At 40.1% G+C, this 288,358-nt stretch overlaps 10 protein-coding genes and 1 pseudogene across 19 annotated transcripts in view; 6 read left to right on the top strand and 5 right to left on the bottom strand.

Annotated features, from left to right (window-relative positions):
* Positions 1-25,748, top strand: part of HSPBAP1 (HSPB1 associated protein 1) — an 88,231-nt gene extending 62,483 nt beyond the window's left edge. Inside the window, exons 9-10 of the transcript XR_003432801.1 lie at positions 5,028-5,153; positions 25,654-25,748. The gene's annotated coding sequence lies outside the window, so the exon portion shown is untranslated. The remainder of the gene's footprint in view (positions 1-5,027; positions 5,154-25,653) is intronic.
* The window catches only part of PARP14 (poly(ADP-ribose) polymerase family member 14), a 46,152-nt gene extending 3,065 nt beyond the window's left edge, over positions 1-43,087 (bottom strand). The window contains exons 1-16 of one of the 3 annotated variants that reach the window (XR_003432800.1): positions 42,874-43,079; positions 37,649-37,773; positions 36,866-36,899; positions 33,516-33,758; positions 30,541-30,777; positions 23,129-25,350; positions 20,827-21,063; positions 20,068-20,289; positions 17,190-17,268; positions 14,605-14,754; positions 14,228-14,290; positions 12,749-12,916; positions 8,676-8,882; positions 5,127-5,726; positions 4,316-4,433; positions 3,508-3,619 (exon numbers count right to left, since the gene is read on the bottom strand). Coding sequence is in view for 2 of the 3 variants with exons in the window: in XM_027106421.1 (XP_026962222.1) it covers positions 3,486-3,619; positions 5,127-5,726; positions 8,676-8,882; positions 12,749-12,916; positions 14,228-14,290; positions 14,605-14,754; positions 17,190-17,268; positions 20,068-20,289; positions 20,827-21,063; positions 23,129-25,350; positions 30,541-30,777; positions 33,516-33,758; positions 36,866-36,899; positions 37,649-37,773; positions 42,874-43,060 (4,908 nt within the window). In the remaining variant the exon portion in view is untranslated. Of the gene's footprint in view, positions 1-3,485; positions 3,620-4,315; positions 4,434-5,126; positions 5,727-8,675; positions 8,883-12,748; positions 12,917-14,227; positions 14,291-14,604; positions 14,755-17,189; positions 17,269-20,067; positions 20,290-20,826; positions 21,064-23,128; positions 25,351-30,540; positions 30,778-33,515; positions 33,759-36,865; positions 36,900-37,648; positions 37,774-42,873 lie in introns of those variants that run through there. The other 2 variants (XM_027106421.1, XM_027106432.1) reach the window with 2 other exon arrangements.
* A 12,154-nt stretch (positions 43,088-55,241) lies between these two features.
* LOC113620373 (60S ribosomal protein L30 pseudogene) lies at positions 55,242-58,568 on the top strand (annotated as a pseudogene).
* A 10,015-nt stretch (positions 58,569-68,583) lies between these two features.
* Positions 68,584-75,949, bottom strand: DTX3L (deltex E3 ubiquitin ligase 3L). 2 transcript variants are annotated; one of them, XR_003432792.1, is made up of 5 exons: positions 75,688-75,949; positions 74,636-74,838; positions 71,224-72,759; positions 70,310-70,797; positions 68,584-69,737 (listed from the first exon to the last, which is right to left on the bottom strand). XR_003432792.1 is itself a non-coding variant. In XM_027106403.1 (5 exons), exons 1-5 carry the CDS (start codon positions 75,887-75,889, stop codon positions 69,668-69,670), a joined length of 2,229 nt encoding a protein of 742 aa, XP_026962204.1. In that variant the 5' UTR covers positions 75,890-75,947; the 3' UTR covers positions 68,584-69,667. The 2 variants fall into 2 exon arrangements, 1 of the variants encoding a protein (XP_026962204.1); XM_027106403.1 differs by having other exon boundaries at positions 70,580-70,797; positions 75,688-75,947.
* A 53-nt stretch (positions 75,950-76,002) lies between these two features.
* On the top strand, positions 76,003-108,297 carry PARP9 (poly(ADP-ribose) polymerase family member 9). Of its 3 annotated transcripts, none has more exons than XM_027106389.1 (11): positions 76,003-76,061; positions 81,333-81,414; positions 82,221-82,254; positions 84,885-85,729; positions 87,725-87,952; positions 89,205-89,405; positions 92,414-92,477; positions 95,234-95,599; positions 99,314-99,450; positions 100,065-100,239; positions 107,808-108,297. In XM_027106389.1, exons 2-11 carry the CDS (start codon positions 81,400-81,402, stop codon positions 108,176-108,178), a joined length of 2,436 nt encoding a protein of 811 aa, XP_026962190.1. In that variant the 5' UTR covers positions 76,003-76,061; positions 81,333-81,399; the 3' UTR covers positions 108,179-108,297. The 3 variants fall into 3 exon arrangements, with proteins under 3 accessions (XP_026962190.1, XP_026962176.1, XP_026962183.1); XM_027106375.1 differs by having other exon boundaries at positions 82,221-82,362; XM_027106382.1 differs by lacking the exon at positions 76,003-76,061 and having other exon boundaries at positions 81,248-81,414.
* A 10,770-nt stretch (positions 108,298-119,067) lies between these two features.
* On the bottom strand, positions 119,068-122,040 carry LOC113627505 (formin-like protein 5). The gene is made up of 3 exons (XM_027120180.1): positions 121,617-122,040; positions 121,093-121,481; positions 119,068-119,426 (listed from the first exon to the last, which is right to left on the bottom strand). Exons 1-3 carry the CDS (start codon positions 122,038-122,040, stop codon positions 119,289-119,291), a joined length of 951 nt encoding a protein of 316 aa, XP_026975981.1. The 3' UTR covers positions 119,068-119,288.
* On the top strand, positions 121,267-194,643 carry KPNA1 (karyopherin subunit alpha 1). Its single transcript, XM_027106292.1, has 14 exons — positions 121,267-121,450; positions 147,409-147,542; positions 160,664-160,771; positions 163,757-163,856; positions 165,928-166,022; positions 172,711-172,842; positions 174,071-174,159; positions 174,521-174,620; positions 175,349-175,512; positions 177,556-177,634; positions 181,324-181,449; positions 183,560-183,687; positions 189,446-189,624; positions 191,084-194,643. The coding sequence occupies exons 2-14, from the start codon at positions 147,414-147,416 to the stop codon at positions 191,269-191,271; spliced, it is 1,617 nt and encodes a 538-aa protein (XP_026962093.1). The 5' UTR covers positions 121,267-121,450; positions 147,409-147,413; the 3' UTR covers positions 191,272-194,643.
* A 5,904-nt stretch (positions 194,644-200,547) lies between these two features.
* Positions 200,548-203,375, top strand: WDR5B (WD repeat domain 5B). Of its 2 annotated transcripts, none has more exons than XM_027106306.1 (2): positions 200,548-200,708; positions 201,110-203,375. In XM_027106306.1, exon 2 carries the CDS (start codon positions 201,183-201,185, stop codon positions 202,170-202,172), a length of 990 nt encoding a protein of 329 aa, XP_026962107.1. In that variant the 5' UTR covers positions 200,548-200,708; positions 201,110-201,182; the 3' UTR covers positions 202,173-203,375. The 2 variants fall into 2 exon arrangements, with proteins under 2 accessions (XP_026962107.1, XP_026962114.1); XM_027106313.1 differs by having other exon boundaries at positions 200,559-200,645.
* A 1,690-nt stretch (positions 203,376-205,065) lies between these two features.
* On the bottom strand, positions 205,066-241,264 carry FAM162A (family with sequence similarity 162 member A). Its single transcript, XM_027106322.1, has 5 exons — positions 241,072-241,264; positions 214,056-214,178; positions 211,191-211,299; positions 208,014-208,122; positions 205,066-205,288 (listed from the first exon to the last, which is right to left on the bottom strand). The coding sequence occupies exons 1-5, from the start codon at positions 241,103-241,105 to the stop codon at positions 205,196-205,198; spliced, it is 468 nt and encodes a 155-aa protein (XP_026962123.1). The 5' UTR covers positions 241,106-241,264; the 3' UTR covers positions 205,066-205,195.
* A 1,116-nt stretch (positions 241,265-242,380) lies between these two features.
* Positions 242,381-264,654, top strand: MIX23 (mitochondrial matrix import factor 23). 4 transcript variants are annotated; one of them, XM_027106357.1, is made up of 6 exons: positions 242,395-242,501; positions 243,292-243,449; positions 252,149-252,274; positions 256,960-257,106; positions 262,137-262,196; positions 264,327-264,654. In XM_027106357.1, exons 3-6 carry the CDS (start codon positions 252,164-252,166, stop codon positions 264,375-264,377), a joined length of 369 nt encoding a protein of 122 aa, XP_026962158.1. In that variant the 5' UTR covers positions 242,395-242,501; positions 243,292-243,449; positions 252,149-252,163; the 3' UTR covers positions 264,378-264,654. The 4 variants fall into 4 exon arrangements, with proteins under 4 accessions (XP_026962137.1, XP_026962158.1, XP_026962147.1 ...); XM_027106346.1 differs by having other exon boundaries at positions 242,396-242,501; positions 243,292-243,499; XM_027106336.1 differs by lacking the exon at positions 243,292-243,449 and having other exon boundaries at positions 242,381-242,501.
* A 15,147-nt stretch (positions 264,655-279,801) lies between these two features.
* The window catches only part of CSTA (cystatin A), a 10,823-nt gene continuing 2,266 nt past the window's right edge, over positions 279,802-288,358 (bottom strand). Inside the window, exons 2-3 of the mRNA XM_027106278.1 lie at positions 283,474-283,575; positions 279,802-280,049 (exon numbers count right to left, since the gene is read on the bottom strand). Coding sequence (XP_026962079.1) covers positions 279,921-280,049; positions 283,474-283,575 — 231 coding nt within the window. The 3' untranslated portion in view covers positions 279,802-279,920. The remainder of the gene's footprint in view (positions 280,050-283,473; positions 283,576-288,358) is intronic.

Here is a 288,358-nt window from a genome sequence, read left to right as displayed (position 1 = left end):
ACTTCTTCAAAGTGCTTAAAGAAAATGACTACCAATTCAGAATTTTGTACCCAGCAAAAATATCCTTCAAAGAATGAGGGTGAAATAAATTTTCAGACAAACTGAGAGAATTCATCACTACCAGACCTGCACTAGAAGAAATACTAAAGCCAGAGGAAAATGACCCCAGATGAGGCACAGAAATACAAGAAGGACTGAAAAGTAGTGGGATGAAAGGTTAAATATGTATATAAAATTATATACATATTATATATACACACACACACATATCTGAGTCACTTTGCTGTATACCAGAAACTAACACAGTATTGTATATCAACAATAGTTCAATAAAAGTAAATAAATAAAGCTTCTTTGATGCCTCACCTGCAAAATATATTCTTGCAAAAAAATATTCACCTGAATTTACCCAAGCCTTTCAACCTAACTCCAAGCTCACCATAAATAAAGCGGATAGAGGAATAAATTAGATGACACCATGGGCAATCAGACAAATCTAGAATCTGTAAAACTGCTTGGATTCTTAAAAAATCTAGGTGAGACAGAGCCAGAATGTGGAACATTCTACAATACAACTAGCTTAAACTCTTCTAAAATTTCAATGTCATGAAATATAATGTTTAAAAATGCAGGAGTACTGTTCTATATCAGAAGAGATGAAGGAGATACAATGACAAAATGCAATGTGTGAGTCCAGATTGGGGGCAGGGATTGGGAGGAAGTTATAAGAAAGCTGTTTAGAGCAACAGGGGTGATTTGAATATTGACCTTCTATTGGATATTATTATAAAGGATAATGATATTTGTGTTATTTAAGAGAATGTTTCTATTCTTAGGATACATATGCTATAATATTTAGGAGTGTCATGATATCTGCAACTTACTTTCAATTGTTTCAGGAAAAACAGAGTGAGGGGAAAAAAAGCAAATGTTACAAAATTGTTGAATCTAGGTGGAAGTTCATGGGTGTTAAAAAATCGTCGTCACAAGACATGACAGTCATGAAGGATGACAGACCACCCATTTCTCATGTTAGCGCTTTTGCACTACTAGACACCTCCACAGAGGTGCCTTAAGTACAGCCTAGCTCTGCTTTTACTGGTGTCATAGACTGGGATTTCACATAAGATTTTATTTGAAAAAAGGGTTCCTCTACAAAAGGGTAGTGAAGTCATTTCTCTGGTGAAGGTCTGCCAACACATGGTAAGACTCCAGGGCCCAGTGCAGACATTTCTGGTCAACTGGGTGGTCCTGCTCAATTTGGACTTGACATCTCATCACAGTGTGCCAGTCAGCCACTCCCAGAGGACTGTAATTGGTATCTTTAATGAAACTTATTGTCTCAGAACCAGACCATGAAAGAGCTGCGTACTTGAATTACATTTTCTTGGTACCACATATAATTGTTTTGCTCAACATACAGGGATCTATCTACTTGGCAAGGTTATTTATTCTTCCAGTTTTATTAAGATATAGTTTACGTTCATATAGCACTGTATAAGTTTAAGATGTACAGCATAGTGGTTTGACTTACATATATCATGAAAAGATCATCGTAAGTCCAGTGAACATCCGTCATCTCATATAGATAGAAAATTAAAGAAATTTTTTCCTTGTGATGAGAACTCCCAGGATCCACTCTCCCAACAACTTTCACACATAATATAGTGTATGAAAGCACTGTTGATTATATTTATCATGTTGTACATTACATCCCCAGTACTCATTTATCTTATAACTGCAAGTTTGTACCTTTTGCCTACCTTTCACCCAGTTCCCTCTCCCTATACCCCCTGTCTCTGGTAACCACAAATCTGATCTCTTTTTCTATGAGTTTGTTTATTTTTGAAGTATAACTGACCTACAACACTGCTAGTTCCTGTTACACAGCATAGTGATTCAATACCTCCATATATTTCAAAATGATCACCAAGATAAGCCCAGCCATGATCAGTCACCATACAAAGATATGATACAATTATTGACTATATTACCCACACTGCACATTTCATACCTGTGACTCAGCAATCTCTCTAACCTATTCCTCTCCTTCCTACATTGAGGGATTAAAAACAAATGGTATAAAATTTGATACTGAATTTACTGTGAGGATGATTCTGAAGATGTTCTCTAGTACTTATTCACAGGAGAACTCTTTCAGGAGTCAGTCTCAGTATTGTGAAAAACTGTTGAGTCTCCTGATCAAATGCTTTGCTCTTTGATTTATGGACATTATGAATCTTATAGCTGAGTGTTTACTTCTTTACTTTGTCTACTAGGCAGATCAAGGACAAATTTGAGGGCCTCCTCTAGTAACTATCTAGGACGTCAAGTTACGTATTTTTGTGAACTAACAATACCTCTGTAATTATCTTAATTTCCCTGCCCTACTTTTCTTTTTGTCCATATTTGTTATCTGAAGGTATATCTTTGTAGTACGCTTCAAATCTTTTTTGAATTATTATGTAATAATAATAATATATGTATTATTAAGTACATGAATAAACAGAGTGGTGGCAGTACAAATAGGGAATAAGAGAAAATTTGCAAAGAAAGACAATGCAGGCCTTACTGGCAGACTTGTTATTACAGATGAAGGGAAGGTACTCAAAGATCTCTAGCTTTACTCAGAAAGTGGTGGAACCAAAGACAGAAAGCAGGAAGGAAGGGGAAATGATGAGATGAGTTAGATTTTAGGGAAATTGATTTAGCAGACAGATATTCAAGTGGAGACTTTTTTAGGCCACTTGGGAACTCAAGTTCTAGAACTTGAGTCAAAGATCCAGGTCGGTGATGTTGATTTGAGAGCTATCAACACTGAAATAATAGCTGCAGCCAAGAAGAGTAAAAACGTTCCCTGGTGAACTGCAGAGACAGAATACCAAAATATAAATCCTGTGGGTTACCTAGGATTAGGGGTTTAGAGGAAGAACAGATGCCAGTGAAAATGAAAGGAACATTAGTTAAAAGAAGGAGAAGCAAGCATCAAAATAATACTGTCCTAGAAGTCAAGGGAGAAAAATAATTTCAAAAAGGAAACTTTCTAAATTAATGTTTAAAAGCAGAAGATGCCAAAATAAGGGAAATGAACAGGGAAAGGACTGCTGGATTATCAAGGAAGCAAGGAGCAGAAGCACATAGTCCTGATCTGATGTGCTAGTTATCAACTCCAACTTTGCTGGTTATCAACTCCAACTGAGGAGCCATATCTAGGAGTTATTATTAGCTTGCTTCACAAAGTAAACATATATCTTTATTATTCTAATATATTACAATCTAATATATTGTAATAACTGACACAAGAATTTCAATGTCTCAGTAATCATAGTGACATGAGTAGAATCTAGAATTTAAAAAGTAATTGCCGTAAAATATTTCTAATTCTGGGTAAAAATGTGATAGGAAGTGAATGAAAGTGTATTTATCCAGGACGATGATACCTCTATCTCCACCGTGTAGAAACTCCATGTCAGCGGAAGGCTTACCTTCTCTATGATGAGGTGTGCACAGGTCTCATTAAACTTGCTTGCCACAGTTTTGTATTCTGAATTATCAGGCTGTAGCTCAATCACACGGACTTTCTGCTGCTTCATATCACTCCAGTATAAGGGGATCTCAACTGCAAAGTAGACATTTGAAAACTCCCTCGCACCTAGAAAGGCTCATCCGCATAGTCCACATTCCTGGTATGCTTTGAAAAACTGAGTATCATTTGTGCTCTTGTTTTACAATCTCCTAATTTAAGGTGTTCAAGAAGCCCCTTATCTTTCTAGAAGAATGTTTTCAAAATGTGGACCACAGATAACCCGCCTCAGAACCAACTATAACACTTGCTTAAAAAAAAACTCACAGGGCTTCCCTGGTGGCGCAGTGGTTGAGAGTCCGCCTGCCGACGCAGGGGACGCGGGTTCGTGCCCCGGTCCAGGAAGATCCCACATGCCGCGGAGCGGATGGGCCCGTGCGCCATGGCCGCTGAGCCTGCGCGTCCGGAGCCTGTGCTCCGCAACGGGGGAGGTCACAGCAGTGAGAGGCCCGTGTACCGCAAAAAAAAAAAAAAAAAAAAAAAACAACTTCACAGATCTACCGAATCAATATCTCTGAGGGTGGAACCTGGGTACCTGCATCTTAACAAGTTTGATCATGCTCAGATTTGAGAACTATCGTGTAATGTAACTCAGCTGCATATTCTGTTCAGTCTCTAATCTGTCATAATTTAATAATTTTACATATAATATAAATGATTTCCCTACAATGTTTTCAATAAATAGTCATTAATGTTTTGCTTACAGATGCATGGCTTTTTGCCAGAACTCACCACAACCACCAGGCCTTCCACATCTATTCTTTCATTATTCTTCACAGCATCCTTAACAGTTGGGTGGGTGGGAGGTTTTGCTACATGGCAGGTTGTGGTGGCAGCTCTGTCTCCCCGTCTGCTAAACAGAATACTGTATTTGACTTGTCATTTCCCCAGGGTTGCTCAGAGTCTGAGGAATTCGTTCACATTGATCTCTCAATGTACTGAAAGCCAATTCAGTAGTTTTCAGTGGGGGATTTATGTGGTTCAAAGGCAGGAATAGCTGACTACACAAGACAAGTATTCCCTTCTCAGGAATCTTGAAGACTGCTTCCTCATGTGTGTGTCAAAGAATCTTATCCTCGGGGCAGAGGAGCCAGTGACTTCTGGGAGAAGATCCTTCAGGCTCCCCATCCACTCTGGGTCATCAGTCACAGACACAGAGTGCCCACTCTCTGACTAGGCTGTCTTCAGTCTTTTGTTCTAGAAAGGCTTGGGCTTCTTTACAGCCCATGGCTTTCCCTTTCCTGACAGAAGCAGCCATTACCTCCCCAGCAAAACTGGCTCCGGGAAGCTTGTAAACTGTAGAGATGAGAACAAATGCAACATTTGACTATTGTTACCATTAAGATAATAATGATCAGCTGTTGGGTACACCCTGTGCTATATTTTCGTGGCCAAAGTGTAAGCTCCTTCAGCTGAGACCAAGTTTTCTATTTTCTTCCATAAGGGTACTTGGATTTTATCTACTTGAACAACATTTTGATGTATGTACAACACACATCACAGGCATAAAGTAATGGACAGCAAGCATGAAAGTTTGATTCACCTTCAGATTTTGTATGGCGCCGAACAGGTAAACTCTTTCCCTTTGCATCTGTAGCAGTGTATGTTTTCAAGTCCACTGTGTAGCTCTGATGATTAATTTTAACATCAATTGTCTTTCTCTTTTGTTTCTTTGCATCCTCCAGTTGCATATTGGTAATTTTGTCAAAACTATGAAAATTTTTATCGTCCTTATATTGCCATTCCACAAAATCACTGGTACGATCTGCCAGGTATTCCTGTTCTTTGGACAATCTAACTCTCTTGATCATGTCCTCAATTGCATTTCTAACCTGTACCACATCTTTGGTAATTCCAGAAACCTCAATCAAAGGCCTTTCACGGTCCAAGGAAATGGAAATATTTAACTTCTTCTGAAGCTCATTCAATTCCTGGTATTCCTTTACATCAAAGTTTTTGATACATTCATCTTCACTGGTGTAGGGACACTGTTCCTTTTGAATGAGATCCTGTATCCAGAAGAGGACGTTTTCTACACTTTTTACATTTTCACCACATACCTGAAATATTGCTGATTCTGTTTTCTTTTCTAAAACCAAAGGAGTCTGTTTTGGGGGAGATTTACTTGAGAAGCCCAAGAATGCTAAAAAAGAAAAGAAAGGAAGATTAGCTCTTTCTTTCTTTCCTTCTTCCTTCCTCCCTCCCTCTTCCCTCCCTCCCTCCTCCCTCCCTCCCTCCTTCCTCTCTTCCTCTCTCTCTTTCTTTGTCACCATGCTGTACATTACAACCCTAGGACTTGTTTATCTTATAACTGGATGCTTTTACCCTTTTGACCAACTTCACCCATTTCACCCAACTCCCACACCCCCTGCACCCACCGGCAATCACCAATCTGTCCTTTGTATAAGTGCTATCATACAGTATTTGTCTTTCTCTGTCTTATTTCATTGAGCATAATGCCCTCAAGGTCCACACATGTTGTTGCATGTAGCAGGATATCCTTCTTTTTTATGCCTGAGTAATATTCCATATACACCACATCTTCTTTATAATTCATCTTTCAATGTTTCCATGTTGTGGCTACTGAAAATAATGCTGCAGTGAACATGGATTCCAGAGAGTGATTTCATTTCCTTCAGATAAATACCCAGAAGTGGAATTACTGGATCCTATGGTAGTTCTATTTCTAGACTTTTGAGGAACCTCCATGCTGTTTTCCACAGTAGCTGCACCAATTTACATTCCCACCAACAGTGCATGAGGGTTCCCTTTTCTCCACATCCTCACCAACACTTGTTATTTCTTGTCTTTTTTTTTTTTTAAATCATTTATTTTCCCCTATGTTTTCTTCTAGGAGTTTTATGGTCAGGTCTTAACATTTGAGTTTTTAATACTTTTTTTTTTTTTGGCTGTGACATGTGGTATGTGGGATTTTAGTTCCCTGACCAGGGATCAAACCCATGTCCCCTGCAGTGGAAGCATGGAGTCTTAACCACTGGACCACAAGGGAAGTCCCTTGTCTTTTTTTTAAATATTTTATTTATTTATTTATTTATTTATTTATTTATTTGGTTGCACTGGGTCTTAGTTGCAGCAGGCGGGCTCCTTAGTTGCAGCTCACCTGCTCCTTAGTTGTGGCATGTGAGCTCTTAGTTGTGGCGTGCATGTGGGATCTAGTTCCCTGACCAGGGACCGAACCTGGGCCCCCTGCATTGGGAGCACGGAGTCTTAACCACTGTGCCACCAGGGAAGTCCCTCCCTTGTCTTTTTGATAATAGCTGTTCTATCATGTGAGGTGATCACTCATTATGATTTTGATTTCCATTTCCCTGATGATTAATGATGTTGAGCACCTTTTCATGTACCTATTGGCCAGTTGTATATCTTTTTGGAAAAACGTCTATTCAGATACTCTATTTTAAAATCAAATTGTTTGGGGTTTTTTCTATTGTTGTATGAGTTCTTTATATATTTTGGATTTAACCCCTTATCAGATATACGATTTGCAAATATTTTCTCCCATTCAGTGGGTTCTCTTTTCATTTTGTTTATGATGTCCTTTGCTGTGTAGATTTTCAGTTTGATGTAGTCCCACTTATTCATTTTGCTTTTGTAATTTTAGTGTAAAATCTAAAAAATCATTGCTAAGACCAGTGTTGAGGAGCTTACCCATATGTTTTCTTGTAGGAGTTTTATGGTTTCAAGTCTGTTTGTTCTACCTCAGAAGTGCCACTGGAATTTTGATAGGGATAGCATTGAATCTGTAGATTGCTTTAAGTAGTATGGATATTTTAACAATATTAATCCTTCCAATCCATGAGCATGAACTATCTTTCCATTTATTTGTATCTTCTTCAGTTTCTTTCATCAATGTTGTATATTTTCATGATACAGGTCTTTCACCTCCTTGGTTAAATGTATTCCTGGGTATTTTATTCTTTTTGATGCAATTATAAATGGGATTGTTTTCTTAATATCTCTGTGACAGTTCACTAAAGATTAGCTATTTCAAGTCAGACAGAGAAAGACAAATACTGTATGACCTCACTGATATGCAGAATCTGAAAAAAAAAAACTCATAGAAAAAGAGATCAGATTTATGGTTACTAGGAGTAACCATAAATTACTCCTAGTAAAGCGGGGTGAGGCTGGGAGGAGATTGGAGAAAGGCGGTCAAAAGATACAAACTTCCAATTACAAGATAAATAAGTACTAGGGATGTAATGTACAGAATGATGATTGTAATATTGTGATTTATAAGAAAAAATAGGGCTTCCTTGGTGGCGCAGTGGTTGAGAGTCCGCCTGCTGATGCAGGGGACACGGGTTCGTGCCCCGGTCTGGGAAGATCCCACATGCTGCGGAGCGGCTGGACCAGTGAGGCATGGCTGCTGAGCCTGCGCGTCCGGAGCCTGTGCTCCGCAACGGGAGAGGCCACAACACTGAGAGGCCCGCATACTGCAAAAAAAAAAAAAAAACCATATATATATATATATATATATATATATATATATATATATATATATATGAAAAAATATATTTGGTCAGAATGACCAAATATTTTTCCCATATATACAGTATTTGGCTTGTGCTTGGTATCTGAAGCGGAAGGCAGTCTTGGGCACTGAGCCCTTTACCTGTGGAATCTGATTCCATCTCTGGGTAGATGATGTCAGAATTGAGTTGAATCCTCAGACACCCTGCTGGTGTCTGAGAATTGCTTGTAGGCACAGGGAAGCCTCCATACACATTGGAACTGGGTCCAGAAACCTTCTTTAATGACTGTAGTTAACACTACTATATGATAGATATGAAAGTTGTTAAGAGAGTTCTTGTCACAAGGAAAAAATTATTTTCTTTTTATTGTATCTGTGTGACATGATGGATGCTAACTAAACTTATTGTAGTATTCGTTTCACAATATATGTAAGTCAAACCATTATGCTGTATACCTCAAACTTATACAGTGATGTATGTCAACTCTATCTCCATAAAGCTGGAAAAAAGCTAATAAACTACCAGAAAAAAAAATAGCTATTTCTCATGTGACATCAATATTAGGAACATGTATTTCATAAAAATGAACAACTCACATGTCATTTTAGACATCATAGACTGCTGGGGAGAAGCCTGAGATCCTTCTCTTTTTTTCATGATGGCATAAAACACATCCAGTAATTGAGGCAGAAAGATAACAACTTTAACTTTTTTCATAGACTGGACCAATCCTTTCTGAATAAAGTCTTCAATGGCATCAATTATGGCTGCTGCAACCTTATCTGGGTCTTGGTTGGCACTTCCTAGAAAGGCAAATAATAAAAATGATTGGGAAAAAAAAAGATCCAACTGGATTTGAAAAAGAAGACCCAACTGGAGAAGGCTGAGGAATAAATTAGGGATTCTGATTCTCAGAATAAATTCCCACTCCTCAACTCTTTCATCACCATGGACTTTTCTAAAATGCATCAGCAGACACCCTTGAAGTCCTAGATGTAACGGGGAGTTTTTGTTCCAGGATGTCGGGAACAGCCCAACAATGAACAAAGGGCCCAGAAACATAACTTGGTGTCTGATATCTTATTTGCTCTATTCAGCTGATCCCAGCTCACTATGTTCCTCTGTGTTACAGAGCACAGTTAACCTTTCTTGGCTCACTGGTGTCCTCAAAAGATCCACAAAAAGCAAAAGATGCTAATGTATGTTGAAATGTCATGCTCTTTAAAGAGAACAGGTCTTCCCTGGTGGTACAGTTGGTTAAGAATCCGCCTGCCAATGCAGGGGACACAGGTTCGAGCCCCGGTACAGGAAGATCCCACATGCTGTGGAGCAACTAAGCCCATGTGCCACAACTACTGAGCCCGTGCTCTAGAGCTCGCGTGCCACAACTACTGAAGCCCGTGCCCTAGAGCCCGTGCTCCGTAACAAGAGAAGCCACCGCAATGAGAAGCCTATGCACCGCAACAAAGAGTAGCCCCCACTTGCCGCAACTAGAGAAAGCCCATACACGGCAACGACGACCCAACACAGGCAAAAAGTAAATAAATAAAAGAGAGCTAATTATAAATAAATTAATTAACTTAAAAAATAAAGAGAACAGCATTATTTTTTGTTCAGTCATTTCTTGACTATTACGTATATATCCTTATTCTCTCAGATGTCTTTGGGGACCTGATTTAAACTGAGCTCATTTCGTAAGACACCTAGAGCCATAAGCTATTTGTTATAATCTATAATTCTTTGCATACAAGTTATCCATGAGCCTCCAAAAGTTTTTCGTCCCACGGTCACTGTGATTTTAGCTGAACTGCAGGGTTCAAGGTTGCCACCTGAGCAAGGTCTTTTCCTATTTTAAGCATGCTCCACATCTTGTTTCTCAAGCCTACTGGCTAGGTAAGATCATGAAAAGTTCCTTGAAAAGGCTCACGAAAAGCCATGGAAGCAGTTCCAGGTGAATAGCAGCTGTCACATTGCGGGGTGGGGAGTGGGCAATGTGAAAGTCCTCTGGCCAACTTGGTGTGATAGACGAAGGGCCTACTTGGGTTATCCCTGTTGACCGTGCCCACTATTACTGCAGAAAGGAGAGCAGACCTCTGTGGCTTGGCTATGGGGACAACTGTAGGAATGTAGACAATCCCCATATAAAACTAACCTAGAAGGTTTGTGCAGGTTGTTTTTTTTTAATTAGATGATCGGGGAAAGAGGGAGATTCTCCATTGCAATGTTGTAGTTATTCCATGCTATCTGGAAGAATTTAAATGGGAATGTTCAGATATATCCATTCACTCTCAATAACCTAAGCACTTGGGACACAGAGGATGTGATATGTGGGGATGAACAGGTGTTCAACAGGTGAAGTACGGACACCTGAGGGAAAGGCTACACCAGACAGAACTGTGTAAGAAGTGTGATATGTTGAACCTGGCGTGTTCAGGGGAACAGGTTTGTTTTTGAGAAAGATAAACGGGGGAGGTAGGGGGGTAGGTGGAGGAGGCACTGGAGCAGGGAGCCAGGTCTAAACAGGAGAATTTAAATAAAGGTTTAGGCAAAAGACAAGAGCTGAACAAAGAGACGAGGCCAGAATGAAGAGCTGGCTGTAGGGATTGAGGAGTTATTTAGAAAGTAAAGTCAGCAGGACCAAGTGGCCAACTGGCTTTATACTTGCCCCTTTGTTCCCCGTCTTTTGCCACCCACAGCCTTCACGTGTATTTCATAAGTCCTGTTGCACTGCAGTTGTTTGTTGACATGTCTGTGTCTCACAGAAGGCCAGGTGCCCCTTGTGGACACCAGGTGCCCCTTTTCTTAGTCATTTTTCTATCCCCGCTGCCTCAGCTCAGTGCCCGGCACATGCAGACACTCAGTAAATATTTAATCAAACTAATTAATCAACTAATGCACATAGGCGTGATGAAGAAGGTAGAGTCAAGGATTCTAGATAGAAAGTGATGTTTTTAACATGCTCAGGGATATAAGAGGAAGGGCAGGTGTGGGGGAGAAGACAATGAACTGGAGTTTGGAGTTTGCTTTGAGCTTGAGGTACTTGCAGGTACCAGTGAGCACCCATTCTCTCCCCTCAAGCCTGTGAGGAACAGTGAGAGGGCTTCCTTTACTGCCAGCAACTGTCTCAATCACAGTCTCAATTCAACTCATAATCACCACTGAGGGAGAAAGCTCCCCATCTGTTAGTCTAAGGGCCTGCTCAGGTGGTGATAGAGACAGGTAAAGAAGATGAGGAAGGAGAATTTGCTAACCTTGATTTACTTGTGCAGACCAGCAATGCAACCAGGTCAATGGAAAAAAACAACAGGTTTGCAGTAAGCCAGAAGTAATTATACAAAACTAAAACTGCCTCATTTCCTTATTTCTTCTTTGACTCCAGCCAGGGACTCCCTTGGGAAGGTCTGTGCCACCCTTAGGCTGCCTGCTTTCTTGGCACAAATAAAGTTAAGATGGAAACACAAGACAAGAGCTCAGAGGAAAAAGCAGATGGAGATAGAGACTGGGGAATCATTAGTGGGTGTCCATAGAAAATGATAGATGATCGATAGATAGAGGATACATAGATGATAGACAGACAGATAATACATTGGCTAATCTGCTAGGATTGAATGATACTACAAGGGGAATGAAAGCATAAAGGGAATATAAATTATACTTTCAGAAACAGAGAGCTAAGGAGACATAACATTCTATGTGGGAACATTAAGAGGAATGAAAAATAAGAGAAATCAAAGTATGGGAAAGAGAATTAGAAGAAGGCCCAGAAAGTGACAAAGATGGTTAGGTTTATTAAGGCTAAACTTTTGGAGGGCCTAGAATGCCAGTGTGAGACACTCAAACTTAGATTCCTGAGCAGTGGAATGGTTAATCCAGTGCTGAGCCTTCTCTTTCTGGGACCAGTCAGCTCCATTCCACTTCAAGCCTGAGAGTATTTGCCTCCCCTGAGCAGCTCTCTTAAAGGAGACCAAGCAGGAATCCCTGATTAATGCACATGACTCAGATTGCTGGGGAAAGAGCTCAAAGAGCATCACCTTACAAATGATAAGCCCAAAGCACCATCCTTGTAAATGAAGACTCATACAATCATTATGTAGTTTAAGGAAAATAAGAAACTTCCAAGAGGCAGGCAAGCTGAAAGGAGGAAGGTGGAGAGTTTCTGACCCATTAGAACCCACTGGATTCTGGCAACTGAGAGGTCGCAATGCCCCACGGCCAGCCCACTGTCAAGGAGGTAAGAGAAGATGGACAGCCATGCTGTCTGAGAGTCGGCCATGGGGAGGCGGAAGTCCATGCACTGATGTTTCCATGGAGAGGGGATGGAGGGGAAGTCAAAGACTAAATAATGGGGGATATGTAGAGGATGGAAAAGAGAAAGGAGCTCATGAAAGCAATGAGAGATGGACTTTCTTTCCTTTCCCCTCCCTTCCTCTCCCTTCCCTTCCGTATTAGAAAGCAAATGTCTACTATCCCAATACTCTCTTCAGTTTTCTTCAGTTTTCTCTTTTTTACTTAAACTATCCACAGACTTTGCTCCTTCCCTCGGGGGCTGCCCTGGCTTGAGGAAGCTGCCCTGATGTAGACTCAGCAATAAGTACATTAGCCATCAGCACCAATTCCAAGGGAAACTGGTCACCTTCGGATTTAGCCTTGACAGCCAGAGGCTACAAACCTGTCCCGATGGCTGGGAGGCAAACGGATGAGTAATTCCGCTTTTCACACTCTTGCAAAACACAGGAAACCGATCTCTTGACATTATTTCCACCAATGACATGAATAATATTCTTGCACTTCAATAATCCACCTTTGGTAATTATATAATCTCTGTGGCCCCCTTGAGCTGGGAAACACAAGACAAAAAGATGCAAAATTAGATGCTGAACCCACTCTTTTTAATACATCTTTATTGGACTATAATTGCTTCACAATGCTGTGTTAGTTTCTGTTGTACAACAAAGTGAATCAGCCATATACATACATATATCGCCATATCCCCTCCCTCTTGAACCTCCCTCACACACTCCCTATCCCACCCTTATAGGTGGTCACAAAGTACCAAGCTGATCTCCCTGTGCTATGCTGCTGCTTCCCACTAGCTATCTATTTTACATTTGGTAGTGTATATATGTCCATGCCACTCTCTCACTTGGTCCCAGCTTCCCTCTCCCCCTCCCCGTGTCCTCAAGTCCATTCTCTATGTCTGCGTCTTTATTCCTGCTCTGCCACTAGGTTCATCAGTACCTCTTTTTTTCTTTTTAGATTCCATATATATGCATTAGCATATGGTATTTGTTTTTCTCTTTCTGCCTTACTTCACTCTGTATGACAGACTCTAGGTCCATCCACCTCACTACAAATAACTCAATTACGTTTCTTTTTATGGCTGAGTAATATTCCATTGTATGTATGTGCCACATCTTCTTTATCCATTCATCTATCAATGGACATTTAGATTGCTTCCACGTCCTGGCTATTGTAAATAGTGCTGCAATGAACATTGTGGTACATGTCTCTTTTTTAATTATGTTTTCCTCAGGGTCTATGCCCAGTAGTGGGATTGCTGGGTCGTATGTAGTTCTATTTTTAGTTTTTTAAGGAACCTCCATACTGTTCTCCATAGTGGCTATATCAATTTACATTCCCACCAACAGTGCAAGAGGGTTCCCTTTTCTCCACACCCTCTCCAGCATTTATTGTTTGTAGATTTGAGGTTGATGGCCATTCTGACCGGTGTGAGGTGATACCTCACTGTAGTTTTGATTTGCATTTCTCTAATAATTAGTGATGTTGAGCATCTTTTCATGTGCCTCTTGGCCATCTGCATGTCTTCTTTGGTGAAATGTCGATTTAGACTTTGAACCCACTCTTTAATTGTTTAAAAAACAAAATGTCTGAATTGGCAGATAAAGCATTTTATGTGAATAAGAAACTCCTGAAATACTAACTTTGATGAATCTTTCTCGCTTCTCTTTTTAACTGTGAGATGACTTTTCACTTCTAATTCTCTACAACTGGAATTCTTTAGTAAAAGGTATGATTTTAAGATCAATATGTTGTCTCCCCAATCCCAGGACTTTCCTCATCCTCCGTAGCTTCCCCTATTCAGTCTTCACTTAAAACTTAGAACCAAAAAGATAGCATTGTGCCTTACCTTGATCAGAACATTCCATTGCCACACTTTTCCCGGCATGTTCTAAAATTGCTTTGGAGACCCCTGCATGAGAAAAGCAAGATGTTTACACACATGAATAAAAAAAATTACAGGACATCTGGATCAGAATGATTGCCTAATTATCTAAATGCTTTCCCCATCATCAAAGGAACCCTATAACTTGGGTATTTCTGATAACAAAGGAGAAAAACTCATAAAAGAGCTGTTCCCGATTATGAGAAACAATGTCAAAATAATTTTTAAATGATGAATTAATAGCAATAAGCCAAAGTTGTAGAAACCAGTTTGGCTACAGCAACTCCTTCACAGGCTCTACTGTGACTATTACACTAGTCAAAATTCCGTAAGTCAAGTACCTGCTTTGAGATTAAATGTCTTTGATGTTGAATTTACAATCACATCTGCCTCTTCTTTGGTGATATCTCCAGAGGCTACCTGGAAAATGATGGGCCCAATCTTCATTTCATGCACTCCTGAATCAGGGTTAGAAATAGTCCCATATAAACCTGACAAGAAAAAAAAAAATAGACTCAGTAACAAGTCGACAACAGCAAGAATGACTTAGGTCTCATGGTTCTCACCTGTGCCCCTCTCATCTCTCCCTCTCTCTCTCCCTCTCTCTCTCCCTCTCTCTCTCTCTCTCTCTTTCTCTCTCTCTCTCTCTCTCTCTCTCTGTCTCTCTCTCTGTGGTCTCTGGCATTTAACCTGGCCCTGGCCTTGAGCCCCTGATGGTCTGTTTCTGGAAAAGGATTATAAAATATAATACATATCAAACATGGCCTTCTGCTGCTGGCTGAGGTGAATTAGCCCACTTGAGCCTTTCTTTCCCACTGACTACAAGTAAAAACATGGGACAAATACAAAAAGCCACTCTGAGAACTGAGACATGCACAACAGCAGGCAGACTGGGGAAAGGAGTCAAAACTTGAAGGAGGGCTTCCCTGGTGGCGCAGTGGTTGAGAGTCCGCCTGCCGATGCAGGGGACATGGGTTTGTGCCCCGGTCTGGGAAGATCCCACATGCCGCGGAGTGGCTGCACCCGTGAGCCATGGCCGCTGAGCCTGCGCGTCCAGAGCCTGTGCTCCGCAACGGGAGAGGCCACAACAGTGAGAGGCCCGCGTACCGCAAAAAAAAAAAGGAAGGAGCAGCCTGTGCTGCTTCCCATTTTGTTTTGTTTTGAAATTTTTCCTCTTTTCTCTCCCAGCTTTGACCCAAGCATGGCCCTAGTTACAGAACTACACAATGAGAACAGGCAGCAAAACTCTCAGAGAATCTCTGTCTTTGCGGCCAGAGGACTGGGAATATGGGTCCCTGTGAGCTGAAGAGTATGGCAGAGAAGCCTCATTATTTTCCATATTTTTCCTTTTTAAATCCAGGCCCTGTACCAAGGTGCCCCGGTTGCAGAACTCCACAGTGGCACCGCAGGGAGCTAAAACTCTGAAAGACATTCTGTATTTCTGTCCAGAAGAATCAGGAAAAAGGGCCTTGTGGTCTGAAAGGTGTATATGTGGTGTATGGGAAATCCCTGTGTTTTTGTTTATTTGGTCCCCTCCCCTCAACCCTCACCCCCTCTGCTTTGCCCAAGGGCACCCCTGATCACGCAGAATAATGAGGCAACAGAACAGGCAGCTTCAACTCTGAGAGAACCTTGTGCTTCTGGCCAGAAGACCTGGAAAATGGGCTTTTGCAAGTCAGAGAATGTAAGGGGAACGCTGGAGTGGTGACCCCCTGTTCTGTGTAAGACTGGAGTCAACCCTGAGCTCACCCCAGAGCTGTGCACGTGGGGCAGACCCAAGCTGCACAGCAAAGGCCTTGAGAATGGAATTGACCTTGGAACCACTGCCCACACAGGAAGTGAGGCAGAACTTGTAGAATGACATTAACTGATTGGCTACCTGCTCAAACAAACAAACAAAACAAGCACCATTTTCCAGAGGATTTTAACAGGACCCAAGTCTTACAACACGATGTTTAAAATGCCCATTCTATAATCCAAAATTGCTTGTCATACAAAGAACCAGGAAAATGTGACCAATTCTCAAGGATAAAGACACTCAATATAGAAGCTAATCCCAAGATGATTCAGATGTTGGAATGATCAGACAAAGACTTCAAAGCATCTACTATAACTACGCTCCCTGAGGTCGAAGTAAACACACTTGAATGTATGGAAATGATTTGGAATGAATGGAAAAATAGGGGTCTCTGCAGAGAAATATAAACTATAAAATAAGAATCAAATGGACATTTCAGAACTTAAAAATACAATATTTGAAATCGAAAATTCACTGGATTAGCTCAATAGTATAGTAGACAGAGAAAAGAATCAGTGAATTTGGAGGTAGATTAATAAATATTATCCAATCTGAAGAACAAAGAGAAAAAAGACTGGGGAAAAAAAAAAAAAAAAAAAGAACAGACCCTCAGAGACATTATCAGAAGGCTTACCATTCATGTTATTGGAGCACCAGAAGGAGAGGCGAGAGAGACCAGTACAGAAAAACATATCTGAAGAGATGACTGAAAAATCCCCAGATCTGAAGACATACATACTCAGATTTAACAAGCTTCAGCAAACTCCAAATAGGATAAACTCAAATATAAATAGCTTTGACAGAGGAGAAGCATTTGGTTAGTATCATCTCTTTAAATGTGTCTATTTCTGAAAACACTTATCACATCATCCTTAGAAAATAGTAGCCTCATCATCACCACTTAAAGACCCATTGTACAGATTATATAATCTGGCCTGCCTACTCTTTCACCCCAGATCACATAAACATGGCCAGTGTCTTGCATGCTCAGGTGTGTAGAGTATAATTTATTATCTTCTTTATCACAAATTGTTTTTTTCATAAAAATTATCCTATCATTTTTCACTTAACACTGAATACTTATTTAGCAACTAAAAATAATTTCTCTATTTAAAAGCTTTATTGAACCTTGTGTATCTTCAGCCTTGGGAACTTGGTCACTGATGAAATTTCCATTAGCCCTTCTGGCAAATTCATCTGAGAATGCCTAGAAATACAAAGACAGTTTTAATCACTACAATTCTCTGTAGATGAATGAATTGGATTCATCAGACCTTCTGATCCTACATGCACAAATATTTAGGAGAGAACAATTCTCAGAGTATCATGTATTTTCATTATAGATTTTTACGTTATGAAAAATTCATAAATTCTATTTCTGTAAATACAAACTATGAAAACTATCAAAGATGTGAACAAAAATATAACTACAATACTATTTGTAATTGAGAAAAAAATAAACAGTTTAAAAATCCAACAGGGAAATGGTTAAATACATTTTAGTATGTCCATATGTTGGAGTATTTATCAGCCATTAAAAATTATGTTTTCAAAGAATAGTTAATGGAATAGGGAAATGCTTATTTCATACTATTAAATGAAAAAAGAATGATACTAAATTACATTATATAATACCACGTTTAAAAGTCCACATATATAAAAGAAGACTAAGATGAAATACAACTAAAAGAATTTATGCATTTTTTATTGTTTAAAGTTTCTACAATGAACATGTATTACTTTCATAATCAGTAAAAGTAAATACTTTGTTGTTGTTAAAACTACAGTGTTAAGAGAAAGACAATCACAAGGACCCAAACACTTCAGTTTTTAACTTCTTATTTGTACCAGGAGAGAAACAGCTAGGGGAGTAGTGTTTTTGGAGCAAGAGGCTGGAATTCCATTTCTTTGCCTGGTTAGTGACACCCCAAAATCATCACTTTCTTCCTCCTTGTAAACAAGCAAGGAAATTTTGTTGGAAAAAAAAACAAGTAACCTCTTGGCTAAAAGGCTGATACAATAATGGGAGAAGGACCAGGAGAGACTACAGAGCCAGGGTTCTCCAGGCACCAGGCACGTGATCTACAGGTGTAAAGGTGGACAGGTGTAAAGCTGGACTGGTTTGACTCTGGAGAACTAGAGAGGAGCTGCCATTTGGCCACAGCGAACTGTTCAGGCAGAAATCCATGTCCAAGGTGCCAGAACTTTTGAATTTTTAGGTCCCAGTGGACATCTGGAGTTGTATGTGACAAGTTTGGTTCTTAAATGCCAGCAACTGATTCAAATTTTTTAAAAATAGCCCAAATAAAGCACATATAAAGGCTATGTTCCGACCATAGGCTGCTGTGTGCAACCTCTGTTACAGTCTCCACCTATAAATATTTCAATAAGTTTTGCTGATTTTTGTGAAAATATGACCAAAGCTTAACTGTCTTTAAAAGTCTTAAGAGAAAAATTGTCACAGCCACGTATGGAGAATCAGTACTATTTCCGATGGCAATAAAGATGTCTGTATAGACTAATCCCTTCACAAAATACTTGCAGAATTTGAATCTTTAGGAAAGATAACAAAGGCTGACGATGCACAGAAAGAGTGAGATTCGAGGGTTCAGATCCATGTCACAGGACTCACTTCCCTACAATGAACTCAGCCATTCATTCAAAAACTCTCAGCACTTCATGTCTCTAGTTCATTTTATGTGTATAAATCTTAGCTCCCAAAGTACTTATGATTTATAGGAGGGAGAGTACATGCAACATACCCATTCTGTAATCCACATCACTTTGTACAATGCAAGTCATAGGGAGGTTGTTCACAAAGCATTTATTGACTAGAAATGACTGTAGTTATGCAGGCCAACTAAATGGACCACATATTTTGCCCAGGTGGTTTAGCTGTCTGATTAGAATTTAGATTTGTTTGCTTCCAAAGAATTTAAAGGTAGTGTCTAGATCCAGAAAAAAAATTAAGTATGACCTAAAAATTCAGTTAGTCCAATGATCTATGGACATCTCTTGGGTTGCTAGCCTTAATCTGTTTAATTCTTGCATTATCATGGAACTTTTCAAACAATTAATATCATCTACTCTCCTGGACTCTAAGGACTTGCAGGGCAGGAATAATGGCCTCATATTAAATGCCTCTTGTTCCCCCATAATGCTGAGTCCAGAGGCTTACTCACAGCTGGTGTTCAGCAAACGTGAGCTGGTTGATGGACTCTCTGTGATCAAAGATGGTTCTGGTATTTCTGGTCTCAACCGTCTTACTCCTATGGGGATGTGCTGAGCCTTCAGTTGTATCTTATTCTGACATTCTCCTATTTGTAGGACCACAACTGAGCTTTTATATTATGTATTAAAATTTCTATGTTCATATGGAAGGAAATTCTATAGATTAGAAGAGGCTTAAGGGATATGTCAACTCCATTGCACTATTTGGGCCTTATTTGGATTCTGATTGAAACCAACAAGCTATAAAAACAAAATAAAATACTTACGAAACAGTCGGAAATGTGAACACTGACATGATAATCGATGAAATAAAGGAATGACTGCCAATTTCTTTTAGGTGTGAAATAGTATTGTACTTAGATTACTTTTGAAAAAGAATCCTAATGTCTAAAACAAATACTGAATTGTTTATGGGTAAAAGGTATATATGGGATCTGCTTCAAAAACAGTATGGGCGGAAGGGAAATAAATGGAGATAGAGATGAAACATACTGGGCATAGGTTGATAACTATGAAGCTGAACGATGGGTACAAGGGATTTCATTATACTATTTGGTTTACTTTTGCATATGTTTCAAATTTTTCTTAATAAGAAGTCAAATTTTTTTCTATATCCAAAAATGTGCTTGAAATTTGCCGTGCTGCAACTAGTCCACACTACTCTTTTACTTTCCTGTATGAAAATACATGAAAGAAACAACCTATCAGACCAAGAAGATACTTGAACACGTTAGGGCTCAGTTGCCAAAATAACGAGTAATGAGAAAGACTGTACCTGAATATTTCCATGATCACTTGGGTGCAACAGAAAGCAAACCTCTTGTAAAGTTGTGGGTTGATTCCTGCTACTGAATTTGAACACTTCTGAGGTGATTAATTCAGCAAAAATGTTTTTAGGAAACCCCAGATTTCCTGTTCCTATTGCTGGAAATGCAATTGAGTTTAAGGACAAACTCTCAGTGATTTCCAAACATTCTCTGATTATGTTTTCCATGATCTGAAAAGCACAAAGCACATTCTTATACATTTTGCCTGGAAATCAGAGTTCGAACAAAAAGAACAAGAATTTAGCAACTCTGTGATCTCTCTCTACTCCTTTTTCCTTTCAACAAAAGGCAGGTTAAGGGCAGTCAGAAGGGGAAAGGAAAACAGAGGAGTAAAAAAGGAAAAGTAAAGAAGAACGTGTGAGACCCTCCAAAAAGATTCAAACTCACTCAGCAATGAAGGAAAGACGCAAAGCAGCTACTGTTCTGTTCCTTCAGTCTCTTCCACTCTTCATGCCCTCACTTTTCCTTCCTCACTAAAGAGTGCTATCTTCAGTAATTCTTCCCCGAGTCCCAGCAATGGTTGAGAACTGTAATCAATTTCTATTATTAACTGGTCCTTGGGAGAAGTCAGCTACAGCTGAAAGAAATGGCTATGAGAATGTGCTGTTATTACAGAACAGACACAGCCAGGGTTCAAGCTACATTCTACTGAAAGGAGAGTCCAAAGGGCTACTTAATTTCCTGGAGAATTTAAAACCAGGTCCCACCTTGCGTGAAGATGTGCTGTCATTTGTCCAGTCCGGAGCCACCACGTGAAGCACACGGTGGCAGTGCAGATTGCAACCACTGGTTTGGATAACTGTGCCGACCTCAACAGCCACCCCTTGTCCAGCTGTCTTCAGCTCCTCCTGGAGCTTTTGTCCCGCTTTTTCCAAGAGGGCCTTGGAAAGGGGCCCTCTATTGAGCTCAAGATCCGACGAAATGGAGTTGACAACCACATCGGTCTTAAAGACAAAACCAACAATTTGTTTCAAATTGTAAGAAAAAGCATTCATCAAGGATTACTGTATTTGAGCCCCCGGGCTTGGCACAATGGGGGACAACTAAGATGATTAAGTTTTCAGAGATTGAAATACCACCCCAAAAGAGAGTGTTATTAGATACTTATTTAAATAACACTCTAGGACAAAAGAGAGCTGTCAAAGAGCAATACATAAATGGTATGGGATCACCAAAGGAGTCCAGAGGAAGTGCCTTCAGAGGCTAGTAAAGACACTATGAGCGATGTGGTGTCTGAGAAGTGGGAATAGTTGCAGCAGGCAGAGATGGGGAAGTCATTCGGGAGGGGCAGCAGCATGGACAGAAGCATGGCAGGTTGTGAGCGGCAAGGAGATCAGTTTGACCTGATAGAGAGCTTCTGCAGCAAAATGGTGCCAGCCAGTTTAGAAATGTTACTCTGAGCACAGACTACAGAAGGCCTCGAGTGCCAAGCCAACTGGACTTCCCAGCAGCAGTGAAGAGCCATGGGAGCTTTTTCAGCAGGACAGTTAATGTGAGCAGATTGATCAGGCTTGACTAAGACATCAAGAGGAGACAGGAGAGGGACTGTGACCAAGTGATTGTCAAAGCTGCCCCACGTGGGTCACTGAGGAGTAATGCAGAGCAGGTCTTGGCTTCAGAGGGCACACACCTATGGGAGTGAAAGGCACGGAAGGAATGTCTTACTACTCAGTGTTCAAGGTGAATGAGGATTGGAACTCACTCCAATTACTGACCCTTGGCCAAAAGAGATTTTTGTTTATTTGCTTGTTCTTTTCAATGAGAAACAAAATTATTTTTAATATTTTGAAATAGAGCAACGCACATTCCAACCCTAGCTCCATCAGTTGTTAAATGTGGGATTTGGGGCAAATTATTTAACCCCTCTAAATCTCATTCCTTCATCTGTGAAATGAGAATAATAATAATCCTGGAATCTGCCTCATGGCACTGAATAAGAAGATGCATGTCAAGCACTTAGTAGAGTGCCTGGCTCATAGTAAACAGTGTTAGCTATTATTCTTGTAATTATGATTTAAGCTTACTGTAAGTAGAGATCTAATTTTTTACAATCTCTTTCCATATTTTAAACCAAATGAAAAATATTTTAAACCAAGTAACAACTTGAACAAAACAGGAGGATGACCCACAGGATGGGAGAAAATATTTGCAAATCATATATCTGTTAAAGGACCTGTATCCAGAATATATAAAGAACTCTTAAAATTCAATAATAAAAAGGTAACTCAATTTTAAAGTAAGCAAAGGATGTGAATAGACTTTTCTCCAAATAAATATGCAAATGGCCTTCCCTAAGCATCCCTGCCCCAGGACTGCGCATATTCGTCCAGCTCAGAAAGTTAACACCTGGCACAGCAGGGGGCTTCCAGGACTGTTTGGATTAGTTAGAGCCTGTGTTGAAAAGGTTGCTAAGTACCTTTTTAAAGTATTTTTAAATACTTTAAATGCTAAGTATTTTTAAAAAACATGTCACCCCCTGGCAGAGCTATAAGAATTGTCCCCACATAATACCCAGACCTTCCCCAGGTCACTTTCTACCTTCCTCCCTACATTTTCTTAATGGTGTTGGGAGCTGATGGTCCCTCAAACTCAGAACCCTCTGGTTCAGTTCCGCTGATAAGATTACCGTCTTCCGTCCCCGTGTTATGCTCTAATTTTTCTGCATCTGCTATCAGTGAATGTGACAGGAAATTAACCTTAGATTTGCCAAAATATGACAGGTGTAAGAGCACTGAAAAAGCATAGAGGGCCTCGTAAATGTTAGGTATTATTGTGGATTTTCACACTTACTGGAAACTAGTGATCGGAACATGCTATCAGCTCCCCCGGGTAATTGGCCAATCTCAATTAGTGAATGCCTTGGTGAAGTAGCCCAATTTTCTAAGGAAACCTGTTTCAAGGCAGGGATGGAGGGCATGGGATTCTCCCCTTGATCTTAATCTCCCTTGAGCAACAGGCTAACTGGAGTCCCAGCACGCTGGTGGGTGTTCTGAAAACAGGGGCACTCACTGTAGCACTCTGCACATCTCCTTCCACCAACAGGATCCTCAGGCCTTCTGGGGACACCAGACTTGCTCCTTTTCCATGATCTTTTCTCAAGTTGGGCTGGACTGCTGCTGGTAAACTGGGCAGGGAAGTAACATCAGGCAGGGTGTCTTTAAATATAATTTTTGCACTTTCAGCAAAGGCCTCAACAGTCTTCTCAGCTATATCCACAAGGTAAACCTCTTTCAAGCTGCATCCATCCTGTTTACACTGGAACCATTCCTTGATCGCCAAAATAATGGTCTGCACACACTGGGGTAGGGGAAAGCCGAAGGCTCTGGAACTAATAGCAGGGATGGCTATGGATCGGTACTTGTGTTTTACAGCCAAATGGAGACTTTCTTTTACAACAGTCTTTAACTGCCACACACATTTCTGGGCATCATCACTCTTCCACTGGGGCCCTACTGCGTGGATCACGTGGTGGTACGGGAGCTTTCCTGCTTTCGAGATGACGGCACAGGCAGGTAAGATCCTGGCCTGTCTTGTCTTCATTATCCGGTCACAGTCTTCTTGGAGCTCAGGGCCAGCTGCTTTTAAAAGAGCAGCCGCCAAGCCCCCCTTGAGCTTGAGTTCCTCATTGGCCGCATTCACCACCACCTCGACGGGGAACTGGGTCAAGTCTCCTTGCTGCACAATCAGCGAGACTCCAGGGGCTAAATCTGTCTGAAACAAGCACCTCTGCCCACCATCCTTCTGTAGTTCAATAAAACAACCAAATAACCTTCTGACCTCACTTTTATAATACCGTGCTTTATCCTGGAAGAACTGACTGGCTCCTGGCTTATCAATATGGAAGCTTTTAACGCAGACCAAATCCCAGGCTTGCGTGACAATGTTCTTTCCCTCCAGGACTTTGGTCTTTGGGCCAGTTAGTAAAATGCCTTTTCGCTTGTTCTCAGGATTAAAAATTACCTGAACATTCATCTTCTTTATCTTTTGCCACAGTAGCTTTTCTGCCCTTAAGTAATCAATAACTAAGGAAGGCTTTACTTCAATCAATTTCTCTATTTTTGTGTGTTTTTCCAGGAAGTCAAAAAGCAAGTCATAGATTTCATTTACTTCTCTCACACAGCCTGTGATGATGACCTGGGCTGTGGTTGCTGAAGTGACCTCATGGATTATTACAGTCTTTGAGGAGGAATTGTGTTTCTTACGCAAATTGCAAATGAGCCATTTCCATTTCTTACTGTTAAGAACTTCCCTGTCTTCAATGTCAATGCACTTATATTTTAAGGCTCTGACCATTTGCTTTGCAGCTTCTAACAGGACTTCAGAAAAAGCACCAGTTAAGAGAACAGTTGTGCCCTCTAGCTCATAAACTGCAAGAATGTTCTGTGCTATAAAGAGAGACTTAGAGAATTCTGCACAGTCAACCTGTTGCAGAAACTGAAAAACCTCTGGGCGAACCTGAATGTTTCTCTGAGCCATGGTGTATACCTTTTCCTGGATTTCACACTTTACTTTATACACATCTGCAGGGAGTCCTTTGAAGTACATGTGTTGAGAGGCTTCATCATAAAAAATCTCCACCTCTGGGCACTCCGTGTGGAGATACTCCAGTACACCGCTGTGCAACAGAAGTGAATACCTTCCTGGAGAAATGGCCAGTTTTTGCTTCAGACTTTGCTCTTCTCTTCTCATTTCTAGAATGGTGCTTTCTATTAAGTCCTTGATCTGTGGCTCAATGTTCTGTACATCCTCTGATTTCCCCACTAAGGTTGCAATTCCTGTTAGTGCATCAAACTCAATCAAAATCCTATCATCTTCTAAATTGTCTTTTATGATGTCCCATACTTTTGAATCCACTTTAAATGAGGTCACTGTATACTTAGACCGGATACCAGAGAATACTGTAGAAGCATCTTGTTGCCAGGTCTTGATTCTTGGTCTTCCTTGACTGACTAAGGTAGCTGCAGGTCTGATGATCACTTCACTGCCAAGCTGGCACAATGTTAGCTCACAGTGACAATGTCTCATTTCATCATTTATCTTGTCAATCAGGTGATTCTTCTTCTGCAAGAACTTCCATAAGGAAAGATCCAGTGATTCTCTGAATGGCGCTGGAAGCTTGATCAGAGGCTTCTCCTGTCCATACAGGGCTGTGCCCAAAGAAGTATAGTACGGGAACACAGAGAGCGGCATATTATTGAGGTCAAGTTTCTTGGTCATGATGGTATCTAACACTTAAAGGAAAGAAATTAAGTAATCTCAGTGTAATATGTTTCAGATGAAAAAACAAGCAAACAAGCTTTCCTATTCTAGAGAAAAAAAAATCCTAATGTTTGTAGAACTTTGATGTTACATGCTATTAAAAAGCAGCACTACTCCCAGAGTGCTCAAATATAAACTGATACGTATTAACACTGCACAGGGATTCCTTATTTCATGGAATAATTACTTTCCAGCCAAGAACACGCTATGTTGAAATTCTGTTAAATAAATTCTAATTTTCTGTTTTTCTGATAACACTGATATATCACCACCAGGTTAAGAAAGACAGAAGAGGGACTTCTCTGGTGGCGCAGTGGTTGAGAATCCGCCTGCCAATGCAGGGGACACGGGTTTGAGCCCCGGTCCGGGAAGATCCCACAGGCAGCAGAGCAACTAAGCCCGTGCGCTACAACTACTGAGCCTGCGCTCTAGAGCCCGCAAGCCACACTACTGATCCCTTGTGCAACAACTACTGAAGCCCACGCACCTAGAGCCCACGCTCCACGACAAGAGAAGCCACCGCAATGAGAAGACTGCGCACGGCAACGAAGAGTAGCCCCTGCTCGCTGCAACTAGAGAAAGCCCATGTGCAGCAACAAAGACCTGATGCAGCCAAAAATAAATAAATAAATAAATTTATTTAGACATTTCTCCAAAGAAGATATACAAATTGCCAACAAACGCATGAAAGAATGCTCAACATCATTAATCATTAGAGAAATGCAAATCAAAACTACAATGAGGTATCATCTCACACCGGTCAGAATGGCCATCATCAAAAAATCTACAAACAGTAAATGCTGGAGAGGGTGTGGAGAAAAGGGAACACTCTTGCACTGCTGGTGGGAATGTGAACTGGTACAGCCACTATGGAGAACAGTATGGAGGTTCCTTAAGAAACTACAAATAGAACTACCATATGACCCACCAATCCCACTACTGGGCATATACCCTGAGAAAACGATGATTCAAAAAGAGTCATGTACCAAAATGTTCATTGCAGCTCTATTTACAATAGCCCGGAGATGGAAACAACCTAAGTGCCCATCATCGGATGAATGGATAAAGAAGATGTGGCACATATATACAATGGAATATTACTCAGCCATAAAAAGAAACGAAACTGAGTTATTTGTAGTGAGGTGGATGGACCCAGAGTCTGTCATACAGAGTGAAGTAAGTCAGAAAGAGAAAGACAAATACCGTATGTTAACACATATATATGGAATCTAAGAAAAAAAAATGTCATGAAGAACCTAGGGGTAAGACGAGAATAAAGACACAGGCCTACTAGAGAACGGACTTGAGGATATGGGGAGGGGGAAGGGTAAACTGTGACAAAGTGAGAGAGTGGCATGGACATATATACACTACCAAACGTAAAACAGATAGCTAGTGGGAAGCAGCCGCATAGCACAGGGAGATCAGCTCGGTGCTTTGTGACCACCTAGAGGGGTGGGATAGGGAGGGTCGGGGGGAGGGAGACGCAAGAGGGAAGAGATATGGGGACATATGTATATGTATAGCTGATTCACTTTGTTATAAAGCAGAAACTAACACATCACTGTAAAGCAATTATACTCCAATAAAGATGTTAAAAATAAATAAATAAATAAGTAAAATAAAAAATAAAAAAATAGTGGTGAAATGCAAAAAACAAAAAAAAAAAAAAAGAGAGAGAGAGAAGAGTTTGGTCACCAGCAAGGGGATAATGTTTGCTCCAGTGTGAAGAATACTTTCCAGCTCAAAGCAAAGCTAATCTAAGAATCATGTTATTTATTTCTTCTTGTACAGTTGCACAGTTTTAGATTTCATAGATGACTTAGATTCTGTTAATACTTCTGAGAGGAGGAGCATAATAATAATTATAACAGCTTACTACGTGTCAGACAATATTCTAAGTGGTTTACATATATTTAATGCTCACAACAAACCTCTGAGGTAGAGACACGATTATTATCATCCCTTTTTACAATTGATAGAACTGAAGCTAGGAAATGTTAGGTAACTCGAATAGGGTCACACAGACTGTAAAGATCTGAGCTAAGATTCAAGCCAGTGTCTGTCTAACCCCAAAGCCCATGCTCTTGCCCCTGTTCCAAGGGTTCCAAACAAAGAGCATCCTCACAGTCATCAGAGAGCCCAGCCCCAGAGACTCTGATTCAATAAGTCCTGTACATCCCTTGTCCCTGCTCTAATCCCCTTTCTGCCACATTTACTATGACAGTCCCTGTGTGTGTGTAGGGGTACTCTTCTCCCCCAAACCCCTCCTCACTTTGTGTTAGTTATTAGACAGCTACAAGGGGTCTAAGCAGGAAGGGAATTAGAATGAACTCCAGTAACAACTTGGATTAAAACAGCATCTTGTGAAAAGATGTTAAAAATAACTTCACCTTGTGCACGATTGGCTCCTAGGCCTGGAGCCAGACCTAATGAAAAAAAAGTGGCCTTCAGAGGCCCAGACTCATGGCTTCAACTTCCCACCATGGCCTGGAACAGATTCTGAGTACCAGTGAGTACCACCATGTGCCAAGCACTCTGCAGGTACAATTTAATTTGATCCTCACAACATTCCTCTGAGGTAAGTAGTAATGTGAGCCCTCTATTACAGACGGAAAACAGAGGCTTTGGTGGGTTAAAGTAACTTCCCCAAGATCACAAAGCTAGTAAGCACCAAAGCCAGGCATTTGGACTCAGGTCTGTCTGACCCAAGAACCATCACAGATATCACCTTAAAGTGGCTAAAGCTCTCCATCCTGTTTTCCTCCTCTGTTAAAAAAAAAAAAAAAAAAAAACTATATAACTGTGCAGGTTCTTAGGAGGATTCAGTGATGAGATACCATGGCAGAAAACACAGCAAAAGATCTCATGTAGGGACTTCCCTGGTGGTCTAGTGGATAGGACACTGCACTCCCAATGCTCCCTGGTCAGGGAACTAGATCCCACATGCGTGCCGCAACTAAGAGTTCGCATGCCGCTACTCAAGATCCCGAATGACGCAACTAAGACCCAGCACAGCCAAATAAATAAATAAATAAAATATTTTTTTTAAAAAAAGTTCTCATGTACAACAAGCATTCGCTAAGAGTTCCCTTCCTTAAGATTTTGTGAATTGGATTCTGTGAAGTTGAACAAAATAATTTCAGAGTAAACTGCCTAACTTATTCCTCTCAAATGATCTATATAAAGTACAATATTGCTAAATAAATTCTGTTTTTAATTCAGCTTTATCTACAGTTTGCCTCATTATTAACTCATTGTAAGTGGTGAAATATCCTACAAGAAAAATTAATGTTATAGATGTACAGGAGATTGGGGGAAAGTGGAGAAGTTAAGAGCACAGATTATGGGGCCAGACTACCCAGGTTCAAATCCTGGCTCTGTCACTTACTAGCTGTGTAACCTTGGTCAAGTTATTGGCCCTTCCGGTGCCTCAGTTTCTTCATTTGTAAAACAGGGATTACAATAATAGCAACGCCCATAAAGCAGTGTCTGAGAATGCACTTGGTAGCACCCTGCAGAGCTGTGCAAGTGTAAGTCATATTCATAAGAAGACACAGCCAGAGAGAGAAAGGGAAAATCAGACACAGTGTATCTCAGACACAGAGAACAGGGAATGAGTGAGTTTTGAGGAGAAGGTGTGGTCAACATAGTCAGATGGTGCAAAGAGGTCAGGGCAAAGAGCAACTTTTTGAGAGTGCCCTACGAGTGTGGCTCTAGCATAAAATAAACCTGAATAAAATAGCTCCTATCATTATTCATACACATGTAACACAGACATTCTGAGGACACACCCAACTGCCCCATGCCCTCAAGATGATCGAAAGCCCCATAGTTGTCAACTCCCATCATAAGCTGGGAGGTTAACTTCTAGAGTAACAGTTCTATGTAGCTCTCCCCCTGGGCCCAAGGTAAATTTCCCTGAGAGAGATTTAAAGAACACGCAACAGAAGCTCATCTTTCATCCCTCTGCCCAAGGAACGCTAGGTCTCTCATTCCATTTTAATCCAAACCATACCTTCACCACAATTTCCCCAACTCATAACAGCTGAAAGGAGGTTCCTCCAAGTACCCCTATGAAACAGTTTACTTTAAGTGAGTGGCATTCCACATGATCCTATCTCATCCTCCCTCAGTTGATCCCAAGCACAACGTTCCTTCTTTCCCTAAGAAGTCCGGCTCCCTAATTCCTACTCCTCAGCCCTGACCTCTGAACATCAGTGGAATCTCCAAGCTGACCTTGCACATGCCTCAGAGAACTGGCAATCTATGTCTACGAATCCCTCAGAAACATTTCCCTAAGGTTCAGCTGGGCAAGGTTTTCACAGGGTCATTGCAAAGAACAATCCAGCAGGCATCCACTGATCATGTGAAACCACCCCTATTAATTTCTGAATGATGACACTGACAAGTGAAGCAGGAAGTGAAGATACTTTATAGGAACTGTGTGTTTCTGAGTATTTCTTTACCTAATCTTGTTGAAGTTAACTTGAGAACTTCTACCAAATGTATAGCTAAAACAGAGATCACCTCTTTAAATACGGTATCTCAAAGACTCTAAGAATTATATATTTTTCAGTCTGTCACAAGTACAGACCCATGAGAGAATCTCCTCATATCTTTCAAAAACTTGACATTACTTCTCTAAAGTTTTGAATCACTGGATTCACTTAGCATGATATACCAGACGTACGGGATTGCTACTTGGATTTCCAAAAATATATATGGAGGGACTTCCCTGGTGATCCAGTGGTTAAGAATCTGCCTTCCAGTGCAGGGGACATGGGTTCGATCCCTGGTCGGGGAACTAAGATCCCACATGCCACAGGGCAACTAAGCCCACGTGCTGCAACTACTGAGCACACGAGCCACAACTAGAGAGCCCACACACTCTGAAGCCCACTCGCCACAACTAGAGAGAAGCCCACACGCCTCAACTACTGAGCCAGCGCACCACAACAAAGGTCCCGTGTGCCGCAACTAAGACCCGACACAGCCCAAAATAAAATAAATGAATAAATAAATTTTAAAAACAAAAAAAACAAAAATATATACAGATAAAAATAAAATACATCAGAATTCAACTGTTAACTGTTAAGATCTATTAAAATGGTTTTAATTATGCTAGGTAAGGTTTACAAAATTAGGCTAATAGGTATTACCTTTTCTGTCGAAAAATTCAATCAGTGCTGAACTCTCGTCAGGAAAACATTCAATGCTGGCCACTCTTCCCCCTCCGTTACGAGGATTTTCAAATAAACATTTCAAATCATGGTCATCAACACCAGGTGGCAGGTTTTCAACTCGGACTGTTTTTGTCACTTCCAGAAGTCTTGCAGAAAGCTGAAGTTCTTTCACTGAATGGTGCTTGACACATTCATCAACAAATTTCAGGGCATCTACAAACCATAATCAATTAATCAATCAATCAAAAATTATGATTATATCTTTATATTATATAGAAGAAACTGAATATTAATTGAGATAAAGGAGGGAGGCTAAGCACTCAATTTTTAAATGCAAGATTTTAATTCCCACATGAGAATCTACATGCCTAAAGCTTCCAGTCTCTGAACAGCAATGCACATAGGAACGTATTACCTGGACTGCTGACACTGAGTCGTGTGCCTGCCTCTAGTCACAGCCCCTTCCACCCCTCCTTGACATCACCACCTGAATGCACTCTCTACAATACAAATCTCCTCATTTCACTCCTTCCTCGGCTCCCCATTACCTGCAGGCATGAGTTCAAGCTCCTTGGCTAGGCTTACAATGCCCTTGGCTATCTGACTTCAAACTAATTTCTAAATGTCACCTCTTGTTATTACCGACCATTCATTTTATTTTCCACACTGCCACAAAACCCAGTGATTATTTTGAAAACTACATTCTCTTTTGCCTTTGTATATACAATTTCCTCTGTCTAAAGCGCCCTTCTCCAATTTTTTTACCCTGGTCCTGTTCCTCCTTCCAGACTCAGCCCAATTATCTCTTTCAAATTAATAAATATTGACGGTGAGCCCATGATGTAACAGGCTCTGGGCTAGGATCCGGGGATAGAGGGGATGGATATAACAGCTCCTTGAAAGTTCACCATCCAGGAGGGAGGAAGTCTTGAAAGCAAACAAATGGCCTATTTGGGGATCAAATGAGGTGGGAAGATTAATACTGGGAAACAGACAAGGATTCCCAGAGTAAGTAGTCACTGATCTGAGTTTTGAAGGATGAAGAAGAGTTTACCGGGTATTTAAGGGGAGGAAACATTTCAGGCAGAGGGACCAGCAGGGGTGTGTAGCAACACAGCACATCTGAGACCTGATAGCCTGGTACTGCTGGAGTATAAACTTCAAAGAAAAACCAAGCCACCATTCTTGTGTCCTCTTTCCTCCCATTCCCCACAGCCTGCTGTTCACAGATGAGGGAAGCAGCTTCTCCTCTTGCATCTTCATTGTTCACTTATGAATGGATTTCCTCCCTGCTCCACACAAGTTCCTCAAGAGCAGGAACCAAAAAATTCATCTATGTACCTACAGCAAGACAAGTACCTGGCACGTAGTAGGTATCAAGATTTTTGATCAATGAACAAAAGCAAGTCAACTTAGTTTTACCTTTATAAGAAATAATCATAAATTTGAAGTAATAATAGCTCCCTTTATTGAGTCCTTATCATGTCTCAGGTACTATGTTAAGAGCTTTTCAAACACCATCTTATTTGATCCTCACAGAAACTGTATTAGGTAAGTATTATTGTCCCCATTTTATAGATGAGGAAAGTAAAGCACACAGAGGGTAGTAACGTGGTCAACCTCAGATAATTAGTTAAATGGTGGAACTAGAATTTTGACCTCATGACCTGTGCTGGTTGATTAAGATCAACCATTCCACTGCCATGGCCGTGGAATAGTGAGGGCTTGGAATTGGAAAATTTCCTTGACTTCCAGAGATGGCTCTTCCAATCTCAGAAACTGTCCACAGACTCCTCACACAGACCTTAAAAAGCACTCACTTTCTGCATCACATGCACTTACTCATCCCTGCATATGTGACAACCATGAAAGTATTTCCGTAAAATGTTACAAAAAACCCAAACGAACTTTTTAGCCAACCTCACTAAGGAAATATATGGTAAAGGGGTAAGAGAACAAGCTCTATAGAGGTGGGCTGCTTCAGTTCAAATCCAGTTCTTCCAGTTATTAGCATCTCTGTCTCTGATTATCATCTCTGTGTCTCTGTCTCCTCAACTGTAAGATGAGAAATAATAATAATCTCAAAAGGTTGTTGAAAGGAACAAATAAATTAATACATGGAACAAACTTAGCATAGTACCTGACTTATAGTAACACTATATGAGTATTTGCTGTTATTATTACTCTCCAATAAGTCCAGTTTAGTAACACAGATCAATATTTACTCCTCCCAATGAGATAACACATGGGAAAACATTGAGTCCTTTGCTTGGAATCTCTTTAATAACCTGACTTTAGATTTCTGTTTCGGTGTGTTATTTCTGTCTTTCTGTCTGTCTGTCTCTCTCTCTCACACACACACAAACTCATGCAATAAAGTTTGACTTATTAAACATATCAGAGGGACTTCCCTGGTGGTGCAGTGGTTAAGAGTCTGCCTGCCAATGCAGGGGACACGGGTTCGAGCCCTGGTCCGGGAAGATCCCACATGCGGCGGAGCAACTAAGCCCGTACACCACAACTACTGAACCTGCACTCTAGAGACTGCAAGCCACAACTACCGAGCCCTGTGCCACAACTACTGAAGCCTGCGCGCCTAGAGCCCATGCTCTGCAACAAGAGAAGCCACCACAATGAGAAGACCGCGCACAGCAACAAAGAGTAGCCCCCGCTCGCCGCAGCTAGAGAAATCCTGCGCACAGCAACAAAGACCCAACGCAGCCGAATATAAATAAATAAAATGAATAAACTTATTTAAAAAAATCAGAATTTGGTTTCAGAACGAATTTGCTTCTCTTTCAAAATAAGAAAGCATCTGTATTAACTTGGAGTCCTCTCTTACTAGCTATTAGAAAGAGTGAAGCTTTCAGAAACGTTCCATAATCTAGGTGTCCCAAATCCCAAAGTGTAGTGCAAGGTAGGCTGACAAATGGAGCATCCTGTGATCTTACCAGTATATTTTTGAAAGGTAACTACAGCAACATTAAAATCTTGTATTAATTCCACTTCAAAGTCATCATTGGTCAGGCCACTTATGTTCTCCACTAAGAAGATTAGCATCATATCAGTCACATTTGCCTTCAGATTTTCAAATGCAACCAAAGAGGAAATATTTTCACATTCTTTGGGGGCGTCTTCCTTTTTTTCTGATCTTCTGTTGAGAGAGATATTTGCATCTAGTTCTTCTGATGCATCTGATTTTAGGGAGACAAAAAGGGTACAAGATGTTATATTTATCTACTGTGTTCTTAGCAAAGTAAATTATCATAAGCTAATTACACTGCCCTGTTCCCTTCCTGGTCTCTTGGCTAACTCAAATAAAACATATCTTAGGGGACTTCCCTGGTGATCCAGTGATTAAGAATCCCCCTTCCAATGCAGGGGACATGGGTTCGATCCCTGGGCAGGGAAATAAGATCCCACATGCCGCAGGGGCCGCACCTAGAGTGAAGACCCAACGCAGCCAAATAAAAAAATATATTTTTTAAAAAAAACAGATCTTAGAGGACTTTTAGCTTAATATAATTAAAATAAAAAATAGTACTTAATTGTCTATTAATATGATGATGATTATGTTCAATTTTATTACACTCTTTTCTGCCTTGTTTCTCTAAGGAACCTGCCTTGTTTTTCATAGCACTTGACATATATTTCTATCACAGCACCAAATTACAGTTATTGAACCAAGCTACTCCAAAGCAAGGGACATATTTATTCATCTTTGTATGGATGGCATATGGTATATAGTTGAGGCTCAATAAATGTTTGAATTGGAGAATTACTGCTTAGGTCACTGGAGAAGAGCAAGACTATCCCATGCCCATATTTGGGCATCACCTAACACATTATGCTCTGAAAAGCAATAATTTCCTATCACTGGAGAGAAAAAGGATACTTACGGTGAATGACTAAGGAATGCACATGGAAGATAAAATGGCCCAGAGAATTATGGGTATACCTCAAACTTACAGAATAGCAACCACCCAAGCCAGCTTGTTCTGCTTCATCGTTGGCCATAAGTGAGTTACATATACAGTTGACCCTTGAACAACACGGGGAATAGGAGCATCAACCCCCTGCACGGCCAAGTAACTGCGTGTAACTTTGACTTCTCAAAACCTTAACTACTAATAACCCACTGTTGACCAGAAGCCTTACTGATAACATGAACAGTACAGTCGATTAACACATATTTTTGTATGTTATATGTACATCTACATATATTTTATGCATTCATGACATAGCTAATTTTTTCTTAATTCGTTCAATATTTCTACGCTATGCAGTTCATCTGTGAGTTTTTTCAAATTTCCAGAAATTTTTCAAATATATTTATTGAAAAAAATCCACGTATAAGTGGAGCCACGCAGTTCAAAGCCGTGTTGTTCAAGGGTTAACTATATACAGGAGGTCAGTCTCACTCTGATTGTGCAATGAAGCATAATGAGTATGTTTATGATCTTTAGACATTCTGTGAGCAACTATTCAATTAGCACCCTTATGTTCAAGGCACTGGTTGTGTGGAGATGGGTGCATACAAAAAATGCTAGAAAAGGAAATTACCACTTTTCTAATGGATGTATACAAAAATAAATAAATAAATAAATAAGAAATGGAACTGACATTTGTAAATGTTTTATCATGGCAGAGTAAAATGCTATGTGCTCACCAAATCCATTTTGTTTTCTTCCTAGGCAACATTTCCCAGACTTCCTACAGTTGAGTTCCTACAGTAGAGTTCATGTGGCTAATGGAATATGGGTGGATCTGGTGAATTCCATTTTCCAGACCTGGCCAATCAAATCTCCTTTATGTGAATCTCCTTCTCCCTTGCAGTGACCTTGAAGGCCACATATCACAGATAATGGTGTCAAAAAGATGGAAGGAGCCTGGATTCCTGAATAATTGTGTGAAGCAGTCTAGACTCCCCCCACCACCCTAGCTGCTGACTACACTGAACTGTGATCTGGGGGGCTTGTTTGTTACAGCAGTTAGATGACCCTGACAAAAACTCCTGTTACGTGCTGGATGTGACACCACACAAACACACACTCATGCCAAATAAAAAATAGCTTAAGGATTCGATAACAACATAAATTAGCATTCAGTGAGACAGGCATGACAAACCGGAATGACTACCGGAGTCGGGGTGAGCTATATGAGCTCGACCCTTGACTCTGCCACTCTTTAGCCACGTGACCTTGGGCACATCTCTTAATTACAAAATGAGATGATTGGACTTAAGTGAATGGAAAGAGCCTTTCCACCAATATAGTTTATAACCCCATGTCTATTAGAAGCTTCATCACGAGAGTGGCTTGGTTGACTGCCAGATATAGTCAACTTGATTGTGTCAACGATCAAGCCAAGAATCCAAACCAGGGAGATGAAGGAACTGGGCTGGCCTGGAGTGGCTTCAGAGAAGAGGAAGAACCTGAGTAGATCCTGAAGACTATCCTAGAATTTAGGTAGAGAAAAGTGGAGTAGAATGTATTGTGAGCAACAGAAGTATAGGCAGAGTGCCGAGACCACACCAAAACCATTTAGGAAATGGTGGCAATTTGACAAATGAAGCTTAAGGAGCACTTGTGCAGAGGTGTAAGAAATGAGGCCACGTATGTGATATCATATGGTATTTGTCTTTCTATGTGGAATCTAAAATACGACACAAATGAACATATCTACAAAACAGAAACAGACTCACAGACATAGAGAACAGATTGGTGGTTGGCAAGGGGGAGGAGGGGTAAGGGAAGGAAGGATTGGGAGTTTGGGATTAGCAGATGCAAACTATTATATATAGGGTGGATAAACAACAAGGTCCTACTGTATAGCTACTAGGTTGCTGGCTGTTTCCTACAGCAGATGGGACGAGAAGAGCTGCTGCTGGTCTGGAGAGCTACACCACATCCTGCACCCAGCGCTCAGAAAGCAACACTAACTGACTTAGCCACACACAGCACCCACTGTCACATCATGTCCTTGCTTCACAATGGCTGGATGGGCACAGGTAGACTCTGAAGGTCAGTTCATCCACCTCCCGGGTACCTCTTTATCCTCCCATCAATTGCAAGGTGTCTCCCAGCCCCCACAGAGAGAGCTGTTCCCATCCTTCTGACCTGAACCCTTAGGGTTCAAGAGGCAACCCTTGCACAACTGGCTAGGAGGATGGAGATGATGCAGCCCAAAGCATCTCTCAGCTAACAAACCCTGCCTTGTGAAGTCAAGAAGAGAAGGATGACCTCCGCAACACATAGTGTTTAATATTGAAAGCAAAACTGCCTGGTGGATGAAAAGTTACCTGATTCTTTGACACGTTCTTTGGTCTTGGATTCCTGAAACCCAAACAATAAAGTAGCATTAATAAATTACTAATAATCTCTTTACATTAAGAAAGTGTCCCTAGGACCAGACTGGAGATGTAGGGTCTACAGAAAGTATAACTAAAAGCACAGGCAATGATGCTGTTTAATATATAGCACACAAATCACCTGTAAAAACAAGTCACAAATGAAAGAAACCCCAAAGGAGCACCAAGTGTCTGAGGTAAGACCTAAGTCAGAGAAATAATTTAGTTCATGTTCGTTTTCCCATTTAACATCTATTGAGTGTGTACTATTAACAAGCACTAGGCCATGTGCTTTCCTAAGGCTGTCTCATTTAATCCTCACAACAACCCAATAATCCAAAGAGGTCAGTACTACTACTATCCCATTTTACACTTGAGGAAATACTTAGTACATTACAGTATAGATCGCTGGCCCCTCTAAACCATGTGAAAATGAAACAAATATAGCAAGTACCTGGGACAAACAGACCCAAGATTTTACATCTCAAACCACCATTATGGTAACCCCCCAATCTTGAATTTTCAAAAGCGTCAAAAATCAAACAAAAAGTGCTTCTTCTTCCATTATTTCATACCTACCCTATCACCACTCTCACTCCCTCCACATCTGTAAGTTGCTTTCCTCACCCCAATTTGAGTTGTACTTCTCATTCCACTGTATTTCCTCATCGTGGTTCCCATCCCACACACCTTGGGAGAACACCCTACTTCCCTTGTAATCACCCCTTTCCTTACCATTGTTGGAATTTTCCCCTCCTGGACTTCATCCGTGGCTCTGGGCAACTGGACAGTTAACTTGAATGTTCCTTTTCCTGGCCATACTAACTCGTGGTTCTCTCTCGCCAGAACTTGCTGCCGAACTGAAATTTTTAAAAAAAAAAAGGCAACTGTTAAAGCAATCTTTGTTCACAAAATTATTCTGTGATTTCTGTAGGCTTCATCATCATCAGTCAACGGCTTGGTCAGTTTCTCAAGAGAGGCTATGTGTGGTGAAAAGGGGGAAGTTTAGCAAGCAGACACAGATTTGAATTCTATCTTTAAACTTACTTTTTTAACCCTGAGCATGTTCCTTAATAAGCCTTATTTACAAAATCTCAGTCTTCTTGTCTATTAATTAATGAAGACTGTCTTGTGTGGGTGTTAACATGGATTAGATTCAAGAAACATTATAAAGAGCTTAGTACAGTATGTGATGCCCAGTAGGCACTCAGAAAGGTAGCATTATTTATTCTACAGTGAAAGGAAATAATTAAAGCATCCCTCACTGTGAGCCAGGGATGCTAGGACATGACATTATGAAAGCCATGTTTTAGGAAAGTGACTCAGGTGAACATAAGCAGAATAGCGAGGAGCCTCATTAAAAAGGTATTTCAATCAATTCTTTAACCTGTGATGATAAGATGGGAGAGATTCTTACCAAAAAAAAAAAAAATTAACATATTTGGCAGCTGGGCTGTAGTGGAAGAAAAAAATGAACAGTGGACATGAGTCCAAAGACCTGGATTCAAATTCCAACTCTGCCACCAACTAGCTGTGTCATTGAGAAAATATCTTAACTTCTTGCGTCTCAGTTTCCATACTTGAAGCAGTGTCTGTGAATGAATTTTGTGACACCCATAAGAGCTGTGTAACTGTAAGTTATTGTACAATTATAAGAAGGAGCAGTCAGAGAGAGAAAAGGAAAATTGGTGTATCTGAGACAGTGGAGAACAGGGAATGAGTGAGTTTAGAGGAGGAGGCCTGGCCAACGTAGTCAGGCGGTACAAAGAGGTCAGGGCGAAGGAAAACCCTGGAGAGTGCCCTGCATTCACAGGTGCGGCTCTGCTATGGATGTTGGGCTACTATGTTGTATTCTGATATGGTTGCCTGCTGAGGCTGAAGATACGGGTAGAATCTTTCATCAAAAGGGACTTGAGGCCTTCCCTGGTGGCGCAGTGGTTGGGAGTCCACCTGCTGATGCAGGGGACACGGGTTCGTGCCCCGGTCCGGGAAGATCCCACATGCTGTGGAGCCGCTGGGCCCGTGAGCCATGGCTGAGCCTGCGCATCCGGAGCCTGTGCTCCGCAGTGGGAGAGGCCACAACAGTGAGAGGCCCGCATACCAAAAAAAAAAAAAAAAAGAAGAAGGGCTTGAATAGCTTTCCCACCTCAACCATCCATGCAGAGGATGAGGGAGGTAATGACTTAATTGGATGCCACCTCAAAAACAGGCCTCAAAAACAATATGAGAAGGAATGCCAGACTCTAATTTCATTCTTTGTGAGCAGGGTGGGTGTTTTTGCATGGACTCCTGATAAACTGTCCTAAGCTGGAGTGAGGACTAAGGACTGGATAGGACCCCTGAGCCCAGAGAGCAGGCTAAGTTTTATAAGCCAAGCTATCTAGAGTCATGGACCTCTGTGTTACATTCCTTTTAATACTCCCTATACTTTGGTAGAGTCCTGTCCAGGTATCTACATGTGCCAGCGTGTTCTGAGATTGTGTGTAATAGGTATGGGCACAACTATTTTAAGAGAGTAAGTGGTAGCAGTAACAGTAAGTGATCCGCAACAAGGAGAAAGTGAATCTGGGAGGAAGAAGAGCTGAAATGCTGCCATCTAAACACCCTCACCCATGTGGACAGGCTCTCTTCTGCACCAATCTCAGACCATCCATATTTAATTTAAGGAGAAGCTGACAATAATCAGGAGCAAAATTATGACCAGAAAAGATGATAAATGTACACGTCTGAAACAGGATTTAAAATCGGTTTTTTATATAAATTTTTTTTTATTTTATTTATTTTTGGCTGAGTTGGGTCTTCGTTGCTGCACGCGGGCTTTCTCTAGTTGCAGCAAGCGGGAGCTACTCTTCGTTGCGGTGCGCACGTTTCTCATTGCAGTGGCTTCTCTTGTTGCGGAGCATGGGCTCTAGGCGCGCGGGCTTCAGTAGTTGTGGATCGCAGGCTCCAGAGCTCAGGCTCCGTAGTTGTGGCGCACGGGCTTAGTTGCTCCGCGGCATGTGGGATCTTCCCGGACCAGGGCTTGAACCCGTGTCCCCTGCATTGGCAGGCAGATTCTTAACCACTGCGCCACCAGGGAAGCCCGGGATTTAAAATCTGACAAGGCAATTTACACTCGACTTTTCGGAAATTCAGCCAATTATACAGAAGTACACAGCTTCCAAGTAGTTTCTGTTTGCTATCCACTCATTTCTACAGAGGAGTGCTTTGGGGCTCATTCTTATTATGTGAATGATAAGAATCAAGTTGTGTTACACTATAGGCCTGCACCTGTTGTGGCCACTTCCTTCCCTGGAGGGCAGAGGGTGTTCCTGTGGAAGAAGACCTTTGTCCGAGGGACAGTGCTGGGGTAGGTAATATGATGTTAGCAAACTCCTGACCACTTGCTTCTGAGAAAGCCATTCCTCTGGGAGGAAACCAAAACTGAACAGGGACTTTCCACGCCTAAGAACTTTGACCATACAAAGAGCTGCACTAAGCTGTGAGTGTGGCTGGGTGGGTACTACTGCAAGAAGGGCATTAGAGCAGTCTAGAGGTGGGTGAAGGGAGAAAGCAGGCTGGGAGATGGGAAGGAAGAAACCTCGCAGGGAGACTGAAATCACTTCTGCTTTGAGGACTAGAACAGAATGATGTTATCACCACACAATTATATTTTTGCTTTTTGTATTTTTACGAGGTTTGTATTTTCTACAATTATTTCCCTTTTTGTTCATTCAGGGTCATCAACAAACAACAGGGATTCTCAGACTTTAGCGAATCAGTGTCACCTGGGGTGCGGTTAAACATGCAGATTCCCACCCACCCCACACTCAGGGTACCTGAGTCTCTAGGACAGAGCTGGGAATGTGCCTGTTTAACCCGTTGTGATTTGGATGCAGGGGGTCTGATGCAGGGGGTCTGTTGCCGCAATGTGAGGACTACTCTGGAGGATAATGGGATTTTAAAGAAGAAAGAAGTGTCCCTAAGGGCCAGGTCCATGGTGATGTTGATAATCGGAATCAAAATGGTAAAATCCTTTGAGGAAAAGTGAAGCCCCGGGGAAATGGCTTACATTGCACAGATGCCCTTTTGAGCATTGCTTGGTGAAATTAACCCTTGGAAAACTTTTTGACATTGTTCTAAGGGCTCTGAGTCAGGCAGGTCTCCTGACCCCTGCCCACCTCGCTTCCTTCACACAGGTCTGTGCACCCCTCTCTTCTCTGGGTTTCATTCTTTCCTTTCTGCATCCCTGCCCTAGAGCATTCCAATTGCTCTGATGGCCTCGTAAGCCTCCTTGCTTCTCCTCTGACCCAAATGCTTCTCCAAATCCAGCAACAGGAAGGCAGGGTCAGTGGTTGCCCACATCCTTGCCTTTGAGATCCTGATGGAAAAAACTGTGCACTGGGAGAACAGCAGGTCATGTGCTTCCCAGTGCAGACCTGGTAGGTGTCTCGAGCAAGCAGATAACTGGTGGGTACTTGTCCTCCCGCTTCCCTAATAGCAACAGCATGAGGAGAGGTTAACTCAGCTGCTCAATTGCCTATGGGGAGGGAACTTCCCCCTCAAAGTTCAAAACTCCTAACCCTCCATCAACTCAGAATGCCACCCCTGCTCCCAGCCTGAGGACCACCCTGAAACCAACTGGAGAGGTTCCAGCAGACCCTCGACAAAGATACGGTGCACTGATCGACAGTACCTGCCTTTCCCCTCCAATAAGTCTCTATATTTACATGCAGACAATGAGATTCTAGGCAGTGCTTCTGCCCCTCTCCCAAGTGATCCCAGAATCACTGGGAATCTCCACCATGGGGAAATCCCTGTGACTCCTCACATTGCTTAGCTACCTCCATCCTTCCCCATCTAAAAAATAAGAGAAAGCACAGGGGCTCTCCCTCTCTCTCTCTCCCAAGCGGAGCATCCTGTAGAATCAGTTACCAAATCCAGACGGTACGCAAACATGCATCTTCCATTCCCATGCTGACTTTCCTTGTTCAAGGGCTCACTGGTCCTCACTTGGACATTGCATGACACTCTTCAAAGGTCTGATGTCCATGCTCTCTCCCAACAGAAATCACTGTACTTATCTGCAACCAAACTTATCTCCCAAAAGTATATTTGGACATGGCTCTCCCCTGCCTCCCTGTGGGGGAAAGTTCATACTCCTTAGCACGTCATGCAAGGTCCTCTTTTATCTCAACCCAATATTCTATTAGCCTTAATTTCCACCCCACTTCTTTTTAAAAAGGAAGTTTAATAAAAGAAGGCCTAAGATTTTTTAAAATACAAGCACCCCCTTTGTAATCTTATAAAATTTCCCAGATCCCACCTGTTCTTTTTAGAGCCAGTCTCCAGACCTCGCTTGTGCACAGAGATAAGGAAAGGGCTCATTCCTCAAACCAAAGCTGCCCAAGGGCGCCCAGCACTTCCCTGGAGATGCCTTTGCTCTCCCGTCCCCAGCACTGCAGCCAGCTCCCATCTGAAGAGCCCTCCCCAGTATCTCACCTATCAAGAACTGAATTCACCCTCAGGAGTCAGTTTAGATGTGACTTTCCTGGAAACCTTCTCTTCCCTTCAAATTGTGTTCCCATAAAACCTCTGGAGTTCCAGAACTGCGGCTTTCATAGGAAGAAGACAAAAATTGCAATGGCATTGCAGCTCTGCCCCTAACACACGATGCCACTACACGATGTAGCCTCGTAAAATGAGGTGGGTGCACCAGCTCTCAGGCAGCTCCCTTCAGTCACACGGTGCTAATGTTTATTTAAACCACCTGGGAGGTCTGCCACCAGCTCCGGGAGCGCCTGGAAGCGCCGCGCACGCAGCGTCCCCGACGCGCCTTGTCTATTCTGCGCGCCCCACGCTCTTTCCTACACCTGCTGCCGGAGCCGGACGAAATCTCCCGCCCCGCGCCCCAGCCCCAAGTTTCCCTGGAAGGAGAGCCCCTGCTGTCCCCTCTCCCCCGCACCCCTTGCCCCCCTCACCGTCGTCGAGGTAGAAGAGCACAAGGAAACGAGGCGGGCTCCCCGGCGCCTGGCGGACCTCACACTCCCCGCCTCCTGATCTCTTCCGGCTCTGGAAGTACATCTGCAACTTGGTGCTCAAGTTCTTCGGGGCGTGGGGACCCCAGGACCCTTCGACCAGCAGCGGGAAGGAGCCAGGCGCAGCCATCCTCCTCTCCGCTGGTCTGGCTCCGACTGCAGGCCCCTCCCAGATCCCGGTGGTTAAACATCTTTCGCTTTCGTTTCCCAGAACACTCCTCCCACCCTTAGTTCCTGCTTTTGGAACTTCCCCAGCTGCCCCCAGCTGCCCCCAGCTGGGACTAGAAACCACCGTCCTCCCGACGCCTCCTCCCCAATTCTTCACCTTCATCTCTGGACCACGGCAGAAGGTCGTATCGCCTTCGTGGCCTCCCTGCATCTGTATACGCGGGACCCTAAGCTCAGGGCACTCTCTGCCACTCACCCAAGCCACAGGTGAAATCAGCAGCTCTGGTCACTGGACCTTGCGGAAACATGAAGAAAGCTTAATTTTTGCCGCAGGCCGCCATTTTACAAACTCTGATTCTTTAGAATGTCTGGGGCCCATTTTCAGTCTTCTTTCGACAGTCACCTAATTATCAGAATTTTACCTTGCTTCCCTCCTGACCTGTTAATATTCTGTGTCTAGAGATGTGGGGGAGACAGTACATTCACAGCTTCTTTTTATGGAATACTGGCTAGGTGCCACGCACGCTGAATGGATTCAACCAACAGACACCGTCTGTGCCCTCCCTGCGCTCATGAAGCCGTGGGGATGCAGAGCAGTTAGGACACAGTGGAATAAGTGCTTTTGGAAGGAATATGCAGGTGTTCCTGGAACAAATTAGGAGGGGCTCCTAGCCCAGGTGTGGGAGCTCAGGGAGGGTTTATGGGGAGGCAACATGGAACCTGAAGCCAAGGGTGATTGGAGATAACCTTGGCGGGTGGGGAAGAGGGGAGTTCCGTGTGATTTACTTGTATGGGATCCCTTGAGCTGCTGGGCGGTAGCCAGAATAGAGGCAGGAGGCCAGCCAAGTGGCTACTGTAGTGTCGCAGGGGAGAGATGAGGGTGACTGAGACCAGGGTACTGATCTAGGAGAACAGAGAAGGGGTGGGGTTCCGAATTGATATTGGACTTGCGGAAGGATGTGGAAAGCGAGAGCAGACACTCAAGCGTGATTCCATGGTCATCCATGCATGGCCTGAGCAGCTGGCTAGATAAAGTGGCATCTACCCGATGGGAGCACTAAAGTGGGAGAGACGCTAGGAATGTGTGTATCCTTGACCATAGTAAGGGAATGTTTCAAGTGAGAAGGAGGGATCATCATTCAAATCAAATACAACCAATACATCAGGTGAGAGAAATGTCTCTTGGACTCAGAGGACCTGGCAAGCGCTGTCTTCTGGTGAGGAGGGAGTAGAGGGCGGTGTACAGAGATCTGAAAGGAAGGGAAGGGAGGCAGCAAGCGCTGTCAGCTCTTTCCAGAAGTGTGACTGTGAAAGGGAAGAAGTTAGGTAGCAGCTTCTGGGGTTATAGAATCGGGGAGGTGTTGTTATTTTTGGTTTTTGGCTTTTAAAATATGTTTAAGCTGGAAGAAGCTTAGAAATGTTTAAATAGTGTTAGAAAAGTAAAAGGAAGGTTGAGGACACAGGTTGTGGGAGAATGTGGGAGGGGATCCTGGGGGCATTGGCCCAAGGAAGGGACACTTTTCCCACTGCACCAGGAAGGAGGAGCTGGAGTACAGAAGTAGGTGATTTTGAATGACTGCCGATGGGAAGGTCTGTAAGTTCTCTCCTGATAGATTCTGTTTTCTCTGTGAAGAAGGTGATGAGGCCTCTTAGGCACTGCCAAAATTAGAGCTGCTTCTCCCTGCAGGGCTGGACCTTATGTATTATCTCTTAATCACAATGAAACAAAATTTCAGGAAGAAGAGAACCAGAGATGGGCCAAAGAGAGGTTACAGGACTTTAATTTCTGATGCATAATAATGCTAAACAATATTCAGCTATTTTCTCCTACCTGCAGCTTTCTTCCTGCAGGTGGCGCTCATCATCCAGTCCAAACCACCCTGGGCCCCTGCAGGGGGAAGTGGGGAAGATACAGAACGGCCAGCCAGGGCTCTCAGCCACAGTGGTGACTGTTTCTCTTCAGGGCATTGTCACCCTTTCCCTTCAAACCACAACTAAAATCAGCACTCTCCTTTAACCAGTTTGGGAGTCCAGAACTGGGCAAACAGTTATCTTTTTCCTCACACCATCGTTTTACAAAAATAAAATCAGAAATAAACTATAGTAGAAGTTGTGGCAGGCCATTTCTGGATTGCTTTCAAGGATTTATTTAATTATTAGCAGTGTATTTTGTCACACATGGGCTGCTCATTATTCCTGGGTTGACTGGGAAGAATCTATCAGAGGATCAGGATGTCAGGTCTTGAAAGCCAAGGGAAAAAAAAAATATTCTAGAAGGAGCAAATTGCTAACCATCATTAGCCCCTGAAGTACTTTGTCTTCTCTCCTCAGTCGTTTTGACCCTTTTCATTTGTTGAACCCATACCCTCCCCCCTCCCCCAGTGTGCTTATCCTCTCTCAATTCTCTGTCTCCATAGGGTGTTTGCCTCCTGAAACTCACTTCCTTCCAAGGAAGCAAGCATCCTCTCAGGGCCTGGGGGAGAGCAGATTCCAGCAGAGAGGCGGCCATGTTTACGTGGCTGTTCCCTGTTTGTCTTTCCACCAAAAAGTCCCGGCTGATCTTAATAGAACAACCCACATCCGCATTTGGGGACTGAACTTCCCTTTCTCTGCTTCATCTAAATTTCCCCTTTCAGCCTCTCTACAGACTTCTATAACCTAGCATCAGACTCCTTTCAAGTTCTCCACAAGCCAGCATCAGGCCCCCCATTTCTCCCGCTGAAGTATATATTGGGGAAGGGGTTGGCTTTCCCATCTGTCCTGAATCAGTGAGTTGTGAGCACCTCATGCCGAACTCTCTGCCTCACTTTGCTCCTGCAACTGCTGGCCTGGTCCCCCAAAACAGAATGTGACCTCAGAAGTGAGGCAAGCTCCCCTGCCCGTTACCACTCCAAGTTCAGCCCTCAGATGGAATCACCTGATGGACACGCACCAGTTTGTGGACTTATTCCCTGTGCTCCAATCCCTTTTAGGAGTTTCATCTTCTTCACTCTTCCACAAGGAATGTCTCTGATGCCCCCACTCTCTAGTATGGTAATCCCTAATGGTATATTTTCCCAAATAAGAGTCATTTAGGGGCTTCCCTGGTGGCGTAGTGGTTAAGAATCTGCCTGCCAACTTAGGGGACACGGGTTTGACCCCTGGCCCAGGAAGATCCCACATGCTGCAGAGCAACTAAGCCCGTGAGCCACAACTACTGAGCCCACATGCCACAACTACTGAAGCCCGTGTGCCTAAAGCCCATGCTGTGCAACAAGAGAAGCCACGACAATGAGAAGCCCGCGCACCACAACGAAGAGTAGCCTCCATTTGCCTCAACTAGAGAAAGCTCATGCGCAGCAACGAAGACCCAACGGAGCCAAAAATAAAAACAAATAAATAAATGAATTTATTTTTTAAAAAATAAGGGGTGTTTCCAAGTGAAAAAAGGTCATTGAGGTTCATTAATACTATAGTTGCTGGGAAGTGGAGGGAGACTTCTGCAGAAGAGTCCAGAGCCGACTTGATCTTTCCAAGTTCATGTGATGGGAAGAGTAAAGCAGAGTAAAGATCCTTCTTGGCCATTCAGTAGGTACTGAATCAGACAGACATGCACGTGTCTCAAGACAGGCATTAACTATCAGAGAGAGTACAACCTAGATCATACTAAAAAAGAAAAGCATACAATATTTTATTCCTACACCATATCATGCATGATCCCCAGTGATGTGCTGTTAAATATTGAACAACTTGCTCTCTGGGAAAAAAAGAAAAGTTTACATTTATGTGTATGTTATTATAAATTTTACTGACATAAAGGTTGTATAGCACATAGTTTACAAATAATAATAAAATGTATAATATTCTTTATTGTAAATTTCAGATAGTTGATTCTCACTGAATGTTTCAAAGATGTTTGCCCAACTCTCATATTTGTACCCAATCTATGGTTGCAATTGATGAATGAGGGTAGTTCTGATATAAACGTTGGTCGTTGGTCGATACTTTTGTCTACATTAAAAAGGGAGATGAAGATGAAACAATGAAGACATGTGTCAGAATTTGTTATTTGTCAGTGCCATGGGCTCCTTCTTTGCTGAATGGGATAATAGTTTTCAACTACCAGAAGAATAATTCCTTTACAAGGTTATGGCTACAGACATGACATACTTTTAAATTTAGTCTGCCTTATTAACATATTCTCCATTACTTTCTTAAGTCTTAATCAACAAAACAATAAATTAAGCCCTGATTTGTAGCGTTTTTCAATTCCATGGTGTAAATATTTTCACCATGGCTGATTTTAAGCTCCCATTGTGATAGTACTGAATGCAGAGTTGGGAAGAGATGAACAGTAGCATACCATTGTATAATACTTCTACCATACAGTAGACGTAAATAACTCAAGAGTACAGATAATAGTAAAGTGTAGTGAAATAATTAGAAAGTGATGAATCTTTTAAAAATATAATCCATTTTATTATAAGTTTATACAATGTAATTCTAAATAATGGTTTTTAATAACTGGCTCACAAAATTTTTGAAAATTGAAGAATCAGTTCTGGTGAGCCAGTATGACTTGTACCTCCAGCACAAAACCGTACTACTCTTTTCACATCAGAGGTAGTATTATCAGATAGAGCAGCTGGTATGCTCTCGCCCCTCCCAGCTCCTCCCACACACACCTTAGTACAAGTGTTATACTAATATTCTCCTAGTCAAATAGGCTTTAAAGCTGATTGCTTCCTTTCATTCCTATGGACAATTAGTCACCAAGACATTCATTAATCTGTTCATTACTTTTGAGAATTCTACCCTGGAAGAAATAAAAGGGTAATGAAAATCATGAAACAAGGACAAATGTAGTTTAAAATGTTAAAGTGTAATAATTAATACAACAAACTTATGAGAAAATTAATATTACCTCCATTTTACTAAGAGGAAACTGGGGCACAAAAAAGGTTAAATATCTTGCCCCAATGTCACACAACTAGTTATAAGCTGGGATACAAACCCAGGCAACCTTACCCTAGAGCTCAACATTACGATACCCTTGCACAGTGACGTTCTGCTCAGATCCCTTCTACAGGGTAATAAACCCACTCCCCAGCTGCTGGTCATATCAGCTGTTGACAGTTCACAGCAGGATCTCTCACTCGCCTTACCTTTGCTTCATCTTTCCCATCAACAGTTTCCTCATGGCAGAGAATATTTATATCTCCTACATTTGAGTCCAGTTCTACCCACAGGCTAGGTTAACCATATCATACTTATGTGGCCCAAACAGCAAAGCTGTGGTAGTGAGGGTGTAGGGAAATGGGGTCTCTCATGTGGTGGGTGATTTGTTAATTTCCCCTTGTAATTTTGCCACTTTTTTCTTATCTGCTTTTGCTTAATTTAAGGCTATATTGGTTCAAGAGTTTTATATCATCCAAGTGAATTGTTTCTTTTTGTCATTAGTGAGTGCTGTTCTTTCTCCTTTATTGATTCTCATTGTCTTAAAGTCCATTTTGTCTTATATTAAAACCACTTTAATTTGGTTAGTCCTTGCTAAGTGTTACAGATATCTTGAGTAGGTTGGCCGCTTACTCAAAGGCAGTCCCTCCTTCCTTGTTAGGAGCAAAGTGCTGAGGTAAAGGAAGTGCCCCTTCAGACACACACTTGACTCTCAGTTCCCTTCTCATGGAATTGGTTTAGGTACGACCTGTGATCCAGTTCTAGGCAAAGAGATACAAAGGGAGTCTGCCATCCATTCCTTATGTAGAGACACTTAACAAGAAATCTCTGTTCCCTCCTTTTTTGGGGATGTTATCCGGTGGGATATGCTGATGAGAGATACTGCAGCCAGAAACACTGAGAATGGCAAATTGAAGAGAGAGAAAGAGCCCAGGTCCTTGAGGGCATAATCGAGGTACAGAATCAGCTCTAAAACCACCTACCTCCAGATTTCTTATTGAGTCAGTAAACGTCCTTGTTGTTGAAGCCCCCTTTAGTTTTATATTCAGTTGCCTACAGCTGAAAACATCAGCCAGTCTTGGGGGAGGCAGTTCTCTGCAGCCTCAGATGAACTTCCAGTGAGGGATGAAGCTGTGACCTGTCAGCAGCAGATGTTTCGAGCAACTGAGAGAAACGCTAGTCATTCCTGAAATGAGGATACAAGAGGAGACACCCTTGTATCCTCTTCAAGGTATTAAGAGTTAGGGTAATATGATGGTTAAGGTCTGGGTCAGACAGACTTGGGTTCAAGAGTTATTCTGGATTTTACCAGCTATGTGACCTTGGGCAAATTAATCAAAATCTATAAATCTTGGTTTTCTCAACTTTAAAAAATAAGTTTAATAGTACTCGCCAGGAAAAGTTTTTTTCAGGATTATATAAGACAAAAAGATAAGTATATAAAGAGTATCATATACTGTCTGACTTCACGTGTTTCAATTATGCTGTTTTTTTCCTCTACTCTTTCTCTATTTTTGATTGCATTGTTTTCTGCTTTTATCTCTACGATTGTCTTTCTTTGGTTTGTTTTGGGTTTAACTTGCTCTTCTTTTTCTAGTTTCTTAAGATAGAAATTTGTACCATTGACTTGGGACCTTTCTCTCTTTTTTGTAAGCATTAATGTTATAATTTTTCCACTAAGTACTGCTTGAGCGGCATCCCATCCTTTGTTTGAGGGGGAAGGTAGGGAGAGGGTGATGAGGAGTGATGAGGTGAAGGCTTCCTTCTGGGGCTCCTTAGAAAATGCAGAGGAGGGAATCCCCCGGTGGTCCAGTGGTTGGGAGTCGGCGCTTTCGCCGCAGGGGCCCATGTTCGATCCCTGGTCAGGGAATTAAGATCGCGCAAGCTGCAAGACATGGCCAAAAGAAAGAAAGAAAAGAAGAAGAAGAAGATGCTGCACTGGAAATCTTGGTTACCAGCTCTTGCTCCCAGATCATATCAGTTCTGTGGAAATGGCTAATAGTGGATTTTAGCCCTTAAAATCTATCCTTTGTCTTCTATATAAACCACAAAGTTTTCATTCACTTAACTTTATGAGTAAATATGACTACTTCTGGCTTTAATTAAGGAAAAATTGTAATTGAGAACTACAATTTACAGGTGTAGACCATCAGAGAGAAAAATATGATTTAATTACATGTACGACAATGACATTGTGTTGGGGGTCCCTATACCACCCCTTGGCTTCAGTAATTCTCTAGGAGGACTCAAAAGATTCAGAGTACAGAAACACTCAACAGTTGCGATTCATTATAGTGAAAGGATACAAAGCAAAGTTAGCAGTGGGGAACAGAGCACGAGGAGACTCTGGAGGAGAGATGGTCTTCTCCCAGTGGGGTCACATAAGACGCACTGAATTCCTCAAGCACTGAACTGTGACCATGCATGTGAAATGTCTACTAGGGGGCCTATTACAGACTCAGTGCCCAAGGTTTTTATTTGGGGCTGATCATGCAGGCAGCCTCTACCTAGCACATACCAAAATTCCCGACTCCTTAAAGGAAAGCAGGTATTCAGCACAAATCCCGCTGTTTGTACAGACAGGCACTCTGTGAGCCACTCTTTTTATCATTAGGGAATTGGGAGACCCCTCCGCAAATCAAAGATCAGACGCCAGCCAGGATCAACCTTACAAGCAGGCCTTTCTAAGGATAACTGTGTTAATTAACTCTTTCTGCATAAGCATGTTCCTGTCAAATCAATTGGATTAAACCACATTCTTCAAAGCAGTAACTTGAAATATAATGTGGTCACCTGGAATTACAAGCTTTTCATAACTAAATAAGCCATAGGGTACAGGAAAAGTGACTTTTAACAATGCACTATCCAAATCTGTTTTTATTAAATCCTGTGCCTTTACTAATTTTACTTTAAAAATTTTCCTCAAGTCCAGTGAGCAGTGGTCAAATCCAAACTCAGCCAAAAAGAGAGTCATAAAAATGCAGTTCACAGCCAGAAACTAAAATATTCAATTCACAGACTTGAGTTGACACAACTTTGCCCACAATTTGGCCACACAGCCAGAAATTTCAGAATAATTCAGAGGTTCATAAAAATCATTCCCCAGGGAGACTATGTCACGTTCTTGAGTCTCCTCTCTTATAGCTCAGTCAGTTCCACTTGAAACTCATTGCTCTGGTGGGAACCCTGAGGTTTGAAGTCCAAAGTCACTCAGAAACAGAATGGATGATCCATACTCAGCCACAGTTCTAATCTTTTTTTTTTTTTTTTTTGGCTGTACGCGGGCCTCTCACTGCTGTGGCCTCTCCCGTTGCGGAGCACAGGCTCCAGACGCGCAAGCTCAGCGGCCATGGCCCACGGGCCCAGCCGCATCACGGCATGTGGCGTCTTCCCGGACCGGGGCACGAACCCGTGTCCCCTGCATCGGCAGGCGGACTCTCAACCACTGCGCCACCAGGGAAGCCCAGTTTTAATCTCTTTTGAGGTGCTCACAGTGATGCACCACCCAGGGTCCACTTTAAGGAGGGACTTGTTGACTCAGCTGCAGGAAGTGCTATCAGCCAACAGCCTTCAGCTTTCAGCCCACTAGGGATTACAGCAGCCGCAGAGCTACCTTGCCCAGGGTCACGCCCTTCCTGGGGCAGCCCCCATCCAATGACTGATTCAAGTGGGAATATAAAGACCCAGCCTTCCCAGCCAAACGTGGGACAACTCTGATGGACCTTTTTTTTTTTTTTTTTTTTTGCGGTACGCGGGCCTCTCACTGCTGTGGCCTTTCCCGCTGCGGAGCACAGGCTCCGGACGCGCAGCCTCAGCGGCCATGGCTCACGGGCCCAGCCGCTCCGCGGCACGTGGGATCTTCCCGGACCGGAGCACGAACCCATGTCCCCCGCATTGGCAGGAGGACCCTCAACCACTGCGCCACCAGGGAAGCCTTGATGGGCCATTTTAATGCTCAAGCACCCCTTGGGGTCAACTGAGCCTGTCTTCAGGCCCGCATTGCAGCTTGACCTCTTTGCCCAATCCAGCTTTCTCTGTCTCTCTTCTACAGGTGCTGACCCCGAGGGCATTCCTTAGTAAACATCCTGTATGTTACATTTTATGTCAGCAGCTGACCCCTGGAGAAGCCAGCCCATAACGTAATTGGGTAGGACATTTTAAAGCATCTTTTCATTCCATTGAATGAAGGCAGATCAGCAACTGGGAACAAGGGCCATCCGCTCAATCCATGTGTCTTTCCCAGCCCAACCAGAGCACCTTCTGAAGAAATCAGCAGTGTCCTTCCTCCTCGCAGTCTCAAATTCAAGGTATTTGGATGTTATATTATCTTCGGTCTGAAAGTACAATCTTGTGAGTTAGTCTACATACAAGAAGGTGCATATCTTACAACCCTTACATTCTAGAGGTCTTTGTTCTATGGAAGAGGTTTGGTAATTTTTTCTGTTTCCATAGGCCAGTCTTATGCCTGAATTAAAAGAAATAAAATATCTATCCTACATATCAACTTCTTCCCTAATTGCCGTAATCTGTCAGTGAAATCAAGACATGAACGTAAAGAAATTTCAGTATAAATTACTCTCTTTCTATATCCAGCAGTGAACCTAACTTTTAAAAATTCTTGGCACACAGCAGGAGCTGAGTACATTATTCCAGTTATCTTTTGCTGTTTAACAACCCTCCCCCAAATATAGTGATATAAAACAATGACAATCACTTGTTACTATGATCTCTCCAGATTCTGGGCTCACATAGGCAATCTCCCTCAAGTTCTCTCGTGTGCCTGTGGTCAATCTGTGCGTGAGGCTTGACTCGTCTCAAAGGCTGTTTTAGCCTCACACGTGTCTGGTGCCAAGACTGGGACAACTCAGACAGCTGGGGGCTGGAGCAGCTGGGGCTCCTCTGGCACCACCATCAATATGTGGGCTCATCACGTGGCCTCTCCAGCATGGCAGCTTCAGGGTAGCTGGACTTCTAACACGGCAGCTCAGCTCCTAAGGCGTGTTGAGAGGGACAGGGAGGGAAAGAGAAAGAGAGAAGAGAGAGACCAATGCTGTATCACTTTTTATGACTTAGCCCTCAAAAGTTACGCAGTGTCACTTCTCAGCATTCTGTTCATTAGAAGTGAGTCACTAAGGCCAGCTCAAATTCAAGGAGAGAGAAATAGACTCCACTTCCTCACAGGAGGAGTATTTATAAGAATTTGATGACTTTTTTTTTTTTTTTTTTGCTGTACGCGGGCCTCTCACTGTTGTGGCCTCTCCCGTTGTGGAGCACAGGCTCCGGACGCGCAGGCTCAGCGGCCATGGCCCACAGGCCCAGCCGCTCCACGGCATGTGGGATCCTCCCGGACCGGGGCACGAACCCGTGTCCCCTGCATCAGCAGGTGGACTCTCAACCACTGCGCCACCAGGGAAGCCCTGCTGACATGTTTTAAAGCTACTGCATATGCCAAACCTTCTCCTTTTGAGCAGAAAAGCAGTTGAGCCTCCTTTGTTTCTTTCTTAACTGGTGTTGCATTCTGACCACGTGATCCTGTTTCTGTGTACATTCCAGAAAACTTACAAGAAAAATGACAAGAGCCAACATTTATTTAGAGCTTATTTTGTGCTGGTAATCTAAGTTCCCAAGTTCTCGATCCTGTTTTGAATTATCCTTCACTTAGTATCCAAATAAAATATCTCAAGTCCCCATCCACTGCACTGCGGGACAGTCCCTCCCCAGTATAGCTCTTTTCAGTGGACTACATTTTCCAGAGAAAGTCCACATTGAAATCTACTTCTTGGCTCCTGTTTCCACACTGCTCCTGTGCTAGAGACACCATCCCCTCTTTTTCCCCCAAATCATCACTAGCACGTTCACTGAAGGTTTGGACTAATTACATCTTAGTGCAGGAATCAACTTCCAGGTCAACGTCACTCATAAATATTTCCAGGAATTCATCAGCCATTTCCTACCTAACCATCTCCTAGCTCAGTGTTAACATGGAGAGGTCCTCTCCCACTCTCTAGATCAGCAGTTAAATGTTGGTAGCCACCCAACTGAAGCCTGCCCCAAGACCTGCTTTCGAAATTTGCATTAGATGATAACATTGTAACAGTGTGAGTTTCCATTAAACCTCAGATTTCCAGCTTCTCTCGGGAAAAGGCAGGACAGGTTACCAACGTTCGGTTTACCTCCTCGCATGTCAGCAATCAAGTAAGTGTAGCCAGTATCATCCGATCCCTGGCTTCTGTTCATTGAAAGTTCCTTTGGCCCACTTCATTCATTACAGTAACCTCCAGCTCCTCTAGACATCTGGGTTTGCAACCCCTTGCCCTAAGATTCACTTCCTCCTCCACCCCTTCCCCATGTTCCCAGGCCCCTATCGCTCCTCTTTAGAACCCACACAAACCCAAAATTCCACTCACTTTATGATACTAAATAACTCAGCTTTTTCATTATCTTGCTCATACACCTGGTCAATTAGACCAGGGGTCAACAAGCTTTTTCTATTAAGAGCCAGATAGTAAATATTTCAGGCTTTGCAGGCCATATGGACTCTGCTACAACCATACAGTTCTTCTGTCATGGACCAAAAGCAACTGTTGGGGAAATATTAAAAAACGTATCTTCTGCCAACCCAGAAGACCTCTCCACAAAGTAGAAGAGAAAGAAAATAGTTTTATTATTGATTAAGTATTAAACCAGAGTGTGGTACTCATCACAGGCAATCCACTAAAGGAATTTAGAAGACAGACAGAAATCTCACCTTTATATATAGCCAGGCAGATACAGCCCGTTAACACGCATGGCCTCAAGAAAAATAACTAGTCCTCAAGTGAGAGGCCCTGACAACACCATTTGTTACACACAATTCATCCTAAATTCACCTGGTAATTGGGATGTCCATCTGTGTTAGCTAATTGCCTTTATCCAAAAGAATAATACAACTTCTCACATCTCTATGACCGGTAGGTAGTTACAACTTGGAGCCAGTTGCTGGTGAAGTTAGGCTCCTACCCTCCCAGGGAAATTGGGAGATGGAGTTCCACATTCCTTGATGACTGCATTTCAAAGAGATGGTTCCCATATCTTTGAGAAAACACTCTTAGGTTGTAAAACTGACCAGAGGCTTTTTTAGCTTTCAAAAGTTTTATGTACATCTCAAAGGGACAGAGAAAGCATTAACAATTGCAAGTTTTCTAAAGCTGAAATGGAAAGTGGAGGGGAGATTTCTTCCCTTTTCAACACCTGAGCAAGTTAATTTTTAAATTCATCTTTGATCTTACGCAGCCATACAATGTATGTAAACAAAGGAGTATGGCTGTGTTTCAATGAAACTACTGTGGACACAGAAACTTGAATTTCATTTAATTTTCACATGCCATGAAATATTATTCCTCTTTTGATTTTTTTTTTCTGAAACCATTTAACAATGTAAACACCACTCTTGGCTTGCAAGCCGTGGGGTGGATTTGTTCTGCGGACCATAGTTTACCAACCCCTGACCTAGACTCTGACAGTGATGGGGATTCCACATAAGGTGCTTTCCTAAAAACAGTGAACCACGGATTTTGCCACTGCCTTGGAAGCCAGTAGTCAGCTGCTGTCAGTTTTTTGTTTTAATTAGTATTTCTACTAGACTGTACACATTTAGTCCCTGTATTAATTTCCTAGGGCCGCTGTAACAAAGTATCACAAACTGGGTAGCTTAAAAGGAAAGAAATTTATTCTCTCACAGTTCTAGAGCCAGAAGTCTGAAATCAGGGTGTCAGCACGGTTGGTTCCTACTGTAGGCTCTGAGGAAGAAGGCTTTTCATGACTCTCCCCTAGCTTCTCATGGTTGCCCTCAGTCCTTGGCATTCTCTGGCTGGCAGCCTCACCACTCCATTCTCTGGCTCCATTGTCACGTAGTGCCTTCCTGGCATCTGCCTGTGTCCAAACGCCCATCTTCTTGTAAGGACACTAGTCATCAGATTAGGCTTCACCCTGATGCAGTATGAGCTCCTTTCAGCTTGATTACCTCTGAAAAGACCCTGTTTCCAAATGTTACAATTATGGGGTTGGGGTTAGGACTTCAACATACCTTTTGGGGACAAAATTCTACCCACTGCCATCCCACTTCTCAGATTACTTTGTGGCATGTGGCTAAGACCTAAGAGTTCCTTTCTGCTCATTTACTAGGAAACATTCCTTTTTTGCTAACAGCCTTAGTTGAACTAAAGGGCTGCAGAATATGCCACCCCAAAATATGACTGTAGGAGTTCAAGATGTGCCACCCCTAAAACATCCTGCTTTGGTATCTTGATTATTTTGAGCTGTAGGCACATATAAAACAGCGAATGCAGAGAGAGGCTTTCTCTGATTCCCCTTATCTGCCTAAAGACAGATCCTCCAAAAGGAACTCGGTTGTCATAAATCCACCCACACCCAACCCCACACCCCCCAGAAGTTTCATCAGCCAGGGGTGATCAACTCTTTTTGCAGGAGAGGGTACTGGAAGTTAACACCTCACCTAGACACACTTTGTCACAAACTATGATACCATTCATCTATCCTTCTAAGGGCCCTTCATTTTTCCTAAAATTCATTTACTCTCACCTAAGAGATCTACATCCCCCTCCTCTTTCCCTATTAAGATGGTATTTAAGTCTGGATTCTAAACCACCTCGGGTAGTTATTCATTCTCTCTGGGTATCTCCCACATATACATGAGGTATACATTCAATAAACTTCTGTTTGTCTGTCTGTTGTTAATCTGTCTTTTATTACATGGGTCTCAGCCAAGAACTCAGAAGGGTAGAAGGAAAGTTATTTCTCTTCCCCTGGACTAGGGTGAGCCACTCGATCATCATTTACCTATGACCTTTAGCTGCAGTAAAGTTCACATAACCAAACGGAAACAACACCATCTTTCCATCTATCCGATCAAGAAGGCAGCAAATAACTGTATTTCTGTAAGTCAGTTCAATGTCCTGCAAAGAAAATCTTGCTCTCATTAGAGCAATATTAAATTCTTCTGAAATGTAATTTTAGCAACTTTACAGAATAATTCACTCCAAGTCTGTTGATCTTAACCCGACTAGAAACATCCCCTCTATCTGTCCTTTTGCCTCCTTTACCTCTACATATTCATTGTTCTTTTACCATTATAATGGGTGTGTATACACAATTTGGTATTCTTCCTCTTATGTAATGTGATTTAACCAAATGTTTTCTATTTCCTGCATCATATTTATATTTTTAGTATATCACTAGAGTATATCATTTTGATATATCACAGTTAGCTTCTATATTTTGGCGTTGTTAGGATCTTAGCTTTCTTTCAGTGTTTCAATATCATAAAATAAACATTGTTTATGTAGACTTTTGGTTTTTATTAAACATTATTTCCTCAGGATAAATTCTATTACTTAGTGGGGGGTTAGGCATATTTATGATTCCTTCAATAAAGTACCATTTTGCCCTTCAGAAAGACTGGCTCCATTTGTATTGCTATCATTAATGCATGATATCTACTTTCCTCAAGATTTGCAGGCTTTGGGTTTTATCACTTTTCAAAAGTTTTTCTAATTGTATTTTTAGGTACAAAATGAAACTTCCCAGTAGGTGAAGTATTACCAACAAGGTTGACTGAATATTTTAAAAATCATGATTTAAGATCATGTTTCTCTTGTGGGACTATCTTTTAATCATTTGTTTAAGGGACAGTTGGTATTTTTGCCCATTTATATGAGCTCTTTATACTTTTCAGTTATTGAACTTTTGTGTTTATGTGCAATTTCTCCATTCTTCTGAATTTTTAAAATCTTAGCTTTACTGATGTACTTTCCATCAAAGCTAAAACTATCTAAGTAATGAACCTGTCCAACTTTTTTCATTTCTATTCCATCAAAAGTCAAAAAGTGATTTCCTCTAGTGCTAGTCTGTTCACATACATGAGAGTGTATTTGTTTTGATTTTTAAGCATTTAACTTTCAATCCATCTGGAATTTTTTGGAGAGTATGGTGGAGGGTGTGGGTCTTTTTAATATTCTCCTTATTGATATTCTTATATACAAAGGGTCTCAAATTGGTTACCAACAGATTTCAACGTCTCCTTTCTCGACCCCTGGCCATCTTGGCGGCTGCTCTTGGTTGGGGGTGTCCCGCACCCGAGGCAGGGAGATGGTGGCTGCAAAGAAGAAGAAAAAGTCACTGGAGTCAATCAACTCTGGGCTCCAACTCGTTATGAAAAGTGGAAAGTATGTGCTGGGGTACAAGCTGACTTTGAAAATGATCAGACAAGGCAAAGCGAAACTGGTCATCCTCGCCAACTGCCCAGCCTTGAAGAAATCTGAAATAGAGTATTATGCCATGTTGGCCAAAACTGGGGTTCATCACTACAGTGGTAATAATATTGAATTGGGCAGAGTGTGTGGAAAATACTACAGAGGATACACAATGGCTATCATTGATCCAGGTGATTCTGATATTATTAAATCATGCCCGCACAGACTAGTGAAAGGTAAATCATGCACAATTTTTCTTTAATAAAAATGGCCAGAGCTTGTTTTTAAACAAACAAACAAACAAAAGATTTTAATGTCTGCTAGGAAAAATTCTTCTCATGACTCCTTTTGAACCTAGAATACTCTGATGTTCTTGCCCATTTATTTTTCCACATAAAATAAAAATTACGTGAATTCTATGAAGCATTTTATTTCTAATCAGTGGCTGGTCACCTGAATCCAATAATGTCATGTCCTGTTCTGAGTTGAGGCTGAGTTGCAGCCCTGGTAAGGCTCGGTCTACCTCAGTTTTACTCCTGTCTCTTCAGGATTTTTGGCAGAAATCCCCCTGATGAGTCCAGAATTCTAATCCTTGTCTCACAAGATTTTGGAAGGCTCTGTTCTGCTTGCAGAAGTTTTCTGCTTCTGTTTTCAGAACTCTAGACTCATGCATCCCCAGAATTTAACAGATGTTCTGAAGGGACCGCCCAAATCTCCTGCCATAGCTCTGCTGATCTGTCTCCCAGCTCTGCTGATCTGGTCTTCCCTGGGTGCGAGCCCTGGCATCATCAGCCTCGGGCCCACGCCCAGAATCAGCAACTAACACCTGGGTGAAGTGGCTGCAGAAGTCAGCCCTCCCTCTCCAAGATTCTCCCTTTCTGGAGTCTCAGCCCTTCCGGTTCTCTCTCGTTGACTCAGCAGCTCTCCTCTGCCTGAAAATAGATGATTTCTCTATTTTGTTTCAATTTTCTGGCTGTTTTAGGTATGAGGGCTGGTCTGTCACAGTCTAATCCAACTCAGTTAGAAATAAGTTCATTTCATCTTAAACATTTTCATTGTATCTTCTTATATTTTAAAACCAAAAAAGTTTCTAATTGAGATATATATTTAAAAAAAAACCCACCATGCCACTTCACACCTACCAGGATAACTAAATCAAAAAAGGCAGACAATAATAAGTGTTATCTAGGATGTGGAGAAAGTGCAACACTCATACGTTGCTGATGAGATATTAAATGATACAACCACTTAGTAAAACAGTTTTGCAGTCCCTCAGAAAGTTAGAGTTTACTACATGATCCACAAATTTCACTCCCAAGTAGGTACATATTCAAGAGTGAAACATATGTCCACACAAAAGCTTGTACACATATGCCATAGACAAAATCTTTGTGTCCCTCCAAAATTCATAAAGCCCTAATCTTCAATGTGATGGTATTTGAAGTTGGGGTCAGATGGGAGGTAATTAGGTTTAGATGGCATAATGAGGATAGAGCCCCCGATGGGATTAGTGCCCTTATGTGAAGATGAAGAGAACAGATCTCTCTGTCTCTCTCTTTCTCTCTCTCCACTATGTGAGGAAATAGCAAGAAGGGGTCATCTACAAATCAGGGAAAGGGCTCTCATGAAGAACCCAATCATGCTGGCATCCTGACCTCAGATTTCCAGCCTCCAGAACTGTAAGAAATTAATGTTTGTTTTTTCAACCACTCAGTCCATGGTATTTGTCATAGCAGCCCAAGCTGACTGAGACAACAAATATTCATAGAAGCTTTATTCACAACAGTCAAAAATTAAACAATCCATCATCTCCAAAATATACAAATAGCTCATGCAGCTTAATATCAAAAAAACAAACAACCCAATCAAAAAATGGGTGGAAGACCTAAATAGATATTTCTCCAAAGAAGATAGATGGCCAAGAGGCACATGAAAAGATGCTCAACATCACTAATTATTAGAGAAATGCAAATCAAAACTACAATGAGGTATCACCTCACACCGGTGAGAATGGCCATCATCAAAAAAACCTACAAACAATAAATGCTGGAGAGGGTGTGGAGAAAAGGGAACCCTCTCGCACTGTTGGTGGGAATGTAAATTGATACGGCCACTATGGAGAACAGTATGGAGGTTCCTTAAAAAACTAAAAATAGAATTACCATATGACCCAGCAATCCCACTACTGGGCATATACCCAGAGAAAACCATAATTTAAAAAGACACATGTACCCCAGTGTTCACTGCAGCACTATTTACAATAGCCAGGTCATAGAAGCAACCTAAATGCCCATCGACAGACGAATGGGTAAAGATGTGGTACATATATACAAAGGAATATTACTCCACATAAAAAGGAACGAAACTGGGTCATTTGTAGAGACATGGATGGGCCTAGAGAGTGTCATACAGAGTGAAGAAAGTCAGAAAGAGAAAAACAAATATTGTATATTAACTCATATATGTGGAATCTAGAAATATGGTACAGATGAACCAGTTTACAAGGCAGAAATAGAGACACAGACATAGCGAACAAACATATGGACACCAAGGGGGGAAAGGGGAGGTGGGATGAACTGGGAGATTGGGATTGACATATATATGTATATATGTATAAAATAGATACATATATGTATAAAATAGATAACTAATGAGAACCTGCTGTATAGCACAGGGAACTCCACTGTACAGTAGAAACTAACACGATATTGTAAAACAACTATACCCCAACAATTAAAAAAATTAAACAATCCAAATGTCCATCATAAATGAATGGATAAATAAAATGTGGTATATCCATACAATAGAGTATTATTTGGCAATAAAAAGTAACAAAGTTCTGATACATTCTACAACATGAATGAACCTTATTTGATCACTGTGGTTCTACTTATATGACACTCTGAAACTACAGGGACCAAAATCTGACCAGTGTTTGCCAGGGGCTCACCTGGAGTGAAGAGGTTGATTACAAAGGGACTGGTGGGAATCTGGGGGAGTGTTGAAGTTCTTTTATATCTTTGTGTCTTGTGGTTGTTACACAATTGTATACACTTCTCAAAAGCCACAGAACTATATACTAAACAGTATGAATCTGCTGTATGTAAATTATACCTTAATTTTTAGAAATATAGGAAAAGTCAATTAGTTAAATAATTAGTTAAAAGATATAGTGAATGAGAAAAGCTCATTTACAACAGCAAGAAAAAAGATAAAATATATAGAAACAAACTTAAGAAATTTCTATGTAAAAAAGCATGAACACTCTTTAAAGCACAAAAGTAGATCTGAACAAACGAAATGGTGAGAACACCTCAGCACCATCTCAAGATGTCAACTCTCTGCAATCTAATTTACAAGTTTAATGCAATTCAAATAAAAATCCCAGCGAGCTTTTTTTTTGACATTGGTCATAAATCAGAAGCCTATCCTAAAGTTCATAAGGAAAGAAAAGTACACAAGAATATGGAGGAGAACATTGAGATGGAAGAGCTCTGTAGGGGGACTAGTCCTGACTTTAATGTATATACAAAGCATCTCTAAAACGGATGAATAAACAGGTCAATGGAGCAGTCAGTGGAACAGAAGTTCCAGAACGGCCAAACTACACCTAAAACTCTAGTATATGATAAATAAAGGTGGTATCTCAAGTTACCGAGGCAGTGATAATCTTTTTAATAAATGCTGTTTGGATTTAAGTATTACCAGAGATAAAAATATGGATACCCATTCGGAAAAAAAGATAAAATTAGATCCATTTCTCAAAACATACACAGGAATATACAGGAAACATACACAGGAAGTTTATTAAGGAATAAACTTCAAATGGATCAGAGATCTAAATGTAAGAAATAAAGCATTACGAATAGAAAAAAAAAGCATGGGGAGACTATAACCTACATGTGATGTAGGGGAAAGCTTTTAAAATGTGACTAAAAGTCCAGATGCAATAAAATGAAAGATTGGTAAATTTTACTATATAAAAATAAAAAACGTTTGCCTGGCAAAAAAAAAAGCCACAATAAGCAAACTCAAAAGACAAATGACAAAATGAGAGGAAATATTCATAGGATACATCACAAAAAATGACTAATATCCCTAACTTATAAGGAAAGTTTAAAATTTGGGGGGAAAGAGACCAAAAATGCTATGGAAGAGACTACGCACAACTCTCCTCTCCCAGGAAAAGGCAGGGTGGTGAGCACCTACCCCAAGACAGGTGTAGAAGGACCGAGGCCTCTGCACTGCTTTGCCCACTGCGAGGCAGAGCGTCGCGCGTGCGCAGGACGCCTGGTGGGACAGCAGGATCTCCCCTTCCTCCCCGCCCCCCTGGAGCCCCTCACTATCCAACCTGAGGAAAAGCGCCAGGAAGAGGACGGAATCCCCGGCTCCTGGCGGAACTCTAGCTCATGGCCTTCAGTCTTTTTGGGCTGAGGAGGTACAACTTGGAGGTCAGTTCTTCAAAGGGTCGGGGGCCCCAGCACCCCAGGACGCTTAGACCAGCAGCGGCGGGGGCGCAGGTTCAGCCCTCCTCAGCTCTGCTCATCTGCCCGCACTGTCGGGCCCTGCCCCACCCAGCAGGCTGTGCCTTGATCTTCTTTTGCTTTCTTTTCTTTTTTTTTTTTTTCCCCCCCGGTACGCAGGCCTCTCACTGCTGTGGCCTCCCCCGTTGCGGAGCACAGGCTCCGAACGCGCAGGCGCAACGGACATGGCTCACGGGCCCAGCCGCTCCGCGGCATGTGGGATCTTCCCAGACCAGGGCACAAACCCGTGTCCCCTGCATCGGCAGGTGGACTCTCAACCACTGCGCCACCAGGGAAGCCCTCACTTTCTTTTCTATGAAAATCGCTTATAGCTGTTTTACGATTATGTCACCTTTTTGGGACAGATGTTGCTGTTAGACAAATTCTGGGGTCAAAATCCTGGACTCTATAATTCATTAGTTGTGTAGACTCAGTCAACTGCATCTGTACAATGGGCAGAGCTGTAACTACTTCATGATGTTGTCATGAGGTTTAAATGAGATAATGTCTGTAGAGTGCCTCGCATATTTTATTTTAAAAAATCAATATTAGTTCCCATTTCTGCTGGGCAACCCATTTCTACCCCACCCCACTTTCCCTACACACTCATCCTCAGAAAAATACACTGGATCCTTTACATGCCCCCTAAGACAGGGATAGAATCAGGTGTCCCTCCGGCCTGACATTATTTAATGTCATTCAGCCAACATGTAGTGAAGGCCCTGGCATCGTGTTAAGATTATAAAGATGATTTGGACACGGATTCCTTCTCTCTGGGGTAAGTGTATTAGTAAGGGGAGAGAAAAGCAAAAAGAAAGAATACACATTTACTTGCTGTATCTTGAAAGGTCCTGGCGGGATGTAGATGGTATACTCAAAATGGATAAGTGGATTTTGATATCACATCTGCATTAATAGAGATATGTGTAATATATTAGGAAACCAGAGAAAAGGTGGTTCATAATTTGGAGACAAATTAGAAAGAAAGTTTCTATACTAGTGGCATTTGAGTAAGAACTTGAGAGATGAAGAGGAGATTTGTAAGAGGAGAATGAGGTGCTAGGCCATGAGAGGGAGAGAGAGCAAGAGAGAGTGAGAGCACACCCTTGTGCGCAGAGCAAAGGCCAGAAGAATAAAAGTATAGACTGTGGTTTGGAAGAGTTGGTAGTCTGGTGTGAGTGGACCATTAGTGGCTTGGCGGGGAGGAAGGGACATGAGGTAAGCAAAGTAGAATGAAAAATACTTGACGGCCATGCTGTGGAGTTTGAACTTTATTTTCTAGGTCAGTGTCCTCAAAATGTGGTTCCCAGACCAGCAGTATCAGCATCATCTGGGACCTTGTTAGGAATGAAGATTTGGGGGCACAACCTCACATCTACTGGGTCAGAAACTCTGGGGGTGGGTCTTAGCAATCTGTGTTTTACTGAGCCCTCCAGGTGATCTGACACAAGATCAGGTTTGAGAAGCACTGCTCTAGACATCAGGGAGTCACTAAAGGCACTTCATCAGAGGACTGATGCAATTGGAGCTGTTTTTTCAAAAGATAGTTTGAGGTGGGAGGAAGAAGGGGGAAGGGGACAGAGTCTTTAGGGGGCATTCCAGTGATTCTGGTGGGGGAACAAGGAAGATGCCAACTGGACAGTGAGCTTTGAAATGTGGGAGAGGCAGGACTGGTGACAATAGATTTGTGGGGTATGGGTGTGGACAAAGAATGTCACCTGCCATTTCAGTGAAGAAAGGATGTTTTGGCTCTGAAGCCATCAAACACTGCAGCTGTCTTCCCCCACACCTGACCCCCACAGTGCACCCCAAGGGGAATTCAGGGTGGAGAAAAAGAGGATACTGGCTCTAGGTAGTGAAGATGCATAGTTTCGTGCTTTTCTATGTATATGGCTTATTGAAATTTTCCTTTGATTTGCATCTTAACTTGAAAAGCAGTGGCACAGGGTGGGGTAAGGGGTGAGAACCCAAGGTATTGCATAGCATTTTATCTTAGTTTGTTCTCACCTTCACTGACCTGATGTGCACCTCCCCAACAAATTGTTACCATCTTACTCTTTGCCTAGGGCTCTGTGTTTTAGAGGCTGCAAGTCTCAATTAATAGAAAAGGAAATAGTGCCCAACTCCCATATGGAAATCAAGGCAAAAACAGTACCAAACCAAAAGATAAGTGTAAGGAAGTCCAACAAAAGTTTGGTTTTTCTCCTAATGGCTGCTTTGATGCTATCTGTGATGTTGTGATTTATAATAAGAACATATGTTTGGTCTTCATCCCCATTTCTGGCACTGAGCTCCTAAAACCCTTGAAATTTCCGCAGTGCTGAGAGTGAAAAGTGTTCTTTTGTTATGTTAATGAGGTGACTTTTGGGAAGCACCTAAGGTTGGGGGCTGGTTGCCAGAGAAACCAACCGTGATTAGAGGGTTGGAACTTTCAGTCCAGGGAGAGGAGAGGGACTGGAGATTGAGTCCAATCACCAATGACCAACGACTTAATCAGTCATGTCTATGTTTTTAAGCCTACATAAAAATCCAAAAGGACGGGGTTTGAAGAGCTTCTGGGTTTCAATTCACTTGGAGATTTGGGGAGAGTGGCTGTTGTCCAACTGAAGTTCGTGTGCCAGATGCACAGTGAGGCCAAACAAACTGAAATGTTGGAGTTTGGAATGGAGAAAGGTTTATTGCAGGGCCAAGAAAGGAGAATGGACGGCTCACGCTCAAAAGACCCAAATTCCCTGATGGTTTTTGGGGAAGAGTTTTTATAGGCAAAATTGGGTTGGGGAGAGAGCTGCAGGGTGTGTGACCTCCCTCTGATGGTTTGGTGGGGAGGTAACTGGGTGGTGTTCCTGGAATCTCAATCATCAGCTGTCTGGTTCCACCCAGTCTGAAGTCCACATGCTTGTTTTCAGCCTGAAGTTACCATCCTCCACCTGGGTGGGGACCTTAGTTCCTGTAGAAGAACTCAGAGATGATAAAAGAAATTTTCACATGTTGAGGTAAAGGGAAGTCCTTCTGGCTTATGCATGAGTTAACTTGAATTATATGCTAACTAGAATAGCCAGTTTGTGGCCTATCAAACATACACTGTACATCTGCTTTAATTATTAAAGAAAAGGGTGCATTGACCAGAAGTAAAGAATGTCCATGTTAAAAATAAAGATTAAATGCCTCCCTTCCTGGGATGCCAATGCTGGTACTCCTTTGATGATGAGAATACCTTCCCAGGTGCGAAGGCCATACTACTTGCTGTGTACGTCCTGATGTTTTTGGGGGGTTTTTTTGTTTTTGAAACCTTGAAGGAATGTATCCCTGACTTGTTGGATGTTCTTTGTTCTGACAAGACATAAAACTGTGCTGAAAACCATGCTTCTCCAGAGCAGGTCTCAAGAGTTATCTGAGAGGCTGTCTTCTGGGCTATAGCCCTCAGTTTGGCTCAGATAAAACCCTTTTCTATTCCTATTATAAATTGTTTACTGATTATTTTTGTGGACAGAGATATGTATCCGATTGTTATGTATGCCCCTTGAGGAGGAACCAGGAGCCTGCCCGTTGCTGCATTATTGCTTCTTGACTGCCTTTCCTTTGTTTCTGCATTCCCTCACTCCTCTAATTAGTAACTGTTTGAATCTGCCCTTTGGAACTCAGGGAAGGTCTAGGAGGCTGAAACCTTTTTCCTACAAACAAGAAATGGGGGACACGGAAATGCTTTCATACCCAGAAGAGCCCCACAGGGTTCTGCTCGGTTTCGTGGCGCACCTGGAAAAGGCATGGAAGCTCCATGCCCTTTCCCCATATGCATCTCTTCCATCTGACTGTTCCTGAGTTATATCATTTTATAGTAAACCAGTAATCTAGTGAGTAACCTGGTTTCCTGAGTTCTGTGAGCTGCTCTAGCAAATTACTTGAACCCAAGGAGGGGGTCATGGGAACCTCTGATTTTATAGCCATTGGGTCAGAAGCACAAGAACAATCTGGACTTGCAATTGGCACCTGAACTGGAGGGCAGTCTTGTGGGGCTGAGCCCTTACCTCTGGAATCTGATGCTATCCCCAGGTGGAAAGTGTCAGAATTGAGTTGAATTGTAGGACACTCAGCTGGTGTTGGATTGCTTCGATGTATGGGGGAAAATCCCACACATTGAAATTGGATGCAGAAACTTACTATCTTTAGGGAGACATCAAATATCTCAATATTATTTGTAATTCTCTTTTTTTTTTTTGGAGAAAAAGGTGCCCTAATTTGCTGGGGCCTAGTGAGCCACTTCAGTAATCCAGCACTAATGCTAGAAAGGTGAAACAAAAACTCTTGCAGCAAGGAGAGGCAAGTGTAGTTTGATGGGTTATTATGTAGAAGGAGAGAAGTGATGAAACCTGCAGCCTACCTTTACCTTTGTAGTAACCTATGTGTTAAGGAGGAAAAATACTAAGAAATGTGATTTTTACAGCTGAACGTGGCAGCAGTGAAGTCAACAGTAAAGTTCTATTGTGATACTATTTAGCAAAAGCTACACACAAAATCAAGCAAAGACCTCTGCCCACGTGGTATGTTGTACACTGTATGTATTGTAGGAAACACCCAGAATCTAAACCTAAGGAAAAAGAAGTGGGAAGGAACGCAATCTGTTCCTAAAATGGATATAACTTTATTTTAGCAGATATCAATGATAATACCTTCCACAGAGCAAGAGCAGTAATCCGAAGGCTCACCAACCACACTAGGAAACTTGCGTACACGTTGCAATCAAGGATCCAGACCTTAGCAGGGACCAAACTTTTGCTTTTTTGAAGCAAATTTAGCTAAAATATCCATAGATACAAAACAATCGTAACTCTAAGACTTTAATGAATCACCAAAAACTAAATGTCTAATGTGATTTTTTTAAAAAAGACATATCATTTACCTTAAACTTCCTCAACTCTCTGGACAAAGAAAAAGATTCTGGGTTTTTAAGTTCTTCAAACAGGAATTCCTCAGAGGAAATCTGCTTTGAGCACTGTGCAGGAATCCATTTCTGAGAGAAGCTCAGAATAATGGGGAGTCCTCAGCCTCCTCCATGGAGGAAAAGACCCCTGTAGGAGACAGTACAGCTCTAGGGCACAGAAGCCTTGGAGCCAGACTAACTCCTTCGAATCCCAGAACTTCTGCTTATTAATTATGTGATCTTTGTCAAGGTACTTATCCTCTCTGTGCATGTTTTCTCAGTTATGAAACAGGGATGCCAATAGTATCAATCACACAGATATAAAGCTCTCATAAAGGGGACAAAATAAGTATACAATATTAACTATTACTGTCTGACCAAAAAAACTGTGTGTACACGTATCTTTAGGAAAAGAAAATGACATCTCTTTCATCATTTTTGGAGAGAGGCTGGGACATGGATAACGAGATAGTATGCTATTAAAACTTTCTTCTGACTTGAGGAACCATTTAAAAGTAAATTTTGACATGTCCGTATTCCTTATGGTAGGCACGACTCTAGCCTTTTCTCTGTCCAGACAATTTTAGGGAGACATATTTTAAGGGAGAAAGCACTGACGTGGTAGGACTTAGCAAAAGGGAGGAAAAGGGTTTTTTCTCATTTTTCTCATGAGAGTCTATGGAGATTCCTGTGATTTATCTGTTAAAACTGCAAGCGGGGTATACATAAAAGTACAATAGGGCTTCCCTGGTGGCGCAGTGGTTGAGAGTCCGCCTGCCGATGCAGGGGACATGGGTTTGTGCCCCGGTCCGGGAAGATCCCACATGCCGCGGAGCGGCTGGGCCCGTGAGCCATGGCCGCTGAGCCTGCGCGTCCGGAGCCTGTGCTCCGCAACGGGAGAGGCCACAACAGTGAGAGGCCCGCGTACCGCAAAAAAAAAAAAGAAAAAGTACAGTTATATCCAGAGGGAAAAATGTTCAGAGATGGGTAGCATTACTAGGGCAGGGGAAGTGCACACCATATGGCAGGTTATAGGAATCAGCAGGGAGCAAGGACAAAGTTAGAGGCCGGTCAGAGTTCAGAGGTCATGAGTTCTGGAGTAAGAAACTCCGTTTCCCAAATAAGTGGTGAGGACTCCAGAGCTGTCTTCCTTACTCCTGCCTCTGCCAAAGATTTAGGGAACATGTTTCTCTGCGGGGTTACTAGCAACTTGAGTCAGGCAGCAAACATTTATTAAGCACCAACTGTTCACCAGGCTCTGTGTTGTCAAAAATAATAGCCTTATTCCCTTTATTACCAAGGTTGCTCAGTCTCTGTCCTGGCCACTCCTCTGGCCATGGTGCAGGGAGGTTAACGGAGGTCTCTAATTTTCCATAACCAAAGCCTTCCTCCCACCCGACCACCCTTCACATTAAGGTTTTACTTTTAGGGTAGGGATCAAAGAGCAAACAGACAAAACTGAGGGACTACCCGAGAGATGGCAATAAAAGGAGGATCCACTGACAGCTGGTACTTCAGCTGAACAACACAGAAGATGATTTCAGATCCACAGAACTCCACCCCTCTAGCCTCCACAAAGATGACACGAGAATGAGGCACACTACCTCTGCAGCAAGATTACACAGATCTTCCAGAAAATGTAACACTCCAGAAATGACAGACCAGCAGATTCTTACTCTTACACAAAGCACTTCTTTTTTTTTTTTTTCTGGCTGTTCAGCCAGGATTTTAGTTCCCCAACCGCAGGATCAAACCTGTGCCCCCTGCAGTGGAAGCGCTCGGAGTCCTAACCCCTGTACCGCCAGGGAATTCCCCACAAACCACTTCTTGAGATGAAACAGTTTTAAAGGTGTTTTTACATAAGGATTTAGATTAGAATTTACTCTGCTTCTTCAACTGTGCCTTTTGCAAGCTTGGCTCAACTTATCCTTCCAATACTCTTCTTACTCAATTCCTTTATCCTTCAGCTCCTGTTTGACGCGTTTCAGATAGCCAGGATCAGGGTAGCCATACCTGCAGAAGAAAAAGGCCCTTAGCTTCATCACAGATGGTTTTAAAGAATCTGTACAGTAGGTCCCTGGCATTAGCCTTCAGTGTTGCAAGTATTCACAAGCAATCCTGAAGGCTGATTTGTAAGTGCGCTGCTGTGAGTCATTTCGCTAGTGAGCAGGCCTAGCTGTCTGCCCAGGATCTGCATTCCAACAAGACTTTAATTTTCAGCTCATGGTAAGCAATGACTCTTATAAAGTTATAATATACTATATTTTTAGGGACGGTAATCATTTTGCTACAGGAAGATTTTCAAATTTGGGAAATTAAGTCTTAAGATGTATTCCCTTTTGAATATTAAGGGTCTGAGGTATTCTATCTGAATTTCATAAACAGCAATTGGATTGCCCATAATACAACTTCCATCCCCATTAAGTAAGACTTTTTCTAGAGTTCTGTTAGCCAAGTGAATTTAGGATCTCTATGGACTCATGGGAGGGGAGGGTAGAAGAAAGGGTGATCTTAAAAGAAGACGAAGTAAATAACATTCCTAGGATCTACCCTTCAAATAGACATGAAACCCCAAATTAAATCACCTTAGATACCATTCATCTTGGATTCTGAAGATCTGCTGCCCACTGATGCAAAATTTATTAACTGTATGACGCTTTGTGGTTGGGAGGGTAGAAGGTCATAGGAAGCAATCTTTCTGTCTTTGAGATTATCACCCCAGATGAGCATCTGTCAAAACACTGCATCCAATCCCACTGCTAGAAACTGTCTCCTTGCAGTCACATCCTCAAATTGCCATGTTTTACGACCTCTAAATTCTGTTTAGCAGCCATTCTGTTTCAAAAGCTTCTCACCTTTCTGGTCCCCCACACCTGGACGTTTTGTGGTGGATATCATTCCACGTAATGACATCTGAGACTCCTAATACTCGAGAGTCTCCCACTGTGAAAATCAGTTTTTGGTCAAAGGCCCTACGAAGCAGCCGCAAAACCTCTCTTCCTTCCTCGTTATCAGGCAAGTATGCAGTTCGATATATTCCAGAAAATCTCTTTCCTGGGTTTGGGTGCTCTTTCTATATGAAGGCAAGAAAATGTCACATGAAAACATTGTGTCAGAATTTTACTAGATGTGTAGATGTGTTCATATGCATATAGAACAAACAAAAATCAACAAAAGTATTCAAGGTTTGCTCACGTTCCCCATATAATTCATATTTCTCCTCTTTCCCCAAGTTCATGCTGGGAACACTATCCACCTTCCCGACTTCCCCCACTCCAGCGCACAATCACCACCCACCCTTTCTCTGCCTTAACAGACACAAAAGATACCTAAATTATAAGTAAACACTGTTACCGTTATCAGCATTTAAAATCCTTGCATATGACCATGGAGGTAACTACCTGGGAAATCCACTGTCTAATTGGTAACAGAACAGTCCCCGTGGCTCTGGTGATCCCAGCACACTGGAAAGAAACCCATGGACCTCAGAAACACTTACTGTTTGTACGCCTCCTTCGATTCTGTAAATAATCACAATGGTGCCATGGGATTCATAACCTGGAAGTGAGTCTCTTTTGAAAATGACGTTCATGTTTCCGTCTGGCTGATTCCCTTTCTGGACACCATAGGAAGTCTGGCACAAAGGACAGACTGGCTTATATGACAAGGCTTTCTTGATACAAGGGCTGCAGAAATCATGCTTGCACTTTGGGAGCACTTGTCTGTTACTAATGGTGTTCAAACAGATGGTACATATGTCCTTTTCCTTGTCCACTTCTGACGCCTCAGAACTGGTAGAGCGCTGCGATGTTGGTGAAGCTGTTTTTGAATCATTACTATCCGTGTCCGTGGGTGTTTCATTCCATTTCTCTCTAGCTAATGGAGACGTTCCGCCTCTGTTTAAGACATACTGTTTTGCCTTTGTAAGGTGATTTGGCAACCCAGTCAAAGTCACTGACTCCTGATTTAGCACAAAGTCTACACCTGGATGCCTTTTTCGAAAGTCATCAGAGAACTTGGTCCCATGTAAGTGCTTTCTCTCCTTGCCCAAAAGTTTCAGCCAAAGAACTTCTCTCATAATCTGACCTGAGACATGTTGATAGGCATCAATGAAACTTGAATACGCATGCACAGATAGATCTAACTCCTTGGTTTTAGGTTCAAATAGAATGTAGGTTTTCTGACTTGTTTCCAAAACCTTACTTTGAGTGTCGTACTTCTTCTCGATCTGTGATATCTCCTGGAGTAACTCTGCTTCTAAAAGCTTATAGTGAGCAGTGTCAACCTCAATTCCATTCATCATGTGCTTGGGAGTCGATATTTTCACAGGTGCCTCGACAAGACTTTCAGAGATTTCTGAGGCAAGAAAACGTTTGGCAGCTGCAATGTCATATGTGGTCCCAAGGAGAGTTAATTCTCCTCCTTTCTCCTTTATAAGGAGCCTTGTAAACTGGTGACTTAATTCCTGTCTGATTTTGTGTGCCTGCTTACTGTCTGCCAGGGTAACACATTCCTGCTTCAGAGTCTTCACACGCTTCTGAAATTCTCTGACAAAAGACTCGCAAGCTGCTTCGAGGTTACCTGATTGACTTGAGGTGATGTCTAAACAGACCATATTCGGAGAACTCTTCTGAGTTTTAATTTTTATACCAAACATTTTCTCTATTGAGTATATTTTATCAGGGCAGGTGTATGTGAAGTATTCAAAGAAAGCCAAGGGAACTTCAAAACGGTTGCTTTTTTCTTCCGACATGGTTTTTGGTTCAGAGGGAGAAACACAGCTGTTCCCGTCCTGCTGATGGAGTGGCTCCCTCTCTGTTGTCAAAGGGGAAGATTCTCGTTTCTGCTCCTTTTCCAGGAGTTGTTCACTCAAGAAGCCATGTATTTTTTCAATGTCTCTGAAGTCACCACGCACTTTCTCAATTCCTTCATGGCCCTTCACTCGCTCGACACTGGGGCAGAGAATGGCGATGTGTTCCCTCTGCTCTTTAGAGAACAGGTGACAGTTCAGTTCAGCTGTGACAGTAAGAAAGATCTGAAATTTTAAAAGGGAACAAATAAAATCTATTAGACATCCAGGTCTACGCTCCTCTCAGGAGAATGTCTAGAGACTAGAGAAATAACCGCTGTGACTTCTTTCCAATCCTTTTTGCAAAGCATGCAATGTATTACAACCCAGAGGCACCCAGCCCTGTCTGTATATTAGAATGGCCTGGGGAGGAAAAAAAAAAAAAAAAAAAAACACCCAAGGCCCAAGCACATCTCCAGAGATTCTGATGTAAATGTAGAGCCCGGGCACTAACATTTTAAAAAGTTCCATGGACAGGAAGTCCGGATTCTAGAGCTACCACTCTTGCTTTGACCTTGGGGAGTAGGGCAGAGGGAAGGCACTTTGTTCGACTTTCTGGGTAAATTGCTGTGTCTCTCACTGAAGAGTGTGAGCCTGGGAGGGAGCCATAAATCTGAGGATGATGTTTTTTCCTATTATTGTTTTTTCTCTTCTGCCCTCGTCCTTCTTTCTTTTTTTCTCTTTTTAAAAAACAAAACAAAACTAACCCCCTAACTGTATGCAGTGTTGCTGGGCCCTCTAAACCCTGGCCTTTAGAAGCTCAAGTATAAGACAAACACCAGATTAGGTGAAAAAGGACAGAGGCAAATTGAATGTAATATAAAAGCAAGATTTCTAATGTTTTGTTCTCCCTCGAGGTCTTTGCACAAGCTATTTCCTCTGCATATAACATCCTTCCTCTAGATCTTCAAAATGTTTCCTGAATCCAGCCACTTCTCACACCTCCATCAGGACCACCGGAGTCCAAACCATTGTCACCTTGCGCCTGGCTCACTGCAACCCCTCCTAACTGGACTCTGACCTTCCACTTCAGCCTCTTCCTAGATTCTGTTCTCCACACAGCAGCCAGAGTGATCCTGCAGAAATGTGAATCAGATCACTCTATTCCCCTGCTTAAAACCATCTAAGGAATCTCCTAACATTTAAGTTAAAATCCAAAGTCCTAACCTTCATCCCTCAAAGACCTGACTTCTAGGTACCTCTCCAAGTTCCTCTCTCACTCTCTCTCTCGCTCTCTGCCCTCCAGCCACGCTTATCTCTCTCTTTAAAGCTCTTGGGCTCAGGATGTGAGCTCCTGTCTGGATGTGTGTGGGGAGGGGGGGAGGGGGGGTGTCAACTTTACACTTGTTTTTTTCCCCTCTGCCTAGAACCTTCTTCCCCTAGAAATCCACTTAGCTAGCTCCCTTACTTCATTTGTGTCTCTACTCAGAGGTCACCTCATTTGAGAGGTTTTTCCTGATATCCTATTTAAAATAGTAGTCCTGTTACTATCACTTATCCTGCTTTATTCTTCTTCCTAGCAGATATTTATCACTGGCAGATATTTTATTCCGTATCTATATGTTTACTATTATTGTCTGGTTCCCTCACTAGAATGTTAAGGTCCCTGAGGGCAGGGTCTGCTGTGCTCCTGGCTGATCTCCAGCTCCTGTGACAGTGCCTGGCACACAGTAGGCAGTTGATTTGTCCAATGACTCTGCATGGCTGGCCCCTGCTCATCATTCAAGTCTCAGGCCAAATGTCACCTCCTCAGAGACTCTGACTTCTGGTCGGAAATAACACAGATTCCTTCTCCTTCCTTGCCCTGGCCCTGTCAAGCTCTAAGGCGAAACCCCATTATATTTTCTCCTTAGCACGTATCACTCTCTGAAATGGTTTTATTTATTTTGTTTTCTTGCTTATTGTCTTTCTATGTACCTCTCCCCAGCAGGGACCTGTCTGTTGTGTTCACCTCTGTGTCCCAATGTCTACAACAGTGCCAGGCTCATAATGAATCCTCAGCAAATGGTCCTTGGACTGGAGAGTTAGCTGCAGGAACATACCTAGCTCCTTCAATACTCACCTTCTGGACACAGGAATCCACAGTGCTAGAAATGTCCTTTTCATTTGAATGCTTCTCACCAGGGCTGGCCCCTTTTTGTGACTGTGTCAAAGAAGACATCCTGGTGTTCTCTGCTGCATTGTCATTGGGTTCCAGGAATATAGTCACAGGTTTGTTGTCAACCACAATTTGGTGCTTTCCTTTCTTCAACACTCCCTCCTTACCTTCAGTGGAGACATTAAATACATACATACACATAGAAATGGGAGCAATTTCAAATAATCCTCTTACTCATGCATCTGTACCTTGCCCCAACAACCCTCCCAGTAAGGGCTGCTCCTTGCATATCCTGGAATGGTGGGTTGGTGATAAGGTGAGGGAGCTATTCAAAACTCTAAAGTAGGCAGCTTAAGTTCTACTGTAGAAAGGAAAGCTTAAGGATAATGGAATAGCGTCCACTCATTAAAAGTCATGTTCCTGAAACTGTTGCCAGTTCCCCATTTCCCTGACACTCATTATGAGTTAAGTGAAAACAGCAGGAATCAGAAGTGTAGACTCAGTTTTAGAACTACTATGTGTTTATTGACATTCAGAGGAAAAGGCTGGGAGGAAATATATCAAAATGTTCACATTGTTTCTCTCCAGGTGGTTTTCTTTATTCTTTTCTCCCTTTTCCCTAGCGAGCATATATAACTTTTAGAATTCTCAAAAACAAATCAGTGGAATAATTATGTAAAACATAGAAGTGAAATTCCTAAGTGACAAGGGCTGACAGGCGTCTGGGGGTGGCAAGCGTGTTCTGAGAGCTGAGACATAGGAGTCACGGCGAGGAGACTGCGAAGTATCAACTTTAAGGCACAGTCGGTCCAGGTCAGAGACTGGGCACTTGTGAGCTCTGTCCTACTCTCTGGGTTTGCGCCTCTTGCCAGCAGGACCCCCAGGTTCCTGTCCCCCACCAGACTTTCTCCCGCCCTCTCTCCTAGGTCAGCTTGAACTGGGTCTGCATGGAGCCCCCCACCCCTCCCCTCTTCCCAAGGACGGTGGTTGCCCCCCAGCCCGGGCCCGCAGCTCACTCGCCCTATGCACGAACTGCACCCGGAAGGTGTCCGAGTTGGGGTCGTTGCGGTCCCAGGCCTGCACGATGCACTCCCCGCCGCCCGACTCCCGGCTCTGGAAGTACTTTTCCAGCTTCCATGGTAGGCGGGTGCCGGGATGCGACACCCGCACGAGCAGCGGGGACGGCGGGCAGAGGTTCGAAGCCATGGCTCTCCGCATGGGGATGACGCCGCGACTGGCGACGCCGCTGTGCCGGGCACTGGCAGGGGTGCGTCGGGCCCCGCCGCCCTGGAGCGCAAAGTTTCAGTTTCGCTTTCCCGGAGATCTCTCTCGGTTCCCGGCAGAGCCGCACCCGCCTCTCTTCTCTGCCCTCCCTGCCGCGGACTGCTGGGTGAGTAGGTCGCGTCCCCTGTTCCCGGGGCGATGGGGCGCCGAGGCGCCCGGGTCTCCTCTCCTGTGGACTCGGGCGGGGAACGGGCCGGGGTGAAGCGGTCGAGAGACGCGCCCAGGGCCAAGCCTCCCCTGGTGAGGATGGAGGCTGGGCAGATGCTCAAGTCAAAGAAAGTTTCTCCTGAGTTTTTGATTCCTTTTAACTCCTACTGTTGTTACTATTATTTGCAGCTGAAATGTAATTCATATTCTGAATTCAGGTTAAACTTACCTACATTTTAAAAAAATTTGGATTTGTTCACCTGCGTTGTGACACATCACATGTTACCTTCTCTAACGCTATGCTTTAGACTGGCTCTTGGGGCTTTTCTGCTCTCATTTCTCGATTTGGCCAATACTGAAATGCATGCTGTGCCCTGTGTACTAGGGAATAAAGGTGAAAGGGGAGGCACCTGACCTCACCGGCTGGTAAGGTGAGGTAGACTTGTGACTAAAAAAGCAAAATCTCTTGAAGGCCTTGATAGGAAGTTTGAAGAAGAATCTTAAAAGAGAGAAGGAGAGGGAGGGATGGGGAGCATCAAAAGCACAGAGACCACTGCATCTGAAGCACAGAGGGGACACTGAGGCCTTGGGAAGCCGTGATGAGTAAGGGAGATGACAGAGGAAGGGTCTAGACCAGTGCTGTCCGATAGAAATATAATGTGAGCTACATATTAATTTTAAAATTTTTGGTAGCTATAATTTTTAAATTACAAACAGGTGAAATTAATTTTATGTTATTTAGCTCACTATATCCTAAATTAACCATTTAGGCATGTAATCAATGTTAAAAACTTATTAATGACATATTTTACATCCTTTTTTGTCATCCTGAGTCGTTGCAATCCAGTGTTTATCTCACATTTACATCACCTTTCCGTTGTGATTAGCCACATTTCAAGTGCTCAAGAGCTACGTGTGGCTAATGACCCACACTGGACAGCACAGTTCTAGACAGTGAGAAGTCTTCAAGATCGGTTAACGAGATATGGAAGGCTCGTAGGCAGGGCAAGCAGCAGAGTGACGTGTCAGATGTGCATTTTAGAAAGCTGGTGTTGACAATCATGTGAAGGACACATTTCCATGCAGGGATGAATGGAGGTGGAGAGGCCAGAGGTAAGGTTTTTTTGCACGTGGCTGGTAAGACTGGAAATGGGTGAGTCTTTATGAAGAGCAATTTGGCAGTGCTATCAGAATTACGATTGCATATACATCCCTATTCTGCAGTTCCACTTCTAGGAATTTGTCCCTTTTATTGATTAGCACCTCTGTGAAGTGACCTATGTACTAAGTTGTTCTTTACAGCCTTTTTTATAATAGTAAAAGATTAGAGGGCTTCCCTGGTGGCGCAGTGGTTCAGGGTCCGCCTGCCGATGCCGGGGAAGCGGGTTCGTGCCCCGGTCCGGGAGGATCCCACGTGCCGCGGAGCGGCTGGGCCCCCCCGTGAGCCATGGCCGCTGAGCCTGCGTGTCCGGAGCCTGTGCTCCGCGACGGGAGGGGCCGCGGCAGTGAGAGGCCCGCGTACCGCAAAAAAAAAAAGATTAAAAACTCCTTGTGTCCATAAAAGAGGGTACTGGCAGTTGAATAACTTATAGTGCATCTATGCAATGGAATGCAATGAGCAGTAGAAAGAAGGAAGACCCTCTCTATGTGCCAACATGGAAAGATCTCTAGAATACATTAAATGGAAAACGGAAGATGCAGAGCAGTGTGTATAACATGCTACCTTTTGAGGATGGGCACAGGCTCTGAAGAGCACTCTGACCAAGGTGAAGTCCCAGAGCTTCCTCCCCATGAAGGCAAAGACCCAGAGGTGAAGGAGAGTTTGGAGAACATCGAGTAGTTTCGCAGCACTGTAGTTCCGCCGGAGCATTGGGTATGTAATGGGGAGGCTGGGAAACGGATATGGCAAAGAGACCCTTGAATGCCAGGCTGAAGAGCTTGAGCTTTACCACAGGTGATGGAGTCTGCTGAAGGTTTTGAGCAGAGAGTGCTTTTCAAATAAATGCCTTCTTTGTGAGGAAAAAAAGATGCTTTTGTGTAAAAATGCTTCTGGAAGGACACAGGAGAAGCTAATAACAGTGATTGCCTCTGGGAAGGGAATTTAGTGAGGGGAGTAGGAGGGAGCCTTTTATAGTTTCAAAATTTGAACAATTCAAACAATAAAACATAAAATTAAGTACATTTAAATGTTTAAAAAGAATGTATTGCCATAGCTCAGGCAAGGGCCCCTGAGGCCCTGAAGTGAAGTGGTAACAATGGGCAAGGAGGGTTGGGCCGTATCTGAAAGTGATTTAGGTGGACAAGACCCAGTGATGAGTTGAATATGGGACAGAAGAGAAGATTCTAGATTTCTGACTTGAGTGGATGAATGGTGTATCATTTACCAAGCTGTGGAATCTAGGAGATAAAGCATGGATTTTGGAGGGGGTTGGGTGAGGGTAGGTAGCGGTGCGGAGAGTGGAAATGAGGAGACTATGGGTCCAGTTTTGCAAAGGCTGTGTTTGAGGGGACTATGGGACGTTCAGGTAGTCTTGAAAAGTGAGGCTTAGGAGAGCCTAGAGATACAGATGTGGGAGTCATATTTGCATCTGGTGAGTTGAAGTCGTGAGAGTGGATGAGATCACCCTTTGAGGGTGTACAGAATGAGCTGAGATGTGCCTCTTGACAAAATCCTGGGACAGTTGACTGAGGCTGAATCCAGGGGAAAGGTCTGTAAAGGCAAAGTGAGAGGTAACAAAAGAACCAAGGGAAGATGGTATAGGAGAAGCCAAAAAGCAGAGGTTCAGGAATCAGAGAATGAAATGAAGAATGAAACTATAGAGAGAGGTCAAATAAAGATTAGGACAGAAGAGAGTCCACTGGGGTTAGCCACGTGGAAGACACTGCGAGCAGTTTCAGAGGAGGCTGGGGATGAGCTGGGAGTCAGACTGCAGTGGGCTGAGCAGACAGGTGGATGGAGAGTCAGCTCCTTCATGCTGCCCATGAAGAGAAAGGAACATAGTAGGAACCAGTGATGGAAAGCTGGGAAGGCTTTTGTTACTATTGTTGTTAAAATAAAATAGAAGAGATTGAATGTTTTGGACAATACGCTCCTTGTTTTTAATTTCTTTGGGGTTAAAAGAGTGTCATCTGCCACTGTCAAGTCTATCCCAGAGCCCTTGAAGCCTGGTCTGAACAAGAGTATACCGAGAGAAAACCATAATTCAAAAACAACACATGCACCCTATGTTCATATCAGCACTATTTACAATAGCCAGGACATGGAAGCAACCTAAATGTCCATCAACAGAGGAACGGAAAAGAAGATGTGGTACCTATATACAATGGAATATTACTCAGCCATAAAAAGGAACAAAATTGGGTCATTTGTAGAGACGTGGATGGATCCAGAGAGTGTCATACAGAATGAATTAAGTCAGAAAGAGAAAAGCAAATATCGTATCATAAAGCATATATGTGGAATCTAGAAAAATGGTATAGATGATCTTATTTGCAAAGCAGAAATAGAGACATAGACATAGAGAACAAATGTATGGACACCAAGGGGGGAAGGGGTGGGGAGGGAGGGCTTGGGAGACTGGGATTGACACATATACATTATTGATACCATGTATAAAATAGACGGTTTCTGGGAACATACTGTATAGCACAGGGAACCCTACCTAATATACTGTGGTAACCTAAATGGGAGGGAAATACAAAAGGGAGGGGATATCTGTATGTGTATGGCTGATTCATTCCGTTGTGCAGTGGAGGCTAACAGAACATTGTAAAGCAACCATACTCCAATAAAAATTAATAATGAGAAAAAAAGAAAACAAGTGCAACATCATCTAAAGAAAAACCCACTGGAAGCCCACAGTGGGAGCAGATGCGGCAGTTTTCCTTCTTTTTTGAAAACAGCAGTGCCCTCTGGAGGCAAGAATGTGTCTTCTCCCTGCATTTTTGGATTATACTTGGACTTGCAGCTTTTCCTGACACGTAAGAATAATCCTCCTGCCAATGCAGGTCACACGGGTTCGAGCCCTGGTCCAGAAAAATCCCACATGCTGCGGAGCAACTAAGCCCGTGAGCCACAACTACTGAACCTGCACTCTAGAGCCCATGAGCCACAACTACTGACCCCAGATGCCTAGAGCCCGTGCTCCGCAACAAGAGAAGCCACTGCATTGAGAAGCCCGCACACCACAACGAAGAGTAGCCACTGCTGGCCGCAACTAGAGAGCCTGTGCGCAGCAATGAAGAACCAACAAAGCCAAAAATAAAATAAATAAATATTACCAAAAAAAAAAAGAAAGAATGATGGTGCTCTGATGCTGTAGAGAGTCGCACAAAATTTTCCTATTGTAGAGGCATCAGAAATCATTTCAGAGGCCTAGAGGCAACTATGTGGAAACAAGTGTGGGCAACGGTGTCTTTAAGCATTTTTATTATTATTCTCCTCAAAATTCACAGTCTTTCATTCCTACCTGTTAGAAGGAAAAATTATTAAAATATGTTTTCCCACGGTCTCTGATTTTTATCCAGACAATCCCCTTTCTAATTCGATCAGAGATATTTATCACAAACTCAGGAACGTATGTCCTCCACAGGCATAAGCACAGTTCCCTCTCTTTGGACACCCTTCAGGGGTCTTCACTTACCCATAGGCTGGTTTTTTCCTCATTGCTCTTTGAATGCTGTGCTTAGTTTTACCATTTGGTATCATCATCCTCTTCTAAATATGTAAAAGCCTGCTTCGTCCTTTAAGGCCTGGCTCTAGCCTCACCTTCCTCATAAAGCTTTCCCTGCTGTAGCCCATACAGTTATTTCCCTTCTTTGAATCTCTCCGTAAAGGATAGAGGGTAAACAGTAACAAGAGCAGCAAAAGCAATGTGTGCATCTTCACCAAGTGAAATTAAAAATCACTCAAGGGCTTCCCTGGTGGCGCAGTGGTTGAGAGTCCGCCTGCTGATGCAGGGGACGCGGGTTCGTGCCCTTGTCTGGGAAGATCCCACATACCGCGGAGCGGCTGGGCTCCTGAGCCATGGCCACTGAGCCTGCGCGTCCAGAGCCTGTGCTCCGCAACGGGAGAGGCCACAACAGTGAGAGGCCCGCATACCGCAAAAAAAAAAAAAAAAAAAAAAAAAAAATCACTCAAGATCAGAAATCTTGTTTAGTCTTCCTGTTGTGTATTCTCACCAAATTCCCTAAGATGCTCATCATATTACATCCTTCTGTTCATTCCTAGAAGGAGGCCGCCACATTTGGGAAAGAGAAAACAGAGTAAACATTGAAAGACCCCAGAGACCTGGAGGATGGACTTTTCCAAGGTAAAAAGCATAAATGTATATAAGTAATAAACTTCGATCAGCACGTGAATAGTTCTTCCTGTAACAGCAAAAAATCTGGGGTCTTCATTTATAACTGGTATACTTATTTGGTTTTACTCTCCCAGTAAAAGTTTTCTCTTTGCCCCATGCGAGAGATGGGGACTCAGAATATGCTAGTATAATCAACAGAGTCAACGTGAGGATGGGTGATTTTTAAAAAAATGTCGCCTCAGTATCATTTTTATTCTCTCTACTCATTCAACAATTCTACTTTTGCAGCACGCGGGGAGGAGGAGGGTGGAGGAGGAATAAAAATAAGGGACTAGGGAAAAGGCACCTCATTTGTTTATCCTGAAAATTCCACATTCAGGCTTGTATCATGAAATAAGCAATTGAAAGTGGTAGATGGGGAGGTATAGCTGATGAGGCTCATGTCCCCATGTTGTTCTGTCTAGAGAAACCCCACAAACCTTTGGAGATTGGATCCTGTCCGAGAGTTTTGGGTCATTTTGGTCTGTGACCTTTGAGCCTTTTCAGGTGGTAATCTCCAGCCCTTCATCCCATCCAGAATTAAAAGTGCATTGGCCTCTAGGGAAGCGGGGTAGAGTCAGTGTTGGCTGGAACATTTAGTATTTCAGGTATTTCAGGCACACTGATTAAACAAACAAACGTCTTCCCCTTCCCCCTCAAACCCAGTGTTCTTAGGAAGGTTTCTGTTGCTTTGTGTTTATGAAGCGGTATTTGTTATCAGTAATCTGTAAATCATTCGGTCTCAATTTTTTTGAAACCACTCTCACTTTTCACAGGGTGTCGGAGCAGCAGCTTACAATGAGAAATCAGGTAGGATCACCTCACTCCCACTCTTGTCTCAGAAAATCTTTGCTCATATCTTTCCTCAGTGGAGAAAGGGGAATACAGAGGAGACTATCTCCCCCCACAGATGCTCAGGTGCGTGACTGCAGGACCTTGTGGGGACCGGGCATATGCCTCAGAAGGGGGACTGCTTCGGAAGCAACGTGGCACCAGCAGATGTGTTCCCTTAGGGCTCCCGTTGATCTTATCCTTTGCCCACAAGATGTGAGACCCTTCTGACCACAGCCCTAGAACTGAAACTGTTGATAAGAGGTGACCCACTGATTGTCTCCTTGCTCAACAAGGCTTGTAAGAGCCAAAACGGGGGCTTCCCTGGTGGCGCAGTGGTTGAGAGTCCGCCTGCCAATGCAGGGGACGTGGGTTCATGCCCTGGTCCGGGAAGATCCCATGTGCCGCGGAGCAGCTGGGCCCGTGAGCCATGGTCGCTGAGCCTGCGCGTCCGGAGCCTGTGCTCCGCAACGGGAGAGGCCACGGCAGTGAGAGGCCCACATACCGCAAAAAAAAAAAAAAAAAAGAAAGGAGCCAAAACGGAACCTGCCTAAACTTGGGTGGCCCACTTGAGATTTTCAACCAAAGCACAAGCCTGTTGGCTCGGACTATTCATGTGCTGCTGTTTTTAGGTGATTGTAATTGAGGTCACCAGAGGTCTTTCTAGGTGGCTCAGATTAGAAATGGGAATTGAAGTAAAAAATAATTACTACACTATAATCTGTTTTAGGGAACACATTTTTTTCACATCTCTGAAGTAAGGCTACTCTCTACCCACTGATAGGTTTAGTTGGCATCGTTTTTCCTTTCTCAGTGGCATATAATAATGATGCCTTAGACCCCATGAAATACACTGGCACAGGTTGGGTTCTCCAGGACGCGGAAACTGAGATGGAGTTAGGAATGCAGAAGGTAAAAGGAAAAGAGAAGAAACTGGATTGGGCAGGTGGAACCATCAGACTGTAATGTAAACCTGGCGAAGCTCTGCCAGTCCGGGCTTCCCTGGTGGTGCGGTGGTTGAGAATCCGCCTGCCAATCCAGGGGACACGGGTTCGAACCCTGGTCTGCAAAGATCCCACATGCCGCGGAGCAGCTAAGCCTGTGCGCCACAACTACTGAGCCTGCGCTCTAGAGCCCGCGAGCCACAACTACTGAAGCCTGTGCGCCTAGAGCCCATGCTCTGCAACAAAAGGAGCCACTGCAGTGAGAAGCCTGCGTACCACAACGAAGAGTAACCCCTGCTCACCGCAACTAGAGAAAAGCCCACATGCAGCAACTAAGACCCAATGCAGCCAAAAATGAATTAATTAATTTAAAAAAAAAAGCTCTGCCAGTCTGAGGTTGCTCATTGGCGGAGTCCCACAATCGACATCAATGGCCTTGTTCAGCCATTGATGGGAGCCACCCTGAGAATAGCGTGACCTGGGTTGGAAGGCTGAGATGGGCCCTGAGGGGCTAACAACTGGAGGCTGTCAGCTAACCATACTGCCCCCTTCACTGAAGGGGGATCTGAGCAGCACATCATCTTGCTGCCACATGCAGTAAATAATTTTCAGCCAATCAGTTTTTATTTTTTTTTGGCAGTATGCGGGCCTCTCACTGTTGTGGCTTCTCCCGTTGTGGAGCACAGGCTCCAGACGCGCAGGCTCAGCGGCCATGGCTCACGGGCCCAGCCGCATCACAGCAGGTGGGATCTTCCCGGACCGGGGCAGGAACCTGCGTCCCCTGCATCGGCAGGCAGACTCTCAACCACTGCGCCACCAGGGAAGCCCAGCCAATCAGTTTTAATTCCACCAAAATCGCGCTACAAAACTAGAGTATGGTGGAGAATTGTTTACTGTCATATCGTCAGTGCTCCGCCCATGTGCTGGACTATGTCCCCAGGAGCATCCTCGACCAATGACTGATAAAAACTGGACAAATATCCCAGCTCCTTTACCCCTCTGGTGATATGATTCTGAGACACATGGTCTAAACTGTCCCCCTGTGGAGTTAAAGCTTCATTTGCTTTGTAACACCCCCTTTATTCATTTCTTTCCTTTCCCTGTCTCACTTTCCCACTCTCCTCTTCCCATCCCACACCCCTGGTGTTTTCTGGGATAACCTCCCAAATAAACTTACACTCAAACCTCCGCCTCAGAATCAGCTCCTAGGAGAACCCAAGCCAAGATACTGACAAAGGCTAATGAGTTATGAATAAAGCCTCCACATATTTTTGACTCATAAGTAAGTCCTTTCTAATACTTGTGCCTTAAGCATGGGTCTTCCCACACTTGCCATTTTTATGTAGATTTTTAAAATCTATGAGCCCTGATATGCACAATTTTAAACCACCATCATTGTATCATAGTAGCTACCACTTATTGAATATTTACTGTATGCCGGGCACACGACTAAGCACTTTATGGTGACTTACCATTGAAAACTCTTGGATATCTTTGGTCTAATTACAGGTCTAGGTGAGAGGGAGAATCAGGAAGGGGCCTAGAGGAAGCTTGTCTTTCTTCTTGCACAGAAGAAGCTCAGTCTCCTGGTGTGAAGTAGAATTACATCCTTTTCAAAGGGACGCTTGCTCATTTCTTTATTTTTTATCTTCTCTCCCTTTCCAGAGATTGATAATCTCAGAGAAAACTACAGTCGGCAAATTTCCATTAATCACAATGACTTCAAAATTTTAAAAAATAATGAGAGTCAGCTGTGGGAAGTCCTCCAGAAAAAATTTAGCTGTATCTTTACCCTAGTTTCTCCAGCCCAGGAAGGTAACAGTGAGTCTCTACAAGTCTTCAGAAAAATGCTGGTGCCCAGGCTAGAGTTATCTGTCTGGAAGGATGACCTCACCAGACATGTTGTTGACGTTGTGGTGAATGCAGCCAATGAAGACCTCATTCATGGGGGAGGCCTGGCCCAGGCCCTTGTGAAAGCTGGCGGCCTTGAAATCCAAGAGGAGAGCAGAAGATATGTTTCCTTATGTGGCAAAATTCCAACTGGTGACATAGCTATCACAGGAGCAGGGAAGCTTCCCTGCAAACTCATTATCCATGCTGTTGGGCCTCGGTGGGGGTTAATGGATACACAGGAATGTATCGATAAACTGCGTAGAGCCATTATAAATATTTTGGATTTTGTCAATCGTAATGGGTGCCCTGAGACAGTAGCTATTCCAGCCCTGAGCTCTGGGATTTTCCAGTTCCCTCTGGATTTGTGTACACAAGTCATTGTGGAAACTATCAAGCATTATTTCCAAAACATGCAACTAACCAGTAATTTGAAAGAAATTCACCTGGTAAGCAATGAGGACCCTACTGTTGCTGCCTTTAAAACCGTTTCAGAAGCCATCCTAGGGAGGAACGAGCTGGGGTCCCGGGTGAGTCAAGAAGCCACCGACCTTTTCAATACTATGGTTGTGAACAACCTGACTCTCCAGATTGTCCAGGGCCACATTGAAATGCAGGAAGTAAGTCTTTGTTTTATTCTCTTGCACTCCCAAAGAGTATCCCTGAACTGTTTGTTACCTATCAAGTATGTTTTGAGCATATACTATTTCAAACACGGTTTAGAAAGCATCTTCTTAAGTAAGGTTAAGAGTATGGATTTCATAGCCAGACCATTTGGATTTCAATACTAGCTTTGCCACTTACTAACTGGGTGACCTGAACCAAATTACTTTACGGTTTGATCCTCAGTTTCCTCATCCGTAAAATAAGGATAATAATAGCACTTATATCTTAGAGTTGGAATCAATACACATAAACTGCTTAGAATAAAACTTGGCATGTGGTATTTATAATTATTATTGCCATTATTCTTAGGCACCATGAGGAAATAGAACAATCTTTGATTCTGAGGAACTTAAAATCTATTTTATTCTTTTTATGTAAAAAGATTCTCTATTTGAAAAATCTCGTTAGGGAGACAAACCATCTGAACATTTCTAAAGCAACCTAGCAATAATAAACAAAAAAGTCTTAATACAAAGTGAATTCATATTTAAGAGTATATACATTTGTGACAAGAGTGGAGTGTAGTAGATCAAGAAGGATTACTTCAGAAGATGTGAGTTTTAAATTGGCAGGAGAAGAGGTCTGGGTGGTTAGAAAGACGGATCAGAGAGATACAGAGGAATTGACAGATCAAAAGTAGTAGGCTGGACCAGTCAGGAGACCTAAGCGGAGCTGTAAATCGTATTCTGAGTATATGGCTCTGTGCCAGGAGCTGTGGAGGATACAAAGTGTAACGTAGCATTTAGCCAGGGATCATAGGGCACAAAGGTGAGGACCCTGACAGGGAGGGGAGAGAGTCAGGGTAACAGTGAACCTAGGTATTTCTGAATTAGTGCAGCTTCTCTGCCAGGCAGGGAGTACCTCGAAGGTGGAAATCGTGGCTTGTTCATCTCTGTAGCCTTGGGGCTGGTCTCTGGGCATGCAGCTGGGTGTTCAACAAATTACCGATGAGTAACTGAAGGGGGCAGCAGGGAGCAAGGGTTGCAACAGAGGAAGAGAGAGAAAGAATATAAGGCTATATTCTCTATTCTTCCCCTGGATCTGACTCTCCTATGGACACAATCAAATAGACTTAATCACAAGTGAAAATATGCCATTTATTGCCTGCAAGACAATTAGAAAGAAGACTGCGGGGACCCCATGAGATGAAATATTCATTTGATATATCATTAATATGCCAATTTAAAATTAAAGTGGAAACATCCTGGTTGAGTAACTTATCCCTTTAACTAAAATTTTATTGTATTTAATTATTGCCAACACAAGGAACTTTAAAATTTGTAAAGGATGCCAATGCCCCCGACTTGCAAATTCTGATTTCACTTTCAAAGTGACACATTCATTAACGTCCATGAGAAGTACCGAAGTTACCCCCAAAGGGAGCCAAAGCCATCAGGATGAATTGGGGGATCTGGGGACCCCACCAAGAAGGAGGCCTATTTCCCACCAAAGACTTTTATGTCCCATTTGTGCTTTCTTTCACCATGTACTACTTACCTTAAAAAACACAAACTTTAGGGGATAGAAACTGCCTGAGAAATTTTATTTCCACTCTGTAAGACAAAATGAAAATTCACATAGAAACAGCAAAAAGTGATGACAGTGGGGCAGAGAGTGAAACCAGTTATGGATAAAGCTTAAAACAAATCATAGAGAATGCTGTGAATCTGGGATATTGGGGGTATAAGCCAGCAAGGGGCTGACAGATGTTTGCAATAAAACTTGTATCATCTACATACTTTACCTAATTTCTGACTAGGACAGACAGATTCATGGCAGTCAAATGATCACGCTTTGGAAATTTTATATCCATTATTAAGTGATATTTCTGTGGATTTAGGATTTTCAAATGTATTTTTCAAAGCTCTTCAGGGAAATAAAGATTTAAATTAGTCATTTAAAAGAAAGTAATTTAACACTGAATCTTGTTCATTTTTTTCCCTTTTCAGACGAATGTAATTGTTAATTCTGTATATACACATGGTGGTCTTAGAGCTACATCTGTGTCAAAATCAATTCTACAAGCAGCAGGAGATGAAATAGAAAGGGAATTTAGCCAAAATATGACTAAGACACCACTAGATTCCCAGTTGGTACTGGTCACAAAAGGATTTAAATTGCCCTGCAAATACGTATACCATGTGTTGTGGCCTTCAGGATATTCTGAACAAAAACTGGTAAGGTCAAAATAAATTTATCTTTCTGTATCTCCAGAGTCTATGTCGTCTGTTGAATTTCCATCCTGTCATTCCATTCATGAAATGTTATTGTCAAGTGGAATAATCCCCATTCTCTAGTACTCCTGTGAATACCTGAAATACTAAACAGGTATTGCTGTCACAAGTTATCTTAAGAAGTTTAATTTAAAATATCACCTAACCCATGTCTAAATTTTAAGTGGACCTACCGCAAATTGACACAGAAACATCAGGGCTCCCTCAGTCTGCACACTTGTTCACGTCAGCGCACCCAGTGACCCTGTAGGCCTTTTACTAGTGGGCCTGGGATTCAGCCTCTCCATATCTCCTGCCATCTGTTAAATTCCAGGAGTACCTGGATCTCCCTTCCAATACCATTCCAGTCAAATCTATCGCCTGTGGCGTCTGTGCCTGTGGTGGAGCTTAGCTTTCTGCCTGACTCTACAACTGAGGGACGTAAATTACATGCATTAAAGAATAGGGGGAACCTACTGACAAGTGGAGAGCGGGAAACTTAATCCCCTTTTCTAACTTTGTCTATCTTTATTTTGTCTCCATTTCTGGTCTTCTCTTGTTTAGAGAGCCCTCAAATCCCAAATTGGTCCTCCAGTCACTCTCTACCCCTCAGTTTACTACATTAGTAAAACCTTCCTACATTAGTATAACTAATATATATTAGTGTAATTAGTATATGTAATTAGTATAATATATATTAGTATAATGTAGGAAGGTTATTAGAAGGTTATAACCTTCCTACATTAGTATTCAGTTTGAATGTTGAAACATTGATGGAAGTGTAAATCTGCCAAAAATAAATTATGTAACAGATCTTAATGACATTAAATAAATGATGCTTACTTACTTTAACCTTTACCTCCTTTTATTAAAGCTCTTTATGTTGACCCAGAAGTGGCAGGTAAGTGGGGATAAACTGAAGGTTGGCTCTCTAACCTGGGGAGAAGGCTACATAAGCTGAGGGAAATCACGATGCTCAGACGTCCTGAATGGCACAAAATGGACCACTTTCTCAGCCCTTTCATTTCTCATCATCTAACCTTATAGCTATAATGGGTCCCCTATGGAGTGGTACCTTTCCTGTTCTCTGAGGAGGGATGGACATGGCCCTGAGGAATAGTGGAGGCTGGCATTGTAAAATACAGGCAGGATTAAGGGGTAAGTGAAGTCTTATTTTTGACTCAAGGCTGATGTTGAATTTGTGTTTTTCCTGCAGACATTGGAAACTGCAATGAAGAAATGCTTGGGAAAATGCCTTGAGCTAAATATAACTTCCATTTCCTTTCCTGCCCTTGGGACTGGAATCTCTGAAGCAGCAGAGATTATGTTTAATGAAGTTTTAATGTTTGCCAGACACCATTTGCAACAATTAACTGTAAAGTTTGTGATCTTCCCAAAAGAACAGCAGTTATATAAGGTAAGTTAATGTCTTAGAAATGTACTTCAGTTCGTTTGTTCATTCATTCACTCAACAACATCTGTTTAGTATCTCCAGAGTAAGACACGGGGCCTGTTAAGTGCTGTACAGCATGGTGATGGTCTAACTTGGTGAAATTTAATTTTTATACATTGCTCACTTCTGACCTAGTAAAGAATGTCATTGTACAAGCCATGTTAACCTCACTACCTAGCTTCTCTCTTGTCCTTTGTTGGCATTTATTCTTCCCTCTGCTCCTTAAAGGTAAGCAACCTCCTAGTTTTATGGGGTCCCCTACTCCTACCCCTTCTCTTTCCCACCTCCCAGGCTGTCTCCGTGTGGGTGGTTGCCATTTTCTCTCTCCCTACAAGGAAACAGACTTGTTCTATCTTGTTCTTTTCTGGAACAAGTGTAAAGGTTCTTATTCCTCTTGCTGCCTCACTAGACACAGGGAGGTTTGTAGTGTTTACTGATTTCCATTGCTGATGTCAAGCTATCCATGTTACATCACTGAAGAAGGAATTGGAAAGAGGTGTTCACAGTGGGGTCTCATGAGCCAGTGTAAGCCAGCTCCAGTACACCACTGTCTCATCCACAGCTGACCTGAAAGATTGGTGAATTACCCAATGAAGTAGCTTACCTTCTTGACAAAATTAAACATCCTGTCATTCGAATGAAGTTCACCAGTCCTCCCCCCACCCCCAGCAGAGGACTGTTACTGGGCCCAGATAGGTGCCCTGAGTACATCTCTGGACTGTCCGTAAAGCACCACATCCCTGTAAGAGGAATTAACCACAACTAGAAAAGAAGGCTCTCATTCTCTTCAACATACAAACAGAAATGTAAATGGCAGTTCAACAATACAGAAAAGATCAACCACAGTCTGAGGGCTCCCCCAGGGGCTAATAATAACAGTAGTTGCCATGAGTTGCATCAGCCAGATACTGTGCCAAGAAGAAGCTGTCTCTCTTCATTCTCCCCTCAGTCCCATGATGAAGCCACTATTGTCATCTCCATTTTACAAATGGGACCAGAGGTTAATATGTACACACCAATCCAGTGGCTGAGCCAAGATACCAACCTGTGTTTGTTGGTCTGACCCCAAAGCCTGTGTTCTGAACCACTAAGCAAAACCACAGAAAAAATAACTTGAAAGATGATACAGCTTTCAGTTTTGTAACTCAAAGGAGAAGATTATCTTACAAAGTAATTTATGTTATACCCTGAACATGGACCATTCCTTCAGGCTTTTTTCAATGTTAACACTACATTATATCCATGTGGAGGTATGACGTGCACGTACACATATGTGTACACCTCTGGTCTTCTGCTAAGCACATCTTTTCTTCCTAAATAAGTCTTTCAATGAGGGGTGTATGTTCAGAAAGATCAGAGGGCAACTTACACAGTTCTTCACAGGGGGCATTACCTTGGCAAGGTCCCTACATTCCAGAAAATGGATTTGTCAGGCATCTAGAGTGGACCTGACTCAGGAAGACCAACCCATACTGAGCTCACAATAAAGTGATATTTATGTTCACACACTCATGAATTTCCAGTTCATGGATGACAACGAGTAAATAACTCCCCAGCTGACTGAAATACTGTGTTCACTCGTATTTCATGATGATAAGCGTCCTGGGTGCCACTGAGTATCTGTAAAAGGCCATGAACAGTCATTCATTTGGTTATTTAACAAATATGTATTGCATATCTACCTTGTGCCAGACATCACGTCTCAGGAAAAGGAACTCCTTACTAGGAACACTCCTCACATTCCTCACACGAGGTGTTAGTCATTTGTGGACAGAGCTGGAAAAACTGCCAAATTCTTGTCCTTTGGATCTACTTTTCCAAACTACTTGCAGCCTGTCTGCTTGTTATCCACACCCTCTATGTTATTGATACTGATTAAGTTACAGTTTTCTTTCACATTCAGTTCGAAAGACTTGCCTAAATGATTTCTAACCCTGCGACACACACTGACTTTGAAGTGACTTTGTAAGAGAACTGATTTTTATCCATGTTGTGTTTGGCAGCTGTCATTAGTCTGTTTATCAGCAGATAATGTTATGTCATTTGTTTTGGAGGGCAGGGAAGTCCCTCCCTGTTATGACCTCTCCAGGTACTAAATAAGCATGGTAAGATTGAGGGCTTTTTTGCTCTGTAAATAGCAGCTGCAAATATAATTTATGAAGGAAAAGTACTACAGATTAAGAAACTTCATTATTAAAGTTCAGATGCAATGAAAAATGTAGTCTTTACTACGTTATTTACCATCTTTTTCAATGAAGAATTACTGCCAATTGCATCAACTTTAAACAAGGAAGACCCTGGGCATGGTGGTTCCAAACCCTAGGAGAGATGAGTTTTTTCAAATAGATACTATGTTAAAGGATCTACCTGGCAATATACATAAATCTTTGTGTGTAGACTGTCACATACTAATAATTATAACAATAGCTAACATATTGAATATTTATAATATGCTGGGTACAATTATAAGCACTTTACAGGAATTGATCATTTATTTAATCTACAAACAAAGCATGGTGTGCATATCACTTTTTAAAATGAATTTGTTTTATTGATTACAAGAGCATCTTCCTCTGTCTTCTTCAGTGACATATCCACAGCTTTAGTTCAGTGCCTAATGTGCAATTAGCAGGGCATTAATATCTATGAATGAATGAATAAATGAAGAAATGATATTTTGCCTTGGGATGTACATTCTCCTTTTTTGTATGCCAGATTTTAAGGTGTTTTTGTTTGTTTTTTCTTTTCCATTTTTCCTATACTTGTTTCCCCTACATGTTCTAATAGAGTTCAGTGCCGCACTTGCTGTTCCCGAGGACTTTCCTAAAGGCTGCTTTAGATTTGTGGCAGTGGAAATGGGGGATGAAAGAGTGGATGAGGTCAAGTATGTGAGTGTAGGTAGAGAGAGGGATTTTGATGACAGTGGCTAAAAGCCCCACTTAGGACTCACGTCTCTGTTTTGCTTCTCGTAGGTTTTCAGCACTGAAATGGAAAAGAATAAGTTGAAGCTGCAGGGTCTCAACAATTACCCTGGTGGTGAGTAAGAAACTCACGGATCTAGAAATACAGTCTACCATCATAGGCTCATTTTATTCTTGATCATCCGAACTAATGGAGGGGAGAAGATGAATAAATAAGCCAAACATGTTTCATTGTGCTCCTGCCTGGATACCAATGTGCTCTATACCTGACCATGATTCTGTTTTTGCTCAGTCTAGTTTCATGATATGAACAGAGAGAAGCTAAGTTGAAGTAGGTAATCCACAGTGTGGGTAGTTCGTTCACAAATAGATGTCTATTTTTTTTTTCATAAGCTTACTAAGCCAGTTACGCTTTCTGATTTGAATGGAGTGCCATCTAAATGGGGTTACTTATTAGTAATCATAGAAAATACATCTCAGTAATACCAGATAATAATAAGTGGATTAAACCAATGCTACCCAAACCTGAGTAATCATTGGGATTGTGATGGAAACTTTAAAACAAACAAACAAACAAAAATATGTATGGCCCAACTCTACAGATTCTGATTCAGGAACTTTGGGTCTGGGCCAAACATGTATATTTTTCAATGCTTCCTGGTCAGTTTTGCTGCAGAACCAGGTCTGGGGATCACTGGATTAAACCAATCCTGGTAGTTGTTGGAGAAGGATTAACTTTGTCTTATAACTCCATTCCTGTAGAGGAGTTTGAGTGGACTGAGATGGAACTCTGTCATGACAACTAGGATGTGTACTTCTGAAATAGTCTTTTAATCCACAGTGTTCTATAGATGTTAAGAACATCAGACATTCAACCAGCAATAGAAACTATTAGGATATTTTCTGTTAGGGTCGAAATGATTTGCTTATACCCTTTATTAGAAGAGTTCACTTTTGGACATTCAGTATCCAGCAGTGTTGGAAATGAAGAAGAGGGAACTTGAAGAGCTCTGGCCTGTGACTGCACCTCTTATGAACCTATTTATCTATCTGTAAAATGGTGATAATGAGAGATTGTTGTGAGGATAACTGGAGATTATGTAAAAATGTTCTGTAAATTACGAAGCATTAAACAAATGCCAGGGGATAAATAATGAATGAGAGGATGGACAGACTCCCAAGGTGGCCTAGAAGAGGGAGAGATGCCCTTTGACTGGAAGGGAGCAAGAATGGCTTCATGGACAAGATGGTTCTAAGTTGGGCTTTGAGGATGGCAAGATTTTCAATGGCCAGAGTTGGTGGGGGTAGGGCACCCAAAGTGAAGAAAACTCACAGAAGCAAACAAATGCACTGCATGTTTGGGAAACCACAGTGACTCTAGGGAAGTTAGATAAGAGGAGTTTTAGGAGAGGATAATATGCAAGAGGAACATACAAATGTCCCTATATCATTAATCTGAAAAATGGGGACAGGCGTTGCCATTTACTTCAGTAATTTTTGAGGACATTGATAAAGGAATTATAGTACAGGACAGTAACAGACATTAATAATGATTAATGATGATGATCTCAGATTATTAAGGAAAAGTTAAACTATTTAGGAAGGCAGGGAAGTATGTTTCTATTATAAGTATTTAACTAATAAATAGTTAAAGTGAATTATGTTTTGGTGCTAGCAGAGACTCCTTGAGTGATTTCAATAATTTAGTTACCTAGAAGAACAACTCTTCTTTCCTAATAATGATGGATAAATGAAATATCACCATGCATTGTTTTTATTTTCTCCTAAAAATAATATAAGCTCCCAGGCAGAACAAGCGTTTTTTTAAAAAGTATGTCATCAATATAAGAATCTCTGTCACTTTTTACTGTTGTCTAAAACTTTGGCTTTTATTGTTACCAGAGGGAGGCCATTCTCCCCCTCCTACTTTTAGGTATGTCCTGGTACTTTTTCATAGCTCCTGGTACCACCCAACTGCTATATCAGGGGAAAAGATGCTAATGACCACCACTGTCCTGAGATCACTCACTGGGAAGCAGAATTGTATGAGCACTGGAGTCAGGTTGCCCACACACCTACCAGCTCCCTGGCCACCACTTACAAGTCCTATTACTATGGGCATGTTACTTAGTAACTTTCTGAATCAGTTTCCTCATTTGTAATATGGGTCCTACTAATAGTATGTATTTCATAGGATTGTGAGAATTGAATAAAATAATACATGTAAAGCACTTAGAATAATGCCTAGAAATATTAAGTGTTCAACTTACTTTTTCCCCTCAAAGTATGTTTCTGAGATTTATCCGTATAGTTAAAGTTCACTCCTTTTCATTGCTATAATATTCCATTGTTTAGCAGCACTGAACTCCAAATGTTGGTTGTGGAGGTGCAAAATGTCCTGTCATATACAGATAAGACATAAAAAGGAATCCCAGGTAGTGAAATTATGGGTATTTCTTTGTTTCATTATACTATGATAATTTCCAATTTTTCAAAAATTGGCTTTATCTATGGCTTTCAGAGATATTTGATTTTAAACCTGGTGGTAACAAGAGTGTACGGAAAATCCCATTCAGCAAGAAATAATAGTTGGTTAGCATCCAGGATGAGATTACAAGGTGAACTCATCTGTAAATTGACAAATGCAACACAGCAGGGGCAAGACATGATAAGCTAAACTCTGTGTCCCCAAGGAGACTGTAAACTATACATTTAGATTTTCTTTGTACCCAGCAAAGCTCTCAGAGATAGGTACTTAATTGAGGCTGCTACTGCTAAGGATGCTCAGGGCAAACAGTGGCTATGGTGTTTTGTTCTGTACTGGTTTAAAACCCACCTGCCTTCTGTGGTTGCTTATGATAGTGTTTTCAGTCCCCCAGGGGACCAGAGAGAAGAGAGAAAATAGATTTCCTGTCCTCAATCTGATGGGATCCGATCAGGAAAAGATAGATGAGGCCCAAGCGTGGATCCAGAGGATACTGACCCTCCAGGACTACCACATCATTGAGGATATGCATATCCTCTACCTCGGGAAAAAGAAACATGACTATTTGTCTGAGCTTCAGAAAACCTCATGTGTCTCTATCTCAGAGATGATCAGCCCGGGAAAAGCACAGTTAGAGATTAAAGGAGCCCAGGCTGACCTCTTTAAGGCAGTTATGAACATTGAACTAATGCTGTGTGAAGTTCAAGAGGAAATGGCAAGAAAAAAGGAGCGCATCCTTTGGAGCTTGTCAGGTGAGTAACTTTCAATTAAGTTGGAAAGTCAGCCCTTCCAACTTTTGGGCGTGAGCGTGCACGTGTGTAAGTGAGTGAGAGATAGAATGGAAGAGGAGAGAGAGCAAACCATGCTGGGTCTGTTAGGCCATAACTTTTATAACCGTTTTTTGGCTCTTTCTACCAGCAGGGTTAATTATTAGTAAATGAACACACACACACACACACACACACACACATGATTGGGTTTACTGATGATGACATGGATTGCCTAAGAGGCAATTATGAGGAAAGCCCAGGATAACCAAAGACCAGGCTCTAGGGAAAAAAAGTACATCCTTAATTCTGCAGATGGAGCATTCAAATGCAGACACATTCCACTTACTTAATTCATTTCTTTAATAGAGTTTTATTGCAATTATTTATTGCTGACAGCGTTAGGAGCCCTAAAATTACTTTGAGCCTTCCCACCAGAGTAAATTTCATTGGTACTGTGAGGTCCACTCAAGTATCACTCATTCAATGGGGCAAAACCCATCGGGATGACTGTGGGAATTTGGGTCTGGAGAGATCCTTTTAACTTAGCCCTAGAGCTAATTGAGAGATCATACCATTGAAAATACTGTCTTGGGAAATTGAGCCTTATTTCTTTCATTTATTCAACTAATGTGTATTGCATCCGTGTTATGTGAAGCATTGTGCCAGGTGCTTGGGATACAGTGATAAGATGAACATTGTTCCCACTCAAAATCTAACTGGGGGGCTTCCCTGGTGGCGCAGTGGTTGATAGTCCGCCTGCCGATGCAGGGGACGTGGGTTCGTGCCCCGGTCCGGGAAGATCCCACATGCCGCGGAGCGGCTGGGCCCTTGAGCCATGGCCACTGAGCCTGCGCGTCTGGAGCCTGTGTTCCGCAACGGGAGAGACCACAACAGTGAGAAGCCCGCGTACCGCAAAAAAAAAAAAAAAAAAAAAAATCTAACTGGGGAAACTGAGAGGTAAGCAGGTTAGTTATGAACAGGAAGGTGAAAGTGCTCTGGAAACAACTAGGTGAGGCACCTAACCCAGACTTGGGAGGTAAGGGGAAAGCTTCTCAGGGGATGTGTCACAAATGGAGAAGTGAAGAATAGGTAGGAGTTAGTAAGGCAAAGAAAGAAACTTTCAAGAAATCAGACCATAGCTGGGCCTAGGTTATGCAAGACTTTATAAATCACATGAAAGTATTCAGAGTTTTTCTTGAAACAAATGGAGAGCCTTGAATGATTTTAAGCAAAGACAAGGTCAGACTTGTATTTTAGAAAGATCACTGGTTGTAACATGGAGAGTGACTTTAGTGCAAAAATTCAGATGTAAAACTTCAGAGAACGTCTTATTTTCACCATGTGTTTGTAAAAATAGTTCAGGCAGATATGGTCGAAGTGAGTGGGAGTTTGCAATAAATGTTGTATCCATAGTCCACAGAAAACCCAATGTCAAAAAACATGGACAAAAATAATACTTAAGAATGAGACCCAAGATTATGATTTCTACTTAGCTCTTAAAACATAGTGAATGTGGGTGTTTAAACTGACATTGACACTTCTCAAGAGAACAAGGTAGAAAATAACACTGATGTCCTGTAATGCTTGTGGCATTACTTTAACTGCATTCGTAAAGTTGGCCCATTCTCCTAGCTGTTGGCAATTTAGTCATGTTAAGTCCCTTGCTCTGCTGCAAGGTGGCATTTTTTGGCAGTTGATGACTAAGCATATTATTCTACAGCAGCGTTTCAGAGGTTCATAGAGACTCACCCCCTCTTAATCAGGTTAAGATCTACATTAACAAAATGAATAATTTTTTTTTTTTTTTTTGCGGTACGCGGGCCTCTCACTGTTGTGGCCTCTCCCGTTGCGGAGCACAGGCTCCGGACGCGCAGGCTCGGCGGCCATGGCTCACGGGCCCAGCCGCTCTGCGGCATGTGGGATCTTCCCGGACCGGGGCACGAACCCGCATCCCCTGCATCGGCAGGCGAACCCAAAATGGGTAATTTTCAAATGAGTTATTACTACAGGGAGCATCAGCTATCCACCAGAACAGTATGTTTTAAATAATAGAAGTTAGGCATATGCTCCTCTTTTATGGTTCTCTTTTAATCCTTCCTGGTGAGTGTTTCTGATGGCAGGACTTCGTGGATCTTTGAGTTTCTGGTGCCCAGCTCAGTGCCTGGCATGTAATAGGAGCTCAGTAAATGTTTGCTGAACTCAAGAGAACTGAACTCTAATACTATACTTTATAAATGTGAGCTATTGCTCTCCAGATTTAATTTACAGTCTCTTTGAAATGTCTTGGCTTTGGTGTTCCTCTGCTATGGAGTTATGTTCCTCCTGCTTTCCTGCTTTCTGGATTTACAGCTTGGCCCTCTATAAGTTTCTCTGAATTTATCATCTGCTTTTTGTGGTTAAATTGAGCCCACTCAATTAGATAATGTGCTAGGGATTAGGTCATTTTAGTATACTTGGTCTTAAGTCAAATGGAAAGTAAACTGAAAGAAAAGAAGCCTTTTTTGGTGTTTTCATATGTCCATCTGTGTATTTAGTCCAGTAAGGAGCTCCTTTGGGCAATAAAAGGTTGTCCCTTGAATGTAAAGTAGGAAAGAAGTTAAGGAAGGAAAGAAGGAAGAGAAAGAGGGAAAAGGAAGGAAGGGAGGAAAGACATGACACCACAAACTATTAATCTCCAAATTTTGTTCTTCTTGGTTGGGTGGCCTATGAATAACATATATACTAAATATTCTGCCTTGCCCCTTACAGAAAGCACTGGTGAAAGCCAGGTTTATAATCTTGGATCTGTACTTATTAGCTTTGTGATATTGAGCAAGTCACTTAACTTCTCTGAGTTTCAATTTCCCTATTTGTAAAACTGTGTTAATTATTTCAGTGGTGGTTTGTAATACCCAAATGAGGTAGAGATACAAAACTGTTTCGAAAACTTTGAAGTATTACATAAATGTCATACCATTTTCCATCACCCCTTAACATTTTCTTATGCTTATGTTTTTTGTTGATTGGCATCCTGGCTAGAAATACAAACATTTCCTATTAGCAATACAACTATATATCATCATTACAGCATTGATGGGGGGAGTATATATTAATGCTCTTTTTTCTCTTATCCCCTCAGCTTCATAATCCAAATCATCTGAGGACAAATTTATTTATTTATTTATTTATTCTGTGGGAGATTCTGCCTCCCATGGGATGTAACTTTTTTCTTGAGCTCGATTATTTAATTTATTTATTTATTTGCCCACACCCCGTGGCATCTGGAACTTCCTGGACCAGGGATCAAACCTGAGCCCCCTGCAGTGGAAGTGTGGAGTCTTAACCACTGGACCACCAAGGAAGTCCTGAGGACAAATTTATTAACCCCCTATTTTATCCTATGACTTCTCATGGTATTATAGCTGTCCTTGCATGTCCTAAACATATGAGGCATACAAGTTAAACTGCTTATATAGTCCTCCAAGTTTTTATAATTTGTTTCATTTAATTTCTGTTTATTTATTTATTTACTTATTTGGCCACGTGGCATGGCTTGCAGGATCTTAGTTCCGCGACCAGGGATCGAACCCAGGCCCCGGCAATGAAAGCACTGAGTCCTAACCACTGGACCGCCAGGGAATTCCCTCATTTAATTTCCTTACAAACCTTTCCCTCTCACAGAGCACTGAGACAAAGTTTTACGTTACTCATTTTTAGGGCAGCAGACTGATCAGCAACCAGAAAACCAGAATCCAATGAAGGAAAATGCATTTTTGAAATGCCTGAAGATTTCAACTCGAGAAATTCAGGATCAAAAGAAACAGTTTGAAGACTGTGGTTTGTGGGTTATAAAGGTATACTTAATTAAGGGAAGAATTTGACTTATCTGCTCTCACTTGGTTCTACAGCCAAAAGAAGAACTCCCCTGCTAATGTCTCTAAGCTAGCTGCTCAATGACCTGGAATCCTAGGAATTAGTCTGAAAGGAGGGCAGGGATGGGCAGGTATGAGAGGTATAATTGGAATCAAGTGGTAGAAATGATGTCAGGATGTACGGAAGCATAGACCAAGACTCAGAGATAAGCTATCTGCCTGTCTTGAAGCAAAATAAAAGAAACGCAATAGCATTTATCACACTTATAATTATTTACCTATTTTTAGCTCTCACTAAACTATGAGCTTTAACAGGGCAAAGACTGTGTCTGCAGTTGACCATTTCATTACCAGCTATCACATAGTGATTGCTCAGGGAATTTTTATCGAAGTAGGGACAGGGAATTTTGAAGAGATAGAAGTCAAAATAGGAGAGGGTTGGGGCCAGGAGAGACTCTTAGCAACTTTATATGAAAAGCAAATCACATGCAAAGTAATATGCACATAAGTGCCTTTATTTCTGAAGCAGAGTAGCAGGCAATTTAAGTAGCAGTCCTCCAGTTTCTTTTTCAGTTTTTCATTTCCTTGGGCTGTAGGTGGCGAAGGTAGACAATGCACTTCTCATGGCTGCCTTCCAAAGAAGGAAGAAAATGATGGAAGAGAGAACCCATGGGAAACCTGTGAGCCACAGGTTGTTTCAGCAAGTCCCACACCAGTTCTGCAAAATGGTATGCAGAGTCGGCTTTCACAGAATGTACTCCGTGCCCTGCGGTAGGTGTCAGTCCCTCATAATCGGGGTTACTCTATGCGGGAATTGGTGAGCAGACTTCAGCAGATGACTCACCACTAACAGCATTTGTTGCTTTGGTAAGGGGGTCATTTACACCTGGGATTTAGTGGTAAAGTTATTTGGAAAGGGTCACATTTAAAATTTTTCCTTCACGTATACTGTGGCTGGTGGCTTTTATGTTGATGAAAGTGTTTGCAGTAAGAGCTACAGTTCACTGTTTTTCCCCTTTCTGTGTTTGTGTCCTATCTGCAGAGAGCACCCTGGAGCTTTTTTTTTTTCTTATCTCAATGAAATTATTATCAACACTAGCAAACAATCTTCCTCCCTTAATTAAAAGAGCATTTTCCTGAATATAATAAAGTTGGTCCTTTCTCTTTTTTTTTTTTGTTTTCGGTACGCGGGCCTCTCATTGTTGTGGCCTCTCCCGTTACGGAGCACAGGCTCCGGACGCGCAGGCTCCGCGGCATGTGGGATCTTCCCGGACCGGGGCACAAACCCACATCCCCTGCATCGGCAGGCGGACTCTCAACCACTGCGCCACCAGGGAAGCCCTGGTCTTTTCTCTTCCATCCTCTTCATTTCCAGTAGCTGCCAGCGAATGAATTAGGCATCACCTTAGTTATGGGGGTTCTACGTGTAGTAGCTTCTATGTCTCAGCTGTACAAAAATATTTCATACTTTACTGCTATATTTTCTCTTTTAAATCTCTCCATAAGAAGCTAAGAAGTTTAGTAATCATCATGGAGGATACTAGCGAGGCAGCTTGATTTTGCCTGGTCCATTAAATATGTCGCTTTTGATCTTCACCTTTCAAATACATAGCATGATCCTTGCTGCAGAGCCTACTCCAAGGCTTGATTTCTGGAAAGCAAAGGGTCTGGAAATGATCTCTTTGCCCCAGAGAAAACATAAGCAATACCCAGGGTAAAAATTTGACCTGAACAATTTTTCACCTGGGGGTAAAAATTGATAAATGAATCCCCACCAAGAAGTCTTGGAGCGTAACCAGGAAAGCGATGATCAGTATGATCCTTTCACTGGCAAAATCTTAAAAATTCACGACTTCCATTTGCTCCTAAACCCATTGTAACTGGCATCTCTGCACTCCACCCCTGCCCCTCCTATTTCGACTTAAACTACTCTAAGAACATCACAATCCTCATATTTTTCAAATCCAGCGAGTGCCCTCTTTTCATTTCTGTGGTAGACACTGCTAATTGCCTACCCAACATCTGTGCACATGTTTCTTCCCCAAGTAGCTAAGACACACACCATCCTCCCAAGGAAGACTGTCACAAAGTCTCATCTTAGCTTATCATCAGCCTCAAGTCCAGACAGTACTTTCTTAAAGCTTAAAGGCAAGGTAATTTTCCTAATACATTCATTACACAATGATATGCGAGGGAGCAGGAAAACCGCAATAAGAACTCCCAGTTCAAAAGGGGAGAAAGGAAAACACACAAGTCACTGGTCTATACCACTAACCACGTGCTGCTGGACCGGTATAGTATTCTATTCTGGGAGTGGAGTAAGACCTTTGTTTTGCACTCTGGGAAAAATCTTCCTTACGTATTGCCGCCCTTGGTCATTTCTAGGTGAACTGCCTACCAGGGGTCTATGGATTGCCCTAGGGATCTAGAATGCTCCCAGGCTACTGATAGCTGGACTTGTAGTTTTTTTCAACCATACGATTCCTTTAAAAACTAAGCAACATGAGGCCTGTTTGTTTCTGGTCAAGTTTGTGTCTTTTTAACCCAGCCAAATATCTTGTCTCCATCTAGTCTTTAAGCCTCAAGATTCTGGTCTTTTACCTACTGGCTCTGTGCTCCGCCCACTTCCCTAGCCATTAGCTTAGCAGCTACTGTCTTGAGGGAATTCAGGCAATTCAGACTCAGTGGGGAGATAATACTCATAATGTGACCTGTGCCAATGTGTCTGGTGAGAACGTTTAACTGAACGTGCCTGAGAAACCCTGGAGACATCAGTTTTGTCACCACTGAGCAAACTCATTTTTTTTAACCTAGTTTTCATTTGGAGTGTAAAGGCTCCTGGCTTTTTCACACCTGCATGGTTCCAAATTATGGGACTCTCAGTAAACTTAGATGCCATGTGCTGGTAGAGGGGGCTTCTATTAACAAAGCTTTATTTATTTTTTTCTATCTTGCATTCTAGCCAGTTCTATTCTGAATTCATCTCTTGCTTGTAAGACTTGGATGAATGCAGCAAGAATGTGCCTGCTTGCAGTTTCTTTATTGGATTCATTCATTCATTCCATAAGTATTTATTGAAAACCATTCTAAGAGTCAGGCCCTTTGCTAGGTGGGAGGGATACAACGGTGAAACAAAATAGAGTTCCTGCCCTTATAATTTATAATCTAGTGAGTCCATCTGTTGTCCTTTTTTTAAATATTGGTATTTTCTGGAGTTCTGAAGGAACCTTCACTCTTTTTCCTCTACAATGTCCCCCTGCGTGATTATACCTATTCCCATGACTTCAACTCCTACCTCTATGGTGATGACTTGCAAATTTGTAACTCTAACCCCCTACGTTTCTCCGGACCTGCAGGCCCATATTTCTGTCTTTTGGACATCTCTACCTAGATGTCCCATAGCCACCTCAAACTGAACGCTTTTCTTGGCCATACTTTTCCTTAAGAAAGGGGCTCCCCCCACCCCACCCCCCATACTCCCTAAACTGGCTAATACCCCCATCCATCTACCAGGTCTCCTAGGCTGGAAACTTTATCATCCTCCATTCCTTCCTTTCTCTCACTCTCATATTGAGGCAGTCATGCAGTTCTAGTGATTCTCAATAAAATTCTCAGCCAGACTTACCTCTCTGTTCCTACTGCTTTAGTTCATCTTCCCCTAAGCCTAGACCATTACCTGGTCCTTTCCTTGCCTCAAAACCATCTGACCTGTCCTTTACTCTGCTACCAGAATTAGCATGCTAAAAAATTACACGCCCGTTTAACATCTACATTTTTAGTTGCCTACAAGGTAAAAAACCCAAACTCCTTAGCAGAGCATTTAAGGCCTTGGACCCACGTTATTTCACCAGCTTATCGCTTACTATATTCCTCAACACACTAGCTGTGAACTTCTTAGAGCTTCCTAAATACGTGCTGTATGCTTTCATGCCTCTGTGCCTTTCCATGTGGAATGCCTTCTGTCCTCACCCTTTCTAGTCCTGCGAACTCCTCTTCCTTCTTCAAGATATAGTCCAAATGGCATCTCCTGTTTGACACCTTCTGCAGCTCCTGCAGGCCCAGCAAGTTGCTTCCCTGTGTGCTCCTGTACTTCCTTCATTGCTTTGTTACATCTGTAAATCTAACAAGTACAAAAATTTACAGTTCCACACATCTCAGGTGTGGGACTTGTTTTCTTTATGGTTCTATCACTGAACTTTAGCTTTCATGCGCCCATGTCCACAGATATGGAAAACTCCATCTTGACAGTTCAGGATGAACTCAGTCATTTTCAGAGTTTTCTTAGTCCATTTGGGTTGGTTTTTAAAAAATATTTATTTATTTATTTATTTAGCTGCATCCAGTCTTAGTTGCGGCATGTGGGATCTTTTAGTTGCAGCATGCGAACTCTTAGTTGTGGCATGTGGGATCTAGTTCCCTGACCAGGGATTGAACCCAGGCCCCCTGCATTGGGAGCCCGGAGTCTTAGCTGCTGGACCACCAGGGAAGTCCCCATTTGGTGTTTAAACTCAGTTCCTGCAAGGCTTTGCCCTTTCTTCTCCTAATATCCTTGAGATTGCTCTAGATGGTGGGCAGGCATTGTGGGGAGGGTGGTCTAGCTTATGGCCCCGCATCTGTCCTCTGCCCCCAGTGTCCTCTGGTAGGTAAGCCACCCTGGGCTTTGGTCATTAGCACCTTCCCAGACTTAAATTTCCAATGCGCTTTGCTCTTAAGTAGTGTCTACACAGGCTGCTCTGTTTTTCATGCCGGGGGAAATCGTTTCCCGGCCAGGTCTGTGCGCCTCCTGCAGCACAGGAAACTTTTGAGTGTGTTCATCCTCCAAGCTGAAATGCAGGCTCTTGCGGGGGGCTGTCCTCACCTGTTCTGGACATCTTCCCAGCCATTGCTACTTTCCACTCAAGTGCCAGGCTGGGTGAGGGGCTGCACTCAGCGGGGTCAGGCAATGGTCCCTTCTGCTGTGGAAGTCCCCCCAGTTTCTCTGAGATTTCTATTATTCTGCTCCATCTTGGCTCCCAGGGCTCTTTCAAGGGAGTGAGGCAGTAAAGTGAGCCAGTTCTCAGAGTCTCCAAGAGTTCTAGTCACGTCCTCTCTGATTCTTCTCTTACTACCAGGTAGAAGGAAAAACTTTTATCTTTCTTTTTTAAATTAACTTATTTATTTATTTAGTTTTGGCTGAGTTGGGTCTTTGTTGCTGCGTGCAGGCTTTCTCTAGTTGCAGCGAGCAGGGGCTACTCTTTGTTGTGGCGCACAGGCTTCTCATTGCGGTGGCTTCTCTTGTTGCAGAGCACGGGCTCTAGGCGTGCGGGCTTCAGTAGTTGTGTCACATGGGCTCAGTAGTTGTGGCTCGCGGGCTCTGGAGCACAGGCTCAGTAGTTGTGGTGCACAGTCTTAGTTGCTCCACAGAACGTGGGATCTTCCCGGACCAGGGCTCAAACCCGTGTCCCCTGCATTGGCAGGCGGATTCTTAACCACTGTGCCACCAGGGAAGCCCAAAACTTTTATCTTGAAGTAAGAAAACTGCTTTAGAATATCTTGTATTCTTTCCTCTCTCATATATGGTATAAACTCCATGCTCTAAATCCTTCAGGCTTTTAGCCTTTTGGTTCAAAAAAACTCCTTTTTCTCTCTCAGAAAACCTAACTCTAAAAGCCAGACTTTTGTGACTATATTCTCTACTTGATTAAAAATAATTTTGTCATTTATGTATACATACATGTATATATCATATATATGTATATTCAATTGAGTTTGTTCTAAAATTTATTCTTTTTGCCTCTGAGGTGATAAGTAGCAAGAACTCAATGGGTAGAGGAACGAGGAGCAAGAAGAAACCCCCAAAAAAGAAATCTTTGAATTTTATCTCAAAATATTTTCTTGCCACATAAAATTGTACTGTATTTTATCTGTTTACATGTGGGGAGTTCTCTTTGTGAACATGTCTTAGCCACTTTTGAAGCTCAAGTCCATCATGGTAGCCACTGGCCACATGTGGATATTGAGCACTTAAAATGTGGTTAATCTGAATTGAGATGTGCTGTAAGTATCAAATACAGACTGGATTTTAAAGACCACTGCCAAAGAAAGGAATGTAAGATATCTCAGTAATTTTTATGTTGATTACATGTTGAAATGATAACATTTTAGATATAATAGGTTAAAAATGTATTATTAATTTTACCTTTTTTAATGCAGCGACTAGAAAATTTAAAATTACATATGTGGCTTCCATGACATTTCTTTTTTTTTTTTGCGGTACGCGGGCCTCTCACTGTTGTGACCTCTCCCCTTGCGGAGCACAGGCTCCGGATGTGCAGGCTCAGCCATGGCTCACAGGCCCAGCCGGTCCACGGCATGTGGGATCCTCCCGGACCGGGGCACAAACCCGTGTCCCCTGCATCGGCAGGCAGACTCTCAACCACTGCGCCACCAGGGAAGCCCTCCATTACACTTCTATTGTTCAGTGCTGCTCTAGAACCTGAAACAGTGTTTGGTTATGTCCCAAGTAAATGTAAAGAAAGAGAGAGGGAAGAATGGAAGGGAAGGAGGGAGAGAGAATATGGCTTCAAAGAAGTTTTCATTTTTTTCCCCCTCTAATAGGAGTAGAGAGGGCATTAAGCAGGGATTATTACCTTGAGGACCAGAGTTTGGCCCTCAGCTTCCTGAGAGTTCTTAATATTCCAGAGAAGAGAAGACAGATGACAAGCATATATATCAGTGTGGAGAACATTCATTTCCAGTGGTTGGAATAGGGCACATCCTCCTTTTATCACAGTATTAAGGATGCCTGATGAATGGAAAACTTCCTGGTGAGCATGGACCTAGATCAAAAGCGTGTAGAAATTCTCTGTGGGCTATTTTGCCAGGCTCATGCTCTGGGTGATCACTGCCTATTTCTGTTGGTCCCAGCCTTCATGCTGCTTCTCAGTGGTTCGCTGCACCCCACTGACCTGCTCTGGGACTGGCCCCAAGCCTGATAGCCATTCTCAGTGTCCATGGCCCCACTGATGCCACCCTGAAGCCAGGACCTGTCTACGTGTATGGATGCAGAGTTCCCAGGTTACAGGCCACTGTGGGCTGGGGTGTAGGGAGGGGAGAACATGGACCAGAACCCAGACTGTTCTAGGCTCAGTCCAGCCTTAGGAGTCTTTCTGTGACAGGGTTCATTCAGTAACTGCCTCAGGGCTTGGTCTGAAGTCAGGCTGAGGGGTTGGGATGTGACGGGGTCGGCCTCCAACTGTGGCTGAGGTTCAGGGAGCTGGACACACCTTTTCTTTCTCTAATATTCAGCCATGCTGTCTAACAGATGGGCAGAGTTTTAGCTCCCCGCATTGTGTCCAGGCCCAGGACACTTGCTCATACCCAGTAAAGTGACTTCAAGCCTCAGATCTAGAGAGGTTTCTGTTCCTCACTGGGGTGTGTCTCAAGGGCCAGAACTAATGGGGCAGGTGAATGATTATATGGAGTGATTTCAGGGACACCAGGGAAGCTGCTAGAACCCTCCAAATGCTCCTTCCATCTGTCTGGTCAATACTGACATCCCTCAGTTAGAGATTCATCTATTTGGATTAGCTTTTGGAACAGGGAAAAATCCCTAGACTAAGCGCCAGTAGATGAGGAACCAAGTCTCATCTTTGCCTCCTATTTGAGGTTGGTATTACCACACCTATCCCTGCCCCACAGTAGAGAATATCCCTCTAGTAACCAGATGTCTGTGCCCCAAAATCCAGAGTGTCTCCTCCTGAACAATGTAGCATGCACACTAACGTTACTTCATATGCTCAGCATTCCCCTTATTTTGACATATTTTTCGTGTAATGCTGTCCATGAATTTGGAAGACACTTTGCCTTTCTTACATGCTTTTTTCACTAGCTCTATTCTCAAGAGTTCTAGACATATCCTTATTTGTAGCTTGTAGAAGTCAGGCCATGTTCTAATAGAAACAGAACCTTCCCTACATTATGCTGTCTTTATTAGCTGCTCGGCTGGTAAGTTGACTTAAGTCATACTCTCACTGAACCTCAGATTTTTCATGCTATATGGAGACCCTACCCAAATCACGTATTAATTGAAGATAATCAATGTAAAAATGCTTTGTAAATCATAGACTCCTCTATAAACTCTAATGGTATATTAAGATGTAAGCTATCATTATTTTCGTGATATTAGTGTTAATTTGCCACAAGTGAACAACTTTGGGTGTCTTTGCTACAGACACAGGGACTTGAGAGCAGGAAGTGGTGATTATTTGGAGGACTAGGGAGTGAATACATTTTAGTACCCAAATAGGCAATGTGATTTGTCAGATCATAATAATCTTTAATTTTTTTTCTCTTATCAGACCCAAAATATGGAGCTGGAATATACTTCACCAAGAACCTCAAAAACATAGCACACCAGATCAAGAAAACATCCGCCACAGATAAGCTGATCTATGTGTTTGAGGCTGAAGTACTCACAGGCTCCTTCTGCAAGGGTCATCAGTTAAATATTGTTCCCCCACCATTGCATCCTGGAGCCGTAGACTGCCATGACAGTGTGGTTGACGATGTTTCCAGCCCTGAAACCTTTGTCGTTTTTAGTGACACACAGGCTGTGCCCCAGTATTTGTGGACTTGCATCCAAAGTCATGTACAGGATTACTCAGGACAAATGATGCTGTCTCCACAGCAGCCTTGGAGGAAACTCTCAAGTGGCAGCTCTGTTGATTAACCTCCACATCATTTTAACAACAGGTATGACCTTCCTTTGGAGGAACTAACCAAATAATGACCATCAGTGACTCAAAGAGTGGTTTGAATATGTCAAATAAACTATCATCTTAGTGCCTTCATCTTTGTCTTCCTCTCTTGGGGTTGGGGTGGGTAGATAACAACTAAAACACTCTTAGGACCTCTCCCTCTCCTTCAAGTTGTCCTTTTATCTTCTTTACCATAGGCAATAGCAAAAATGTTTTACATGTAGTGAAGAGATTTTCCAGTATATAATCCAATCCTTTTATTTTGTAAAATGATGATAGTGTAACATATTAAGACGGCAAGATGATTTTAGATTTTCCAGAGAATCTTATAAAGTGCTTTATATATCAAAATAAATCACCTTTGTCAAAGTAACTGGCTCTGAAAATTATGTGTAAAATGAACTTATTTGCAGTGGAAGGACACCAGACGGCCAATATTCTACTGCTACCCCTTTGGGATTCAGCTATTTCAAGTAATGCCACTCAGGCACCATGAGGCTAAATTATTAATTCACCAAATATATCTTGGTCACCAGATGTATGTATTTCAGTCACTTTCTCGGTGCTGGGGCTACGATGCTGGACAAGACAAATGTCTTCCTAACGCTTTCAGCCGAAATAATCAGAAAGGCAGCTATGGACAACTTAACAAGTATGACTCGGTATAACAAAAGAGGAATTACAGATTCTTTGGAAAAATTTAAGGAGGAGAAGCATAAATTAATCTGGGGTTGGGAGGAAGTTCTTTTAAAAAAAAGTGAAACTCAAGTTGAGACCTGAAGAATTTTTAAGATAGGCGAATTAGGAACGCAGCACATTGGGAACACAGTTGGAAGAGTATTCTGTGCAGTGAGCTCTTAAAAAGGCTGAATCTACTGTGACTGTGGCCATATTTGACTTCAGATTTCTGCAATGTAGTGGCCAGCTAATCTCAGCATGCATCTCTTTCCTATTCTGAAATCAATATCTCTCTATACTTCCAAACTTCCCTGACCTTCACATCCTCAACCTCTTGTCTAGAATACTTCCTCCTCCTCATCTTACCTTAGCCAGCATTCTTCATCTTAAAAGAAGCATGTTTATTGTCTCATATGTTACTGCCCTTGAATATGGGCAAGAGGAGTCCCGCCTTGGACTTCTGGTTTGAGAGGGTCTCACTCTCAACCTTCTTCTGGCCATGCCCATCTCCACAAGGTGAGGAATGCACAAGATCAAGAGAATGTGTCCATTTGGAACCTGCGCACCTCACTTCTAAGCCACCCACTAGGTACCTGGAACTCTAACTTCCCGCCTACACAGCTTCAAGTCTACTTCCAGGACTCTTCCTTGGGTCTCTCTCCCAAGGGTAGACTATGCCACAGTCTGCATCAAGAATGGCCATGGAGTGTTTTCAAGGATGGAACTTGGACATGAGGGCTGAGGTGTTCACATGCCTGTGCATGAGGCTGTGGTACAGAGTTGAGGGTGAGAGGACTGATTTGAAAGATCTAGCATATGTTTAATAGAGATGTCAAAAGATAATGGAGGAGAGGCAGTGTTCACAAGGGTAAGAAAAGAAACAACCCATACCAAGAAACATAATGAAACTGTAGGCCACCAAAGAGGTGATCTTAAAAGTAGGCAGAGGGAACAGTCAAGCTATGTACAAAAGAATGACAATTAGACTGACAACATATTTCTTGTTGTAGGCAGTATAATGTCCTCCCTCTGCTCATTGCAAAGATGTCCACACCTTAACCTCCTGAATCTGTGAATATATTACCTTACATGGCAAAAGGCATTTTGCAGATGTGATTAAAGTTACCCTTCAGGGTCAGGAGAAGGGATAGTTAGGGAGTTTGGGATCGACATATACACATTGCTATATTTTAGATGGATAACCAACAAGGACGTACTGTATAGCACAGGGAACTCTGCTCAATGTTATGTGGCAGCTTGGATGGGAGGGGAGTTTGGGGGAGAATGGATACATGTATATGTATGGCTGAGTCACTTTGCTGTGCACCTGAAACTATCACAACATTGTTAATTGGCTATACCTCAATATAAAATAAAAAGTTAAAAAAAAATAAAGTTACCCTTCAGATGGGAAGATTAACCAGGATTATCCAGGTCAGCCCAATCTAATCACATAAGAGATGGCAGCATGAGAAAAATTTGATGCCCTGTGCTTGTTCTGAGATGCGAGGACCAGTGAGAAGCTTCTAGGAGCTAAGGGTGGCCTCTGACAACCAGTGAAGAAAGTGAGAAATCAGTTCTTTAACTGCATGGAACTGAATTCTACCAACACCTGGAGTGAACAAGGAAATGGACTCAAAAGCTTCCAGAAAGGAGTGAAGCCTGCCAACACTTTGATTTTAGCCCAGTGAGACCTATGCCTGACTTCTGACCTATAGAACTGTGAGACAGTATAGTTGTGCTTTTATAAGTCACTAAAGTTGTGGTAATTCGTTATGGCAGTAATAGAAAACTAATACTGAAGCCTGAAGGCATTTGCATAATATATTCAAAGGGCTGAGAAAAATGAACTGTTAACCTAGAATTCTGTAATTAGCTAAGCTTTTATTTTGCTTTAATTCTTTTTCTTTCTTTCTTTTTTTTTTTTTTTTGCGGTACACGGGCCTCTCACTGTTGTGGCCTCTCCCATTGCGGAGCACAGGCTCCGGATGTGCAGGCTCAGCGGCCATGGCTCACAGGCCCAGCCACTCGGTGGCATGTGGGATCTTCCTGGACCAGGGCACAAACCCGTGTCCCCTGCATTGGCAGGCGGACTCTCAACCACTGTGCCACCAGGGAAGCCCTTGCCTTAATTCTTGAATAAAGACACTCTCAGACCACTGAAGACTGAATTTACCAACAAAAGATAAACTCTTACTTAAGGAATTTAAAATTTAAAGGATATAATTCAGGGAGGAGGGAAAAAACAAAGAAAAATCTAAGCTTCAAGAAGTCACGGTAAACAAAAAAATGGTAAATGTGTAAATGGTAAACAATCACTGTCTTTATAAACAACTAATAATTTGTGGAATAAAATAAGACTGAAATAAAATACTGAAAAAATGAACCATGTAAAATGTTGGATTAATGAATATAGTTAAATAGTTAAAGGGATTTAAAGTCCTTGTGTCATTCAAGAGATTAGCATTATTAAGGGAAGCCACTAAAAGAGAAGTAAAGCACCTAACTTCTAAATAGTAGACCAAAAATTTTAAAATTAAAAAAAAAAAAAAGAATTAAAAAATCCAAAAAAGGCAAATCAGGGAAGATGGAAAAAAAGAATCAGAGGGAAAAAAAGTGAGACAACACAAAATGGAAGAAATAGTTCCAAATACGTAAGTGATCATAATATGTGTAATTTGAACTAAACTTGCTAGTTAAGTCACAGATTGGATTTTAAAAATCCAACTACAGAGCACCTAAATATATAAAGCAAATACTAACAGACATAAAGGAGAAATTGACCGTAGTACAATAACAGTAGAGGACTTTTAACACCCTACTTACATCACTGGAGAGATCATCCAGACAGAAAATCAATAAGGTAACATTGGCCTTAATTGACACATTAGACAAGATGGAATTAATAGATATATACAGAACATTCCATCCAAAAGCAGCAGACTATACATTCTTTTCAAGTGTACATGGAACATTCTCCAGGATAGATCATGTGCTAGGCCATGAAACAAGTCTCAGTAAATTTAAGAAGATTGAAGTCATACTGAGCACCTTTTCCAACCAAAATGGTATGAGACTAGAAGTCAATTACAAGGGAAAAAACTGCCAAAAACACAAACATATCAAGGCTAAATAATAGGCTACTAAACAACCAATAGGTCACTGAAGAAATCAAAGAGGAAATTTTAAAATGCCTGGAGACAAATGAAAATGAAAACAATCCAGAATCTATGGGACACAGCAAAAGCAGTTCTAAAAGGGAAGTTTATAGTGATACAAGCCTACCTCAGTAAACAAGAAAAATCTCAAACAATCTAAACTTACACCTAAAGGAATTAGAAAAATAAGAACAAACAAATCCCAAAGTTTAACCGTAAGTTAAAGAATGTTATTAGGGATAAATGACTACTCAATAACAAAAGATTCAATTAACTGGGGATAGATATAATGATAGGCATATAATGATGGTAATTGAGGTAATAACATAGCCTCACACTACATAAAGCAAAAACTGACAGAATTACTGGAAAACTGACAAATCCACTATCTTAGAGATTTAACACAGCTCTCTCAGGACCTAGCAGACACTCAGTTAAAAAAAATAGCAAGACTATAGAGGATTTGAAGAACACAGTTTTAACCTAATGAACATATACAGAACCCTCCACCCAGCAATTAGAGAATATATATATTCTTCTCAAGTATACACAGAACAGTTATACATATTGGCCATATTCTAAGTTCAACACTTTTAAGATATTCTCTATTGGACTGTGTTCTCTGACCATCATCCATCATGTAATTAACTTAGAAATCAATTAAAAAAACAATAGCTTAAAAATAAATACATTTGGAAATAAGATATACACTTCAAAATAACATCTCATGGGTCATGAAAACTTAACAGAAATTGGAAAATATTTAGAACTGAATGTTAATGAAAATATTACTAATACAATTTTTGACATAAAACTAAAATAGTACTTAAGTTATAGAACCTTAAAGCTTATATTAAGAAAATCTATAGGCATAAATTAATCAGTTAAGTAACAAATTTAAGGTAAGAAAAGAAAATCAGGGGCTTCCCTCATGGCACAGTGGTTAAGAATCCGCCTGCCAATGCAGGGGACATGGGTTTGAGCCCTGGTCTGGGAAGACCCCACATGCAGCAGAGCAACTAAGCCTGTGTGCCACAACTACTAAACCTGCATGCCACAACTACTGAAGCCCATGTGCCTAGAGCCTCTGCTTTGCAACAAGAGAAGCCTTGACAATGAGAAGCCTGCGCACTGCAACAAAGAGTAGCCCCCGCTCGCTGCAACTAGAGAAAGCCCACAAGCAGCAACAAAGACCCAACACAGCCAAAAATAAATAAATAAAATAAATAAGTTTAAAAAAAAAAAAAAGAAAATCAAAATAAACTTGAATAAAAACAGAAAATAATTAAATAAAAACATACAACAGAGAAAAGTAATAAAGTCAATAGCAGTTTCTTTGCAAAAATTAAAAAAAATAGACAAAACAATTTAATGCTAATACATTGAAAATTTAGACAAAATATAGATTTTCTTAGAAAAAACAACTTACCAAAATTGACTGAAGAACTAGAAATCCTGAATTTTCTAATATCTATTAAATAAGTTGAATTAGTAATTAAAACTTTTCCTAACAAGTAAACAAGTAAATACAACAGGCTAAGATGATTTAACTAGTGAGTTCTCCCAAATCTTCAAATAACAGATAATTCCAATCTTCTGGAATTATAAACATAAAATCTTCTAGAGAACAGAAATAGGGAACCCTCCCCAACAAATTTTTCAGAGCTCATTTAACTTTGATACCAAAAATAGACAACAGTACAAGATAGGAAAAGTACAGACTGCTTCATTTATGTTAATAGATGCACAAATTCTCATCAAAGTATTAATAAATGTAATTCAGCTCTGTATAAATAAATCATGGTCAAGTTAGGTTTATCTCAGAAATGCAAAGATAGTTTAACTTTAGAAAACCTAAGATGTAACTTACCATATAAATATATTAAAGGGTATGCACATTTCAATATATAGAGAGAAATCATTTGGTAAAGAATTCATAAAAGGATATCTACTGAAAACCTAGAGCAAGGATCGTATTTCATGGTAAAACATTAGAGTGATTCCCTACAAAATGAGGAATGAGACACTGGATGCTTCCTATCACCACACCTTCAGCGGTGCATTAGAGCTCCTGTCAAACACATTAAAGAACAAACAAAAAAACACTAAAAATGGAGAAACAAAAATGTCATTAAATCACAGAAAATATGATTGTCTATAGAAAATCCAAGAAAATCTGGAGACAAATTATTAGAATTAATAAAAGCACTCTGCAAGATTCTAAATAGAAATTTATATAAGTCAATTCCATTTCTATGCATGAAAAACAATAAATGTAAAGTCTTTTTTTTTAACCAGTATAATAGCAACAGCAAAAAAATAAGGTAACTAGAATTAAATTTAACAGAAGTACAAAAACTTCCGAAAAAAATTACAAAACGTCATTGAAAAGCATTAGAGAAGAACTAAATAACTGGAGAGATATACTATATCCTCACTGAGAGGAAGACAATATAATAGCAATGTCTGTTCTCCAAAAATTAATCTTATCAATTCAATATAATTTCAATCAAAATCAGAGGAGATTTTCTTCATAGAAACTGATGGAGTAATTATAAAACATATCAAACAAAAAGGCCCAAGAAGAACCAAAGCAATTTGAAGAAGAAAAACAAAGTGGAAGTGACTTGACCTACAAAATATTATGACTTATTATACAATTACAGTAATTAAGATGTGTTATTGGTGTAGGGATAGACAAACAGACCAACTGAATAGAATAGAAAGCTCCAAAACAGACCTGTGCCTATATGGAAACTTGAGAATATATGTATCTCGAATATATATATCATATATGTATTGAATACCCCCCAAAATACATAAATTTATATAATACATTTATAAATTTGTATAGTTGCGATATATATATCTCAAGTTTATATATTATATATACTATATAAATTTTATAAATATATAAAAAATTCTGCAAATTTATGATGCACTTTTCACATTGCAGGTTTTACAGTGTCAATACTTTTATGATACATTAAAATATTTTCAGTAAATATTTGCAATTAGAAGCTAAGTACCATTTAGAAATCAGAATTTATGTGGTAAAGAATACAATTGATTTCTTATTCAAGTTTCCATGTTCAAGTCTAAACTATTTGTTTCTTGCATTTTTGCTCACTGGTTCTTTTTATTTTCTGAGTATCATGTGACTATAGGCATACTTTTCTCAATATGGAGCCCTGAGTGTGTATATATATATGAATGACAGAGGTAAAATTGCAGATCACTGGGAAAACAATGGACCAACCTCAGCAAGTGGTCTTGGACAACTGATTAAGGAAATGGAAAACAGCACATTAGGATCATGGCCTAGGGGGGGTTCCCTAGATGCAGAGCCTGAGATGGGGCTTCTTGTTCAAGTGGCTTATTGGGAGAGTGCTCTCAGGAATAAGGAGACAGTCTAAGGCAGGGGGAAAAGCTAGTAAGAGTGCTGTCTCAGTTGAAGACTAGCTTTAGTCTGATTACATGGGGAGGCTCTAGAGCACACATAGTACCATTAGAGTAAGTTGAACACTGTAGCAATGGTTGGCCTTTTTTTACTCTGATGTCAGTTATTGGCTGAGGTTTGTCCCTGGGGAAAGGAGTGGGAGCCTTGTAGCAAGCTGGCTCCTGTTAGCCCTGCAATTCGTCAGAGACGGGGGCAGCTGAAATTTATCAGCCAGCACTCACAGCAAGTAGGGGAATGGGTGTACTGGCCAGATGAATGGAATACATTTGACCAGTACAGGTGGGAAAAAGGGACAAACTGTTCTGATTTGCCTGACCTTCTGGGTTTTAGCACTGAAATTCCTACATCCTGGGAAACCTCCCAGGACACACAAAAAAATCCTGATCTGGCTTCCCTGGTGGCGCAGTGGTTGAGAGTCCGCCTGCCGATGCAGGGGACGCGGGTTTGTGCCCCGGTCCGGGAAGATCCCACATGCCGCGGAGCGGCTGGGCCCGTGAGCCATGGCCGCTGAGCCTGCGCGTCCGGAGCCTGGGCTCCGCAAGGGGAGAGGCCACAACAGTGAGAGGCCCGCGTACGGCAAAAAAATAAAAAAAAATTTAAAAATTCTGATCTTTTATGATCGGTGTGGGAAGTTGGGGGAAAAGTACAAAACCATATATCCCCAAAAATAGAGGCTGAAAGCAACACTGCTTATTGTGTCAAATGGATACAGCACAGATTGTTCGACTTCTATAGTCTCTGTCGTTGTTTTTTTTCCCCTGTTCACTGATATTGGTAACCATGATTTACAGGTCACAGTAATGATCATCCATTGTTGCATCATTCTGAGGGATGCGACCAAAGTGTGCAGTTTAAGTGCATTGTAATCATAAACATTAGCAATACATCTTTGGCTTTGCCTATGGACTAACCATTGTGCCTCATACAAGTTAAATTTTTTAACATTATGAGTGCGATGATCATGTTTTATAAGAGAGTGATTATAATACCAGCAACAGCATGATGACATCGCTGAAAGAAAGCTCAACGACTGTGTAATATTAATTACATATGGAAGGACAATGTAACTGATTATGAAGGTAAATAACAAAAACAGAGCATACTGTGCAATATGCAGAAAAGAGTTTGGGATGTGTATGGCGGAGAAGGGGATGTAAAAGCAAATATGGAGACTGAAATTTACAAGTCCAGGATGAGACAGACAGGTACTTCAAAATCAATCAAAAGTTTGTTTAATTTCTCCCAAAGACACCAATGCTCAGTTGAAAATAGTGGCTGCTGAATTAGCTTGGGCGTATCACATGAACCAATATGCATTATTGTATCATGCCTTTCATTGCTCTATGGAACGGAGTAAGGTTTTATTTCCTGATTCAGAAAATGTCTCCCCTAGCTCTTAAGGTAATTTTACTTGAAAAATGGAGTTTCAAATTGTCTTCTTGATGTCTAAGATTTTAATGAAACCACAAACACATAAAACAAAGTGTGTTATATCTGTCCAAAGACAAAGTAGACTTGGCTTATTTATTTGCTTTCAGGGCAAATGTTAATTTTGACAAATTCGATTCAGTCTCTAAACTTCTTACCAAAGAAAATGAAACGATCTCATCGGCTAAACATCTTATACAGAACACTGTTTAAAGAGGGGTGTGGTTTGCTTACCTGCGATACAGAAGTTTTCATAATGACAGTGTCTGGGCATTTCAGCTTCCTCAAAATGTGCGGAAGCATTTAACGACATTTTTGACTATAGAAATGGCAGGAGACAGCTTCCTTAAACATGTACCTACAAGATGGTGATCATTGTTGCCAGCCATAGAAAAGACGTTATAATGTCAGCCTGCCATGAAATCATATTTTCAAAGCGTGGAACAAGAAGAATGTCCTGCTCCAATTTGGAAATACATTGAGGATGAGAACGGAGAGAAGAATTACAGTGAAACAGAAATAAACATGCTGGTTCTCCAAAACTGTCTGATAATCCTTGAAGAGGTCATAAGAAGTCTAGAAAAGGATGAACCATCTGAATCTCAGTTATTCAATGTTATATGCAGGTTGCGACAAAAACTTCAAACAGAAAAAAAGGACTAATTTTTGGAAATAAGACTTTCAGAACTTAAAAAAAAAGTCCCTAGAAAAAAGTAACCAAATTAAACAGGACTTTCTGAATTTCTTCACTAAAACTGTAAATTTATTTGAAATCTAACTTCAATTTCACAAGTTCAAATTACCTCTATGCTTTAAAACCATTTTTTCTGGGGAAGAGAGGTTTAACTTATGATAACATACAATGTGCTTCAGAATGTTTTAAAAACAATGGGCATTTTAGATATAGAAATGGTTAATTTATACATGCAAAGGACCTGACTGACAAACAGTTGGTTTACCAAAGCAAGTCTGTAGATACAAAATGGGTGGACATTCTGGAGAACCAGAAACAAATTCCTACAAGTTTAAAAACCTGCTGCATTAGTAATTAAAATCCTAACTGTTCTATGCTCAAACACTTTTGTTGAGGGAATGTTTAGCTTGATGTCATCTGTGCCAACAAGAATCAGTGCAATGCAGGCAGAGGAACAGAGCTGCAAGTCAAAACTAATTTTATATTTGGCTGTATTTGGTTTTACCATTACATAAAAGAAAAGATGTCCTAAAGGCTCCAGGCAGTTCAGGGAAATATTGATGAAAAAGGAAACAAAAAGAATAAAAAATATCCCACTCTATCATGGGACAGAAACATATCATTTCTTAAAACTGTAATAGGAGTAATATCTGTTTAACAAGTTCTACTGTATATATACTCTCCTTCATAAAATTCCTACGTTTATGTATCTTAATATACATATAGAATATAGAATAATATAGCCTACAAAATTTGAATATGTGATAAAGAGTTTAAGAAAGAGTTAAAATAAGTTGCTGAACCAGAGGACAGGAAGAAACATAAAAATATTATGCTGTATAGCACAGGGAGATCAGCTGGGTGCTTTGTGACCACCTAGAGAGGTGGGATAGAGAGGGTCGGGGGGAGGGAGACGCAAGAGGGAAGAGATATGGGGATGTATGTATATGTATAGCTGATTCACTTTGTTATACACAGAAACTAACACACCATTGTAAAGCAATTATACTCCAATAAAGATGTTTAAAATATATATATATATATTATGCTATAAAAGGTTGTATTTTTCTCACAAATTATTTTCTTAATTAGTCCTTGTATTAATTATTATTAATTGCCACTTTTAATGAGTCCTATTGCTATTTTAAGTAATAGCATTTATGCAACAGAAAAAAATACAACGGAATATATCATTGCAAGTAAAAACTTATTTTTCGTGTTTTTATGTTAATGTATGTGTCTAATTATTATGTATTTTCACACCCATCCATTTGGCAAAAATAAAAAAGACATTTCCAAATGTTAGCAAGGTTGTTTAGAAAAGAAAACCTTATCAGCTACTTGTGGAGCATAAGCTGGCACAACCACTTTATGAAATAATCTGGCAATATCTAGCATATTACTTTTCCATCGCTGTGGAAAAAAATACCAGAAACCTAGTGTCTTAAAACACATTTATTATCTCACAGTTTCTGTGGGCCAGGATTACGGGCACAGCTGAGCTGGTTCCTCTGCTCAGGGTCTCACAAAGCTGCAATCAAGGTGTAAGTCACGTTGTCTTCTCATCTGGAGGCTTGACTGGGGAAGAATCCACTTCCAAGCCGTCTCAGGTTGTTGGCAGAATTCATTTCCTTGTGGTTGTAGGGCTGAGGGCCCTGGCTTGCTTACTGGCTGTCAGCTGGAGGCTGCACCCAGGTGCTAGAAACCATCTGCAGCTCGCTGCCACGTGGCCCTCTCCATAGGCAGTTCTCAACGTGAAAGCTCGCTTCTTCAAGGCCGGCAAGAGAGTGTCGAGCTCTGGTCTGCTAAGACAGAGACTTATAATGAAATGTAATCATCCTTGCCATATTCTATTGGCCAGAAGTAAGTCAAAGCTCCCACCCACACTCAAGGGGTAGGGATTATACAGGGTAACAGCAAGGGGCAAAGATCACGGGGGCCATCTGAGAATTCTGCCTGTCACATCTCGTAAGGTTAAAGATGCAATGTCTTAGGATCTAGCAGTTTCCCTGTACACACAAAGACACGTACAAGAATGTTCACAGCAGTGTTGTTTGTAATAGCAAAACTACTGTTCTATAATTTAAAATTAAAAATAAACTTTAATACAAAAAGATATAGTCAGAGAGACATTAACTAACAAAACATCATGTATGGTATGATAACATTTTTGTAAAAGTAACATATATATAGGAATTCTGCTTCAGCAATGGGCTACTGTTGTTGTCTTGAACAAATCCTCCCACCACAGAGAATAGCTGGACAAAATATAAAAAACATTAAGGCACTGAAGAGCTACCACAGCAGTGAGAATCTGTGGATCCAAGATCTGGAAGAAAAGAAAGGGAACCCATGAGAGGTGAGCCTGATGTTTGCTGTTACTTTTCCACTTGAAGTGATTGCTAATTCTGAAAGCAGTGGCTGAAAAACTGAGTAGAGCTTTTGACTGTCTCATGGGGCTGAAGAGGTTGGGTCAAGGAAGAGAGGCCCTCGTAAATACCCCAGACTTTTGGTCCAGACCCTCACGGGATACTCTAACTAGGAATAAGGGTGAACTAGAAAGAAACTAGTTTTCACAAACACTAAAGTCCAGCTCTGAATAATATTAGCTCCTGATTGGAATAAAGTGATCTGTCCTCAGCTTAGCTGCGGTCACGCACACTTGCCTCCAAGTCTCTCCCTTAGAACACATTCCCTTTCCCCAGTGCCCTTGCTCAAACTCAGCTCATCCTAGAAAACACACCGTTAGTGGGGAATACTGACGTGGCAGAAAGAGATCCAGGACAAATGAACATCGCATAGCCTAGGATTCAGGCAGTAAGGTCCTCTCTCCCACACTTATGTTATAGAGCTACCCCATTTCTTTCACCTTGCTTCTCCGTGGGTGTTTAGATTGATTTGATAAACCAGGTCGCATGTGAGACTGTATTCTGTGACCTTTGCTTGGCTGGCTTCAGTCTTTCTTCTTTTGAAGCCACTGCTCAAAAACAATTCGATTAAGCTCAAAGAGAATTCCATCAGATTTAACAGTAACAACTATTTGTCCCAAATTTTCGTTTGAGAGCATTTATTGAGAGTAAAGCAAGCATTTGTGTTTCATTTAATTTATTAATGATTTTTGATACTGCTTATATACATTATCAGGCAAAGGGGACGGGAGAGAACTAAAAAAGGAAATACCCAGAAGTTTCTCAAACATGCTGCATGTGAATGCCCTAGACATGAAGCGCGGACTTATAACTCTTTTTTAGTAATCCCTCAGGCTTCATTCATTCCATTATTTACTCAGTAAACGTGTATTAGGTAACAAGCCTGTCAGAGGCTATAGACAGAGGTGAGCAAGGATCGATACGCCCTGGAAGAGCTTCGAAGACAAATTTGTAGACAAAACTTTGCAATTCAGCCTAAGAAGTACCGTTTCATTGTCACTCCAGAATGACTCTCCAACCTTCGCCACTAACTGCGAACCTTGTCAACCAGACCTCCTTCCCGACGCCAGACTCTCCACTGGTTCCCGGCTAACCGCTGGCGCTTCGCGAGAAGGACGGTTGGAAGACTACAACTCCCGGCAGCCTCTGCAGCAGAGTGGTGGAGAGGCGCGCGCAGGCGCGCGGGCCGGCCCCCGCGCGCAGGCGTACTGCGAACGCCGGCTGAGCTGGGTCTCGCTGTGCTGGGTGCGCGGCGGTGTCGGCGAGCGAGGCCTGGTGAGCACCGCCGAGGCGCGAGCTGGGTCTTCGAGGTTGTGTGCGGGAGAGGCACGGCAGGCGAGCGAGCGAGCCAGAGGCTCACCCCAGCAGTGGCACCGGGATCGGCTGCCTTGAGCTTGGTGAGTGCGGGGCCCCGGCGGCCCCCGGCCCCTCCCCCTCCCGCCGGGGACTCCGGCGGATCCGGTTGTGTGCGGGGGAGGCCCCGCGGTGAGGGCGGGCCGCCGGCAGTGCTCGAGCTCGGGTTCCTGGGCCTGGGCGCTTGCTGCGCGTCCGTGCGTCACGGGCCAGGCAGTCCCAACGGCCGCGCGGCCCGCTGAGAGGACGGTGGGGGTGGGGAGCACTGGTTCGCCATCGGGAACGCCGGTGGAGGCGAGGCGGGGCGGGGCGGCGCGGCAGTGGAGCTGGAAGCAGCGTCGGGGACTGCGGGGCGCTGAGGCAGCGGGGCGGAGAGGAGGGAGTGCGGAGCCAGCGCCGCGGCCCGGCGCGAGCGAGCTGGGGGCGTGGGTGGGCCGCACGGAGTGCGGCGACTGAGGCAGGAAAGAGCAAGGGGTGGGGGGCGTGTAAAAATCCTAACCGAGGCCGGAGAGGACCGTCTCGGGAATTCACAAGTTACAGCCCGAGCCGGAGCCGGTGGTTTGGAAGTGGGGGGGGGGGGGGGGGGCGCGGTGCGGGTGGAGACAGACGGAGGACTGCAGTTTACAGATGTCATAACAACATGGGCCTGAAGCGTCTGACAGGGGTGTGGTAATTATAGGAATGACAGAACTTCGTCTGCACACAGCGTGTGTCAGTGGTGATGCAAGGGAAGCGGCGAGGTATTCGATTAAGCTCAAAATGGGAGGATGAAACTGAAGGATGACTGGAGTCTGGGAAGTCGTCATGAAGGAATGTTTTAGGTTTGAATAGAAGTATATGTAATGTTCCACTTTTAAGCTCACGATGTCAAAATAGTTGATTTTTTAAGGTTTAAATTCAGAATAAACAGTTGGGAAGTATTTTTTTCTAAAACATACTATTAAATAACGTTTCTACCTTTTTCAAGCCTTTTTTCGTTTAGTGAGCACTGCCTTAAAAACCCCTATTTCTTCGCAGTAGATGAGTGATTCCCCGCCCCCCCGCCCCCCCCCCCCCCGCACGTTGCTTCAAGGCTCATTCTTGACATTGTTTTTTTCTTAACTTGTTCTTGTGTTTGTGATATTTTGAAAGTAATTCACAAGCTAGTCCCCCTCCATTTTAAAGATTGAAGAGATGAAATTTTAACTTTTCAGAGCAAATGGAGAATGAACTCTATTGTACTTTTACTGAAGTAATTTATTTTTGGAAGGCACTTTTATCTGTAATACCGGATTTTAAGGTGGAGAACATGAGGAAAGGTAAAGGAATTAACATTTATTGAGCTCCTTTCCAGATATTGTGCTAAATACTTTTTGTACAGTAAAACGTTAATGCTTACAGTAACTCTGAAGTATGTTATTTTTTCCTTTTCTGCAGATTAAAGCTTCTAGGGTCAGAGAAGTTAGGTAACTTACCTAAAGTGTTCCAGCTCTTGTTAGAACCAGCCTTAGAACCAGAATCACTGCTAATTTAGGAATTATTTCTCCTCTCCTTGCATACTTCTTGGTTGCGTTTTCTTTATTTGGTCCATTAATTCAGCGAATACTTGGAGTGTTCATAGGCCTTGAGACTGGGGATGTAGACATGATCAAGACACTGTTCTTTTTTTTTTTAAACATCTTTATTGGAATATAATTGCTTTACAATGGTGTGTTAGTTTCTGCTGTATAACAAAGTGAATCAGCTATACATATACATATATCCCCACATCTCCTCCCTCTTGCATCTCTCTCCCACCCTCCCTATCCCACCCCTCTAGGTGGTCACAAAGCACCGAGCTGATCTCCCTGTGCTATGCAGCTGCTTCCCACTAGCGATCGTTTTTACATTTGGTAGTGTATATATGTCCATGCCACTCTCTCACTTCATCCCAGCTTACCCTTCCCCCTCCCCGGGTCCTCAAGTCCATTCTCTACGTCTGCATCTTTATTCCTGTCCTGCCTCTAGAAGACACTGTTCTTGTGTCATGGAATTTATAGTGTTGCAGGGAAGACTAACAAATAATGAGTAAAAATATTGACTGCATGACATTTTATCAGTCAAAATTGAGCAGAAACTGTAGCAAAGGAAGTTCAAATGGAATCAGACAACATAAGCCTTGAGGAGTTTACCTGTTGAATTAATGATAAAGTCTTGATGATTTATGATTTAGTGTTTTTAAGTCTTGTCAGATTGTTTCTAGAAGTATGTATGCTTTGTATAAAATCAACTAAGACTTTTGGCCATGCAAGTAAAGGTGACTGACATAGTGATGATAAAGATAATTCCCTGTTAATCTCTTTGTTTTAAGGTTTCTGTACTTTGCAAGGTATTCTGAATTCAGCCATAATAATGGAAGAAAACATTGGAAATGGTAAACAATTCAATTAGCTGACTGGGGGCTGACTTGCCTCTATTCTTGCTGCAGTGAGCAGGAGGTGGCCCCAGGATAGTGAGGTACCAGATAGGACCTTCATTAGGAAATTTTAAGTCCTTGCAGTGAAAGAGCAGGGATGAAGACTCGTGGAATGTACAGTTTTTTTTGTTTTTTTTTTTTGCGGTACGCGGGCCTCTCACTGTTGTGGCCTCTCCCGCTGTCCGGATGCGCAGGCTCAGTGGCCATGGCTCACGGGCCCAGCCGCTCCGCGGCATGTGGAATCTTCCCAGACCTGGGCACGAACCCGTGCCCCCTGCATCGGCAGGCAGACTCTCAACCACTGCGCCACCAGGGAAGCCCCCCGTACAGTTTTTTGTTTGTTTGTTTGTTTTTAAAGATGATAACGACCCTACATGACAGACCTTAGTGACAAAATGGTTCTGATCTAGTGTAGTAGACTAATTGGGACAGTTCTTGAAAGCAGGCAATAATCCAAAATGTGGATAATGGGGATAATCTCCTTCACATAACAAGAATAATGCTGCTCTTCATATACAAAGATAAGTCTGCTTACTCATCATGATTGATTTTTCAGCATGAGGAGGGATATGTGCTGAGTTGTCCATGAGTCTCTGTATTCTGTGACCAGCAAGGCAGCTTGGGGTCAAAATGGGGGTTTTTAGCTAGGGAGCAGAAAGACAAGCAAAAGGTACTAACATCTGTTGATGGCTCAAGCACTGCATCAGGTGTTTTCACTTAATTACCCTTGCAAACCCACTTTGAGAAGGTGGCTACAGGTACAGGATGGTTAGGTAACTTGCCCTACTTCACAGAATAAGTGAGGGAGCTGGTATTCAATCACAGGGCTATTTGTACTATGTTCACATCAATCATTAAAGCTTGATTTTTGTCTTGGTTTGCAGTGCAGTCTCCAGCAGAACAAACTAGATGCAGTTTGTTTAACATCATGAAATGATATTGTGAAGATCTAATTTACTAAAAGCTGAAGGGCTATTGGAGTTCCTTGCTTTACTGCCATTAAAAAATACAATTTTTAAATTAGAATATTCTCTGAAAACAACTGTCCTGTCCTAGCCTCTGCACTTTAGAGGCCACCAATTTCCTTCTTTTAGCTGTTTCCTCTTTCATATTTATAAATAACTTCTATTGCTATTTCTTGATACAGCAGTTTTAGACATTATCTATTGACTTTCCTCCACATTTACACACTGCCTCTCCCATCCTTTTAATATAGTTATCACAGGTGTTTATTAAGTCAACGTTCAGTTATAACTATGTAAATGTTTATAGCTGAACCATGTAGTATATTGTGATATCATTTCTTCTCTTAACCAATTTTTGTTTTTCCAGGAGTAACACCTTTTTTTCCCACTTCCATTTCTGTGAGATAGCTGTCCTGGAACCTTCTGTTCTTTTAATGCAATCTGGACTGGTTACTTTCTAGGTATACTTCACAGCTGTTATCCTGGAACTTTTCTTTATGTCGCCCTTAAAATTCTCTTTGCCCTTCTCCTGTATTGGATCTCTTGTTTCCCATATTTTCTTAACTTACAGAGAAAGGGTACCTGGGAAGCGAAAACTTTCTGAGATCTTGCATGATTGAAAAAAATCTATATTCTACCTTAACATTTCATCAGTAATCTGGCTGGGTATAAAAACCTAGGCTTAAAAAGTTTGGAAGTCATAGCTCCATTGTTTTCTGCATTTTAATGTTGCTGTTGAAGTCCAGAGGTGTTCTTATTCTTCATTTGTATGTGACCTTCCCTGTCTTCTCCAATCTCCAGAAGCTTTTAGGGTATTATTTTTAACCCCTGAAATTCCATAATGTCCCTAGATTTGATTGTTTGTTTGTTTGTTTTCATTTAAGGTCACTTGATGGACCCTTACAAGCCGAGGATTTGTGTCCTTTAGTTTTGGGAAATTTATTTATTATTTATTATTATTATTGGGGTCTTAGGTAAAAAGAGTTTGAGTTAATTATGCTTCCCAGTTCTTGACACTATCATCAAACTATACAAGGTCCTTTAAATTTTTCTCTTTCATTTCTGAGCCCTACTTCCATTACCCTTTCTAGTAGGCACCCACTGCATTGTGGCTGATACATTCCTTGATTGTATGTGAATCATTGTGAAATATGTAGTGCGTTTTGTGTATTTAGTTTATATATTGTGCTATAGACCTTGCTCCGTTTCTTACTCTTTTTACTCAGCATTGTTTGGAGACCTTTCTGTTTCGTTGTGTGTACATATAGTTGCGTATAATGTAGAATTCCATAATGTGCATCTACCACATTTTACTTTTTATTCCCTAATCACTGACACCTGAGTTGCCTCTCTGGCATCACAAGTGCACTGTGGTAAATATACTGTTACTTGTACATCCTTGTGGACCTGTGTGAGAAGTTCTTTGGGATGTATGCCCAGGAGTGGGATTCCTGGGTCATAGAATAGGAGAACTAGTTTATGTGCCTGCTAGCAGTGAGGAGTTTTCTTGTTTGCCCACATCTTTGACAGTACTTGGTTTTATCCAACTTCTTAATTTTTGCTAGTCGGGTATAAAGTGGTATCTCATTGTTTTAATTTACATTCTCTGATAATTAATGAATTCGAGCATCTCTTGTATCCATTCAGGTTTTCCCTTTTGTTAATTGTCTGTTTTGTACTTTGTCTATCTTTCCTTTCCACGCCCTGTCTTTTTTGTTTGTTTGTTTGTTTTGGCCGTGCTGTGCTGCGCAGCTTGCAGGATCTCAGTTCCCCCACCCAGGGATTGAACCCAGGCCACAACAGTGAAAGCCCGGAATTCTAACCACTAGGCCACCAGGGAACTCCTGTCTTTTTTTTTTGGTTTGCAGGAGTTCCTTGTGGAGGTCTGTTGGTTTTAGGATTGGAAAATATCTTTTATAGGCCTGTCATCTTTCTGTTAGTTTTGTCCATGGTGTCTTTCATTGAATGAATACTCTAAATTTGATGCATTGTTTCTTTGATAATCTCTTTCTCATTTGATTTTTTGTCTGTCTTGGAATTTGTATTATTTGGGTCTTAGAATTCTTAGGTGGTTCTTTTAATTTTCTTTTCCTTCCTGTTTTCCATCACTTAGTCTTTTTGTTCTGTTTCCTGAGAGATTTCTTTAATGTTATCTTACAGCCCTTCTATTGAATTGTTAATTCCTATCCATATTTTAATTTCTTAGAGCTCATTCTTATGGTATCTTTATATTATTTTATAGACACTATAGTCTTCTTGAGGACAGTATTAATGATTTTTTTTTTTTTTTTTAAAGTTTTGTACCCCTCATTGCTCTGTTTCTTCGAAGTTCCTTTGTTTCCATTGCAGTCTTTCTCTGTAGAGGTTCTCCCTGGATGTCTGGTAAACTTACGGTTGTCCATTCCTATTTAAGAGTGAAGTGCTAAAAACTGAATTGGAAACTATAGGTGTGGCTTGTTAAAGGGTGGACAGGGTAGCTGTGGCCATTTATAGGGGGAGGGGACTCTCATAGTTCTTTTCTCTTGGGCTTGTCAATTTCCTTGAGAAAGAGAGCCTCCAACTAACACAACATTGTAAATCAACTATACTTCAATAAAATTAAAAAAAAAAAAAAGTAAAAGAGAGCCTCCAGTCTTGCTTGGAGGATACACACCTGGATGCCAAATTCTGAGAACTTGTCTTAGAAAAGAAGCTGGCGTTCTCACTGTTAATTGTGTTCATGTAATCCTATCTTTTGTATAGCACATCACCTACACTGGAGTCCCTCATTTTAGAGTCTCTCTAGTTTAGTTTCTTCAGAGTAATGCTCTCAACATCCATAGGGGCTTGGGGATGGACTGTTGCCTGGCTGTGCACAATGGAGAAGGAAGTCTGAATGTGATGGCTGTTTTGTAGACTTTCAGCTTACCTGCTAGTTTTTAGTCCTGTTCCTCACTCTACATTCAGAGATGCCTGGGGTGGGGGGGCGGGGGCTCCTGTCTGTGAAGCTCCCTGCTTGTGGGCAGTGTGAATCAGCTTCTTTACAGGTGCTTAGGCTTCAGAGTTCTCCACTTCACTAGTAAAATATCATTAGACCATCTTTTTAAAAAATTGATTTATTTGGCTACGTCAGGTCTTAGTTGCGGCACATGGGATCTTCGTTGCAGCATGCGGGGATCTTCCCTTGCTGCGAGCGGGCTCCAGAACACACAGGCTCAGTAGTTGTGGCACGCGGGCTTAGTTTCCCTGCGGCATGTGGGATCTTAGTTCCCCAACCAGGGATCGAACCCATGTTCCCTGCATTGCACGATGGATTCTTAACCACTGGACCACCAGGGAAGTCCCAGGGCCATCTGTTTTAAGGCTTCTAAAAAGTTTTTGACATCTCATCTGTCACCTCTGATTCTCTCCTTTTGTGTTCTATCTTTGTAGTTCATCCTTTTTTTTAAAAAGATAATTTTGGTATGGATTAATCTACCAAATCCATCATTTTATTTCTTTACATGAACTCTTTATTTCTGGCCTGTTCATTCTTTCCATGGCATTTGAGTGTTGTACGCTCAGTACTTTGTTTAGTATTGAAGATTAAAATTAAATTTCTGAGCTTCGAGTTGTTAATATGTTTTGGGAGGAAAGCACATACATCCTGTAGGTGCTAAATCTTAATTTAAAACATTAAAACCCTTATAAGTGTACATGTAATAGATATATTAGATTCAGTAATGGATATGAATTGGATAAAGGCAAGTTTGCGCTTCCCCCCCCCCCCCATGAAGGAGTCCATTATGCCATTTTTGGGGAAAGATTTCTCTCTAAAAATATCCAGCTCTAAGGGGGAAGTAGTTTTTCCCTGAAGTATTCAATTAGAACTTTGATGAAATAACAGCATGTTGAGTTGATAAAATTCTAGCCAAAAGTAAAGAAATTTAATGTTTTAGTTAGGCTGGGAAGCCTCATTGTAGTAAATATAATATATGCTTCCAGCTTTACTTTTTGAAAGTTTTTCTTATTGTATAAGTAGTATATTGCTTACTGTAGAAAATTTGGAAGATAAAGAAGAATATTAATTTCCACTTAAGATTTTTGTATTCTAAGTTATAAAATGTTTTAAAAAGTATAGAGAATAGTATAAATTGGGGTTTTGTTCCTACCACCCCGATTTGTCATGTGTTAATGTTCTGTTTTTCTTAATTCGCAGTATGTTATGATTATGTCCCATAGCCAAGCCCTCGTTTTGGAATTTTTAGGTTTACAGTTTTTCATTGTAAGTCATGCTGCTGTGAATATTCTTCTACATACTGCTGATTTTATTGCCTTTGTGTACATTCCAAAAGTGGAATTACTGAATCTTGGGGTGTGAATTCCCCAAATCTTTGGTAAATATTTTCCTTTAAATGTTTGGATATTGAGAATGTCTCTGGGGAACCTTGCATGTTGGGAACCTGTAGATACTGGAAGTGAGGTCAGAATTCAGGGTCAAAGGTTTTTAGTAAACATCTCAGTTGAAGAAGGTCTGAAGCTGGGACATGAAAGAAAGTAGGGATTTCTATTAGGTTAATGGAGTTAGCGCTATGAGATGTAATCAGAAGTGAGCACCTACGAATCATATCTGTAGCATTGACTTCTCACAGAGGAGGCTTATTGCAGGGTTTTTCAAACCTTGCCTCCATTGAACGCAAGAATGTTGTCACTAAAATAAAGGTACTCTAATAATTTTACTGGGAAGAAATGGGTAGGATATTTTAAATGTCATTTTTCTTTCCTAATTTTTATTAAAATATTTTAAAGGGACCCACTGCTACTTGACTAGAAGTTAACAACAGATGAGTAATTAATATTTACAAATGGGAGAGCATGTACTCTGGGGTGCAGGCTCACACCTCTCCATTCTCTAATGAAAACATAGGTTCAAAAAACATTCGCAACTGAACTGAAAATTTTTTATACTTAAAATTCATTTATGCTTAAATTTATAAACCTGTAACTTGCTTTTTTTGTAGTCATACTTTCTTGTGGTCTTTGGTTTTTTTAGTATTAAATACACATCATGTTTTCTAATAGAATTATACTCAATTTATATGATGGAATTAATAAGTATACTAACATTTTATAGTGTTGAACAAAGAATATTGTGAATGTTAAATATTCACAATGGTTAGGGGCTCACTGACTGCTTGGATTGACTCAGCACACTGAATATATATACCAATATATATACTTGAATATAATAAAAACATAAAAAGATCTACACTCAGTGTGTTTGGGGAATAGATTGATGAAAAATGAAAAGAGTATCAAAGCCAAGGGAACTTGTAGGACAAAGAAGTTCAGATTTGATCTAAGTAGTGCTAAAAACTCATTTTAGGTCCTTAGGCATTGAAGTTATATAGTGAAAAAGGTGTTGAGATAAATCTGAGAGCTGTGCAAAGGATGAATTGAAGAGCAAAGAGACTGAGGTTAAGGAAGGGTGGTTAGAGCTGTTGCAGTTATCTAGCTGTAGGATGACAGGGACCTGGATCAGACTGGTAGCAGTATGAATAGATAGGAATAGATAAAATCACTCTGGATGGAATAATAAGCAAAATTTGATAATTTTAACTAAATAGACATGAAGGGGAAATTGGGAGATTTCATTTTGGAAGAGTAGAGTACACTTCTATTTTACCACCAGTTTTGCATCTTGTTTTTAACTTTATTGCTTTTTTGGCTTTATTTCCCTAGAAAACAAGAGGAAAATGGGGCATAATGGCTTTAATTTTAAAGGCTTCTGCTTCCTGAGAGAGTGAAAAGTTATTGACAATAACTTAAGTTTTTCAATTAATCACTTAGGTGATAATATCCTAAAAATATTTGCTTAGGATAAATATAATTTTCTCAATACTGTTACATGTTTTTTTAAAATCATAAACCTCTATAGATTTTATTTCATTTGTTATCTAAGCTCTCTTCAATCCAGCTGAAGCCTACATTTCAGCTGTATTTTGCATTATTTTCCAATAAAACTTTTGCTCTGCTATAGTGATTTTGAGTTGCATGCAGATGCATATCAGAATTCACTTGGGAGTCTTTAAAAGAAAAAACAACACTAGAGATCTCGTGTTTGCCTCAGACCTATTAATCAAACTCTTCGGAAGGACAGTTGAGGCGTCTTGTTTTTCAAAAAGCTCTCCCACTTGGCAAACATAATCTCTTTCCCCTGCTAAGAGGGGAACCCAGTCTCATTTATGAATATCAGAGAAGAAATCGTTGATTTTTTAAAAAAAATATTGACTTTATTTGTTTGAGCAATTTTAGGTTCACAGTAAAATTGAGTGGAAACTACTGAATTCCCATCTACTCCCTACGCCTGTACACCCAGTGCCCCCACCATTGACATTTCCACCAGAGTGGTACATTTGTTATAATCCAACCAACACTGACACATCATTATCACCCAAAGCCCATAGTTTACATTTGGGTTCATTCTTGGAGTTGTACATTCATTCTGTGGGTTTTGACAAATGTATACTGACATGTATCGGCCATTATAGTCCAACAGAATAGTTTCACTGCCTCCAAAATCCTCTGTGCTCTGCTATTCATCCCTTAAACCCCTGGCAACCGCTGATCTTTTAACTCTCCATAGTTTTGCCTCTTCCAGAATGTCATAAAATTGGAATCATGTGACAAATACAATACCCACCCCTACCCCCAAAGAGGAGGGTATTTTATTAAATAATCAATCTTATGTGTGGATACTGATTTAGAAATTTTTAAGAAAACTAACAGAATTAAAAAGAATGATACACTATGACTATTAAAAAAAGTAAAGCCAGATAAGGACAACATAAGAAAAAAAATACAGGCCATTATCCTTGAGGAACACATATGCAAAAATCTCTACAATGATATATCACCTCACACCAGTCAGAATGGCCATCATCAAAAAATCTACAAACAAATGCTGAAGAGGGTGTGGAGAAAAGGAACCCCTCTTGCACTGTTGGTGGGAATGTAAATTGATACAGCCACTATGGAGAACAGTATGGAGGTTCCTTAAAAAACTAAAAATAGAACTACCATACGACCCAACAATCCCACTACTAGGCATATATGCTGAGAAAACCATAATTCAAAAAGAGTCATGTACCACAGTGTTCATTGCAGCTATATTTACAATAGCCAGGACTTGGAAGCAGCCTAAGTGTCCATTGACAGATGAATGGATAAAGAAGATGTGGCACATATATACAATGGAATATTACTCAGCCATAAAAAAGGAAATTGAGTTATTTGTAGTGAGGTGGATGGACCTAGAGTCTGTCATACAGAGTGAAGTAAGTCAGAAAGAGAAAAACAGGGGCTTCCCTGGTGGTGCAGTGGTTGAGAGTCCGCCTGCCGATGCAGGGGACACGGGTTCGTGCTCCGGTCCGGGAAGATCCCACATGCTGCGGAGTGGCTGGGCCCACGAGCCATGGCTGCTGAGCCTGCGCGTCCGGAGCCTGTGCTCCGCAATGGGAGACGCCACAACAGTGAGAGGCCCGCGTACTGCAAAAAAAAAAAAAAGAAAGAGAAAAACAAATACCGTATGCTAACACATATATATGGAATCTTAAAAAAAAAAAAATGGTCATGAAGAACCTAGGGGCAGGACAGGAATAAAGATACAGACCTACTAGAGAATGGACTTGAGGATACTGGGAGGGGGAAGAATAAGTTGGGACAAAGTGAGAGAGTGGCATGGACATACATACATTACCAAATGTAAAATAGATAGCTAGTGGGAAGCAGCCGCATAGCACAGGGAGATCAGCTCGGTGTTTTGTGACCACCTAGAGGGTTGGGATAGGGAGAGTGGGAGAGAAGGAGATGCAAGAGGGAAGAGATACAGGGATATATGTATATGTATAGCTGATTCACTTTGTTATAAAGTAGAAGCTAACACACCATTGTAAAGCAATTATATTCCAATAAAGATGTTGGAAAAAAAAAAGAGTCATACGCAATGAGGCAAATGGGATTTATCCTTGGGGTACAAGGATGGCTCAACATATTCAAGTCAATAAATATGATACACTACATGAACAGAACGAAGGATAAATGTCATGAGCATCTCAATAGATGCAGAAAAAGCATCTGACAAAAATTCAACATCCTTTCATGATAAAAACTCTCATCAAATTAGGTGTAGTAGGAATGTATGTTAACATAATAAAGGCCATATCTGAGAAGCCCACAGGTCTTTTATCAAAAAGACAGAAGATAATAAATGCTGACAAAGATATGAAGAAAAGGGATCTCTTGTGTACTGTTGGTGGGAATGTTAATTAGTGCAGTTTACTGTGGAAAACAGTATGAACTTTTGTCACATAATTAAAATTAGAACTGCTGTATGATACAGCTCTTCCACTTTTGGCTATATATCCAAAGGAAATCAGTTATCTCGTAGAGAGAGTTGCACTCCCATGTCATTGCAACATTATTCGCGATAAAACAAAGACAAGGAAATAATCTAAGTGTCTATAGATGGATGGAAGGGTAAAGAAAATGTGGCATAAATGTAAAATGGAATATTATTCAGCCATAGAAATATGAAAATCCTGCCTTTTTAACAGTATAAATAGACCTTAAGGTCATTATGGTAGGTGATAAATCAGACAGAGAAAAATACTGTATGATCTCATTTATATGTGGAACATAAAAGAGTTGAACTCACAGAAGCAAAGAGTAGAATGGTGGTTGCCAGAGACTGAGGGGGTAGGAAAACTGAGATGTGAAAGGGTACATACTTTCAGTTATAAAATGAGTAAGTTCTGGGGGTCTAATGTGCATCGTGGAGACTATAGCAAATAATACCGTATTATATATTTGAAGTTTTCTAAGAGAATATATTTTAAGTGTTCACACCACAAAAAAGAGAAGACTATGTGATGTCATAGATAATTTAAATAGCTTGATTATGGTAATCATTTCACAATGTATACGTATATCAAATCATCACATTATATACCTTAAATATGTACAGTTTTTATTTGTCCATTGTATTTGAATAAAGCTGGGAAAAACACAACAAAAATGGTGTTGATACACCTGAACATCCATATGCAAAAGACTGAAACTTGACCCAAACCTCACACCTTAAACAAAAATTAATTCAAAATAGATCGTAGATGTACATATAAAACGTTAAGGCCGTAAAACTTTTAGAGGAAGATGTAGGAGAAAATATTGATGACCTGAGATAGAAAAGAGTTTGCAGATGTGACACCCAAAGCATAAAAGATAAATAAAAATAATAAATTGGACTTTATCAAAGTTAAAATATTTAATTTGTGAAAGATATTATGAAGAGAATGAAGAGGAAAGCTATAGGCTGCAAGAATATTTAAAAATCACTTATCTCACAATGTACTTATATTCAGAATATATAAGAGCTCTCAAAACTCACCAATAAGAAAACAATCAAAAAGTAGGCAAGGGCTTCCCTGGTGGCACAGTGGTTGAGAGTGGTTGAGAGTCCAATTATATTGGCCATGAGCCATGGCCGCTGAGCCTGCGCATCAGGAGCCTGTGCTCCGCAACGGGAGAGGCCACAAACAGTGAGAGGCCCGCGTACCGCAAAAAAAAAAAAAGTAGGCAAAAGGATTGAACAAATGTTTAACCAAAGAAAATATATGGGTGACAAATAAGCACATAAAATGATGTTCATCATCATTAGCTATCAGCGAAATGGAAATTAAAGCCGCAAGATACCATTATACAAGCTGTTAGAATGGCTAAAATAAAAATATCAAATGCTGCTGAGGATGCAGAGAGACTGGAAATCCCATGCATTACTGGTAGAAATGCAAAAGAGTACAGACAATCTGAAAACAATTTGGCAGGTTTTTTAAAAAAATCAGTTTAAAACATATATTTGCCATATGGCTCAGGCATGCCACTCCTGCTTAGGCTATGATAATTCATCTTCATACAGCAACCTGGACATCAATGTTTATATCTTCTCTACTTATGATCTCCTAAAAAAGGGAGTAACCTAATGTGATCAACAAACTGAGGTCCATCTCTACGATAGAAAACTATTTTGCAATAAAAGGTAATAGATTATTAACATGAGACAACTTGGCATTTTTCTAAGGGAAAGAAGTCAGTCTCAAAAAGTTATATACTGTATGATTCCATTAGTATGATGATCTCAAAAAGACAAAGCTGTAGTGATGGAAAAAAGATCCATGGTTGCTGGGAGTTAGAGGTTGGGGAGAGTGTGACTACAAAATTATATCACAAGGGAGTTTTCTGAGGTGATGGAACAGTTGTATCTTGGTTGTGGTGATGGCTGAACAAATTTATACATGTGTTAAATTTATAGAACTGTATACAAAACAAGTCAATTTTAATGTATGTTAAATAAAATTTAAATTAGTGTAAAAAAAAGATAACTAACAGAATTAAAAAGAATGATACACCGTGACCAAGTGTGTTTATTCCAAGAGTCAAAAATCATTGACTATTAAGAAGTGTATTGGGGCTTCCCTGGTGGCACAGTGGTTGAGAGTCCGCCTGCCGATGCAGGGGACACAGGTTCGTGCCCCGGGTCAGGAAGCTCCCACATGCCGTGGAGCAGCTGGGCCCATGAGCCATGGCCACTGAGCCTGCGTGTCCTGAGCCTGCGCGTCCGGAGCCTGTGCTCCGCAACAGGAGAGGCCACAACAGCGAGAGGCCCGCATGCTGGGAAAAAAAAAAAAAAGTGTATTAATATATCACCATATTTAATATGTCAAAGGGGATAAACAGTGACCGTTTTAATAACTGCCAAAAGGCATTTGATCTAATTCAACACACATTTCAGGTTTTTAAAACTTCAAAAAAATAGATATGGATGGGTGGTACTTAGATGTGATTTAAAAATATATATATATCTCAATACTATGACACGACTGGAGCTATAATAAATTGGTGATAGGAATGCATGATGTTACAGCCACTTTGGAAAACAGTTGGACAATTTCTTGTAAAGTTAAACATGTACTTACTCTATGACCCAGCAGTTTCACTCTTAGGTTTTTACCCAAGAAAAATGAAATGATTTATCTAAACAAATGCCATATGTGAATGTTTATAGTAGCTTATTCATAATCACCCAAAACTGCAAACTAGATGTCCATCATCTGGTAAATAGATAAACAAATTGTGGAATACAATGGAATACAATTCAGCAATGAAAGGAATCAATTACTGATAAATGCAACAGTATGGAGGACTCTCAAATTAGTTAATACTGAGTAAAAGAAGCCACACACAGAAAGCTACCTGTTGTATGGCTCCATTTGTTTGACATTCTGGAGAATGCAAAATTATAGGGACCGATTGCCTGGGATTGGGGCAAGTGGATTTACTAGAAAGGGACCTGACAGAATTTTTTGTAGTGAGGAAAATGTCTATCTTAATTGTTGTGATGTGTACTTAAATGGCAAATTTTACTCTATGTAAATTATACCCCAGTAAACATGACCCTTTGAAAAATCCCCACTATAGAGTGTCAGCTAAAGTATCAGAAACAGAATTCAGTAGCTGATTTAATTCAGTGGCTGGCTTTAAAAAATTAGCATATAGTAATGAATAATTTTCCTATAAACAAACAGTAGCCAGTTAGAATATAATGGAAGGAAGCATCACATTTATCATTGTAACAAAAGAGATAAATGGAAATACATGTTTAATTTCTGACCAAGAAGATAGAGTATTGTAAAGATGTTTGCTTAATCTGTGAATTGAATGCTATCTGAATATCAAAGGTTTTCTTTTTCCCCCCTCTTAAGACTGAAAGGATTATCTGGACCAAGGGTTCTCATTTTCTTTTGGTCTCAGAACTTTACATTTATTGAGGACCCTGAAAAACCTTTATGTTACTGTGTATCTGCAAAATTACTGCATTAGAAATAAAAACAAAATTTTAAAACACAGGAATACACAGCAAACATCCCATTAGGCACCAGACTGATGCCATCACATTACCACGCCTCTGAAAAACTTATGAGTGAAAATGAAAGAAGCATATAACTAAGAGTATTATGAAAATAGTGTTCATGAGAAGCCTTTTTTTCACATATCACATTGTCAAATGTCAAAAATTTTGATTCAGTCGTGGGTTAGTGATGGTGATGGGGAACTGTTAACACTCATAGTCACTGGTACATTGATGCAATATTTTAGAGGGAACTTTGACAATATCAAAATTTTAAGTGAACATATTTTTTTTAACATCTTTATTGGGGTATAATTGCTTTACAATGGTGTGTTAGTTTCCGCTTTATAACAAAGTGAATCAGAAGTGAACATATTTTTGACCTTGAGGTTCCACTGTTTAGAATTCATTCATGGATACAATTGCAAAATATGTACAAATACATGAAAAAGTATTGGTTACAGCATTATTTTTGACAGAAAATTGGAGTCAAGCTTAATTGTCAGTTATGTGTAGGGTCTAGTTATTATGCTACAACAATTAATTACTATATTGTTAAAAATGATAAAGCTTTATAGGCGTTAGTATGGAAAGTTGTCAAAAGTTGAAGCAAAGTGCAGAACTGTGTATAGAATTGTTCTGTCAGTATACAGTAATAACCAAAAGGGTGTGTATGTGCTTGTATAACCACTTCTTGAAAGGATATACAGAGAACTTGATGGTGGTTACCTTTAGAAACAATGGGGGAAGTACACTTTCATTTTTCTTTTTATACCCTTCCATACTGTTTGGATTTCTTTTTTTGTTGAAATGTTTTGAAATTCAAAGGCACAAGTGCACTGTATGAATGGTAGGTAGAAATTATTAGAATGCTGGAGTCATTTGTGATTTCTTGGATACTGAAATCTAACCAAACAAGAAAGAAAAAGAAAACCAAGAGGCCTTTGCATTTCTCTTGTTACCTACCTCTTTTAAAGAACAGTTTCTCTAATCAAACATGACTTACTACTGTTCTCATCAGTTGTTCTTTCTAACGTCTGTGCCTTTATTTTGTACTCTTCGTGGGTCTTTTGTACTGTTTCGTGGGTACTTTTGTACTTTTTTTTGTACTTTTGTACTGTTTTTTGTACTTCGTGGGTCTTTTGTACTGTTTTGTGGGTCTTTTGTATTGTTTCGTGGGTCTTTCTCTTTTAGCCTCAACTGATGATTCCTATCTATCCCTCACAACCTAGCTGAAACACCATCTTCTCTATGAAGCCACCCCTGATCAGTTTTGTCAGACAGGATCTTTTTTTGAACCTTTAGAGCTATTTATAGCCATTTCGTCACTACACAAATATCAGGTATGATCTATATATGGGCCAGACAGTGGAAGTATGCTTTCATATGTTAGTTCTCTTTACCATATAAGGTATTGTCTCCATAGTGCAAATAAGAGAAACCAAGATTCACAGAAGTTTAGTACCTTCCCTACATCTTGGTGCTAAGAAGTAAATTTGAAAATCGGGCTTCAAGGCCAGACATCTTCTCTGGACTTGCTTCTTACATCACTTTAATAAAAAGCAAATGAATAATTAATTTTTGTGTGACCATTTCTTTCCTTCTAGAGTTTTTGTAGTTTAAAAAATTTTTTGAAATAATTTAAAGCTTACAGAAGAAATGTACAAAGCCCTCCTGTTTACCTTTCATCCACATTCCCCAATTGTTCATTTTACCTTTTGCTCCATTTGCTTTATCATTTCTTCTCTCTGTATATGTGTACTATGTTCCCAACATTGCCTTTCCTTAACTGCTTGCCCTTCCAGCTCCATGTTGAATCTAGGCTTCCAATTATTTAAGTCTGATTGGTTTTGGTCTTGTTAAACTTTATCCAGGTCTTGCCCTGTTACTATACTACTATACCTTTAACCTGAAACTTCATTGCAACACTGTTGCTGTTATGCTATATTGTGGTATTTCAGAACCAAAATGCTGCCTGCCTCAGGAATACAACTCTTCTCTGTGTCATTTCTCAGCACCATTAGTTATGATTCCTTCAGAATTATTTGCAAATTCTCATCTGCATTGCACCAATCTTTCAGTCCAATCTGACAAAATACCACTGGGTATATGTATTAGTCTGCTTGAGCTGCCATTAAAAAGTACCACAGATTGGGTGATTTAAACAACAGAAGTTCATTTTCTCATGGTTCTGGAGGCTTGAAGTCCAAGATCAAGGTTCCAGCAGGGTTGGCTTCCAGTGAGGCCTCTCTTCCTGACCTGCACGTGACCACCTTCTGTTTCCTCACGTGGCTTTTTCTCTGAGCACATGGCGGTGGGGCGGTGGGGGGCAGTGGGTGTAGATAGAGATCTCTGGTGTCTCTTCTTCTGATAAGGACACCAGTCCTATTGGATTAGGGCCCCATCCTTATGACCTCATTTAACCTTAATTATCTGTGAGCCTCCTGAATCCTTATCTATGAGAATAATAATTCTTGCCCTGTAGGGTTGTTTTTTGTTTGTTTTTAAGAGATTCAGGTAAAATAGGTGATGTGACACAGCACAGTATAAATCAATGATTCTCAAACCAGGCTTGCATCAAAGTCATCTTCTTAAAAATAACTGTTTCTTTGACTTCCAGTCTGATAGCATAAGAGCCCTGCAGATCTGCTCCCTAGTACAACTGAGGAAAACTATTAAGAAACAACTATTTAGAGCTTTGGAAATGGTCCTAGGGTATACAGTAAATGCAGAGCTTCCTGTTGGAGCAAAGGTTTTCTTTCTGGGAGAAGCAGGATGAGGATTTCTCATCCTGCCCCCAGCTGCCTGCTGTTATGGCTAAGTTTTGGGAAAATGTGTTGGAGAGGTAGGGGGCTACTGTCCAGTCGCCACTTGTGGAACAGAGGCTCTACCTTGGTAACAGAGTTGCTGAGCATACTAGAGAACAGATCACCTTTTCCCTGTCTTATAAGATGGTAGATCCATGTCAGGAGAGACAAGCTGAGAAGACCTCAGGTTGCTACCTATCCCCCACAAAATACTCAGTTGCTAAATGTGTTGTCACTCAGAAGAGTGTGCTGTTGTCCACACCTTCATCTTGAGAGCCCTGGTTCAGAGATTTTGCTTGGGGGTAGGGGTGAGAAGCAAGTCATGAAACAGCTCCTAATCTCTTCCTCAAGGCACTGACTTCATTTGCAGTAGAGCTGGAGAAGTTCAAACCTAAGGCTACTTTCAGAAACAGTGGAGATTGTGGTGAAAGGCACTTGGGAGATTTGTAGATTCAAAAACATCCAGGCTAAACTGCAGGCCATTGAGCTTGCAGCAAGAAACTGGGATAAGAGACAGCTGGAAGGAGGCTTCCTGGGGACAGAGTTAATGTCAAACACTGACCTGAAACTGCTCCTTCTAAGGAACCTGAATTTGATTGGATTCCTCTGCAGAGCAATTTATGCCTGAAGCCGTTTAAATCAGTAGAGCAATCAACTGGCAGTTAGTGGAGGTTAATAGCTGGGAGTAGTCAGGGAAAGTGAGTCCTGACAGATTACTGTATGGCAAGATGACTGTGGGCATATCTAGGTTATGTCCCCCTGAGGACCAGCATCAGAGGCTTAACAGTGCAGGGGGCTGGGTGTGGGGTGGGATAGTAGACTTCTTTAAAATAAAACAGCAAGTTACTAAACAAGCAAATAAAAATATAAAACCTCATGGGTGGGGGAGTATACCTAGAGTTGCTACAGAGTATTATATAAGATGTTGAGTTCCCAATAAAAAGGTAAAAGATGTGCAAACAAAAACAAAACCCAGGAAAGTATGGCTAATACACTGGAAAAAGCAGACAATAGAAACTGCCTGTGAAAGAGAACAGATGTTGGATTTAACAGACATAGACTTTGAAGTACCCATTATGAATATGTTCAAAGAACCAAAGGAAACCTTCATTAAAGAAGTAAAGGAAGGTATGATGACAACTAATATCAAATAGAGACAATCAAGAGATAGAAATTCTAAAGAAGAACCAAATGGAAATTCTGGAGTTGAAAAGTAACATAACTAATGAAAAATTAGTTATAGGGGCTCAATAGTAGATTTGAACTGGTGGAAGAATGAATTAGCAAACTTGCCAATAGATTGATAGAAATCCAACGAAGGGAGAGAAAAAAATGAATAAAATTGAAAAGAGCCTCAGAGAAATGTGGGGTAACCTTTTTTTTTTTACATCTTTATTGGAGTATAATTGCTTTACAATGGTGTGTTAGTTTCTGCTTTATAACAGAGTGAATCAGTTATACATATACATGTGTTCCCATATCTCTTATGTCTTGCGTCTCCCTCCCTCCCACCCTCCCTATCCCAGCCCTCCAGGCAGTCACAAAGCACGGAGCTGATCTCCCTGTGCTATGAGGCTGCTTCCCACTAGCTATCTACCTTACGTTTGGTAGTGTATATATGTCCATGCCTCTCTCTCGCTTTGTCACAGCTTAATTAAGTGTACCATGGTATACATGAGAGTACTAGAGGAAGAGGGGAGAAGAAAAGTGGAAAAAGTATTCAAGGAGATAATGGCTGAAAATTTCTCAAATTTATTGAAAAACACTGACCTACATATACATCCAAAGAGCCCAAAGAACTTCAAGTAGGATTAATGTAAGAAAATCTGCAAATGGACATATCAGTGTGAAAATGTTGAAAATCAAAAACAAGGAGAGAATCTTCTGAGCAGCAAGAGAGAAACAGCCAATTACTTACAGCCGACTTCTTATCAGAAACAATGGAGTCCGGAAGGTGGTAGAATAATATTGGGTTGGCCAAAAAGTTCCTTCTGTTTTTAAGTAAAAATAAAGGACACGTTTTTCATTTTTACCAAGAGCTTTATTGAACAACGTATGCACCGTTTTGTTCCACTACCTTCTCCCATTTTTCAGGCAACTTCATAATTCCATCTTCCTAAAACTTTTTACCTTTTTGAGCAAAGAACTGTTCCAGGTGCCTTTTACAGTCTTCCAGGGATTGAAATTTTTTCCATTAAGACAATTTTGTAAAGACAAAAATAAATGGAAATCCGAAGGTGCAATGTCTGGTGAATACAGCAGATGAATCAAAACTTCCCAGCCAAGCTGTAATATTTTTTGCCTGGTCATCAAAGAAACATGTGGTCTTGCATTATCCTGATAGAAGATTATGAGTTTTCTGTTAACTAATTCTGGATGCCTTTTCATCAAGTGCTGCTTTCAGTTGGTCTAACTGGGAGCAGTACTTGTTGGAATTAATCATTTGCTTTTCTGGAAGAAGCTCATAATAGAGGATTCCCTTCCAGTCCCACCATATACGTAACATCAGCTTCTTTGGATGAAGACTGGCCTTTGGTGTGGTTGTTGGTGGTTCATTTCGCTTGCCCCATGATCTCGTCCATTCCACATTATTGTAAATATCCACTTTTCATCACCTGTCACAATTTGTTTTAAAATAGTGTGTTTCCGTTACGTTTAAGTAGAGAATCACATGCAGAAATACTGTCAAGAAGGTTTCCTTCGCTTAACTTACTGGAACCCAAACATCAAAGTGATTAACAACCAAGCTGGTGCAAATGATTTTTAACGCTTGATTTGGATATTTTGAGTATGTCGGCTGTCTCCCGTGTGGTATAACGTTGATTGTTGTCAATTAATGTCTTGTTTTGATCTCAACTTCAACTGGTCTACCCGACTGTGGAGCATCATCCAGCGAGAAATCTCCAGCACGAAACTTCACAAACCACTTTTGACACGTTCGATCAGTCACAGCACCTTCTCCATACACTGCACAAATTGTTTTTTTGCGTTTCAGTTGCATTTTTACCTTTCTTGAAATAATAAAGCATAATATGCTGAAAATGTTGCTTTTTTCCCTCCATCTTCAGTATTAAAATGGCTACACAAAAATTCACCAACTTTGATAAGTTTTTTTTTAATGCACGCTGATATGACAGCTGTCACAATATAATCTTAACAAAATTGTTTCGAATGAAGTTAAAGACAACTAAGCGCTACTAGAGCCAGCGTACAGAAAAAACCAATGAACCTTTTGGCCAACCCAGTATATTCCAAGTACTCAGAGACAAATACTGTTAACCCCAATTTTTTTATATCCAGCAAAGCTGTCCTTTAAAAATGAAGGTAAAATACTTTGCAGGTAACAAAAACTGAGAGACTTTATTACTAGAAGACTTGCCTTGCAAGATGGCTAAGGGAAGTTTTTTAGGCTGAAAGCAAGTGACCGCAGATGGTAATTTCAATCCGCATGAACAGAAAGCACCAGTAAAGGTAATGATGTAATTTTAAAAGAGAGTGTATAACCACATATATTTTTCTCCTTTGTTCTTAAAACTGATTTAAAAAGCAGTTGTGTAAAATAATGTATATACAGTAAGTTCCCTACATACGAATGAGTTCTGTTCCAAGAGCATGTTCGTAAGTCCAGTTTGTTCATCGGTCCAACAAAGTTAGCCTAGGTACCCAACTAACAATCAGCTATATAGTACTGTACTGTAATAGGCTTATAATACTTTTCACACAAGTAATACATAAAAAAACAAAAAAAGAAAACATTTTTAGTCTTACAGTACAGTACCTTGAAAAGTACCATAGCACAATACCACAGCTGGCATACAGGGGCTGGCATTGAGTGAACAGGCAGGAAGAGTTACTGACTGGAGGAGGGAGAGGAGATGGGACATGGTAGAGCTGAAGGATCATCAGCAATAGGGGAAGGAGGGCAAGCTGCAATTTCACTCATACCTGACGTTGATGGCACAAGTTCTGATTCCTTGCTGGATTCAATTCTATCTTCCCTCTTGAAAAAACGACCCAGTGATGTCTGGATAGCTCTTTTTTTTCTCATCATAGGTGACATGGTAGCACTGGATTACATTCTGAACAGCTGCTGCAACCTTCGTGTACTGTTCTACATTTGGGTGATGTGCCTCAAAAACTAACTGCCTCCTCAAATAAAGAAAATGCCCTTGCCGTTTCCTGCATCATGAATCTCTTCAATTCTTCAGTTACTTTTTCTTCCTCTTGTTGCTCCACTCTCTCAATATTTTTACTTTTGTTTCCATTGTTATTGCTTGGCACTTCTTAGTGGTACCAGCTACATTACTGCTGCTTTTATGCTTGCTTCTGGACATCCTGGGCTTGAAATAGAGATACTGTACTACTGTACTGTATGCAGTACTGTACAGTAAAGTATATAAAAGCACAACCACTTGTAGAGGATGCATACACGTGACAATTTACACCAGACACATGAACTAGCTTACATGATTAGACATGGAAACGCACGTTCACATCTTTGAAAGTTTGCAACTTGAAAATTTGTGTGTAGGGGACTTGACGTAATGAATTCTTGGGCCTATAGAAATGTAATGTATTTGAAATGTATCTGCTAATAACAGCTCAGGAGGTGAGTGGGAGCAAAACTATCTTAAGCTAAGGAAGTAACTGTGTAGATGATAAAGTAATAATTATAACTGTGTTGTTGGATTTGTAACATTAACATGTATAACAACAGTATAATAAAATGGGGGGAAGGAAATAGAATTATATAGCATAACATTTCTATATCTCATTGGAATTAAGCTAGTGTAAGTCTGAAGCTGATTCTAAGTGAAAGTGTATGGTAAGCCCTTGAGCAACTACTGGGGTGAAAAAAACTAAAAAAATACAGTGAAAAAATCACTAAAGAAATTTAAGTGCTTCATTAGAAAATCAATGCAAAGAAAGCAGTAAAAGAGTAATAAAGGAATGAAAGACATGAGACAGAAAATGAAAAATGGAAAAGCAGTCATCACTCCAACTATATCAGTAATAACACTAAATATGAATTGATTAAACAGTCTAATTAAAAAGGCAGAAATTGTGAGGCTGAATCCAACTATATGCTCTCTATAAGAGACATACTTTATTTATTTATTTATGGTTGGCTGTGTCACAATGTGGGATCTTAGTTCCCTGACCGGAGATTGAACCCGTGCCCCCTGCAGTGGAAGCGCAGAGTCCTAACCACTGGACTGCCAGGGAATTCCCTGAGACATACTTTAAGTTTAAAGATACAAATACACTGAAAGTATAAGGATGGGAAAAGATAAACAAGTAGCAACCACAAGGAAGCTGGAGTGGCTATACTAATATCAGAAAAATTAGACTTTAAAACAAAAAAGGTTACTAGTTTTGAAAGAAGCAAAACTATCTCTGGCAGGGCTTCCCTGGTGGCACAGTGGTTGGGAGTCTGCCTGCTAATGCAGGGGACATGGGTTCGAGCCCTGGTCTGGGAGGATCCCATATGCCGTGGAGCGGCTAGGCCCGTGAGCCACAACTGCTGAGCCTGCGCGTCTGGAGCCTGTGCTCTGCAACGGGAGAGGCCACGATAGTGAGAGGCCCGTGCACCACGATGAAGAGTGGTCCCCGCTTGCCACAACTAAAGAAAGCCCTCGCACAGAAACTAAGACCCAGCACAGCAAAAATAAATAAATAAATTACTAAACTCCTACCCCCAACATCTTCTTAAAAAAACAAACAAACAAACAAAAACTATCTCTGGCAGATGATGTGATCTTGTATGTAGAAAATCCTAAAGAATGCACTAATAAAATAGCATTAATAAACAAGTTCAGTTCAGCAAGGTTGCAGGATACAAAAATCAATTATAAAAATCGATTGTATTTATATGGATTTGTCATGAACAATCCAAAAGTGAAATTAAGAAAATAATTCCATTTACAATAGCATTAAAAAATACTTAGGGGCTTCTCTGGTGGCGCAGTGGTTGAGAGTCTGCCTGCCGATGCAGGGGACATGGGTTCGTGCCCCGGTCCGGAAAGATCCCACATGCCTGGGCCCGTGAGCCATGGCCGCTGAGCCTGCGCGTCCGGAGCCTGTTCTCCGCAACGGGAGAGGCCACAACAGTGAGAGGCCCGCGTATCGCAAAAAAAAACAAAAACAAAAAACTTAGGAGTAAATTTAACGAAAGAAGTGTGGAACACTCTGCAAACTACAAAACATTGTCGAAAGAAATTAAAGATCTAAGTAAAAAAAAAATTGCGTTCATGGGTTGGAAGATTTAACATTTAAGGTGGCAATAGTCCCCAAATTGATCTACAGATTCAGTGCAGTTCATATTGGAATCCCAGCTGACTTCTTTGTAGGAATTGACAAACTGATTCTAAAATTCACATGGAATAGCAGTGTATCACGGTGAGTCAAAACAATCTTGAAAAAGAATAAAATAGGACTCATACTTCCTGATTTTAAAACTTACTACAAAAAAGATACGATTGTGTGGAATTGGCACAAGGATACACATATGGATCAAGGGAATATAATCGAAAGTTGAGAAATAAAACTATAAATATGTGATTGACTAATTTTCAACAAGAGTGTCAAGACTGTACAATAGAGAAAGAATAGTTTTTTCAGTAGTGCTGGAACAACTGGTAGCCACATGCAAAATAATGAAGTTGGACCTTTACCTCGAACCACATAGAAAAATTAACCCAAAATGGATGACAAACCTAGATGTAAGAGATAAAACTCTTGAACTCTTAGAAGGAAACTGAGGGTTAAGAGTCCCTAAGTATGGCACTAAAAGCATTGAGCAACAGAAAAAGAAATTGATTAATTTGGATTCCATCAAAATTAAAAACTTTTGGTGCTTCAAAATTCATGAGAGGGTTTTAACAGTAGATTTGATCATTAAGAAAGTGAAAAGACAACTATAAAATGGAAGAAAATATTAACAAATCATGTATCTGACAGGGACTTCTGTCTAAAGAACTCTTAACAGCTCAATGGTAAAAAGACAACACAATTTTAAAATGGGCAAAAAATCTGAATAGACATTTTTTATGGAGGATATGTAGTTGGTAAATAAATATGTTAAAAGACATCTATCCCACTAGAATGACTAGAATCAAAAGGTTGTGATGCTTTGCTCTACACCTGAAACTAATACAATATTGTAAATCAGCTGTATTTCAGTTTAAAAAAAAGTTGTGATAGCAGGTGTTGGTGAGGATATGGAAAAATTGGCAACACTGTATACTGCTGATAGGAATGTAACATGGTGCAGCCACTTTGGAAAAATAGTCTGGCAGCTCCTGAAATGATTAAACAGAGTGTATAGGCATATACCCAAGAGAAATGAAAACATAAGTCTGCGTAAAAACTTGTCGACAAGTGTTTATGGAAGCACTAGTCATAATAGCCCAAAAGTGGAAAGAACCCAAATGTCCATCATTTGATGAGTGGATAAATACAATGGAGTATCTCCATACAATGGGATGATATAATTCAGCCAAAAAAAGGAGTAAAGTACTAATATATGCTGCAACATGGATGAACTTTGAAAATACTGTGCTTAGTTGAAGAAGCCAGGCACAGAAGATCACACGTATTCTAGTCACATGAAATATCCCGAATAGGAGCGATAGCTTTTTTGAGGTGGTGAAAATGTTTAAAAATTTACAGTGGTGTTGATTTGCACATAATTGTGAATATACTAAAAGACACTGAATTGTACACTTTAATAAAGCTGTTAAAGTAACCATTTGACATTCCTGTGGGGTGGGTCTGAGCATGTATATGTTTAAAAGATTGAGCTATTGAAGTAACAGAGCTCTTTATATTCAGCTGAGCTCATCTGTTCCCTCCCTCCCTCTTATTTTTGTAGAAGTCATGACTACCCCAGGAAGAGAGAACTTTCGCCTGAAAAGTTACAAAAATAAGTCCCTGAATCCTGATGAGATGCGCAGAAGGAGAGAGGAAGAAGGACTGCAGTTACGTAAGCAGAAAAGAGAAGAGCAGGTAAGTCCTTTACCCTTAATTAATTTCTCTTAAAACACTTAATGTTTCTTTTTAATCCTGACAGCACTGTCCTGTATTTTAATTTTAACAATGTTTAATATATATGTTTGTGTGGTGTATATCCCCCTCCCAACTATAAAATCAACATGTTTTAGGGGTAGGGGAGTGGAGGTAATGAAAAACAGAATACAAGAATGAAGAAATCTCTCAGGTTCTCATGTTCCCAACTACTATTTAATATTTTGGGGCTTCCCTGGTGGCGCAGTGGTTGAGAGTCCGCCTGCCTATGCAGGGGACACGGGTTCGTGCCCCGGTCTGGGAAGATCCCACATGCCGTGGAGCGGCTGGGCCCGTGAGCCATAGCCACTGAGCCTGCGCATCCGGAACCTGTGCTCCGCAACAGGAGAGGCCACAACAGTGAGAGGCCCGTGTACCGCAAAAAAATTAAAAAAAAAAAATATTTTGGCCTATTTGTTTTATTTTTCTAGAGCTCCAACTTCTTTAAGATTTTATGTGTTTATTAATGAATTCTCAAGTGACCAACAGAACATTGCTTTTCATTCTGAGTTTTAATCTGAAAGTTTATAAACATGTACAAAAATAAAGAATGGATAATGAACCTCATAAACCCACCCTTTGGGTTCAGTAATTATCAACAGTTTGCTGTACTTGCTTTGTGTCTTTCTATCTTTATGTTTCTTTATTAGGTAGTATTTTGAACAAAATTTCAAGGAATAAGTCTTTTCACCTCTGAATTCTGTATTATTCATAAGGACATTTAGGACAAGGATTTTTGATCATTTTTAACCTGAGAATGTCTACAGGGGAATCTGAGACTCAACTTCTCTTTACCTTTCTCTTAAAACGCTTAGGACAAATGGTCCATCCCTTTTGGCAAGAAAATTTAAAGGCAGAACACTTAGGTGACTTTTTTTGCTAAGGCTTGAGCTTGGAAGGACCATTTGACCCCCACACTATGAAAGCTCCATAAAAGGCAAGTGAATGAGTCAGAATCCTTCATACCTGAGAAATAAGGCAATTTGTTATAAATAGTTTACAGTTATAAACGTGAGTTATTCAACATACACTGTTCTTTTGGGTAACACTGCACTAGATAATCCAATTATTTGAAGTTCAGGAGTGCATTACAACCTCAGTGTTTTATTTGTTTGGGCTGTAGATGTTTGAATCACTTTATCATTATTACTATTGGCAGGAGGGCAATGAGTTTGTAATATTGTAATAGAGTTTATATTAAATGCAGCAAATTAAGTTATGAGTTCTTAACATTCTGCTTTACTGTCTTTGAAAGCAATCACTTATTCATAAAAGGATGAGTTTCTCTTGGTTTCTTGTTGCATCTTTATTCATCTCTGTGTCTTATTCGAAGTGGAACCTTTTCTTTGCATGAGCTTTTATTTAGCTTCTATTTTGGGGGTAAATTTCAGGTATTACAACAGCATTATTTTATATTTACATGTAAATGTGAATACATGTATGTACGCACACAAGCACAAGTATAGGTCTGAATATAACCACTAGCTTATACATTATATTTGGCATAAAGGCATTTGAAGATGTAGTAATGACAGTCTGCCATTAACAGTGTTTATTTTATACTGTTTCTTCTTGGTGACAGGGAATTCATGTTATTAGACTTCATTGTAAAATTTATATAAACAAAAAGTAAGTTTTTCATATTCAGTTGCCTGAAGGCAGATGCTCTGTCAGGTCGCAAGTATGGCCCCACTTACCTGACTAAAAACATTTGTAATTGAAGTACTGTCATCTTCATTGTATGAGTCTGAAACTGCTAGGACTTTAATAGGTTTCTGTGATAAGTTTCTGGAATATTGCTCTATATAAAATCTTAATTTTGTTGTTTCATATGTGCCGTGTTATGTAAGGAGAACTGTAAAGCAAATCAGGCTTCTTAATATCACAGCAGTACTTGTTTCACACCTAATTTGTAAAATAGTAAACATCAGTAATATACAGATTCATTTAGGTACTGTTTACCTTTCCACAGTTGCTTAGTCATCTATCTGGAGAAGTCACAGGCTTAGGCCAGCTGTGCAGCTAGATTCGAGGGTAGTATAGGAATTGATGCTGCCAAGTACACAAAAGATAACTGCATCTTTTAGAGCTTTCCTTTCAGCAGACTAGCACTTAATATTTGTTATTAGGCAGCACTGTATAAATGACCTTTATTTATTTGACACCAGCAGACCAAACTAAAATTTATTTTTTGGCAAAAATTTTACTAGTTGATGTCATTCTGATTGAGCCAGTTTTATAATTTTTTATGTATAAAAAGATGAAATTTGCATTTACTATTAAAATATTTTGAATTAAGCAGACTCTTGCTAACTCAATGTGTATAGGTAACATAATGATGCTAAGAAGTTTGTAAAAACCATAGTGATAAAGAATGGAGGCTTGATTGATGTTTTTAGTTACAAGAAATATTTTGTGAAGTAAGCAAGTTGATAAAACTTGTGGACAGCCAACTTTTCCCACTGAATAACTTGTTTACAATTTCAGTCAACATGTAGTCTGTACATGGTATACAAATCATGATTATTTTGGCCATTTTTGTCTTTTTTAAAACCTATTTTTTTGAGACAACAGGGATGGACTTTGAAGGCATTATGTGGAGTGAGATAAGCCAGACAGGGAAAGACACATGCTTATATGTGGAATCTAAAAACAAAAAACAATAATACCCAAACTCATAGAAAAAGAGATCAGACTTGTTATCAGAGGTGGATGATTGGGGAAGGGAGAATTGGAGGAAGGTGGTCCAAAGGTACAAACTTCCAGTTATAAGATAAATAAGTATGAGGGAGGTAATGTACAACATGACTGTAGCTAACACTGGTGTATGATATATAGGAAAGATGAATAATTTTTTTTCTTTCTTTCTATTGTATCTATATGAGAAGATGAATGTTAGCTGAACCTGTTGTGGTAGTCACTTCATAATATACGTAAATCACACCATCATGCTGTATACCTTGAACTTATATAGTGATGTATGTCAATTATTTCTTAATAAAACTGGTCAAAGAAGCAGATGAAAACAAACCAACCTATTTTTCTCTGAATAATACGTGTACATAGTTGAAAAAATTAAATAGTCCTAAAATACTTGAAACCAAACCAGCAGTGTTCTTGGTCTCATTCCCAAGTAAACCACTTTCAACCTCTCAGCTATTCAACGTGGTTTATACTGCTACATTTCTGAGTAATATGTGTATGTTACTATATGTCTTTATCAATTTAAAGTATTATCTATTGATGTTCTGTTATAGTAGGTGAGGATTTAAGCTCTTAAACCACTCTTTCCCTTACCTGTGTATCTTCCTAGTGTAGAGTTATATTACAATATGTAAGAATTCACTGCCGAGCTGAATAGTATACTGTGGTTACATTTCCTTTCTTTTTCTTTTTTTTTTTTTTGTGTGGTACGCGGGCCTCTCACTGTTGTGGTCTCTCCCATTGCGGAGCACAGGCTCCGGACGTGCAGGCTCAGCGGCCATGGCTCACGGGCCCAGCCACTCTGTGGCATATGGGATCTTCCCGGACTGGGGCACGAACCCGTGTCCCCTGCATCGGCAGGCGGACTCTCAACCACTGCGCCACCAGGGAAGCCCTACATTTCCTTTCTTAATACTTTGTTTTTTCCTGGGGTTAATTGTCTCATTTTTTAACTGCTTGGCTTTCTTCTAATTCCTGGCTGTCTTCTCTTTCCTACAGTTCTTTTAAATTATTTTTGTCTGATTTTCTACTTGGTTAAACTTCTCAGATAATTTCAGTTCTATTTCTTTACTCTAGAGGCCTTCATCTTATATTTGTTGTCCTCTTGCTCCAGTCGGTATTGTTTATCCTGTGGGCTTGTTGCATAGCTGTAGTCTTAGGTAATTTCTTAACTTCTTTTCTTGTCATCCTTGTGATGTAAATAGTATTGTGTTTTTGATTTTGAATTCCATCATACCATATTAAGGACCCTGCCTGTGAATATAAATTTTGCATTACCAGTAGATATAATTTTAGTGATTAGGTTTGATTTCTGAGTCATGTAAATGTTTTAAGTAATTGTAAAACAAAACTAAATCAACATGAGGGAGGCTATCCTTAAAAATAAAAGTAATTAAAGGACGCTTACTGTGTATCATGCTTGTTGTGGTTAAACTACATAGAAAGGAGTTATTTAATAAACTTTAAAATATGGCAATATGATTAATTATCTATATTGGGATATATCGTAAGGACAAAAAAGTATAAACAAATCTTTAACTGCTTTTTGTAATCATATAGGATTGATATTTATTCTGAAACTATATATTCTTATATATAAACAGAGCAAATAAGTATTTATATATTTAATACTAGGAACCTGGATTTTTTTAGCTTAAAATATGGAAATGTAAAATCAAAGAAGTTATATAAATTTGAATTGGTAATATCACTAGGGATTCATTATATATAGTCCTAGCCACATCAGTCAGACAAGAAAAAGAAATAAAAGGTATCCAGATTGGACGGGAAGAGGTAAAACTGTCATTATATGCAGATGATATATGATATACTCTATATAGAAAACCCTAAAAACTCCACACAAAAACTTTTAGAATAAATGAATTCAGCAAGGTAGCAGAATACAGGATTAATATACAGAAATCTGTTGGCATTTCATTGCACTAACAACGCAATATCAGAAAGAGAGAGTAAAAAAACAATCTCTTTTAAAATAGTGTCCAAAAAAAAAAAAAAAAAACCTAGGAATAAACCTGACCAAGGAGGTGAAAGACGTATACCTTGAGAACTATAAAACATTGACGAAGGAAATTGAAGACGATTCAATGAAATGGAAAGATATCCCATGCTCTTGGATTGGAAGAATTAGTATAGTTAAAATGGCCATACTACCCAAAGCAATCTACAGATTTAATGAGATCCATATCAAATTACCCATGACATTTTTCACAGAACTAGAAATCTTAAAATTTATATGGAACCATAAAAGACCCAGAATTGCCAAAGCAATCCTGAGGAAAAAACACAAAGCTGGAGGCATAACCCTCCCAGACTTTACACAGTACTACAAAGCTAATCAAAGCAGTGTGGTGTTGGCACAAAAATGGGCATGGATAAATAGAGAATAGAGAGCCCAGAAGTAAACCAACACACCTACGGTAAATTAATCTTTGACAAAGGAGGCAAGAATATACAATGGAGAAAAGAAATTCTGTTCAACAAGTGGTGTTGGGAAAGCTGGACAGCCTCATGTATTGATAAATCAGTGAAGTTAGAACAGTCCCTCACACCATATACAAAAGTAAACTCACAATGGCTTAAAGACTTACATATAAGACATGATACCATAAAACTCCTAGAAGAGAACATAGACAAAACATTCTCTGATATAAATCATACCAATGTTTTCTTAGGTCAGTCTCCCAAAGCAAAAGAAAGAAAAGCAGAAATAAATGGGACCTAATCAAACTTAGAAGCTTTTGCATGGCAAAGGAAACCATAAACAACAAAAAAAGACAGCCTACATAATGGGAGAAAATATTTGCAAACGATGTGACCAACAAGGGCTTAATTTCCGAAATATATAAACAGCTCATACAGCTCAACATCAAAAAAACCCCAAAAAAACCCCAATCAAAAAATGGGCAGAAGACTTAAATAGACATTTCTCTGAAGAAGACATACAGATGGTCACATACGCATGCACACACATACACACGCGCGTGCGTGCGCGCACAATGGAATATTAGTCAGCCATAAAAAGAATGAAATATTGCCATTTGCGGGAACATGGATGGACCTGTAGAAAATCATAGTTAAGTGGAGTAAATCAGACAGAAAAAAAAGACAAATATATGATATCACTTATGTGAAATCTAAAATATAATCCAAATGAATCTATATACAAAAGAGAAATAGACTCAGACATAGAAAACAAACTTACGGTCACCAAAGGGGAAAGGAAGGTAGGGGAGGGATAAATTAGAAGTATCGGTTTCACAAACTACTATACATAAAATAGATAAGCAACAAGAATTTACTGTATAACACAAGGAACAACATTCGGTATCTTGTAATAACCTATAATGGAAAATGATCTATCTTTAAATCACTTCGCTATACACCTGAAAATAATACAATATTGTGAATCAGCTATACCTCAATTAAAAGCAAAACAAAACAGGAAAACAGACATCAAGCATTCAATGACAGTAATCTCTAGAGATGGGAAACAAATGAGGTGAGCTCTACAACTTGCCTCAGCTTGCTGCCTGAGAGTTTCCAAGTTTCAACACAGGGAAGGGGAACTAAGGCAGAGCCCATAGATTGCCTGAGTTGAGACAGAGCTGAGTCCTGGGACACCAAAACAAATGGAGTTCATAGGATGGAATACCAGAAAGGACAGACCTTTATACATAGAGAACTGGAGATCTTCAAAGGATTTCCTTGAATATTCAGCATGTACTGATCACATATGTTTGAGGAAACTACCCAAGGCTGGAGAAATACCCAAATGGATTAGAGGGAACAGTGCCTGGCACTTGTATAGGGCTAAGAATAGTGCCTGTTCCCCTAACCAGACTGGAATAATACTTGGGGCATTAGGTATTCAAGAGAGTCTTGCCTCAGTAGTGGAGATTAATTAGCCATAGACTTAGTACTGCTTCAGACCTACCTAGCAAATCATAAAAGCAAGATCCAAGAAGATCACACTGTTTCCATATTACTTAGCTACATATCAGAACAACGCCCAAGAAAATTTATAGGAATACAAAAATATCCAGTACCCAACTAAGTCAAATTGACAATGTCTGGCATCCAAACAAAGATTACCAGGTGTACAAAGAAGTAGGAGAACATGATCATTAATCAGGAGAACAGTCAAGTAACTGTACTATGTTCAAAACATTAAGTAGAGGCATAGAAGATAGAAAAATGACTCAAATTGAACTTCTAGAGAAAAACTACGATGTCAGAACAAAAATACACAGATAGGATCAGTGGTAAATTGGAAATTGCAGAAGAGAAGATTAATGAACTTCAAGGAATAAGACTAGAAACTATCCAAAATGAAAAAGAGAGGTAGAAGAATACACGCGTGTGCACGCATGCACATGTGCACGTACACACGGAAGAGCAGACATCAGTGAGTGATGGGACAACTTATAAGAAACCTAATACATGGTTTGGGTCCCTGAAGGAGAGGAGAGAGGGTGGAAGAGAAAAAAATGTTTGAAGAAATAATGGCTAAAAACTTTTCATAATTATTGAAAACTATAAACCCACTGATCCAAGAAACTCAGTGAATTCCAGCCACGAAAGACATGAAGAAAACTACACTATGGCATGGTATAGCCAAACTACTTATAACCAGTCATAAAGAGAAAGTCTTAAGAACATCCAGAGAAAACAGTCGTGTTATATAAAGAAGAACAAAGATAAAGTTGACATCAGATTTCTCATTAATAGTGTATAATGCAAGCCAGAAGACAGCAGAAAAACATCTTTAAATTACTCAAAGAAAGAAACTGTCAACTTTAAATTCTGTAGCTGGCAAAAATATTTTTCAAAAACTATGGTGAAACAAAGCTGTGTTCAGGCATACAAAAACTGAAAAAATTCATCACCACCAGATCTGTACTACAAGCAATGTTGGAGGGTGTCCTTTAGACCAGGGGTCCCCAACCCCTGGGCTGCAGACTGATACCGGTCCGTGGCCTGTTAGGAACCAGGCCACACAGGAGGTGAGTGGTGGGCGAGTGGGCGAGTGAGCGAGTGAGCGAGCGAGCGAGCGAGCGAAGCTTCATCTGCCACTCCCTACCGCTCCCCGTTGCTTGCATTACCACCTGAACCATTGTCCCCCCGCCCCAGTCCGTGGAAAAATTGTCTTCGGTCCCTGGTGCCAAAAAGGTTGGGGACCGCTGCTTTAGACAGAAGTTAAATAATGCCCTGAATTACTTTGAAGTAAATCCCAGACATCAAATTATTTCATTTATAAATACTTCAGTATGCATCTCTGAAAGATAAAGGCTTACCAGAGTAGTACAGGCATACCTTGTTTTATTGCACTTTGCTTTATCATGCTTCACAGATATTGTGTGTGTGTATGTGTTTAATAAATTGAAAGTTTGTGGCAGCCCTGCATCAAGTGTGTTGGCATCATTTTTCTAATAGCAGTCGCTCAGTTCGTACCTCTGTGTCACGTTTTGGTAGTTCTAACGTTTCAAAGTTTTTCATTATAATTGTATTTGTTATGGTGATCTGTAATCAGTGATGTTACTTTTTTTTGATATTGGAAAAAGATTATGACTCGCTGAAGGCTCAAGTGATGGTTAACATTTTTTTGCAATAAAGTTTTGTTTTGTTTTGTTTTATTTCGGCCGCACTGCGCAGCACGCAGGATCTTTTAGTTACCCTGACCAGGGACCGAACCCGTGCCCCGTGCATTGGAAGCACAGAGTCTTAACCACTGGACCGCCAGGGAAGCCCCAGCAATAAAGTATTTTTACATTAAGATATACATTGTTTTTTTTAGGCATAATGTTTTTGGGCACTTCCTATAATATACTGCAGTATAGTGTAAACATAACTTTTACATGCACTGGGAAACCAAAAAATTCGTGTGACTCACTTCATTGTGGTGGTCTGGAACTCAACCTGCGATATCTCCAAGTCATGCCTGTGTTATCATACCTTAAAAAGTTAACAGTTCCTTAATATCAAGCCTCTAGTCAACACCCATCAGTTTTTCACCTCAAGCTTAGTAACCTTTGATGGTCATTGCTTAGATCCATTACTTTACCAGGAGTTGCAGTGATCATTTTATCATTCCTTCTGCTTTTATTAACTAGCAGGTCACTCTAAAGAGGAGCTTTTCCTCAACAAGTTTTTTGTTTTCCTGAATTACTAATCATATAGGAAAGAGAAATACTTGATTCTCTCCCTTTGTTTTCAAAATAATGAGTTCGTTCCTTAGCATCCTCCAAGGGGAGCAGTAAAGGGTGAGTGTGTATTAAGACATTATCAGGGGACTTCCCTGGTGGTCCAGTGATTAAGACGCCATGCTTCCACTGTAGGGGACATGGGTTCAATCCCTGGTCAGGGAACTAAGATCCCGCGTGACATGCCCTTGGCGCACCTAAAAATAAATAAATAATTAAAAAAATTATTAGAAACTCATAGTGTTTAACATAATAGAAGTATTTAAATTTATTTCAGCTATTACTCTTTTCTAACTAAAAAAAAAATCTTTGTGGTATACAATATGTCATACGTTATTGACAGTGTCAATATGGCATTGATATATGTCAATGTAGTTGACATACAATAAAGTGCACAATTTGATGAGTTTGAACATGTGTGTATATATATATATCTGTGAAACTATCACCATAATTAAGATAGTGAATATGTTTATCTCCCCAGACTTTTCTGGTACACCTTTATGGTACCTTTTCTCTACCCCTCTCATCCTATCTCCAAGCCACTTCTGATCTGTTTCTGTCACCACTCGTTAGTTTGCATAAATGAAATTATACAGTGTGCATTCTTGTTTGTCTGGCTTCTTCTTTTTTAATCTTTATTTTGAATGTTTTATAGAATATTTATTTATTTATTTTTGGCAGCATTAGGTCTTTGTTGCTGCACGCGGGCTTTCTCTAGTTGCGGCGAGCGGGGACTGCTCTTCATTGCCATGTGTGGGCTTCTTACTGCAGTGGCTTCTCTTGTTGAGGAGCACAGGCTCTAGGCGCACAGACTTCAGTAGTTGTGGCATGCAGGCTCAGTAGTTGTGGCTCATGGGCTCTAGAGCGCAGGCTCAGTAGTTGTGGCGCATGGGCTTAGTTGCTCTACAGCATGTGGGATCTTCCCGGACCAGGGCTTGAACCCGTGTCCCCTGCGTTGACGGGTGGATTCTTAACCACTGTGCCACCAGGGAAGTCCAATTTCACTACCTTTTAACGATTTCTGGTGTTTGTCATTTCTTTTCTTTTTTTCTTTCTTTTAAACTTTATTTTTTAGGCTGTGCCTTGCGGCTTTTGGGATCTTAGTTCCCCGACCAGGGATTGAACCCATGCCCTCAGCAGTGAAAACACAGAGTCCCAACCGCTGGATTGCCAGGGAATTCCTGGGTGTTTGTCATTCTTTTTTTAGATCTGTATTTCATCTGGTATCATTTTCCTTATGTCTGAAGAACATCCTTTAACATTTCCTCACAGAGCTGGTCTGTTGGTGATGAGTTCTTTTGCATTGCTGAAAAAAGTATTTTACTTCCATTTTTAACAGTTTCTCTCCCCCCCTTTTTTTTTTTGCGGTATGCAGGCCTCTCACTGTTGTGGCCTCTCCCGTTGCGTAGCACAGGCTCCGGATGCACAGGCTCAGCGGCCATGGCTCACGGGCCCAGCCACTCTGTGGCATGTGGGATCTTCCCGGACCGGGGCACGAACCCATGTCCCCTGCATCGGCAGGCGGACTCTCAACCACTGCGCCACCAGGGAAGCCCCTCCCCTTTTTTTTTGGATTTCTTTTTTTTTATAATAGTACTATGGTTGATTTACAGTATTATATTAGTTTCAGGTGTACAACATAGTGATTCAATATTTTTATAGATTATACTCCATTTAAAGTTATTATAAAATGATGGCTATGTTTCCCTGTACTGTACAATATATCCTTGTTGCTTATTTATTTTATACATACAGTTGATAGTTTGTGTCTCTTAATCCCATACCCCTATCTCATCCCTCTCCCCTTCCATCTGCCTATTGATAAACACTAGTTTGTTCTCTATATCTGTGAGTCTGTTTCTCCTTTGTTATCTACAATTGTTTGTTTTATGTTTTAGATTTCACATGTAAGTGATAACACAGAGTATCTGTTGTTGTCTTTTTCTGTCTGACTTATTTCACTGAGCATAGTACTCTCTAGGTCCATCCATGTTGTTGCAAATGGCAGAATTTCATTCTTTTTTCGTTTTTTGAGGAACTTCTATAGTGGCTATCCCAGCGGTCACTTGTGATACTTTAACTGTGTTTGATCCACACTCTCTGGTTTGCATTGTTTCCAGCAGCAAGTCTGCTGTCAGTCTTACCTTTGGTTTCCCTGCATGCATGTAAGATGTCTTTTTTCCTTTGGCTGCTTTATCTTTTATTTTATCTTTTTATTCCTGATTTTAAACATTGATATAATGTCCTATCATGTTTCCTTCATATTTCTTCCTGGAGTTCTTTGAGATTTTGGATTTGTGGTTTGTATTTTTCACAGATTTGGAAAAGTTTTGACCATTAATTTTCCAAATACATTTCCCTACCCCCATCCTTGGGGCTCCAATGCATGTGTGTAGTAGGCCACTTGATGTCCCACAGCTGACTTATGTTTTGTACATATTTTCTCAGCCTTTTTTCCATCCCTTTTATTTTGTGATGGCCTTAAATTCACTAATCTTTTCTTCTACAATATCTAATCTGACGTTAATCACCTCCAGCATACTTTTCATTTGAAAAATTGTACTTTTTATATCTAGGTGTTTGATTTGCCTTTTTTTTTCATGTATTCCTATCTCCTTCTCATGGTTATACTTTCTTCTACTTTTGAATACATAAAATATATTTATAACAGCTATTTTAATTCCTTGTCCAGTTCTTCCATGTTCCGTTTATAGGTGATTTTGATTGATGTGATTGCTTTTTCTTTTCCTCGTGGGTGGTCTTTTCTTACTTCTTTTGCGTGCTTATTAGTTATTGATTGAATGCCGAGCATTGTAAATTTTACCTCCTTTGTCGGAGTTTTTTGTATTCTTTTAATATGTGTAATTCTGAATTTATCATTGGATGTAGTTAAGTTACTTGAAGCCAGTTTGCTTTTATGTTTCATTGGGCTGGACCAGAACAGTCTTTAATCTGGGACTAATTTATCTCACTACTGAGTCAATACCCTTCTGAGTATTCTCCTTAGTGCCCCATATATTGGGAGGTCTTTTCAATTAACAGCTAGGTGAAACATGAATGATTGCTTGACCTGTGTGACCTTAAGAATTGTTCTGCATGCTCCTTGAAGGCAGTTTCTTTTCCAGCTTTGGACCTTTTCATCACACACCTGCGCTTGTTAGTACTAAGCCAGTAAAGACTTAAGGGGAACCTTTCACAGATTTTTGGAGTTCTGTGTTGATCGCTTGTCTTCAGTACTCTGCCTTGTAGATTCTAGGTGTCTTGGCCTCATCAGTTCTGAATGCTGTCTCCTCACTTGAGGGGGCTTCTAGACCCTGTTTAGGTTCACCCTACCTGTGCTGCAGGCTGGAAACTCCATCCAGGCAATTGTAGGACTAACCTTGTTTCTTTTCTTCTGAAGGATCACTGCCTCTGTTGTCTGTTGTCCGATGTCTGAAACCTATGATTTTAGGGATTTCGTCTGCTTTTTTTAGTCATATAGGGTGAGAGGATAAGTTATTATTACTCTGTCATGGCTTAATGAATAAGTGTACTGCCTAGGATGTAACGGAAGGCATCTTAGTGAGTTGCCATTAGCGAGAACTATTCTCCTTTGCCTGCACAAATTAATGGGTGCTTTAAAAGTAGTGTTCACGCAGAGGTCATTTGTCATCATTGGTTGTGGACAGGTTGGGAAGGTCAGGAAGCCTTGATCCACTGTCCTTTAGGGTTATGAGGGAGGTATTAAGTCATTCTAACAACATTTTTATCCCATTTCCCCTGATGTATTGGTAAGACTATCCTATCACCTACTTCAGTAGTGAAGAGGGAAATGACCAAGCATGCCTCAGCTCCTTTTTCAACCTTATGTGTTTTTTTTATATGTCATGTAGTGTCAGGCCTCTCTTAGTAAGTTTTACCTCATCAAGGGTTGGTGATAGTATGTTGTGATACTTAATTGCATTAGATTATAAGACTGGAGAATTCTGAAATAGTTCCTCATCAGGAAAGGTTGAAGGTGGCACAAATGTTAGAATTTTAAAAATGATTTTCAAAAAGCTCCATCCTTATTGCCTTTTTAAAAGTGAGGTGCCTAGTGTTTGGATGTTGAACTACCTTGTGTTAGAATTATTTTAGTAACAGACTTTTATTTTTCAGTTATTCAAGCGAAGAAATGTTGCTACAGCAGAAGAAGAAACAGAAGAAGAAGTTATGTCAGATGGAGGCTTCCATGAGGCTCAGATTAATAACATGGAGATGGCACCAGTAAGTGGGATAATGAAAGAACCTCTTTTTACTCTTTTTCTGATGAAGATATGAGGTTAGATCTTTTTTGGAGTTTAAAATAAAAAGGTTAGGGGAGTTCCCTGGTGGCCTAGTGATGAGGATTCTGGGCTTTCACTGCAGTGGCCCATGTTCAATCCCTGGCTGGGGAACTGAGAGCCTGCAAGTTGTGTGGTGCAGCCAAACAAAAAAAAAGGTTAGATGGCTACGAAAAGTACTTGGCATTTCAGTTTTAAAAGGAAACTATATCTGTAAACTCGTGGTTCATAAAATGTTTATTATATTTTGAATAACATGCAGTTAAACAGAATTAACTAATTATGAGATCAATTCAGCTATTAAAACTTAAAAGGATAATTATAAAATTATTCCTTAAAAGTTGATAATAAGCAATACTTTAAAGGAAATCCCAATTTGTTACTCATTCCAAGTACAAAATTGGACATATTCATATGATTTTAAAAACTGATTCCACATCACAAGAATTTTCTATTGTAACCCATTTTGTAACTTTCTTGAGGTTGCATAAACAGATAAAAATTATGCTTTATTTATATGGATCACCCCTGTCTAGATTTCCAGTTTATTTTGATCAATTGTATATGTTTTAATAGATCATATATATACATGGTTTTCAAAAAAAGAAAAATCTTTTTCTGCTGCCTTAGTCACCCAGTTTCTTTCCCCACTGGCAACCACTGTTAGTAGATACTTATTATTCCTTTTGAGAAAAACCCCTCTCTTTTTTTTGGCAAATAGTAGCATATTCACAGTATTTTATAGATTTTTTTCTCTTTTTTTACTTCATAGATATCCAGTTTTTATGGACGAGCTTTCTTTCGGAATTAGAGCAGTTTAAATTGCTTTGGAATCTATGTAGACGTTATTGCCAACACTATTATTTTGTGAACTCTTCTAGGCTCTTCAGGAAGTTGAAGAGTTTTCTCTCTCTCTCTCTTTTTTTTTTAAAGTGGACGTTAAATGATTATGAAGTATTTTGTGGACTGTATTACTCAGGGTTCTACAGAGGAAACAGAACCAATTTGGGGGTGGGGGGAGAGGAAGAGAGAGATAGATTGATCCACCAGTTGTTTGATTTTAAGGAATTGGCTCATGCAATTGTTGGAGCTGTTAAGTCTGAAATATGTAGGGTAAGCCAGGAGGTTGGAAATTCAGGTAAGAGTTGATATTATAGGTTTTTTTTTTTTTTTTTTTTGCCACGCTGGGTCTTTGTTGTGGCATGCAGGTTCTTCTTCGTTGTAGTGTGTGGGCTTCTCTTGTTGTGGCATGCAGGCTTAGTTGCCCCGCAGCATTTGGGATCTTAGTTCCCCGACCAGGGATTGAATCTGCATTCCCTGCATTGGAAGGTGGATTCTTAACCATTGGACCACCAGGGAAGTCCCGATATTGTAGTTTTGAGGTTGATTTCCTTCTTCAAGAAACTTCAGTCTTTGCTCTTCAACTGATTGAATGAAGCCTACCCATATTTTGGAGGATAATGTGCTTTACTCGGGTGTACTGATTTAAATGTTAATCACACCTAAAAAGTACTTTCACAGTAACATCTAGATTGGTGTTTGTCCAAACAACTGGGTACCATAACCTAACCAAGTTGACACATAAAATTAACTGTCCCAGTGTATTCCTTGTCATTGTGGCATCCATACCCAACTCCTTAAACCATACTGAGTCTCAGATAAAGACAATGACAAGGTCATACCTCCTTGTAACATGATACAGCTATCCTGCATGCAGCTGAAAATGCACTAACCTTTTCCCCAGAAGGGGAAAAGTCCTTGGGTGATATTTACTTCTCTCTTGGATATCCTATAACTTAAATACTCTGATGTGAAGTTAACAATATTTAAATACTATGAATGTAAAGTCAATATATCTTATGTTATATGATAAGGGGATAAGAGAGAGAAGAAAACAAAGATATATGTGGAAATATAATCATAGCAAAATCATACAGGTACTTTTGCTTATTCAGGAATCAGACTTACAAGTTTCAAAGTAGTTACTTTTCTGACTTGTAAGAGCAGAATGCTTCATTCTCCCCATGGGTTATTCTTAAGTGTTAGGTATTGCTTACCAACCACCTTGCATGTACAACTCAGTGCAGCTTTCTTCACAGTTTATCTTGTTGACTGTTACCCTTCATGAAATGATAAGAACTTTATTTCATTGTGACAAATGATCCTGAGAAGAAAGTTTAACCACTAATGCTGAGGATGGCTTGTAGTGGGAAATGGGAAAGTGCTAGTAAAGCAAGAAACTAGTGGGAAACTGAAAAGTTTTAATAAGGCAAGAAAATAGAAATTTTAAATAAATTTAAGAGTCAGCTGTTGAATTTGACAGTGGCTAGAATCTGTGATTTATATAAGACTACTCTATACTCATTCAGTAAATATTTGTTGAACGTCTAAAGTATGCCACCCATCAGGGATGTAGTGGTAAGATAGGGTGTTTTGCTTTCATGGAGGTTACAGTATACTGGGGGAACCTAAGCAATAAACAGATAACTAAGAAGAATAACTGATAACTGAAAAGGGCTGGGCATAGGATTAAAATAAGAGTGATGTGATCACAGAGATAGAGTAGCTGCTTTAGATTTGAAGGTCAGGAAAAGCCTTCTTTTATAATTTAACATTTAATCTGAATGACAAGGAGCAGCCAGCCATGTGATGAGCAGGAGAGGAAGAATAATAAACACCTTGTCTTAGTGTTTACTACTAACATTACTTTCTCACGGTTGTGAGCTTTTTAATGATAGACAAAGATTTTTGGCTTCATCACATTATTAATCATCTCATACATTTATATATGCAAAGATTATCCTACCGTTGTGTAACTCTTGTAGATAAATATAATTAACTCAGTAACTTGGCCGCAATTTGTACTCTTTGTTTTCCTTTGAATTTAAGTTAAAATTTTATTATATTTGATTTTTGTTTGTGATTCCAGGGTGGTGTTATTACTTCTGACATGATTGAAATGATATTTTCCAATAGCCCAGAGCAACAGCTTTCAGCAACACAGAAATTCAGAAAACTGCTTTCAAAAGGTGAGTTCTGAATATGTTAAGTATATTTTTCATTTATTTACAAAGTATTACTTTCCCATAATCTGTTTTTCACACTACAGATAACTTGCTTTGGAGTATCTCTATCAACAGAATAAAAGGACACATACAGACATAGGTATATTATGAGCCATGGCTAATTTTTGAATTTCCTTTTTTATTTGTGTGATCTTACCAGGACCAGAAGGCAGCATTATTTTCATTTCTGAGGTATCTTATAAAAGATCTTAAAGTGATAAGAACAGTAGCAGTATTTCATGTTAATTCAAATTGAGAAATTCCACTCTTTTTTAAGAAAAACTTAAAATATCACTTGAAAGAGTAGTGATTGTTGATTCTAATGTTAGCAGTTTATCGCTGAAATTTAAGTGTGGATTTATTGGTGGACAGGATAACTACCTTTTTGGTGTGCGTGTGTGTATAATTAGGGTAGAATGGGATATGATACTTCTTGTTATCTGGGCAAGTGAGAACTCTGGAACTCTGAGCCATATTAAAATGTTGATAGTAAATCAGCATTAAAACAGTTAACCACCCCCTCCCCCGCATAATAAGTTATGGTTGTTTGGAGTCATCAGTGATAAATTAATATATCCCTTGAGGTTAACTGGAAAGAAAACCTACTACCAGAGCAAAAAATAATTGCTTTTTGGATGACAACCTGTTAAAAATAGCTGAAGGCCATTATCATATTACCGTCCCCACCCTTCTAAAAATGTCTTATCTCTTTTCAGCATGCTGAGATGGGTTTCTCAGATAATGTGGTTTTCCAAGGTCTTTCAACACTCTGCTACTTTCCTGCATGTATTCTAGTTTGCCAGCCATTCCTCTTAAAATGTGATAATTAGAATACAGTACTCCAGATGCATTCTTATTACTCTAAGATGTGGTGGGAGATTGCCTTCATTGTCCTGAAACTATACATTCCAATAATGTACTCCAGGCTAGCATCATTTATTTTGGTTTATTTTGGTAGTCATGGCATAGTAATGTTTCATTGCATTTTCAGCGATCTATACTCCCTAGTACTTTTCTTTATGAACTGTTTTGAGGTTTCGTCTGTGAAGTCATGTGGATTTTTAAAAATTGCTTTAAAAAAATCTAAAAGCTGAATTTTGCTTTATCTCTGCTGTTTTATTGCCATTTTAGGCTTATTGTTATTCTTTCTATACGTTGTTTCTGTAATCTAGCACGTTAACTACTTCATTTTTATTGTCATCATCAAATTTATTTGTTGTGTTTATACGAATGGTTGATAAAAATGTTGAACCAGGCAAAGAACATGTCATTAGAGCTTGCTGCAAATTAACATTGAACCATTAGTCATCCCTTCCCAGTACAGGCCATTGACTTAGCTAAGAGTCCCTAGTAGTACTGTAATCCAGCTGCCATTTTTCTTGCGTAGCTACATGAATGTCATCAAAAACTTTGTCAAATGTCTTGCTGAAATTACAATGCTAATCGTTTAGGACATTTCTAATCTATTTGTCCAACAAGTTTCTATTGAATGATTTTATTTATAAGATACTCTGTTGTCATAAATGAAAAAGATTAATTTGGCAAGTCATTCTTAGTGAATTTCTGCTGACTCCTGCTTATCACTACAGCAGTAAAATTAGATCCTGCAAGCACAGAATCTCCTAATCCAGTTTCTTCGGACAATTTATGTTAAATAAAAAAGAGAGACTTAAAACCCATACACAGAAAAAGGGTTAGAAGGAAGTATACCAAAATAATAACAGTGGTTGTCTTTTGATGTTTTTCCCCATACTTTCTAAGTTTTCTAAAATAGTAGAGGCAGTAATTTTAAGAATTCTGCCCATCATATTTCCATGTTAAGGCTTCCCTTATTATGAAACCTTTTAAGCTACCCTAGTCTCAAAGTGACTGAACTCAGTTTTACATTTTTTTTTCTGTTTTGGATTTACAATATGAAAGAGATGCTAAAAATGGAGGGAGGGATATTATGAAGTAAGTTTGAGCTTTATAAAGTCCTTGCCTTGAAATCAAAGGATTATTTTTCTTCTTTCCTTTTATTTTTATGGGGAGACAGAACCTAATCCTCCTATTGATGAAGTCATCAGCACACCAGGAGTAGTGGCCAGGTTTGTGGAGTTCCTCAAACGAAAAGAGAATTGTACATTGCAGGTGCGGACCATTTTCATTTCTTGCCTCATATCTTAATTCCCTTTACAGAGTTACATTTTGTATTCAGATTTGTTACTTATTTTAATCTATATGAAGGGTTAGTTTTTTGATACTGATGTTCCTGACAACCACATTGCAAGCTGCTTTGATAGCTTTGTTAACATCCAGGCTCTTGGTTTTACTCTTTAAAATTCTTGTTACTTTTTATTTTATGATGACTATGGATCATACTTACCTGGTAGGGAATTGTGTGCAGTAGAGGAGCCATTATAAGGACCTAAGTGTGGACTATGTAAAATTTGGTTCTGAAGGATTTTTAGATTGTACTTGTTGGGTTTCTCAGGGCTGTGTAACATGGGCTAGATCAGAGACTCACTGATCCCCAAACCTGGTACTAATTAATCCTTCCCTGCACCCCCGGCCCCACCCCAAAAGAGCTGACAAGGATGTAGCCTTGTTGGGAATGTGTGTGCTTTCTCCTATGTTAGTTTACTGTATTAGTACTGTTGTATAGGGGTTCCAAGAGAAAATTCTACAGCTTCTGGATTAGATAATTTTTACAGCAAAAAGAACCAACTATCAACTGACTCTCATCTTGGGAGTTATCTAGAAATTTAAAAATACTATATTGTTCCTGAATAAAGTTGGATCTTAAGTAAACTAGTAATTAAGTAATTCAGTAGCTAGACTTCCTTGGAGTAACCAACTGAATCAATTTCTGAGTTATTCTTTAACAAATACCTGTAATTCCTAAATTCTCACTTGTAGGATCTAATCTGAGTGGCTCAGGCCCTTTAGAAAGATTCTGTAACTATAAAGATTGGTTAGGTCCTACATAGATTACAAAATGGGGTTATTTTTCCAAGTAAATATTTGCTAATAACAAGTTAATCATAAAGATAACTTTCACCGCCATGTTTACCTTTGCCTTACTCTAAGGGTGTAATAAGGACTGGGGCATCTTTATAAGTATAAGTAACAGCTCCTCTCCCCAGGTTCCTTACTGTCCAGAGCATTATTGATAATTCATAAGACTTGATGCTTTGTCTTGATATTTTCTCTCCTTTCCTCCCATCCCATCCTTCTCTCTCTTTTACTCTCTTTGTTGCGGTGATGAGTTCCTTCCAGAGGAAAAACAGGAAGTCCAGAAAAGGTAGAGTACTTCAGTGTCCCATCAGTTTTTCTTCTCCAGTTTGACATTTACTAATCCCCAAGTTCATTTGAATTAAGATTCTGTTTTGTTGGCTGCTTCCTGGATTGTAATTCTGGTCCCCATCTAAGGCCAGGATCACCAGACACCTGGAAAATAATCAGGTTCACCTAGAGAGCAAAGAAAGAGGACTTTTCTCAGGAAAAAAGGAAATCCAGACAACCAAGACTGCAGAGAACAGAGCCTGAGCCCCTTAAGCAACCTGTCAAGAGAACCAGAGGGACCAAATGAAGAGCCTTACTGCAGTTTATCATTTGAAAAGCTTTGTAGGAAGAGGGAGGTAGGGAAAATTTATCATTTTGTTAATGTGGAAGTATGTTTCTATCCTGTCTCTGACAATGAGAGTAATTCAGAGATATTAAATTTATGTCTGGACTTAGCAGTTTTTAGTAGGTGGTTGCAGAGGTCCAGTTCCTTAATGTGTTAAAGGAAGATGGTATAACTTTCTAGTCCTAAAAAGAAAAATGTCAGAGAATTTGGTCTTTCCCCATCCCCACCTTCTCCAGTATTCCCTAAAGAGCACAGTATATTCTCTCAGGCAGTGCCCTCTCCTGGCTAACACTTGTAAATTCTACATCATTTTTGATTTTGTAATCCTAGAGTTTGTATCTTAACACATCTGAAGATGAAAGCCTTCAGAAATCTCTAATTTGCTTCTATCAGAATTCTCAGATTCCACCCTTGTGCAGCCTAACTAATAATTAGGCTGAAAGATTGAGAAATGATTCCTCTGGAAGTGACCACCTCGTGATTTTCACCTTAGCGATCCAAAGACTCTAGAGATAATGAACCTGTTTATTATATAAAGGTCATCATCCCCAGCTTTTCTTCTGTGTGCATTTAAGCACAATATGGTGTTCTTTCTCCAGTGTGACTAATGGGTACCCTTGACTACCCCAGAAGCAGGAGGAGCAAATATATTGATGGAGACCTTAGAGCCAGGAGACTTCATTGTTAAATAATTAGACGTGCTCTGGGAAGCTTGGAGGGTATTCCTTCCTCTGTCTTCTTGGAGAGCGCTAGGATGTGAGTTATCCATGATATTCCTACCTGCTTATTAGAAGTTTGAATAGTGTGTCTTTGGAATGGGGTGTTTGCCATTTCTCTTCTAGAAAGAGAGTAATAATATGTAGTCATGATAGCTAAACTCAATAATAAATCACTGGACAAACTTATTCCCTTCATTCCATACATAAAGAACTGTGAATCCTAGTGAAGGGCTTCTTCACTTTCTTTCTGGCTTTCCTTATCAGTGGGATACTGCAAACCAGGGAGATAAAAATGCCTGCTTTTGGCAGTGCTACCTAGATACTCACTTGCCCTCAAATGAGATGAATATGGGTGGAATCTAGGACTTTGGAAGCCGACTCTGCCGTTTAACTAACAGCATTCTCAAACACAGTGACATGTAGGCCTCAGCCATACATGAGAGCCTTGACATGAGATTGGTCTGCCTTATGGTGTATTCCCTGGGCCCACTTGGTTTGTTTTTTTTGAGTCCAGGTCCAACATCTTTGTACTGTCCTTTGCAGTGCTGAGATGGTGTATTCCCAAACCTTCTTACAGAAGCTTATAAAATTAGCTAGAAATAAGTAAATTGCTTCCTAGTTCCAGTCATTAAACAGATACTCCTCTTAAAGTTGTAAATTTGAATTAAATTGGTTTAGTTTTCCCATTTCTACCTTTCTTGTCCACACTAAAAGCTTAATGTGGTAAACTGCAGTTAAGCCTTCATCTTCCTATGTTTTTTCCCCATCTTCATTGATCCCTCTACCTATCTTAAAAGGTTGCTCAGATGACTCAGGCACTGTTCTCTGCAGAGTTTGATATCTGGATTTATTTTTCTGATGTGAGCCTCTCTTTTCACTTGCTCTCCAGGTGAGCCTGGCATTTGCTAGGAACCAGAGTGGAACCGGCAAAGTGGCCAGCAACAGAGTCCTGATCCAAATGGAGAAAGGGAACCAGGCGTACTTCAACCTGGAGTGGGAAACTTGATAGGAGGTCAGAAGTACTTCAGTTTTGGATTCTCATTTTCCTTATTTTAAGGAACTGAGCACCAGAAGGTAGAGATTGAGAAAGGAAAAAGAGAACATACCAAAATCTTCAGCGTGCCCTTCAGATTTCAGTTGTAGCCTTATTTAGAAAGTTCTGGACAGTGAAAAATAATAGTGGAATTACAATTTGTAAGCAATCACAGCTGCATGACAGGTTGTTTCCTTGCATGATGCCATTCTTGGAACACTAAGAATATAGTAGTTTAAAACAACAAAGAGGAGTAAAGATTATAATAATTTTGGGTACTACTTCAGGTGATACCATTTCTTAAGTTTTTTTCATTTCATCTTGTTGCTGAGTTTTTCTTGAGTTACATGGTTACTTAAATTACCTTTTCTGGCCATTTCTGTTATAACTTTATGCAATTGCTTTTGGTATCAACTCTGGACATTCCCATTTCACAACTCTCTTTCATGTTAAAATCTAGTCTGAGACCTGAGACGGAAATGTTCACCCCACTCAAAAAAATAAAGACTGCGATACCCAGTGAAAGAGAAACTACATAGTTCAAAGTACAACCAGTTTTTTTTAAACATACTTACATATTAAACACATTTGAAAGTTGCTTCTTCCAAGACTTTAATAGGGGTCTATACTCATGAGGAATTCTCAGTCTCTCTTTCTCTCTGCCTCTCTCTCTGTTTCTGTCTCTCACTCTCTCTCCTCCTGCCTCCTTCTCATGTCACACATATACACATGGGTATAGAAAATTGCACAAATAGAGCTTGATAAGTTTTTACAAGGTAAACATCACAGTAATCAGTGCCGTGTGTGTGTGTGTGTGTGTGTGTGTGTGTGTGTGTGTGTGTGTGTGTTTTAATGCCTCATTAATCCATGAATATGATTTGAGTTTTCACTGGCCCTCTGGTTATAGTTATTCATCTACTTCTTTCCCTGGTAATGGCAAAACTACTTCCTGATTTCCATTCTTACCAAGAGAGACCTTGAATCTTGTTTGCATTCAGAGGTTATAATCATTATGTACTTCTTAGTGATAAACATAACTCTGGTACATTCTTCTTTTGCTGAGAAGTCCTAACTTCCGAGTTTCTTCCATTCATGTTCTGGCTATTATTTACTTATTCTCCATTCTCCTAATCATTGTCACTCTATTTTGTTTTGCTTCTCCATTTTATTCATTTCAGTGGCATCTGGAAATCTCTCTTTTTCTGGGAGACCTTTGGGGCTAAACCTCATCAGACAAACAGCAGTTTGACTTGTGTTAGCAATTATTATTCTAATTTCTTCTCATTGATAACTCTTTAATATATCCTTTATCTACTCAGTTTATTGTCACCATTTCTTTTGCATCAAAATCTCACTGCAAACCTTTTTCTCTTTGATATAGATTGCTATGTATGCTGATCTTATTCATTCTTCACAGGTTGCTTTTCCTCAAAGTTTTCATTTTTTGACATGGTCTCAGATGCTGATGACTCTCTGTTGAACTTTGAGCCTTTCTTCTTGTAGGAAAGTTTGCTTTTGTACCCACTTCATAGTTCATTTTCCTAGTAAGCAAAAGAAGCTACATTTTAGGTGAACTGTGTTTTCCTTTTAGCATACCCTAAATAATAATAACCCTAAATAATCTGTCATATCATTATTTGAAATTTCTTGCCCTAGATACCAAAACTGCAAGCAATTGGAAGACTCTTGTCAGTGTTACAGGTGTGTTTCAGAGAGGAAACTATGGTTGGGGCCATAAGCCTACTAGATTAGGAGGCTGTAATCTAGCTCTCTTTGACTGGCATTACTCAAATGATTAGTGATCGTTGGATCTTTTTCTGATAGTTTCCTCATTCATAAACTAGAAAAGCCAGGCTTCTCTGGGTTGTTGTAAGGAACACCTGAGAGTATGTGAATAATGCTTTGAAAGTATAAAGTACTGTATAAATGTCAAGTTTCAATTCAGACAGACTGAAAAGGGTTTGTACATTGGTTTGAGTAGTAATTTAATTACAGAGGTGATACGAGTTTTTATTTTATGATACTCAGTGTTTAAAAGTCTCCTGAACTTCTCTTATAGCAAAGAGTTATCAGGCAAAAAAAAGTTTGACTGTGGTGCTCCTAGTCTGGCCTCCCTGCTGCTGTAATATCAGTGTCCTAACTAGATACCAGACCACTTTATTTCACTTCTGTATATCAAATTTTAGGTTTCTTTGAATATCCCTTCTTCAAGTGTCTTCTGCTATAAATTTACTATCATTCATGTAGCTTTGGACTGGGCTAATCAGATTGTCTTCCCATTTCTTTCATTTTCCTGTACCCCAAGTGATTGATGATTCAGTTTTCCATATGACACCTGCCTTTCAATTGACCCCAAAGCTTAAAGGAGTCACAGCTCCATCTTTTGATGACTTTTTATTGAATTCTCATTCAAGGGGCATGTCACTGAATTTTTTTTCTTCCCCATATGTGCTTCATTAAAGAATATTAAATAGAAGAACAAGAGAAGAAAACAAAACTAAAGTTTAATTAAGAACTCTAAATACAATTGTAATATAAGAGTTCATTCTTGGATTTCATCATATTAGGCTAAAGAGTCAAGTTACTGTAGAGATGTGTAGAATTAATAACGTGCTGTATTTTTTGTTGGCCATAATTTCCTTCATACTGTTTACCAGTTTATCAGCCTTTAAGAATGCTCTTTTTAAAAAAGTCTTACCTCTGTGCCTTGGTTTGGAGACTTCTCATTTATTGGAAGCTCTTATGCTCTGAAGTTGCCATTTCTGTTAGTTGTATGCCCGTTAACTCCTTTCGGACTACTTATCATTTCAGTTGTCTTCTGCCTGTATTTTTCACTCTGCCTGTATTTTACACATTTTACAGTTTTATTCTTTCGCCATTTCACCTGCCCATTTTATAGAAATTATTTAATTTTATTTTTATTAGATAATAAACATGGTTTAAGGCCAAAAGGTACATAAAGGCTTTACTGTAAGTGCCTATCCTTCCCATACTTGTTTCCCATTCACCTCGAGCTCTCTATGTAAGTGACAAGTATTTACAGTTTATTGTGACTCCTTCAAGAGATATTCTGTGCAATAAGTAAATTGATGCATATATTCCTTTTTATTTGGAAAATACAGTATGGTACCATATTAATGTACATTGTTTTTCTTTTTCCTCCATTTATGTCTTGGGAGATCATTCCATGTCAGTATATGAAGCACTCCCTCATTCTTCTTACGGTCTCATGTCAGCTCTGCCTTGATCTGAAATTTTAGACACCCTGAGTATTCCTCTAGGCTAAAGTTATTTCCTCAGGAATTCTTCATTTAAAATTAATATAGTATTTACCTGATAGATTATGTGTAAATAATGATCTCAGATTCTTTTCTTCATGCACAGAAAACCTTATTGTTATAAGTAAACAAGCTATTAAATTCTAATAAGATAATGAAATTATTTTTATCTTTATAGTTTGAGTCAGCTTGGGTACTGACAAATATTGCTTCAGGAAATTCTCTTCAGACCCGGATTGTGATTCAGGCAGGAGCTGTGCCTATCTTCATAGAGTTGCTCAGCTCAGAGTTTGAAGATGTCCAGGAGCAGGTAAAAATTGAAACAAGTAAAGAGAAGCAGGTCAAAGAATACAATTTTTCCCTTCAGTCTTATATTCAGAATCTCAGTTTTACCGCTTGGATATGACAATCCATGGTTCATCACAGGGAGTGTTCTAGAAATCTAAACTTAACCAAAATAGAAAATTTCATAGTGAATATAGGCAGAATTTCTCCTAGAAACATAAAACCATTTTTCCCTTCCAACCCTGAAATTCTTTAAGTCCCATAGATATACATTTTAGACCATGTAAACAGTTGCTGAGTTTTTTCTTATAGTAATCTCTAGTGTTGATTGACATAGCAAGTCTTTGCCACTTTTGTGCAGAAAATCACTTAGAAAACATGAAATTTTAATTACTGTAAAGTTTGTCAAATTCATAAATATATATCATTACTAAATGAATATGACTTTCTTCTACAGCTTTATTGAGGTATAATCAACCTACAGTAAACTGCATATGGTTAAGTTTTGACATATGTATATATCCATGAAACTGTCATTACAGTCAAGATAATTAATATATCCATCATCCCCAAAAGTTGAGTAAAGTTTTCTGCATTTTGGTTGCTCTTAAATTCCTGGCTCACTGTTTTCTTTTGTAAGCAAGCTTAAAATACATTTGTAATCAGCTGAGTAAGCCATTTGGATCTCTGCTATGTTCCAATGGCTGTATGGAATGTTACTTAAGGGTAGGGCCCCCTAAGATTAAGAATATGTTTAAGGGGCTTCCCTGGTGGCGCAGTGGTTGAGAGTCCGCCTGCCAATGCAGGGGACGCGGGTTTGTGCCCTGGTCTGGGAGGATCCCACATGCTGCGGAGCGGCTGGGCCCGTGAGCCATGGCTACTGAGCCTGTGCGTCCGGAGCCTGTGCTCTGCAACGGGAGAGGCCACAACAGTGAGAGGCCCGTGTACCACAAAAAAAAAAAAAGAATATGTATAAGAACTGGTACCTCCTTTTAATAAGTTTACTCCCATGAGTATTCACATGTATACTTATATAATAGTATTGATCTTCTTCCACCAATCCCACAACTATTTCATTTGACTCCCTGTTGAGTGAACTTAGGGGTTTTAATAGTTAATGTCCATGTATAATATGTTGATTAACTACTGTATAGTTTTGTAAAGAGTTATTGTGATATGTTGGCATCTTTTTTGAAAGAATTATGAGAAAATTAAACTCTACAGCCTGTCATTAATGAATAATTCTTTCACAGGCAGTCTGGGCTCTTGGCAACATTGCTGGAGATAGTACCATGTGCAGGGACTATGTTTTAGACTGCAATATTCTTCCCCCTCTGCTGCAGTAAGTTTCTTTTTCTTTTTTTCTTTTCTTTTTTTTTTTTTTTTTGTGAGTAATAAAAATACGGGAAGTTCCTCAGAAAGCAGTGCATCTTTGGAAATCATTTTGGATTTCCTAGTGTTACTTTTCATTACAGATATTTTCTTACTAACTTGTTCAGATCATTTCCTTGGGCATCCTATCTTATTCAAGTGCCGAAATTTTGAATTCCTTGTGTTAGAATTAATTAAGCTTTATTGTTGTAGAGAAGAGCTGTTTGAAGACATCTGTTTATCAATAGCATTAAGTGGTTAAATATTTATATTATGCCATCAGAGAATTAATGCCCATTATATCACTTACCATTGCATCATTATGCTTATAGGTTATTTTCAAAGCAAAACCGCCTGACCATGACCCGGAATGCAGTATGGGCTTTGTCTAATCTCTGTAGAGGAAAAAGTCCCCCTCCAGAATTTGCAAAGGTAAGGATTACGCTTGTGGGAAATTGGCAGAAAAAGTACAGTTAAAAGAGTCTAAGAGGGCTTCCCTGGTGGCGCAGTGATTGAGAGTCCGCCTGCGGATGCAGGGGACACGGGTTTGTGCCCCGGTCCGGGAAGATCCCACATGCCGTGGAGCTGCTGGGCCCATGAGCCATGGCTGCTGAGCTTGCACGTCCGGAGCCTGTGCTCTGCAATGGGAAGAGTCTAAGAACCAATATTAATGTGAATAGAAAGAGAATAATTTGTTTCTAGAAAAATAGGTCTTTTTATTTTTGTTTGAATTTGAAATAAATTTTCACTGCCTTTAAAAAGCTCTGAATTACTCTTAAAACATGGCATTTTTTGTTTGTAACAAAGTATCTAAAATGCAGAATTTCCTAGCTTTAACACTTAGGAAAATTCCTTTACCTCTCTGATCCACAAAGAGTGTTTTGACAAGGAATCTCACTCTGAGAATTGGTATATGTTAAACTTTGCTCTTTGAAATTGTTTTCCTTGGGCTCTGACTACCTCATCAAAGTAAACTGCAGGGTTATTGACAGCATTCCCAAAGATGGAAATGTCACTTGGCCACTTACTGCTCCATCTTCAGAAGTATTAATCACACCAGAAGTCACCAGGTGTGTGCCTGGTGGCTTTCTGGAGTTTCCCCCCTCATTTCTTGCTTTTTTTCTGTTGAATTTCATAATCATATCATCTTCCCTTTATAGGTTTCCCCCTGTCTGAATGTGCTTTCCTGGTTGCTGTTTGTCAGTGACACTGATGTACTGGCTGATGCCTGCTGGGCCCTCTCATATCTATCAGATGGACCCAATGATAAAATTCAAGCAGTCATTGATGCAGGAGTATGTAGGAGACTTGTGGAGCTGCTGATGTAAGATATCTTAAAGTGTGTCTGTTCTTTTGTCTCTCATATTAGTTTTCTAGTTGCTGATACTCAAATATTAATGCATTATACTGATTTATTGTTCTTTAGGCTACTGTCTTTTGTTACTTTTTTATACTCATGTCAAATCTGTTTGATTGTTTTGAGGGTTATAAAGAACCTCTCATTCTGCTGTAAGCAGCCCTTTAGCAGAAACATTTGGAAAACTTTGATCTATGTAATTCTAGCTCATGATTAATGACCTGAGACCAACCACTGGATAGCAGAAGGCACACTGCCACTAAAAACGATCAGTTTTCATCTTTTTGTCTCATTTAGAGCTTAACCTAGACTGGTGTCAGACTTTGAATTTTATTTTGCTATATCTCTTTGTGATGCCTTTCATTTATGAAGTGGAAGATTTACTGATGGCATAAATAATTTGAGACTGTATTAATCAAATTTTTAGAAAATAGTATCAAATAAAAAAATTAAGAGTGATAACATAATGGGGAAATAGTATAATTAAAAGCCATGTGAAATTTATTGGAGTAAGTACAAAGTAGATGCAAGAAAACATTGCCCCAAAGATGACATGTGGAATGAATTAGATAGTATAATATATAGAATATAAAACTCTGGGGTTGTAAGACAGGAATAAAGACACAGACCTACTAGAGAATGGACTTGAGGATATGGGGAGGGGGAAGGGTAAGCTGTGACAAAGCGAGAGAGTGGTGTGGACATATATACAGTACCAAACGTAAAATAGATAGCTAGTGGGAAGCAGCCGCATAGCACAGGGAGATCATTTCTGTGTGTGACCACCTAGAGGGGTGGGATAGGGAGGGTGGGAGGGAGGGAGACGCAAGAGGGAAGAGATATGGGAACATATGTATATGTATAACTGATTCACTTTGTTATAAAGCAGAAACTAACACACCATTGTAAAGCAATTATACTCCAATAAAGATGTAAAACTGTATATTAAAAAAAAAAACTCTGAGGTTATAGACTGGGTACAGATCAGTGGCATAATGCTGTTGTGAATTAAAAGCAATATAATGCTGGAGGACTCAGAAGTACATCATTCAGAATCTGGGAGAGTAACCTTTTGTACTCTTTAGTCTCTAGATTACTAAATATTTTAACCATTTCTTTTTAGTCATCGGATCTTAAATGTGGAGAAACTGGCACAGTTTTGAGAAGAGTGATCAATCTCATTATAAGGGGAGAGAAAATAAGATATTTAGGGCTTCCCTGGTGGCGCAGTGGTTGGGAGTCCGCCTGCCGATGCAGGGGACGCGGGTTCGTGCCCCAGTCCGGGAGGATCCCACATGCCATGGAGCGGCTGGGCCCGTGGGGCATGGCCGCTGAGCCTGCACGTCCGGAGCCTGTGCTCCGCAACGCGAGAGGCCCGCGTACCGCAAAAAAAAAAAAAAAAAAAGATATTTAAGGAAAGTTAAAGGATATTAACTTACTTAGCCTAAAATCAAGACTTAATATCTGTCTTCAGATATATAAAAGATTTGTGGAGGGGTTTTTCAGACCAGTAAGTCAGCTGAGGTTTAGTAGAAAGAGTCTACTATTTGAAGTATGAGGCCTGGCTTTCATTTTCAAGTTAGCTCAATTGTTGATATATTTTTATTCCTGTGAAAATTAAGTGATTTGTAAAACTTAAAAAAAGTGCTGTATAAATGTTACTATCTCTTTCCATTATCTCAGCAACCATAGAGACCAAGTAAAGAGGAAATGAAACCTGCATTAATGAATAAGAGGGAAAACTTGGACTCCAGGTGATTGAATACCTGGGAAGGGTTATTAGAACAGATTTGTAGTTTTTATCGAAAAGTACCAAACAAAAGGAAAGACAGCCTTTCTTGGGGACACCAAAAACATTTCCTCATCATGATAGGGTTCCTTTAATAACCACCATAGGTGCCTTTCTGCTCCAAGAACCGATCACATATTAATTTCTTTTGGGTTTCAGCCCTAAGGAAAAGAGATTAAAGATAGAACTGTTGGATATAACACATCTTTTTATGGTTGCAGGCATAATGATTATAAAGTGGTTTCTCCTGCTTTGCGAGCTGTGGGAAACATTGTCACAGGCGATGATATTCAGACACAGGTATGAATAAATGGTATCTCTTTTTTCTTTCAGAAATAGCAGATTGACCCCTCATGATTATGTTTCTGTTACAGTATTTAACTCACATGGGGAGAAATGATACTTTGTTTCATTAATGTTTGTTAAAAGTGTTGGCTTTGGCAACTACTTTCAATACCTTCACTATCTCTGTCTTGACCTATTGCTTTGTGGCAATTTTGGGTTCCCCTATGGTGTAACTTATCCTTTTGGTTCGGTTTATTTCCCACTACTTCTACTTGAAGGGGTTCTTGTGAACATCAGAAGCCTCTAGTAGCATCCTTTCTGTCATCTTCATCTTATCTTCCCTGATGGCTTCCTCCTTTTTGTACACGGTAAGTTTCCTATGTGAGAAGTATCTTCCCTCCTGGTTCTTGATGTCACCTTCTATTCCATTCAAATTTTATATCAAGATACATCACTCACAGTGGATTGTTATAGCCATTTTTCTTCTTGATCTCTCAGATGCATTGGCATCATCTTTAAAATTATCTTCCTAGGCTTCTGTGGTGTTGAAGTATTTTGGGTCTTCTGCCTCATTGACCATTTATTTCTCCTTAGCAAGTTCCTTTACCTGTTCTTTTCTGTTTATGGGATTATCCCTTGGAGGGGATTAGTTTTAGCCTTAGCTCTTCTTAGCCAGCTCTGACTTTCAGCAAGACATTTAATGTCTTCACTTTTCTAATCTCTAAAATTAGGAGACTGAATTAGTTCTCAGGTATCTTCCAACTCTTAATATTTAACTTTAAATTTATTCTGTTCGCAAGGGAACTGGTGTACCTAGACCTCTGCTTATTTATGTTCCTGTCTCAGTGAATGGCCCCAACAGTTACCCAAGCCAAAAACCTGGACATTAGTTTGATTATTCCCTTTCTGCCACCTTTCTCATCAGTCACTAATGACTGCTATTTCTACTCATTCCTTGCAGTGCTTAGTTCAGACATTTCTTGTATCATTCCCATATCACTAGAAGGATGCTTGTAAAATGCAAATTTGATCGCGTCATTCTCTTAAAATCTTCTTATGGCCCCCTGTTGTCCTTGGACAGTGTTTAAGATCCTTTAAAATCTGGCACCTGTATAATGAAATGCTGTGCAACAGAATGAAGAAGCTAATAGGCATGTATATGGAAAGGTTTCTAGGTTCTGTTGTTTAAAAAGAAAAACAAGGGGCCGAATAGTATGTAGGATATATTACTATTTGTGTAAAAAACGGGCAGGGAGGAGAGGAGAAGAAAACAATGTATGTTTTTGATTGTATTTGCATAAAATTTCTCAGGAAGCATACACAGGAAACTAATAACGTTGGTTGTCTCTGTGGAGAACCAGGTAGCTGGGGTATAGGAATGGAAAGGAGGTTTTTAACTATATAGTCCTTTTTATTTTCTGAATTTTAAAATCATTTTGGTATATTTGCTATTCAGAAAAAGTTTCTGTCTGCCCCCTCCCATGCCATACTCTGTGCTTTTGCCATGTTTGTTCTGCTGTATTAGCTATGATCACGCTCACTTCTGAGATTTAACACATGGCTTGCTTCCCTCTGCATGGAACATATGCTTCCATCCCCATCCCTGTTCTGACCAGTCCCTCACACAAATCCTCACTCTGCCACTAATGCCTTTTCATTCTTCAAGTCTTGGTATTAACATTTTCTCCAAGAAGCTGACTCTTAAATTAGGTGCTCCTTGTTTTGTTTCATCCATCATAGCACTTACCACACTGTATTGTAACTGTCTACTAGATTGTAAACTTGTAGAGGTGGAACTGTGTCATTCTTGTTCATTTTTGTTGCTTCTACAATAGTCCCTGGCACAATATATAGAGACTCAAAAAATATTTACTGAATAAATGAAGTTCTGAACCTATACATCTAGTTCCAACCTCTCTCAAGTTCCAGTCCCATGTCTCCAGTACCTGTCTCGCCTTCTCGTCTTGGTTTTTCCCATTTCAGTTAATGGTACAACTGTTCACCCAGTCTTGAAACTTTGCAGTCATATTTGGTGTCTCCATCTCTCACAATTTGTATAGCAAGTCAGCAGGTCTTAACTGATTCTTAGTGTTTCTGGATCCACATCAGATTACCTTAGTTTGGGCCCTGTTTTCTCACATGCAGGGGTTGTTGCTGTACCTATCTTATTCATCCTCCTGCTTTCCCAGGTATTTACCCCTCTCAGTGTATTCTTCCTAATAACAGCTTAATCTTTCCTAAAATAACTTTGTTCACATTATTTTCCTCCTAGAAACAATGCGCTTCTTTAATGCCTGTGAGATAAAGAACCATTTCAGCATTTTTTCATTTCTAACCCTTCTGTCTGCTGTGTCCTCCCTCTTCTTTGCTTATGAAATCCTGTCTGTGTTTCAAGGTGTTCCCCCACCACCCCCTCCCGTGAAGTGTTTTTTTCCTTACTACTCCTCCCCAGGTATTCTTTAACTTCCGACATGCTTGTTTTCCACACCACATCTTTGGCATTTAAAAATGCTTTGTGATGTCTTTCACACTGTTATTTGGAAAGACTGTACCTGTTAAACCACAAGTTTTGTTATTTTTTGAGTTAATTTAATAGGCAAAAATCGGCTTCATTGTAATTTGCATTTCTTTTGTTACTTTGTGAGGTAATTTTCTATTAAAAATATAGTTTCTCTTACCAATTTACATATTAAAGACAGCAATGCTTTTTTCCATTACAAATACTTTTTCACATTGTGTGGTGTGCATTTTAATTTTCATATGAGTTTTTGACATGCAAAAATTTCTGTTTGGTGAAATTTTAATTTTTCCCCTATAATTTCTTCTGTTGTTTTTATGCTTGGAAAGTCCTTCACTGTCCCCAAACCAGCTACTAACTAATATTTTCTTCTGCTTTATGGTTTCTTTTTTATATTTACTCTTTAAATAAGTTGCAGATTTATTTTACTGTTTGGGGTTAAGAATTGATTTTTAAAATATTTTCAACTAGTTGCCCCTTATTCTAATACCATCTATTAAATAAGACTACCAGTCATTGGAGAAAGAAAGGATTAATCTTATTACATACTTATTAATTCTTTATAAATACTTGTATTTATTTCTAGACTAGATATCCTATTCTTTTGTTCAGTGATTGATTCTTGAGCCTGTCACATATTATTTTAATCATTATAACTTTATGATTTTAGTTTCTGGTAGAGTAGATCTCTTTGTTCATGTATATTTGTCATGTATATCATCCTCACCTTTGTAAGCTGTTTGATAGCTGGGGGCATATACTTTTAATCTTTGTATCCTATAAAGCACCTGGTATACTTAACTAAGCATGTATTGATTCCTTGACTTCCAGGTAGAGAATTATCAGAAGACTGATAATCTGAGACCACTTATGAATTTCTGGCCACTTGATACATTTACCCAAAAGACATTTTCATATGCTATAGGCATAGGAAAGTGAATAAGGCATATTGTGCCATATTAAATATGTTTAGCAGTTGTGAGTGTATATAATGAAACTGCTTTGATAATCTTAGAAATGAATTCTTATTAGCAGTGAGTACTTTTATACATATATAAAGTTATTTCTAAAATTTCAAGGAGAGATGTTATTTCTTTGTATTTTCCGAAAATAAAGTCTTTGAGTTAAAGGTTTACTTCAGTTTGGATTAACACAATAAGTAAAATTTTCAAACTTTTTTCTTTAGGTAATTTTGAATTGCTCAGCTCTGCAGAGTTTATTGCATTTGCTGAGTAGCCCAAAGGAGTCTATCAAAAAGGAAGCATGTTGGACAATATCTAACATCACAGCTGGAAATAGGGCACAGATCCAGGTAATCTCATAGCACCTGTCTTTTGTTCTGTATTTTTATTAGTTAAGGTTTTTTTTCAGTCAGCCTTTAAAGTATGTATAATTTTTCATTATTGCCTTGGAGAACACTAATTTCCAATGTTGTCATATTTAGTCTACTTCTTACTTTTTTTATCCAACATTATAGAGGTTAAATCTTTTGAAACTTACACTTAGGCCTTGGTTTTTTCTCTTTGTCTTTAATATTTGATGATTTGTCAAGATCTGAGACAAGATCTGTATTTTCAAAATGTTTTGATGGACTTTACGCTAAACAGATTGGCTTTACTCTTGCCAAATAAAATATTTCTTTTCTGGGCTTCCCTGGTGGCGCAGTGGTTGAGAGTCCGCCTGCCGATGCAGGGGACACAGGTTCGTGTCCCGGTCCGGGAAGATCCCACACGCCGTGGAGCGGCTGGGCCCGTGAGCCATGGCCGCTGAGCCTGCGCATCCGGAGCCTGTGCTCCTCAACGGGAGAGGCCACAACAGTGAGAAGCCCGCGTACTGCAAAAAAAAAAAAAAAATTTCTTTTCTAGTGGACCCATATGTTGGATTGCTTCAATTTTTCATGACTCTTTGGGGACCCAGTTTTCTCTAAATGGTTATCTGCCCTTTACTTTTGTCCTTGTATTAGTGGGAGAGTAATCGAAGTGAAAGGCTAAGCCATAGGCCAAATGGTTCAGAATAAGCCATGAGAAAGGCTGGAATAATGAGTTGGAAAAGATATACCGTAGACTTATGGGACTTTGAGCTCAGTGGAATCATAGAGGTCATCTAACCCAACATTCTCAATTAAAGATGAAACTGAAGCTCAGAGAAATAAAATGATTTGCTCAAGGATACCTCTAGTAAATGACAGGACCAAGATGAAGCACCTTTCCACTAAATTTTACTGACTTCCTTCAGTGGTGTAATAGAAAGAGTTCTTGACCAGGAAAGCATGGTTAGTCATCCCCAGGAAGGTGTCAGGGACTGAGATTGATAACTGTGGCATTTTATAGCATGCATCAGGGTGATTTCAGCTGCACTTTATTGTCTGCTACCACCAGGCTCTCATATAGAATTCCTCAGTTTTTTGATAAATGAAATGATATGAACCCATTTTAGGTTCTAGAGCTAAGGAGAAACATGAAGAAAGCAATTTGAGGAAGACTGCTTTAATATATGAGAGGAATTGAGTAAAAGTACTCTGTCTAAAGGCTATTCTGGTAATCTGTGTGGGAGGTGGTGGCTTGGAATAGAATGGTGGCAGTGCTGAAGGAAAGGAAAAGATGGACTTAGGACGTTCTGAATTGAGAATGTAAAGGAGACTTGGTGACTGATTGAATTTAGAATGAATGAATAAATAAATAAATATAAAAACAGGCTTTGTAAACTAGAGAGGTTTGAAAGGAGACCTGATACAAAGAGCAGATGATATGTTTAAGGTGGTTAGCAGATGTTAAGTCAGCTGTCAGCCACCTTGGGCTGGGGCCCCAGTGAGAAATGTGGATTGGAGAGGTAGAGCACACATGTGAGAGTGGATGCTATGAGAGAAATGAGAATGGCAGAGGAAAAGAAAGAAAATTGAACTTTTATAATTTGTTATAGTGAGTGGAACAAGAGAGAAAAATAAAAGAGAAAAGAACCCAGGTAGAAAACTAGGAGATTACAAGGTCACAAACTCCAGGGAGGATGTTGTTAGTGATACTAAGTATAGCCAAAAGGTTAAGGATAATGAGGAGTTAAACTCCTTCCAGTTTATTTATTTATTTATTTATTTTTTGCGGTACGCGGGCCTCTCACTGCTGTGGCCTCCCCCGTTGCGGAGCACAGGCTCCAGACGCACAGGCTCCAGACGCGCAGGCTCAGCGGCCATGGCTCACGGGCCCAGCTGCTCCGCGGCATGTGGGATCTTCCCGGACTGGGTCACGAACCTGTGTCCCCTGCATCGGCAGGCGGACTCTCAACCACTGCACCACCAGGGAAGCCCCAGTTTATTTTTAACAGGGGAAGGGTGTCATTAGTGAAGCTAGCTGAAAAGTTATAATTAGTGTCATGAACAGTTTTACAACTCTTGTAATTTCCCTTTCCGTTTAATTTTTTCATTCCAGACTGTGATAGATGCCAACATTTTCCCAGCCCTCATTAGTATATTACAAACTGCTGAGTTTCGGACAAGGAAAGAAGCAGCTTGGGCCATCACAAATGCAACTTCTGGAGGATCAGCTGAACAGATCAAGTAAGTACTAGCCAAGTAGTATCTTGTAAATTAAAGGAAAATTACTGTCTCCCAATTAAGAATGCTCAACTCTAGCCTCTTGGAAGATTGTTCTCAGTTTCATAATTAGACTCAAGCGTATATTTGATTCCTTATATCGCTCCCATTCTCTGTTGCTGAAGATAATTCTGGGATGTGAGAGGGAAGGCATATTTGAGGTTTGAGGCGATTGAAATACTTATAGGGGTGGCTTGAGCCTACTCTCAAGCTGCTTGATTAAAAACATCTTGGGTAGTCTAGAAGGTTACTTGTAGAATTCTTAGAGTCTAACTTTAATAGCTAACTCTTGCTATTTCTAGTTTAGATGTCTTAATAGTAGAATTGGACAGACTTGAAAGAGATGTATTGATATGCCTTAAAATAAAGTGCCAAATTTAGTAGAGGCAGGTCTCCTAAAGGACTATGTTATTCAGTAAAGGGAGAGGTCTGTGTATTAGCTTGAGACTTAAATGGCCCCTAGGGCAGCAACTTATAATCTTAATGGCTAGAGTAGGCATAAATATGGATAGGAATCAATTCCTCAAAGGAACATCATATAATCAGATGGTTAATTGTGGATATATACAGTATTTCAGATAGAAAAAAAAAAGAAGAATGGAACCTAGACTCTTAGCCTGCCTTAAGATTCTCTGGGGAATTCAAATGAGAATATGGTTACCAATGAGTGTTAAAGCATTTAACCCCTTCTATATATGTAGTAATATGGGGGAAGCATAGCTACTTCTGATATTGTTGCTTTGTGGGTTAAATGCAGGTGCTCAACCAGTGCTGATTTTTTAGTGCTCTGTTGGGAATTTCAACATGAGAAGGTAAAGTAGTCCTAAGATTTCAGAAACTGATCAGAAAATAAGATTACAGAAAATAAGTATGTACCTGAAATAATACAACTTAAATAGATTAACACATGCAGTAGCTATTTCGGTGAAGTTCATCATGGATAGGTTAGCCAAGGAGGACTTCAAGTGGTCTTCAGAGCACATTTGTAGGGGATTGGGTCTTTTTTAACCTCCAGAGTTCGGTCTGGGGTAGTATGATTTTTAAGTATGCCACCACCAGATGGCAGTAATATGAAGTAATATAGAAGTTATTAGAACAGTTGATGGTTGTCTTATGTTCAAATTCAGATTTATAATCATTGTCACTATATTTTATACCAAATATGTTTTCTTAATTGAAATAGTGAAACTGTACAGGTACATATTTTAAAGACATTTTAAAATACTATGGTATCTTTCATCAGAAAGTATTCAGGGGTATTTTGCTCTGTTAGAGAGGAATGGAATGCCTACTATCCCTTTTTACAATTCAGCATAGCTATTTATAATAATAGAGTTAATTATCAGTCTCCTAGCAGTTTTTTATTAACTGGGTAAAGAGTTATCTTGAAAGATTATTATAAAACTATTATGGTCCAAATTATAGAAAATAAGCTGTCTTTATTACTGATAAAAGACATCTGTGTGGCTTCTGCTTATTGTTGAGAAGACAAGATTTAGATGCAAGAACCAGTTAGAATAACTTAGGAAGTACTCATAATTTTAGGTTAAATATAATCAAATGCTAATACATACTACAGTTCTTAAAAATGAAGGATAAAGAATGTTGCCTGGAATTAAAGTTTCATGAAAGAGATGAAACTTGACATTTGGGTAGAGATTTGGCAGTTTTGGAGGAGAGACAATAGCATGAGGGAATATGCACAGTAAATGTTATTGGAAGAGGCAAATCAATCTTGCTATAGGTTATTCTGTGCAGGGATGAGGAAATAAGTAATTGATGGACTTTGAAAACTGGGATGAAGGCCTTAATCTTGGGAAGCAGGGAAGTCCCAAGAACATAGTGTTTTGAGGAGAGGAAAGAGAGCAATTAAGATGCCATTGCAGTAGTTTAGTATACTGTGATGGCCAGAATTAAGGTAATAGCTGTAGGGACTTCCCTGGTGGTCCAGTGGTTAAGACTCCATGCTTCCACTGCAGAGGGCACGGGTTTGATTCCTGGTCGGGCAACTAAGATCCCGCATGCTGCCAGGTGTGGCAAAAAAAAAGTGTTGTAGCATGAGGTATGGGTCTAGATATGGGAAATAACGATCTGTAGGATTTGGTGGCAGGTTAACAGATTGCAAAGGAAAGGAAAGAGCCAAAGATGACCGGAGAAAAAGGTGGTGCTGTTGATAAAATTAGGACCCAGAAGAAGCAAAATCCTGTTTGAGAGAGATGGCTTTATTTATTTAATTTTGGCTGCGTTGGGTCTTTGTTGCTGCGTGTGGGCTTTCTCTAGTCGTGGTGAGCGGGGGCTACTCTTTGTTGTGGTGCGAGGGCTTCTCATTGTGGTGGCCTCTCTTGTTGCGGAGCATGGGCTCTAGGTGTGTGGGCTTCGGTAGTTGTGGCATGTGGGCTCAGTAGTTGTGGCTTGCGGGCTCTAGAGTGCAGGCTCAGCAGTTGTGGCGCACGGGCTTAGTTGCTCCACGGCATGTGGGATCTTCCCGGACCAGGGCTTGAACCTGTGTCCTCTGCATTGGCCGGCGGATTCTTAACCACTGCGCCACCAGGGAAGTTCCGAGAGAGATGGTTTAAGACACAGTGAGTTTGTTTTTCATCAGAAGAAATATTTGAGAAATATAATTCACTTTTCCAGATAGTAAATTCTAGTGGACTAAATTTCCTTACCCAGAAAATTTTCTTAATGGAAGCCTTTTCTGCCACAAAAGCCAGCTAGCGTCAGTGACCAGTGATTGCTTTATCCAAGTGTTTGAAATACACCACCCATTGGAGCCAGTTCCAGACTTTAACCATAGAATTGTGCCTGTATTCCAGTCATCTTTTCAAGTCTTCAGACTTTCCTGAGGACATACTTCTTGCAGTGCTTTTCTCAAAGTAACATGACTTTCCAACTCCTATACAGCCCAGGTCCTCTGATGACCTGTTTTGCTTTTTGGTGCAAATTACTATCTTTGGAGAAACTTGCATCAGTAGTGAAATACCACTATGGTGGTCTTAAATCTCCAAAGATGAGTGGTTGCATCAGAAAACAGGACCTTGAATTCCTCTGATCTTGTAAGGAGGTATAATTTAAGTGGCTAGAATTGGGAACCCAAAACTCATTTAATGAACTGTGCCATAATAATAATAATACCATATTTTTGCAAATATAAAACCTCACATCTTCAAAACTCTGGATTTACTTATTAGCACTTTTTTTTTTTTTTTGCGGTACGCGGGCCTCTCACTGTTGTGGCCTCTCCCATTGCGGAGTACAGGCTCCAACGCGCAGACTCAGTGGCCATGGCTCACGGGCCCAGCCGCTCCGCGGCACGTGGGATCTTCCCAGACCGGGGCACGAACCCGTGTACCCTGCATCGGCAGGCGGACTCTCAACCACTGCACCACCAGGGAAGCCCTTATTAGCACATTTTTGGGTAGAGTTTTTCAATAAGAAAGTTTTAGTCAGTATTTATTCATTTAATTATATACAAGTTCTAGAAGCTTTCTAGAACTTAAAATTTGTTTTTAATTCTGAATCATTTTCAGAACACTGGTTTTCATAATAAAAGGTTTCACAACCAGACAGTATTACAAAAGTAAATGAGGTTTTTAAAGGCGATGTAAGGATTAGAGGTTACTGAGCCAAGCTTTCTAGATGGGAGAGAAAATCATATCAAGCATAGACCATGATGAAGTTTGCAGACAATTTGGAGATTCTGAACAAATCTCTGAAATCCAGTTGGTGTTCTATAGACTTGCCTATATAGGCCAGTGAAGTTTAAGTGTAGACATGTAAGTCATCTGTTTAATTAACTACTCTAAAATTTTGCTGGGGTTTAGTGACAGACTTAGTCTTTGATTCCCAGACTTTTCCATTTCAGGAAACTGAGGCACAGAGAGATCAGATAACTTGTCCAAAGTCATCCAGCTTTTTTTTTTTTTTTTTTTTCAAAGTCATCCAGCTTGTATGTAGCACAGCTGGGATGTTGTAGTGGTGGTTATCTCTGGGTACTTTTTATTTTTCTTTATGCTTTTCTATGTTTTTCAAATTTGCAGCAACTAACATTTATAATCTAAAGAGGCTTGGTTTTGTTTTTTTTAAGAAAAACAGTGAGAATTATGTAAATATGTTGAAGGAATGGTTAACAGTTTTTAGTGACTAGAAACTGTGGTGTAAAGGAAGGGGAAATGGTCAGAAATGGCTTCATGCCTTACCTAGTCTCTTTATGACTGACCTAGTCTATTCCTAGGACATATCATCTAAATTGTCAGTAAATATTTAAATAAAATTACACACAATACTGTTAAATTCATTCCTTTGTAAATAATAAAGCTAAATATTACATAAAACTTTTAAAAAAATTAAGCCTTTTTAAAGAACATTTTTAGATTTACAGAAAAATTTAGATAATAGAGTTCCTGTATACTTCCCTCCCTTCTAAGTTTCTTCTAGTAAAATCTTTTGCTTTAGTGTGGTTACATTTGTTATAGTTAATGAACCAGTACTGATACATTATTAGCTTAAGTTCATATTTTATATTAAGGATTATTCTTTGTGTTGTACAATTATAGGTTTTGATGAATGTTTCCACCATTGTAGTATTATTTACTGCTCTAAAAATCCCCTCTGCTTCACCTATTCATCACTACTCCCTTACTTCCATCCCTCAAATCCCTGGCAACCACTATTCTATTGCCTTTATAAAAGTTTTCTGTTTTCCAGAATGTCATATAGTATGGAGTCTTTTCAGACTAGCTTCTTTCACTTAGCAATATGCATTTAGGGTTCCTTCACATCTTTTCATGGCTTGATAGCTCATTTTATTTCTTTTTATCACTGAATAATATTCCATTGTCTGAATGCACTACAGTTTATTCAGTCACCTATTGAAGGACATTTTGGTTGCTTCTAGTTTTTGGCAGTTAGGAATAAAGCTCCTGTAAATAATTCTTGTACAGGTTTTTGTGTGGACATAAATTTTCATCTCAATTGGGTAAACGTCTAGGAGTGTGATTGCTGGATCATATGGAAAGCTTTGTTAAAAAACCAAAAACAAAAACCTGCCAAGCTGTTTTTCCAAGTGGTTATCATATTTTGCATTCCCACCAGCAAAAAAAATGAGAGTTGTTTCTCCACATCCTTACCAGTGTTTGGTATTGTCAGTGTTTTGGATTTTAGCCATTTTAATAGATGTGTAGGGGCATCATTGTTTTGATTTGCAGTTCCTGAATGACATATGATGTTGTGTCTTTTCATATGCTTTTTTGCCATCAGTATATCTTTGTTGAGATCTTTTGCCCATTCTTAAATTCTGTTTTCTTATCTTTGAGTTTTAAGAGTTCTTTGTACACAGTAGAATTGGCTTGTTGGGCTTGTGCCGGCGCTGGCTTTAGCACCAAGTGTGTCCTGTTTCAGAGGTGTGGTTACCTATAGAAACAAAAATGAAATTAATCAAAACTATACTATTTTGAAGAATCACTCATAGTCAAAGTAAGAGTATTCCAGTTTCTTCGAGTCTAATAATTGTGGAGGGAAAAAAAATGGTGATGGTGCCAGAGAACTGTTTTTTTTAAAAATTTATTTGTAGCTTTTTTTGACAAGGTGTAGGTTGTATGGTTGAATGGGTGCCTACTTTTATTTCTACAGTGAATTTGAGGATTTCCCTCCTACCAATTTCATAGAAGTTTTATGAAATGAAAAGCTTTGTTTGACTAAATTGTTCTTTGTATTAATTTAGGTACCTCGTAGAACTGGGCTGTATCAAGCCACTCTGTGATCTCCTCACAGTCATGGACTCTAAGATTGTACAGGTTGCCCTAAATGGCTTGGAAAATATCCTGAGGCTTGGAGAACAAGAAGCCAAAAGGAATGGCACTGGCATTAATCCTTACTGTGCTTTGATTGAAGAAGCTTATGGTAAGATAGATTGTTTAATAGATGTCCTGAAATTATTTTTTTCCTTTTTCTCCATGCTTTTCTGGCTTGTCTACACCTGTCATTAGCAAACTCATACAAAAAAGTTGTTCTCTTATGAGTAATATTTAGTATGCAGAATTGGAAAAGAAGATGCATTGTAGATGTGAAGAGAAGCAAGTACCCTTTTAAGTTGAGCCCTTTTTACACTGGGCTGTTAGGATCTTCCATTCCCTGACTCTGCTTGCCATTGTGGGTACTTCTGTATTCTTACTAGTCCATCTGAGCCTCAAGAGCATCCATATCTACTGTAGACAATGCCCGACTCCACTCCTTTTCTCTTGTAAGATTTTAGAGTTCTGATTTTGAGTTGCATCCCCCAATTCCTGTGTTCCTAAAGTGTTCTTGACTGTAAACTCTAAGAGTTTCATTAGAAACAGTAGAGTCACTATCTGCTGTTTGGTTTCCTCATTCTTCCAATCTCAGTTCTAACTGTACTCTTAATCACTGGTTTACCACTGTACTTTAAAACTTCTAAGTTCCCTAAGTGATTTTAATGCATAGCCAGGATTGAAAACCACTGCTCTAGGGTTTGTTTATTCCTAAAATTGGAATTAGGGATCATAGGGCACATTCATCTTCAAATTTATCAGATAATGCAGAATTGTTTTCCAAAATGACTTTAACAGTTTACCATTTTTTAAAGGCCTGATTATAAAAACTATATTCCTGCTTAGTGTAAGAAATTTTGAAATGTATGAAAAGACAAATGTTCCTCTACCCAGATCTTTTGCCATAGGAGAGAACTTTTGTTAATTTTTGGGTGTGTGTGTGTGTGTGTGTGTGTGTGTATATATATATATAAAAATATGGATACATATATGAATATGTATTTTTTTCTTCTGAGCAGTGTTAACATTTATTTCCAGTATCGCTGTAGCAGTTAGATTGCTTATGGCTATAGGTAAAAGAAAGCCTAGCTCAGATGTGCTTAAACTTAATAAAGGGAGGAGTATGTGTTGGCTAATTGTTCTGGTTAGACTTCTTAGTTTAAGCAATAGAAATTGATTCTGATTGATTTAAGGATATTACACATGTGTTGAAATGATATTGGATAGCTCAAGGCCTAGGTAGATAGAACCAGAGCAAAGAATAAATTAGGCCACAGACACAGTCCAATAGGAAAACTTCTGTTCCTGGCCTTGGGCACAGGATGATGTGACTGTTATGGAAACTGCTGCTTCTGGGGACTGGCTGTTTCTTGCACACATGTTTAAGATGTCAGTTTGCAATAGTATTATTCAGATGTAATCCCAGCAATGTTTTCTATGTTGCTGCAAGATGCTTATGAGATACAGAGAATCTTCCTTTTATGTCAAGGAAAGAGACATGGCAAAATATAGTTTTATTAGAATTTCCAACAGATATACAACAGATTTTTTTTTTTAATTCTTCATTCTAGGTCTGGATAAAATTGAATTCTTACAGAGTCATGAAAACCAAGAGATCTACCAGAAGGCCTTTGATCTCATTGAGCATTACTTCGGGACCGAGGATGAAGACAGCAGCATTGCACCCCAGGTTGACCTTAGCCAGCAGCAGTACATCTTCCAGCAGTGTGAGGCACCTATGGAAGGTTTCCAGCTTTGAAGCAATACTCTGCTTTCATGTCCCCGTGTCAGACCAGGCTACCCAGTCGAGTCCTCTTGTGGAGCCCACAGTCCTCATGGAGCTAACTTCTCAAATGTTTTCCATAATACTGTTTGCGCTCATTTGCTTGCCTTGCGCACCTGCTCTCTTACACACATCTGGAAAACCTCTGGCTCTCTGTGGTGGAATACCCTTCTAATAAAAGGGTAACCAGAACGGCCCGCTCTCTTATGGAAAACCCCTAGGCTGTGGAGATCCGCACTTATATATTATAGAGTCATGGGAATATACACATAATAATGTGGCTCCCTTTTTTTTTTTTCTGGGGGAAAAAAGAGGACTCCTCATTCCCTTTAATGTGGGAAAAAATACATTAAAAGATGAGACTAAACCTTTATCTTGAATTTCACACAAGTACTTGCAACAAGGGAGATGTTTAGACCTGTTATGTACTTCAGAGTACTTTTCATGAGTTCTTCCACAGTGAACCCTTGGATTACCTGGTGGCTTTTTCTAGCCAAATTTGCATTAATCCTTACTGAGATTGGATGGTTTTCTTTCCTCTGTTGGCGCCATTCTCCACAGATATTCAACCATCCGCTCCCTCACCTTCAGCCTTCAGTGAATGTGCTTTCTAGTTGTCAGGAATGCTGAAGAATTAACACTTTGACTCTTAAATGTGATACTGGTTTGAAGATTCCCTTAGAGCAAAAAGGAGAGGGGCACATATTAATTTGTATGGCTACTGCTTCTCTTTGGTCTTATGTGTCTTAGGATTTGGAAGTGGTTCAATTCTATTGCTGGTATGAAGACTTAGAATCCTTAGTGATCGAAACCGTATCCTGTAATTCAATAAACAAGTTAAAAACAAATAGAAAAAAAAAAGCCCTCTGATTTTCCCAAACTTAACCAGTGTGACTAGAGGCTGTGTTTCTGCATTAAAACAAATGTTTCAGGCTTTGTGGTCCTGATCAAGGTCCTCATTAAATTGGAGTTCACCCTAGGTGCTTTTCCCCTCTGTGACTGGCAAGTAACACATGCTTTTAAAGGTTACTTAGGGAATTCTTTTTTTTTTTCCCTTAGTTGGGTGCAGCTGGATTCTAATGTATTCATGCTGCACATAAGTAACATCTTTATCTTAAATAACCATCTTCTGGACATGACCTGTTTAACCCAAATAAGGGCAGTGATCTTTTTCTTATAACCTCATTGTTCCCTAATCATTTCATTTCATCTTCTACTAGTACTACCCAGTCAAGTCCCCTCCATAAAATAAAAACAGTTCTACCTTCTGGCTCATTTAATGATGACTGCAATCTCTACCTGCAAATGGCGCTTCCAGTACTGTCTTCAGTGATCCACACTTGTGCTCAGACTGGAATGAAAAAATAAGCTTAATTGCCAAGAGAACTGCAACTGAGTTCAATATGACTTCTTGGTGCTAGTTGGCCATCTTGACTCAATGTTGGGATATATTATCAGAGAAGATTTTTTGTTGATGTGCTGTTCAAAATGAATTCTGAAGGAAAAGTTGCTCACTTTTTCAGAGAATATCCTTTTATTAAACCTCTTTAATTTTGTCCTCTTCTAGAATTCATTATAACCCCAAAGCATAACTATTTGGAAGTTCCCCTGGCAAGCTGTTATGTCTCTGGTAAATCCTGCTGAACTTTAGGGACATTCAGAGCTTTCATACCTCATCATGTTATTTAAGCAGCCAACTTACGTGATCTGATTTAAACTTTAAAAAATCCACTTCATTCAAAGTAGAAAGATACAAAAACAGAGGACATTTATCAGCCAAGCGTGTGATGCATTTTTTGCATCTAGTCTGTAACTGTGTCTATGCTCTGGATGGATACCGTCTGATGTCTGTCTGTTATTGATGGAGCAGCCACGCAAAACTAGTCAACTCCCATCTATAACTGTTACTTTTTCTAGTGCTGCTTTGTGCTGAAAGAACATTTTAGTTTACTGCACTTGACCTGTAAAAGACTTTGATTCTTTGTAATTTTAGGGACAAATTAGGTGGTTAATTTAAAGAAAAACTTTCAATGTTGCCTTTACATCACATTAAAATATAACTTCTTTCAGAAGGGTAATATAAACACTGATTCATAGTAAAAATCTTGTTTTTAGCTTTGACTTTTTCGTGGCTGAGTTTTTTTAAATTGTAAATTACTGGTAACACATTTCTCTAGGATGTTTTAAATCATGTACCTTCTATTGGATAATTTTAAAAATTTCAGCTCATTTTGATAAACCAATTTGAATGGAAAAAATATAAAACAAAATTATTTCCCCAAGTTAGCAAGAAGAGCATACATTGGGAATTTTTGCTAGCAATTGCAGGTGTCTCAATGAATGAATTAAAACAAAGAAAGTCCATTTAACTAATGTGGTCTATTTTCTGTCTATAACAAGAGGAATTTATCTTGCTCCTATCCTAGAAGTTCATGAGCCATGAGATAACGAGCTAATTTTTTGCAATGAATTTTTTTAATATAAAAGTTGGAATTGATAAAAAGTTAAATCCCAGCATAATTGTTGTAACTGATAAAGCAGCCTTTTTGGTAATAGGATGACATTTAGGAGGTAGCTGTTAAGTCCTATTTTTAGTTCTCTACTTGGCAGATTGTATCAATTTACTTTATTGTATAATCTTATCACTAAGATGTTACTTATTACAAAAAAAGCATGCTAATTTCAACACAGGAAAACTCTTCTGTAGTTTAATATACTGATGGGGTGGGGGTGGGAAGTGGCTTGATTTTACTTTCCTTTCCTTTTCTTCTTCCTCCAAACTTTCAAAGTGTATTCTTTGAAATGAGAACTTCAGTGGGAAAAAAAGCATTGATAACATTTGGGATGTAAAGGCACTTTGTATCTGAAGGACCAGGAGGTAGATAACGGCCAGATTGAGAGACACCAAAAAAGGTAAAGATGATAGATACGAAGAATGGTGAGAATTAGGAGACAGAGTTCTCCATGGAACACTTTTAATTCATGTTGTCACTAAGTAATTAGAACCCTTTTAAACTTAACTTATATCAGCTGTACTGTTTTCGAAAATTCTATTGCCCTAGGATTGTTCCTTCCATCTGCCAGATAAAGCTGAATGGGATCTGGGTCATTTTTCATCGTTATTGTTACAGATATAAACTTTAACAGTTATCCCATAATAAATCTGAATTATTCCAGATTGTTGCTGACTTTGCATAAGGAAAAATATGTAGTATATTTTATTAATCAAACTTTGTCAACTATCCTTTGTTGTACATGGCCACCCACGGGCAACTATGAATTTACTTCTCTAGTGCTAAATAAATATTTCAGTTATTTAATACCCCAATTTGGGGTTGCATTATGAAAGAGTTTTCCTCAGGTTGAAGAATTTTTCTTTCTCGCTAATGAATTTTGTGAACATTTTTATATCAATAGGCAAGTCATTATAGCTGTTTAAGGGCTTGGGGCTTTTTACATATATTAGAAATTGTGATGTCTAAGGGTGATTTTCACTCAAGAAAAGGGATCCACTTTTAGAAAGAGGTATTATTTGCTTTTCATATTTATTTACTATGTTCTACCTCCTACATTCCAAAATTTGCTCATTTGCAGAGACAGGTATACATATATATGGAAGTCTCAAATCTGAATTTTTTGCCATCTGAAGTTAACAGAACCATTTTCTTCTGTTGTGAGGTGAGCAGAGTAAATATATATCTACCCCGCTGGGAAATATTCTTGGCTATCTTTTTCTATCATCAACAGTTAAAGTTACGTATATATCTTTAAGAAGCTAAAGTAATTGAAGGCAGATGTAGTACTACTAGTACAGTAAGTCTGCTCTAACTTGGAGAATATTCTGTAACATGCTTTATTGTCAGAAAAGGATAGGTAGTAACAGTGGGTACCAGAGCACCAGAAGAATGTGATAAAGTAAAATAAATTATATGCTGATTCTGAAAATATCAGATTGCTACTGGACATAAAATTCATCTGGAAGTTTTGGGGTAATAAGAAAGGATTAAGGGTAGATGAAGTTCCATTCTGTTTTCAGCTAGGGGTAGACAAGGAAGTCCCAGTCTGTTTTCCTACAGGTCACATAAAGGCAACTAGTCGTTATTTGAACCATTGTTGTGTTCCAGGTGCCTGGCTAAGTAAGGGCTTTCACTTTTTCTCATTTAATCCTTCAACTGCTCTTTGAGGTGGATAATTGTCATTATGTTATAGTGACAAAATCAACACTTAGGAGAATTTACTTTGCCTCAAGGTCACAGCCCTTGGACACTGTCTAAAGGTGGGGAAAAGCCCTGCAGGTTGTGTGTCTTGAAGAAAGCAGCAGTCACAGTGAGGTGTTCTGTGCCAAGAATTCCCAGAACAAGACCCAGTAACCATAGCGGGGCCAACTCTTGTTTTGTTGGGCCGTTCTTTCTCGTTCTTCCTTATCAGTCCCCTTGAAATGACTAAATCAGGTATGAATTGCTTTTAGGTTACATAATCTGGAGTGTAGACCCTCTCAGTCCAAACATCTTTCCCCTTCTGTGGTGCTAAAATTCTGTATGACCTGACAAGTTAAAAATAATATATAAATGATTGATTTTGAGTTTAGAAGCATAATGGCTAAACTCAGAAACATGTTTCCATTCAACAAACTCAAATGTAGGAAGTACTGACAGAGAGGGAAAGGCTTTGGAACAAAGAACGCTGCCATAGAAAGCAGTGCCATCCATGGATGTGAAGTTAACACAGCTTCCTAAAGGAGTGTCAACACAGGAGTGTCCAAAGTTTAAAAAAATGACCTTTTAATGTATGTTGTTGAGTATGTTCTGCTTACCTCGTCATTTTGACCACTCTATGTCCTTTTTCAAAGTGTTCTTACACTTTGATTTGGAATGGTTCTAATGATTCTTTGTACTTGAATGTGGTTGGTCAGGCCATGGATGAGTGCCTTGCACACAGTAGACATTCAATAAATATTAAATGACTGAAGGAATGTGCATCTATGTGATATTAGTAAAGGGTACTTGGGTACCAAAGAAAGCTCAAAGGAATTCCTTTATGCTGCTGTTTGAAACAAGGATTAGCAACTCTTTAGTGTCTCAAAATTTAAGTGTTTTATATGTAGTTCCCTTTCAGGAGACATAATTTGACCTGAAGTTTACAAAAGCAAACGCTGTCATAACACAGGTTTGTTATATTAAAGCAAACAAAAAAAAAAAAACCCCAAAAAACCCTCTGCCTTCTGAGAAAAGTTAATGGGTATATTTTACAGGGTAACTAATATATAATCAACACCATGTTTATATATACACCAGAAATAGCTCATCAGTCTCTTCTGGCATACTCTAAGAAGAAAACATTTTTTTGCCAATTATATCCAACCAATGTGGAAGTGGTGGTTGCCTTATTAGGCTATTAAATATTTTTCATTTTTACACATTATATGTATTGCTGCATGAGAATACTTTCTTTATACATTCTTCCAATTTAAGTAACAAATCAGTAGAAACAGAAAGATGTATTTATTCATTCTGTGATTGCTTCTCTACCATTTTTGACATTCCACTGACCAGGTATTTTTTCTGAAAACAAAAAATCTTAAAACAGTCTTAGTTCCTGCAGACTACACTATCATCCATAGTACACAATTGTAGGGTTTACAAGTTTATTAAAGCTACCTTAGATGACTGTTGCCCCTATTTCATTTGCCATTTTGAAAAAAAGTATTTTTTTAAAACATCTTTATTGGAGTATAATTGCCTTGCAATGGTGTGTTAGTTTCTGCTTTATAACAAAGTGAATCAGTTATACATATACATATGTTCCCGTATCTCTTCCCTCTTGCATCTCCCTCCCTCCCACCCTCCCTATCCCACCCCTCTAGGTGGTCACAAACCACCGAGCTGATCTCCCTGTGCTATGCGGCTGCTTCCCACTAGCTGTCTATTTTATGTTTGGTAGTGTATATGTCCATGCCACTCTCTCACTTCGTCTCAGCTTACCCTTCCCCCTCCCCATATCCTCAAGTCCATTCTATAGTAGGTCTGTGTCTTTATTCCCGTCTTAACCCCTAGGTTCTTCATGACCTTTTTTTTTAAAAAAAAGTATTTTTCTAATTTTAAAATCAATAATGGTCATTTCTGTGATCTTGAATGTTTTTCCAAAGAATGAAATTACTCTCTAAATTTCTTTATCTATACCCACTTAACCTGAGGAAGCCAAAGGAGCCCAGCGGGTGTCCACAATATGGATCACTGCCCTATCTAAAACACTTGGCTCCAGCATTATTTATGGGTAAGGAGAAAATAGAAACCCAGAAGACCACAGTAGTGGGGAGAGATCTGCGAAGGCTGGAGTGCAAATTAGCATACAAAGAGTGTAGAATCTTCCAAGATTAACTTCTGATAATGAGGAGAGCCCTCTTGGGAAGTCCACACTTACTGTTCTGATTTGCTGGGGGGCAGTCCCAGTTTTTAAATCAACACCTGTTAATTATTTTAGTGCCCCGTTTCACTTTAAAGAAGTCTCAGTTTAGATAAGTTGCATGGCCACCCCATAGTTAGCCCAAAGAGATGCTTGTATATTTAAATTGCTAGTGGTCTTAGGCAACTGGGTATGTATAGAGTTCTGTTATGCTTGATTTTTGAGGTCTGGATTTGGTAATCAGTTGCTACGAAGGACGTCAGTCAAGTTGTTCTTAGTATAGGAATCACTCCCAGGCCATATTTAAGGTCTGACACACATACCCACCCCCCACCCCCAATTTTTTTAGAATTAAAAAAAAATGACCCATTTGTGGCAATATTTCTACTTAGAATTGCAACTTTACTGGGTGGCAAGGAGAATAAACCTTTCAACCACAGATGAGACTTTCAGTTCTAAAACTTCTATGGGAAATTTAAAGAAACTTTAATGGGAGAGAAACTTCCAAATCCCCTATCTGGTGAAGATTAAAAGTAGCAAAAATAGAAATGATTAAAAACGGGACCGAGTAAGGAATTTTGCTTGAGAGCCCCAAATGCAAATCTCTAGTTATGGTTTCAGCCACTTTGGATTTACTTGTATCAGTATTCCCTATTCCTACACACTCCACAGTTGCTGATGCTCCCCTCCTCCCAAGGAAGTAAACTAATTCTTTGTCCTAATCCATACGGACTACAATATTAGGACTACATGTTAGTATTAGAACATGACTAATGAATAAAGATTTAACTAGTTCATAGCTTTTTCTTTACACGACTTCCTGATGCTATTCATAAAAACACTGCAGACACCAAGAAATGAATTTTAATACTGAAATCTCTCACTCAAATTTTGGGAAAATCTGACACAAAATCATTTCTGGATATTCCTGTCAACACATTGTTAATTGTGTGCCCCCTCTCTCCCTCATGCTTGTGGTATTTCTAGTGGGCTAAATATACTCCAGTACCAACACCCATCTTAGCCCTCAGACCATGTGTTTACCTTGTCTAATTGCCTTTCTTTACTCTGTTGCAAAAATACAGATTTACTTATATTCTTTGAAACAAAGCCTATGTTCTGTGAAGTGCTTTTAAATTTATTTTTTAATGAGTTATTTAGAGTGTTTCTAAGCTTCCCAGTAAAAATCACTCTAACCCTGGCAAATGGGAGGAGGAAAGGAGAGAGAGGAGGTGGAGTTTAATCAGATTAAGATAATGTATAAAAATGGATGCTTCAAACCATTTTAAAGATGCTCTTCCCATTCTCAGCACCACATTGTATTTATACTGTTAATTTGCACTAGCTAAGTCAATTCCTGTCTACATTCCAAACTAGAGTAGTACAGTCTTTAAGTAATGAGGTTTTTACTAGTTTATTCTAGGTGATCTAATTATGCTGTTGTGCCTTATAAAAGCAAGACTTTAAATTATCCCCAGTATGTACAGGACAGGAGACCCTTTATTTCCAAATGCTTTAATTGGTGACTGACAGAAAACATCATGAGACACATTTGCTTCTTCACTTCAACTGGCTACCAGGAAAACCTTTCAAACAACACTAACAGCCTCTCTTGGGCACTCTTTATTGAGCAATTACGATCGACTCTCCCTATATGTGGGTTACACATCCTCACATTCAACCAACCACAGATCAAAAATCTTCCCCCCCAAATCCTGAAAGTTCCAAAAAGCAAAACTTGAATTTGCTTCATCCTGACAACTATGTACATAGCATTTGTATTAAGTATTGTAAGTAATCTAGAGACGATTTACAGTATAGGGAAGGATGTGAGTAGGTTATATGAAAATACTCCAGCATTTTATACAAAAGACTTGAGCGTTCAGTGGATTTTGGTATTATGTGTGGCGGGGCGGGGGGGAGGGTGTCGTGGAACCAATTCCCTGTAGATACCAAGGGACAGACTATACAGGATTGGAGAAAACAGGCTTCCATTTTTGGTAAACTTATTCTTGTTTAAAGAGTAATTTACACCTGAAAAGCATCTATCCTTCACGAACTTCACAGCCACTAATCATTTCTTAAAAGTAGGGAGGGCTGGCTAAAGCCTAGTTACGAGTAACCTTACACATTTCTTAACCCATTCCACCTTTTCCGTTCCAAACACCTATGCAGATCTGAACTTTGTCTTTGGAAAATCTAAACCATAAGGAAGTGCTAAGACAAACGTCTGCTCATTTCCCCCGGCACTACCATGTCGGGCTACCTGGTGGGCACTGGCCTTTAAAGGCCCCTAACACATATTCTTTATCCTTCCCGAAACGTTTAGGGAACACTTTTTAAATCAGAAGTCTTACAATCTGGGCGTAAATTTAGCTACGTCCCCCTCGCCTACTTGCAGCCTTTCGTACCCCCCACCAGGCTCTACACCACAGCAGGTGGAGAACATAATGAAAGCCACCTGTGCAGCCGGAGCTTACGCAGAGTCATCGGCGCTGGGTGGGCACCGGTCTGCTAAGAAACGCGCGGTCTGAGCGCCTTACATGCAAATGCGGGCTTAACCCTGCAGCTACCGGCATCGCAAAATTCAGTCCGTTCTCGTCACACGGTTTCCAAAAAGTAATGAATGTTCTTCGAAATACTCACTGCTTCCTACGCTAGCCAGTGAGATCTGGAAGAAGCCTTGTTCACTTTCCCTCTCGCCCAAAAACGCAGCTCACTGGCCACCCGTGGAGGTCGAGGGTTCAGAATGCCTGAAGAAAACCTCAGGACTTTCTTTTGCGCAAGCGCAAGCGGGCTTCCCCCACAAGTCACCTCGGTTCGGAAGTGGTGGTGGAAGGGCACCCTCTGCGCAGGCGCCCGGCTGTGCTGGCCTCGCGTTAGTTCGCTACGGAGCGGTGTGGAGAGTGAGCCACAGGCCTTGACCTCAGGGAACCGAGACCACGCAGGTTTTCGCTTAGCTTCTGAAATCTGTTTAAAGCGGTGATTCATTCATGCTCAAGTAGAGTTAGGTACTGGCGGGTAGGGGTGCTCAGTAGTCGCAAACATTTCAGAGCTGGGGGGAGGAGCGGTGAGAAATACTTTCTGTAGATTCCCACCCACCCCTCTCCCCACCCCCTCGCCCCACCCCTCCGCGTGCAGCTTTGGACCGCTTTATACATTCGCAGAATACCCAGCAGTAATACCTTACTTGCCGACAGCGCACAGGACCCTTTTAATAGTATTTCTCAAGTATTTGTTTACAGAGGAAGAAGCGAGGAAAAACTGAAGCGGTCCAAGCCGTGCTGCTGTATCAGTGTATATTGCAGTTTAAAAACGATCCAGAAATTATTGTCACTAAAAGACCGTTTTTTAGTTTGTTGATTTTTTGTTTTTTGAGTCCGATGTTTTTTATCTTCATTTTACTGGACAGAAGGGCCAAAATACTGGCTGCCTGGTTCAGGACCGGACATCTAGCCAGCCTACAGACTTGGAGCTTCAGAGTCATGACTACAAAGGAGTCAGGAGGTGCCAAAGCAGAGTCGGCTCTCTCATCAGCCAATCTGAGCAAGCGTGTGTCTGAAAAACCAAACTATGCTCTGAAATTTACTCTGGTGGGACATACGGAAGCAGTATCATCAGTTAAGTTTAGTCCTAATGGAGAATGGCTGGCAAGTTCTTCTGCTGATAAAGTAATTATAATTTGGGGAGCCTATGATGGAAAAAACGAGAAAACACTTAAAGGACACAATCTGGAAATATCAGATGTTGCCTGGTCATCAGATTCCGGTCGTCTTGTTTCTGCCTCAGATGATAAAACTCTAAAGATTTGGGATGTGAGATCTGGAAAATGTTTGAAAACGCTTACGGGGCACAGTGATTATGTTTTTTGCTGTAATTTCAATCCACCATCTAACCTCATCATTTCAGGATCTTTTGATGAGAGCATGAAAATATGGGAGGAGAAAACAGGAAAGTGCCTTAAGACTTTGTCTGCTCATTCTGACCCAGTTTCTGCTGTTCACTTTAATTGTAGCGGGTCCTTGATAGTGTCAGGTAGCTATGATGGTGTCTGTCGAATCTGGGATGCTGCATCAGGTCAGTGTTTAAAAACACTTGTTGATGATGATAACCCTCCTGTCTCTTTTGTAAAATTTTCTCCAAATGGTAAATATATTCTCATTGCAACTTTGGACAATACTCTTAAACTATGGGATTATAGCAGAGGCAGATGCCTGAAGACATATACTGGTCACAAGAACGAGAAATACTGCATATTTGCCAGTTTTTCAGTTACTGGTGGAAAGTGGATTGTGTCTGGTTCAGAGGATAACCTGGTTTATATTTGGAACCTTCAGACTAAAGAGATTGTACAGAAATTACAAGGCCATACAGATGTTGTAATCTCAGCAGCTTGTCATCCTACAGAAAACATCATTGCATCAGCAGCATTAGGAAATGACAAAACAGTTAAATTGTGGATGAGTAATTACTAAACCCTTTAGAAATCAAGTAGTAGAGTCAGATTGGCCAAAAAAAAACAAGGTTAGGTATTTTAAAAGATGGTTTCCTCTCAATTTTGGCATGGTTTTGTATTTTTTAAAAAACATTGCCTTGAATTACAAGATTTTAAGACCTATAACCTCAATTTGCAAAGCAACACAGTTGGAAAAGCAAGTCTAGATCCCAGGGCTTCTGACTTTAATCTTAAGGTCTGTTATTAATCTCTCATGTCTGTCCTTGAGCAGATTCTCATTCTGTTCCTCTCAGTGACTATTCTAGAGGATCACTGTATTTGACAAAAATTTAGAAGTAAGGCTCACAAGACAGGATGACTGATTAAATGAGGGGAGCAAGGGAGTCTGGAATAACTCCAAGGTATTTGGTTTGGGCGATCAGGTGAATTAAGAGAATAAGCCTAGGATGGTGGTGGATTGGAGATTTATGACAGATGCCACTCATACACTTTAAGTGATAGCCTCCATGATGGGACGTGAAATGGTCCATGGAATCAAGTTTGTAAATTGGGAAAAATAAGCAATGGTTGTGTTTGTTCTGAGGATCTAAAAGTTTTAAGTTTTTATCAAAATAAAAATTAAAAATAAACCAAATTAAAAATAAAACCAAATTAAAAAATTTAAATTTTAAATTAAAAATAAACCAAATTAAAAATAAACCAAATAAACAAAATTATAAAGGCATTTTACTGAAGGACCTCTCACTACCTCGTCAGACTGCCCTCTCCTGATTCTCAGGGCAAGCTCAATGTCTGAATGAGGCTGCTCTGTTTCATTAGGTCTGACCTAACCCTACCCATGCTACAGGCTCAGTTCAGAAAATCACCACTTTGTGTAACCATCACTGGCTGCCTGCCTCCAGCCACAGCTGACAGCTGAATTCAGTTTTCTTGCTTCTTGCTATAGCTTCTGTTATAAAATTCAAAATATATCATTTACCAATTTGTGTTGTAATGGTTTCATGGGCCATGTGTCTGGTAAACTATGAGCTCTGCAGAGTCAAGTATGTTTTATTTATCTTTGTATTCTCACTTTTTGTATATAGGAGAGACTCAAGAAATGTTTGATGAATGACAATGAATTATACCACCATCACAACTTCATTCCTTGCCTGCTTTCAATAAGTTTTTGGAGTCAATTCCCTATACTATTATTTTTGTTGATTAAAAGTATCTAACCATAGCCTCACATGTTAACTTTATTCAAATAGGGCTTACAGGAAATATGAAGTGGAAAATGTTTTCTGCCCATTTTACCTATAGAGACATGATAAACACGAAAAAATAATCTAGGAATTAAGCAAAACATAAGTACAATGATCACTTAATTGAAAGTATGTATTATAGAATACAAAAGAAGACAGTTTTGCCCTTGTTGCTTTTAATAGTGCTCATGAAATATCTGCTTGACAAGTTGTAAGCAATATAAGATACTAGAATTACTAGTGGTGAGTGACTGCTAAGAAGTTAATAAGTGAGGGTACTGGGAGAAGTGGGATTAGATAGGGGCAGGTCCTAAATACTGGTCATGAAATTTATATTTAACCCAAAAAGAGGTAGTCACTATAAGTTATTGAATAGGAGAGTTGACACAAAATGAGAAATGATTATATAAATTCTTGCTGTATGGTAGCATTTTTGAGCTTTGACTTAATCATACATTTTATTACAATATATCTCCAAGATACAACACTTTAAAATGCTTCTTTAGAAGTTAAAAATGGTATTGTTCTATGAAGAAAGATGATACACTTTTAAAAAGAAGTACATTAGATTTTACCCATATTTAAAACCCGTATTTAGATAAGACGTAACATAAGTGTTCCAAAATAATCAAGAAAAACTAATCTGCTAAAATGTATACAAAGCAATGCTTTTTGATGATAAATTTGCAAGTGATAAAAATCAAAGAGCTTGATATCTAAAATGAAGCTAAGGTTGAAGTACTGTAAAGTATATAGACAGACACAATTAACATCATCAGATAGATTATGAAGCTGTAGGTAGAGTGGTGCGTTACATTTTACTGAGTATTTTATTAAACCAAATTCCCAAACAGCTGCATATATTACTTGTTAATCTGCTATAACCCTCTGAAGAGAACCAGCAGGTTGGGATGTTTATGCGGACCTGCCATCCGTTAATACTATTGAAGCACATGAGAATAAATGAAATACTTAAATAGAAACCAGCATCCATACCTAAATGTGAGACAACCTGGCACCCTCGTCGAACTGTAAGTAAGATACATACCAGGTGCAAATGCTTATTTTTCAGCACTAATAAGAAAATGCATTTGATAGATATTCATAACTGAGAAATTTAGTGTAAAGGCAGAAGAAAAAGGACCGGTTGGGAATTGTAAGCCATGGAGCAAAAGAGGTGACTGTGCTGGCCCCAAGCGACTCCACAGTGCTGGGATTTCAAAATCCTCAGAAACTTGTGGCCAGACCTCCATCATCACCTTGCCGGGACTTTTTCAAAGACTGTTCTCCTAAAAGCCTCTGTCTTCCAGCACACCTGACAAAGGCATAGTGTGGTCTGGCTGCTTCCCAGGGCTCTCGAGAAACACCAGGGTATTTGGGGAGGTTAGCTCTCCAACGTGCACCTGGGCAGTGTACTCAGCTGGCCCTCCTTATCTCTTCAGAAATGAGGACACTGAAGAGAGAGAAATGCAGAACTAGAAACCATTTGGCTTCTGGGGAGATGTCACTTTGGTAATGGGAATTAAAGTAAGGTACGGGACCTGACTCTCTAAAGAAGAGTTAATATTAAAGTTCAAGTAAGTTGTCTCACTTTTCATTCTTTCATTTTCTCAAAAAAGCTGAGGCTGCATTTAACCTGGATCAAAGCCGTAAAATATAGACAAGTCATTTCTTTAAGAAAATTTATTTGTAGCTCTAGAGCAGAATTAGGGAACTCATACCACATTCATTTTAATAAGGCCTGTTACTGCAACATTGTTTCTAGATTTTCAAAATCCAGCCAACATGGATATCTCTGCTACTCTGTTTTGGCCTTCACAGCAGCTTCTTCTCTCAGACGAGCTTTCTTTTCTAGGTTCAGGCTTGTTAAAGACTCGTGTCTTTTGGCACCCTAAAGTGAAACCAATTTGAACAAGTGATTATTTATGCTGGTCTGGGGAGGATGTCACTGCACTGACGCCAGCAGGCTGTCACGAGAAGTACAGGCATGGAAGGGTTGGCTGCCTGTGCTCCCGGCACAGCAGCCCCTCCACGCGCCTTCTGCCTCCTCTGAGCCTTCCTAGAACAGCAGCTCACCCATTCAAGCACCAGAGAGAAATGCCACACCTCTACCTTCTCCTCCTTTCTGGCCTCCTTTCTTCAAATCTTCCAGCCTCTCTTCTCCCTTTATAATGTATTCCCTTGTCTTTCTCTTTTCCTCTTTTTAGTATTAAATACCTTCTTGTTTCCATTTCTATCCCTTTTTTCCCTCCTCTCACTTTTCTTTGTTGCTACCATTTCTCCTTCCCCAACTCATTTGTATATTTTCACACCCTTCTAGTTCCTTACTCCTCTTGTACCAAAAACATTCAGCTTTGGGAATCCCAGACTTCACCAAATACTACCACTGATGACTCCCAGCAGTGTCTACCCTGCTTTTCCATCCTTTGAGAGCAAACAGGAGTGGAGAAGAAACAACCATCCTCTTCCCTTATTTCCCTCCCTGTGACTTGTTACATCTCTTTGAAGCTTACATAAACAGACCAGTCTCAAATTTTTTATACCAAATGAGTGAAGACAGCACCCTATAAGGTGGTATTTTCTTCTATCTGTGTGATTTCACATGTAAAGAATTAAGTATGGGGAGGGGAGGAGAATCGGACTGGTAAGTTGATGGAGAGGACAAAACACAATGGCTAATTTCTGTCTTCTAAATCACATTAAGTTCAAAAGTTCTTCATTCCAGTAGCATTTACCAACTTTTTAGAAACGGATAGTTCCATAAAAGAGAAATAATAAAATTTTATAGTATAGAACAGGAGAGGAACTCTTTAAACTATACAGCGTATACCCTTGGATGAGGCTAGGAAAGACCTCAGAAGTGATTTGTTTATGGAGTATTTAAACTCAGCTAGTAGGACTTCCCTGGTGGCACAGTGGTTAAGAATCCGCCTGCCAATGCAGGGGATATGGGTTCAAGCCCTGGTCCGGGAAGATCCCACATGCCACGGAGCAACTAAGCCCATGTGCCACAACTACTGAGTCTGTGCTCTAGAGCCCACGAGCCACAACTACTGAAGCCCGTACACCTAGAGCCCATGCTCCGCAACAAGAGAAGCCACCGCAGTGAGAAGCCCACACACCACATGAAGAGTAGGCCCCACTCGCCACAACTAGAGAAAGCCCGTGCACAGCAACGAAGACCCAATGCAGCCAAAAACAAATAAATAAATTTATTAAAAAATAAATAAACTCAGCTAGTATAATCAAGTAGACAAAAGCAATGCAGATTTCTCAGAATTCTAGAAAGCCCTATGTCCTGTCTACATGCTTCTGCAGGTTCAGTCTGAGAGCTAAGCATGAAAAGTCAAAGAGGGAGACAGAAAAAATACTGAAGTGGGGCAGGAACAGAGTAGTCAAGAGAGATTCACCCAGGCCTCCACACTTGCCCTTCGTGCTCCCATAACATCAGCCTAAATGGTCAGTATCTTCTATTCCAAGACTCTAAAGAGAGCCAGAAGTTCATTTCTTTTACTCTGGACTCACTGGGGATAAGGATGTCAGTTACCACTGGGTTTGCAGAAGAACCCTTTAAATATCTGACAACAGATATGAGACATCTCTTTCCACATGGAAGCTGTGATATATAGAATTAGACATGGTGTTAAAGTAACGCCTTGGCCAGTACTGCTGCATATAAAAATAACTATTTTAATCACAAGACAGTATATATGCAGTTTGGTAACTGGCAAACTTGGCTCCACTTTTTTGTCTTGCCACTTATTAGCTATGTGACATTGGGAAAATTATTTAACATCTTTAAGTTTCAGGTTCCTCTTTTACAAAACACGGATAATAAGAGAACCTACCTCTTAGGTTCTTAGAATTATTGTGGTCATTAAATAAGTTTAACAATACCTGTTACATAATGAGCAATCAGTAACTGGGAGCACTTTTACCATCACCTCAATTAGACAGGTCTAGGTTCAAACTGTGGCTCTGCCATTAGGGAGATGTGTGTGAACTTGGGTAAGTTACTAAAGGTTTCTAAGCTATGTTTCCTCATCTATAAATGAGGTCCTAATCAAATTATCTATCTTGCAGTGTTGTTGTGAGGTTTAAATAAGATAACTGCAAGGTACTTGGAAGACAGTAACATAGATGTTAATAATGACTGGATTTCTGGACCTGAATTCCTATGTACCACTTAGGAGCTTAGATATATGGCCCAGTTTGAACATCAGGTAAAGAACAGTGATAAGAACACTCACCAAGAGCAGAGTGAGGATCAATAAAAAAATGAGAGTGCTTTACAGACATGCAAGGAGTTATTAGTAAGTATGCCAGTGTCATATTACTTGTTTTACATTACTTATGACATCTGTGATAACTAAACACTTTTTTTTACTTAACCAAAACTAATTTAGTCCTTCACCTTGCCAAAGTTAGGATTTGCTATTTATCTCCAGGCATCATATCTCAGGTTTGTTCCTACTATGTTTTATTTTGTTTCTTATCATTTCTCATGTAGGAAGTAGCCTCCTCATCACAGAGAATAAATACAAGGGTCAACCCCTGACTTCCTCTAGGTTTTTTTGTGGAAAATACACAAAGATAGACGGCAAGTCCACTCTCACCTTCTTGCCCTCAATAACCATCCAGATGCATCCTGCCACTGTCAAGGCAATCATTACATAGCTGATCTTCACCCGGACCTTGTTCTTTGCAGCATCGAGCATCTCAAACCTAGTAATACAATGGGATCGTGAGAGAAAGTTAAAATTTCCCTTTCTGAAGTTGTCAGAAGGATATAAATCTGTGTCTCACAAATCAGGAGTAGAGTAGTGCCTATACATATAAAAAAGGAGATGGGGCCTAGAGATCATACAGGACTTTGGGGAGGATGGAGCATTTTCACAATTCACTTTGTATATGAAACACAATAACGGGGTGTAGATGAAGATAGAAGGAGGTATTATAGAACTCACATCCTCCCATAAAGACATCAAAAATACATCTACATTTGGAATAATTCTCACAGAATACCCACCGAACACTTGCAGAAGATCTCATACAACTAAAGCTGCAAGAAAGATCACCAAATAACTGGGTAGGACAAAAGAAAAGAAAAAAAAAGGGAATTGGGACAGGACCTGCACCCTTGGGAGGGAGCCGTGAAAGCGGAAAAGGTCCCTCACACTGGGAGGCCCCTTAGCTGACTGGTAGGTCCACTGGGGACAGACAGTAAGCCTCAGAGGAGAGTGAAGCAGCCGGCATACAGTCGGCAGGACAGAGAGAGACCAGCACAGGTGGCCCTGGCCATCTTGCTGCACTTCCCAGCCCAAGACGTGCGCCTTTTGGTGTGTGTGCAGCAGCTCAGGGCTGAAACTTGGGCTTCAGCAGACAAACCCGAGGAGAAGACTCAGTTTGACTGTGCGGAGGCAGCCCGAAGGGCCTCAGGTGTAGTCCAGGCTGCAACTGGAAGTGTGTGGAGGACACAGCCTATGCCCATCACCGGAGCCCCACTGTCAGCACGCTAAGGTAGGGGCAGGGACTTGCCACAGCAGCCTCATTCTTGGTGAGCTCACAGTGGGTGTGGCTTAGCCGCTATGAGTTCTGGGAGTGTGCAAGCGCTGGGTGGTTGCCCGCATACAGAGGTAGGGCTGAAATCTGAGGCGATTCCCTGCGGGTGTGCAACTTCGGCGAATTTATGCCTGTGGCAGCGCCTGGGGATAATCTGAGCTGATTACTGGCTCTCCTGTAGCTGAGACGGGTCCTGTGCCAGGAGCAACAGGCTTCGTGGGTGCACACACACAGAAGTGGGGCTGAAATCAGAGCCAATACTGGTGTCTCCACTGCAGAGGCAGGGCTGAGGGCCACGCCAACAACAGTGTACTTGTGAGCCTGCACAGTGGGTGGCAGGCGACGTCACAGAGCACATGTCTGGGTAGTCAGCTCCTGGGGGGGAATACACAGCAGCTCCTTTCCCAGCCGGAGCACTCCACTCCTGCCTACCTCACATCATAGCTTAGAACCGGACCTGAGGGCTTCTCTTCCAACAACTGGGGAACAGACCTGCCCATGACAGGGCTGTGACAACAACAGAGCAAAGAGAAGGCCCCACTCAACACAAGATCCAGTGCAGACTCTGCTTACCACAACACAAATCACACCACTATGAAGGAGATAACAGCCAACACACATCGAGGAAAGATGTGGCAGACATCCATACCAAAAACAGCCCTCACACCAAAAATACTGGACTCACACAGGCTACACAGGGTCATTCCCACATAAAAATAGCCCTTCAAGACCACAGTAGATAACTGTTTCCCTTAAATTCATAGAGTCAGAGAAATATAAGTAAAATGAAAAAACATAGGAACCACTCCCATTTAAAAGATTAAGAGAAATCTCCTGAAAGAACAAACAAGTTGGTTTGTTTCTCTAGACTGAAGAAACAGACCTCTCCAGTCTAACAACCCGAGTTCAAAAGTGAGGTAATAAAAATGCTGGAGGAATTAAGAAAGGCAGTCACTAGAAATGCAGATCACTGTAACAAGGACTTAGAAACTATAAAGAGGAGCCAATCAAAATTAGACAACTCAACTGCTGAGGTGAAACCAGGCTAAAGTCAATAAAGAGCAAACTAAATAATGCAGAAGAACGAATAAGTGATCTGGAAGATAGAATAATGGAGATCACCCAAACAGAACAGCAGACAGAAAGACAAATGAAAGTAGCGGGACTTCCCTGGTGGCACAGTGGTTAAGAATCCACCTGCCAATGCGGGGACATGGGTTCGAGCCCTGGTCCAGGAAGATCCCACATGCCATGGAGCAACTAAGCCTATGTGCCACAACTACTGAGCCTGCACTCTAGAGCCCACGAGCCACAACTACTGAGCCCGCATACCACAACTACTGAAGCCCATGTGCCTAGAGCCTGTGCTCTGCAACAAGAGAAGCCACTGCAATGAGAAACCCGTGCACCGCAATGAAGAGTAGCCCCTGCTCACCACAACTAGAGAAAGCCCGCACACAGCAACGAAGACCCAACGCAGCCAAAAATAAATAAATTAATTAATTTTAAAAACTTAATATCAGTTTATGATAAAAACTCTCCAGAAACTGGGCATAAAGGGAACATACCTTAAAATAATAAAGGCAATATATGAAAAACCCACAGCTAACATCATACTCAACAGTGAAAAGCTGAAAAGATCTAAGATCAGGAACAAGATAAGAATGCCTACTCTTGCCACTTTTATTCAACATATTTTTAGAAGTCCTAGCCAAAGCAATGAGAGAAGAAAAAGAAATAAGAGGAATCCAAATTGGAAAGGAAGAAGTAAAACTGTCACTGTTTGCAGATGACATGATAACTATACATAGAAAATCCTAAAGATGCCACCAGAAAACTACTAGACCTCATCAGTGAACTCAGTAAAGTTGCAGGATACAAAATTACTATGCAGAAAGCTGTTGCATTTCTATACACTAACAATGAAATGTAAGAAAGAAAAACTCATTTAGTCACTTTCTGTAGCTAGGAGAGGATATCAAATCAGCTGACTTCAGAGTATCTAACAGCTCTTCACTAGGCACTACATAAGGTATCAATGATAACACATAGATTTTCCAGCACTGTTATTATTCCAGGTACTTGCCAAAGAGGAAACATTTAGCGAAGTGGAAACTGTTTTAAAATTTGGTTGAAAGGTTTTAAGTAGTCAGACTCAGAGGAACTGCTTTTCCTTTAAAATAGACTACTGAAAAATAAAAGCTGCTTACAACCCTAAATTCAGCACTCACGAGACAGTCTCTGGGATTTCATCTTCCTTTTTGAAGCGACCTGACCATATTAGGATCTTCTTCTCCCAATCCGTAGGCTTATGCAATGGCACTCTGTGGCTGTAAGTGTCTATGAGGAAAACAAGAGAAGATATCTTACTTATATGAGACTGACTCTCAAATTTAGCAACATTAAAATGCTATTTGTGCTTTTTAGCTATTTGCTAAACAGAATCATTGAGAAATCTCAAGCTAATTAGAGCTTTGTTTGGATGGAATTTCTTAGGTTGCTCATTTCTTAAATGAGATTCAAAAATTCTGTGAGGACTGAAGTAAAATAAAAGCATTATTTCCCAATATAAGCCATAGCCATTGAAAGCTGAAAGAACACCATGAACAAAGTTATAAAGGTGAGAAGGATGAACTAAAAAGAGAACAGTGAGGAGCCTGTTTGACTTCAGTAGAATTAAAAAAAAAGTTTGTAGGTAAAATCAGATTATAAAAGAACTTGAATGGCAGGCTAAGCTTTTTAGACCTGATTCAAGAACTACTGTACACTTTGAAGCAAGGAAGAAGTTAACATTCTAGAAAATTTAATCTGCATAATGGATGGAAAGCAAAAGGATAGGACAGAGTGGGCAACAAGTCCAAACAGAAGATTATAATACAAGGTAGTACAATACAAGGGTGAGGTGATATAGTCAGAACTAGAGTTATAACAGCAGGAAGAGAGACAACAAAGTCAATATGATGATGACTGAAAGAATTTGGAGATGAAGACAAAGAAGGATTCATGAAGAACCTCAAACTTGGATGAGTAAGACAATAACAGTATTGTTAACCAAAATAAGGAGATTGTGAAAAGAACCAGTCAGGAGAGGAAAAAGCATGAATGCCATTTTAGATCTACTGACTCTAAATTCATGCCATCTGAGTAGGTTTCATTAATAAGTTGGGAGTGGAGATAACCACTAGTGCAAAGGGAGAACCAGTGAGGATGACAGAGAAACACAGAAGACCAGGGGCTGAGCCTTGGGGCATGACCCAGAAAGGAGACGGGAAAGAGGCAGCAGAGGAAAACAGAGCAGCCAAAGATGAAAATGAACAAGAAAGGTAGAACCATAGACTATAAGAGAGCCTTTCAAAGGAAGGGGAAGTCACTGAAGGCAAGGAGCAGAAAAAGCTAGGGAATCACAGAATGTCAGGGTTAGAAAGGACCTTGGAGATAATCTCATCCAACTTCCATATAATGCCTACATCTCTCTTGCAGACAGACCATCTCCTTGACTACATACACATCACCTTTGCTTAAGCTGCACCTTTCACTTAACCAGAAGGCAACAGCAAAAGGAACAGGAAGGTCACTTGGAAAAACATCCATAAAGAACCAAAGTCAAGAAAAGAGGTTTAGAAGTACAGAAATAGAACTGCTGTGATTTTATCTTTTAACCATTCCAGTGCTTGGCACAACTTTCTCTAGAGTTTTTTAAAATTTTTTTCCATTTTATGTACTATATACTCATTAAAGACAATTCAGAAAGTATAGATGTGAAAAAAGAAAAATTTAAAAACCACCCCTAATTCTCCTGTCATAGCATGATCACTATATTTTTATTTTGGTGTGTTTCCTAAGTCTTATCCCCATACATATGTATATATATGTAATTTCTATATGTACCATGCTTGTGCTTAGGCACAGTATAAAATTTTGTATCCTGCTTTGTTCATTAACATGATGACAAACACTCTCCATGCCAGTATGCAGTATTTATAAGCCCTATTTCCAACAGCTGCAAAACCTCATCAAGTAGATCTAACATATATAATTAATCATTCCCAGATTACTTAACATTTAGACTAATTTCTCATTTTCCATATATATATATATATATATATATATATAAAAATAGGAACATCTTTACATTCAAAGCTTTTTCCACATATAGGGATTATTCCTTAGGATAGATTTCCAGAAGTGAAATACCAAGTCAAAGGGTATAAACATTCTGAAGCTCTTGATAAATATTCTTTGAGAATAATTCTTTTCCACTCACCAATACCTGCCTAGCCCTAGTGCACTGCCATGAAGAAGCAACAAGCAAATAGTTCCTGGGACCCTACAGTTTATATATCATGCTCCTTCTTCCACAGTGGTGACAATGACAGGGTTTGGAGTTAGGGATAGGACTAAACATGGCTAAAGTCAATGTACAAGCCAGTGCGTAGCCCTAATTATATTTTACCCAAAACATCATTTTTTGATTTGGTTCATCTTTGAGGTTCCTTAAAAGATGATTTCTAGACCACTATTTACTTTGGTGCATCTATAGTCCTATAAAAAGCTCCAGTCAAATCCCTGAGGCAAGAGATAAAAATGACAAACGAGAAAAATGAAGAAATCACTGCCACATGTAAGCACAGCTAATATAAGCACAATTTGGGAGGCCTGAACTACATGATAGGGTATGATATAGGGACCCCTGTGACCACCTCTCTTTTAGGTTCTTTTTTTCTTTTCTTTAATAAATTTATTTATTTATTTTTGGCTGTGTTGGGTCTTCATTTCTGTGAGAGGGCTTTCTGTAGTTGTGGCGAGCGGGGGCTACTCTTCGTTGTGGTGCACGGGCTTCTTATTGCGGTGGGTTCTCTTGTTGTGGAGCACAGGCTCTAGGCACGCGGGCTTCAGCAGTTGTGGCGCACGGGCTTAGTTGCTCTGCAGCATGTGGGATCTTCCCAGACCAGGGCTCGAACCCGTGTCCCCTGCATTGGCAGGTGGATTCTTAACCACTGTGCCACGAGGGAAGCCCCTAGGTTCTTTTGATTCCAAGTTATTCTAGTCTTTGGGAGCTGCCTAGTCCATAACTGGAAAGACTAATAAAAACTTACGGGTTGGAGGCTTTGGACTTTCCTGGGGTTTGTTGCAAAATCCATTTATTCTCTTCAAATCAGAGTTTCTGGTAGGCCTTAAAGATGAGACAGCATCTCTTTCACAGAACCTAAAATAACTTCCTAGAAAAGAGAGAAAAATGTTTCAGAGAAAGGAAATCGATGTCTCAAAATGAGAAATACCTGCAAGACACAATTTCAATTATAAAGATTAACTCACTTAAAAATGAATATCCTACTCTATATGTAAGATACATGTACTATATTTAAGGTGCTATGCTTAGTGCTATCTTAAAATATGCATGTTTTGCTGACTAGGAAATTACGAATTTACAACATAAACATTTTATCAGCTGTAAGTTTTATAAAAGCACTTCTCACGTGTCTTATCATAACAATAATGATTCTGGTGGGAATATTATGGATTATGACCCTTGGCCATTGAGGTAAAGATCAGCAACCTCCCAGAAGTGCTAAAACAAGATGCCAAGTTGCCAATACTGTTCTGATAAACTCTGGGTAGGGGGCTGCAATGGCCAGCAAGGGGCTCTTTAGAAAGCCTTGTTCCTTCCAAGACATAATTCTCCAATTAGAAATCAACTTTAGATACAGTCACAATTTATGTATAATTTAAAAACTATATATATATTTATATACATACAAATGTATAAAACTATGTTATCATATACAGTATATGTATGCAGTTAATTTTTAAAGTCTAAACTCTAAGCACCTATAGAGAATAGTATTACAAATCACTATGTATTCACCACCCAGTTTCAGCAATTATCAATACATGGCCAATATTGTGTCGTCTGAATCCCACCCACTCCCTCCCACCAACCGGATTATTTTAAAGCAAATCCCCAACAACCTATTAGTTCATCGATAAACACTTCAGTACTTATCTCAAAACAATAATAACTTCAAAATCATATCCAGAATACCATTAACATAACTAAAAAATATTCCTTTGATAACAGCACATTATGATCAAATGACATTATGATTCAATTCTCCAACGGACTCACAATTTTTTTTACAGTGGATTTATTCTAAACAGGTGCACACACTGAATACGGTTGATGCATGCCGTATAGGTCTCTCCCTCCTTTTTTTCCTGTCACTTATTTGTTGAAGAAACTAGATCATTAGTTCGAATTTCCCTCGCTTTAGGTTTTGCTGATTGCCTCCCCATGGTGTTATTTAACATATTCTTCTAATTCCCCTATTTCTTGTAAACAGATTTTTGAGGTTTCATCAGATTCAGGTTAGAATTTTTAGCAAGAAAATGTCATAGGCGGCACTGTGTACACCCTACCGTATGACATCCTAAGGTATACATCGATTTTGTCTTTTTGTGATATTAAGATTGAGCAGTAGATACTATCAGTGTGACTCATCCTTATAAAGTTCTCCATCACCTTTCATCTAATGTTTTATGCAGACATTGGTGACTGTTTCATTAGGGGTTGCAAGATGGTAGTATTTTTTTCTACTTTACTTATTTGGTTATCCTGAGGTAAAAGTCATATAAGAAATGTAGAATAAATGCTTGATTCTTTCCCTTTATTTGCCAGTTTTCAAATCAATGAATTGGTTTCCTTGCAACCTCCACAGGTAACCTTTTGTTTATAAGTAACATAAGGAACTCTTGCATTTAACACATGTGATGTGCTCCAGTCCATTCCAGTGATTTTTCTTTTTAATGCCCAGATGTTCCTATCTTTAGTCACTGGGGACCTTTCTAATTGGCTCCTGGGTCCTTTCAACATGTGCCCAGTAATCATTTATAGCTGCCTTACTTTTTAACATGTTCTGTACTCATTTTAAATGCTTCCTGCCCCAGATTTGGAATCAGACATTCCTCCAAAGTGCTCTGGTTCCTTTAAGTAGAAAATGTTCTTAGAGATGCCTGAGGGAGGTTCATTGTTACTGAGTTTGTCACTGTTTCCAGACCTTTTCAGTGAACAAACCTAAGAGACACATTCCTTCTTAAAATGAATGCATGCTTAAGAACTTAGAAATTTTCACCTTCAGCGTTAGCATGAACATTTTTAATGTCAATAATTAATCAGAATTCAAAGCAGAGACAGCCATAAACAGTTCTGATGAGGGTAAAACGGGATAATTCTAAGTATGGGGGTGTCGTGGTATAAGAGAGAGCAGGACTGGTATAGGATTCAGTCAGAAGATCACAAAAGAGCCCTAGGGTCCTAGGACATGGAAGAAAGGGGGCACTGCAGTAGAATGAAACAGAAAAGAAAGCTGGAAAGGCACCAATGATAAATCTGACCAGGGTCCTGACCCTCCATGATGCTCTGGGTGACAAAGAAAAACATGCCCAAGACTTGCCTTTAATGCGACAAGAGTGTGCCCTCACAGCTTTGTGCTTAAAACATCACAGGAAGGCTTCCCTGGTGGCGCAGTGGTTGAGAGTCCGCCTGCCGATGCAGGGGACGCGGGTTCGTGCCCCGGTCCGGGAAGATCCCACATGCCGCGGAGCGGCTGGGCCCGTAAGCCATGGCCGCTGAGCCTGCGCATCCGGAGCCTGTGCTCCGCAACAGGAGAGGCCACAACAGTGAGAGGCCCGCGTACCGCAAAAAAAAAAAAAATCACAGAAGAATTCAAGCAGTTTTTAAATCTATTTGTTAGTGGACAGTGTGTACGTTTGAAATTCCAAACTCCTAATTGAGTGTCATTGTACCTTCAGAGTTTGAAGCAATAAGGAGATGCAAGAGAGCAACGAAGAGTAAAATGTGATTATAGCACTGGACCTCCCATAGTTGGTGAGAAACATAATTCCCTTGCTTTTTTTTTCTCTTGCTGTTAAGAAAACTTTTAAACATAGCAATCTAAAAGATATCACTGTGGACTTCTCATAGGCATATGTTTATACATGTCTAAAGATGTTTAAAACAACACTTATTGATACATAATTCCACATCAAAAATTCATCCTTTTAAAGTGTAAAATTCAGAATCATCTCCTGCTTCAATCTGCTGCTGGACGGGAACCAATCAGAGAGAAAGAGGTGAAAGATGGAGAAGGGAGTCCAGGGCTTTCTCAATCACAAATCTCACCTCCACTCCAACTCTCTTTATACCTTTCTTGCAAAAATAATAATAGAAATAAGGAGGCGGTAGGGTTTCCAAAAACAAAAATTGTAAGCTTCAACCATCTGGGGAAGGCAAAAAGCTCATCCACCACAACTCTCAGTTTGAAAGTAAAGGAGGATTGGAGACATGGCGGCAGAGTAGGAGTTGAGCTTACCTCCTCTCACAAAAACACTAAAATCACAAATAAATGCTGAACAACCATCAACGAAAAAGACTGGAAACTACCAAAAAAGATATTCTACATCCAAAGACAAAGAAGAAGCTCCACAAGATGGTAGGAGGAATGCATCTGCAATACAATCATATCCAATACCCACTGGGTGGGTTACCCACAAACTGGAAAATAATTATAACGCAGAGGTTCTCCCTCAGGAGTGACAGTTCTGAGCCCTGGGCCAGGCTCCCCAGCCTGGGGATCTGGCATCGGAAGGAGGAGCCCCTAGAGCATTTGGCTTTGAAGGCCAGCAGGGCTTGATCGCAGGAACTCCACAGGACTGGTGGAAACAGAAATGCCACTCTTAGAGGATGCACACAGGTCTCGTGCACACCAGGACCCAGGAAAAGGCAGTAACTTCATAGGAGCCTGGTCCAGACCTACCTGCTGGTCTTAGAGGGTCTCCTGTGGAGGTGGGGGGCAGCTGTGGCTTACTGTGGGGATAAGGACACTGGTGGCAGAGATACCAGGGAGTACTCATTAGTGTGAGCTCTCCTGGAGGTCACCATTTAGACAACAAACCTGGCCCAACCCAACAGTCGGTAGGTGCAAGTGCTGGGATGCCTTGGGCCAAACAACTAACAGGGTGAGAACACAGCCCCAACCATTGGTAGACAGGCTGCCTAAAATCTTCCTGAGCCCATGGCCACCTCTAAACACACCTCCTGACACAGGCCTGCCCAACAAGGGACAAGACTCAGCTCCACCCACCAGTAGGCAGGCATCAGTCCCTCCCACCAGAAAGCCTGCACAAGCCTCTTAGACCAGCCTCACCCACCAGGGGCAGACACCAGAAGCAAGAGGAAGTACAACCCTGCAGCCTGTGGAAACCGCAATCACAGAAAGTTAGATAAAATGAGACAACAAAGGAGTATATTCCAGATGAAGGAACAAGATAAAACCCCAGAAAAACAATGAAATTAAGTGGAGATAGGCAACCTTCCAGAAAAAGAATTCAGGGTAATAATATCAAAGATGATCCAAGATCTCAGAAAAAGAATGGAGGCACAGACTGAGAAGATATAAGAGATGTTTGACAAAGAGTTAGAAGATACAAAGAACAAACAGAGATGAACAATACAATAACTGAAATGAAAAATACACTAAAAGAAATCAATAGCAGAATAAATGAGGCAGAAGAACGGATAAGTGAGCTGGAAGACAGAAATGTGGAAATCACTGCTGCCGAACAGAATAAAGAAAAAAACAATGAAAAGAAATGAGGACAGTTTAAGAGACCTCTGGGACAACATTTAACGCACCAACATTTGCATTATAGGAGTCCAAGAAGAAGAGAGAAAGGGCCTGAGAAAATATTTGAAGAGATAATAGCTGAAAAATTCCCTAACATGGGAAAGGAAACAGTCATCGAAGTCCAGTAAGTGCAGAGAATCCCATACAGGATTAAACCCAAGGAGAAACATGCTGAGAAACATAGTAAGCAAACTGACAAAAATTAAAGACAAAGAGAAAATATTAAAAGCAACGAGGGAAAGGCAACAAATAATATACAAGGGAACTCCTGTAAGGTTATCAACTGATATTTCAGCAGAAACTCTGCAGGCCAGAAGGGAGTGATGATATATTTAAGGTGACGAAAGGGAAAAAACCTACAACCAAGAATAATCTACCTATCAAGGCTCTCATTCAGATTTGATAGAGAAATCAAAAGCTTTACAGACAAGCAAAATCTAAAAGAATTCAGCACCAACAGACCAGCTTTATGACAAATGCTAAAGGAACTTCTCCGCAGAAAAGCCCACATCTAGTAGCAAGAAAATTACCAATGGGAAACCTCACCAGTAGAGGCAAACATACAGTAAAGGTAAGAAATCATCCACACACAAATATGATATCAAAACCAACAATCGGGGCTTCCCTGGTGGCGCAGTGGTTGAGAGTCTGCCTGCTGATGCAGGGGACACGGGTTCTTGCCCCGGTCTGGGAAGATCCCACATGCCGCGGAGCGGCTGGGCCCGTGAGCCATGGCCGCTGAGCCTGCGCGTCCAGAGCCTGTGCTCCGCAACAGGAGAGGCCACAGCAGTGAGAGGCCCGCATACCGCAAAAAACAAAAACAAAACCCAACAATTGATGGAAGAGGAGAGTACAAAAAATGCAGGATATTGGAAATGCATTTGAAATTCAGAGACCAGCAACTTAAAACAATCATATATACATACATATATATATATATATATATATATATATATATGGGGGTGTGTGTGTGCGTGTGTGTGTGTATATATATATATATATATATATATATGTATGTATATATATAGAGAGAGAGATAGAGGAGGGCAGAGGGAGAGAGAGAGAGACTGCTACATCAAAACCTCATGGTAACTGCAAACTGAAAATCTACAATAGATACAGACAAAAAAGAAAAGGAATCCAAACACAACACTAACATTAGTCATCAAATCACTAGAGAACAGAACAAAAGAGAAAGGGAAGAGAAAACACCTACAAAAACAAACCCAAAACAATTTACAAAATGGCAATAAGAACATATATATTGACAATTATCTTAAATGTAAACAAATTAAATGATCCAAACAAAAGACATAGACTGGCTGAATGGATACAAAAACAAGACCTGTATATATGCTGTCTACAAGAGACCACTTCAGATCTAGGGACACATACATACTGAAAGTGAGGGGATGGAAAAAGGTATTCCATGCAAATCAAAAGAAAGCTGGAGTAGCAATATTCATATCAGACAGAATAGACTTTAAAATAAAGACTGTTACAAGAGACAAAGAAGGACACTATATAATAATCAAGGGATCAATCCAAGAAGAAGATATAACAATTGTAAATATATATGCACACAACATAGAAGTACCTTAATATACAAGGTGAATATTAACAGATATAAAAGGAGAAATCAACAGTAACACAATAACAGTAAGGGACTTTAACACCCCACTTACATCACTGGACAGATCATCCAGACAGAAAATCAATAAGGAAACAGATCTTAAATGACACATTAGACCAAATGGAATTACTTGTTACATATAGAGCATTCCATCTGAAGCCAGCAGAATACACACTCTTCTCAAGTGGACATGAAACATTCTCCAGGATAGATCACATGTTGGGCCACAATGCAAGCCTCAGTAAATTTAAGAAAACTGAAATCATATCAAGCATCTTTTCCAACCACAACACTATGAGACTAGAAATCAACTACAAGAAAAAAACTGCAAAAAAACACAAACACATGAAGGTTAAACAATATGCTACTAAACAACTAATGGATCACTGAAGAAATCAAAGAGGAAATCAAAAAATACCTAGAGACAAATGAAAATGAAAACACAACAATTCAAAACCTATGGGATTCAGCAAAAGCAGTTCTAAGAGGGAAGTTTATAGCAATATAAGCTTTCCTTAGGAAACAAGAAAGATCTCAAATAAACAGCCTAAACTTACACGTAGAGCAACTACAGAAAGAAGACCAAACAAAGCCCAAAGTTAGTAGACAGAAAGAAATCATTAAGATCAGAGCAGAAACAAATGAAATAGAATCAAAAAAACAATAGCAAAGATCAATGAAACTAAAAGCTGATTCTTTGAAAAGATAAACAAAATTGATAAACCTTTAGCCAGACTCACCAAGAAAAAAAAGGAGAGGGCTCAAATTAATAAAATCAGAAATGAAAAAGGAGAAGTTACTACTGAATCCACAGAAATACAAAGGATCATAAGAGACTACTACAAGCAACTATATGCCAATAAAATGGACAACCTAGAAGAAATGGACAAATTCTTAGAAAGTACAGTCTCCTAAGACTAAACCAGGAAGAAATAGAAAATATGAACAGACCAATCACAAGTACTGAAATTGAAACTGTGATTTAAAAATTCCAACAAACGAAAAGTCCAGGACCAGATGGCTTCACAGGCGAATTCTATCAAACATTTAGAGAAGAGTTAACACCTATTCTTCTGAAACTGTTCCAAAAAATTGCAGAGGAAGGAACACTCCCAAACTCATTCTATAAGGCCACCATCACCCTGATACCAAAAACAGACAAAGATATCACACAAAAAAGAAAATTACAGGCCAATATCCCTGATGAACATACATGCAAAAATCCTCAACAAAATACCATCAAACCAAATCCAACAATACATTAAAAGGATCATATGCCATGTTCAAATGGGATTTATCCCTGGGATGCAAGCATTTTTCAATATCCACAAATCAACCAGTGTGATACACGACATTAACAAACCGAAGAATAAAAACCATATGATCATCTCTATAGATGCAGAAAAAGCTTTCAACAAAATTCAACACCAGTTTACGATAAAAACTCTCCAGAAAGTGCTGATAGAGGGAACCTACCTCAACATAATAAAGGCCATATACGACAAACCCACAGCAAACATCATACCCAACAATGAAAAGCTGCAGGCATTCCCTCTAAGATCAGGAACAAGGCAAGGATGTCCACTCTAGCCACTTTTATTCAACATAGTTTTGGAAGTCCTAGCCACAGCAATCAGAGAAGAAAAAGAAATAAAAGGAATCCAAATTGGAAGGAAGAAATAAAATTGTCACTGTTTGCAGATGATAAGATACTATACACAGAAAATCCTAAAGATGCTACCAGAAAACTACTAGAGCTCATCAATGAATTTGGTAAAGTTGCAGGATACAAAATTAATACACATAAATCTGCTGCATTTCTATAGACTAACAATGAAAGAGAAATTAAGGAAACAATCTCATTTACCACTGCATCAAAAAGAATAAAATACCTAGGAATAAACCTACCTAAGGAGACAAAAGACCTATACTCCAAAAATTATAAGGCACCCTTGAAAAAAATCAAAGATGACACAAACAGATGGAAAGATATACCATGTTCTTGGATTGGAAGAATCAACGTTGTCAAAATGTCTATCGTATCCAAGGCAATCTAAAGATTCAGTGCAATCTGTTTCAAATGACCAGTGTCACTTTTCACAGAACTAGAACAAAAAAATTTTTAATTTGTATGGAAACACAAAAGACCCCAAATAGCCAAAGCAATCTTAAGAAAGAAAAATGGAGCTGGAGGAATCAGGTTCCTTGACTTCAGACTATACTACAAAGTTACAGTAATTAAAACAATATGGTACTGGCATAAAAACAGAAATATAGATCAAGGAACAGGACAGAAAGCCCAGAAATAAACCCATGCACCTATGGTCAATTAATCTATGACAGAGAAGGCAAGAATATACAACGGAGAAAAGACAGTCTCTTCAATAAGTGGTGCTGGGACAGCTACATGTAAAAGAATGAAATTAGAACATTCCCTAACACCATATACAAAAATAAACTCAAAATAGATTAAAGACCTAAATGTAAAACTGGATACTATAGAACTCTTAGAGGAAAACATAGGCAGAACACTCTTTGACATAAATCGCAGTAATACCTTTTTGGATTCACCTCCTAGAGTAATGAAAGTAAAAACAATAATAGGGCTTCCCTGGTGGCGCAGTGGTTGAGAATCTGCCTGTTAATGCAGGGGACATGGTTTCGAGCCCTAGTCTGGGAAGATCCCACATGCCACGGAGCAACTAGGCCCATGAGCCACAACTACTGAGCCTGCGCGTCTGGAGACCGTGCTCCTCAACAAGAGAAGCCACGATAGTGAAAGGCCTGCGCACAGACATGAAGAGTGGCCCCCGCACAGAAACGAAGACCCAACACAGCAAAAATAAATAATTAATAAACTCCTACCCCCAACATTTTGTTTAAAAAATCATAATAATAATAAACAAATGGGACCTAATAAACTTATAAGCTTTGCACAGCAAAGGAAACCATAAGCAAAATAAAAAGACAACCCACAGAACAGGAGAAAATATCTGCAAACAATGCAACCAACAAGGGATTAATCTCCAAAATATACAAATAGCTCATGCAGCTACCTCCAAAATATACAAATAGCTCATGCAGCTCAATGTAAGTTCCCTACATACGAACGAGTTCCATTCCAAGAGTGCATTCGTAAGTCCAATTTGTTTGTAAGTCCAACAAAGTTAGCCTAGATACCCAACTAACACAATTGGCTATATAGTACTGTACTGTAAAAGGTTTGTAATACTTTTCATACAAATAATACATAAAAAACAAACACAAAAAATAAAGAAATCATTTTTAATGTCACAGTACCGTACCTTGAAAAGTAGAGTAGTACAGTACAACAGCTGGCATACACGGGCTGGCATCAAGAGAAAAGGCAAGAAGACTTACTGACTAGAGGAGGGAGAGGAGGTGGGAAATGGTAGAGCTGAAGGATCGTGAGCAATAGGAGACGGAGGGCAAGCTGCAATTTCACTCATGCCTGACATTGATGGCACAGGTTCTGGTTCCTTCCTGGATTCAATTCTATCTACCCTCTTGAAAAAACAATCCAGCGATGTCTGGGTAGTAGCTCTTCTTTTCTTGTCATAGATGACACAGTAGCACTGGACTGCATTCTGAACAGCTGCTGCAACCTTTCTGTACCATTCTACGTTCGGGTCCTGTGCCTCCTCAAATAAAGAAAATCCCCTTGTCATTTCCTGCATCATAAATCTCTTCAGTTCTTCAGTTACTTCTTCTTCCTCTTGTCTCTCTTCGTACTTTCTCTCGGCCTCCAATTCCATCAGGTGTTCATTAGTAAGCTCCTTGTGTTGCATAGCAAGGAGTTCAATGAAGTCATTCTCTTGCAGATCTAGCTTGAAATAAAGATACTGTACTACTGTACTCTGTATAGTACTGTACAGTACATAAAAGCACAACCACTTGTACCGGATGCATGCACGTGACAATGAACGCCAGACACATGAACTAACTTACGTGACTGTACATGCGAATGCACATTTGTATCTTCGAAAGCTTGCAACTTGAAATTTCGTATGTAGGGGACTTACTGTACCAGAAAAACAAACAACCCAATCAAAAACTGGGCAGAAGACCTAAATAGACATTTCTCCAAGAAGACATACAGATGGCCAAAAAGCACATAAAAAGATGCTCAACATCGCTAATTATTAGAGAAATGTAAATCCAAACTCCAGTGAGGTATCACCTCACACCAGTCAGAATGGCCATCATCAAAAAGTCTACAAACAATAAATGCTGGAGAGGGTGTGGAGAAAAGGGAAGCCTCCTACACTGTTGGTGGGAATGTAAATTGGTACAGCCACTATGGAGAAAGGTATGGAGTTTCCTTTAAAAAGTAAAAATTGAGCTATTGTGTGATCCACATATCCCACTTCTGGGCATATACAGAGAAAAACCACAATTTGAAAAGATACATGCATCCCAATGTTCAATGCAGCACCATTTACAATAGCCAACACATGGAAGCAACCTAAATGTCCAATGATAGATGAATGGATAAAGAAGAAGTAGTAGGGCTTCCCTGGTGGCTCTGTGGTTGACAGTCCGCCTGCCAATGCAGGGGACACGGGTTTGTACCCCGGTCCGGGAAGATCCCACGTGTCACGGAGCGGCTGGGCCGGTAAGCTATGGCCACTGAGCCTGCGCGTCCGGAGCCTGTGCTCCGCACCGGGAGAGGCCACAACAGTGAGAGGCCCGCGTACCGCGAAAAAAAAAAAATAATAAGAAGTGGTATATATACACGATGGAATACTAGCCATAAAAAAAAAATGAAATAATGCCGTTTGCTACAACATGGCTGGACCTGAAGATTATCATACTATGTGAAGTAAGTCAGACAGAGAAAGACAAATATCATATGATATCACTTAGATGTGGAACATAAAGAAATGATACAAACGAACTTATTTACGAAACAGGAATAGCATCACAGACTTGGAAAACAAACTTATGGTTACGAAAGGGGAAAGGTGGAAGGGAGGGATAAATTAGGAGTTTGGGATTAATATATACACACTACTATATATAAAATAGATAATCAACAAGGACCTGCTGTATAGCACAAGGAACTCTCCTCAATATTCTATAATAACCTAAATGGGAAAAAAATCTGATAAAGAACAGAGGTATGTATAACTGAATCATTTTGTTGTATACCTGAAACTAACACAACATTGTAAATCAACTAGACTCCAATATAAAGTAAAAAAATTTTAAATATATATACTAAATAAAAAATAAAGTGTACAATTCAGTAGTTTTTTCTATATACACAAAGTTATGTACTGATCACTACTACAGTATTTAATTATATAAATGAAATCACACAATATATGGCCTTTTTAACTGGCTTCTTTCACTTAGCATGTTTTCCAAGTTTGTCCATGTTGTAGCATTTATCAGTACTTGATTTTTTGAAAATATTTATTTATTTATTTATTCATTTATTTGGCTGTGTCTGGTCTTAGTTGCCACACATGGGATCTTCATTGCAGCATGCAGTATCTTTCATTGTGGCGCACGTGCTTCTCTCTAGTTGTGGCGCACAGGCTCTAGAGCACACAGGCTCAGTAGTTGCGGGGCATGGGCTTAGTTGCCCCACGGCACATGGGATCTTAGTTCCCTGACCAGGGATTGAACCCGCATTCCTTGCATCAGAAGGCGAATTCTTAACCACTGGACCACCAGGGAAGTACTCAGTACTTGATTTTTTTAACTGATAAATTTTATCCCATTTCATGGATATCCAAAATTTTGTTTATACATTAGTCAGTTGATGGACATTTAAGTGGTTTTCACTTTTTGGTTATTATGAATAATGCTGATATGGACATTTGTGTACAAGCTTTTGAGTAAACATCTATTTTAATTTCTTTGGGGCATATAGTAAGAGGTGAAAGTACTGGGTCATATGGCAACTCCACAGAATTACTTGTTTGAGAAACTTCAAGACTCTTTTCCAAGTGTTTACATTTTACATTTCCATCAGCAATGTATGAGGGGTCCAATCTCTCTACATCCTGCCTTGTTTTTTTGTTGTTGTTAATTAAAAAGCCATCCTAGTGGGTGTGACATGGTAGCTCACTGTGGTCGTAGAGAAGCGAAATTTGCCACCCCAAAATGTCTTCTTTGGCATGTGGATTATTTTAGCTGAAAACAATCAAGGCTCAGAAGACTCAGGAAGAAACTTTAGCCTTCCCCTAATTTCCTAAAAAAAATGTAGATAGAGGGTCTATTCCAGGAAGAGAGCTATCATCAGAGATATCTGTAAAGAATATGGGCTAAGTCTGGTGGTGGAAACAGCCTGGACATCAGAGTCCACCCTGTTTCCCATTGTCTCTGCATGGCCCAGCAAACATTTATTTACCAAACATTTGCTATTCCATCTCCATGTCAATTGCCTTCCTCCCCTTTGAAGTTTCAAACCCCTACTTCCAACATCCTCTTTGTCTTTACCTGAAGATGGTATTTAAGGTGAGGGTTTCAGCCATTTCAGCAAATTACTCACTTTTCCAGGGTCTCTCTCATGTATACATGTTAGTTAATGTCAACTCATTATGTCTCATGTCAACTTAATTCTTAGACCAGCCACAAGAACCGAGAAGGGTAGAGGAAAATTTCTTCCTTCCCAACATAGTCTTGATTTGCATTTCCCTAACTGGGTAAAGAGGATGAGGATATTTTCACATGTTTATTGGATCTTTGTATATCTTCTCTGGAGAAATGTTCATTCAGCTTCTTTGTTCATTTCTTAACTTGGTTGTCTTTTTGTTATCGGGTTATAAGCATTCTTATATATTCTAGATACAAGTTCCTTGTCTGATATACGATTTGTAAATATTTTCTCCACTTCGCAGGTTGTCTTTTCATGATGTTGATGACATCCTTAATTTTTATTTTTTTTGCGGTAGGTGGGCCTCTCACTGCTGTGGCCTCTCCCATTGTGGAGCATAGGCTCCGGAGGCCCAGGCTCAGCGGCCATGGCTCACCAGCCCAGCCGCTCCGCAGCATGTGGGATCCTCCCAGACTGGGGCACGAACCCGCGTCCCCTGCATCAGCAAGCGGACTCTCAACCACTGCGCCACCAGGGAAGCCCTATTTATTTATTTTTGACTGTGCTGGTTCTTGTTGCAGCACGTGGGCTTAGTTGCAGCACGTGGGTTTCTTAGTTGTGGCATGCATGTGGGATCTAGTTCCCTGACCAGGCATGGAACCTGGGCTCCCTGCACTGGGAGCGTGGATTCTTACCCACTGGACCACCAGGGAAGTCCTGATGATGTCCTTTATTTATTTATTTTTATAAATTTATTTTTTTATTTTTGGCTGTGTTGGGTCTTCGTTGCTGCGTGCAGGCTTTCCTAGTTGCGACGAGCAGGGGTTACTCTTCATTGCGGTGTGCAGGCTTCTCGTTGTGGTGGCTTCTCTTGTTGCAAAGCATGGGCTCTAGGTGTGTGGGCTTCAGTAGTTGCAGCACGCAGGCTCAGTAGTTGTGGCTCATGGGCTCTAGAGCACAGGCTCAGTAGTTGTGGTGCATGGGCTTAGTTGTTCCGTGGCATGTGGGATCTCCCCAGACCAGGGCTTGAACCCATGTCCCCTGCATTAGCAGGCGGATTCTTAACCACTGTGCCACTAGGGAAGTCCCTGATGATGTCCTTTAAATATATAAATTTTTAATTTTGATGAAGTCCAGCTTATCCATTTTTTCTTCTGTTGCTTGAGCTTTTGGTGTCATATACAAGGTTACAAAGGTTTACTCCTATGTTACTCCTATGTTATATACTCCTATGTAATGTTCTTCTAAGAACGTTACAGTTTTAGCTTTAACATTTAGATCTGTCATCCATTTTCAGTTAATATTGGTATATTATGTGTGGAAGGAATCCAACTTCATTTTTTTGCATATGGATATCCAATTCTCCCAGCACCATTTGTTGAAAAGACTATTCTTTCCCCTGTCGAATTGTTTTGACACAATATAGAAAATCATTTGTCCAGAAATATGAGGGTTTATTTCCAGACTCTCAATTCTATTTCCAATGCTCTGTATTCCCCAATATTCTTTGTTGTGTTTTGCCACAGAAGTCTATGTTCTATGTTAGCTTAGTAGTCCACTAATAACTGGACAGAGGCTTCCTTAAATGCCTTGCACCAATAAGTTTGCCTGCCTTTGCTGGAGGGCTATGTGTGCATTTGGGGGCATGCTCTGGGGTGGGTGAGAAAGAAGCTGTTCGAATTGTATTAGCTCTGAGTCAGGTTAATAAAAAAAAAGGCAAGCCCTGTGAGTGAGCATTTCCATGGAACTGCCACACAGGCCAAATAGTAACAGTCCTCTGGGGCTAGGGGTTTGGGGGAGCTCCAAATCCATTCTGCCTTCTTCAGTGTCTGCTAGGTTTTTAGAGCTACTGCAATTTTGAGGTATTAGTTTTCAAGGCTACTGTGAAGCCAAGAGGAGACAGGAGTCAGTTAAAACTCCATTAGCCTTGTTGCCCTTACCATGAAGTCATTTTCTTCGACAAATGCCACACAGACTGTCACAAGCCTCTGGTTATTGCCTAGAGTTCTGAAAAAGTTGATTTTAAGACTTTATGGTAATGTTTTCATTGCTTTTTATAGGAGTGAATTTTCAGAGGTCCTAACTCTGACATACCTTAAGTTAGAACCTCTACTTGTATCAAGATTTGTGGTTGTCTGCAGTCTGATTTCTTTCATAAAAGGCCTCATTTATTTCAGTTTTCTAGGCAGGTAGTCCCAGAAAGCTTTGCCTGGGTCTGAGTACCCACACCACCAGTGCCACCTAGTGACAGTAAGTATACACTGTAAGAAAAGTAGATAAATTATAACTGATCTCTGCTTGTTTTAAATGTATAATAGGTAATGTAGTATTTACTTCACCAGGGCTGATTTGAGGGTTAAATGGAAAACAAGTGTGAGAGCATTTGGCAAGATGCTTGAAACACAGCAGGCACTCTAAGCGTTAAGTTTGTTTCTTGAAATATTACTTAAAGCACTAATCCTCAAAACATTTCCAGAGCACTTCAATTTTACCCCTAAGGTGGTCAGTATTTCTGATCAAGGTAATTTTATACTGTTATCAGGGCATGAAGAAATTCTATGAACCTCTTCAAAAGTTTTCCATAGCTCTAAGGATTAAAACAAGTATTCAATGCTGTGACTCTCAAACTTCAGTATGCATCAGAACCACCTGAATGGCTTGTTAAAATGCAAATCACTAGGCACACCTACCTCCAGTTTTGGAATCAACAATTCTGGGTTGAAGGTTGGGAATTTGCATTTCTAACAAGATCTTAGGTGAAGCTGCTACTGCTGGTTTGAAACTACACTTTGAGAACCACTGTGTTTGGGTTTTTTTTAAAAAAAAAAAACTGTGGTAAAATACATATAACACAAAATTTACCATTCTAACCATTTTTAAGTGTACAGGGCTGTGGCATTAAGTACATTCACATTGTTGTGCCACCATCACCACCATCCATCTCGACTTTTTCATCTTCCCCAGAGAACCACTGGTTTAATGTGACCTATAAGTCCCCATCTCACACCATCCTGTCCCATTGCCTTCTGGCAGGTGCTGAGACAGAAAGCAACAAAGTTAACTGGCAGTGAGCTCTACTGTCTAAAGAGGAAACAGAAAAAGAATCAATATTTATCTCCTTAGGTACTGTCCTTCCCCAACCCTCTTAATTAGAACAGAGGCAGTTTAGGAGAATAAAAGACAAGCTGCCTCTCAGCTCAGTTTGGGTAATAATGATAAAGCAAAAATGTTACCATGTACACCTACTTACTGTCAGTCACACAAATGCACGTTTGGAGATATTTATTCATTCAACAAATACTACTTGTCGGGTATTGTTCCAGGCAGTATAAAAAACAGATAAAAATCTATGCCAGCTGAACTTACATTCTACTAGAGGAAGGGGGAAAATATACATATATACGTATATATATGTATATATATAGTTAGATAGTAAAGAGAGAAAAAATAAACAATGGGGAGTGACAGTGTTTCTGTGCTTGGAATGCGGTGTGTGTGTGAAATTTTAGATAGGGAAGTAGAAGTTCTCTTTGAGAATGCACTTTTGAAGGAAGTGAGGGGGCTAGTATGCAGGTATCTGGTGGAAGGGTATTTCAATCAGAAACAACAGTAAGTGCAAAGGCCCTAAGGGACACAAAGAGGAGGCCAGCATGGCTAGAACAGAGGAATAATGAAAAGAGAAGCAGTACTTGAGGTCACAGACATACCTGGGGGTGGAGGTGAGGAATAGGGACTTAAAGGCATGAGAGGTTTACCTAGATCAGAAAATATCTCCCAACTTTTCTTACTACAACTTCATACTGGAGGCCAGGAATTTGTACCTCCTTAAGGTATAAATGGTTATTAAAACATAAACAAACATGATATTATACACATTAGAAATAACAAACCATTGTAAAAATTTTTAAACCCGACATCACTAAAAACTATATATATATATATATATATATATATGAAGTCTTGATGTGATTTCGGTCTTCATTTTGCAATTACAAAAAAATTAAAGCATAAAAAAGTTTTAGTATCATTATTTTTTTTAACATCTTTATTGGAGTATAATTGCTTTACAATGGTTAGTTTCTGCTTTATAACAAAGTGAATCAGTTATACATATACATATGTTCCCATATCTCTTCCCTCTTGCATCTCCCTCCCTCCCACCCTCCCTATCCCACCCCTCTAGGTGGTCACAAACCACGGAGCTGATCTCCCTGTGCCATGCGGCTGCTTCCCACTAGCTATCTATTTTACGTTCGGGAGTGTATATAGGTCCATGCCACTCTCTCACTTTGTCACAGCTTACCCTTCCCCCCCCCCCCAGTATCATTATTAAGACCACTTTTCTAACTCAAAGAGATAGAATATATTGCCCCAGACATCCAAGTCCAAAATTTTCCATCCTCTCGTGGATCACAATTAAAAACAAACAAAAAAACCAAAAGAAAACCAGCCCTTAAAGGGCTGTTAAACCCAGAGGGTTAAACCATCTGGCTACACTTGCAGCCTGTCCCTGGCTGACCAGTTCTGTGTCCCCAAAGCCTTAGCAAGAAGTCAAGATGAAGCCTCACTATGCCCGTAAGGCTCTGACTGGCAAATGGCTAATCTTAAGAACAGAAATCCTTAAGCTCTAGTATGCAACAGAATCACCCAAAGGACTCATAACACACACTAGTGGACCCCATTTGCAGAGTTTCTGATTCAGTAAGTATAGGTGGAGCCTGAGAATTTGCACTTCCAACAATTTCCCAGGTGATGCCAGTACTGTTGGTCTGGGGGCTCACAATTTGTAAATCTGTGCCTTAGAGTTATTACTGCTGCCTGGAGGCTCTAGTGGGTCAGTCTCGAGGCTGATTCAAGTACTGCCTTCTGCCCTGTTGTCCCTTCCTTCCCATTCTTTCCAACCCATGATGGACTGTGCAGAGTGGTGGGGATGCTTTTTTTCTCAGAATCATTCAAGACTCTCCTGGAGATAACCATCAGTGACGTTACCTGGAACGTGACCAATCTCTGGGAACCAGTGATGATAAATGAAGGTTCAATGAATGCTGGTGAGGAGGCTTTTAGAAGATTATCTAAGTTATTGTTTCTTAACCTGTGTGAAGATCAGCTGCCAGGTTTGTTGCACGTATGTTGCTAGTTATGAAGTCTGCCAATGATCTGCTTAAAAATGAAATCATGGCATTTGTCAAAACCCCTAAAACTACATCACAGAGAGCTTTAATATATGCAAATTTTATAATATCAACCAGGGTGTTGGATCATTCCCAGGATGGAAAGCAGACTGTGACAAATGTATCTAATTGTATTAGAAATAATGTGTGATCTAACCTTATAAACTTCAAGGTGGGAAAAAAGGAGCTGACCTAAGTAACTTTGGAAAATATTGTTTTGACTGGAAACTGTAAGACTAAAGACAAAGAGAAATGTACTTTAGTTGGCAAATTTGTTTCTTACAGGAGTACTGGTTAACAATTCTGAAACTGCTTTATAAGTATATACTAGGATTGAACAAGTAAGTAACTAAATGGTAGATATTGAGAGCCAGGTTTCTCATTGTCAAAGAAAGAAGTTCCAAAAGCAAGGGTGGAAGGCTAGAATGAATGTGGTGCTGGGTCAGAGTCAGAAAACTCAGTATGTGCACCTTTAGTTTTCTATATATACATGTGTGTATACATATAGAAAGATGATATGAGACAGAGACATAATTATGTGTATACACATGGTTTAGAATACACACATGTATTTTCCAGCTCCACCCACTGGGTAGGCCTGGAATCAGTGACACTTGAGTAGCAACAAGCACACTCATTGCCAGATCCTGGTGTCTAAATACCATTATCCAATGAAAGGAAGCAGGGCTCCTTGGAGAAAACTGGCTGATTCTATGTTGGGGCAGAGAAAACACAAGATGAGTCTGGAATATCCATCCTGTAGTGCCAGAAAGTAAGGAAGTGTCCAAAAAACAAAATGATGAGGGCCTGTAAAGGGACACAGAAGCTGATCTGATAAAGCCTAAACTGGCATAATCTGAACAACAAAATAAATAAGAGTAATAGATTATAACAAGGTAAAAAATATGAGTCCATCAATAAAAAATAAAATGAGTCCAGTAATAAATCATGTGGATATTGTATACTGTCTAATATGACATGATGAGAAGGGCACTTTACCTCTGTGCTATTTATTCTTCCCCCAAACCCATAACCCTAGTCTTACCATGAGAAAGCATCAAACAAAACCTAATTGAGGGACATCCTACAAAATATCTGACCAGTATTCCTCAAAATTGTCAAGATCATGAAAATCAAAGAATATGAAACCATCACAGATCAGCAAAGACTAAGGAGACATGACAACTAAATGCAATGTGGTATCCTGGATTGGATCCTGGAACACAAAATGGACAACAGTAGAATAACTGGAGAGAACTAAATGAAGTTTGTCCTTTAGTTGATAGCAAAGTATCATTGTTAATTTCTTAGTATTGACAAATGTACTGTGGGTTATGTAAGATGATGACATTAGGGTTAACTGGGTGAGGGGTACACAGAACTCTGTACTATCTTTGCGACTTTTCTGTAAATTAAAATTATTCTAAATAAGAATATTTTTAAACATGTGTATTAATTACATCTTATTGTTTTTTACTTTATACATAGTTTATGAAATTTTTATATTTACTTGATATTTAATATTTTAAAAATTGGAGAGGATTTGATGTTATCTCTATAAAAATGTCACTCTCACTCATTTGTACTCCAATATGTTTTTGTAATGGGATAGAAAAGGAAAGAAATGGGGTATAGTAGGAAATGTGCCCGATTCAGGGTAGACCAAAGATATCCAGGTGAAGGTCATCTGCCTAGTGCACCTTGGTGGAAATGAGATGAGAAAATTACACACGATACATATCTTGTTACACCTTGCTGTTCTCAAATGTTGTTGCCATCACCTGTGAGCTTGTTAGAAATGCAGACTTTCAGCTCCCACCCCAGACCTACAGAATTTGAATCTGTATTTTTAATGAGATATCCAACTGATTCATATGAACATTAAATTTCAAGAATCAAATAGCTACATTCATTCAATAGCTGATGAGTACACACTGTGTGCCAGACATAGGAAAACCAATACCACACACTCTAAAGTCTAGAACAGTGCTATTCGGCCTCAGCTGGGAGCTTCCTGGAAATGCTAATTCTCAGACCCCACCCCAAACCTTCAGAATCTAGAAAAATGTCTTTACAAGCCCTTCACATGATGCTTATGCATACTAAAGTTTGAGAAGCACTACTCTAAAAAGATGGACTTCGAACTCTGTATACTGGAATCACCACAGAAAAACAAAAACCCAACACACAGGGCCATCCCACACCAATTAAATCCCAATTTCTGTGACGAGGACTCTGGCATTAGTATTTTTTAGAAAGATTTTCTAAGTGATTCTAACGTGCTGCCATGTTTGAGAATTGCTACTTTTTAGCACAACCAGCTAGAGTCCCTGTTGAACATAGGCTACATGAATGACCAGGGCACACCTGCAGAGCTAAATACCTATGTCTCTGGCTGCATTCAAAATCTCTCTTTTTGATGAAATAATGCCACTTGCAGCAATGTTGATCGACTTAGAGATTATCATATTAAGTGAAGTAAATCAGACAAAGAAAGACAAATATCATATTACATCACTTATATGTGGAATCTAAAAAATGATACAAATGAATTTATTTACAAAACAGACTCACAGACATAGAAAACAAACTTATGGTTACCAAAGGAAAAAGGGTGGAGAAGGGATAAATCAGGAGTTTGGGATTAACAGATACACACTATCATATATGAAATAGAGAAATAGCAAGGACCTACTGTATAGCACAGGGAAGTATATTCCATATCTTGTAATAACCTAAAATGGAAAACAATATGAAAAAGAACATAAATATGTACAATTGAATCACTTTGCTGTATACCTGAAACTAACACACTGTAAATCAACCATAAACCAATAAAAAAAAATGCTCTTATAAAAGATGTTATTAAAATTTCAGGGCTTCCCTGATGGCGCAGTGGTTGAGAGTCCGCCTGCCGATGCAGGGGACGCGGGTTCGTGCCCCGGTCCGGGAAGATCCCACATGCCGCGGAGCAGCTAGGCCCGTGAGCCACGGCCGCTGAGCCTGCGTGTCCGGAGCCTGTGCTCCGCAACGGGAGAAGCCACGACAGTGAGAGGCCCGCGTACCGCAAAAAAAACCCCAAAAAAACAAAAAAAACCTTTTTGATACCTGTATAACATCAAATGGATATAACCTGAATTTAATCATTCCCTATGGCTTGATTTATTTCCCATTTTTCACTATTACAAATAATATTTCAATGAATAGTTTTCTACATAAATCTTTAATGGCATTTCTGGTTATTTTCTTATATAGAATCCTGGTAGTGGAGGGCTAAAGGATGTGATGGTTAAAGGACATGAACCCTTTTAAGATTCATTTTTCTTCTTTAATATTTTAATTTTATTGGAGTATAGCTGATTTACAATGTTGTGTTAGTTTCAGGTGTACAGCAAAATGATTCAGTTATACATATACAAATATACATTCTTTTTTAGATTCTTTTCTCATATAGGTTATCACAGAATATTGGGTAGAGTTCTCTGTGCTATATAGTAGGTCCTTGCTGGTTATCTATCTTATATATAGCAATTGTGTTCATCCCAAGCTCCTGATTTATCCCTCCCCACCATATTTCCCTTTGGTAATCATAAGTTTGTTGTCAATATCTATAAGTCTGCTTCTGTTTTGTAAATAAGTTCATTTATATCTTTTACAAATTAGTTTCCACGTATGAGTGATATCATATGATATTTGCCTTTCTCTCTCTGACTTACTTCACTTAGTATGATAATCTCTAGGTCCAATCTTAAGATTCTTAAAATATATAAAAAACTGCTTTCCAGAAAGGCTGAATCAATTTATACATCTACGGGTAGTTGATGAGAATTCCTGACTTATTACACCACAGTGGTACTGAGGGCCCACTATCTCAAACAAAACATTCACTTGCTCTCAACAGCTCCTATAAATAAAATACTACCTCCTTCCTTTCATAGTGGAAGTGACTGAATAAGTGGCATGTATTTACTACCTTGACCCCATCACCCACACGATAACTACAATGTTTCTTCCCTCACTCATTTTACTAAAATTGCTGTAAATTAGTGATCTCTTTCTAGTCATATGAATATGTCTTTTAGAATCTTTTCATTAGCTCATCTGACTCTCCTCTTCCCATCTTTGTGGCCATTTGACTCTAATGATCTCATCCTTCTACAAGGACTCAGTCCTCCCTTACATTACACCACCACGTTTTCTCCCTTCATCTCCGACCTCTGTGATCTACCTTCTTTAATATCCTCTGCCACTTCCTATTGCTTACACTACGTCAGGCCTCCAAGGTTCAGTTTTTGCCTCTGTCCCGCACTGCTCTCAGGGAGGACTCCTCCATTCTGTTTTAATAATCAGCTCTACACTGATGGCTCCCATATATTTCCCTAACTTTACCCCTCCTTTGTCCTCAGGTCTGTGACTGAGGTTCCGTCCTCACCTATAACTCAATGCCACCTCCCACTCAATAGTGCACCATCCTCTCTGCCAAATCAGTAAGGCTTCCCAACTTTCTTATCTCTGACAACAGAGTAGCACTCCTTCAGTCCTCCATGCTCAAAAATTTCAGTCTTTATGTCTTCCTTAAATTACTCTGTCTGAAAGTCATACTAACAGTTTCTTCAAAATACTTCCTAGATACATTCTCTTTTCGTCATTCTCATCATCACTTCACCTACGGATTACTGTAATATTTTCACAGGTAGCAGGTATTCATGCTGTATGCAGCAACCATGTTAATTTTCCAAAAATATTTTTTAATGACTTCTTCTTGAAGGTTTCCTTTTTGTCCAAATTCATCTGGTTCAAACCCTTGAAGGCCAAACTGCATCTCCTATTAGTACCTCCTGAAATCCAAGATAATCCTCTCTCCCTACTGCCCTTTCTCCCCCCACACCCTCTGCAGACTCATTACTGCCCCCACCTTTGCTCGTGTCACTCTCCCATCCCTTCTGTTTCAGTGGAACCTTCAGTAGATAATCCTAACTTACACTACTTTTCCTTTCTCTGAATTCTTTTTTTTTTCCCAAGGGAAAAATGCATTTTATTTAATGACCAAGTACACCAATACAGACACATACATTTATATATATGTATACCTATGTGTGTGTACATATATATGACTAAAACAATATTTACTCTTACCATTTGGGATGAATTGTAAAATTTTCTGTTCTATGTACTTTCATTAAAAAAAATGGGGGTTGCAACTTGAGTCAACACTAAGAAAATGAGGATGAAGTGGTAAAAATATTTAAGGTCAGATTATGCTCTCAGAGGCTACATGGTTTAGGGAAAAGAACCCTCAATCTCTGAATTCTTAAAACCAGTGGTATGCTGGCTCTTGGGAGGGGGGTGGTGGGTAAAAGCCCTGATTTGTAGTGTTTGCCAATAACCCTCACCATGGCAGATCTCAAGCTACCAGTGTAACATGACTACCTGTGAAACTGGAAAGTGATATGCACAAAGCCAGGAGGAACCAGCTTCAGGACACAAGAGCAGCATTTAAAATCTGTTCTGCAGGGCTTTCCTGGTGGCACAGTGGTTGAGAGTCCGCCTGCCGATGTAGGGGACATGGGTTCGTGCCCCGGTCTGGGAAGATCCCACATGCCGTGGAGCGGCTGGGCTCGTGAGCCATGGCCACTGAGCCTGCGCGTCCAGAGCCTGTGCTCCGCAACGGGAGAAGCCACAGCAGTGAGAGGCCAGCGTACCGAAAAAAAAAAAATCTGTTCTGCAATCTAGAACTTAATATATACTGTCTTGTATAAGCTCTCCAGGTGTATTATATAGGTCTGCTTATTCATTGCAATAAACTTTATTAGCCCTAGGAAGAGTGGCAGTCCACTCATTCCAGAGGTTTCATAGTGAACAGGGCACATAGTGTTTGCTCAGTAAAAACCTGTTGGCAAGACCTGGAGGGAGTGATAAGCAAAGCCAAAGACTGGAGGCATAAAATGGTAAAAATGGGCATGTACTCATTTAGGGCTGATTAGTAAGAACAAACAAAAAGTACAATGAAGGAGCAGAATGTAGTAGAAATAAAATCAGAATGGGAACCAGGAGATATTCCCAGCTTTGTAATTGTGTGACCCTTAGCAAGTCAATTTCCTTCCTGGGCCTTAAGTTTCCTCATCTGTAAACTTAGGGTACTACATGACTACATGACTTTTAAGTTATCCATTGATTCTAATGCTCTAGGATGTGGGTAAAACTGACAAGGAGAATGCCCATGGCCCACTGCATTGATAAAATAACAATAATAAATTCATTTAAAAATCTGCTGTTAAGTCAAAGGAGTTTAGGGCAGTAAATCTTTTCTGAAGGTGTGAAGAAACATTCTTATAAGACCATTCCATTCCTTTGATCTAATAATTATTATATAGAAAGTAATAATTATAAAAAACAATTATTTTATTAAAAATAATAAAATATTAAAAACAATTATTCCAAAAAGTATCTATTGCCTATCTATTATGAGCTGGACACTGGTAAGTGCTGAAGATTTAGTAAAAACAAAACAGACCCCATCTTTACCCTCATGGAACCCACAGTAGTGTGGATCAATAGCCATTTAGTTCCAAATCATCATAAAAGTGCTTTTTAGCTTAGCACAGATTGCTCTGAGTAATGGATGGAAGCTATGGATCCTCTCTTCCCCAAACAGGCATATAATCATAAAAATGTGAATGCAATTTCAGAGGTTCACAGAACCTCTCATCTGTGAAGAAACAAAGAACCAAGAACCAAAAGTTAACAACCCTGACCTATTTCTACAGGTACATCTACAAAACAGTAAACAAATTCAAGATCGTAAAAGCCTACATTCTGTTTGTTAAGGGAGTATAGCAAAGATTTCCAACAGAAACAATTAAAAATAAGGGTCCATCATTTAAAGGATTAAGCCTTGGGTTTTTGAAATTTCATTCACCTAAAGTACCTTCTTCCAAATAATATTCTGGATAAATGAGGTATGCCTAGATTATGTTTCTATCTGATCTACCATTCCTTTAGTAAAGTTGCCAGTTAAATCGTTCTTACTTGAAAACTATTTGCATATGAATGACTGCTTCCATTTCACAAGTAAATCTGCATTTCATGACTCTTCCATTTCACACCAAGGAGACCCTATTAGCTATGACAAATACATGTACACATATATCTGAACAAGCAGTCTGAACAAAGCAGAGTACAGTTCCAGAATTAGAGGGCACTGACTCATCTCCTGACTCTAACATTTTATGGCGGATCAACCTGGGACAAGTCAACTAACCCTCGAACCCATGTTTATTCATCTGTAAAATGGAGAGGAGACAAAAAGACTTACCTAAGAGGGCTACTATGAGAAATCAATCAAGTAAAACAATGTAGGTCAAAGTATTTAGAAATAAAATGGGCAAAAGTGGGTGAAGGAGCAAATTGCTTGAAGTTGCTCACAAAACATCAGACATTCAGAGATCCTTTGGGAAGAGTTGCTCATATAACATCCTTAGTGGATCTATCTGGAGTAAAATAAATTGTTCTTAAATTGCTCAAGGAATTTTGTTTTGACTGACTGCCCAATGGTAAAGTTCTTAAACGTCAAAAGTTTGGAGAGCGGCTTTGGAATCCTTATAGTACATAAATATATTCTCAAGGCAAGAAGATGAATTACTTACAAACACTCAGTCTTGGTTCTGTAGTCAAAGTCCCTTTTACAGGGTTTTTTTTTTACAGAGCAATGATTCTTTCACTCACCTTGCTGAAAAGGTTAACAGGATGTGAACAAAAGATTTTAGGGGAATTAGTTCATCTAAACTGAACAAATCAATGAAATCAATCTCTTAGCAGAAAGGGTATTTGTTTTAAAGGAAGTAAATAATATTCAGCATGAGACATGTTTTCCAGTCCATTCACCACTGAAATGCAAAATAAGAAATGTCAAGGAGGGCTTCCCTGGTGGCGCGGTGGTTGCGAGTCCACCTGCTGATGCAGGGGACACGGGTTCGTGCCGCGGTCTGGGAAGATCCCACATGCCGCGGAGTGGCTGGGCCCGTGAGCCATGGCTGCTCAGCCTGCACGTCCGGAGCCTGTGCTCCGCAACGGGAGAGGCCCGCGTACCGCAAAAAAAAAAAAAAAAGAAAAAAGAAAAAGAAATGTCAAGGATAACTTTTTTTTTTTACATTATTTCATTTACATTTACAATGTACATTTGCATTATCTCAATAGTCAAGTTTAGGGCGATTCTTCTTGTAAAATCTGAATTAAACAACGTTTTGGTACTAAGGAATCAATCATTACACCTTATCAAAGTTCATAAAGGTAACCAAAAGTGTGATTTGCCCTGGTGCCTAGAAAACAGCCAAGAGGCAAACACTGATTTCTCAGCCCCTACTAAGCAAAGGCTCTACTGGTTCCCCAAGAAGGCAAATTAAACCCCGACTCCAAATAGTCATTACACAAATGTCTACAAGGGAAACAAACCACAGATCCTGCATTTACATAACACTTTCCTCCAAGAAATTTAAAGCACTTTATTGTAGAATTATTTAAAAGAAGTGTACCCCCCCATTTTAGGAAAACAATTACTGTTATTCTGGGAGACCATACATCCCTTGCCTAATCAGATAACAAATAGGTAGGAAACCCTAGACTCAAAATTTCTCTGAGAGATAAACTCTAGAGATGGTGGGGGTGGGAGTGGCGGGGAGGGGGAGGCTCAAGACTCGTGGAAAGCTGAATGAATCAGGCAATGGGGTAGTTTTAGGGATGGGAAGTGCATTAAGAACTGAGCTCACAGGGGCTGGGGGTCGGAAAAGTGATCCGGGAGCAAAACGGCTCGTTAAGTTGGTGGCAGCTGGTTGGATGCAGAGGGTCACTCTCGGCTAGCTCGCAGTGTCTTGCTTACCAGTTGCTCGCTCATCCCTTGCTCTCTCCCCCTATTACTACCCTGCGATTGGATTCCGAACTACCTGAGGGGAAAGCGTAATGGAACAGAGCAACTATCATTCCTGAGGAGGCTGCAGGCTTCCTCCACCCACAGCGGCCGAGCTGGCTTCCCGCCCACCCCCTGCCCGGCCCGCGTCTCACCAGCCGCCAGGCGCAGGCCGCGGAGGCTCCCCATGGCCGCCTACTCCGCCGACCAACACAGTGCCGCAAGGCCGCTGGCGCGGGTAAGCTGAAGGTCGCCGAGCGCAGCGAACTCAGAGACCCGAGCAGGACTCTGGGGAGGGGCTTGTGGGAGGTGAGAGCAGAGCGAACGGGTCATGAGTGACGTCCGGGCGATGGGCGGGGCCTACTAGAAGCGTGGAGCGTGTGGGTCGTGCTTGGCGCTCAGACTGTGCGGGCAGCGTGCCCTACCCAGCCACGTCTCTGTTGGCGCCGCGTCTTGGAAGCGGCCGCAAAACTGCTGTCTTGGAGTCTTGGTTTCGAGGGCCTTTGCAATGGCCTTCTCTGCACCTAAGAAAGTATCCGTTTAAAATAGAAGAAAAGTGGGGCTCCCCTGGTGGCGCAGTGGTTGAGCGTCCGCCTGTTGATGCTAGGGGACAGGGGCTCGTGCCCCGGTCCGCGAAAATCCCACGTACTGCGGAGCAGCAAGGCCCGTGAGCCATGGCCGCTGAGCCTGCGCGTCCGGAGCCTGTGCTCCGCAATGGGAGAAGCCACAACAGTGAGAGGCCCGCGTACCAAAAAAAACAAAAAAGAAGAAAAGTAATATGCTTACTAAGTAGGACTTTTGTGACCTGTAGACCCCGAAATCACACTGCCTAGATAAATCAGTATTTCAGTACACTTTTTTCAGTATTTTCAATGAATGTGTACATGCCTTTTTCAAAACTGCGTAATTGGGTTCTTAGTGACCAGTGGCCTTCATCTCTTGGTTGGCTTTAGGGAGTATCTCTCAGGCTACCTGAGAAATTCACATGTATGCTTCCTATGTTGTTTTCTATTTGCCTATTTTTATAAAACTAAACATTTTATTATTTCCACACCTAAACACCTTATTCAACCCTTACCCCCCACTGCCATCAATGTCTTTTCTTGACATTTCTTGGTGGGCGCAAATTCTTAAAGAACAAAAGCCCCTCTGATCAAGGGTCGGGACGGGAGGGTTAAGAAAAACCTCACTTCTACTTGAGAGTTCCTTCTCGAACCACCTTGTTGGTGCGACCAGGAAACTGTTTCCCCTTTTGTTAAGTAAATGGGATTGGAGTAAAACGATCCCTTCAAGTTCTGACATTCTTCGATCTATGCACCTGGGCCAGTTCCAGGAGGACATGTTAAAAGCACAGGAGTGAAAAGAAGGATAGCAGCGTTACGGGTTTACATGTGGGCGAGGCTAAGGGGAAAAGACAAACCTTGAGCTCAGCTTTCTTGCTGAGATTCCTCTCAATATTTTTTGTTAGGCGGTGCCGCGGACACCTTTGCTTCGCGATGATTGGCTCGCGGCGGGGGCCTCGTGTGTGTCCAATATGGCGGCGCCCAGTGGCGGTGTGAACTGTGAGGAGTTCGCCGAGTTCCAGGTGACGGGGTTTTCCTCACGCGGCAGGCGTGACCTTCCTTTTGTCCCCGGACCGTGTTCCCTATTCTGGCCTGGGAGGGAGTGCGGACCAGTTGTGGCAAAAGCGGATATTTCAAAACTCCTTTTTCGAGACATTGGAGGTCATAGGGGCGCGGGCTTGGCCTTAGGGAGCGAGGCTGCTGCCTTGGGGTCATGGCTCTCCCAGGCCTTGAGTAACTGCACCCAGAAACTCCAGTGGTTCCTCGGTGGCAAAGCCGAGTCCGGCCGGGTGGGTAAGGATTGCAACAACCATTTAGCCATTCTCTGAACTCAGTTCTTAGTCTCTGTCATTCCCCTCCTGTTTAAAGCTGAGTATTTATAGGAGAGAAGAAAGTGAAGGAAAGCTTATTTACTTGATAAAACAAAAAAATTGTACGAGTTTCACTATTTTGATGCGTCAGAACGTTTGGAGGTTTGAAGGGTCGATTAATCCTAGTACCTGCGCTGGTTCTCTGCCTTCCCAACCATTAGAGAAAATGTAACATTTAAGAAAAAGGTTATGTCTTTTATATATTCAAACACCAGAGGTCTAGGGCTGATTATTAACCCACGAATTAAAGAACAGGGGGTCTGGATTTTGACGAAGTTGCAATGAAAGTTATCTGTTCCAATGTAAGCATAAGTGCTGCTGTCTTGATAAGAGTGTGGAATTTAAAAATAATGAAAAATGTATTTTTAACTAAAGATAATGAAAAATCATTTCACGTATCACTGACCTCTGTAGTAAGCTGTGTGCTTGCATCCGTTTTTAGGGAGTGATATTCTTGAAGATAATCTCAACAGATTGAATTATTTGACAAACATCATTTGGTCAAAGAAGTTTCTGTGGAGTCTTTCCAGCATTATATACACCCTTTTCACCACTTCAGCTGCGCAGATTAGATCAGGACAACAGCAGCAGACTTCAAATGTGATCAAAGTGCCTAACAAATACAAATATTTGTAAAAATCTTAAATAAGGTAGAAAAAAGACTGTTGGATTCTAAGGTTAACCAGCCCATTTGTGGCCTTGGTCTTGTCACGTTAGTCCTGTGATTTAACTTGGGTTAATGAGCTCAGATAATTGAGCTATGATAGCCTTAAAGTTTATCTGAAAGAACCCTGGTTAGGGAGTTGGATGTTCTGGGTTCTAGTACTACTTCTGCCATTAACAGCTTTGGGACCTTGAGCTAATCACCTAACCCCTTCCATAATTAACTTTTGAATCTGTAAAATAAGATTATGTTAAATAACATTTAAAATGGCTTCCGTCTCTATAATTATTTAAATCTCTAAAACCAAATTTCAAAGGATCTCTTTGAGTTGTTGAAACATTCAACAGTGCTTAAAGAACACTTTCATTTTCTTTTGGAAGTTCAGATGAGATGTTGTAAGTGGGCAAAAGCTAAACTGTCTTGCAGAACCATTTTATTCACAGAGATCATGTAAATTAAAAAGTCATAAAATGAATCTCATTCGTGAAACCTGGAGAAGTTTTTAGATTGTTTCTCTAGGACTTTTCCAAATGTGTGGTTTATAATGGAGAATACCCTGGGTTAAAAGTCAGAAGATCAGGTTTTCCAGAGCTGGCCTTGGCATATCATTTAACCTCATTGTGAATGAGTATAAGAACATTTGCCCTTACTGCTTCAGAGGCATACAAATGTAAAAAAAATGTATCTGAAAATAAAATTTTAGTATAACATTTACATTTAAATGAATTTTGTAAAATTATAAACTGTAGTTAACTGGCACACTCACAAATTATTAATCAAAGTTTATGTTTTTTAGAGCTGTGAAACCATTACATTTTGTATGTAGGTACCTTATATGTGAAAAGCACTGCACTGAATACTGTGGAAGAGAAACAGAAAATTGTGTACTTTTTATTATAAAGATTTAGTTACTTTTTCCCCAGAATTTTATTATGAAGATGTTGAAACACTGTAGAAAGTTCAAAGAATTTTACAATGAATACTCATGTACCCACTGTGTAGGTTCTACAGTGATTCACTATATTTACTAAATCACATACCATCCCTCAATCTATCCGTCAATCCACCTTTTTTATTTTTAATTTTTGATGCATTTCAAAGTAAGTTGCTACCTCATCACTGTATCCTCATATGACCTCTGTGTGCACACAGAGGGAGAGAGATCTCTGGTGTCTCTTCCTCTTACAATGACACCAGTTCTATGGGATTAGTGTCCCACCCTTATGACCTCATTTAACCTTAATTACCTCCCTAAAGGCCCTGTCTCTAAAAACAGTCACACTGGGTGTTAGGGCTTCAACATACGAAATTGGGGGCAGGAAGGGGGCCAAGGGGGGACACTGTTCAGTCCATAACAGAAACCTGCTAGGTATCAGGCACTTGGAGAGACTGAGTGGGCAGGATATAAAACAAGGAACTCAAGCAGAGAGATAAAACGTGTAGAGGATATTTAGAATATGAACACAATGCTGTAACAGTTCAGAGAGAATTAAGTCAATAGATGGTAATTGAGTTGTACCAGAGGTGGACAGAACCAGGGGAATTCTAGGTAGAAGGAATAGTATATAGGCAGAAAGTTTTATATATTGGGGGGAAATAGCAAATTGCTGGAATTCAGAATTTGCACAGGAGCACATTGGGATTACACAAAAGATTGGAACCAGGTTATGAAAGGCCTTGAATGCCAAGTGTGAGGTTAGGGAGTCAGTGAGCAGAGGGGGTGAATTGATCAAAAATGTTTTAGGAAGATTTATTACCACGCCCACAGTCTTTGTTAGTGCCCTATCATTTTTGCAATTAGCTTTGCTGTAGCTCTTCTTATCTTCAGTCATTCCTTTCTCTAATATATCTCCCCTTCAAAATGCTATGGCTTCATACTGTTAGCTTCTAAATTTTAGGATCTGAACCATGCATCTCATTTCAGGATTATACGACTAAGTCTAAACTACTTAACATGACATACAAGTCCTTTTAAAATCCAATCCCAAAGTGCCTCTGCTTAGTTAACTCTCACCACTGCCCGTATTCATACATACTTCTTTCTCCCCAACCCCTGCCACTTCCAATGTACATTTGAACTCTACTGTCCAGCCACATAGGCCTACTTTTCCCTGAACACATGATGTTTTGTCATTTCTGTGTGCTTTTTTCCACTTAACACCCTGAAATCCCTTCTTCCTGACTCTATCTGAGACCCAGTTCATATATCACCTGAGCAAAATCAACTAAGTATTCCTAGAATGTGTAAGTCTTGGTATTTCTGGTAAGAATATTTATTTATTTACACACAATTGATTCTGAGTTGTTTGGTAATTAGGTACAGACTAAGTAGACTATTTTCTAGCATCAGTGATGGTATCTTTTGCAGCATACCTAGCTGCTCCCTGTTCCCTCCTGTGCAGAGGACCGCACAGGACTCTGGCAGTTGTAGGCAAGTCTGTATTTCTGGCTTGGGGGAAGCACAGTGTGAACATTGTTATGAAAATGGAGTTTGAGCAGCCAGAAAGAGCACCATTGAATGGGATCTACTTCTGGGTACCTTCAGGCAGAGAGTGAGAAGAAGAAAGGTTAAGAAATTTCAGATCATTCTGTGGAGTACATTTTAATTTTACTGTCAAGTAATAGACCTTTTACCACCCCCCGTGTACTCTAAAAGCTTCCCAAAATAATAAAAAGAATTTATCTAAGGAGTAACCTTAGGAATAGAGTATAGTATAATTGCAGGGGCAGTAGAAAATTTTCTCCACCCCTCCCTGCTGCTAGATATGGTCAGTCCTTCAGTTCTGAAATTGCCTTCCAAGAGGGTGAGATTTTCACCCCACAGTTAAAGGTAATACATAAAATGCAATTCCAAGGTAAGTGCCTGAATAACTTTAAAGGGTTAGCCTAAAGTTAAAAATTCATGATATATCAGAATTTCTTGTTGTTTTGAGGAGAAAGAAAGGAGAAGCTGGAGGCACTACAAAGTTTGGAGAGTTATCTTCTGCTGTTCTTTGACACTTAGAAGCTGATTAGGGTTCCAGCTCCTATACAAAGATGTAGTCTTCAGAGAGCCACCGAACTGTGTATATTTCTGTATTATCTCTGTGGACTTGTGTTGCAGTTTGTTGTATGCTATCTGCTCGGGGGTGTCTTCTTTATATTTTCTTGGTGAATTTGTGAGAGAGAGGGTATGCCATTGGAACAAAGTATCAGGTAGGTAGTTAGTAATTCCTTATGAATGATACATATAGTTTAATGGCAGCACTTATGTGCCTGTATTAACCTTCATCTGCTCTCAGTCTGTGAGGGTACCCAAGCTTTTCTCTAGACCCCCTTGGAGTTGCCTTAAGAGCTCTGGCACCTTTTGTACTGTAAAGAAATTTGTGCCTAGTGAGGTAGTTTATAGTTCTTTTCCTTCTCCTTTTGCAATTTTGAAAGAAATTCCTTCCTGAGCCTTACCCCTTCCCCCCCCTTATCTTTAGCTTTCCTAGTATCTTTTCTGTGATAGTTAAAAGTAGCTTACAGTTCTCAGCAATTCCTGAACAAGTGCACTATCAGTTTGTCATTATATTATCTCGAATTCAACACTGTCCAGTAGAGCTTTCTGTGATGGTGGAAACTTGTGCTGTCCAATATGGTAGCCACTAGCAGTATGTGGCTCTTGAGCACTTGAAATGTAGCTCGTGCAACTGAACAATTTTGATTAAAATAACCTCATTTTATTTAGAGGTTAGATTAGATAGAGGTTATATAGATAGCTGGTGGCTTTCATATTAAAAGCCAAGCTCTAGATCATATATTGATGATTCTTTAGCACACAGAGAACGCATATATTTGAAAATTCACATTTGTAAGACTGAAATTGTTTGATTTATTACCTAGTTAATGCCAGTAAATTCCCATTGCTGTAAGGAACTTAACAGTATGTCCAAATTGTTTTATTGGAGGGAAAATTGGCTGTATTGCTAATGATCAGACTCAAAACTAGTTAAAGTTCAAAGTAAATCAAAACTCTAGGAAATGATAAAACCTTTCACCTGCATCAGTCTTCTAACTAACCTCTTTGCATCTACTCTTGTTTCTCTCTAATCCATTTTCCACACTTTAATTCTTTAACTTAGGCAATCATTTCAGAATACAAATCAGATCATGTAACTCCACTGTATTTAAACACTTCATTGGTTCCCTATTGCTCTCAGGAAAAAGACTAAAATCCTATAACATGATCTGTAATGGTGGACCTCATTTTACACCATGCTTTCTCTTATTCTCTGTACTTAAGCCACATTAACTTTTCAGTCCATTAAACACTCTATTTAAATGACTCTTGTGAAATCACCCATAGTTTCCATCCTGCTAAATCTAAAAAGTTAATTTCTGTCCACATCTTTATTGACTTCCTAGGAACATTCAACACAGTTGACCGTTGCCTTCTTGAAACCTTTCTTCTTCTGACTTCTGTGACATCTCAGTCTTTCTCCTGTAGTTTTAGATGCTAGAGTTCCTTCTTGATCATTAACCCCCTTTATTCCCTACAGTCTCCCTCAGTGATCTCTTCTTGTTTCATGGCTTTAAAAACATTAATTTGGGGAATTCCCTGGCAGTCCAGTTGTTAGGACTCCAAGCTCTCACTGCTGAGGGTCCCGGTTCAATCCCTGGTCAGGGAACTAAGATCCCGCAAGCCATGCAGCATGCATGCATGCATGCATAAATAAATAAAATTTGTTAATATAAGTTCAGCCCAGTTCAGTGTCAGACTGGTATATTCAACTTTCTGCTTAACTTTTTTACTCATATCTAACAGGCATCTCAAACTTCACATGTCCAAAACAGAATTTTTTAAAAAAACTTTTTATTATGCAAAATTTCAAATTTTACAAAAGGAGAGAGAGTACCATGAATCCCTGTGTACTCATCTTTCAGTTCCAACAATCAGTTCATGGCCACTCTTGTTTCATTTATATACTACCATTTTCCCCATCCTAACCAGATTATTTTGAAGCACATCCCAGGTAGATCTTTTGTTCTGTAAATATTTCAGTCTTTATTTCTAAAAGATTACAATTTTAAACAATACCAGTGTCGCAAACAATTAACAATAATCCTAAATGTAAAATATCCTCTGAGTCAGAATAGGATCTTGATCTTCCCACTCCTTCCAAATCTTTTCCTCTCCCAGTCTCTCCCCACCATTAATTAATGACTCTACCATCCATTCGGTTGCTCAGGTCTCAATCCTAAGCGTCATTCTGTTTTCTTATCCCCCAACACCAATTCATCAGCAAGTCCTATCAGCTCTCTCTTCAAAATATATCCTGAATCCAACTTCTTCTCCCTGATTCCACTGCTACCTCTTTGTCTCTTGCCTAGACCACCAGAGTAGTCTGCTGAATGATCACCCTGTTTCCATTCTCCACATAGCAGTCGAAGTTATCTTTTAAAAAATTAATCGTTATATCATTCCCTTGCCTAAAACCCTGTTTCCTTTAGGAAAAAACCCTTAATTGTTTCTGTTGTCTCTACTGTCCTTTATTTTCTCCTCAACTCTGATCTCACCTAATACCACTCTTTCCCTTATTCACTTCCAGCCCACTTGCCGCCTTTTAGTTCTTCAAACATCCCCAAGTTTGTTCTTGCCTCTTAATTTTTGACTTGTTCCCCCAGATGTCCTTTTAGTTGGCTTATTTATATCACTCAGATCTCAGCTCAAATGTTATGTCCTGGAGAGGCCTTCCTTGATCTCCCTATCTAAAGTATTAGCCCCTCAGCCCCACCTAGTCATTCTTCATCCCATTACCAGTTTTCTTTTTTGTAGTACTTTTCAGTACTGAAATTATCTCATTTATTGGGGTACTTGTTTATTGTCTCTCTCCCCCTCTGAGAATTTTGCTCCATAAGAGCAAGGGCCTTTTCTATTTTATTCACCATTATAGCCCTGGTGTTTAGAATGGTGCCTAACCATTAGACATTAGTAAGTATTTTTTGAATGAAGAGTGAGTTAATGAATCAACTCTGTGGTCTCTCTAATTGCTGCATATGTTTAAAGAAGAAAGATTGCTGAGGACTCTCAGTCAAGGAAAGCTTTATCTAAAAGGTATAATGTAAACCTTGGCCTCAGGATCAGTTCGATTTAGAGAAAGGGAAAGACGAGAGGGATTTTAAAGGTTTTTTTTTGGTTTTGTTTTAATAGGCAAGTTGTAGGAGGTAAAGTTGTCAAGGAAGGTCCCTGTTTGCTACTTACCTATTTTTTGACTCTAAATAGTACTGCCGCTGTTTGTTTGAAATTTGCCACTTACTGACATTATATATCCTCTACTGTACATAAAACATTATTTAAAATTGTGGTTGCTTAGTGAATATGTTAAGATTATCCCCTAAGAATTCCAGTTTACAGAGAATCTTGATACTATTGACAAAAATAGAAAGATACAAGAAGAGGGGATAAGATAGTGAAGTTGGTTTTAGATCTGATGTTTGCCTGTTTTTATTAGTCTAAATTATGAGCCTTCTACAAGCTGTTTTGCTTCTAGATTGGGTTCTAGAAAAGGGCGTTAAATTACTAATTAAAGATTAATAGCCTGGTAGGAATAGAATCTAGGCTGCAGACAGATTGAATGGCCTAAATGGTTATTATAATTGGAAACGCCTAGCTGTTAATTATGAGGGAAATGGTCAAATAAGTTGTGATACCTCTACAGAACAGAATATTTATGCACCTATTAAAAATGTCTTCAAGGTAACAAGGGCAGAATGCTCATAATTCCATAAAGTAAAACTTTTAAATGTTATACAGTACCTCAATTTGATAAAAATATTTGCGGATATGTATAAAAAAACTGAACACAACATTGTAAAGCAACCATACTCCAATAAAAATTAATTTAAAAATATGGATGATTCTAGTTTCTTTAAATTTTTTCCTAAATTTTCCAAAATGATTGTGTAATACTTTAATCATAATAAAAGTTTATTTTAACAAATGGATGATACAGCATAGGGAATATAGCCAATATTTTTTAATAACTTTAAATTTAGTATAATCTATAAAAATACTGAATCATTACATTGTATGTTTGAAATTAATATAATATTGTAAATCAACTATAATTCAATAAAAAAGAACGGTAACTATAACTAATTCACAATCATGTGATTAAATAATGTATGCAAATCACACTCCTGCCAATTTTCAGATTAAAATCTGTCTTTTTTTTTTTTTTTTTGTGGTACGCGGGCCTCTCACTGCTGTGGCCTCTCCCGTTGCGGAGCACAGGCTCCGGATGCGCAGTCCCAGCAGCCATGGCTCACGGGCCCAGCCACTCCGTGGCATGTGGGATCTTCCCAGACCAGGGCACGAACCCGTGTCCCCTGCATCAGCAGGTGGACTCTCATCCACTGCACCACCAGGGAAGCCCAAAATCTGTCATTTTTAATATGACCAAAAAAAAATGGATGAAAGGAATGAAGAAGCTGATTTCAGTGATGGATTTAAGTTTGGCAAAGAAATAGGTTCATATGTTGAATGAAGTAGAGGATCAAGCAAAGATGCTTTTAATACACATTAATATTAAATGTTAACTTCCTGGATGTTTTCATTAAGTATAGTCCTAGTATTATACACTTCTGTTTTCTTAATGATTTTTCTGTGATTGTGTTTTGTTTTGTTTTGTTTTGTGGGGCCAGGGTGAGGTAAGGGTGGATTAAAAGAGAAAGAAAGGGGTATACTACTAGAAACCTTTTCTAGAGTTTATATCATCTGCAGACAGAAGGTAGCTGATGCCCAGCCTTTGTCTAGTGACAAGTGAAAAGAAGTACCCTAATCAAAATGTGGGGAGAAGGGACTATGCTGTGTTGGTATACTCATCAGGGTCTTTCTAAGTTCCCTGCCCTTTTGGTATTATTTTTATTTTGATTGGGTTTTGAGAGTTGGAGCCTCTTTTAGAGGAGAGAGATCCTTGGGAAATGTGAACTTGGGTAACTGAGAAAAGGTAAAACTACTTGTTCTATGAACAAGAAAGCCACAAAGAGATTTGATTTCTTTTCTAGCAGTATACTTTATTTTTGTTACAAAAATAATACACAGTCGTAGTAAAAAACTAAGAAAAAGCCTGAAAGGGAAAAAAGCTTGAAAGGATATAGATTAACGTCTGCACGTTAATCACTGCTGATAGTTTCTTGTGTATCTTTCTAGAAAATTTCTGTCTAGCACCACATTTTAGAATGATAGACAAAGAGGGAACAGAGCAAGCAATGATGCTGCGTTGTTTTGGACAAGTGGAGGTAATCAAATTCAGTAGAATCCTTTATTGGCTGTATGCTGGAGATGGAAAGAACAGTGTTTGCTAAGCACCGTGCCAGAACATGGGGTTTACAAATGAATGAAACCATCTTTACACTTAAGATGATCACAGTGGGACCAAGGAAAGAGTTGTGCCAATTGTTAGAATTACTATTACATAATCTACCTCTCATTCTTGTAAAAAAGATTTTTCTGTGGTTGCAGTATATATAGTGTGGTTTCCCCACTCCTAATTCACAGGGTTGTAACATATTCAAGAGCTTTATTTAGTTAGTTAGTTTTGCTTAAATGGTCTTTTTTTAACCACTTAACTTTCCATTCAAGTTACTATTCTTTTATTTTAAATATATATAGGAATTACTCAAGGTGATGAGGACGATTGATGACAGAATAGTACATGAATTAAACACTACGGTTCCAACAGCTTCCTTTGCAGGGAAAATTGATGCCAGCCAAACCTGTAAACAACTTTATGAGTCTGTAAGTGTATCTTTTGAGTCTTTTCTTTTGTGCTTCCTTTATGCCTTTCTCTGTAGGCAAAATAAGAAAACAATTGACATAATTAACTGTGGATACAAGAATGGAATCTTCATGTTTTCTTGCCCACACCTGAGGGTATATATAAGTTTTGATCTGGTTTCTACAAACTAAAGAAAATGTGTGATCTTAAGTACAAGTCTGGGAAGAGACAGTTCTAAGGAATGAAAGCAGCCTTTTTTCGACCCCCTCCTGAGCAGCCTTTAACTTAAGGAAAGCTTATGCTTCAAGGAATGAAGGAGAAAGTGAAACAGTCAAGTACAATAAAACAGTGAAACAAGAGCAGGATCTTTGAATGAATCAATCTTAAGAAGCTAGACACCTGATTTAAGGAAGAATTAAAACCCTTCACACTTTTTATCAATATATCTTCTATCTTCCCTGACTCATCAGGAAAGGGAAAAGAAGCATTTGGCAGGAGAGAAGGAAAAGCCACAGATAAATTGTCCTTTTCTGAGGCTTTGGTTTCTCAAGTATATATTTTTTCATTGCCTCTTAAAGATCCCCTTTATTTCTCTTTTTTAATTTCTAAAAGTGAAAGGAAATAACGATGTAGCTGAGCATTTTTTATAGCTTACTTATATTTTTTTCATTAATTTGGAAGCTGATATATGGCATTTGCTTTTTTAGGCTCTACCAGAAGATTACTGTATTACTTAAAATCTAAAGTCAATTTCTCAATAATGAAAAAAAAATCAGTTTTGGATAAACTTATTCATATCACTTAAATTCAAAGCATTAACTGCTGATTTTTTTTTCTGCTTTTATGTGAAAGTATGTTACTTTGTTGAGTGGTCAGGTAATTCTTGTGGCTTCATAAAATTGTAGGGACAGGGGCTTTAAGGAGTAGACTCCAGTATTGGGAGTAGAGAGCATGGGTCCAAGGCCTAATTTATTATGAGGTTGTTCGACACTTCACTTAGTTTCTTTGGGTAGCTCTGTCTAAAGAACTATTGGTAGAAGTTTGTAATGGCTTTAGTGAGCCACCTCACTACCCATATATATATAATCTCTATAATCTATTCAATTGTTTCCATTTAGAATCTTTTTATTAACCTAGAGGTTTATAGTATAGCGATTAACAACATGGATTCCAGATCTAGATTAAATCTCACCTCTGCTACTTCCTAGCTGGGTGACCTTGAAATAACCTCTGAGTCAGTTTCCTTATTTGTAAAATAGTATCAGAAAAGTATCCGGTCAATTGTTAGAGGATTAAATGAGTTAATATAAGGTGCTTACTGTACTAAATGTTTTACGTATAAATGCTTGCTGCTTCTCTTATTGTTGTTATTATTTCTTATTCCTTTGTTGAACCAGGATAAACTGGCATGCTAAATTTGGAACCTTTCTGTTTTAGATATTCTTGTGTATGTGTTTGGGTTTTTCTCCATCTGTATTCTAGAGGGATCCAGCAACATGAATGTATGTAAAGGATTATTTATCAAGTAGCTCTGTTCCAGGGGTCGAGCCTGCAATAGAGTACCCATGCTAACAAGTACCACTGAGTTCCCTTAGATATTGTCTCAGTTAAGAAGTGGAGCTCTGTGACATGTCCAAGTTGTTTACGGTCACCCTGACTGTCTTTAGTTCCTGACCCTTCCTTTTATAGTCGATGAAGGAATATTTGCGCACTCTAATGATAATACTTCTTCATAGGAGAAGATAAGCAAAGTTATTATAAAGCACTGATTTTAGAAATTCCAAATTTTAAAAGTATAATCTTAGTAAAAATGAAATAATTTCAGTAAGATTCCCTTATTAGAGCATATTCCCTCAATATATGAAGTTTTCCTTTATTGTTTAGTTTTAAGGTAAACATAAAAATCAATACTGAACAGTTAAAGAGTCTAGGAACTTGGAACAGTGCTTTACAAATGCAAAACTGTTACCAGTGTCATAATGATTGATTTCGAGTAATTCTTAAAGCTATCTCTTTAATATAATGAACTTTTGGACTATGTTTAAAAAGTATGCTTCTTACATCCTTTTGTCAGAAGTTCTGGAGGAAGATTTAAAACACACAAAAAATGCCATGACAAAAACTTATTAACTTTTTTTGCAATTGAGGTATAGTTGATGTACAATATTATATAAGTTTCAGGTGTACAACATACTGATTCACAATATTTAAGTGTTTTGCTTTTAATGATAGTTAAACTAAGGGTCGTTGTTAGGATTCTAAAATGATGTTTGGGAAATTTAGAATCAACCTTTGTTCTAGAAAGAAAAACACCAAAAAACTATAATCAGGAAAATGACATTCTGTTTCCCTTAAAGGCAAAAAGCATTATTTTAAAATAATGATTAAAAGGTAGTAGGTGAAAATTTCAGACTAAAAGAAGTTCTCAAAGTTGTGGTAAAATAAAACTGGGAAGTCCTAGATATACCCCCTTTAGACTAGTTTTGAATCATTCTCCTGCCCCACCCCAAGTGTCTTCATTTCAGAATTGCTTACCCCAGATCAAAGGAAGTATGGTTATGATATGGTTATAGTTCAGGATTTTTCTCCTCTAACCAAAGTTTTACTTTACTGAGTTTCTTAATTTTATCTCAGTTCCTTTATAAGCACTTTAGGTATCAGAAATAATTCTCTTATGACCAAATCCTCAAGCATCTGATACTAATGAGCTAATAAGCCTGGGTTCATGTTATTTTTTCTCTAGTAGGCTTATGTCACCCCATCTGTTACTAGTTATCAAGTGTCCTCATTTCTTTGACATATATGTACAGAAAGAAGTCCATGCATATTCCTCTTGCATATGCTCTTAGTTTTGAATTTTATTGAAGGATGGTCATGAAAACAGACCACAATAATTGATAATACTGAGTAAAAGGTGATTTGCCCAGTAATTCCTGTTCACATAGGAGTGGGTTCACAGTGGGGCTAATCTGAAGGAAATGTAAGCAGGTGAGGATAGGAGGGTAGTCTGCATCTAGAAGTGTATCCACAGGTAAGGGGCCAAGCTAACGAGGGGAATAATGGAGGAAAGCCCAGCCAAGGAAGGAAACTGTGTGGAGAGAGACCAAAAGAAAGATACTGAACGTTTTAATGGACAAAATTTGAAATTGATTTTAAAATGCAGATAGAAAAATGAGAATATTGTGATAGACTTCTAGTTGGTACTAATACTGTTTCACTAATTGCTGGGGGGTTAGACAAAATATCAAAGTAATTAAATAGCATCTGGTATCTGAGCAATGTACTGAGTCATGTTGCCTCTAAATTTTAGAGGTGGAAAGGATATTAGTGATTATTTACTCATAATCCATAATTTTCCAAAAGAAGAAACTGAAGCCTGTAACAGAAGCAGCATATTAGCTAATAAATATGGGCCTTGAGGCTGTCCTTGTGAACCCTAAATGTTACACTGAAAAAAATTAGCTTATTAGAGAAATATACTATAGGTGGGATTAACGTCTGTTATGAAATTCCCTCCCTTAACATGGGTACAACTTTTAACTAATGCACTTTTAGTATTCCCCTCTAGAAATATAAAGGTTTATTCTTTCCTGGTGTGTATTAGACCAGTAGTTCTCAACCACGGGGTCCCAATATGACCATTTAAGAGCTGTATTTCAAATAACTTATGAGGAATGCTTATAGAATGGTTGTTAGTCCCATATTTTATATAAAATATATATAATGGGTTATTTCTATACAGCCATCACTAGCATAGCATTGGGATAGTCCCCCTTCAGAGGGGAGAAGAAATGATATAACGTGATTAAATGGAGCAAGCCAACACTTAAATTTTAGTTGGAGGTGAACTACTGTTATTATGCACCATTAATTATAATGACGATTGCATATAATTTTAGTATTTTGCTCTGCCTCCACCCCAAGTTTTTGGGGTATCTTCAGAATTTGGCTATGATCATGGGAGTATGTTTGAATTGAAACATGACTATCATAATTAATGAAAAAAGGCAGAAAATAGATGCAAAGTATTGTATTGGATTTGTTACATTAAGATGAAGGCTGATAATTGCTCTGTTGGGCATCCTTTACTCTCTGTCAGCACACACAATTGATGGAATCGGTGACCTCCACTTCATGTACAATTTTTCCTTGTTAGTACTTAAAGTTTAAAATCTTGAAAAGGGTTCTGTCTGACATAGGTAAATGTAGCATTCTTTGTTTTTCTTTATTGTAACTAAGAGCTTCTCTATATCACTTACTTTATAATTTTTTGCACTGTTGACAACATGAGGCTGCAAAAAACAATGAAAGAACAAAAAGAGAACAGCAATAGGAAGTGGCCCAGAAGGTGTGTGAGGGTGGGTGTAGGGTAGAGGAACACACAGGTGCAAGAATGGGAGAGAAAGGAGTGTAGGGAGGAGACTGAGATGAATCAAAGCGCAGCGCAAGGAGTGCAGGAAGAGGAGCAGGAAGGCCTGGGAGCTTAGTGAGGAAGAGGACGGCCCAACCTCTTCACTTTCACCCTCACAGCTGCTGCCTTTGAGCGGGCTCATTCAGCACAATCTTCTCTTCCACAGATTCAGTTTTTAAAAACTGTTTTAGAAAGTATTACATTTCTGTAGCCTAAAAAAGTTTTTTTAAAACACTGAAATGTGACAAATTGGTGTGATTTTTTTTTTCTCATTTCCTTCTTTTGTTCTTTTAGTTGATGGCGGCTCATGCCAGTAGGGACCGAGTCATAAAAAACTGTATAGCTCAGACCTCATCAGTAGTAAAACAGCTCCGAGAAGAGAGAGAAAAGAATTTGGACAATTTAACATTATTAAAGCAACTTAGAAAAGAACAGACAAAGGTAAGTTGAACAGGGTTTACATTTCTGAGGCAAGGTTTCCAAACTTAGCCTTCAAAATAAAGCCAGTTTTTAATATGAAAAACTCAGAGTAAGAGATGGTTATTACTTAAAACCAAATGATCAGGAGATTAGTACTTCATTTTTAATGGGCTTTATTTTATTACATTTCAATACTAATTGGTAAATTAATGTGCATTTCATGAACGTATGGAGTGTAGCAAGTTTTAGCTAAAAGAAGCATGTAATCATGTTATTTCCATTCCTTTACATATTCCACAAAGATACAAGGATTAATATAGACCAACACCACATCAAAAAATCTAGGGAAATCACATCTGTATCTATGTTTTGAAGCTTGACTTGAGAAGAAACGTTTTTTTAATATATTTACATTTTGAAAATATTTACCTCTGGTTTCAGCTGTAGAAATCTGCTGAAATGTAATATAGATATTTAACTTCAGGATATTACCCCCTTCCGCCATAAAAGTATAGTACTATTTAAATATAACCAGGGCCACCAGAGCCTCATTATGTTTATTTCTTTGCTGTGGAGAGGGTGGTATGGGTCTTTGACTCTTTTCAGACTCTCCTTTGTTTCCACTTCATCTCCCATGCCTGCCATTTTCCCTTTTAGGAGAACACCAAGTGTCCACTGAGTTCTATGTCAGAGCAAGCTTTATTTTCCCAAAGTCAGCTGTCATGTAGATGGGGTGTGGACCTCAGAGTAGAGTTAATGAAGCAGAGCTATTTCTTTATAGCCCTTAAACATGACACGTCAAGAAAACAGTTGAAATGTATGCCATATTTTATTTTGTGGACTGCATTGCTGTCTTTTGAGGAGGGTGGGGGTGGGAGGGGACTTCAGGGGTAACTTTTTATTCTGATACAATTTCAAACTTACAGAAAAGTTGCATGAACAGTACAAGGAAGTCCCATATACCCTTTACCTATATTCACCTATTTACATTTTGCTCCACCTGCTTTACAGTTCATTCTCTCTACTCTTCTTTCCCCCTCCATCCTTCCCTCCCTCTTTCCCTGTCTTCCTCCCCCTCCCCCATACACATTTTTTTTCCTTTACCATTTTGAAAATATGCTGGGCACATTATACTCCTTTACCCCTACATATGTTGGTTATTTCCTAAGAACAAGGGCTTTTTCTTACATGACCACTGTATAATTATCAAAATCATGTCTGTATTTTAAGATGGTGTAATAGGTGACTTACTGATCCTTACATGTCGGGTGACTGAAAATCCAGTGTGAGATGGAATCATGTTTTCATACTGAACAATTTGTGAAGTTTGCTCTTTGTTTAGTAGATGTAGCCAAACTTTGAAAAAGGGATCTTGCTGTCTCTCTCAAGCCTTTGTTCTTTTGCTGCACACAGGTGTGCACTTTCTTAGTCATCCCATTGATGCAGTGTGTTTCACTGGATACAGGATTCATCCACTGTCTTTGCTGTTCTCTTTGTTCATGACAACTGCTTCAGCCCTGTGTTCCACACCTGCTCATTCATCAGCCAGTGGTGGGTTCTTCAGACAGTGAACTTAGGCTATAATGGTCATCTTAGCCTACCCTCCATGTTGATGAAGGCTTATAGATAAATTACAGAAAGCTGGTTAAGATCTAGTATTTTTGGATTTTGTATTTTAACAGGCTCTTGAAGTATTGACAAAGGAAAGTGCAGGGCAGGGCTGTTAAATCAGAAACTGAAAAATGATTATTTGCAAATTAAGTCAGACAAAGAATAGAGTGACTCTTGTTAGCAGAGTGCAAAGTTCAAAAACCAGTGTGAGTGTTTGTGAGTGATGTGTCACACAATTTTGTCTGCCCTCTGTTCTGCCCATATGCCTTTAGAGCCCAGCACAATCACTGCAAGGAGGAGTTTTAGAAACCAGCCAGTGAGTTATGAAAGGTAGTTTTCTGGCCTGTGATATTGCATAGGACTAGAGTAGAAGTTAACCATGAGTAGTAGTATTTAAGCAAATAAGGAAACTTGACTTTCTTCTTCAAGTTTGCTATGGAGATTATAGAATCAGAAAGAGACAGCTCTTGGAGATGTTCCAGCTCTACCTCTTCATTTTCTATATATGGAAACAGACTTAGAGATACTGACATCCCCAGAGTCACAAGCTAGTACGTGGTAGAACTGGGACTTTATAACCCATCTCATCTTACTCTAAATTCAGTCAGTGTTTTTACCTTAAGTTGTGACTAAGAGTCAAATTCTGATTACTTTAGTGAACAATTTATTTACATACAGTGATGCCCGTCTGAAAGTTCCCAGTTCTTTACCTGAATCCTTACCTCAGAAAAAGCACATTCCTTGCTGGAACTATATACCTGCTGTCACCTCTTAGTAGCCTTTGAGATGAAGTTTACCTGTTTAAGACCCAGAGCCTCAAAAACAACCATCTCGGGACTTACCTGGTGGTGCAGGGGTTAAGAATCTGCCTGCCAATGCAGGGAACTCAGGTTCGAGCCCTGGTCCGGGAAGATCCCACATGCCGTGGAGCAACTAAGCCCATGTCAATGAAGACCCAACACAGCCAAAAATAAATAAATTAATTAAATAAATTTATTTAAAAAAAAAAAACAACCATCTCAAAGGTAGCATTTTGTTGTTGGCACTGAAATTACATTGGAAGCTGGCTGTAATATCTGCGGTGTTCAAGAATAGAAAAAACATGGATTGTAAAGGCAGACAGCTCTAAAGAAATAATCCCATCTACCATTTGGAGGTTTTGTAACCTTGTAAATTAATTGTTCTGAAACTTCTGATTTTCAGTTTGTAAAATGGAATTGATACATAGTAACTTCTTATATTTTATTTTTTTGGTGAGGATTAAATTGTATAATATATGTCAGGGGACTTCCCTGGTGGCACAGTGGTTGGGAATCCGCCTGCCAATGCAGGGGACGCGGGTTCAGGCCCTGGTCCGGGAGGATCCCACATGCTGTGGAGCAGCTGGGCCCAGGCGCCACAGCTATGGAGCCTGTGCTCTGCAGCCCACAAGCTCACAGCTACTGAGCCCACATGCCACAACTGAAGCCCGCGTGCGCCTAGAGCCTGTGCTCTGCAACAAGAGGAGCCCCCACTCTCTGCAACTAGAGAAAGCCTGCACGCAGCAACGAAGACCCAACGCAGCCAAAGTTAAAAATAAATAAATAAATAAAGTTATTTAAAAAAAAATATATATATATATATATATATATGTCAGAGCTTGCATATTGACTGATAATGAAGTAGCAGTTTCTTTCCTTTTTGAGTCGCTGGGACTCCATATTTGTTATATTAATCCTCTTTACAATATCCCCCCCAACCAGTGGTTTCCACCTTTTGTTTAACCAGTATTAAGGGGGTTGGGGGGATATACAGTCTTATGTGGCAGTGCATTCTCTTTTTGGACAGTTGTAATTGTTCAGAGATTTTCTTACTTAGTGTGAAAATCTGTCTCCTTGTAGCATGTAATTACTGTTCCTTAATCTTCCCTCTGGATAAGTCTAAACCCATTTCTACACAACATCCCTTTAAATATTTGAGAGCAATTATGAATACTGTCTTAGTGGTCTGTTGTAACACTGTTCTTTAAAGTTGTTACTTCTTTGGCAGAAAGTCCAGGCTCTGACAGAGCAGTGAAGCTTTAATGATTTCTGGGTCGATATAACTGATTAAAATCTGAAACCAAGGTTGCTGTGATGTAAGCAGGCGGGCTTCCTCAGGCTTGTTACTACTCCACAGCGCATTAGAAATGCAGTCCTTCCCCTTGTTCATGGTTTCAATCCTATATACTGGCCCATACTCTGACAGCAGTTTTGAGCCTACGAAGGGAGTTTACAAGGAGCGTTGGATCAGTACCACATCCAGTCTTATTAGTGTTATATGCATATTTCTCAAACCTCCTGCCTGAGCTGTACTCCTAATTTATGGTTAGGTTCTTTGGTCTGGGTGCCTAACTCATGGTTGCCCAGAATCCCTCTGGCATTTTGTTCCCAAATCTCCTGGCCTGGGTCTTGACTTTGGCCTGAAGAAATCATCCTGCTTTTAACCTCTTGGCTGCCTCAACCTGTACTGCTTTTTTTCTCCTAATTTTCCTGAATATTTTCAGGTTCTCCTCCTGGAATTGGTTAGCTTCTTTCCTTTCAGGTCTCTCTGACCAGAGGCGACTAGGAGTATGATGGGCCTGCCATCTGGACCTGGCAATAGATTTGGCTACGTTTTTGATGGAGTGATTAGGTTGGCAGTTACAAAGAAAGTTAGAAAGACTAGCATTTTTAGCCTCACACCTCTGGCTGTACGGTTAAGGTATGGAAAACTCATCCCTTTCTCAATTACTTGAGCTTTATATATTCTTCTTCTCTGTTTTTCTTCCTGTTTCTTTTTTCTTTTATTCAAATCAGGTTGCCACCTCCTTGTCCTTTTTTTTGTTCGTCTGTGCTATCTTTGCAAATCTATATGGTAGGATCAATAACTAGAACTGGAGTTATTGAGTTAAAGGACATGTGAATTTACATTTTTGGTAAGTCTTACCAAATTGCTCTCCATAGAAGTTGAGACAATTTGTACTCCTACTAAAAATATATGTGAGTGTATCTTTCCCCATACCCTCACTAATACTAGGTTTTATCAGACATCAGATTTCTTGTATTAAAATTTTTTTTGTCATATTATGGCTTAATTTACATTTCTTTATACATGAATAAAATTGTACATTTTAAAAATAGGTTTATTGGCCATTTGTTTTCCTTCTGTGAACTACCTGGACATTTGAGATTTTTTTTTAAAAGCTCTCAAGGTGATAATAATATGCAGCAAAGCTTGAGAACTACGGCTTTATAAGATATAGCAACTGATTAAATATGAGGAGAACAGCTATGTCAAAGAAGGTTTTGAAATCTGGCCTAAGTATTACCATTAATAAGGAATGCAGGAGCAGCAGCTGGTTTTGTTAGGAAAACAAAGAGTTTGGTTTTAGTTCTTTAATTTAAATTTTCGTAACTTCATTTTGTTTTCCTTTCTTGCAGTTGAAATGGATGCAGTCAGAACTGAATGTTGAAGAAGTGGTAAATGACAGGAGCTGGAAGGTATAAAATAATGTTGGTTCTTGGAGAGAACTAGGAGGGGAAGCAGAACTAACAAAGGGAAACCAAGGGAGGGGGGAGGCAAAGAGTGCCTTGGGCACTTAAGAATAATAAAGATCCTTCATTTACAAGCAATTGAAGGCTTTAACTTTTTTGTGGGGGGGTGCAGGTTGTGGTTAGAATCCAAGTTAGAGCCATCTTACAAAAAGTAGCTTTACAGTCATATGGTAGAATTGCATGATCGTCATGGGAACAGAATTGGAGACATTCTGTATGTTTCCTAATACTAATTATGGGCTATTTGATATTTAGAGTTATTAGTTGTTAACTTAGAACCTTCAACCAGGTTATTTGTTCAAGTTAGCTTTTCTGAGCTCAATTACTTTCCATAAATTTTCATATCATTATCCTTCACATTTGTTTGTTTTCTAACATATCTGATCGTGAAACTTTGTTTGTATGTAGTTTTACTGGTATTTGATAATAGGGCTTTTTATGGCTCCTAGATTCACATGCTCCTTATTACCACCTACGTGGTTCTAATTAGGAATTAGATTGGGGGACCAGGATCCCAGGACTTTACATGTAGTTAAAAATCACAAAATTCTACACTATTGATACTATGTATAAAATAGATAACTAATGAGAACATACTGTATAGCACAGGGAACTCTATTCAGTGCTCTGTGGTGACCTAAATGGGAAGGAAATCCAAAAAAGAGGGGATGTATGTATATGTACAGCTGATTCACTTTGCTGTACAGTAGAAATTAACACAACTTTGTAAAGCAACTATAATCCAATAAAACTTTTTTAAAAAATTACAAAATTCCTGCTTTAGTTTTCTGAAAAAGTATGTCTGCATGTCCTCTCTAAAACTTCAAAGATTTCCAAAGGGCAAAATCTATTAAATCTGAAAGAATGAACTGAAGATTCTGTTTTACCCTTTGAAATTAACCAATGGAATGGGGCTGGATCCAGAGGGAGGCTAACTGAACCAAAAACTGGAGTGTACTGGGCTTCCCCGGTGGCGCAGTGGTTGAGAGTCCACCTGCCGATGCAGGGGATGCGGGTTCGTGCCCCAGTCCGGGAAGATCCCACACGCCGCGGAGCGGCTGGGCCCGTGAGCCATGGCCGCTGAGCCTGCGCATCCGGAGCCTGTGCTCCACAACGGGAAAGGCCACAACAGTGAGAGGCCCGCGTACTGCAAAAAAAAAAAACTGGAGTGTACCAACTTGCAGAGCCATGAATAAACTGCGAAATACAAATCGATTTCTTTTGCTTTATCACATTTCTTTATCCTATCCTCTTTGCCAAGATTTCTTATTTCTGCCCTTTCCACCTATGTGATAAGGTGTTTGCTCCTTGAAAGCACACACATTTTCCCCCTTTATCAGACAAATGGAAGTATATTGTCTACACTTTGTTTTTTTCCCTTAATATATCTTGGAGATCTTTTCAAATCAGAACATGAAGAGCTTCCTTATTTTTTATGCTTGCTTATATCCCATTGAATGGATGTACCAAAATTGTTATTTGACATAGTCCCACATGACACGTAATAATAGAATGTTCTTTTAACATTATGATATGTTATTTGTTTAGTTTTTAGGAAGCAAGATAAATAGAACAAAACATTATATAAATTTATACAGTTTAGCAAAAGACTGGACTCCCTTCAAGTATATCTCCATGTAAGAAGGATCTGGCACTCATTTAGAAAAGCATGACAGATATCTAAATAAAATCTTCATTATAAAAGGATTTTTAAAAAGCTTTATCTTAAAGGTAATTTAGATATTTTTGTCTAACTGTCCAAAATATGTCCAGAATATGGAACTAGCATATTTGTTAGTTTACCAAATAAGCTAGCTTGTGATGATTTTTTCCTTGAATAATTTAAATTTTATTAAAATATTAAAATTATCATATAAATGAATATCAAGGCCTTCTTAGCTCTTAGCACCTAGCAAGTCAGTTTGAACCAGTGAGGAAACACCTCTGTTTCCTAAACCTGTTGACCTGGGACAAGAAAAGGTTATATCCACCTGACCCATGCCAAATTTAATTGAATTCCAGGCCTGATTTATACAGGATGACTCAGTGACCTTTGTTTCTGTTCACATATCTTAGGTGTTTAATGAACGCTGCCGAATTCACTTCAAGCCTCCAAAGAATGAATAAAAAGATACTTTTTTTAAAAAAGGACCGGGTCATCTCATAAGAGTTAAGCATGACAGACATCAACATGGTGGGCTTCCCAGGAAGATTTCTGAGCCAACAGTCCAAGACCTTTTGTTGATTTCAGCCCCACTTACCCAAGACCTCAAGTATAAATAATTCTGATAATTATGGAGAAATCAACTGCTATTTTATACTGATTCTGTAAAAAAAAAAACAAAAAAAAACAAACAAAAAAAGATATTTTGTAACTATTAAAATAATTTTCTGACTCAGTGTACATAATTATTTGATTGTTTTCCGAGTTGAGGCAGTAAGTTCTTGTAAGAGAATTTAAATACAATTTCAATATCTGATTTGATTTATATTGTACCTTTTTGAATTTTACAAATTTATTGGCATGAGCATAGACCTTTTTGGTCATTGATAGTTTTATCTCTTTAGGTTTATTGCTCTTAAGTTAAAGGGCAGTAATATAGGCTGGATACTGTCCAAAGAAATTCTCTTAGTACCTTAACTTAGCTCGTTTTCATATGCAAAAACTAATGTTGGGTGGAAATATTTTCCTGGATAATGTTTCCGTGGACCATGAAAAGGAAAGCAAAGTAAAACAAATTCAGAAAATGGAAAAGTAGAGGAGGGCTTGCATAATGGTATTCTAGTACAGGATGATTGTATTCGTTTTCTGTTACTGCTTAACAAGTTTAGCAGCTTAAATTCACCCCTGTTTATTATTTTAGAGTTCTGTAGGTCAGAAGGCTAGGAAGCCTTGACTGAGTTCTCTGCCTGGGGTCTCACAGGCTGAAATCAAGTTGTGGCCCAGACTGGGCTCTTGTCTGGAGTCTCCAGGGGAAGAATCTGCTTCCAGGCTCATTCAGATCCTTTCGGTTGTAAGAAGAGAAGTCCCTGTTTCCTTGCTGCCTGTCATGGGCCACTCTAAGCTCCTGAAAGCCACCCATATTTCTTGACACCATGGTCCCCTCCCTCTTCAAGCTAGCAACAGTGCATTGAATCCTCATTCTTGGAGTCTGACTTCCTTTTCTGCTATAGACAGACTGCTTTTAAAGGGTTTGTGTGTTTATATTAGTTTTACCGTAATAATCTTCCTTTTTATTACCTCGAGTCAACTGATTACAACTTTAATCATACCTGCAAATCCCTTTTGCTGGGCAATGTGACATCACAGATGTAATGTCTCATATTCACAGTCTGAGGGATTAGGGTGGGACATTTTGGAGAGTCATTCTAGGACTCTGCTTACCACGATTTAAACAGAAGCTTCCTGGCTCTGGCACAGTTGGATTGACCCACTGGGGTTGTGGATAGGCTTGTGTGTTCAGTATGTTGACTCTTATCAGGTGGTGCACTTGGAAGTGAGCAATAAATGTATAAAGTGCTCACCATTCTTTCAAAAAAAGCTTTTGAGCATCTACTGTGACTCAGATACTGTTGTAGTTGTTGGGGATATTGATAAACAAGACCTACTTTTGTTAAGATTATAATGTCTTTTCAACAAAAAAATTTCCTAGTGCCAGCAGTGAAAAAGATTTTCTGTAGGACTTACCTATTAATGAATGGTGCATGACAGAAAGTCGATGTTTAATAATTTTTGGATGGATGAGTGAATTGAAAGGATACATGTGAGGATAAAAATAAAACTGAACAAAGTTGCTCTACAGGGAATTCAGAAACAGAATCCTTGGAAAGGATTCATAAGAGCCTTTCCAGAATTTCACATCTGCTAAAGTATTATCTAGAAAATCCAATTTTAGCAGGATGCTTGACTCATTCCAATGTACCATATTATGAAAATGTGCAATTATGATAGTATGGAGTGACTTTTAGTATAAATGAATAATAGTATGTTTAGTTGTGATGAATGGCATTTTAAGCCTTCAACTTTTTTTTGCGTTACGCCGGCCTCTCACTGTTGTGGCCTCTCCCGTTGTGGGGCACAGGCTCCGGACGCGCAGGCTCAGCGGCCATGGCTCACGGGCCCAGCCGCTCCGCGACATGTGGGATCCTCCCGGACCGGGGCACGAACCCGCATCCCCTGCATCGGCAGGCGGACTCTCAACCACTGCACCACCAGGGAAGCCCTAAGCCTCCAACTTTTAAGAAAGGGATGGTGCATTGCTTTTGAAAGTTGATTTGCCTGCTGAAACAGTGTTTGCATGTAATCGCTGCCTTAAAACAATTCGTTGATTTTGTTGCTTGAAGGATAGGTAGGATTTAGCCAAAAAGAGAAGAAACAGAAGGTGCAAAAGTTGAGATGAGTTTGGCCCTTCCTCAGCAGAACAGAAGATAACCATAGAGGAAACACTGATGATAATCCATTTGCAAATTCTTAACAAGTATTGGGTTAGACAAAAAATTTGTGTTTTCTGTAAGACGTTATGGGAAAACCCAAACGAAATTTTTGGCCAACCCCGTATTTCAGTACCTTCCAAATCCAAATTCTAGGCACTATTAGCCACTGCTAACACATCAGTGAACAAAACAGAAAAAAAATACCTGCTCTGAAAAAGCTTACAGGTAGTGAGGGGAGACAAACAATAGAAAGTAATTATATAGCATGCTAGGAAGTGTTAAAGTTCCATTCCGTCCCCGCTCTCCCCCCCCCCCCCCCCCCCCCCCCGCAGCCCCCAAAGCAAGGAACCAGGAATGGGGAGTAAAGAGTGGGTTTCAAATGACTGTTCAGTCAGTCTCTTTCAGGTTGTGCTCCAAAGATACCAGTTTGGGAAACAGCAATAATGTACCCAGTGCTACTGCAGTAGACTGTGCTTCTGTGCCACACCACCCATTTGACCGTCCAGGAATAACTTGGAAGCTGGGAGATTAGTCAAACGTGTGGTCTCATTTCAAATCAAGAAAAAAATATTCCGCCTGGAGATGGATGATCTAATCAAATACATCAGAGATCACTTAGGATACTCATGATTTCTGTCTATACTTAACCTTTTAGGTAAGCCTTCATTGTTTCTTTTAAAAAAAATAGTTGAGCATGAACACTGCAGAGTAAAGAAAATAGTCAAAAAGTGATCACTTCTGGGACTTCCCTGGTGGCGCAGTGGTTAAGAATCCACCTGCCAATGCAGGGGACACGGGTTCGAGCCCTGGTCCGGGAAGATCCCACATGCTGTGGAGCAACTAAGCCCGTGCACCACAACTTCTGAGCCTGCGCTCTAGAGCCTGCGAGCCACAACTACTGAAGCCCACGCGCCTAGAGCCCGTGCTCCACAAGAGAAGCCACCACAATGAGAAGCCCACGCACCACACGAAGAGTAGCCCCCACTCGCCACAACTAGAGAAAGCCCGCGCGCAGCAGTGAAGACCCGATGCAGCCAAAAATAAATAAATAGTAAATTAATATATTAAAAAAACTCCAATGTTTAAAAAAAAAAGTGATCACTTCTGATAGGGATGGCATTTCCAGAAAAAGCCTAATTTACCCACAGCATTATGTTAGGGAGGAAGGCCAAAATGTTAGTAACTTTAAACAAAGATAGCTCTCAGCTTCTGAATGCAGTGGCCAGCTGAGGGCATCCCTGTAAAAGGGGAGAGGGCTTGGCCAAGTGAATTTGTGCATCTCCTGGCTGCATTAAAAAGGGACAGCAGATCCACTGGCATTTAGAAATAATTGCTATAGACAATGATTTTTCCATTCCAGTTTTTAAAACTAGCAAGAAAATCTGTCTCCTGCTTGAAATTCCTCACTGGCTTCTTAGTACCTTGAAGATAAGTACCAATTCTTCAAAACAGTTTGTGAAGTCCTTTGTGCTCTTGCTTACCTCCAACATCACCCCTCTCTATAGCACACTCTTTTGCCCACCAATAGGGAGCTACTTTCTGTTCCCAGAAAAGACCTGGTCTCAATTCTGAACTTCTGAACACACTCTCTTCTCTGGCCAGCTCCTACTTGTCTCAGTTATCACTTCCTTCAGCAAGCCTTTCCTGATCTTTGAAATACAAATTAGTTGTCTCTTTTATGTGCTCCCATGATAAACACCTCTATTGTGATCTTTTTATTTATTTATTTATTTATTTATTTATTTTGACTGTGTTGGGTCTTCATTTCTGTGCGAGGGCTTTCTCTAGTTGCGGCCAGGGGGGGGCCGCGCTTCATCGCAGTGCGCGGGCCTCTCACTGTCGTGGCCTCTCTTGTTGCGGAGCACAGGCTCCAGAAGCCCCTATTGTGATCTTTATCACACTGTTCAATTACTGGTTTACCTCTACCCCACCAGCTTTCAAGGTTCTCGGTGCCTGGACGGATGAACCTGAGCAACTGCTAGTTTTCTACCCTATATCCATTTTCCCCTTCCTGATTTTGTCTAGAGTAGCAGTGTGCCCAGCTTCTCTGGCAGCCCCAGATAAGAGTGAGACAACTTAAGCCAATGAGATATAAGCAGAAGACTGCTGGGACATTTATGAGAAACTTACCTTCCTAATAAAGGCATTATCCCTTCCTCCTCCTTTCTACCTGAGTGTGGTTAGAGTGCCAAGGATGAGGACTATTTGCCTATGTGATAACAAACACAAAGATGAAAACCACATGTTAAGGATGGCTGAACAGAAACATAGGAGACTGGATCCTTGATGGCATTGTGGGTTGCCAATTCCAGCCGGGCTATCTGTGTCTCCAAATTTGTTATAATGTGAGGGCAGGGATCTTTTATCTGTTCATTCAAGGGATGTAACAGGAGTGGTTAACCTGTTTGGTTAAGCTTCTATATTTAGAATTTTGTTATATTTAGCCAAATGCAGCCCACCGTCCAAATATTTGTTCAATGAATGAAAAGTATGCTACTAATAATAGCTCATTTGCTCTGTGTGTACTACAAATTAGGCACATTTTAAGTACTTCTGAAACCATGCGGGGCCCTGTGGGGCTCCCGGGCATGGGGGCCCTTTTTTCCCCCATTTCTTGTAGGCAAGACTACAGCCTCCATGACCTACCCTGAGTTCCAAAGGGTGGAACAGTTGCTAATCAAGGGGGGAGTAGCCAAGAAACCACCTGAGGCAAGATTAAAGGCACTAGAGAAGTTCATCAAGATTAGGAGACCCACCACCTGAGATGATTAAGGGAGGGCAGGCCCTGCATACACCCTGATCTTGTCAGAGACCCCACCTGTGAACCACTGCTATAAAACCCCTCACCAAATCCTCCCTGGTTAGGAGATACAGTTTTGTTTTTTTTGTTTTTTTGTTTTCTTGGTTTTTTTTGTGGTACGTGGGCCTCTCACTGTTGTGGCCTCTCCCATTGTGGAGCACAGGCTCCGGACGCACGGGCTCAGCAGCCATGGCTCACAGGCCTAGCCGCTCCACGGCATGTGGGATCTTCCTGGACCGGGGCACGAACCCGTGTCCCCTGCATCGGCAGGCGGACTCTCAACCACTGCACCACCAGAGAAGCCCAGGAGATACAGTTTTTTGAGGCAGAAGCCCAGTGTGTCTTTCTTTGCCTGGCAAAGCAATAAAGCTATCCTTTTCTACTTCACCCAAAACTCTTTGTTTCCGAGATTCGACATGTGTACAGAGCTTTCGGTAACATTTTACATGATTGCCCCATTTAGAGGATGAACTTTGGGGGAATTCCCAGGTGGTCCAGCGGTTAAGACTCTGTGCTTTCACTGCCGCAGGCCGGGGTTCAATCCCAGTTCAGGGAGCTAAAATCCTGAAAGCTGCATGGTGGTGGGCGGGGAGGTAGGACGGGGAAGTTGGGGAGGGAGGTGAATGAACTTTGGGAGAAACTAATAACTAGGGAAAGGCTGGTGAAGTCCAGGCCCTACATGAAGGAACAGCCAGAAGTGTGTGAAGCAGCTGGGGGGAAATCTGTCTCATTTCCCTAAGAAGGGAGACTTGGCATTAATAGCCAGTCCAGCCAGGATCAGTGCATTACTTGGTTCCTAAGGGCTGGAGTCAGATCTCATTCAAACATATCAATGTGCAAATGCAATTCTCTCTTTGCTCAGCTGTTCAACCCACATTCAGTTTCTGTCTCCCTAATCAATCATGCCTTACTTCTCTGAGGACAAATTGTTCCTGTCCATCTGTCCATCCATCCATCTACCCGTCTATATACTTGTCATGTGATACCATACAAGAGCCCTTTCTAGGGAATACTCTCTGGTTCACAGCTCCTACTTAGAGAGCACTCCTTGGTAGCCCATTTTATACTATGTTGATTGGACCAGGACTGGGTGACTGACCCAAGAACTGCCAAACCTTAAGTTAGCCAGTGTTCTGTGACAAGTCCTGGAGCAAACAGGTGATCAGGACAATACTGTGAAAATGATGTACTTAGCAGTGGGAGGTGAAGCTTGAAGAAGAGTGATGATGAGGTGCAACAGGGACCAAGACAGTGAGTCCAGTGTTCCGAGAAAGCAGGGGCTGTGAGGATGCACGCCATGAGGCAGAGAAAGGTATATAGAATAGTAAAGAGAATGCCAGTTGGAGCTGGCATAAAGGTGGACAGAGAGAGAGATGCAGACAGCTTCTTGGGAAATAGCTGAGACCCATTAATGACGGGCCCCTAGAGCAAAAACCCACCATCACAGCTCCTCGGTTTCTTAGAGCTGCCTTGGATCCTGGTTCTGGCTGTGAGATCCAGTTCTGTGTGGGTCCCTCTTTTCCATGAGACCTAGTTGTTTGGAATGAATTCAGATTCCTCAGCGGATACATCTTTATGATAAATCCCTGCATTACATAAAATAAAGTTCTCTTGAACAGAAGGAGCCTATCAAGAACATTCCCAGTGACTCAGGTGGCCAAGCAGTATCTCCCTGTTTAAATAATCCATTGACGGGGCTTTCCTGGTGCCACAGTGGTTAAGAATCCGCCTGCCAATGCAGGGTACATGGGTTCGAGCCCTGGTCCAGGAAGATCCCGCATGCTGTGGAGCAACTAAGCCCGTGAGCCACAGCTACTGAGCCTGTGCTCTAGAGCCCCACGAGCCACAACTACTGAAGTCTGCATGCCTAGAGACCGTGCTCTGCAACAAGAGAAGCCACTGCAATGAGAAGCCCACACACCGCGACGAGTAGCCCCCACTTGCGGCAACCAGAGAAAGCCCGCGTGCAGCAACAAAGACCCAATGCAGCCAAAAATAAGTAAATTAAATTAAAAAAAAATCCACTGACATTAGGACATTTTTTCTTCATCCAATACTTTCTCATATTGTCATTTAGAACACAATGGATGTGTTTGGATACCTTGGAAGAAACTCCCCATGGTGTCTGAACTTCAGTTCCAGCAAGGGAAGAGTCAGACCAGCATCCAGGATGAGTTTTGGCCTTCTAAGTGAGAAACATGCCAGAAATTGATCAATTCACTCCCTTAGGTAAGTGGAAAAAACCTGTTTCCCAAGAAAGAACAGAGTAGACATTGCCTACAACCCTGGGCAGAATCATGCCCTCTGAATCTTCAGTTGACCCAATGCACAGTCATTTAACCATGGTCTTTGGCAGAGAATTCTGGAAGTGCCTGACAGATATCTGGGGTTGAGTCCCTCAGCTTTGCAAGGCAAGAGTGCATTCTGTCAGTCTTTCCTTTGGGGTTAGGGAAAATAACTTTTGCAGTAGAGAACAGATTCTTGCTCCCAGATTCCACTTCAAATTTGGTGGGGGAAATGTTTCAGAAATGTAATTTTTCCCTTTGATTGCAGTTGTTTTGCTAAGAGAAGACAGATCTTTTGGGGAAAATCCTGCTCCTTTATTTGGATAAGTCCTAAATGGCCAACCAACTTTTGAACACCCTTTCCATCAACAGTTTATCCAGTTGTAGGTCTATTTTCTTTTTTGTTACTCTGGGAATCCCAACAATTTGGGGGGAATACATCTACTTTTTCACATACCACTTCCTTAGCCTTTAAGTAAGCCACTCCCTTTTAAAAAAATCATCTATCTTAAAACTGTTTTTAAAATATTCCAGTTTTCAAATTTAAACCAATTTGCAAACTGTTATGATATATACAAAATACGGATCCAAATGATTATCTCCCCCCAAATGTATTTTTCAACAAAACTTAGTAAATAAAAAATTATTTTCATACTATTTTTATTTTACCTGGTTTAAACAGATTTGGGTCACACTTTCCTACATTTTTTTTCCTGTTCCCATTGTCTATTCTGTTTTTAACCTACTATCAGAAAAATGAAATATTTTAAACTTTGAAATATATTTTCAGTTCCATTAGGGCAAGCATTTCCATTAAACCATTTTCTCTTTTCCTTTATATCCTAGAGGTATTCAACCCTAGCTAACATTAGAATCACCTGGACTGTTTCCCAGAGATTTTTATTTAATTGGTCTGTAGTGGGGCCCCAATCTAGGTTTTTTTTTTTTAATTTATAAATTAAGTGGTTCTAATATGTAGGCAAGATTGAGGATCACTACACATATTACTTGATCTTCTTTCCTATTTATTCCTATTTATTATTATGTTTTCTTTAACATGAAGTCTACCTAACCAGCAACAGGATATGTTTATCCGTTTATTCAAGTTTTTAATTTCTGACAGTGAGGTGCTGTAATTGTCTTTGCGTAGGTTCTGTGTGTTCCTCATTAGACGAATTCTTTTTTTTTTTTATAAATGTATTTATTTATTTATGGCTGCGTTGGGTCTTCGTTGCTGCACGCAGGCTTTCTCTAGTTGCGGCGAGCGGGGGCTACTCTTCGTTGTGGTGCGCGGGCTTCTCATTGCAGTGGCTTCTCTTGATGTGGGACACGGGCTCTAGGCATGAGAGCTTCAGTAGTTGTGGCACGTGGGCTCAGTAGTCGTGGTGCACGGGCTTAGTTGCTCTGCGGCATGTGGGATCTTCCCGGACCAGGGCTTGGACCCGTGTCCCCTGCATTGGCAGGCGGATTCTTTTTTTTTTTTTTTTTTTTGCGGTACACGGGCCTCTCACTGTTGTGGCCTCTCCCGTTGCGGAGCACAGGCTCCGGACGCTCAGGCTCAGCGGCCATGGCTCACGGGCCTAGCCGCTCCGCGGCCATGTGGGATCTTCCCGGACCGGAGCACGAACCCGTGTCCCCTGCTTCGGCAGGTGGACTCTCAACCACTGCGCCACCAGGGAAGCCCGGCAGGCAGATTCTTAACCACTGCGCCACCAGGGAAGTCCCCTCATTAGACTAATTCTTAAACATGTGGTATATTCAGACTTTCTATATCAAAATCAGGATGAAGTAAAAATAAATCTAATCAATCTGATTATGGAGTTTCATATATCTTTGTCTAGCTCCTCTGTGTATACAGCTATAGATATTTGTTTCCGTGTTTGCATTGTTCAGAAAAAGATTCTTATTAGGCCAGTGCTATCATGTGGCAGTCCCTGTTACCTAAAAGCCCTATGACATTAATACTAGCTAGCCAGTGGAGATCTTTTAGATCATTTATTGAACTAAATCTCTATGTGCTAAGAGCTGAAGGCAGATGAATAGAACAGTTTCCTTATTAAGAAGCATTTAGAGTTGTCAGTGGTTACAAAAAAAAAAATCACTATTTCAAGCTCTCACTTACCTCCTTCAGGGGTCAGAATAGCAGAGTAAATGAATTCTGAGCTTGTGTTTGTGAAGTGTATGGATCAAGAGCATTTGTCCTGGAGGCAAACAGCCTGGGATCATATCCTTACTTTACTAACTAGCCATGAGGCCTTGGGCAAGTAACTTAACCTCTCTACAGCTCAGTCTTTTGTAAAGAGGAGATAATAATAATAGTTACCTCATGAGGTTGTTATGAGGATTAAATGAGTTATATGTGTAAAGTCTTTAGAACTCTACCTGACACATAATAAGCACTTAATATATACTATATTATTATTTGGGGGTGGCGGATTGGCAAGTGGCACTAGCAGGGTAGTGAGCAGAGTGCAGAACACAGAGGGAGACATTATTTAGGGCATCTTTAAAACAAATTTCCTCTTCTCTTTCCCCATCCTCCTTTCCCTCCTTTCTCCCTTCCCACCTCTCCCTCTTCTTTCCCTCTCCTTCCTAAACAATTCAGTCCAAAATCCATTAGGTAAGGCCAAGGAAGGATTACTGTGAACAATTATATGCCAATAAAATAGAATATACAGATGAAATGGAAAAATATCTAGAAAGACACACTACTAAAACCAACTTAAGAAGAAATAGTCAATCTAAATAGACCTATAACAAATGGAGAGATTAAATTAGTAGTCAAAAACTTCCCACAAAGAAAAGCCCAGGCCCAGATGGCTTCACTGCTGAATTCTACCAAACATTTAAAGAAGAACTGATAGCAATCCTACACAACCTCTTACGAAAAATAGAAGAGGGAGGAATGTTTCTCAATTCATTCTATATGAGGCCAGCATTATCTAGATACTAAACCAAAGGCATCAGAAGAAAACTACTGACCAATATCTTTTAAGAATATGGATGCAAAAACCCTCAACAAAATACTAGCAAACCAAATGTAGCACATAAAAAAGAATTATACTCCATGACCACATGAGATTCATTTTAGGAATGCAAAGCTGACTTAATATTCCTAAATCAATTAATGTAATACACTGTATCAATAAAATAAAAAAACAAAACCACATGATCATCTCAATAGATGCAGGAAAAAAGGCATTTGACAAAATCCAATGTCCTTTCATGATAAAAACCACAACATATTACAGAATTTCCTCAGCTTGATAAAGGGCATCTACAAAAACCCCACAGATACCATCATACTTAATGGTGAAAGACTGAATGCTTTCCCCCTAAGGTCAGGAACAAGACAAGTCTATCTACTCTCACCACTTCTACTCAACTTTGTACTGGAGGTTCTAGCAAGTGCAGTTAGGTATTTAATTAAAATAAAAGGTATCCAGTTTGGAAAGGAAGAAGTAAAACTACCTCTTTGTAAATGAGCTGATTTGTAGTATATGAAAATTCTAAGGAATATACCAATAAACAAGTTCAGCAAGTTTGAAGAATTCAAGAAAAATTGCATTTTTTAATATACATACAATTAACAAAAATGAAAGTAAGAAAACAATTCCATTTACAAGAACATCTATAGAATAAATTTAACAAAAGAAGTGCAAAATACATACTCTGAAAGCTATAAAACATTCTCAAAAGAAATTAAAGAAGGTGTAAATAATTGGGAAAACATCCTTGTTTATGGATTGGTAGGTTTAATATTGTTTAGATGGCACTACTCCCCAAATTGATCTATAGATTCAACACAAATCCTATCAGAATCCTAGCTGAAATTTGTAGCTAAAATTGTAGAAATTTATTTGTAGAAATTTATAAGCAGATTCTATAATTCATACAGAAATTCAAAGGATCCAGGAGAACCAAAACATTCTTGAAAAAGGACAAAGTTGGAGGACTCACCACTTGTTGATTTCAAAACTTACTACAAAGCAACAATCAAGAAAGTGTGGTACTGGCATGAGATAGACATGTAAATTAATGGAATGGAATTGAGAGTCCAGAAATGAACTCATGTGCCTATGATCAACTGATTTTCAACAAGCGTGCCAAGACCAATGTGGGAAAGAATAGTCTTTTCAACAGATCGTGCTGGAACAACTAGATAGCCACATTCAAAAGAATGAAATTGGATCCTTACCTCATACTACTTACAGAATTAACTCAAAAGTTATCAAAAACCTAAATGTAAAAGCTAAAACAACACAACTCTTAGAAGAAAACAGGAGTAAATTATCATGAGCTTGAGTTTGGCAAAGAATGCTTAGATCTGACACCAAATGCAAGAGCAACAAAAGAAAAAACAGATAATTTGGATTTCATTAAAATTAAAATCTTTTGTGTTTTAAAGAACACTGATGGGGACTTCTCTGGTGACGCAGTGGTTAAAAATCCGCTTGCCAATGCAGGGGCCCTGGTTAGAGCCCTGGTCCGGGAAGATCCCACATGCCATGGAGCAACTAAGCCCGTGTGCCATAACTACTGAAGCCCATGCGCCTAGAGCCCGTGCTCCACAACAAAGAGAAGCCATTGCAATGAGAAGCCCGTGCACTGCAATGAAGAGTAGCCTCTGCTCGCGGCAACTAGAGAAAGCCCGCATGCAGCAACAAAGACCCAACACAGCCAAAAATATTAATTAATTTTAAAAAAAGAACACTCTCAAGAAGTGCAAAGACAACCACAAAATGGGAGAAAATATTTGCAAATCATATATCTGATAAGTTACCTGTATCCAGAATATGCAAAAACTACAACTCAATAATAAAAAGACAAATAACCCAATTTAAAAATAGACAAAGGATCTGAATAGCCATTTCTCCAAGGAAGGTCTGCAAATGGATGATAAGCTCATGAAAAGATGCTTGACGTCATTAGTCATCAGGGAAATGCAAATAAACACCATGATAAGATACCACTTCACACTCACTAGGATGGCTAGACTCAAAAAGTCAGGTAATAACAAGTGTTAATGAGGAAGTTGGAGAAATCCAAACCCTCATATACTGCTAGTGGGAATGTAAAATAAGGCAGCTGCTTTGGAAAACAGTTTGTAAGTTCTTTGAACATTTAAACATGGAGTTACCTTATGAACCACCAATTTTACTCTTAGGTATATACCCAAGAGAAAAGAAAACATTTGTATACACAAAAACATATACACAAATGTTTATAGCAGCATTGTTCATAATAGTCAAAAGGTGAAAGCAACTCAAATATCCATCAACTGATGAATGAATAAACAAAATGTAATATGTCCATAAAATGGAGTATTATTTGGCTATAAAATGGAATAAAATATTGGTATATGCAACAACATGGATGAACCTTGAAAATATTTATTAAGCGAAAGAAGCCCATTACAAAAGATCATATATAATATGATTCCATATATATGGAATGTCTAGAATAGGCAAATCCATAGAGACAGAAAGTAAGTAAATTAGTGTTTGCTTAGGAGTGGGGGTGTGGAGAAGGATGGGGGCTGACAGTTCATGGAGTTTCTTTTTGAGGTGATGAAAATGTTCTAAAATTTGTGGGACTTCCTTGGTGGTCCAGTGGTTAAGACTTCGCCTTCCAATGCAGGGGGTGCGGGTTTGATCTCTGGTCAGGTAGCTAAGATGCCACATGCATTGTGGCCAAAAAAAAAAAAACACAAAACAGAAGCAATATTGTAACAAATTCAACAAAGACTTTTAAAAAATGGTCCACATCAAAAACAAAAATCTTTTTAAAAAAAGTTCAAAAATTTGCTGTGGTAATGGTTTCACATATTTTTGAATATACTAAAAACCACTGAATTGTATACTTCGGGTGAATTGTATGGTATATAAATTATATCTCAATAAAAGTGTTAAATAAGAAAGAGAAAAATGGCAATTAAATGGAACACAAAGTTTTGGACTGGATCTTTTTGCAATAAAGGACATTTTTGTGGTAACTGGGGAAACTTGAATGTTGTCTGGAAGATTAGATGTTAACAAATGTTTTGATGCCGAAACCCAGCCTCTATGCACCAGCACCAAATTGAATCTCATAGACAGAGTTTTGGATGAAGTAGAACAGAATAGCTTTATTGCCTTGCCAGGCAAAGGGGCCCACAGTGGGCTAATGCCTTCAAAACTGTGTAGCCCAACCCAGGGGGTTTGTGAGGAGTCTTATAGTCAAGGGGTGGGGTTGCTAATAAGGATCAGGGTGCCTGCAGGACCTGCATTCCTTCAATCTAGAGATCATCTGGCATCAGGTGGTATTGAACTGTGACCTTCTCTCTGGAGGAAGAATGCTTCACCAAGTAGTTAACGTCTTCAGTCTGGTGTGGGTTTTAGTTCTGCAGAAGAGCTCAAAGATATTGTTATGTATATCCCTTGAGGAGGAACCAGGACCCTGCCCAAAGGCTGCACTATTGTTTCTTTCTAAAAAATTAATTAATTAATTAATATTTTTGGCTGCGTTGGGTCTTTGTTTTTGCGTACAGGCTCTCTCTAGTTGTGGTGAGCTGGGGCTACCCTTCGTTGCAGTGCACGGGCTTCTCCTTGTTGTGGCTTCTCTTGTTGCAGAGCATGGGCTCTAGGCACGCAGGCTTCAGTAGTTGTGGCACTCGGGCTCAGTAGTTGTGGCTTGTAGGCTCTAGAGCACAGGCTCAGTAGTTGTGGCGCGCAGGCTTAGTTGCTCCGCAGCATGTGGGATCTTCCCAGACCAGGGCACAAACCTATGTCCCTTGCATTGGCAAGTGGATTCTTAACCAGTGCGCCACCAGGGGAGCCCTGCACTATTGTTTCTTGACTACTCCTCCCTGTCTTCACATCCCCCTCCCTTCCCAGATTAGCAATAGTTTGAACCTGCCCTTTGGAACTCAGGGAAGGTCATGGAGGCTGAATGAAGCCTATTTCCTACAAACAAGAAACAGGGGACACAGAAAGGCTTTGGTGCCCAGGAGCCCCATGGGGTCTTGCTTGGTTCCAGGTTCAGTGTTAATTTCCTGATTTTAGTGGTTATATTTCAGTTTTTCAGGAGAATGTACTTATTTGTAGGAGGTGCAAAATGCAAAATTTGTTGGTGATGGAACATCACTGTAGATAACTTACTCTCAAATGTCCAGGAAAAAAGTTTTGGGGGGGGCAACTTATCTGTAAGTTTGAGATTGTTTTAAAATATAAATATGCTTAATAAAATACTTGATTTAATTTTAAAATGTGAGGGTAGAGGTGGAGCGTTGAATTCTCAGCAGCCCCAGGGCACTGATAACCCAAGATCTGGCCTGCCAATGGTGGGAGTGGTGGTGGTTTTATCCTTTAGCTAGTTGCATTAGGCCTCCGTAATTTTTCTAAGATTTCCAACTGACATCAGTTTGTATGGAATTTCTACTCTCAAGCTATAGCATTGATTTTGAGAAAGAAAAAGTAATTTTACTCTTATATAAAATAGACAAGAGGGCTTCCCTGGTGGCGCAGTGGTTGAGAATCTGCCTGCTAATGCAGGGGACACGGGTTCGAGCCCTGGTCTGGGAGGATCCCACATGCTGCGGAGCAACTGGGCCCGTGAACCACAACTACTGAGCCTGCGCGTCTGGAGCCTGTGCTCCGCAACAGGAGAGGTCACGATAGTGAGAGGCCCGTGCACCGCGATGAAGAGTGGCCCCCGCTTGCCACAACTAGAGAAAGCCCTCGCACAGAAATGAAGACCCAACACAGCAAAAATAAATAAATTAATTAATAAACTCCTACCCCCAACATCTTTTTTTTTTTTCTTTGCGGTACGTGGGCCTCTCACTACTGTGGCCTCTCCCGTTGCAGAGCACAGGACACGCAGGCTCAGCGGCCATGGCTCATGGGCCCAGCCGCTCTGCGGCATGTGGGATCTTCCCGGACCAGGGCACGAACCCACGTCCCCTCCATTGGCAGGCGGACTCTCAACCACTGTGCCACCAGGGAAGCTCCCCACAACATCTTAAAAAAAAAAAAAAAAAAACAGATGAGAGCTAGTAGAAGAGATTAATTTATTTGAAAAGGAATACTTCTTTATTGATAGTTACATTTATTAGCAGGGGCCATTAATCAGGAGACAGTGGAAAGAATCGACTGCATTCAGAACATGTCACTAGAAGCCGGTGAGCTCGTCATCCTTGCTTTTGTCAGCCTGGTAGCCAATAAGTGCCAAAGACTGATTTTGTTGAGGAAGGCTCTGGAATACTTTTATGTGAATATAACGATCATTACCTACTCGTATCTGGAAGTTAAAAAAAAAGAAAAAGGAGATTCATTCACACGGATCCATGTCAAATGAAAGATCTACAGACCTATAAAGATTTAGCTGCAATAAGCTCTTTTGGAATAGCATTCCTAGACCACCATTCTTAGACCCTTAGTTTACATAAACCTTCCATCTTCTTTTATGAGAGAAAGGGCAGGCTAAAGGCATGGCAAGAGACATAGGTCCTAGGTTTATTTTATTTTATAGTTTACTATATTCTGTGCACAAATGAAAGTCCAGAGTTGCATTTCATTTTCAAAGATGCACAGATCAAGAAAACAAGTGACAGTCTTTTTGAGGTTTCCATTTTCTGACTCCCAAATTGGGATACTTTATTTGTCACATGGTTTGAGCAAGGAGAAGAAAATCGGAATTGCCCTAGAGAATTTGGGATGTGTGGTTCCCATATCTATATTAGAACCTGCTTTATAAATGCCCATAGGTAAAACTGAGCAGGACCCAGGGGTGTAGAGTCTAGTTTCCCTTCTGAAGTAAAGGGATCTTGCTGGGAAATCATTGGTATGAAGATTGAAATGGTAATCTGGGCATGAATCTGGGACCTAGAAAACTATGGTAAGAATTCCCACTTTTGTTCTTGGTTCAGACAGTAAAAGTTTTGTCTTTGAATAATATTTATTGTGCTCTGGTGTCCCTTCCTAACCTAATTTTATTTTATTTAAAAAAATTATTATAGAAGGATGGCTTTATTTCCCTGTGCTGTACAATATATCCTTGTAGCATATTTATTTTATACTTAGTAGTTTGTACCTCTTAATCTCCTACCCCTATCTTGCCCCTCCCACATTCCCTCTCCCCACAGGTAACCACTAGTTCATTCTTTATATATAAATCTAACTAAACTAATTTTAATAAATGTCATTTATCAAATGTTTACCATGAGTCAGACACTATGATGACCATCTTATATACTTGATTATATTTACATTTTGTTCTAGGCAAGAAGAAAGGTGGAACAAGGATCATTTTACAGATGCAGAGCAGATTAAGAGAGATTAAGTAATTTTTCATAAATCTCTCAGCTAATAAGTGACAAAGCCAAACTTCAACATCTGTGTTAGTTTCACTCTATGGGGTAACATTTCAAAAACATTTATTCTGTGCTTGGAACAGGGCACCAGCTTTTGCATACATTATTAGAGGCAGCACAGCTAATAGGTAAGTATCAGACTACTTGGGTTCAAATTCTGGCTGTGCTCTTATAGTATTGTGACCTTAGTTAGTTAGTTCACCTCCCCAGGGGGCAATTTTCTTATCAGCAACACGAAGGAAATGATCATACTTATAGACATGTTGAGAGGATTAAATGAGATAATACATGTCCAGCTCTTAGGATAGTGCCTGGCACATTGTGAGTGCTTAGTAAACTTCTTTTCTTTTAAAAAAAAAAATTTATTTATTTATTTGGCTGTGCTGGGTCTTAGTTGTGGCACACCGGATTTTCGTGGCAGCATGTGTGATCTTTAGTTGTGGCATGTGAACTTTTAGTTCCCTGACCAGGGATCAAACCTGGGCCCCCTGAAATGGGAGCATGGAGTTTTATCCACTGGACCACCAGGGAAGTCCCCATAAGTGCTTAGTAAATTTCTAGTTCATTTATTCCACATAACACCCTGCAAAGTAGGTTATTATTATTCATGTTGTGAAGCTAAAGGAATTAAGGCTCAGAGAAGATGAGGGGCTGTGGATCGCACAGGTTTTAACCAGTCAAACAAGCCGAGTAAGTGTTCAAACCCAGGACTGTCTGACACCAAAGCCTACAATCCTTCCATTTTACCACCTGCCTCTTGACAGGTACTTGAGAAAACCAAGAGGAGGTCACATCACCAGCCAGATCTGAAATCCAGAGAGTGAGTGTCTCAGATCAAAGAGGTCAACAGCTAGATGGCCAGGAAGTAAGGAGGAAACTGTGGTCAGTGACTTTAATCCCATAGGAGAAAGTTGATAGCAGATGGAGGGTGAGGTAGGGAGGGAAGGGGACTGTGGTCTTAAGGGAAGAAATTTCCAAGATAGTTTTCTGATGGGCCTTTTAAGAAATGTATGAGCTGGTTAGTATGCGAAATTTTTGTACTTGGATTAATCATAAATTATTAAAATAATGATCCCAATTTTGATGGAATGTTTCTTATCTTTGAACAAAACCACTTTTAACTAGAAACCATTCTTTTCTAGCTGTGAAGAAAGCAGGAAGGGAGGAAACAAGACCATTGCTTTCTGAGGACGAGGCAGGATCTCACCCCTGTGTAGCACCCCAGCACCTGGCATGTACCAGGACCTCAAATGTGGTAGGACTGGGCTGATTTTTGTGTATGTGTGTGTGAATTCTGTTTTATTTATTTTTTTATACAGCAGTCCTTATTAGTTATCTATTTTATACATATTAGTGTATATATGTCAATCCCAATCTCCCAATTTGGGCTGATCTTTTCACATGACCCAGTCTTGTAATTTTTTTCATGCAGAGCTGCTTAACAACACATTTTTATTTTTTTTGCTGAAAACATTAAAAAAAAATTTATATCTTAAGTGGTTAATTGTTTGTTAAAGAGAAATAAGCCAGACTGTGCCCTCATCAAGTAGGTTAGTAAAGGTTAAGTAAATACATTTGAATGTCTGTTGTAATTATTTACTAAATGAGAATTATCATCTTCTCAATACAAAAGGTTGAAAATGGCTTCCAAATATCCATGGTTGATTTGTTGGATTGGTTCCCTCTCAATAACTTCACAAAAAAGTTTTCTTCATTTAGAACTGGATCAGTGCATCACTTAATTTTCTGATATAACTATAAAATTAATTTTTAAAAGACTTTTAATACTCCACTGCTTCAAACTACACCTACAGTGCCACAAGTTGAAACTAGTTATTTGAGTTACAGAAATAATATATTTAAATTATATTAATCAAAATTCTTATTTAAAGGGCAAAAGTTGTTTTAAATGATTTTCCCAGCTAATGATTCAAATCATTCCTTAAACCCATTTCATTTAGACACATAGAATCACAAAGCTTTGAGATGGAATAAGCTTCAAGATAGCATCTGGTCCAGTCCCACATCTTTAGGATCCTAGGATCCCACATGAAGAAGCCATGGCCGCAAGCATGCTCTGAATTCTGAAGTCTTTTTCTATACATTTTCTGGAAATTAAGTTAAGAATTGATATAAGAAAGGTTTCTAAATTCACAAGAAAAAGATGATATAAATATACCGTCATCTGCCAAGTTTGAGAGTTTACCACTTGGGCAGCACCATGCTAGGTAGGCATCTTGATTTAGGACAAGGAGAAAGAACAAATTATAAGGTAGGGGAGACAGGGAGCATGGCATAAAGTGAAAGATACAACAATATCTTTTAGTGCTAAAGCGAATGTTAAACTCTAACCTTAATGTAGTAAATAATTCCAGCAACCACTTGAGTTTTATATTCCACAGCTTCGAATTCTTCATAAGTCTCATTTGTTTTTTCTTCAAGCTGTGGTTTAACCTTAAGAAAAGAGTATGAAATAAAAGTCATATTTTTATGGCAAGACCAGAGAAATTTAAACAACAACAACAAAATCTCTCTGCCCTTTGGCCTCCCCTCTCCCCCCACTTTGCATTCTGTATCTGCATTATGCATCGACCAAACCACTCCCATCAGCAGGAATACCTGCTCAACCATAAACATGGTTTAACATGCTCCTAGCATCGACAAGACAATTCCTTAAAAGATAACATCCCTCCTCTATCTTGTAAGGAATCACATGACCCACCACCATGCTGCTTAGATCTGGATTAAATAAACTGTCAACTATACATCATTTGATGTACAACCCTCCGTCTCTCGAAAAACTTATGTACCTGTGCCTTGACTTCTAATGGGTGGAACAGTTCTCAGAGCTTTCTGAGATGTTGTTCTTCCTGGGTTATAATCCATAATTTGGCTCGAAAGAATTTCCCATTTCTTTCTTAAATCAACTGATTAATTTTTTGTTGACAAGAGGAAACAAATTACCAAGGCTATATCGAACTCCATTTATGTGATTTACACATCTGTTAAATATGTATTTACAAATAGGTAAACATGTCTTTGATTAATAAAAATGGGAGACCGTAATTACTATTTCATTACAAATTTTTTTTTATTTTGAAATGATTTCAGACTCAAAGTTGCAAAAATAGTATAGCATATCTCAAGGCCCCTACTTTAATCACACCCACAAGTCCCTTTGCCGTGCAAGGTAACATATTTAAGGGATTCAGGGATTAGGGCGTAGACATCTTTTTTTTTTTTTTTTTTAGAAGATGTTGGGGGTAGGAGTTTATTAATTTAGTTATTTATTTTTGCTGCGTTGGGTCTTCGTTTCTGTGCGAGGGCTTTCTCTAGTTGTGGCAAGCGGGGGCCACTCTTCATCGCGGTGCACGGGCCTCTCACTATCGCAGCCTCTCTTGTTGCGGAGCACAGGCTCCAGACGTGCAGGCTCAGTAGTTGTGGTTCATGGGCCCAGCTGCTCCGTGGCATGTGGGATCTTCCCGGCCCAGGGCTCGAACCCGTGTCCCCTGCATTGGCAAGCGGATTCTTAACACTGCGCCACCAGTGAAGCCGCAGCCCATAATATTTTATGTGCATATACAGCTTTAGTCAGGCCTCCAGTGCATCTAGGGTTCTCCCAAGGCCACACAGTCCTTCCCATCAGTGGGCAAGCATTTTGAAACCTTTTTTATTTGTGCCTCGGCTTGGGTACCAGATTGCTTTAAAAGATCTAGACATTTGCAAACTCTTTGTGTTCTCAGACCATTTTTGAAGGGCAAACACTTCTCGGACCACTACCCATTTCTCCTGTAACATTCAGAATAGATGGGAGGAATGTGATTGCTTTCCTGAGATGGAAAGTGAGGTTAAAAAGTGGAGAAAGGAAGGAAACAAATAGTGAAGAAAAAAAAGAAAGAAAGAAATGGGAAGAGGTAGGGCGCAGGAGAGAGAAGAGAAAAGTGGACAAGCATGCAGAGAGAATGAGTAAGGGAAGAGTTCATTGTCTTATTGCTCCCCCCTACCTAATCCTTTTGAGCCTTTTGAGCCGCTGGGTACCAGTCAAGTTAGGAGCTGAGCTGGGAAGGGTTAATCTCTACACAAAACCCCAAATTATCTATTTAAGCCTCATTTTGCAGATGAGGAACCTAAGGCTGTGAGGAGAACATGACTGCTAATGGCTGAAAAATTACTGATTATAGTTATTTGGCGTTTTAAATGCCTTGAATAGTGAGTATCTGATTTATCTTTTTTTTTAAACTATGTATCAGACATTTTTATTTCTATCTGTCCTAGAAACACATCCAAATCTGTAACCTTTCCATTGTATCTATGCAGTCCACAAGTCCAGAATTTTCCATCAGAGAGTTGATTTCAAATGTCCTGGTTTGTTTCTGTAAGTGCTCTGGCACCTATCAGACTGTGTGCCTTGACTGCAGGTTCACTGTACTTATAACCCGTAGCCCTGCTCCCCCTTTCCAGTAAAACAGATTTGTATTGCTCTATTGTTGGAGGCTATGAACCTGGGATGATGAGATTTCAGGTGAGGAGGAGGAAAAGGGGCAGAGTTGGAAGGAGCTGATCAGTGAAACCTTATTCAGAAGGCAGGTTGTTGTTGAAAGACCCCCCAGGACGGGTGCTAGGAGGGTGAAGCGCACCTGGGAATGGTGGTCCGGAGTCTGGTGGTAAACAGACAGACCTTGAGCTGAACACAGTTGGCATTCACCTTCCTCCGCCTGCCATGCATGGTGGTGGTTGAGGTGTTGAAGGGAACAGTGTAGGTTTGTTACTTGGGTCCCAACCAGGGGAAGGATGGTTCCAGGGAGGAGCGCCTGGTAAAATGCAGTTACCCCAGAGCTGTTCAAGCATTTCTTGTTGCTGCAGAGCATGAATCTCGGTAAGCTGCTAGTTCTCCAGGATCTGAGGATTTAAGCCACACTGAACCCAAGACCCAGGCTACCTGTAATCATTCTGCAGAAACACTTGGACTATGCATAATTTAGGAAAAAATGCATAGAAAGATAATGGTGGCAGCATGGATAGGTCATATTTGAGAAGTTTTAGAGAGTAACAAAGGAGAGTTTGGGTAGCAACAAGAGAGTACAGCAGGGTTGGTGAGAGGTGATTTGTGGACATTTGTCACCTATGTTTTGAGGGCAGGGGAAGTATGGGGCAAGGCACCTAGCATACAAGAAATGATGGCACCTGGCTTAAGGAGTTCAAATTCTTAGATTGGAGAGAGGAATGAGATCAGCAGGGGATAAGTAATTCAGGGCATTCTTGAACAAGATAGCTGCAATCTTTTTTTTTTTTTTTTTGCGGTACGCGGGCCTCTCACTGTTGTGGCCTCTCCCGTTGCGGAGCACAGGCTCCGGACGTGCAGGCTCAGCGGCCATGGCTCACGGGCCCAGCCGCTCCATGGCATGTGGGATCTTCCCGGACCAGGGCAAGAACCCACGTCCCCTCCATCGGCAGGCGGCCTCTCAACCACTGCACCACCAGAGAAGCCCAGCTGCAATCTTTTAAGAGAAAGAACTGAGACGCCATCTGGTTGGGCCATGGGGATGGGACGGATTGAGAAACTGAGGAGAGAGAAGGTCCAGATCCACCTCTGTGGGGTTTCTAGAAAAGGATCAACAGGATATGACTGAAAGGATGTCCTGGCAGCCCTAGGGTCCTGCTGTGGTTGTTCACTGGCATGAATCTGTAGATTTGTAATGGGTGAGTTCTCTGTGTTTTTACATCTTCCTTGAGCAAAGTTCTCTGAACCTGGAGTAGAAGCTGAGGAGGAAGTTGTGGCCGTGACCTCTAATTAAGGACTGGAATGCCAGAGCTCACGAAGCCATGGAAATCAGGGGTAGAGGAGAGTATGAAACCACCCATCATGTGATCCAGCTGGATGAGTGATAGAGTGGGCCTAGGCATGCTCTGATGAAGATGGGAGGTGAGTGTCTGAAGGATTCTGGTGTGGATGAATGGCAGGTTCTCTGGACGTGGGGACAATGGAAGAGGTGACTGATGAGCGGGCTGTAGTCAGAGAGGAGAACACAGATTTGTGGGTAAGAGCCATGACGTGCTAAGCTCCTGGATGTGTCCACAATGGTATGCAGATGGGGTGTTTTGTGGTGTCCTGGCAGACAAAAATCATTATCTGTGTGTATGCCAGGAATGGTATTCAGCAGTCACGTTTGACTTAGGGGTGTGTGTGTGTGTGTGTGTGTGTGTGTGTGTATGTTTTGTGTGTATGCATCTGTGCATGTGTAATAATAGCCCTTATTTCTAAAAATAATTATTGAAATAACATTTCCTTCCTGCACATAAACATACTCAGAATTCTCATCCAATGGTTTTTTACATATGGCATAAGATAATGGATCAGCCATGTTGATCCGGAGGCTTTTGCCAGTGGGCCATTCATTTGCTCCTTAATTATGGCTTTTTATGGATGGGGCCATGTTTGGCTCTTTATTTCCTTGTGTGTATCCCTTTTCTCCAATCTATTTTATAAATTTCTCTGAGGGTAGGGACATTTTTTATGTCCCTTCTCTCCCTATAGCAATTCACACAGTACTGTGTACATAATCAGTGTTTTCCTTCTTTCTTTTTTTTCTTTTTATTTTGGCCACACTGCGCGGCTTGTAGAGTCTTAGTAGTTCCCAGACTAGGGACTGAACCTGGGTCTTCAGCAGTGAGAGCACAGAGTCCTAACCATTGCACCTCCAGCTAATTCCCAAATCAATGTTTTCTGAATGAAGAAACCAGGCTTGTTTTCCTTCGTGACAACTTGTCTCCCCAAATAGGAAAAAGGAAAGAAGAGGGGCATAGAGAATCTTTGGAAGAGGGGGTTTTTTCCACGTGTACTCTGGACCAAAGTACTACTAACAGCCTTTAGTACCTGATACCAGCATTACCTTCCAGTCTCTGTTATCTTCAGAATGGAGAAACTCCTTTCTTCTGCCTTCAAAAATGTTCAAGTCTTCTCAACCCCAAGCCTTTTGTTTGATTTTCTTCTCTTTCTGAACTGATCCAACCTCTCTCTTTCATTCTGATGTCAAATTCCTTGAACCTGCAGTCATCATTTTTCTGATGCTTTCCCCTCTCTATGGGATGACCTTCCCCTCCTTCAGGCAAAAATCTGAAGTAAACAATTGTAATGCCTCACCTATGCACATTGCTTTCTCATTTCCAAGTCACGGCCTGCGGGATCTTAGTTCCCGACCAGGGATTAAACCCATGCCCCCTGCACTGGGAGCTCAGA

The sequence above is a fragment of the Aethalodelphis obliquidens genome, unplaced genomic scaffold (assembly GCF_003676395.1).
Source record: "Aethalodelphis obliquidens isolate GAN/ISIS:26980383/991018 unplaced genomic scaffold, ASM367639v1 scaffold1, whole genome shotgun sequence".
Taxonomy (NCBI): domain Eukaryota; kingdom Metazoa; phylum Chordata; class Mammalia; order Artiodactyla; family Delphinidae; genus Aethalodelphis; species Aethalodelphis obliquidens.
This window is presented reverse-complemented; position numbering and strand designations above follow the sequence as displayed.

What these genes read in the sequence shown, in the direction of transcription:
- DTX3L (XM_027106403.1), bottom strand. Translation starts at nt 75,889, where the DNA reads ATGCGGAGAGCCATGGCTTCGAACCTCTGCCCGCCGTCCCCGCTGCTC. An exon ending in TGGATTCCTGTGTCCAGAAG is followed by an intron (nt 72,760 to 74,635) that starts GTGAGTATTGAA and finishes TTAAAATTTCAG; the next exon opens with ATCTTTCTTACTGTCACAGC. An exon ending in TCGAAGGAGGCGTACAAACA is followed by an intron (nt 70,798 to 71,223) that starts GTAAGTGTTTCT and finishes GCCTTCATATAG; the next exon opens with AAAGAGCACCCAAACCCAGG.
- PARP9 (XM_027106375.1), top strand. An exon ending in GCCACATTGAAATGCAGGAA is followed by an intron (nt 85,730 to 87,724) that starts GTAAGTCTTTGT and finishes TTCCCTTTTCAG; the next exon opens with ACGAATGTAATTGTTAATTC. An exon ending in CATCCTTTGGAGCTTGTCAG is followed by an intron (nt 95,600 to 99,313) that starts GTGAGTAACTTT and finishes ACTCATTTTTAG; the next exon opens with GGCAGCAGACTGATCAGCAA.
- LOC113627505 (XM_027120180.1), bottom strand. Translation starts at nt 122,040, where the DNA reads ATGACATCTGTAAACTGCAGTCCTCCGTCTGTCTCCACCCGCACCGCG. An exon ending in GCGGCCGTTGGGACTGCCTG is followed by an intron (nt 121,482 to 121,616) that starts GCCCGTGACGCA and finishes CGGGAGGGGGAG; the next exon opens with GGGCCGGGGGCCGCCGGGGC. An exon ending in AAGGAGGTCTGGTTGACAAG is followed by an intron (nt 119,427 to 121,092) that starts GTTCGCAGTTAG and finishes CTGTCTTAGCAG; the next exon opens with ACCAGAGCTCGACACTCTCT.
- KPNA1 (XM_027106292.1), top strand. Translation starts at nt 147,414, where the DNA reads ATGACTACCCCAGGAAGAGAGAACTTTCGCCTGAAAAGTTACAAAAAT. An exon ending in AGACTTGTGGAGCTGCTGAT is followed by an intron (nt 175,513 to 177,555) that starts GTAAGATATCTT and finishes TTATGGTTGCAG; the next exon opens with GCATAATGATTATAAAGTGG. An exon ending in GAAATAGGGCACAGATCCAG is followed by an intron (nt 181,450 to 183,559) that starts GTAATCTCATAG and finishes TTTTCATTCCAG; the next exon opens with ACTGTGATAGATGCCAACAT.
- WDR5B (XM_027106306.1), top strand. Translation starts at nt 201,183, where the DNA reads ATGACTACAAAGGAGTCAGGAGGTGCCAAAGCAGAGTCGGCTCTCTCA.
- FAM162A (XM_027106322.1), bottom strand. Translation starts at nt 241,105, where the DNA reads ATGGGGAGCCTCCGCGGCCTGCGCCTGGCGGCTG. An exon ending in CGGCCTGCGCCTGGCGGCTG is followed by an intron (nt 214,179 to 241,071) that starts GTGAGACGCGGG and finishes TCTCTTTTCTAG; the next exon opens with GAAGTTATTTTAGGTTCTGT. An exon ending in AAGTCCAAAGCCTCCAACCC is followed by an intron (nt 211,300 to 214,055) that starts GTAAGTTTTTAT and finishes TTTTCCTCATAG; the next exon opens with ACACTTACAGCCACAGAGTG.
- MIX23 (XM_027106336.1), top strand. Translation starts at nt 242,451, where the DNA reads ATGGCGGCGCCCAGTGGCGGTGTGAACTGTGAGGAGTTCGCCGAGTTC. An exon ending in AGGAGTTCGCCGAGTTCCAG is followed by an intron (nt 242,502 to 252,148) that starts GTGACGGGGTTT and finishes AAATATATATAG; the next exon opens with GAATTACTCAAGGTGATGAG. An exon ending in TAAATGACAGGAGCTGGAAG is followed by an intron (nt 262,197 to 264,326) that starts GTATAAAATAAT and finishes CACATATCTTAG; the next exon opens with GTGTTTAATGAACGCTGCCG.